At 35.0% G+C, this 288,358-nt stretch overlaps 4 protein-coding genes and 1 pseudogene across 5 annotated transcripts; 3 read left to right on the forward strand and 2 right to left on the reverse strand.

Moving 5' to 3' along the window:
* Positions 1–2,545: 2,545 nt before the first annotated feature.
* Positions 2,546–46,728, forward strand: LOC111511495 (uncharacterized). Its single transcript, XM_023167513.2, has 6 exons — positions 2,546–2,701; positions 20,767–20,888; positions 29,395–29,671; positions 39,766–40,140; positions 41,257–41,403; positions 46,417–46,728. Exons 2-6 carry the CDS (start codon positions 20,841–20,843, stop codon positions 46,596–46,598), a joined length of 1,029 nt encoding a protein of 342 aa, XP_023023281.2. The 5' UTR covers positions 2,546–2,701; positions 20,767–20,840; the 3' UTR covers positions 46,599–46,728.
* On the forward strand, positions 6,539–14,201 carry LOC141484698 (uncharacterized). Its single transcript, XM_074179937.1, has 2 exons — positions 6,539–7,032; positions 12,321–14,201. The coding sequence occupies exons 1-2, from the start codon at positions 7,007–7,009 to the stop codon at positions 13,987–13,989; spliced, it is 1,695 nt and encodes a 564-aa protein (XP_074036038.1). The 5' UTR covers positions 6,539–7,006; the 3' UTR covers positions 13,990–14,201.
* Positions 46,729–52,525: 5,797 nt separating the features above from the next.
* On the reverse strand, positions 52,526–236,916 carry Myo10A (unconventional myosin 10A). 2 transcript variants are annotated; one of them, XM_074179939.1, is made up of 21 exons: positions 236,776–236,916; positions 184,441–184,611; positions 156,072–156,392; positions 147,356–147,758; positions 144,396–144,564; positions 136,224–136,436; positions 133,567–133,745; positions 131,145–131,374; positions 128,454–128,670; positions 121,782–122,010; positions 115,926–116,011; positions 114,886–115,822; positions 113,764–113,989; positions 110,629–113,304; positions 109,132–109,744; positions 107,296–107,756; positions 104,461–104,694; positions 74,650–74,882; positions 56,286–56,532; positions 54,800–55,380; positions 52,526–53,716 (listed from the first exon to the last, which is right to left on the reverse strand). In XM_074179939.1, the coding sequence occupies exons 2-21, from the start codon at positions 184,564–184,566 to the stop codon at positions 53,029–53,031; spliced, it is 9,069 nt and encodes a 3,022-aa protein (XP_074036040.1). In that variant the 5' UTR covers positions 184,567–184,611; positions 236,776–236,916; the 3' UTR covers positions 52,526–53,028. The 2 variants fall into 2 exon arrangements, with proteins under 2 accessions (XP_074036040.1, XP_074036041.1); XM_074179940.1 differs by lacking the exon at positions 236,776–236,916 and adding an exon at positions 205,088–205,222.
* Positions 190,977–194,418, reverse strand: LOC141484699 (uncharacterized). The gene has a single exon (XM_074179938.1). The coding sequence runs from the start codon at positions 193,573–193,575 to the stop codon at positions 191,722–191,724; it is 1,854 nt and encodes a 617-aa protein (XP_074036039.1). The 5' UTR covers positions 193,576–194,418; the 3' UTR covers positions 190,977–191,721.
* Positions 194,300–195,098, forward strand: LOC111516291 (large ribosomal subunit protein uL1-like; annotated as a pseudogene).
* Positions 236,917–288,358: the final 51,442 nt, after the last annotated feature.

The following is a 288,358-nucleotide window of genomic DNA, read 5'->3' on the forward strand; positions in this document are numbered from 1 at the left end:
GGACTGTAGACTTGGCGGTTCGTATTGGATAAATTTTACCAACTGAGTTTAATGATTGGCTGAAAAGTCATACAATTAAATTTGAAGTCTTGTTACGGTGACGAATGCGGGAATGCGAATATGGTTATCGCCGTCGTGTCATCAATGTTCAGTTCAGGAACTGATCGCGATTTGAGTGTTGAAATTCGATATTGATGCAGTTATAATTACCTGAAATTTTTTGTTATTTGTTTAAAATATGACTTCCCTGGACAAGTACTAATAGTAATAACGAGTGTGATAACAACGCAGACTTTTTCCAGTGTAGTGATTTCAATAGCGATGGTAATGCAAAAAAACAAAAGATTTGCATGCATTTGAATATTGAAATACAGAGAGTATGTTTTTGGGAAAGAAAGTTTTTGGCTTTCTACTACTCCATCTTGATACAAAAAAAGGATGAGGGAATCTTCCAAAGAAAGGAAGGAATATTGAAAATAAGTAACTCTATACATGGATGTGTAGATCATGCAAAGAAGTAACTTTCAGACACAAACTGAAAGAAAGTCCTCCTGAAACAGCTACTTTCATATAAACATTGAATTACACGAAAGAAAAAATTTCTTTCAAAACAAATACTTCTATATGAACACTGAATTATACAGAAGATACGTTCCTTTACTCAATTTGTATTTCAAACATTCGTTGTAGAATTAAAATCAGATATCATTCACATGAGTTCTACTTTAAATGAATGCTAACAAATTGCACTTACATGGAACACTGTCATCCTCACTGGTATACATCGATGTTTCGCCTTAAGACAATTGCCCCAAGGCTCTTCAGTACCAAATTGGATAACATTATAGAAAATACACACAATTCATTCATGAATTACGATTTATTTTTAATGTCACGGAATAAGCTTGATCTGCCTATGTCATCGATGACATCGTAATGATATGGTCGGTCGGTAGCCTTAGCTCGCACAAATTTCGACTTCTGAGGGTTGTCGTTCGTAGGAATGCGACAGCTGGTTAACGGAAAAACAGACAGACAGATTCACCTATTTGATTTAATCCCAGCCAAGAAGAATCTTATTTGAATTGTATCGAATTTGTATCGAAATGGAGTAGTGAAAAGCCAAAAACTTTCTTTCCCAAAAATTATTCACTCCTAAAAATATAACCCCTTCAATTCAAACAGAGAGTATGTTTCAATGTATATAAAAATCTACATCTCAAGTTTGGTTTCGAGGGAAACAATCTATTACAAGCAATATCAGATTTGACAAACGCAAGACGAGATGTGATACATAATTACCAAAACCTTTAGAAGTTCATCTAATGAAATCATTGAAAAACACAATATACCACTGTTACAAAGGCAATGAGATTCGTACAACTGAAATCATAAGAAAGAAATTGAATACTTCCGGCCATAATGTAAGCTTTTGCGACAAAACTCTTCAGCATTGGATAAAGAAACTAGAATTTAGAATTAATATGATAAACAAACTAATAATATAATAATCATACAAAAAACCAACGAATTGAAGTTTTACAGACAAAATATTTGGAAAAGTGTATTCTCTTTATTATTATTTATTATTGCTGAAAAGTATGGACACACCATACTGAGACTTCCCCCCTATTTTTGTGTTTTCAATCCCATCGAGTTGATTTGAAGAAAATTGAAACAAAGCATCAGGCGTGAAAATAATTTTCCAAAATTTTATAAGAAGGCGAGGTGAAGTGTAGAGAGAGATATCTACTTTTGGTAATGTCATTTTTAGAAACGGTGGGCTCTAAGTATATGTCTGAATTGAACCGATACCAATTCCGTGTGTGAAGGATGAGATTTTTGAAGGGTCTATTCTGGGTAACATTTTTGAAAATCATCCATAAGAATGAATTCCATCTTTTGGGGTACTCATAGATATTGAAATTGTTGATGTTGACTAATCGTAAAGTCACTGAAATTCAGACCTGATGTATACAATCTGAACATTCGTCGACAAACAACTTTTATGTATGTATCCTCATGTATCATGTATTATATCCTCAGTTATAACATTTGTGATTTGTAGAAATAACAAATGATAAAATTGTTATTATTATTTTTCAACTCAAGATTGTGATGGTCAGGCCTTACGAAGCCCCGATACATTCGGGAGGGCCGCCAGCATTATCAACCAACGACCACTCCTCATGCCGTGGGGTAAATGATCATTGGGTCCGAGAATCATGTGACCTGAGTAATCGCAGTGAGCCGAAAATAACAACCTCCTGCATCATCATTATTAGTGTTGTTATTATTTTCATTATGAACTCTAAACTCCAACTAAGTGGAATACCTGGTGTTTAGAAATCACACACAATTAGCATTTTCCCAAACGAATTTCAACACGTTTCTAATAGAATTAGAGCTTGCGACAAGACAATGACACACCATCTCAAAGGTTGGTCTTTGAAATCATTACAGTCTACTTTTAATGAACAACAATTCAAACAATAATAAATAGCTTGTTCGAAATTCATTTGTTTTGCTCATTACACCATCAAACCATGAAAACGAGGTGGGAAGGATTCCTTGCCGCCGAGGAATCCAACGTGGTGGCAGTTTAGCAGTTATCTTGAAGATAGTTATACAGTGCGTTGTGCCAGTGAAGTATTGCGGTCACGTTGATATTAACTCCGTTTTGCTTATCAGTCAGCAGCAGGTAATTGCAGTTTTATATGGGAATTGTTGCAGACGCAGATAGTTTCATTTATTTTATTTTTGGTCACAATATTTGTTTATATAATATGATGAATGAAATTGTCATCCAAATATTTAGTTAGGAATGTTTTGATCGCGATGAAAAAAAAAATGAAAGTTAGTTACTTTGAAGCAATATATGAAATAATGAGATAAACTTAATTCACAAATCTCAGACTGAAATTTATTTATGCAGAGTGTTGATAAGTTTCGAAAAATATTGGTAATTGACATTCATTTTTTCGGAGAGGATATACTGTGGCCTCATTAAGTGTACGACAAATGGATTTTTCATTCGCATTACAATACAAGTTTGAATACCGTTAAAAATTAAAGCATGTTCAGAAATCATATTAGACATGAGAAAATGCAGACAATATACATCAAACATATCGAATTCGTCCAAAAATGATTTCAAAAAAACAGAAAAGAGACTGGCAACCCTGAAACAGAACTGAAAGTCATCCTCAAAATGAACTTCAATATGGACTTTTATTATGTTTATTTTCAACTTACCAAATTTTTTCTAACACAGTTTGAAGATTGGTCAAACCATCAACGCCAACTTGAAAACCTGGCTAGCTAACTTAGATGTCACACCAATAGATGGTTACACTTATGTTTCGCTTGGGTTTACGCAATGCTTTTTATTAAATCCTCTTCTTGGTTTGCCATAATTTCTATCAGTTCAAAGGGTAAGGAAGCCAGGCTCCAACCTGATTAAATTCAAGATGACTTCCGCCATAATTTGTCTTCAATCGAGGACCGCCTGCCTGGTACTGATGGTGTCCAACAACTGTCTACCGTGTGACTAAAATAGGGTTGTAGATCAGGCTCTGTTTTCGAAAAACCCTTCGATTTGGAGGTAGTACCAGTATTAACAACCAATATCTATTCATCACAACCGTTGCGTAAATGATTACTGCCTCCGAGAGTCATATACCTCGTGTTTCGATCACCAAGTGATCATCTTCAAGAATAAGATTAAACTGGAAACTTTGCGAAGCTAACCCTATATATGCTATCTAGGTATACCATACAGGTATACCACACATACAGGAGTGACTGTATGAGATGTGCTTTTTGTCGATGGATTTTGTCTGTTACTCGATAATTTATAAATTGGTTCAATTTTTGAGGTTGCAGTTAATAACTGGGCTGTTACAAAGAAAACTCTTTGTTATATATCAAGTTTTTTGTATATTTCACACCTTTGTCACGACAACTATACTCAAAACATTATAAACATAACAATGTCAAGTGGTGAAACTCTGAAAACTGCTAGATCTTTCACTTGTTATCATATTTCAGTAGGTAGATATGTGTATATTTTGCCAGTTATTTCAATGTCAGTTTTATTATTGATTGAAGGTTCTTTGTGATTGATATGCATCATTACTAAACATATTCTTTCAGTTGTATGAATTTCTTTATCTGAAATATGTGAGTTTTCAAAATTCATTCTATGATCCTCCGAATTAACATGTTTTGTTAACGCACAGGAATTAACATTTCGTCTGCAGTCGCATCTGGGATAAATTTTAGATAAGAATTTTACTGAAATTAGATGAACTCTTGTTTTGTTGAATCTAATGTTTGTGTGTGTGTGTGTGTCATCCCGGGTGTACATCCGATCGTCTTTGACATAATCATGGCGTTGTGGCAAGATCCCACTTGCCTTATTCATGTGCTCTGTTTGGTAGCTGAACTAGAAAACTTATGTCGACGACAAATGCGTTTGAGAGGCTTCTAATCAAAAAGGCAAAGGTCAGGTTCTTGAAGAACATTGAACCAGCTGCAGCTTTCAGTTTCAGAAAGTAAATCGCCGGCTCAAAAATCACTTCGGAAATGGCTCCAATTTCTGCACTTCCATGAAAGCGGACCATCTAGGCGAAGAAATTTGAGCTGCTGATGGCTCAATAGGCCATCCAGTACCATTTTGTTATATAGGCACTGTGAACTGAAAAATCCACAGCCTTCTTGTCGGGGGATATTTACGCCGAATTCATACAACTCCTTTCGAGTCCAGTTCATCAGTCTAAAGAAGTAGAGTAGGATTGGACCTGCAAACATATTTGTAGTAGCAACTTTATTCTTTACCGATAGTTGCGATTACTGGATATATCGAAGATTGTGCTGATGCTGCGGAGACAGTTGCTGTTATTACCTTTTGAGAGTGGCGTTGTTCATCCTTGAGGTTAGTTTTCGAAATGGACCGTTGTACGTCATGGATGCCATACCTACAGCATACATGTACTCTTTCATCACTCTTGAAGACTGATGGAGATCCTATTCTCCTAAGGATCAAAGACAGACCCCAAGTATCATACCTTTTCGGAATCAACTCGTTACGGATTATCTTAAACTGACACCAAATACAGGGTGTCGATGACGTCATCACATTAATATGGATCACCCTGTATAATGAAGTTTTATTGTTGAATGTAGAATATTAAAATCAAAAAACAACATGTTTCAGGTTTTTGTAAAACGACCTCTGGTTTTGGAAATATCGAATTTATTCCATACTTTGCGGACACACTGTATGTCAAAACAAAAAATATATTATAAGTTTATGATGAATACATGTCAGATGTATGATATCAGAACCTAACAAAACTTACAGCAAACTGAAAAATGAGCTGCTGATGGCTTAATAGGCCATCCAGTACCATTTTGTTATATAGGCACTGTGAACTCAAAAATCCACAGCCTTCCTGTCGGGGGATATTTACGCCGAATTCATACAACTCCTTTCGAGTCCAGTTCATCAGTCCAAAGAAGTAGAGTAGGATTGGACCTGCAAACATATTTGTAGTAGCAACTTTGTTCTTCACCGATAGTTCCGATTACTGGATATATCGAAGATTGTGCTGATGCTGCGGAGACAGTGGCGTTGTTCATCCTTGAGGTTAGTTTTCGAAATGGATCGTTGTACGTCATGGATGCCATACCTACAGCATACGTGTACTCTTTCATCACTCTTGAAGACTGATGGAGATCCTATTCTCCTAAGGATCAAAGACAGACCCCAAGTATCACACCTTTTCGGAATCAACTCGTTACGGATTATCTTAAACTGACACCAAATACAGGGTGTTGCATTTAAAAAAAATACCGATGACGTCATCACATTAATATGGATCACCCTGTATAATGAAGTTTTATTGTTGAATGTAGAATATTAAAATCCAAAATCAACATGTTTCAGGTTTTTGTAAAACGACCTTTGGTTTTGGAAATATCGAATTTATTCCATACTTTGCGGACACACTGTATGTCGAAACAAAAAATATATTATAAGTTTATGATGAATACATGTCAGATGTATGATATCAGAACCTAACAAAACTTACAGCAAACTGAAAAATGGTCTCTGAAAGTATATTTATTTTCAGTTCTTTTAGGTTAATAGTTCACTAAATTTCAACACGTGTTTCGCTATACAGTAGCTTCCTAAAGCGTCTTCATACTATTTTCCATCACATTTTTTCAGTTTCTCCATCACAGTTACGAGTACATCCTGGCTTAATGAATTGTGTAACAGTGTTGGTAGTTTGAATCTTGCGGTTTTTCTTGGATTCGTTTGAAAATTCCCATAATCTTTTAATAGTTGAAGCGAAACAAATTGTGTTTTAAATATACTCACATGCTATAAAACAGATCTCGCCTTGAAAATAAAATCACATTGCGGAAAATATACCTAATCTCAGTCTCATTTCGTGCTTTGTGTCATACGTCGTTGTTTTTTTGTAAAGTACTGTCGATTTGAACGCATGCAAAGAAAGCATGAATTATATCGCCCGTTCCCATGTGAACCGCTGACCATGCTGAAGCAGAATCTCGCGATTCTGGGAAACTGATGTGCAAGCATTCTTATCTTCATGGGAAGAATACTTTTGTAATTCAGTTATAATTATGCTCTCATACTGTTAACATCAATTTTTGTTAATAAAATTAATTTTTAAAAAAGGACTTTGACATCCGAAAGTTATATTTGGCGCAGTCGGTAGGATACTCGAAATTGAACGTATCGAACGTGCAGTTTTCGTTTCAACGATTTATCGGGTATCGAACTTGTTGTTTTGTCTTGTGGAGGTGTTTGTGAAGGAGTGGCTCTTCAAACCTCAAGAAACCCAATCCATCGTGGACCTTTAGCTACCCTCAAAAGGCAGATCATCGGGGAGTGGAACAGAATCGTCCAGTCTCGCAAGGAAGTCTTTCTGGAAATCAAAAATCGAGGAACCAGTCGTCTACCTTATAAAGGATGCTCAAAGTTCTTACAATTTTAATGTAAGTCGTAATTTTTAAATGTCTATTGATAACTTATCTCAAATTCTTGGAAAGTTAAATTTGAATAACGAAAACCCTTCAGCTGACTCTTCAGTTTCTTTGCCTAATTCTTCTAGTAGTTCAAATATAATAATGGCTAATCAATTCAACTCAGAATACCTTAGGTGTGTGCCCGAATTCGACGGCAACCCTAATGATTTAAATAGATATCTAGCAGTTTGTGATTCAATAATTAATACTTTTTACAATGTGGCTGAGCCGACAAGCTTTCAAAATGTTTATTTGCTGAACTGTCTCATTTCAAAATTATCAGGCAATGCTAAAGTAGTAGCCAATATACAGAATGTTTCAAATTGGAGAGAACTCAAAGATACATTAACCAGAAACTTTGCCGATCAAAGGGATGAAACTTGCCTAAACAGAGACATGGTTATGCTTAGGCAATCCCCTAATGAAAAGCCTCAACAGTTCTATGATAGGTGTTTAAATATATTGAACCTATTGTGCAATTATATCCACGTTCACGAAATCACACAAGAATCTAAAAGGTGTAAAAGAGATTTATATAGCAATTTGGCATTGAAAACCTTTCTTTCTGGGCTCAAGGAACCCTTGGGTACTACAATACGTTGTATGCAACCCAAATCTCTCAGTGAAGCATTGCAGTTTGTTTTACAGGAAGACAATGTACATTACTTCCAAAATTTCTCAAATAAGAATACATTTAGACCAAACTTTCAACCTTCTAGAACACCAATTCAGATCAGACAGCCAAATTCTTCTCCTGTCAATAATTATAGTACACCAAATAACTTTTTCAGACAGCAAAATCAATTTCCTTCACAACCAATACCAATTCAGCCACGAGCACCAAGCCAACCCCAAAAATTCTTTACCAACGCGCAAGTTTTTAGACAACCATTTCAAAACAGAAATGTTTTCAGGCCCAATCAGAATCAGAACTTCACAAAACCTACACCCATGAGTGTATCCACCAGAAATACATATCAAACAAATAAACCAGTACCAATGAGTGTTTCGACAAGAAACGCTCCTAATTATCGATCAGGTCCCTCAAACTCATTTCAAAACCAACCCCAAAGAAATTTTATATCAGAAGAATTATTTAATACGGTAGTTAGTGACACTCAAAATGAACCAAATTATAGCGAACACGAATATTACGCTGAAGAAGATTATAACGAACATTATGACGAATTTCTATACTGCGAAAATGAAAATCAGGAAAGTAACTTTGTCAATTCCGAGGTAAATTTTCAGGAAATGCCAACCACGAACAATCAAACCTAGTTCCGCAAATCATTTCTTTCAATAATTCTAGTTCTAGCGAATTATCATATATAACATTTCCGGAATATGACGCAAAATTTCTCATTGATTCAGGCTCCACGAAATCTTTTATAGATCCAGAAATTGCTCAAAAACTGTTTCCAAATCTGATTAAATACGACCCGTTTATTGTTTCCACAGTTTTCCAAAAATCAGCTCATAAATATAGCGCATCTATGCCTGCTTCAAAATTATTCAATTTGCCACAACAAAAACATTTAAAATTTTTCCTTTTCAAATTTCATGACATTTTCAAAGGATTAATTGGTCTTGACAATTTAAAACTTTTACAAGCTAACCTAGATTTTGGTAATGGCTATCTTATCACTCCTTATGCGAAAATAAAACTGAAGTTTCAAAAAACAAAAAGCGATCTCAATTTAATTACGATTGCTCCAAGATCTGAGCAAGTGATACAGGTCAAAACATCAATTCAGAATGGTGAAATAATAATACCTCACCAACGCTTCCATAATTGTGAATTGCCAGAGTGTCTTACTGTTGCAAATAAAGGTAGAGCTCTCACTACAATTTTGAACAACACCACCAAACCAGTAACCCTGAATTTTTCAGAACCAATCGCTGTTGAAAAATTTGATAAGAACGAAATTCAAAAAATCGATTTTCATAATTTTGATGATTCCCCTAAGCAAAATTTAGATTTTTCAAAAATTCGATGTGACCATTTGAATGACGAGGAAAGATCTAAGATACTTTCGCTGTGCAAAGAATTCTCTGACATATTTTATTATGAAAATACCCCGCTGACTTTTACGAGCCGTGTAAAGCACCAAATTAGAACATCTGATGAAATACCGGTGTATACAAAATCATACCGGTACCCATTCATACACAAGCAAGAAGTCGAAAATCAGATCAAAAAAATGCTCGACCAGAAAATTATTCGGCCAAGCAATTCTCCTTGGTCATCGCCAATTTGGGTGGTACCCAAAAAGGTCGATGCTTCTGGGAAGCAAAAATGGAGGGTTGTTGTTGACTATCGCAAGCTCAATGAGAAAACGATAGATGACAAATACCCTTTACCTAACATCACAGATCTTCTGGACAAACTGGGAAAATGCCAGTATTTCACAACACTCGACCTGGCCAGTGGCTTCCATCAAATTGAAATGGAAGAGGACGATATTGAAAAAACAGCTTTCAATACGGAACATGGCCATTATGAGTACCTGAGAATGCCATTTGGTTTGAAAAACGCGCCAGCTACCTTTCAGCGCGTAATGGATAATATCCTTCGTGGTATCCAGAACGAAAAGTGCTTGGTATACCTCGACGATATTATTATCTTCTCGACTTCCCTCCAAGAACACCTTGAGAGCCTTAAATCTGTCTTCAACAAGCTGAGAAGCTCAAATTTCAAAATTCAGCTGGATAAATCGGAATTCCTACGAAAGGAAGTAGCCTATCTGGGACACGTCGTGACTCCCGAAGGTGTCAAGCCGAATCCAGATAAAATCACAGCCATCAAAAATTTCCCCGTCCCAAAAACCACCAAACAGATCAAAGGATTCTTGGGTTTGTTAGGTTACTATCGACGCTTTATCAATAATTTCGCTAGACTAACGAAACCATTAACCAAATGCCTGAAGAAAGGCGCAAAAATTGAACATAATGCAGAGTTTTTGGAATGTTTCAATACCTGCAAAAACCTGTTAATCAATGATCCGATTTTGCAGTACCCCGACTTTTCTAAACCTTTTAATCTCACCACGGACGCAAGTAAATTCGCCCTAGGAGCTGTCCTTTCTCAAGGCCCTATAGGCCAAGACCTTCCAGTTGCATACGCATCTCGGACCCTGAATGACTCTGAGCAAAATTACTCAGTCATTGAGAAAGAGCTTCTCGCGATCGTATGGGCTACCAAATACTTCCGCCCATATCTCTTTGGACGAAAGTTCAATATAGTCACTGACCACAAACCCCTTCAGTGGTTATTCTCTCTGAAGGACCCCAACTCAAAATTGCTGAGATGGCGGATCAAACTAGAGGAATACGATTATACCATAATCTACAAAAAAGGCAAGTTGAACACCAACGCCGATGCTTTATCCCGTGTCGAAATCCACACTAAGGACACCAAAACCTTTTGGGAGGAATTGGATGACATACTAGACGAATCACAACGTCTAACAAATCAAGGTGTCACTTTCAGTGGTCAAGGAAACCCAGTAAGTCGTTGCCTTGAAACCCCGGATTATCAACCCTCTTCCGATATTTTGATGATTGGAGAACCCAATCTGGACACTGAATATTCCCCCATCATGATTCCTCCTAACGAAATGCATGTAAATAATACGGACAACGAGTTACCTCCGAAAAGTCACACAGAAAACGACAATCTTTCTTTACAAGTTCAACCTGATACCGAACGTACAGGAGATGAACCCCTACCAGAACCCAGAATACACGAAGACAATGAATTACCTTCCACAGGTAATGGAAGAAATGACATTTCTTCACCATTGCAACCTAATATCGAACAAATAGAAGATGAACCCCTACCAGAACGCGAAAACCTTGAAGATGACACCATTCACTCAAATGCTGAACAGAACCCTGTTGTAACAATTCCAATAGCGCAGTGTGCCGTGAACCTAGGGCTCAATCAGTTGATTGTAAGCTCAGTTCTCCATTCTCCGGCCAAACCTAAAACCACCATTCTGTTCGAGAAAAAGATGAGAATTCATGTACAAATATCGCAAAATAATACAGAAAACGATATTTTGAATTTTATCAAAGAATATGTCGCCCCAGGAGTGCAGTACCATGTCTATTTTGAAAACCCCGAACTTTATGAACCATTTTCGGCAACAATTCAAAAATATTTCAAGTGGCCCTCTATAAAATTCAAAAGGTGTACCAAAAAGCTTCTGGACGTTACAAAAAAAGAAGACGTTCAAGAAATTATCAAAAACCACCATGAAGGTAAGTCAAACCACCGCGGTGTTGACGAAACTTTCGCAAGAATTAAGGAAAAACATTACTGGCCGAACATAACATATATTAATCAATGCCTTATTTGCCAACAAAGCAAATATGAGCGAAACCCCATCAAAATGAAGCTCAACATCACCCCTTCAGCAACCAAACCTTTCGAAATCGTACATATGGATACATTCACTATCGAAAGTAGAAAATTTCTCACAATCATAGACAGTTTTTCAAAGTACGCACAGGCATACCTAGTCAACTCCTTGACAGGTACGGAAATAGCCGACAACCTCATTCAATTTTTTTCTCATCATGGTATCCCCAAACGAATTATCGTTGACAACGGTACCGAATTCAATAACTTTCTCATTTCGGAACTCCTGGCTTTACACAAAATCGAAATTCATTTCACATCACCACACCATCCTCAATCCAATGGAATGATAGAACGGTTCCATTCTACCATTCTAGAACACATTCGTCTACTCAACACTAGAGGATTTTTGAAAACCCCTCCAAAAATGAAAATGTTGTATGCAATTTTGGCATACAACCACTCTATACATTCGGTCACAAAACTCAAGCCAATTGACATCATAAGTGGTCACATTTCAACCAATGATCCTTTCAATATTGATATTGATCGGAAATTACTAAATGATTACACCAATGATCACAAGGAACGATCGAAACTCCTCTATTCCAAAATAAACTCGGATCTAATAAAGCAAAAGGAAAAGATAGTAGAACGAGAAAATAAAAAACGCGATGATCCCATTGTATTCAAAACCAAACAAAAAGTTTACGTGAAAAAACATATTAGGCAGAAGGATGCAAATAAATTTCAAAAACCAACTCAAATCAAAACGGTCGATCATACAATGAAAACAGTTTCTACAGAAAACCAACAAAAAATTCACATGGACAATTTAAAACGTCCCCTCAAAAAATACCCATCTCCCATTGAAAATTGATTAATTTTTCAGATTATCTGGAACTCTCGGACTCCAGGAAAATATATCTAAACAAAACCTAAAGAACAATCCAGGACTTATTCCTCTCAAACTTGGAACAGCCAAAGTCGAAACGCACGCATATTCACTTATTCATTATTATGATTTAAATCCAATAATCGTGGAGGTAAATAAACTGAAATTCCATTCAAAAAATGTAAGGACACTTGTAGGCAGTCACAAAGACTACTCATGGGACACATCTAACTATTTAAAAATATTAGAATTTTCGGAAAAGGAGGTGACTGATAGACTCAACAATATTTTACCACATCCACTTAGAACAAAGCGCGGTCTTATAAACGGAATTGGATCCATTTTCAAGTCGATCACAGGAAATTTAGATTCCAACGATGGTGAAAAATATGACCGCCTGATCAAAGAATTACAAGATAATCAAAATAATCTAGTAACGAATATCAAGAAGCAAAACTCACTCTCAATCTCATTAATTGATCAGTTCAATAGTACAGTTCAGCAAGTGAAACATAACGAAAGGCTTTTGGAATCAAAAATTAATCAAATAGCGAAAATTGTTGAAAATCAAACGTATAAAGAAAACTCTATGTTTATTAAAGACATCTTGAATCAGATAATCAATACATTTGAAATCATAAATTCAATTTTGCAAGATGTTGAAAACTCAATACAATTTTCTAGACTGAACATTCTTCATCCTAGTATTATAAAAACAAAAGATTTGTTCAAAGAACTGCAAAAATTGAATAAAATTGTTGAGAAAGACCAACTACCAATTGAAATAAGTTTCGAGAATACTTTGCTTTATGAAAAAATTATTAGCCTCAAAAGCTATATATCAAATTTCAGAATAACCTATATCTTGCATATTCCAATTACCCATCCATCAAATTTCGATTACTATCACCTATTTTCTATTCCGATATTAACTAAGGGTCAGTTTAAGGCTGTTATACCTCAAAACAAATATTTGACAAAAAACGAAAAATTCTATGCATTCTTGAGCGATCTTTGTTTGGAGATCTCCCATCGAACCTATATCTGCCCATCCACCAACATCAGAGAGCTGACAGAAGACAATCCATGCGAAATCCAGCTACTCAATGTCCAGAACACCTCCACTTGTAAGCAGACTGTCATACATTTATCGAGACCAGCCATTAGACAACTAGACAACTCAAACAAATGGGTTGTCCTCCTACCGGCTCAACAAACTACCAAACTCAAGTGCCAGAACCAGAACGAAATCGAGAACCTACTACCTGGAAGTTATCTATTCGACATTCCAATTGGATGCCAGTTATCCTGTGGCAACCAAATCATAACCAACGATCACCAAGTTACCAATAGTCAACCAATCATCTTACCAGACTTGGAAGAAGGGAAGCCAGAGCCACCCAAATCAATAGGGATCCAACTTGATGACCTGAACCTGGATGAACTTCATTCAATAAAAACCGCAATAATGGAAAACGAACCGATTATATCTTTCAAAGACGTAGCACATATCCCAAGTTTTTGGACGATGTTTATCTACTTGGTCCTAGTATCAATCTGTTTGTACCTACTGCACAAGAAGATTGGCTTCAGAGGGTGCAAAACCAATGGACCATCCAAACCAAGTCAAGATATCGAGATGTCTAGGGTTCAACTTCCTCGCTGACCCTCCTACGTTGAATCTTCGGGGGGAGGAATTATATCGCCCGTTCCCATGTGAACCGCTGACCATGCTGAAGCAGAATCTCGCGATTCTGGGAAACTGATGTGCAAGCATTCTTATCTTCATGGGAAGAATACTTTTGTAATTCAGTTATAATTTTGCTCTCATACTGTTAACATCAATTTTTGTTAATAAAATTAATTTTTAAAAAAGGACTTTGACATCCGAAAGTTATATTTCATGCATTAAAATTACACAAAGCTCTCTCAGTGCAAATATGCTAGTCCGGATGATTCTGTTGCTTAATAAAAAGAAACCCGATTCACATATTCAAATGTTGATCAATAAATATTGCGTGTCCAGTAAAGTCCAAATGGGATTTTTTAATAGCTTCAATTACACAAAGCTCTCTCAGTACAAATATACTAGTCCAGAAGATTCTTTTCCTTCATAAAAAAGAAACCAGATTCATAAATTTGAATGTTAATAAATGAATACTGCTTGTCTAGTGAAGTCCGAATTATATGGGATTTTTTAATAGCTTCAATTACACAAAGCTCTCTCAGTGTAAATATACTAGTCCAGATGATTATGTTGCTTAATAAAAAGAAACCTGATTCACATATTCAAATGTTGATTAATGAATACCGCGTGTCCAGTAAAGTCCATATTATATGCGATTTTTTATAGTTTCAATTACACAAAGCTCTACAAGTACAAATATGCTAGTCTAGATGATTCTGTTGCTTCATAAAAAAGAAACCAGATTCATAAATTCGAATGTTGATTAATGAATACTGCTTGTCTAGTGAAGTCCAAATTTAATAACTTCAATTACACAAAGCTCTCTCAGTATAGATATACTAGTCCAGATGATGATTCTGTTGCTTAATAAAAAGAAACCTGATTCATAAATTCACATGTTGATTAATGAATACCGCGTGTCCAGTAAAGTCCAAATTATACAAATATGCTAATCCTGATGATTATGTTGCTTCATATAGAGAAACCTAATCAATGAATTCGAATGTTAATTAATGAATACTACTCGTTTAGTGAAGTCCGAATTATATGGGATTTTTTAATAGCTTCAATTACACAAAGCTCTCTCAGTGTAAATATACTAGTCCAGATGATTATGTTGCTTAATAAAAAGAAACCTGATTCACATATTCAAATGTTGATTAATGAATACCGCGTGTCCAGTAAAGTCCAAATTATATGCGATTTTTTATAGCTTCAATTACACAAAGCTCTCCCAGTACAATTATGATAGTCTAGATGATTCTGTTGCTTCATAAAAAAAACAGATTCATAAATTCAAATGTTAATTAATGAATACTGCTTGTCTAGTGAAGTCCGAATTTAATAGCTTCAATTACACAAAGCTCTCTCAGTGTAGATATACTAGTCCAGATGATGATTCTGTTGCTTAATAAAAAGAAACCTCATTCATAAATTCACATGTTGATTAATGAATACCGCGTGTCCAGTAAAGTCCAAATTATATGCGATTTTTTAATAGCTTCAATTAAACAAAGCTCTCCCTGTACAAATATGCTAATCCAGATGATTATGTTGCTTCATATAGAGAAACCTAATCAATGAATTCGAATGTTAATTAATGAATACTACTCGTTTAGTGAAGTCCGAATTATATGGGATTTTTTAATAGCTTCAATTACACAAAGCTCTCTCAGTGTAAATATACTAGTCCAGATGATTATGTTGCTTAATAAAAAGAAACCTGATTCACATATTCAAATGTTGATTAATGAATACCGCGTGTCCAGTAAAGTCCAAATTATATGCGATTTTTTATAGCTTCAATTACACAAAGCTCTCCCAGTACAATTATGATAGTCTAGATGATTCTGTTGCTTCATAAAAAAAACAGATTCATAAATTCAAATGTTAATTAATGAATACTGCTTGTCTAGTGAAGTCCGAATTTAATAGCTTCAATTACACAAAGCTCTCTCAGTGTAGATATACTAGTCCAGATGATGATTCTGTTGCTTAATAAAAAGAAACCTCATTCATAAATTCACATGTTGATTAATGAATACCGCGTGTCCAGTAAAGTCCAAATTATATGCGATTTTTTAATAGCTTCAATTAAACAAAGCTCTCCCTGTACAAATATGCTAATCCAGATGATTATGTTGCTTCATATAGAGAAACCTAATCAATGAATTCGAATGTTAATTAATGAATACTACTCGTTTAGTGAAGTCCGAATTATATGGGATTTTTTAATAGCTTCAATTACACAAAGCTCTCTCAGTGTAAATATACTTGTCCAGATGATTCTGTTGCTTAATTAAAAGAAACCTGATTCATGAATTCAAATGTTGATTAATGAATACCGCGTGTCCAGTAAGGTCCAAATTATATGGAATTTTTTAATAGCTTCAATTAAACAAAGCTCTCCCAGTACAAATATGCTAGTCCGGATGATTCTGTTGCTTCATATAAAGAAATCTGATTAATAAATTCGAATATTAATTAATGAATACTGCTTGTCCAGTGAAGTCCGAATTATATGGGATTTTTTAATAGCTTCAATTAAACACAGCTCTCTCAGTGCAAATATGTTAGTTCAGATGATTCTGTTGATTCATAACAAGAAACCTTATTAACAAATTCGAATGGTAATCAATGAATCCTGCGTGTCCAGAAAAGTCCGAATCATATGGGATTTTTTAATAGCTTCATTAGAAATTTGACTTCATCATCAGTTTTTGATTGAATTGAGATGAGAAATGAAGAGAAAATAGTTATTATTTGTCAAATATAAATTTTCTCTCAAAAAAAACTACAAAAGTGAGATAAAGTTATTTTTAGCACATATAAAAAGTTTAAGTAGCTTGAAATAAATTTTATTTTTGCCTATTTTCACTAATGTTGTCAATACAAACTAAACCACAAATTTATGTTTTTCTGCAAAATCTGAATAATTCAAATAATAGTCACAAGTGATACATAGTTTATATATTTTTGAGAAGGTTGTTTATGTCTGAAAGTACAACAGTATGATTAAACAAAAATTATAAAGTGAATCACAAAGTCTGCAATCCATATTTTCAAGACACCTTCATTGAAATTGTTATGAAGTTGTTTTATTGAGAAAGTAAAAATAACTATCTAGTATTCAAAAGTAGTTTTCTAAAAATTAGTTACTTAATGATGCACTAAAAATCAAGTTGGTCATAAAATCTTTCAGTTTGTCATTCACTACGAAGAAGCTACTGTGATGGCGAAAATAATGTAGATGAAGATCAAATCGTTAGGTGTAGTTTGTGAAAAATATTCTATAATTGATGGACAACTATTATGTCTCATAGAAGTTTGACGATATAATACTATTCGTTAGTATGAATCGTTTTTTTGGGATTATACAAGTTGACAGAGGTTGCTAAATACATTTCCTTTAGAATATATAATTTTTGGTCACTGGTAAGAAACCCAACCCTTACGGATTGCTTCAATGACCTCTAGTAACTCAGAGTTCAGAGATTACAATTATTTAGTGTTCAATAAACTACACAGCAATAAATAAATTAGGATCACTTTGGTAAAACGCAAAAAGATATTGAATTCATTTTGAATTGGTACATAAATATTTACCATGCAATTTATTTCAATACGTATAATTTTTCTTCATTCTCAAATGAATAATCAGCCGCCAATTGGAATTGAGCTTGCGATTCCAGTGCAGTTGAAAAAATATATCAAAGTTCATTTTCAGGGCTTGTACAACTTACTGTATAAGTGAAAAAGAAACCAGTTATCAATGCACACGAATGGTAAACTCGATGATAAATGTAACGACATAATTGAATGTATTATTTTCTTTATTATTATTGGATAAGACCTGAATAATAATGAGTTTATATTCCCTGTTTCCTCTTTCGATAAATGAATAATGACTGATTCAATGGTTGGAACCAAGAAAAACTCCAGTTGAGGGTTTTAATAATAATAGTTATAATAACATGTCTTTATTCATTAACTTTCCAAAAACATTCATTCGAAGAATAATAGACAATTCATATTAATGATGAACTGGCGAGGTTCAGCCAAACCCAACCTCGTATGGAGAGTTCATTTTTCTTATCTTAAATGTATAGCACAGACGAAGAGAATATTAAAAAAAAAACAAAAGTGGAGTAATACTGATAATAAAAGTAACTAAGTATTCAGATCAAATAGTTTGCCTGCGGCGTTATGTGGGGGTATTCAGATCAAATAGTTTGCCTGCGCCATTATGTGGGGGTAGCCTAAATAGAAATATATACGTCGCGCCATGATATCCTTGCCTTGCGAGAAACAATCTTTTCAACCTGGGAATGAGTGAAGTACGCTTATTGCCAGAAAAACAACTATGCGATAGCGATATCAGATTATAAGATGAGGGAGATATCCCGACAAAAGAATTTTGTTTGTGAAAGTGAGTAAGTGGAATTCTCTTAAATGCTTCAATGAAAGCTAGCCAGAGTCTTGAGAGGAGGTACCAATACTTTTACTTACGAATGCCATATCCATAGGAGAACCTGATAACAGTTTTGTATAAGTTGGAGTCGCATAACATATCTACTTGTTTTAAAGCAGGACCATATATATGATCGTGTCTACTAGGGTAAAGTTGTCTTAAAAAAATTAATGAAGACCTACATAAATGACTTACATGACAGAGAACCTCAGGCTTGTATCTAGCCATAAGCCTAAAGTTTTATATTCATTCACGAAATGTATTTTATTGTTATAGATATGGATCGCAGATCGCAGATTCACACACCTCATTTCGTTCAGTTTTAGGACCAAATAACATGACCTGAGATCTTTTTGGTTCAATGCTTAGGTTATTTACACAAGATACGTCATACAGTGATTGGAGATTTTTATTAATATTATCTGTGAAATTGAACGAACAGTACAATTGTGTATCATCGGTGAAGTGATGTATTTTCCTGCAAAAGACAAATTCATGGAAGTCGCTAATATAAATTTAAAAAAGGAGGGGTCTAAGGACAGAGTCTTGAGGTACACCAGAGTTTTAAAAAATTGCAATTGAGAGATTACCATCAAGGTGAACAGTTTGGATCCTTTCAGAAAGAAAGCTTCTCATTTATAATACCGAACTATGGTTAAAACCACCCCATTCAAGTTTCTTACACAATATGGATGGAAAATATTTTCCGTTACTAATAGACACAGAGAGCCTGTGATAGTTGATACATACAGTGAGTCCACTGTAAAGCATAAAATCAAGCATATATTCGTAATTATTGGAATAATCAAATAGAATGTTTTCGCCACCTATGTCTGTCTGCACATTTTACTCTATACAGGAAAAATACAACAGTTATGAATGCATTCGAGTGTTGAACTTGATGATGAATACAATTATAAAATTCAATGTATTACTTTCATTATCATTATTGGATAATACCTGAATAGAAAAGAGTTTATATTTTATGTTTTCCCTATCCATAACAAATAGTGACTGCTTCAAATGTGATTTATAACATTCCTTGTAACAATTGTAAATTTGATTATATTGGAACAATATCTAGAATTCTTAAAGATAGAGTAACTTCACATAAAAGTGATATGAAGTTCAATAAAAAAGCATGTGCACTAGCCCAACATTCTATAGAAATAGAACATGAACCAAATTACTCTCATATCAAAGTTTTACATACAGAAAAAAATATTTCCAAACGCCTTTTCCTTGAAATTGTAATAAGTCTTCTGATTGTATGAATAAGAGAATTGACATTGATATTCTCAGCAATACATACAGTAACTTATTGGAACTACATCAAAAAACATAATGATAATAATGAAAATTGTATCAATCAACTTTTCCTTTAGAGTCAAAGATTATCAAATCATCATGCCCATTGAAAAATGACATTAATATGAAGGTATGACATTTGTCAAATCAAAAAAATTCATTAATGTTCAACTTTCTTTCGTCGATTTATATGTTCAATTCATTGTTTTTACTCATTTTTACTTGTAAGTATGATTTGTAATGTAATTCATTGTCAAAAAAACCACAACTCAATACATTATAGGCCCTGAAGAAGCTTCTCACTAAAAGCGAAAGCTTGGCAAAGTAGAGCAGAGTTTTTATTTTTGATTTTTTGACTGAGAGACCCCGTTAGTCCATTTTACTGTAAACTTCAATTGCGTTAGTTTTGTTATACGTAGTGAATGACTTCGAAGGTCGAGGTTGTATTTTTTCTTTGTTGACTATAGATGGATAGGTTCTAACCTACTTCTAAATTAAAATCGATAGTTGTGAGTATCCTTTTTTATGGGTGAGTTCTATCAGAAGCCATTATTATAAGTTACAAGTTGATGCAAAACTATGACAAAAAAAATGTAGGCGTATATGTTTGGCTACCCAGGCAGAGCTGTATTGGACTGCTAGTAATCAATATCATTAAACATTCTAGAAAAACGTCAATTTTGAATTCTCAAATAACAATTATAATTTTGTACTACTCCTTCAATCCCCTCGGAGTGACAACATCCCTTTGAAGATTTCAAATATGAAACATGGATGCGCGTGATAGCTCATTTGGAAGAATTTTCAGTTCTTCATTGAAGTTGATGAAGTTATATTGATGCGTTCTGTAATCACCCAGTGTATACTCGTACAACTGTTTCTTCAGACAGTTTCAAGATTAGTAAGATATGGCATTACAGTGTATTTTCATTAACCTTTCATTGCCCATTTCACTAATATAAGATATTTTGTTTCAGGTTCAATACTTCTTACTTACTTACTTACTTGAGAGATACCAAGAGGGAAGATATGGTTTGGGGCAATAAATGAAATGGGAGCCCAGTTCAATAGATGGACAGTGCTAAAAATATTCGAAGTTGTGAGTCAAAAATATTCTATTTATTTAGAGCTATGTTAACCAATCTTGCTTTGGAGAGTATCAATACTTAATCAATACTTAAAGTATCAATACAATTCATTCAGACAATATATGAATAAAACAAAACAAGAACTTACGAAGCAGTGAATTGCTTGTGTGTGAGGAAGGAAAATATATATATATATGTAATTTAAAGTTGTTTGTATGGGAACGATTTCAAGTTATATAGGTATATAGATTAATGGACATGGTACAGTAGATTCAAATTAAGAATAACTTATTCACATTATGATAGTCGGATGATAGCACATATACTCGATATAAATGACTCACAAGATCGTGAAATGGGAAAGAATATACGTGGCGTAATGGAAAACAGTAATAGAGATATTGTATTCATATTGTTACATATAGGGATAAAAAATTGTATAAGGAAGCGATTACATTAATTAAAACATACTTTGTTAGTGACACAATATGGTAGACTACATATTTAGAAATAATTATCATGATAAAATTTATATTGCATGTACATGGTATAGAACACATAGAGAACTCAGAAGTCGTAATATCAAGATGAACATACATGACGCAACCATTTTGGAATTCATGATACTGACTCATTATACAGGGTGTTACTGAATAAGTGTAAACATTCAAGGAGGTGATTCCTCATCGAAAAAAAAGATGGGATCTTTCATATAAAGAAATTTCATTGGAGCATCCCTTGTTAAGATACAGCCCCTTAAAGGGGGTACATAAAATTTGTATAACAATTTTTTCACAAGCACTAAAGAAGTTACAATATTGAAATTAAACTGACGTTTTTACTACCAAAAAGACACTTAGCCAGAAATTTATTTGGTTTACCCCATGGTTGTAAGGGGTGGAAAACGCAACCCCTAAAACTTATTTCCAATGTAGCTTTTTGTCTTATTGTTTGTTTACCATTTGAAAATTTATTTCCGATAGCCTGTTTCATTCTGAACAAAAAATGTCTCTTGGGTTTTTTGCCCAAAATAAACAAGTTCGCAGCAAAAAATTATTTTAGGAACAACTATAGAGATACATCGTCATAAATGCGAAAATACGATACTAATCTATCTAGTAGGTGGCTATTAGCGATAGTGACAATTGAATTGGTATGACGCTGTCAGTTTGTGAATTTTCGAAATTGAATTAATACTAATTGTGTGTTGTTCTGTTCTTAATTTGTTACTTTAATAATTCACTTGTTATTAAAATGGCATACACAAATGGGGAAATGGCTGATATGCATTATGATTACGGTCTGTCGCAGGGGAATGGGTTAGAAGCTTCTGGAAGATATGCTGAAATGTATCCTCAATGGCAGCATCCTTCACATAGAATATGTGCTTGACTTCATCAACGATTACGAGAATATGGTTCATTTGACAAAAGAACGCCAAATTGTGGACGCCATCGAGAAGTACGAATACCACAGCTCGAGGAAGCATTACTTGATTTGATTGAAGAACAACCTACTACCAGTACTAGATTGCTTTTCAGCTAAATGTTAATCATATTACAGTATTTAGAATTTTAAAGGAACAACTCTTATACCCTTACCATCTGCAACGATTACAGGTACTGTTACCGCGAGACTTTCCGAACCCTTTTGAATTTTGCAATTGGATGCTGGAAATGATTAGAAGAAATTGTGACTTTCTGAAGACGATAGAATTCACAGGCGAATGTAGTTTTTCTCGGGACGAAATTATTAATTTTCATAATTAACACATATGGGCTTATGAAAAGCCTCACGCTATTGTCGAAACTAACCACCAAGAACAGTTTTCTCTTAACGTGTGGCTCGGAGTTATTGGGGATGATTTAATTGGGCCTCATTTTCTACCTCCTCGATTGAATGGTGAGGCATACGTTCAATTTTTAAGAAAAGTGCATCCAGTACTGCTGAAGAAAGTTCCTTTGGGCGTCAGAAGGAATATTTTTTTATGCTTGATGAGGCTCCCGCCCATTTTGGTCAAGTAGCACGTCAGCATTTAACTGAAACATATGCAAAACAGTGGATAGGTCGAGGAGGACCACAGAACTGGACCGCTCGATCCCCGGATTTCAATCCTTACGATTCCTCTATTTGGGGTCATTTACAGCATTTGGTTTATCGTACTCCTGTTCGCGATGTAGAGGCCTTAAGAAACCGCATCATCGATGCGTGCAGGGTACTCAGAGAGACTCCAGGAATATTTGAGCGAATACGTGGCTAAATGCGCCGACGTCTAGACACAGGCGACATATTGAACATTTACTATGATTTCTACATGTTGTGTGTTTTGTTATTAAGAAACTAGTTTTGTTTATTACCCTTCAATCGTTCAACTACTAACTATAAAATAATAATGAATCAAGTTCGCATTTATGACGATGTATCTCTGTAGTTGTTCGTAAAATAATTTTTTGCTGCGAACTGGTTCATTTTGGTCAAAAAACCCAAGAGACATTTTTTGTTTAGAATGAAACAGGCTATCGAAAATGGATTTTTAATGGTAAACAAATAATGAGACAAAAAGTTACATTGGAAATAAATTTTAGAGGTTGCGTTTTCCACCCCTTACAACCAAGGGGTAAACTAAATAAATTACTAGCTAAGTCTCTTTTTGGTTAATTTCAATATTGTAACTTTTTCAGTGCTTGTGAAAAAATGTTATAAAACATTTTATGTACCCCTTTAAGGGGCTATATCTTAACAAGGAATGCTCCAATGGAGTTTCTTTATATGAAAGATCCTTTCTTTTTTTCGATGGGGAATCACCTCCTTATTCAGTTACACCCTGTATCAGTTGAAGAGAGATTTATTTGGAAGATGTACTACATTGAAGCTTGAAAAATATCGTGTTGATGCTCTATTTTTCCAGCTATTCACGGTTAGATATATTTTTTGAGTTTTTTTTTACATTTTTGGATTTGTCACGCATTTCAGGTTTATCGGTAATGAGCTGAACAGTTTTGGGCCTAAGTATCGATAATTTTTTTGACGTACTGTTTTTTTCATGACTGGTATCACCATAGTTTTTTTGTAACGGGTGTTATATTTATGGTCTAAAATGATCAATTAATTTCTATGCATATATTGGGCTGTGGTTATACTAATAAAAAAAAGCTGCCTTGGATCGAATATTTCGGATTCTTCGTATAGGAGGTGGCTTGGGTAGGTATAGTATCTATGCAGAATACATCTAAGAAAGCGTTTTTGCATTACCTCAAGGGAATGCAGATGGGTTTTGGAGGCTCCGCCCCAGCTAATGATGCCATAATTCAGATGTGATTCTACCAAACTTTTGTATATCATTATTTTTTGTTCGAAATTGAGAATACTAGTTATACTTTTGAATTCATAACCATTTTAATGAGCTACGCTTTTCTATCTTTCTTTTTTTCTTCATTAGTGAATCACCCCGTAATTCTAATTGCATATGAACTGAAGGAAGTAATTTATCATTATTTCATAAAACTAATTGAATAGTTCTGTCAAGAAATACCGCGGAAGAGAAATTAGGTAGGATCAATAAAAAAATGTATCTCAACAGTCGGATAAAATAATTCTACCCCACGAACCATTTTCTCAACTTATTTTTCCAGAGAGAAAAAGTGCATATTCCCATGTTAAACGATTCGTAATACTAGTTTGAATAAAAGTATAAGTGAGCTGAAAACTTTCTCAAGAAACTGATTTGGACACGCTTTATGATGTATATCTAATCGTGATTTTAAATTATTGATTAAACCATGAACACTGGACACTGTTCTCTGAAGGAATTCTTTTATTCGTATTATATCAAGGATTAACTGGACAGAAAGGAAATTATTTTTATTCAGAAATATCCGATTCTGCACTCACCTACTTCACACGACAATAACACAAGAATTGTTTGATGATAGAGTTAAGTCCAAATAATGTGATTAAAGAGTTTAATTGAAAAGAATGCAATAAATGACATGACAATCTTTCAAATATGATTATTTATACCTAGAGGTTTGTAATTTGTTGGTTATTTTCATTCGTTCTCGTTAAAGTAGAGCTTTGAATGAAGAAAACAATATTTTATTAATCATCAACTGCGTATAATATTTCCATAACTTCCAATGGAAATTAATTCAACAAATATAGGTGTGTCTGATGTACTGGAAAATTCATAATGGAAAAAAAATTCACAAAATCATACCAAATTCACAGTCTTCATTTGAAACCTTCCCACACCTAGTATTTTCAGTTCAGAAGATTATGAAAATCGGAAAGACACGTCAATTTCTTTTTCGAAAAATAATTTTAGGGAAGTTATATTGAAGAAGAAAGTAATACAAATTATGAAATTTGATTTTTCAGCTGCAGGAACACCCGGAAAAACCTGCAGCACCACATCATCTGAATATCTTGATCTGCCAATGTCCTCTCTTTCATTAAACAAAATGTAGGGTGTCTCCAGAGGCCCCAATAAATTCAAAACATCGCCAGAACACTTCGTGACATGACTATCGTCAAACTTAAACAAGTCCATTTCGTCTTTGACCAATGCGTTGTAATGTCTTTTAGAAAAAAAAAAGAAAAGCTCTATTATGTGAAACACATCCGGATAAAATCTGAGGGATTATGTAGTCTATCTTCGTTTACGTGTTATTGTAGCTCCTCTCCAACTACCAAAAGGTAGAAAAGGCAATTGGCGAGGTTGAGAAGGAGACAATAGGAACACAAAGGCTCATAAAATTAGGATCCTGATGCCACAACTGGCTCCCTTGGATGCGGAAGTTTGTGATATTCTTTGAGACGAGGCGGATATCTACCGTCATGTACAATGGCGAATATACAAGTTGGACACAATCTGTGACGGACTATATGGCAGCTAATAAAACGTTCACGTCTACGGTGCGGCGAATAGCAGCGATACTAAGATTTGTCCACCACACTTAGATTCGGGGAGTATTGGTAACCACCAAGTGGTACTGTTTCGATTGAATACAAATACTAGTGAAGGTTGAAAAGTCACTAGTGAGACGAGCAAGAAGTCTCGCGACATTCCTCATTGCTTATTTCGTCCTGAAATAAGCCCTAACGCAGGTGGAAAAAGAAACTACCAGTACCGGTCGACCTAGCTTGTTATGTGGGGGTTGAGCAAACCAGCCATCGGATGCCTGCTTCCACGTAGCCCTGTTGCGGCGCCGTCTCGTCTTAGCATCGCCTTGTTACGGTAATGCGGGGCTCTGCTGTGATTGACCTTCTTCCCCTAGCTTCTCGTAGGACTTTTATGGACAGAGTAAACTTAAAAATGTTTTCTTACGCTGTGTCTACAGAGGAGATGGATGACCTTCCTGTAAATTAAGATCAGGAGCGAGAGCTTCTCAACACTCCAACTCCTGATCCAATAACTGAACCTAAAAAAAAGGTTTGGTGGTGCAGCCAGGAAACGACTGAGTCGTCTCCTCAAGAGAGGGGTATCATTCCCTAAATAAGAGACATGTCGAATCCGAAGAATTACAGACTGATAACATGCTTGAATTCGTGTTACGAGATTGAGTTGTTCACGGCATCTGATATTTCAACGGATATATGAGCAGAGAGTGCCAAAGAGAGTTGAACTTCCTGTCGATGGTAGTCGGTTTGGTTGGCTGAGTGATTTGCTCCACTCATTCAATTGACCGCTGTGTGATCCGGTGGTTTGAACCCAGAGGACAGACGATCGATGTTCACCTCCTATAATCCAACCCGTTGGAAGATAAAACATCGGTAATCCTTGGTTCGCTTTGACAGACGATCGATGTTCACTATCTATAGTCCAACCCGTTGGAGGATAAAACCTCGGTAATCCTCGGTTCGCTTACGACACTCGACCAAGAAGTGAGGCTCTCTAAACAAAATATTGCTGCTCGTTTCATCGTAACATCTGTCAGTTGAAACGTGATCATGATGCATGATCAGCGGCTAGGAGAGGGTAGGAATTGGAGCTTTTCTTTGAACTTGGTTTAGCTTTAAAACATTGAACGGAGTGACCCCAACTTTATCGTTGGGTTGCAACTCATTCAGCAAAATCCCTACATGAAACCACAGAGACCACTTTACTCTCGCCTCTACACAAGGATAAACCGATACTTGAGGTTTTCTCCAAAATAATGTAGGCTTTAGCTTATTAAAGTGAATGATCCACAGCCTACCAGCTCGAATTTTGTTTTCTTCAATTGATTGGAACTATTCACTCTCCACTCCTAGCCTGATACAACGAATCAAGCTTGATGTAATCCTCTCCGATCATCAAAGTTGGACGATATCAATTGCGCAGCTTTTAGCTGCGATTGAGACGATCTTCTTTCGAGAAGATGAGAAAAACCAAATTAAATAACGAGGCCTTATTTCAAAATTGCGCAGACTCTATCCAGACCACTTTGTTTTAATGGTTCTTCTGTACAATGTAGTCTTTGATGAAACGCTAACCTCCATAGATAAACATAATAGAACAATGCAGAAGCCTGACCATCTTGCGTCTACTCGGAGCACGGTATTTAAATCTGTATCTGTAGAGTAGGGAGGGTGAGTGTAGGCCCACATCACTTAGGCCACATGTGACCCATTGTACATGTGGCCCTCCTGTCCTTTCCAGGAAGGTGGGCAGGTCACTGAGAGACATCTCCTTTATATCGGCAGGTGTAGGCCAAGACTCACCGAACACACACTCTTTTATTGACGATAACTCCTGGCACTCGCACAGGACATGCCTGACAGTCTCATCTTCCTCATCCTGCATGGAGGAGTGTCCACTAGCCCCAAATTGTGGAGGTGTTTCCTTAGTTGATAGTAGCCAGTCAGAAATCCTACTGTTAAGCGTAAATTTTTCCTGGTCATCGCCAGATATTTCTTCGGCACCTGCTTCCCAGGGTCGCCCAAGGTGATCCTGGCAAGCTTACATCCTTTGATTTCATCCCATCTCTTTAAGGATTGAGCATGGGTGTAACATTTGACTAGTTCCGCAATTGTCAAAGTCATCAGGCCGTAGGTGCCACTGGGTCCTAAAATTCTTAGTCCAGCCGCTTCCTTGGCTAAAGAGTCGGCGATGCGATTACCTTTACTCCTGTCGTGCCCTTTAACCCACCTCAGGATAATGTTATTATCTACCGAGGCTTTGGCTGAATCTTGGTGACACTCTAGTACTAGCCCTGAGGTTATACGTTGTCTGTTCAAGGCTAATAGGGCTTGTCTGCTGTCAGTGCAGATTTCTTTCTTGGTTATTTCCTTTGTGGCGATTGAGATACCAGCCAGTTCTGTTTGGACCACGCTAGTATTTCTTCCCATTCCCCACTTAATTTTTAGGCTTAGTGATCTGGAGTACACTCCACACCCTGAGCCTTCTTTGGTTTTTGAGCCATCTGTATAAATCCGTATTGCATTTGTATCATCTGCCTAATTTGTATTTTATAGGGTTAATTAAACACAAACCTGGGTTCAATTGCATCGCTTGTTGCCTGCAGCAGAGGTTGCGCAGTGAGCGCTTCCTGCCATAGGTCCAGCCTCAACTGACCCATTCCTACTTGAAGGTTTACACCAGCCGTGTGCAATCGTACCATGGCCATTAACGCAACCCCTTAACGTACGAATCCAGAGGGGTCAGACCCGTGATTAATTCCATTGCCGCGGTTGGTGTTGTTCTCATGGCTCATGTGATGTTCAAACAAGCCAGTCGCTGTATTTGATATAATTTTTGGATGGCCGATGGACGATATCAATAGTGCAGCTTTCAGCTGCGAGTGAGACGATCGAGGCCTTATTTCAAAATTGCGCAGACTATATCCAGACCACTCTGTTTTGATGGTTCTTCTGTACAATGTAGTCCTTGATGAAACGCTACCCTCCATAGATAAACATAATAGAACAATGCAGAAGCCTGACCATCTTCGTCTACTCAGAGCACGGTATTCTTCGGACCATTGATCACTCACATCACGGCTATTAGTCATTAATATCGAAGCTTTCGTGGAAACATCCTGACCGGCGTGAACCTTTTGGTGAAAATGAATAAATAATTTTTATTTCCTGATTGGATCGCAAAACCTCAGTAAACTGTCTATTCACAATGATCAGAAAATATAGCGGGTATAATTGAATATTCTCCTCATATGATGAAATCCCATCCTTTTAAAAATCTTTTATAACTACAACATTTTAATGACACAAGAAAGTTGTCGTGCAGAACAATTTTTCATAAGGATTTATCAGCAAATCATTGTAAGTGGTATCTATAATCTTGTTCTCTTGTTTTTTTTTGGCTTTTTCAATTTATTTTTATTCTGCTTTCGCGCGGTTGAACTGGGACCAGCAAATAATAAAAACTTTAAAAAAATCACGTATTACAATTTATTTTGGATTTATAGCATTATTAACAATTACAAAAGACTCATTTCTTCAGTATTTGTTTCATCCATTTCTCCAAATAGAAACATTTTTCATCTACAAACCATTATCACAAATCTTTCTGTTCACAAGATTTTGGTGGGGGTATGTTTGATATTCAAAAGAGTGACCGACGACGAAGCATCCAGAGTGTTCCTTTACTTACAAAAAATATCCAGAGAATGGAGCCTACTCAACAACATTACTTGGAGTCGAGTTGGAGCATCAGTAGCTGACACAACCTATGGAGGTTACTTCATCATCACTACTGCCTTGTTGATAGGACATATTGCAGGAGAAATACCCACCTCAAAAAGAATAACGGAATATATACTCCTTGGACTGGGAGCAGTACTTTTCGTTGTCATGGGTGAGTGTCAGTTTTATTCGTCTTATATTATTTTGAAATACACTTCCCAACCAAGAAGTTCAGTTCTTTGAGATGTTTTTGATTATGTTGAAGTGTTTGAAGTTGTATAAACCATTTGTTGCGTCAAAATGATGAGTAAATGAGAATATATAATTACTGTTTCATACTTCCCTCATGAGCATTTTCTTAGCGAAAGAGATTTGAAACAGTCAGGAGAAAACCCTCTTTCTTATACCGCATATAAATGATATAAAAACAAAGGGGAATGGAGAATAAATGAAAACAAAGGATAATGACAATTTTTATCAACCTAGTTACTTCTACTGAGATCATATTACCTACATTGCAAATATGGTCTGCTGTTTTGTATAGAATAGGAGGCAGATGTGCAGATCTATCAGATTTTTTCGACTATATTTTACTATAATACTGCAATGTCTATATTGAATTCGAGTTTAGTGTTTCTAAAGGATTTACAAGTAGCTTCCAAAATATCTTCTCCAAATTTGTTGAACTACTATGCACACATTGGTAACAATGTTCCTTTTCCATCTTCAATATTTACTGAAGTGTTCTTTTTGAGCTTCGTGTTACGTAATTCATTTTATTATTAATGAGCTTCTTCTTCTTCAATCATTCTTTATATTATTATATTCATTTTGTTTCTCAATATGTCTCTTTAAAGCTAGAGTAAATTCTCTTGACCTGATCTGATAATAATCTGATAATCTTCCTCCTTCACCATTGAAACTTTTTAACGAAGTATGTTCTGTTATTCGATTTCTTCACTCCACGCTACAAATTGATTTATTCAAAAGTAATTTATAATCAATTGTTCATCATGTTCAGCATTTTGTGACTTCATTTTTTGAATGACGTTAAAATTTCAGTTTCGTTTCTTCTTCCCTGAATTGATTTTTATTTCTTGATAATCATTTTGTATCCATTCTATAGATTACCTGAAATTACAACTTTATTTCTAAATCGTTTTGTGAAGTGTCAAGTGGAAATATCACAATGAAGTATAATTTCAAAACCGAAATTAATTTTCATCAAGTACTGATCAATTCCCTCTCATAATGTATTTTTTATCTTTCACTCCTGCGTAAACACATTGTATATCGAAATGAAAGGTAGAACTGTAACCTCTGGAGTAAATTTAATCCAAAACTGACACTGTTGCCAAACACCAGAAATGAAACCCTCTCCTCGACGCGAGTTTCGTATCCTCGAATTATTATGAGATTTGAAAGTTTTATATCTTTCATGAATATAATTTGGCTCTTTGTAAATGAAATGCCAGGTTCTAGCAATCGGTAACCAACCTGACTTCTCGAACTTGGAGGATATATGGTCGAATTTTCTCACACCATAAGAAAGACGAATGCAATTGTTTTGTATTTATTGTGAGCGATTTACATCAGTTTGTATCAAAGCAGGTCCGTAGATTATATCGCAATATGCTAATCTAGACAATATGAAGGTTTCGCAAAGTTTCAACTTCAATTTGGAAGTGTTAATATCTCTACTTTGATAGAGTTGACGTGAGATACTGTACAAGCTACGACAAACTGAATTTATATGTTTGTGAAATCTCAGATCAGCATCTTGCTTTCTGTAATTATTTGTAGTAAGTCTTGCCCAAGTTCGATTTCAATTCTTCCTTTTGTGTTTCGGGCCAAAAAGTATCAGCTGAGATTTTTTAGAATTCAATTTTAGGTTATGGGCTATAGATAGATACAGTAACTTTTGTAGATCGCTGTTAATTTTTTTCATTGCCACCTGCCAGTTACTTGGAGAAAATCGATAATATAACTGAATGTCATCTGCATAATGAAGAACTGTGCAATGATCAGTTATTTTATGGAAGTTAGATATATAGAAAGAAAACAGAATGGAGCCAAGGTTGACTGTGGAGCCCTGAGGTACTCCATAGTCAACAGGTAAAGCAATAAAACACTTTCCATCCAGACATACTGACTGAGTCCGATTTCTGAGGTAACTTTTCAATAGATCTACAGTCCTTTCACTAAATCCGAGAAATGACATTTTCCTACACAGAATATTGTGGTCTAATGAATCGAATGCTTTACTGTAGTCCAAGAGTACCATGGCAGTTACTTCATTATTATCAGTTGCTTTGAATGAATCTTGGGTGATGTTGACAAGAGCGGTGGTGGTGCTATAGAATGTTCGAAATTCAGATTGAACATTTGATATTTAATTATCATTGTATACAAAAGAATCAATTTGATCTTTCAGAATCCGCTCGAACACCTTAGATAGGATAGGCAGTTTGCTAATTGGCCTCAAATGAGGTAATTCAGTTGGATTTTCACATTTTGGCAAAGGGAGTAAATTGCATGTTTCCATGCAGAAGGAAAATGATTTGTTTCTTTAGAGGAATTGAGTATGTGTGTTATGTGGTTGATAAGATAATTTTCAATATACTTCAACATGATGAGAGAAATGCTGTCAGATCCAGCACAGTTACTTTTCATACCACTGATGTATTGTTGAGTCTGGAGTGTTGTCATTTTGCGAAAATTCAAGGTAGGTCCATTTTATAGGTCTGAGTATATCTTTCAATGAGTGTTTCATGATGATCAGATTTTGCAGGATGAATAATATTTGTGAAGTGGGAGTTTATTTGATTCAGATCTGATAAATCCACGGGAAGGTTAGGGCTGTGTTTATTTCTCAAAATTTCAAGTTTTTTCAGAGTACCCCAGATCAAACTGGAATTTCTGTTTTTCGAAACAAATTCTAAATAGGCTTTTTTCTTCACGTCGGATTGCTCCGGTGGTATAATTACGGAGTTCCTTATAGTTCGTCCAGTCTCTATGAGATTTGGTTACTTTGAACTTTCCAAGAGCTTTACCTCTTAGTGGACTATTTCCTAACTCTCAAGTTATTCTCTATTTATATATAACAGACTTTCAGATACATATCAATGATTCCGGGTAGATATTATCCAGAAATTTTCTCGTGAAAGTCCCCGCTGAATTCACAGAACAATCCGTATAAAGATAAACAGTGAGCTGTTTGAAATAGGACCTTCGTCACTGTTCATAGTTCTCCGAAAACATCCAAAAATCTATTGTCATGTACCGATAACAAAAGTTTCAGGTAGCTTTCATTCACTCCATGACCGTTCTCAAAGTTATGTCGAGCGACACTAAATTTTTCTGGTTTTTGAAATCGAATATATGCGTCATGTTATTTAAAACGAGTTTTATTAGCTCGCTCAATCTGACCGATATATTTTTTTAATCATAGTCCTCACAGCTCTTTTTATTTGTCCCCGTCTGTGCAAGTGGGCAAGAAGCTTCGACGGCTACTATCACTTTCAACTTTTTGAAAATGTGATCTAATCGTGATTCTTACGAAGGGACAATGAACTCTGAATCAGTGTCTTCTCAAAAAGTCGAAGATTTATGAGAATTTTTCCTGAATTTACTTTTCCTAATCAACTTATCTACTTTCAGCTATGTCCTTGATAAAATTTTCCTCAATATCTTTACTTAAGGGGAAATTTCATGTCTAATCGCTAAGATACGAAAATGGTAGCTTACTTATATAATTTCATATGTGAACTTGATTTTTTTTGAAGGTGGTTGACAATGTTTCATGGTACATTTCTTCAGTTCGGACTTCTATTGTCTAATATGATACAAAATGGTTTGAAATCCATGTAAGAACGATTAGCTCAAAAAATTACAATTATATCAAGCGAAAAAACTGAAATTACAATGAAATAAAATACAATGAACAATTGAAAATTGAACAATTAACAAGAAATGAAAATTGAAATATAGATTTCAAGCCAAGTTGCTTCACAACGTTTTGATTGTTAGTATCCACAAACGTCTTCGGGTGATGACTGTAGTGGGCTTGACCGCAGTATTTTCATATCCTCGGAATAAGTCGCTTGTTTCTGGGTCCAAACCGGGTTTTCAACGTTTGTTTGAAGATGGTTGACAATATCGTGTGTTACATTTCATTAGTTTGGACTTCCATTGTCCAATATGATATAAAATGATTCCAAATCCCTGAAATAATTAATTAAATTAAAAAGAATTGCGACGTTTTGATTGTTAGTATCCACAATCGTCTTCGGGTTTATTGTTCAGTTTTCAATTGTTGCTTGTATTTTATTTCATGGTAATTTCAGTTTTCTTGCTCGAGATAATTTTTATTTTTTCAGCTAATCTTTTTAATTTTATCGATTCTTTCAGGAATTTCAAATCATTTTATATTATATTAACTAATGTAATGTAACTTCTTTTTTGCCATATTAGCCAAAAAATGACCAGTGCGTTTTTCTTTTGCATGCATTCGTGCTGTCTGTAGAAACAGTTGAACTGGAAGTAATTCTGTTCTGTTGAACTGGAAGTATATCTGTTTCAGATTTTTGTCCGCCATAAATTCTCCTACTTATGAAATTGCTAAATGGCTAACCCAACTGCTCAAACTCTCCCACCTCACGTCTGAGATGAAGTCATAGGTGGAATTAAGGATGAAAAGTGATTCAAAGTTCATTGCTCTTCCGTAAAAACCATGAAAAGTTGAACGTGAAAGAAACCTTTGAAATTTCTTGGTCACTTCAACAAATGTTAACTAACTCTTAAGACACATCGGTCAGACTGAGCAAGCTATTAATACTCCTTTCAAAGAACATATGGCATATATACGATTTCGGAGATCAGAAAAATCTCGTTTCACTCAATAAGTTAAATTGTTGAGATCGGTACCTGATACTAGATTTTTTGATGTTTTCGAAAGTCTGGGAATAACAAAGTATGGCATTAGAACTATGGATGGTGACAAAGGTTATATTCCAAACAGACCGTTATACATATTTCTGTGAATCGCTTTGTTGAAATTAGAGGGAACTTCAACGAAAAAATTTTCCGTAAATTTCTAACCAAAATCATTGATATGTCTGTGGAAGCGAAAGTAAAGGGGATCCTTTAGAAATATAGATCAGTTTGAGTGTAAGGTCTACTCATACTTCATCTCCTGAAGACGCGAACTTGGTTGATGAAACGCGTGTCGAGAGGAGTGTGGCAGTTCTGGTATTTGGAACTTCTGTCCAAGGGCACCGAAAACTATGATCCAGGGCTCGTTCGATTCGAAGTGATCTCTAGTTACTCTTTCAAAAAAATTAAAAGGGGCTCGAAAAATTGCAGAAGTTATAAACAATTTATAAAAAAAGAGAGTTTGGTTTTTTGCAAATATTTGGGAAAATATTGAAGATATCCGAAATTTGGAAAAAGATTCTTAAAGAGGAGGAAATCTCATAAAAAAAGTCCCACCTCCCGGGCCTCTATCACCAATATTCATAATTTAAATTTAGAGGTGAAAATAGCGCTAGAAACGGGCAATCCACGTCCCGCACGCGCTCACCGATGCGGACCTTTGAACAATCAACATCAAATTTGAACATCAAATATCATTATTAGGAAATAAAAACTCACATACCTTCTAGACACTTGAATGAACGAAAATCCATGACTCATGTGGTTATATTATTATATATACTTCAGTTAGTTAACAAATTTTGCAAGTTTCAAATTTACATAAAAACCCTGATAATTTTTAAACTAAAAACCTCAAATTTTGTTCACTTCTTAAAGCTTTCAAAAAATGACTCCCGTTGGGAAAATTGAAAAATTTTGATTTTCCACTCTTATCAATAATCAAAGACGTAAAAAAGGGAAAAATTCAATTAAAACAATGAAAAAAAAATATTTTTTTCAATATTGAAATTTGTATTTGAAATGAAGGATTTACATTTTTAGGAGTGATTAATTTTTGGGATACATACATATATCGATGTATACCAGTGAGGATGACAATGTTCCATGTAAGTGCAATTTGTTACCGTTCATTTAAAGCAGAACTCATGTGAATGATATCTGATTTTTATTCCACAACGAATGTTTGAAATACAAAATGAGTAGAGAAAAGTATCTTCTGTATAATTCAGTGTTCATATAGAAGTATTTGTTTCGAAAGAATTTTTTTCTTTCATGTAATTCAATGTTTATATGTTGATTGTTCATAATATTCAGCTCTATTTGTTCAAAAAATAGTTATGAAATATTTGGAATTGTTTTGGAAGGATTTCCATCAGTGATGATTATTATGATTTTTAAAAACAAAATCATTAAAAAAATGTTTTTATTGCTGATTATTGTTGATTAACAATTTTTTTTGCTACCAAACATGAATATTGAGGAATAATTTTTTTTCTATTTTTTATTATTCATTCAATAAACAATTCGTTTCAAACAAAATAATGTCTACGATATATATTTTTCAAATAATACAAAAAAACCATGTGTCACTTTTTGTGTAAAAAAAGAAATATATCAAAAAAAAATTAAAAAATAGAGAAACATTTTTTTACACAAAAAGTGGCACATGGTTGTTCTCTTTTTTGAGAGTATTTAAAAATGAACATATCGTAGAAATTAAATTAATTATTAAATATATAAAGAAAATAAAAATTAAAAAAGTTTTCTTCAGAATATCAAAGAGAAATAGAAGTAATAAAGAAAAGAGAAATGAAACTTCCTATATTTTTTACCACTTTTATTTGTAACTAACGTTACTGCAGTTTCGTCCTATACGGACATTTTCAAACGTATACGATAAACGTTAGTACCAAATAAAAACAAATAAAAAACATAGAAAGTTTTATTTCTCTTTTCTTCATTATGATTTCCTACCACGTAGTAACGGATACATCCATCAATTTATAGAAATAGAAGTTATAATTTAAAAAAAATCGTTTTCTTATATTCATATTTAGTAGCAAACAAATGCGTTCTCAAGCAATAAAAAAACTTTTTAAAAACTATATTATTCTTTAAAATCATAATATTCAACACTGATAAAAATCAACCCAAAAAAATTTCAAATATCTTGTAAACAATACATTTGTTTATAACAATTTTTCGAACAAAGAGAGCTAAAAATATTGAAGAATAATTTTCATGTAACTTCAAATAATAAGAATACGAATGATTTTGAATATTGAAAAAAAAATTTTTCATTGCTTTAATTGAATTTTTCACTTTTTAACGTTTTTGATTTTTAATAACAATGTGTAAAATCAAAATTTCTCAATTTTCCCAACGGGGATATTTTTTGAAGTGTCTAGAAGGTATGTAAAAATGTTTCTCGCACGCTGCGAAACGCGCATCGCTAGCTTTTAGTGCTATTTTCGCCTCCAAATTATAATTATAAATATTGGGGATAGAGTTCCGGGAGGTGAAATTTTCCTCCTCTTTAAGGATCTTTCTTCAAATTTCGGATATCTTCAATATTTTCCAAGATATTTGCAAAAAACCAAACCCCCTTTTTAAGCTAGAGGTCATTCCGAATCGAATGAGCCATGGATCATAATTTCCGGTGCCCTTGGACAAAAGTTTCAAAAAAAGGATCTTCTGACCCAGACTAACAGTAATTGTTTTGGATACATTCTATATTCTCTCGTCAAGGTTCTATGAAATTATCATGAAAAACGTAATTTGTACTTTTCCCAACACTAAACAAATATTAGATCGATTATGATATGAAGTCATTTCCGAAGTTACTGTTGACCATAGAAATCCGTTTCGTGTAATGCAACTACCAAGTACTTTAGTCGTACCTTGAATACTCCATTTACGCATTAATTGTCGATCCAACTCGATGCTAATTAAGTAGAAAAAAAAAACAGTGTTCCATAATAAATATATTAGTTAATTCATTTCCATGTATACAATCATGAAGGTTGATCATCCAAGATGATATATCCTAGCAAGCATGTTATAATATAATATAAAACAATTATCGTTGTATAATTCAATGTGTATGAACTCCATTTACAGTTCGTTCTATATGCAGTGACGGATCTCACACTAACACGAAGGCTGCCAAGCAGTGTGAAGGTTTCTTCAGGCTGAGAACAATTCTTTTAATTGTGAAGATGATGAAACTATCAAAATCCTATTTTTGATATTCAGTGAACTCAATCAGTTTTTCGAATAATTTATGTCAAAACCTTAGTTATTTCAGTTGGAACACATTTTTTTTGTTATGTAGCTCACAAGAACTGCTGAATAAATCGAAAAACGATCTCTGGGAGTTTACTTCTTAGTGAAATCGTTATAAAAAACTAATTGATACAGTTTATTGTATGATTTTCACTATAAAGGGTTATACTAAAACCGCGACACGTGTTTCGCTGTACAATAGCTTCCTCAAGCATAAACTGAGAGTTCCTTCTAAATTACAACCATTTTATACTGAATAATGAATATACTGAATAAATAATAATAATAATGAATCTACCTGAAAAGGTCAGGTATGAATTCATTAACTATATCAATAAATTTTTCGTAAGTATATGTAAATATACCCAACTATTTTTACCTGCAAATGAACAGATTCAACGATCAAACTGAATTGAATAATTCGCCATTATTGAATCAGGTAGATTCATTATTTAGGGATTTAGGCAGACGAGTAGGTAATAGGTTAGAGTATAAAATGGTTGTAATTCCTAAATAACTCCCAGTTTATGCTCGAGGAAGCTATTGTATAGCGAAACACGTGTCGCGGGTTTTGTAAAATCATACAATAAACTGTAATAATTAGTTTTTCATTACGAATTTTCATCAAGTATCGGCCAGTTCCATTTAATTATGCAATCGTTATACAAATGGAAAAAATTTGAAAACAGTTTAGTCCATCATCGATTAGGCCAGCAGTCCAATCTTAGAATGAATAGGCATCAGTCGTCGTATACTTTCAGTGGAATATGTCAATAGGGATGTCGTTTTAATCTTTACGTGAAATAATTTGCAGCGGGGGTCAAGTCCCTAATCTTTTGTCAATGATCCAGAATATTTAGGATGTGTCACAGGCTCATAGCTCTTTTTTGAATTAAATCAGCTTTCTCTGAAATGTACTGTTTCTGAGAAGCGGCATTTGATATTTTAACAATTTGTTGAGACATCGCAATAATGTTGACACATAACAAACCAATCTATGGAACCAACATAATCCTGGATCGTGACATTATTATGTCTAATGTTCCGAATTTTTCCTTTTTTTCGGTGGAGCCGTCTGACTTTTCACCCTGTCCTATCTTTTCATATTACCCAGTCCAACATTCTTGTTCCATCTACTAGTTGTTTATTTTTTCTCATATGCTCGTGGAGTGGTATTTTAACAAGAAATTTTTAGTCCAACTGAAGAATAAGAGTTTTTTCTGTTAATGAAATTTCATATCAATTGTTTTTTCAATATTATGTCATATAGCGTTGCTATTTATGATATTACTTTCATTTCCATTACAAATGTTTGCAGTACAACCATAATGAGAAAATGCAGTGTTCATAATCGAGTAGTAATTTCGGATGGATTTTTTTCTTTCAGTTTGTAGGTATCTGGAATATTTTTTTATGCATGATCTACTCATCTGTATGGGAGTTATATTGGTTTATTCAATGTTTTCCTTCTTATCTTCTTTTATTCGATGAGAAAGTGGAAAAATTGAAACTCTTTCAAAATTTTACATTTTCAATACACTGACTCGCCCATTTTATTGAGCAGGTACAGAGTGTTGATTCCAATTCAGTTTTGGAATTAGAAACCTTTCCCATCAGATTTATTTCTTCATCGAGTGAGTTTCCTCTGCGAAGGTCATCCAAAAGAAATACTTTTTCCAAACACCAGAATTGTAACATCCTTTTCGACGCGAATTTCACCAACCAAGTTGGTGTCTGCAGCAGCTGACGCAGTCTATTTCTTCTTTTGTACTCAAAAATATAATTAATATCAATTTATTTCAGTATTAGAAATAATTGTCTTGTTATGGGTGTTTATATTGGAAGCGTACCTTTAAATATCTCCTTTTGAGCGAAAATGTTCCTTTAGCTTTATGATGAAGAAAACAATAATGACTGAATTCATTCCATATTTATCTAGATATTATATTCACAATTACACATTCGATGTTTGTGATCAAAATCTCACAATTTCTGGTGTATTTTTTTCAAACCACTCTAATGCTTCGTTTTTTTTGTTTGTTTCAGGCAGTCTTTCATATGCTGCCTTGGATTCTGTTCCACCAAACCTAATCGATAATGCTGCCATAGTAGGAACGGTTTCTCTGGTCACCGCAGGGTTGTTTTTGTTAGATATGGCCGGACCAAAAGCTAAGAAGTCCTCCAAGGTACAACCTTCAGCTAAGAAAATCATCAAACCTACTGAACCCAAGAGCATCAGTCAACAGGTATATGACATTGAGAAGGAAATTGAAAATTCTGAGAGGAAACATTTGGATACATTCGAGCCGAAGCCGAAAAAAAATGGTAACGGTGGGCAGAATGGAATCAGAAATGGAAAAGCGGCTAGGAATGGAATCAATGGTAACGGAATGGAAATGGAGCAGCGGAAATCGAGTAAAGGTAAATACAACTATAACAGTTGTATAAAGTCTTTCACGGCTTGAATGGAATTTCATGGCTGGAATGCAATTTGACAGCTACGCTGCTGGAGGATGTTGATCGGAATCGTATATGAGTTTTGACCTTCTTGAAAACTGGATACCATCTTCTGTTCACCCGTATACTTTCTTTGTTTCTGTTGAGCTTGTTGGGATGTTTATAGATCTTAAAAGCCTCTCTATGAAGTTGTTCTCATTTGAATTAGGCAGTAGCTACGCTTGTGCTTAGTACCCTGTAATTAATATTGCGTTTAGTAGTTCCAATGTAAACTGGTCCACAGGAATTGGGACTTCATGGACTCCAGACGCTCCTTGCCGATCTGATAGTGTTGCATAGTTGTTTAGTTGGCTTGTAAATGTTATGACTCTTAAAAAGTTTTCTAATACGGTCCGTGAGTTTGTGTATGTAATGCAAATAGACTTTGTGGTCGAAGATGGAGTATTTTTTCTAGGATGTAGAATACGTTTGATTTTCTGCGCTGTTAACCTATTGGTCTGCAGAAATTGGTCTAGATGACGAAATTCTTTTTAAAGAAATTGTAGTTCACTATTCTTGTTTTTGCCGAATGAGCATTTAAACTTGAATTTTCATCAAAACAAATTTCATTCATTCAGTAATTTATATGATAAAAAATACTACAAATACATTTATTCAATGAATTCAGCTCTTAATATCCTCGATAATAAAAATGAATTGACTCATTTATTGGTGTATATATCTAAGGTTTGGCATTTTTTGAAGCAATGACAAATTAGAAAAAGTTCAAAAATGGTATAGATATAAGAAAACATGGCAACGGGCTAGTCATGTATTAGTATCAAACATTTTGTCTCAAAAAATGATATTCCTGGAAATATCAAAAAACAGGTTGGTGAAGGTAGTTATTGTATTTATAAAATATGAAAACCTACCGTAGAAATTTCAATTCACATATTTGTTTTAAGTGCATAAGGAAAGCCAGTAACATGGAGTTTAGTTTGAATAGGTTTCAGAAATGCGTCATTCATTTGTGCCACTTCCATTTCCATCAACCTACAAGTCTGCCAGAAACAACTGATATTTCTCTTAATTTTTCAGGTTACTTACAAATGAAGGATGACTTTCCCAAGAGATTTGGCATATATGGAAGAGATGTAACAGACGGCAATGAAACTGATGAAACAGAACTTCAACTGCCACCTGAAATGGAACCCCATTCTCCGGTTTGGAGTCAAATTAGAAAGGGTAGACAAACGGGTTTTTCGGGATATAGGTTATCGAACCTATGAAGTAATCGAAAGTATCTGAAATAACAAAAAACCCATGTCGGTTCACTATATTATTTGAACTGAAAAATCCATACAAAAGAACAATTTCAGATGAATTCGAATATTACTAAGACTGAGAACTGAAGCTTCTGTATATCAAGTTTGTTTATATGTATAATAGATTTCATCAGCATTATATATCCCAGCTTATATCCCAGATCTCATAAATAATAATCAGACCATTTACATTTTCTCTTTCTCACTCAGTTTTGCGTTGTTCACCGTAGATATATTCCACAGAAATTTTCATAAACTCTCATTTTTGTTCAAGAAAAGCCTTAAAAGGTATAGGGTCATAGGGTCATTCGGTAGCCAGGCGGCGATGTGGGTACTTTGTTCACTCACTCAAATTGACTGCCGTGTTGGTCGGTGGTTCAAGCCCCAGTCTGAACAATCGATTTTCGATTGCTATCGTCCAACCCGTATTAGGAATCACAAGTTAAAAAATAAGACCTTATTAATCCTTAGCTCGCACAAGTTTCGACTTCTGAGGGTTGTCGTTCACATGTCGTTGGTGTCCAGATCATCCAATTCGGGTCAAACGAAGTTGGTAATAAACGACCTACACTGCTCGCTTTGACTGATATGGCATGACCAAAGTCGTATCTGTGACTGTAGATTAGGATGGGTCCATCCTGTCCTTTCCACGAAGGTGGACATGTCACTTGGATACATCTCCTTCATATCGGCAGGTGTAGGCCAAGACTCGCCGAACACACACTCTCTTATTGACGATTTCCGTTCCCCACTTAATCCTTAGGTTTAGTGATCTGGAGTACACTCCGCATCCTGAGCCTACTTTGGTTTTCGAGCCGTTTGTGTATATGCGTATTGCATTTGTTGCATTTGACTCTGTGTTCTGTTTTATTTGTATTTTGTATCCAGAACTATGTATCCAGAACTATGTTCCAGAGAAGGGGTGATAAGACCCCTCTCTGTGGATATCCCCTCATGACCAGTCCTTTCACTGTGATGTCTTCTACATTAATACTTATTGCTCTACTAGAGAGCATCTTAAGTATCCATTCTCCTACTACCAGGGGTACATTCCTGGAGTGTATTTGCTGAGTAATTGTTGGAAAGGTTGTTTTATCAAACGCTCTCTCGATATCTATGAATATACCCAACGTCGTTCTCAAAGAAATATGGACCGATGACGCCGCCAGCCTGAAATCGGGTGCATTGGACGCTCTTGGATCTCATGTGGATTGGTATCGTCCCAAATTCCACAATTTTGTTTGTTCACGTACCAATTCATACAGAAATGGGCTTCAACGCTGAAGATGATTTTTCGATGAAAATTGGGGTCAGTTGTCAACTGCTCCAGAGTCCATTCAGCGAATACACGTTGTTGTTCCTGGCCTGTCATGACGCAAAATTCGCCAATTTGTGGTCTTCGAAAGACCGAGTACGACGCGAAATTGACTGCCTTGGATTCTCCTGCACACTCTCACAGACTGCGGCAATGTTTTCGTCATATCTTGCGTTCCATCGACGTACGGGTGTTTTTCGATAGTATATTGAGCCAGTGGACTTGAATTTATTCACCACATTGGGATTAGTCCTCTCGGTAAGACAACTATGGAGACCGTAAAATTGGCGAAGCGCGTGGTACATTTCCCAGACAGAACGCCCATATTGATAAAACAATTGTATTATTCAAATAAATGACAACTGATTTGACAGTTGTTACTTCAACAAGATGGCCGTTATCAATTGCCAAAGTATGGATGTCTCTGTTAGGACATCCTACACTTGAAACTAATTAGTACAGTTTATTGTATGATTTTTACTACAAAGGGTTTTACAAAAAACGAGACGCGTGTTTTGCTATACAATAGCTTTCTCAAGCGTGAAAACCCTTTATAGTGAAAATCATACAATAAACTGTATTCATTAGTTTTAATAAGATTTTCATCAAGTATCGGCCAGTTCTATTCAATTATCCTATACTTGTCACACGTGATCATAACCATTATATTTCTGTAAAAAACTGTCTCTCAGTAGATATTGCTTTTTGGGAGTTCAATTGATTCTCAGAAGATATGGAGATCTTTTCATTCTCATTCTTCGAAGGAATTCACATTTCTATCTAATTCTTCAAATCTGTTTCTGTGAGTGATTTCGTACCTTATTAGTCTTTAGCCACTTTTCTTTCGTTATATCTGGTACCGACTTGTTTACCTCTGCCTTCTTTTCATAATTGTTTGCTATTTCAGTCATACCTATCGGTTAACTAAGAAATTTTGACAGGAATGGCTCGTCTATGATTAGGAAGCAACCAATGAGGTTATTATAATCCAGGGTAATAGGTATCCAGGGGATGAAAAGACTGCAAGAATCATTTTACTATAGGAGAAAAAAATCAAACACCTAGTATCTACCGTCTGTTTGCTATCTAACAAGATTGATCGTGAGGGTGTTGCCAAGTTGGGTTCATCATGCGGGTTTCGATCTGTTACTATTTCAACTAGCCTTCCTTGTGATTATTAAATTCTGGAGTAATTTTACATTCACTGTACATAAATATGCATCTCTCTTCAGCTGAACATGTTCATAGCGATATTATCGTACCTTCTGTTCTTTTCAAATGCAGTAGTGGATATCGATGACGTCATATTATCATACTGCAATCATTAATTTGATTACCATCGAATAATAATCCGGTTAATCTAGACATTGGAAGGTACATAAATTTACAACAAGTTGCAAACGCGTGTAATTGTTCAAAACATAGTTGAAAATAAGATTTTAAAATTCCGAATGATTGCGATGCCTGGAAAAAATTGGTTTTTCGCGATTTTCAGGAATACGGCAAGTTTTGTAATAAAATAATTTATGATAAAAATTGTAGAACATAAAATTCTATACAAAAAATGTATTCAATTTTTTTTTCTTAGAGCCACCGTTTCTGAGATACGACGAGTCAAAAAGTTGTAAAAGTTGTAATCGTCATTATATTCACACGTTTCCACGCCACCTATGAGGTAGTGTACTTAGCGCGTATTTTTTAACGTGGTTTATCCAGTAGGCCTAGTCCACATGTCTGTTGTGATTCAGTCAAATTGAAAACTTGCATAATAAAATATATTAAGAAGGGTTGGAAATTATAAAAGCGATTCATCTGAGTCATAACCTTCAAATACTTCTTCTTGTCGTTCTTCTTCTTGGTCTTCTTCTTCTTTTTGATCTTCTTGATTTTCTTCTTCTTCTTCTTGATGTTCATCATGGGTGTGGGTAAACTGCGTCAAGAGTGATGTATCGCATGTTTCCTCGTTGGTATCAAATGAATCTTCCACTATTGGTGAGTCTTCATTAGAACATGACTGGCCTTGACAGTATGTACATGCCAGAGAACACAACAGTCCAACATTTTCACAACCACATTTAGTGCTGCACCCCTTTTTACAGTTGCAAAAAATTGTGTTCAGCAGTTTTTCCGGCGCAGGTGGGAGTAAAGTTTGAATAGGTTCTAATGCATTGTCGACCAACTTTCAACCCCAGTCTTTTGGGTCTAGCTGATAACCAAGCCACACTTGAACTTGGTAATATACCCGGAAAAGATGTTGATGACCAGCAACTGAAGTTGGAGGAAGACAAGCTAATTGCACCTCCAATTGCAAAAAGTATTGATACATTTTTTGTAGAGAATGTTATGATCTACAATTTTTATCTAAGGTTAAGTTTTAAAATGGCGAAAAACCAATTTTTTTCGAGATTTTTGACCTTGGACCTCGAATAAATTTTTTTCCAGGCATCGCAATCATTCGGAATTTCAAAATCTCATTTTTAACTATGTTTTGAACAATTACACGCATTTGCAGCTTGTTGTAAATTTTTTTACCTTCACTCTTATTTTTTAGTCTAATTTGACCGGACTATAAGGACCAACGAATGAAGAAAAGAGAATAGAAACTTTCTATGTTTCTTACCACTTTTATTTATAACTAACGTTACTGCAGTTTCGTCCTATAAGGACATTTTCAAACTTATACATTAGTTCAATGTATATGTTTGTATGTATATACATTAGTTTAATGTATAAGTTTGAAAATGTCCTTATAGGACGAAAATGCAGTAACAATAAATACAGTAACGTAAAAACCATAGAAAGTTTCAATTCTCTTTTCTTCATTATGATTTCCTACCACGTAGTAACGGCTACATCCATCAATTTAAGGATCATCAAATTTAAATTGTGCCAAATTTTATGTAGTTTTAGAAAATCTATAAAATGTAGGCTGGTGCAATGTTCAGATATTACAAAACTATTCAATAGCTCGCTATTCAGTTCTCAGTTGATTTCGTGTTGCTTGAAATTCCTGCATGAATACTTTTCGAAAATTCCGCAGAATTTGTGAACAGTTGATATAACAGTAACGTTAAGACATAAACTAACAAATGAATAAATGTATTTTTGAACTACTTCGCCTTTCAATTAGTAGAGTGATCACCTCATTTCAATGATTGCATGTTTCATTCGACGAATCTAAATTCGTGGCTTAGCTATGGCTAAAGCCTTTTACTGAGTCCAGAGTTGACTTCTGCGAAGGCATTGAAACCCACAGAATATTTTTATTTCATAATTTACAGTTCAAACTGTGTATAACCATATCTAGTTCATTATATATCTATGATTGACAGTTCAAACAGTTAATTAGCCATATTGAATACTTCAAACTGTCGAATATCTATATTTGATAGTTTAAATTATCGATTAGCTATATGCAGCAGTTTAAACTATCGATTATATTTGTAGATATTCGACCAATTAGCCATATTCGACTATTTAATCATATTCGACTATTTGAAAAAATTATCTGTAGCTCTACAGCGCCTTCGTGGATATGAAATATTTTCATGAGTAATACATTCATTTTCCACGAAAACTAACTGAAATGAAATTCGTAAGCATATTGTCCATTTTCAGGGCAATATGGTAAATACGACATAGTTTCATCGACGATTGTTCTTCCAAGACAAAAAGAATTGGAGTATGAAGGAGATCGTCCCCCTAGCCGTCCTGGTGATCCAGGGTTTGTTCAGTATGTAGCACAGCATTGGGGGGAAGGAGGTGGAAAAACTCCTCGTCACAGTCCCACAGAAGTCTAAAATACCTTTTTCGTTCAGGGTCAAGAAACCCAGTTATAACTATGTATGTTTTACTATTAAGTTTTTGTTTACGTGTTTGAGTTTTTGTTTTGATAATTTTGAGTTTGGAATAAAATTATTGAATATTTAATGGGTACTTACCTATATCCTTTTCTTTTGCAAAAAAAAGTGAACGATTTGTAGATCGGAATTGTATGGTCTTCGTAGAACACTATCTTCTCGAGGAATTATATAATTGAAATAGGACAGGTCCACAAAATGTGATTATTCCAAGTTTTCAAATAAATTGAACACCATTTTTTATGAATTGGACAAAATGGTATTTTCGGGATAACTGAATCCGAATTCGGGATTAGTTTGATCTCATCAGATCAGAAATGTGAAGGTCACTGAAGATAGTTTGAATTTTTGGAAAAAAAATATTCATCGTTCCTATATATGTCTCGAATAATTTGAATTAGGGTATATTTTAAGGTCATTCGTGTAGGTCATATTATTCGTAGAAAATAAGTGAATGTGCCTAACAAAAAACTCTTCGAAATTCAATTTATGGTGCAGGTATCTCGAAAATTCATTAGGTGCGTATTTTTTATATCGATTAAAATCGGTTAGATTCATGAATTTTGAACAAATCTAGAAAAAGTATATTCAGTGTGGTTCGTTTTCGCATTGGAAAGATGTAGGAGTGTGTTCAGGAACTTATTTCATCAAAAATATTTCATCTAAATATATATCCTAAAATGCATTGTTTATTTTTGTGAATTACAGGGTGTGAAACTTAAAAAAAGCCCAATTTCAAATCGATATTGTAAATATCCGTTATCATAACAATCAATGTAACTTGAACAATGGCAAACATTACCTACGAAAATAATTGTTGCTTTTTCAACGCAGAGCACGCTAGTTGTTATCAATTTTTCATATATTTTTTTGAAAAAACAAAGCTAGGCTTCAAAAAACAACAAAACGAAAACCAATCGAGGATCAAGAATGTTCCGGAAAAAAAGGTTTTTTGGCTTCCTACTTCTCCATCTTCGTACAAAAATTCATTTATTCCATGTTAATATACAATTTGTTGTATGACATACATAATTAATAAATTTCAATTATCTTGAATGAGTAACTTTCACCTAGACATTGAAATGCCTGTATTGTGATCTGTTACTCACCAAGATAAGAGCTCCGTAAGTACATTTTATAAAATAATAAAAAAATATGATAATATTATAATAATCCATGGTAATACAATCAGTGAGAAAGAGAAAAAAATAAAATAAACATTTTTTTTTCAAAAACTGTGAGGAAACAAAAACAAAAAAAAATACAATATACAAATGGTATAGGAACTGCTATTCAATGTGTAAAATTCCTTTTTTATTTTTTTTTTTTTTTTTTTAGTATATGTCAAATTTTTGAGGGTTTTCGATTATGAATTGTTTGAGCTTTTGTAATTTCGGACCATAATAAAACACGAATCTTTGTGTATGGCTCTTCTTGTAGAGAGGTATTTTGATATTTAAATTCTCGGTTGCTCTAGTTCTTACCGTAATATGAGTTGAGTAATTACTAAATTTCGGGAACATCCATATTAGACACAGGTAACTGTATAATGATCTTACGTTTAGTAATTTAGTCTCTTGATATAAATAATCCGTTGAAAATCGTCTATTTTTTTTCAAAATTATTTTCAAAATTGAGTTCTGTATTATTTGTAAGCTGTTAATGTGGTTGTCGAAAGTACCTTCCCATGATGTCATGCAATATCTTATAATGGATTCTGCCAAAGATTGATATATTAATAATAAGTGTTTTTTAGAAAGAATATCTTTGAGACTATAAAATTTACGCATGAGTAGTCTCATCCTTTGTATTACATATGAAATTTGTTTGTCCCATCTCATATGTTGATCAATAACAAGACCCAAATATTTAATGGATACAGTTTTTTCTATTATCGGGCATTTACAATTGTAATTTTTTGTGCATGTCATTTTGTGTAATTTCAGTTCATTAATATGCGGCTGATCATCTGAATTTAGTGAAAAAGCCATAAATTTTGTTTTATCCACATTTAGACTCAATAGATTATCATCCAGCCAAAGAAGAATTTTTCTCACATTGATTTCAGCAGTTTCATAGACTGTATCCCAACTTTCACCAGTGAAGATCAAGGCCGTATCATCAGCATAACACACTATATGACCGTGAAATTCATTAATTTGTGTAATTGCGTTTATGTAAACAAGAAAAAAAATCGGGCCAAGTACTGTACCCTGGGGTATACCAACATTGATTTGTAATGTTGTACTGAGCTTGTTACCAATTTTAACAGTTTGAGTCCGTTCTTTTAAATAATTCTGCATTAGTTGCAGAGCATGACCTCTAATACCATAATTACACAATTTTTGGAGTAGGATGGGAATCTTCCATAGAAAGGAAGGAAGCAATCAATTACAAAAATTGACTTCGTACAAAGATGTATATATCATGCAAAGAAGTAACTTGCAGACACAAACTGAAAGAAAAAACCCTCTCGAAACAGCCATTTTTATATAAACATTGAATTACACGAAAGAAAAATACTTTTGAATGAAATACTTTTATATGAACGCTGAATTATGTGAAAAATATTTGTATTCCAAAAATTTGTAATGAAATCGAATCAGATATCATTCACAGGATTCCTACACAATATAATTAATGGAAGAAGAGAAATTTCACTTACGTGTAACACTGTCATCCTCACTGGTAGTCACCCGGATGTTTCGCCGTATGACCTTTGCCTTATTGGCTTTTCAGTATCAAATACGGATAAAATGAGAAAAAACACTCAATTCGGTCATAAAATTAGGACTTTCTGTCTTGGAACGGGTTGAATCCACCCATGTCATCGATGACAATACGTAAATAACATTCATCCACTTATTTCGTTTTTAGATGTTTTATCCAACACCAACATTTTTTTTCGTTAACCGGACTTGTAATGAGCTTCTTATCACTGAAGATAACATTGTAATATTTCGCCAAAAACAGATAAGGAATAACAGATGCAAAACAGAAACATTTTTGTTACTGATGATTAAACTCAACAATGGTGTACCTGCTGGATACCTATTGTTGAAACTACAATTTGTATAAATTACATCGTAAATTAGTGTAGAGTACCAGTCTAACTGAGGAAACTATATAGTGATACCAGAAATGCAATACTCTTCTACATGCGCGTTTCACCAACCAAGTTGGCGTCTTCAGCAGATGAAGTTTCCTTCAGAATTTTTTGAAGTACATACTGAATAGGAGAAAGTGATTTTAGTCAAATTTATTGTTAATTTAGATATAGTTCTTTCGAAAGTACGTATTTTTTGCGTAATTCAATGTTTATGTGGAAGTAGTAGTTTCGAAAGAGTTTTTTCTTCCAGTTTGTATCTGAAAGTAACTTATATGCATGATCTACACATTTTTGAAAAGAGTTTATTTTGAAATGATTCACTTTTATATTCCTTTCGGAAGTTTTCCACATTTTTTGTACGAAGATGGAGAGGTAGGAAGCCAAAGCTTTATAACCAAAAACTGATCTCTTCTAAAAAATATACTCCTTTCAATTCAATATCATTGTAAACCTTCACGATTGTTTGAAATTTGAAACTAGTTCTTCACAAAAAAATTGATATCGTTCTATGATAATAATAAATATATATATATATATATATATATATATATATATATATATATATATATATATATATATATATATCCGTGTCCGCGGCAAACCGCGGACACGTGTTTCTGGCTATTGGCCTCATCAGCGCGGCGCAGCCAAGTGTAAAGATGGGCAACACTTGTTTGCCGAAAGCAGAAACACGTGTCCGCGGTTTGCCCCACTTTTGGAGTGTTGTGTCCACTAATTGTTTCATTTTTGATTTTTATATCATACCCACTCGATAAAATCTCTATTTATATATATATATATATATATATATATATATATATATATATTTCAATATTAAATTCTACAAAAAGGATTTGAAGCTTTATATCTTCTATTAATTATCTGCGAGCGCTTTCGACAGTTGGTAGTACTGTTATCTTATGGCACTCCTCAAGTTTGAGGAGTGGACCATCTGCCCGCGAATAGATCAAGCAATAATGTTGATATATCAAAGAAGTTACGTACAAAGCCATCTGCCCGCGAATAGATCAAGCAGTAATGTTGATATTTCTGATCCCGAGCTTGAGAGTTACAAACAAACATACATACAGGTGAAGCTAATAAAAGCGTGTTAAAAAATAATCCTGATTCTCCAACAAAATATAGCTCATCTCCATTATAAGCAAAATGTGCGCGATTATTTTCCAGGACGCTGGATAAGACTGAGTGGCACCTCGTTCGCTCGATTCAAGTCCTTTAGATTTGTGTGTGGTTATATATAAAACGATGTTTATATTGTAAGTTCTAAGAATAATCATTAATGTATGTCGCGAAGTGACACTGTGAGTGCTCTAGAATGTACAACAGGTTCAAGATGTTCCTGTATGTACATTGGCGACTAGATTGATCCTTGAAAATTGAGCACAGTGAAAGGAATAACAAACTCTTTTTAATAAGTTATCACTTGACCTTTGTACTCATATAAAAAATTTAGGAGATGGCACAACCACTGAAAGTTGAAGATTTGATATGTATTTTTGGTTTAAAAGTAAGTTAGTATTTTTGGATTTCAACAAGTTATCTGTTACTTTGTAATGCCCTGTGGTACGTTTTTGATGGGTCATCCGGTATGTGACAGTGTGACAGTATAGCAAACGTCAACTATTATTGAGGCCTGAGGGATGTTTCTATCAATTTGCACTTTTAGTCTAATTTGAAAAACATGAAAAATAAAGATAAAGCTACTGAGAATATGTTCGAACATATTTTCTATTCGACTCTCTATCGCAACCTGTAAGGGTAAGGGTGTCGGTAGACCGCTCACTTTGGACCTTACCTAACATATCCGAACCTAATCTATTTTCAGCGTTGAATTAAAATTATAATCATTGAAGTTACATTTGTCGACTGGCATCATTGCCGATGGCAATGCTGGAGGCAAATTATGTCTGTGGATATAAATTCGATGATACATTGTTTCTTCTGATAGTTTGAGTTAGTGGTAGCCATAGGAATATAGAAATGATTTTCCATTCATTAATGTTTGTTGCACGATAGAGTGCGGTTCGTTAGTGTGTTAGTCAGTTTCTGTTGGAAATATTAAAATATGTGTTGAAATGAAAGTTCAGTGTATCATTCCTAATTGAAGTTAACACATTGCCGTAAGCAGTGACTGTTTTATGGAAAAGTTTTTCCTCTTCAAGAACTTTTTCGTCTCAATCTTCGAATAATTATAGTTTTAATGTCATCAATAAAAAATCGAATTTCTCCTCGATTGTTTTGTTTATATATTTTATCCTATGTGAAATCCTTCGAATTTTTCTAGAGCTCATTCCCAATTGAATGAGTTATTTCTCATATTTATCTTCATCTTTGTTTTTAACTTGTTGATTGGACTATTTTTCCAACTAGAAGTATACAATTCTGAAAAGTGAACATCGAAATTGAAATAATACTGTTTTCCCGCGTTTCATTTCCAATTTTTCATTCATTTTTCACCATATTGTTCAATTGTAGACAAACATATTAGTTATCAAGATATAATTTGACAACAGTTTGAAAAAAATTTCCATCAGTTCAACGTAAGCATTCGTTGCCAAAAGAATGACTTATTTCATAAGTATTTATTACATTGATTTTCGATGACCTTGAACGCCTATTATTCCAGAATAACTAGTAAAATAGTTCCAACAATTGATACTGAAAAATAACATATTGACTAACTTATGGATATTCGTCTTCATTATGTTACAGGGCATACCTAAATAAAACACATATGTAATAATAAAAAATATATTACTGAATACAAACACCACTTTGAATAGGTACAAATGAACAAATAGTCTGATAGAACTCAATAATCACAATAGACTCAGTTCAAATAACCGTCTCAATCTGAGTCTATTGAAATAAATCAGAAAGAAATTTCCTGAAGTATGTTGGGTTATGATAACAATGATAATTTACTAAAACAAAAAGTGAACGGATATATCGATATATACTAATAGAATAATTACAAGATATGCAGACTACACGGATTTCCAAATTACATTATATTATTTTTCATTGAGTCAATTTGTGGTTTTTGATCCTTGTCAAATTATAATCGTACCTCATAAATGCATACAATTTTCTTATATTACATTACAGATATTTTCTATTCGTTAAATATTATAATTATTTACAAAAAAATGTAATTATTTCACTCGAAGACATACTTGGGGACAGGGTTCGAATTCAATATTTCTTTCAAATAGCAACATTTCTACTATGAGCGACATATCAGCGTAGATGTCTGGTACTGTGTTCTTGTTCTAAATTGATATACTGTCTAACTAACCGAGAAATTTCATGGGCTTGTTCAGTCTGTAACCGAGTCACTCGTTGTTGTAACAAATTCCCACATTTCATATCCAAAAACAAAGCTCCATCTTCTGATCTGACTTTTCTGGTACTGATAACCTCAGCAAATGGCCAATGGTGGATAGTCTCGTGTGTAGCCATATCCAGGAAATGCACTCCATTTCTGTTCAAGGCCAAGATGTGCTCTTGCCAGTTTTCATTTTCTCCAATAACTCTCTTAACAGCAAAAAATGAGCTTCCGAACAACGACCAATTACTCAGAACTTGAAGGACTCTCAGTTTAGCCCTGGAAACTGGTAAGGCTGCTGCTTGACCCCAAGATGTTTGTACTAGGGCGAGCCACTGAGGTGGTCGCGGTTCCCTCAGCCCTAAAATTGGTTTTGGTAGCAAGTATTTTACTTCTTTCAGAGTTGGGGAATGCGCGAAATCTGCTGCTCGGTGGAGTAACGCTGCTATTAGAGACATGTCTCTTATGATGCTTGGTGGTAAATTTGGGTTACCTAGTCGAAGAAGAAGCCCTTCGAGGTAATCTGGAGCCACTTGGTTGAATAAAACTTCGGTGTACAGAGGACTAGCATCGTGCTTGAGAGGATGGTACCAGACGGATCTGAAAAAATATATTTATGTGATCAATTAATAGATTTCTGGTTATGGAAAAATATAAATGGAATTAAAAATGCGAGTGTTCAGAAGGTATAATGAATTGTCTTTAAAGCAGAGCAAAAACAATTTGAAGTATAGCTGATAAAATCTGTTCTGGAAGATAAAGCTTACCCAGATCCGTGTATACATTCAACAATAAACGCAATAAAAAATGAACAATCAATTAGAACCCAATTCAACAACAACCAACTCAACAAGCCCTAACATATTCCGCAACTAACGTTATACATTATATTTCAGGGCTATTGGGAAAAATAAGACCAAAACCAAGAGATAATCACTTTCTATACCTCATCTTGAAGTCTGAACTACCCCAAGTACCTATATTCGGGCCTTTATGGTTCACATTATGTACCTCAAATCTACTGACTTGTCTCTAGAATCGTTCGGCTCAGCGGCAAATGATACACAATTGTGTTGAAGTATTTCACCAGCACTGATGCATGGTCTCTTATTAATAGTGACTTGGACACATTTGTTAGTTACTAACCATTGTCTCGTGATTCATCCCAGTGAGTCCAATGTTGTTACGTTAACGTCTAGAAATGACAGTAGAACTGAATTGTAGAAATGTGGAATTGATTTCTGGGAATTCCTGGAGACAATTTGAGGTCAAGTGGAAGAACAGGACAATCAGAGATTCATCTCGGAAGGAACTAAACTTCGACTTCTACTTTCATTTAGTTGAATAATATTTTATTTATTGCTTGTAATAATGATTGTTGAAAATAATAAACTCGATTATTATTAATAATATATGTTAAAATTCTTACAAAACAAACAAAATCTTAATTCTTGAGATTAATCAGTTTAATCTTCCTCTCGAAGATGATCACTTGGTGATCAAAAAACGTGTCAAGTTTTTGAAATAACGGTTTGGTGTTGGGAAAAAACTCCAGTAGTATTCATTACTACACCAATAGTTCCAAACAGTGTATCACAAGGTGACTATTCCCACAGTTAATACGTGTGGGTGATACTTTCAAGGTAAAAAATACGCAGATAGATTCAAAAAACAAAATCGTACCTGCAGAAAATCAGATAGAATGGTTGAGCAGCCTTATGCAATTCCGTGGTTACATCCAAGATATACTCATCAGCAGCGAGTGGCATAGTGAAAGCATCTCCTTCTACGATACAGTACAAACTGAACTCTTGTTGCTCCGCTTCGCCAGTTATGCCAATCAGACCGCAAAGCTCACTGATAACGTCAGCTACTACCGTGCTGCACCTGGTGTTAACTACCCTCTCTGCACCTCCTGGAAGTCGGTATATCTGTCTTCTGGCACTCCTTCCGGCACTGACCGCTGTCACTTCTTCCACCGACGGTACGTTTTTCCTTCCTCCACATCTTTGGGTTTTCCTGAGGTTCGAAAGACATACCGCTGCTGTGCCATGACAGATCCTCCTTTTATCATTGGCAGCGCCTGTGAGATGTTCCATGAGGAAGGGTAACAGATTGTCGGAACAGGCGAAATAGGCGGCCACAATGGAGAGAAGGCGCCATGCTCTTTGGCAGGACTCTGGATGTTCGGATTTGTTGTTCGTTGTTTGCTTCATCAGCTGGCAGTAGACTTCGTCGCGAAGTTGGGCGAATTTGTGACAGTGCTGAAAATAAGGAGATATTTCATACATATCAGAGAACAAAATTAATGAAGAGACGAAAACAGAAGTATAGGAAGAAAAAAACAACTTTATTGAATCGTTTGGTTCTTCTTTTTATCGCAGCATGAGCCAAAAATGAGAAGGAAGGTTATGTCCAGAATAGAACAAGCAATATGTATTACGTCAGATTTGGATGAGTATATTCGTAAAAGTTGACGAAAGGTGTTCATTTGAATGTATTTTTGGTAATACATTGTTATTGTCGAAATTATTTTTCGCACCGTTCATTCAAAACAAAGCGCCCTATCGAAAATCATCAAAAGACAAAATATCCTTAGAATAGTCAAAGAAATATTCCCTTAAATTTTTGGTTATATTTAAACACCCTGTAGGTATAACATGATATGAAATAAGAGTGATTTTAATCAGAATCATGTAGTAGTGATATACCTGTACTTTATTTCATCTAATCTATACCAAAATTCACATCTATCTCGAATTTTCACTAACATTTTCTGTTTTTGTTTCAGAAAGTGAGTACTCGTATATTTTCCTCGATTGTGCTTTATTATAAATTAATCATATCTTGTATATCCATACGAATTGTTCAATGAAGTTTATCATTATTATTATCATTCATGAACCTAAAGAAAACCCTTTACCTAATAACCGTAGAAATTTCAGTCTGATACGATTTGATACTGAAAGAATCCGTATTTCGAATAAAGACAATAGTGCTCTTTTCGTTGTTGGAGCTATCGAGTTTAGTTTCTTACAGAAAATATTTTAGCGGAATGGAATGAAATTGAACAAGGAGGTTCCGTGCATGTGCTTTCCATTAAAATATTAATTGAGTACTGTAGAAATATAGCGACAGGAGAGAAAGCGAGAAGTACCTTATTTCTTACCATTAACACTGTATAAACGCATTTAACTTCTGACATATCCGGGGTCAACGGTAGATCTCCACAATATCTCAATATACATTCGAAACATTCCATTGCCAGAGGAGACAGTTCTGGATCATCCAGCCTCAAGAGTGATCCGTCAAGGGGAGTACCCTGCCATTTGATTAGATCTGTCTGCTGTTTCCACGTCCATTCCTTTCGCTTCTCCTTTGATTTCATTGTGGAGTCCATTTTCAGAACTTCCAAACTGAAAGAAAATCATATTTAAATTGAATGTTGATAACACAAAGTTTGTAAAATTCTCGAATACAGAGGTACACTTTTAAAAAAATGGCTAGTCTTCCGTTCAGTCAATCGTCTATGAAATATGAATCAGGAATTCTATAACTTTCATACAATATGAAGTGGAAAATAAAGGAACGTTAGTGATTGTAAGCAATGATATATATATTTTATTATGTGCAATTGATCATATGTTGAATGGTTCTAAAAATTTTTTATTCATTAAAGAACAAAGTAATACAAATCATGAAACAACAAAGATTAATTGGCGCTCCGGGACGACTTCATTGATTTCAGTGACGCATTTGCTTTTTCAGCTGCAGAAAAACCCGGAAAACCTGCAGCACCACATCATCTGAAGACATTGATCTGTCAATATCCCTTCTTATATAAAACAAAATATAGGGTGTCTCCAGAGGCTCCTATAAATTCAAAACATCGCCAGAACACTTCGTGATAAAACTATCGTCAAACTTAAACCAGTCCGTTTCGTCTTTGAACAGTGCGTAATAATGACCTGATTCAACGCCAGAACCACAGTAAACAATTACTGCATGAAGACTATAATAATGGTTTGCTAGATTGAAGTGTTCATCTATTTCCAACCTTCGTAAGAGGTTGGTGCATCCGTCAGAGGTTGAGTCATGTTTGAAGATCATCAGTGTCATTATTAGATTGACTGGAGCTTCAGCTAGACTTGCTTTCTTATAATAATCAGTTAGTTTGGTGCATGTTTGGCAATACAGTTGATCATCACCCGTTAAAAGTTACATTTTCAGATGATTTGACAATAAGCTTTGCACAGACTAGTTATCAGTCATATTAGGAAAAGCTAGATGTAGTTCCAGAAAATCATATATGTTTTTGCTACCTCTTGAACATTTACTACAAAGTAAACAAATGAGGAATTTTCCAGCAAAAGATCTACAAACACAAGACGAGACAGACTGTACGGAATCATTCAATCCAGAGCGGTTAGGAGTATTGATTGTGCTATTTGTTTGCTCATGAAGAGTATTCAAAAAGGACCCCAAGAAATCGGTTGGTGGGAAAAATGATACATTCTTTCGAAAATGCAATTCTTAGCCTTAGGCATAAGGTTTGACTTCTGAGGGTGGTCGCTCATGACGACGTTCATGAAATATCTAGCGTTTGATAGTTCCTATAAAAAAATTAGACATAATTTATATACATGTTGTTTTTATATGAACCATCCAATTCTAAATGAATTATTTGACTTCTTTGCCAAAGACTTCAAAATCTTGCAAACTATTTGAATTAAGAAAATTCTGAACTTAAATTACAAAAATACGACTGTTGAATATTTCTGCAGCTTTCTAGCTGCAGTTAACCAATCTTGACCTTCACCAAATGGTTACAATTGTTAATCAAATATAGACAATTCAATCAGAAACATAAATAGTCAGTTGTCTATAAATCAAATTATCTAAAAAAATCGTTGAGGCCAGTCTCAACTCCCTACAGTGTAGGTTAATGGACTGACACCTATCATAAAACAACTACTCTCCTGGCTAATACCACGATAGGCGTTGGATTATATCCGACAGGTGCCAGTGCAGGATTCTTCAGTGAAGTTATTCCAGCATATACTGTTGATATATTTTCAATTATTGGAACACACTTGCAGACCGGTTTCGGGCTGTTTGGCCGTCAGGGCAAGCTATTATCTATCATCAACAGAAAGTCAATACTTCTTATTAGTCAGTGGGCTATGCTTGAAGACTGGCAGTAAACAAATCTAAAGAAATGAACTTTAAACGTTCAAGACAATCTCGAATATACCTACACAGTAGGTTGAATGGACTGACGCCTATCAGAAAACAAATACTCTGCTGGCTAATACCACGAAGGGCGTTGGATTATATCCGACAGGCGTCAGTGCAGGAATCTTCACAGAAAATTTCCTGCATATACAGTTGGCAATACAACTGAAAGAGTCGATCTTCAATTTTGAAACGGGCACACTTGCAGACCGGTTTCGGGCTCATTAGCTACTCATCAGTGCAAAATAGTGGCCATCATCGACCTAAAATCAATGATATTTCATAAATGAAAATCGGAATTCTCTTAGAGTATTTCATTCCTCTTCGTAAGTTGGAGTGAACAACAAAATATCACTCCATCTAGTGGACGAGGTACTAACCAACTGCATATCTGAAATGTGCCCGATTCCTCTGAATAAGGAAGAAAAACTTTCTTATTAGTCAGTGGGCTATGCTTGAAGACTGGCAGTAAACAAATCTAAAGAAATGAACTTTAAACGTTCTAGCCAGTCTCGAATATACCTACACAGTAGGTTGAATGGACTGACGCTTATCAGAAAACAACTACTCTCCTGGCTAATCATGGAAGGAAGTGATATGGTCTACGGGCTTAAACTTGTTGCACGATATGTTGGAGAACATACCCTTTACACTATGCAAGGAAGGGTTACAAACTCAATTATTGTGCCCGATTCCTTTGAATAAGGAAGAAAAACTTTCTTATTAGTCAGTGGGCTATGCTTGAAGACTGGCACTAAACAAATCTAAAGAAATGAACTTTAAACGTTCAAGCCAATCTCGAATATACCTACACAGTAGGTTGGATGGACAGACGCCTATCAGAAAACTACTCTCCTGGCGAATTATGGAAGGAAGTGATATGGTCTACTTTGGCTTGATCTAATATGTCTAAAATGGCGGGCTTAAACTTGTTGCACGGTATGTTGGAGAACATACCCTTTACACTATGCAAGGAAGGGTTACAAACTCAATTATTTAAGAATCCTTGGAAATTCACAAGCATAAACAATGCGGGTGCATCCTGTTAAATGATCAAATCGATTCAGTTTACTCACCGTTTTTAAATTGGCACATCCGCATTGTAAATTGTAAATTCAAGTACTCAATCAAGCCAAGTACCTTTATTAATACCTACAGGGGTGGTATATAAGGGCTAATGTAATGAACTATTGTTAGTTTATTCTATATGTTTGAAAATGTCCGTATAGGACGAAACTGCATTAACGTTAGTTACAAATAAAAGCGGTAAAAACATAAAAAGTTCAATTTCTCTTGACTTCATATCGATAAGTGTAAATAAATGTAATTTTAGGCTAATATGCAAAATTCCAAAACTCCTTAGATGATTTTTTATATACTGAAGAAGCGCAATATTGAACTGAAAAACAGGCTGTTATTTGAAGGGTAGTCTTTGCTGACCAGTCAAGAACAAAACTAAGAAGTTGTTTGGGTAGGAAACAATACGGAAGTGTACTCTTTTAACAAAAGGTATTTCAATATTTCGTTTTGTTATCATCAATATATTATCAATAGAAATGGAAAACTGGATTATTCAAAAAAAATTCCATCCATCCTTGGTAACAGGATCACCTCACTCTAGATAATGTTTTTTCATTCGGTAGTTGTCTCTAATCACATTTTCTTTTTACTGAATTTAAAATTCTATGACTGATGACTATCTGTCAAACTTCGATTTTCATAAAAAAATAATATATTGCCTTCCACGTGCTTTGTTTCACCTGTTGATTATTCGAAAGTTTTTAATATGTAATTAAAAAATAATACAAAATAAAAAATCTTAAATATCATAGTTTGCAATTTCAAAAAATTAATTTTGTTTTGTATAGTAATTTTATCTTCTTCAACATGTGCTACCTAGTCAACATCATTTTGAACACGGCTGACCTCACCAACGATAAGTTGATAATATGTTGTTTCATCAGCTTTTTCCTGATGATGATAATGAAACTTATCGAAATATTGGAATACCTTGTATTATAAGAGTACTCTTCCGTATTGCTGTTTACCAAAAAACTTCAAAGTTGAACCACAACACAATTATTCTGAAAAATTGTTTTTTATAAATTCCACAAGAACCTCTTACACCAACTTACAACCCATTGTTAAAGAACGTCCCATCTAACGATAGATTTTTTTAGATTACTTATTATGATATTAGTCACGTTATCTTCATGTGAATGGGAATGTTTCGACATTGTATATTGTTATTGTAGCGAAAGTTTCACTCACTTTTTCTTTATTGCGTTTGTGCATTTCCTGAAGGTGGATTATCTATGTTGCATCAATTTCATTGGGAAAGTGAAACTAAATCAACATTTGAATTGTTTATCAAAGTTAGCGGTGATTTCACGAAAACTGTATTCAATATTCCATTCTCTTATACGTTTTCGATATTGAGTTTTATCAGTCCAGAATGAGATTAAATTTTAATCCTGATTAGACGTGATACAAATTTGATTTTCACTGAGATCATTCGAAAACATTAGCCTGAATATTTTATCTTCATTTGTTCACTGCCAATAATTCCACAAACAATAAAATCTCATAAGTATGCTTAATTTTTATTATAAAATTTGATCAAATGAGCAAAGTTGCCAGATATGTATCTCAATATTTGACATATCTATATGCACTTTCTACAACTCACTTATATTGAATTCAACATCAAAATATCAGCGTATTATTGTATTTATAGGTTACTGATATTATACAGCAGTATGAGTGAATCACTACCGACTACTAAAAAGTTGTTCACTTTGACGAAATCCAACACATATTTAGTTTTTGTAATGTTCTCAGCAACTCCACTTAGCGCATTGGGAGCTAAGTAATATGCATCGATACAGAAAATTGTTAGGAATCACACGTTAAAAGGTAAGACCTCGTTAATCCTTAGTTCGCACAAGTTGTCGTTAGTAGGGGTGCGACAGCTGGTTAACGGAAAAACAGATTTTAAAACAGATTTTTCAAAACGATTACCTTCAGTGTTGTTGAGGAAGTGTACCTTTTTTACTTGGAAAAGGCGTGAGAATTAGGATTTTCATGAAAAGTTCCAAACGTTCACTCTCAAAAAAGTTGGGGCAATTTGAAATAAATAATGACAGCGTACACAGCGCCCTCTAGATGTTACATGGAAATCAATACCAAATTTCATGCGAATAATTAATTTTTTGCAAAAGTTATTTAAAAAAAAAACAACAAAAAACACCCTGTATCTTCGAAACGATTGATTTCCGGACACAAGTTTATATAGACTTTTTTTGAATCAGGAACACTTGAATAATTTAAAGTACTCATGTTACATCTATCACACAAACAGTATCTGTGATTGATGATATGTTTATTTTGTGGTAATTCATGATCACTTTAATGAAATGAATAGAAACACTAGTTATTTTTATACGTATAAAACCTTGATAATGGGGTTACACCCAAAACCGGTCGTATAAATAAAATTAACCAGTGATTCATAATGAAAAAAGCAATTCCAATGTACTTCGTCATTCCATTCATAAAGATGCTAAGCGCACACCAACGTTCACGTTTGAAAACGATTTTTCTTCCATCTAATAACATGTGTACAAAGTTGAGTCAATTTCATTTCTCGAGTCGACAGATTTTGACGGAATAAAGGCGAATCGGTTCAAACACCAGGGTTTCAATGCGTCTTTGTATAACTATAACCGGAACATTCTGTTTTGCGAAAATGCAAAATAGTTTACCACACTTTACAGTTATGGTTCACTTAAAGAGCATTAAACTACATTCGATAAAGTAATTGAACTGCTGGCATATAGTCAACAAAATAGTACTTGCATTCTTTAAGAAATGGTAAAAACCGGTACCATTGCAAATAACGACAAACAATGTCACTTCTCATTTTATTGATTACATGATCGTAAGCAACATCACCGATGAAGAGCAAGTCCATAATTATTTGTGTCTGAAAACTGTATCGAAGAGAAGTACATACGTATAAGTAAATACATATTTCTCCCAACTACCTACACTGTTGTAGGTTCTGGTTAATACCTGCCGGAAATAACGACTTCCCTGGCTAATACCACCAGAACCTACAGTGTGGGTAGTTGGGAGAGATGAATATTTCGAAACTTTATTTCGAAATATTCATCAAGATACAGATGCAAATTTATTTACTAGACAATCTGGTTTGCCAAAGTGTTTGCGATGGCTTTCCAGACAAAGAATTTACATTTTTCAGTGGTGTCAATTTCTTGACCTGTAAGTGGTCACGGGTCAGTATGTTTGCGTCTGAATTCGACCCGTTAGACAATATCAACGAATTATTCGGAAACTGAGTGCAACAAAAAGTATGTTGCTTGAATAATAATGAATACACAGAGAGCCAGTCTGTGACATACTGAACCCATTGTTTAGAACTGGAAAAATGAAACATTCAAATTGAGATTTTAAATCATCAAGCATGACATGTACGATATATTTTTGAGCTGAATAATTGACTTGGATTGAATTTATCACTTCTATAAAATAGTTATTCAATGACAAAAAAAATTAAACATATCACTCTTAATATTTTATGACAATGCATTTTTTTTGTTTTGAAAATTGAGAACAGAAAGCACTTCTTCAATGCCTGTAGTGGATACTGACGTCTGTTATCGAGCTGTAATATGGTCGTTATATTCCACATCTTTGAAATTTGTAAATATCTTCAGCTTTTCGTCTAAAACTAACTAACCAACCCATCTCTCATGAAAAAAATTCGTAGCTTTTGTACTGACATTTTGAGAAGCTCTCATTACGTTGAGTTGTTTGTGCCGTCAAATAGTCATGACTATTACGATGAAGGACTATTTATATTTCGAGAACTGCCAACACTAATGTCAATAGATAAAATGTGACAAAGTTTGACATTTTTCAGCATAAACATACTCAACGTTTTGATGTACAACTGGTATTTATTTTGTTTACAGTGAGTTAAGAAAATTTATTTGACAACAAAATGGAAATTTCAACAGAAAGTTTTCTTTGGATTATTTTTCACAAGTTTCGACACGGATTATCTCAACAAGAATGTGTCGATGAACTCATGTCTTTTTATGGCGATAAAGCACCATCAAAAACCAAAATATATCGCTGGTATAGTGAATTCAATAGTGGTCGTAGTTCGGTCGCCATGCAAAATCGTCATCAGTTCCACTTCAATACATTTGAATTTGCATGAATACTCAATTGTGGAAAAAATTGTTCTCGTTGGATACCCTATAATTTATCAATCGCTCAAAAAAATTCTCGCGTCAAGTGGTGAAATGAAGTGATAGAAAAGTTCGACCGTGGTGCTTCAAAAGATGTGTATAAAATCGTAACAGGTGACGAATCATGGATATATGCGTATCTATAAGCCGGAAACAAAACAGTAATCGACCGTATGGTCATTCCAAGACGAGCTAAATCCAACAGAAGTTGTTCGTGGAGGAAGCACAGCGAAGCAAATAGTCGCCTGTTTCTTCGATCGAATGGGTTATGTGGCCACTGTTCCGCTTGAGCAACGTAGAACGGTCAATTCTGAGTGGTACACGACTATTTGTTTGCCGGAAGTCTTCGGAGAAATTCGTAAAACTAACCGCCGAAAACGAATTATTCTCCATCATGACACTGACATGATATCGAATTGATGACTCATCCTCCTCACAATCCTGATTTAGCACCCAATAACTTATTGTTTCCGAATATCAAAAGTGAACTGCGTGGTCAACGATTTGCGAGCGCCAAGAAGCAGTTGAAGCGTTCAAAAACCAAGTTTTGGAGCCATGTTTTGGAGGTGTCTCAAGAGAAATGGAAAAACTGCGTTGACAAATGGTTTGAACGAATGCAAAAGTGTATTGATCATCAAGGGAAATATTTGAAAAAACAATAAAGCCATTTTCATTAACAAATGTTTGTTATTATTCGCTGTAAATATTACTACAGTTTTTTCCCAACACCAAACCATTATTTTAACACCTCGACACGTGTTTCAACCACCAAGTGATCATCTCCAAGGAGAAGATTAAACTAAATATACTCACAATGTTATCCTTATACCTATAAATAAGGATAAGTATATTTAGTTTGATCTTCCTCTTGGTTATCGAAACACGTGTCGAGGTCTTAAAATAACGGTTTGGTATTGGGAAAAAACTCCAGTAGTATTCATTACTACACCGAAGGTTTCAAACAGTGCATCACAATTACATTATATTGAATATAAAATTATATTGAATATGGCCGCCGGAGTAGATCCTGCTGAACAGTGTACTGTGTACCCACTTTCAGTGTTGCTTGGTTTGAAATGTTTTCAAAAGTGTTTTATTGTTTTATTTTTTCAACATCGTTCTGTGTTTGACTTATCAAATCCAATTTAAATAGGTGTATGACCAATAAATGTCTATGTATCTATCTATCATTATTTGCTATTTCGGAAATATAAATAGTACCCCTCGTATGCTTGCTACCCAAGAACTCAATTTCAACAAAGTAGACTTTAAATCAAACGAAACATTACATTCAACGAATGATATTAGTAATGCCATTGGCAATATAAGTTGATAAGTGATACCAAAAAATCTAAATACATAACACAGTAGTTTGCGAGTGGAATTACATACGTATTAGGTCATATCAGCTTGTTAATATTCATCTGCAACTAACAAAATCTTCAAGTCACTTTTCATCACTACATAAATTTGTCTGAATTTATATTATTGACTCTCTTAATAGAAATGGACGGTTTAATGTTAATTTATGTTTATTTTTATGACTTCCCATCACGAAGTTGAAACTTAGTCTCGTGTTATTAAATCGTGTTAAAATTTATAGAATTTCACTTCTATTATTCAAAGTAATAATTCAAAATATGGATCGATACTATAGTCGAAATGTTTAGTGTTCCAAGGATATTCTCAATAGTTAGTTCAATGAACAGTTTATAAGTGAATATGATAAAACAATGAAAATATAAGTAACCAATAGCCCCTTCTCCTGTAGTTGACACTTTTACATGAACAGCATATATAAGCATTGAATTGGAGAAACATTACCGAACTTCAATAATTCTTTGATGGACCTTAACTATCCGCCTAGTTAGGATAATTCATGAAATTCACTATAATGTGTAAATAATAATCTTCACCTGAACCACAAATGAATATATTTTTGTGTCGGATACAGTACAGCTGTTTACCAGATTTCTAATGACCAGTTTGCTGTCAATAATACAACTCCAACATATGGCCACTTTATTAACCCTACTTCAGAATTCCGTTCTGGCCTAGAATAAATAATCGATGCTCCATCCTAATGAAATATGTATGTATGTATACAACACTCAAATTATTAGGATGAGTGGTTTCAAATTTGCGATCACCAGATGATCATGTTAAACTATCTACTACTATTCGTCAAAAATATTATCTCGTACGTGAAACAATTATATTAGGTACGTTTAAAAGTTTAAAAAAGGAAGATTTTAAATTTAGCCAGTCTCTGAGCTGCATCAAAGAAATTATTTCAACCCAATAAAACTTTTTTACTTGGCCAATTTTGCACTGTGATATCTAATACAGGTTACATTCTTCTATTCTATTTCTACATCTACATCTACTTGACTATTGATTACCACAATTAGAAACTAAACTATCGAGCATGGATTAGAAAAAATTTAATGTCTATAACTGAGACCAAAGAAGTTGAAAATTCAATTGAAAAAAAAGTTCAATGTGAAAATGTGAATTAGATTGATAGTGTGTTCAACAATGGAATGAATAACTGAAAACTACATCCAATATTTCAACAATTCAATATATTTTTTGTTGCACATTCGGATATAAAGAACGAGTAATAATATCTACAATTATTGAGAGGAAAATGTTGTGATTTAACTAGCCTAGTCTTAGTAACCTAGTCTGCGTAATTACTCTATTGTCTATTTCAAAGGGTAAGTCGATATTGAGTTCTGTGTCGATCCCATAGATGACGTCTTCGTGAGAGGAGATGTCATCGCCATGCAAATGGATAGTACCCACAACGAGACGAATGATCACGCCTCGGTAGCCACCAGAAGCACTGTTCATAACCTAAACAAAACCCAGAAGGCCATCTCTCCTACCGAGAAGTAGCTGAACAAACCCTCAGCTCTTGAGAAAGTGTAAGATCCACCTATCACTGTCCGTCAGAAGGACTAATGGGTGCCACTCAAGAAGCTCGCTGCGAAGGAGAAAATAAACTTCTCCAAAGCAGTCAAATCTCCATGATGTAATCAAGGTTGGCCAAGCTTCTGAAGATCGGCAAATTAGAGCCGTCTTCAGGGGCGTTCTTGAGCACCTGGACATCTCCGATGTTCGTGAGGAGCTCGAAAGTAGGGGCTTTGACCTTACCCCAGTTACCTGAATGAAACGAGGTACCAAACCGTTGCCTCTGCCTTTGTTCTTGTCGGCGAGGATCAGAAACACAGACCTACTGAATGTGAGAATTCAGGTCAAACCCCAGCATCTAGAAACTTCGTTGGGTCAGTACCACCGACATCAACGCATCGGTAACTGACAGCGAAATTTCATGGCAGTGTCAAATGGGTATGAGACAGGCCAAAGAGTTCATTAAAGAGCCATCGCCAAAATTCACGGAGTAGTTACTAAGTCTGAATAGGGGATCAACTAGAGTTCTGGTCGGGCTATTGACGGGACACTGTAGACTCAACAAACACATGAACAACATCGGACTGGCAGACACAGCCCTATGCAGGCTTTGCCAAGAGGATAAGGAAACCTCCGTACATATACTATGCCATTGCGAAGGTCTGTCAAGGATAAGGTTTGCAACATTAGCAGAGAAAAAACCACAACCCTCTCAATATATGGGGAACTTGAGGTCTGGCCTATGTAGTCTAGTTACAAGGATGAGCCTAGACAAGGAACTCTAGCATACATGAGGGGACACACACAATAGACCTGCAAAGGTCGCAGTGTAGTGGCTGTTCAGCACAGAAGCCCCATATTGATCTATTCTAATCTAATCTGTGTCAAATACGCCGGCAGGCATCTTACCTGTAAGATACCTAGGACTGACCACCCGAAGTAAAACAGCTGCAAGGGGGGACACACGGCAAACTACCGCATCTGCCTGGAGTAACCCAAAGTACAACGAAAAGCCAGGGGGTCCACCGCCGTCTCGAGAAAGCCAGGCCCCTCAGAGAAATCCGCGGGATCTGGATATACCCAGGCCGAGGTTAGCTTTTCGAACCTACATCGAAAGGTGCAAGCAGTTCATCAAACCCGACACCCTCTCGATCCGAGCACTCATCTCAGACACAGGAGGTTTTGGACATCTGTTTCGCACTGGACCAGATGAAAAAGTTATTTGCTAAATTCCCCGTACTTATTCAAATGTTTCCGGTGAACACTAACGTGCTAACTGGATCTTGTTAATGTCTAGACAACCTACATTGCCTAAATCTCTGAAGATCGTTTTTTGTAACGCTAATGTAGTCCGTTATCCGGACTACATTAGCGTTACGGTCTGTGATAACCCCGTCCGGGGTTATCACAGACCGATCTCGGTTCACATGCGGTCGTGATGATCCAGAAATAGCCCGATCAATGTGCTCTCCTCAGCGGCTGAGCTGGCTGAAACAGTCGCCCTGCAGAGGCTCAATGAAGGAGTCGAGGACCAAAATATTCTACCTGACGATCGATTTGGTTTATGGAGGGACCACTCCACCGAGTTACAGGCTTTGATGTTGGTTGAAAACACAATCAAGGAGCTCAACAACAATAAGAGTGTTCACCTGGTTCTCTTCGATTATTCGAAAGCCTTCTACCGTGTTTGGCAGAAAAGCCTTTTTCACAAACTGCTTGAGGCCTGATATGGTAGATCTGGTTCTTTTTGAAGGGTACGACCTTTCAGACCAGAGTAGAGGACTTCATGTCTGATAGAAGAGATATTCTCGCTGGAGTGTCATAGAGGGCCGTACCTTCTTATACGTTGTACTCCTTGTACACCAGCGACCTTCCAAGTTCCGAGGGTATGAAGGTACATATCTTTCCGCTTCTTTCATGAGTCGTGAGCTCGGGTCCTCTATATGCAATGCGCATTGAACGACCTCGAGCGATGGTACTTCGATTGGAAGATCACAGTGGTCCCGAATAAAATTCATGCAATAACCATGGGAGGATTTCTGGAAGGGAAATCGATTGGAAACCGCTGGTAAAGAACCTCAGTCTTTCGATAGAGCGCAGGCTCACCTGGATCCCGCACATCGAACACGTGAGGAGCGGATTTCTAATCTGTACTCTTTGATCATCTTGAGTCCAAACTCGACCTCAAAAGCAAGGTTTTGATCTATAACACGATCTACATGGATGCTTCAGGCATCTGGGGACAAACCGCTACTACGAGTATCTCTAAGTTGGAGAGATTACAAAACAAGATACTACGGATAATAGTGAATGCTCCGTGGTTCGTACGACATGAAGCCATCCGCAGTGATTTTCAGCTGCTTTCCATCCAACAGTCCATTCAGTCGAGGAATCGGCGAGTTCTCGATAATGCGGACACTCACGATATCCCGTTAGTTTTAAAAAAAACTGTTTTTACGATAACCAGCTGTCGCACCCCTACGAACGACAACCCTCAGAAGTCGAAACTTGTGCGAGATAAGGATTAACGAGGTGTTATCTTTTAACGTGTGATTCCTAACAAGGGTTGGACGATAGCAAGTGAAAATCGATCGTTCAGACTAGGTCTTGAACCACCGACCAACACGGCAGTCAATTCGTGTGAGTGAACAAGGCACCCACGTCGAACCGCCTCTATACCGACCGACCAGGGAAGCTATAGATTATGCTTTAGACAACCCTTTTCGATACAGAAGGCCACCACACTCCGCCGAGTGTCATAATTTCTGTATCGAAAAGGATCATATCCTTCGTTAACGGGTAAATAACTTTAACACCCCAACCAGATTGAGGTACATCGTAATGGGCGGTTTGGATAACTGAAAACCTTCTTACCATCAATATGCTTCAGTGAGTGATCTTGTTTGTCTCCTTGACGAACAACACGTTTAAGGGGTAAGGGAGCTGGGCTCCATTCTGAATGAAATCATGATAGCCAATCACGTAGCTTTCTCGGTAGCTTCTTTCTACTGAGGAAGCAACGGTGTTAGCGAAACGCTTCTAGAAATAAAAATGCTTGTGAATATTGTGTAATTATTATCATGGATAGGGTTAATAATTTCCATCAAGTAACGGGTTTGCCCATTCTTAATGCATTTGTGGTTCAGTTTCAGAGATTATGAGAGTGTTTCATTCACATGCTGCACAGTGTAGAAAAACAAATGAAAGGCATCTGCATCGTCTCGCTGATATTTTAAATTGTTTCGAAAGCCACATGTTACGAACTTGTGTAGGTTATTTCAATGATACTGTTTTTTACAGTTCGAGTGCGTAGAAAAAGGTGTTTTTCAAACGCTTATTGGATCCAAAATGTGAATGCCGACAAAGAGCAATTTCATGAATATATCATGAAATAACTTAAAAAAGTATATCTTTTGATGTTTGATAAGGTAGGAACAAAGAGAAAAAATTAAGTAAAGTCCATCATTGTAATAAAATTTACTGTCAACAGATCATGAAGTCCTTTCATTTATTTATTACAGACAGCTAAGACAACTGGCAATAAATTTTTTATGCATACACAATGGTGATATTTTTCTTCTTCCTTTATAAAACTTTAGAATATCGAAACAACAATTCATTCATGGTATGTCTCTATACAGTTAAAAAACAGTACATTTGCCAGGTTATAAATGAGGAATGCATTCCCAATAAAAACGGTTATAATCAGACAACATAACACTAGTTATTTATTCAATGAAGCCAAACGTAGCGAATTATATTGAGATGTTTCATTATCTTAATTCTCTACTTTAGAATCGATTACCTTCATCACTATATCCTCAAATAGAACACACGAATTTAATTATGTCTTTCACTAAGACGGAGCATAGTTAAACTAAACATAGGTTTTATAAAAATAAATCATAAAAATATGAAGAGAAAGAACGCAACTTTATTATGCTTTCTAATTTTTCACAATATGAATACACATCCTGTGCTTATTGTTTCAGTTGGTTAAACAAAGTGCTCACCGTCCGATTAACCCTATGAAATTGTTAATTAATGTTTTTATGTATTGAGTAGGTGAAAAAGTATGATTCGTGGAAGGGAAAACATGTGAAATTTTGTTAACCGATTATTGTACTTGCGTGTATATCCCATGATTTTAATGATGGGAAATTATAGACACGTATCTGGTTATTCCAAATTAATGAATGTTCTTTACACATTCAATTAATAAATACTGCAAATTGCATTCAAAAGGAAGCTTTCTCACCAAGAATTTGCTCTGATGTGAATTGAAAACATAGTCATTGTTTGTTCATAGGCTCTTCAGTCATTTGGAAAAATTGAAAAAAAAATATTTCACTCGAATTGTCTGCTTCAACAGATATTCAAATTATAATGATAGATGTCAACAAAGTGTGGGTGATTTCAACGATTTTTCAAATACTTGCAAAACACTATTTTCAAACAAAAGTGATAACTCCAAACCAAAAAAATATATAGAACACTTTTTGTTAATCGTATCCATATACCAGATGTCACAACAATTCGTATTAGCAAGTATACGACAACGTTTTCAAAACAGTACCAGATGTACAGGGTGATTAATTTTTCTGTGATTTCAAAAATATATTTTTGTGGGGTGGTCCCTTCAATGTCTACAGCACACACTTTTTCCAAGCCATAATATGCCGTGCCGGTGTTATTTTTGTCAATTGATCCAGACTTTGAAAGAAATTGATATAATTGTTCCTGCGGATGTCCAATTCAAAAAGTTTGTCTTTGTTCATTCTGTTTGTTTGATTTTAGAGTATGTTTGGGTCAATTTTCCTGTTTGACCCTGTATAAAAAACAATTGAGAGGGTAGTACTCAAATGAAGGAAAAGTTGTTGACAGTACAAAAATTATCTTCTCGTTTTTATATCAAACAAAGCCAACGTCTAGACCAAATTAAAAAGTAAAACCAAGTTAGATACATAAGTGGTCCTTCGAGTTTCAATAATAGCAACCCTGTGGAAGATATCTACTTCACTTACAGTATCTTTGAGAAAAATTGAAAGAATAAAAGCAAAAGTACCAGCAATTTTTCACATATAGTCTGCGAGCATACTCAGAAGACCTGACAGATTTTCAAAGGGGCCTTTCAAGTATGACGTAAGCATATTTATTACAATTATTCACTTATTTACCCCCCCCCCAACTATACTTGTCAGCAAAAGTGAACAAACCTCTACTCCCCCTCTCTCATGCTTACATAAACATTGTTACATGCATTTTTCATTTTTCAAACATAGACAATGTGGCGTTGCCATATGTGTAAAAAAGTAAATAACTACTGCCGTCGTAATCACCATCTAGACCCTCCGCCCCCTGTGTCATCAAAAATAATCAAAACAAAGACCGCCCACCCCCTCTAATATTTCTTCTCCCGGAGGAGAAGGAAATATTGAGAGCAATTAGTTGTTGGTTCAGAGATGCATCAAAAAGACCTTCCTGTTCTGGTGCAGGTGTTTTCAGTCGCAGACCTAGGACGACTATCCTCGATAGGAAGACTTAACAGATTGTCTTTGGTCTGGATTCCTGGTCATACTGGCCTGAAAGACAATGAGGCTGCTGACTCCCCTGCAAAGGAGGGTGCTGTAAGAAGCATCATCGGACCAGAACCTGTCATTGGCATCGCTTTTGGCTTTGCCAAATAAAGTTTGAACACCTAGATGCCAAAAAGATTTATGAAACTCTGGCAGAATCTTCCGGGATTGGCTCACTCCAAGGCGTTAATTCACCCTTCGAAGCTTGATACCAAACAGTTGTTGGACTACAGTAGGGATGAACTACGATGTCTAACAGGCCTTCTTACAGGTAACTGCCATTTGAATCATCATATGCAGAGACTCGGACTGTCGTAAGACAGTGTGTGTCGCCTCTGTTTGGAAAATGAAGAAACAGCATAGCACATACTTTGTGCCTGCCCCGCTGGGGACTGAAAGAGGTTTTTATAGTTCGGCAGAGCCGTACTCTTACCATCTGACCTGAAAGACCACTCACCATACAAACTAATCGGCTTCGTTAAGAAGCTGGGTTTATTTGGTCGAGTGTGAATAGGCGGGTTGCGGTAGAGGGTCGAATAGACCCACTCGCGTTGGACCTAGGTTGGGGGGTAGGGGTCTTCTCCCTACCCCCCAAAAACACAAACCAAGCTCAAGACAGCAGGCGCGCAAAGGAGGGTTACAAATAGAGCAGCAGGCGCGCGTGTTAATAAATGAGAATCCTTTTTTCAAATGAAGAAATACATATAAAGTGAGTTCGAATTATATCAAGGAGGTTGCGTACAGCGCCATCTGCCCGCGAATAGATCAAGCAATAATGTTGATATATCAAGGAGGTTACGTATAGCGCCATCTACCCGCGAATAGATCAAGCAATAATGTCGATAATTCTGTCAAATACAGATCTCGATATGAATTGAAAAGGAAAGTTACAAACAAATAAACATACATACATGCAGGTAAAGATAATATAAAGCGTGTAAAAAAGAATGCATTTTATTGTGTGAGTCAATGATAAAATTAGAAATTTTCTTTTTTTTCATGTTGGTACACTCGTCTCGAATATATGTCCACAGTTTCAGCTGTTTAGCATATTTAGTTTGTTGTGAGAGGCATAAAAGTTAGAAGTGTTTTGCGTGTTTGGCTATTTTCTCTTGTCAAAAAAACATGCATCAAAGAATTTGCATCATATTTTGTGAAAGAAATTGAATTAAGTGCTCAAAAATACTTGAAATGTTGACAGTGGCATACGGTGATTGCACCCTGAGTCAGAAACATTTTTGAAAGTGGTACAAACTTTCCACAGTAGGACAAAAATATGCGAATGACGATGAAAATATTGGGAAAGTGAAGACAATTTTTATAGAGAATCATCGAATCACTATTAGAGAAGTTGCAGAGAATGTCGGCATATCGGTTGGCACATGTCATTCAATTTTTTTGAATTTATTTTAATGAAGCGTGTGCCAGTAAAGTTCGGTCCAAAATTGCCGAACTCTGACCAAAATAACAGTTGCATGAGCATCGCTCAGGAATTGTTGAATGACGTCAACTGGTGCTGAATCATGGATATATGACTATAACATCTAAACCAAAGTCCAATCGTCCCAATAGAAGAACCCAGGAGAGACAAGTTCAAAAAAAAGCAAGCCAGGTTCGATTAAATGTCAAGATTTTGCTTACTGTTTTTTTCGATTGCCGTAGCGTAGTGCATCAGAAGTTCCTGCCATATGGTCGTACGGTCAATAAGGAATATTATCTTGAAGTTATGCGTCACTTACGAGAAGCAATACGAAGAACGTGTTTGGTATTTTGGAAAACAATTCGTGGCTTTTGCACCACGATAACGCACCTGCTCACTCATTATGGTTTGTTCGTAATTTTTTGACCAAATACATGTCTCAGCCACTGTATTCACCAGATTTGGCCCCCTTCAACTTTTTTTCTTCCCAAGATTGATGAGCCCCATAAAAGGATGGCATTTTGCAACTATTTAGGAGATTAAAACCGAATCGCTGAGATAGTTCAAGATCATAGCAAAAAGTACATATAAGAACTGCTTTAAGATTGGAAAAACACTCGCACAAGTATGTCATATCTGAGGGGACCAATTTGAAGGGGAGATAATAGATATTGATGAATAATTAATTATTTTTCTGAGGAAAATAAAAATTAACCTAACTTTTTCAACAGGCGTAAGTGTATGTTTCTGTATATTTTTTATATTCAGCCAAGTACTTGGATCTCACTAGTCTCACTAGTGACGTTTTTGATTTTTTTTTCTAAATGAACCCAGAAATTACTTTCCTATATATTGATATCCTGTAGAAATATCCCTTGAATGAAGTTCAATCTGCCTTTACTTTGTGTAACCGTCAGTTAATAATAAAAATAATATTAACTGTCTCTTCTATTTCACAATAGATCCTTCTTCAGTTAATCTCCCACACGGTGAGTGGTTCTATTCGACCCTCCACTGCACCCTCCACCCGCGAGGATTTATTGTGGCTCACACCTATTCAATGTATACATTCCCAACGAAGCAGATTACTTTTTTACTACTACTCACTCTGTACTCTGCCTGAAGTTATGCAACGCGAACTGCATCAAGGAATATTTTCCCGTTGGGGGCGTAGGACTGCTGGGCGATTGTGAACCCTCCCCCCTTGGAGGCGGCCTCTGGGGGATATCGTGAATAATGTTGCTTTGTCTAGGATTGTTCGTTATCATGTCCAGTCTTTCCATTGGCGGCGATCTTGTCCTCTGCGGTGAGGTTGCTTCCCTTGATGCTTTCATTTGGATCTGTAACAATATAAAAATATCCATTATGTTCAATGAAAAATTCGTCTGGTGAAACTTTTTTTGTATCAACCGACATCAGTAGAACAACCGAAATATTGAAATTTCAGTTGTAATTTTTTTTTATTTCAACAAGTACCCATTAAAGCTCTAAAAACTGCTAGGAATCGTAAATAAAGCTTCAGTGTCTTCATAATACAAAAAATGAAAATGCCGAATTTTTATACCCTCCATAAAACATTAAACTTACGCTATCTAGTGGACTGTTAGCGAAACACGTGTTGCGTTTTTGTAGAAGTGTTTATTGAAAATATCACAATAAAATGTTTCTTGAATCAATATAGGAGGTTATGTCAATATTTCATGTTCCATAAAGGGTGACTTACATAAATCCCTTCCATTCGTAGCTGAGTGCTTTTTTATGTAGGACGAAGATGAATTGAAAAGTTCGTCAGTGTATGAACCTCATAACATTGTTAAGAAAGAAATGGGTATAAAATTGGATGAATCTTCAATATCACAACCTTCATTTAGAGCACCGTATAGGGGGTCGCGATGCTTCTATAGGTGGGTCGCGCAAGGATAAAAAACTACCTCAGTAAAAAGTTTATTTATTGAGAAAATGTTAACAAAAAGCATATACTGATAAAAATGTGTACATATTAATACAAAAAAATTAACAAAAAATTAAAGCCTTCGTCTACTCGTCACTCCTAATAATGCGAAAGTTGCGCTTGTTTTCAATAAATCAATTCTTCCCATCGTGGTTCCGTGTTTGCTACACTGAGAATTAAGTCATTTTCTAAATTTAAGTGATTTCTTTGCTTGCTTTTTATTTGGGCCATTGATTAAATGTCAACTCGCACAAATACGAGGTGGCAAATGGAATCAAACACCTCAAGGCCTCAGTTGTTATTTCCGGGCATACTGTTTTTCTTTTTAACCAAAAGCTGACTTGAATTTCAAGTGTAACATCCCATCGGCAGATAACTCCAGCAGATTTTCTTTCAGCTTAGTTGTTGAATTCGCTTCATTTATAGCTGCAGTTAAAAATGAATTCATAGCTCCAACTTTGCTCAGTGTTTTCCGATATCTCCAGCCCAGAAAAGTAATGACATAATTCTTCTTTCGAATTATGTAACACCGTTTTCATACCAGGTATATACTTCTTGATGTTTATATCACACCCTACATCTTTAATATAAGACTGTGTCGACGAAAATGAATCGAAGTTGTTTTGATTTGTAGAGAATGACCACAAGTCGATTTTCTTTGTGAAGCCATGTATTTTGTCTTTTGCAGTGATGACATTTTCATTTCGCCCTTGAAGAATTTTATTCAAGATATTTGAATGGTCAAATACATCAGAAAGAACAGCTAATTTCAAGAAAAAATCCGGGTCACAAATAAATTCGGAGTATTCCGACTTGGTCTGCTGTAAATATATTGAAAGTTCAGCTCGGAGTTCCATTACTCTGGTCAATACTTTGCCTCTCGAATTGGCAATTTCTCATAATAATATTTAGAACTTGACTGTATTCCTGTGGCAAGATTTTGGCCGCAAGAGCTTGGCGATGAAGAAAGCAATGCATCCAAGAAGCGTTTGGCATTTGTTCTTTCAACCTAGCAATAATCCACTTTTTGCACCAGTCATAGCTTTTGCTCCATCACTACAAATAGCAATGCATTGTTATTCCCAATCGATATTCATATTTTGCGTAGCTTTAAAGAATATGTTATGCAAGCACTGACCTGTAGTGTTTGAAGGAAGTGCTCTGCAAAATAGTATTTCTTCCATTAATTTCTCATTGGATTCAAAACGCACAAAAGCGACAAATTGCGCACAACCCGCAATATCCGTAGATTCATCAAATTGCAAGGACACAAAAGTACTGTCTTTTATTTTTTTATGACTTGGTCTCGAACGTCAGTCGCCATATCGCTTATCCTGCGTTGAATGGTATTGTCAGAGAGAGGTATACTTTTGAGATTTCTACTTCTTGTTTGCCAAACATAATTTCTGCTATATCTAAAGCCATCAGTAAAATCAAACTTTCGGCAATTGTGTGTTTTCCTGTTTTAGCCACACGAAAAGCTACTCGATAACTAGCAAGCAACGCTTTTTGATTTAGGTTGGACATTTGTACTAAAGCAGTTTTTTGATGTTGAAGAGCGCTTTTCATTTTCTCTCAAAAAATTCCACGGGTTTATTTTTTGCATTTTGATGTTTTGTGTTGAGGTGGCTTGCTAACTTTGATGGCTTCATACTTTCTCTCGATAAAGTTTCAAAGCAAATAACGCACTGCGGTTTATTCTCAATCACAGTAAACCCGAATTTCAAATAATTGTCATAAAGACCCCCCCAGGGGGTCGCGACCCACACGTTGAAAAACGGTGCTGTAATATATCGCGAAATGCTTGATGTTGTAGGGGAAGTGTTAGGAATCACACGTTAAAAAATAAGACCTCGTTAGTCCTTAGTTCGCACAAGTTTCTCAACTTCTGAGAGTTATCTTTCGTATGGGGGCGACAGCTGGTTAACGGAAAAACTGATTTAAACAGATTAAACAGAAGTAGTGATGGAAAATGTGGTTATTCAATTGAAAAACACAGAATGCTTTTCAATCCAGGTAGATGGTTCCGTGGATTGATTAAAGGTGGATAACAAGTTCATAACAACCCGATTTATTTCCAAAGATAATGAGATGAAATCTGTGTTCCTTGGTAAAAGTAAATCGCGTTTGCGAGGTGCAGAAGGTCTTATGAAATCTATTAATATTGTTTTGGGTAATTTAGAATTGCTTAACATAACATGCTAGAGATAAATTGACAAGACTGACTACAGATGGAAAAAGTGCTAACACAGGCAAACACAGCGGCTTGTGGGCTCGAATGAAAGAGTACTTGGGAAGAGATGTACTTTGCATTTGGTGTGTGGCTCATCGATTCGACCTGTACATGAGAAAAGGGTCGGGGGGTCGCATAATATTTTTTCTTACTAAGGGGGTCGTGTCATGAAAAAGGTTGAAAAACACTGATTTAGAGTAATGACTACTACCGTTTTCAAATATGATGGAAATACTTGTAGTTGAGGACCAGTTTATTTATTCAACTAACGCGAGTAAAGCAGAGACAGGTAGACTCAGTGGGATAATCATCCACTTCATAAGATTTTCTGGTATTGATATTTATCATAATCACTTTCAGTTATTCCATGTTCGTCTCTTTCAAATTAAAAGTGAGTGTACTGTTTGTACTTGTCAGGAAAGTTGAGATATTTTGTAATGGTACAGCGTTTAGCGTCAATTTGTCAGCAACTGAATACAAAAAATTATTGACTAACGATTCATGGAAACTTTTCGTTTATTGTACCTTCAATGTCCTTGTCCTTGTAGATTATCAAAAACAAAAACCCAGGCATCGGTTTTCTCCAAAAATATAAATGTCTCCGATCCGGATTTAATAATGTCAGGACAGACAATTCCGCTTTATGCTTCGACACGTTTGTTGGGGGTTAAAATCGACACCAATATATCTTGGCACATTCATGTCGCTGGAATTGCAGAGGCTGCTTCTCAAAAGCTTGTAACACTGTTCCGAATCAGAAAACTCTCAGCAACTTTTGATGCTTTATAAAGCTCAGATTAGACCTTTTTTGGAGTATTGTTCTCATGTATGGAGATCCGCCCCTAAGCATAACCTGAAGCTGCTGAATTTCATCTAGAACAGAGCCATCCGTCTGATTGAAGACGCGAACATCACTTGCAACCTTGATATTCCGGAACATCGAAGAAAGGTTGGAGATTTGTCTCTCTTCTATGGATACTTTCACGGGAAGTGTTCAAGTGACTTGGCACATTTGATTCCACCGAGACCGGTACATATCAGAAATACGCGACGAGCTGTGGATGCTCATCGTTTTGAGGTTCAACTCAGTACACCTCGAACTTCACTGTTGAAGAACTCTTTCATTTGGAGAACTGCATTTATGTGGAATAAGCTTCCTGAAAATGTTTTTCCAAATGGATTCAATCTGCAGCGATTGAAGTCCAATGTGAATCGCTACTTTCGCACAGGAACCGATCGTAGAGCGCCTTTAGGATTTATCTGTATTGCTTGTGTTTTGCCTTTAAAAAAAGTGTCTCACCATTTATAACCAGCTTCACTAATTCGGTTACGGCAAAAAACAAGTCCTTTGGTTTTTCAAAACAAGAGGCCTGCCGCATAGCTTCTTATAATATCTGCTGCAGTTACAGACGATACGTCAGGCCCAAAAACATACAGACCATGGCTGGTAAAGCAGGAAATAGTAAAAAATCTGACAGACATCACCGGTATAATCAAAGCCTGAATACCATGGTTATTTTTTGGATCTGGGTACTTTATGTTTGGCGTTTTTCGATCGGATTTTGTGGATTTTTGACACTAACTCGCGCAATACAACTTTAGTGGGTTAGCAACACTGCTCACAACCACAGGTGTACAAAATAATTTATGAAAAACATTAGTCCTGATTCGTTATTACTTACGATTTCAGTACCGAACAAATCAAAAAGATATAGATGCTCTGATCCTCCTTCTTCAACAACTACGCACCTTGACAAAATGTTATCCATACCTATATTAGCCAAGTTGTTAAGCATGACTCCTAACACTTGAGTTATATTTCTGACATATTGGAAAATAAATATGGAGGCTAGTTTCATTACAGCTGACTCTCACAACTTGACTTGAATACATTTTGTTTCAGTACAATGCTGAAAGGAAAAACGTGAAATTCAGATGATGAACTGTACCTATACAGCACTGTTTTCAGAGAGAAACAATATCAAACAACATGTGCTTTTTCACAAAAACAAAGGCTTTGTGGACTATATGGACTTTTTATTTCAAAAATACTTAGGGAATATGAAATATCGGACAATTATTAAACAACACTCTGTATGGGTACGTTTCAAATTTTGTAGTGACGTTTGATATAGAGTTGTTTTTTTTATTGAGTTATGTTTCTAATATATTAGGAAATGAACATGGAGGTTAGTTTCATTACAACTGACTCTTACAACTTGCCATGAATATATTTTGAAATACAGTACAATATTAAAATGAAAAAAGTGAAATTCAGATGGTAATCTATTTCATTCATTATAGATATAATTCAGACCAGATATTTTTCAGAATTAAACAGTGTTTTCAGAGCAAAAAAAGATCAAATAAAATGTAATTTCATATAAAGTTTTCATTTTAAAAATACTTAAAGAATTATTATGTGAAATATCGGACAATTGTTAAAACACCCCGTATAAGTACGTTTCAGATTTTGTTTTTATAACTATTCAGTTGCAAAATATTGAAAACAACACATTATCTTACGGCATAAATCACTAATTTAATTAACAACACAACTCAATAAGTTTCTCAATAACCCCCTACCTGATAATTCCAACGGTCTTCGTCCAACACACCATAATTAATTTGCCAACTTTCCATAACCACACTTTCAATTCATCCTAGACTGTACAGTTAACTGATACTGCCAGTTTGTTTTCCAAACTATAATTTATACATTAATTGATTCAATTCAGTTCGACGCAATCAATGTATCTTCAATTTGTAAGGAGCTAGAATATGGATCTTCTGATCGTTTTCAGGAACCAATTGATTAGTTCGATGTTGAATGAACCGCATTGCATATAGTCTCGCGAAACATATGGCATCTTTAAGAGAGAAAACAACTATGCGATGACAAGAAAATAACAGCATAATTTCGATTCACTTAGGTAGATATATGAAGTCACTGATCAGTGGTGGTTCAATTTGAAACAGTGTTCAGAGTTTTATACAGTGTGATAATTTAAAATCTCACAATGCAGTAAGTATTAAAGAATGACAGAAAAACCCTTCTCCATTAACCCTTTAGGCCGCACTAAAAGTAATCAAGAAAAAATCAATAGCAAATCCCCACAACCTGTGAAAATCCTATGAAAAATGCAATTAAAAGGTAAAAATGATGATTGTTCAAAGTATTGAAAATGAATAAAATAAAAACTCATCTGCCGATTTCGCGAAAAAAAACTGTGGACATTTTTTTTGAGTCCTTTTGCAGTCCAAAATGTAAGGTTTATTTAAGACATACAAACGTCATTACTGTTAATCATTTGTACATTTCATCCCAAACACATTTGCTACAGACTTAGAACAGATAATATTTGAGAATATCCACACAAAAAACTCACCTATAAATCTATAACCCAACCCCTACGAAGTCGAAGAGAAAAATTTCCCATCAAAACCCTAACTAACCTACAAAGTTGGAGAGAACTGTTAATGAAGATATAAAAAAGACACGGAAGTTCTTATCACTTCATCCTTGCAATCAGGTAAAGTAACTTAAATAATTCATTGAGGAAGGTCAAAGAACGAAATTGGTTTACCTGATTTTTTTTGAAGATATCACATTGAGATTTTATAAATTGAGAGTACATTCAATTGTAATGCAAAAAATCCACATGATTGAATGAAAATTATGTTTCTTTCACAAAATCTCTACCACATATAATTGAACCTTGAGGTCATTAATTCGAACTGTGTGCAATGGTTTTTGATTCCGATTATTCTGATTAAGGTCATTATTACATTTTTGCGTTGAACTATTAGGACTGCCTGCAGTGCATCGAAATGGCAGTTGTAGAACTGAGGTTCAACGGACTCTGTATATTATTATTTATATAATATATAATTACTTATAAGATCATCAACAAATTCTATCTTGTAAAGCTAGTGATGTAAAATTTTTCATTAGGGTTTTGGATTACTCACGTTGTTTTCTATTTTGATATTATTTTGTATACATTGAGTACAGTTAGAGTATTTATCTTGTTTTTCACAATATCATGTTCTATTGATTCATTGTCACGTTATTTCATAATAATAGGGGAGCCCAAGCGGGGATTTCGGGATTTACTAAAGCGCGGCAGAATAGTATACAGGGGGATACCTTGTACCCGGTTAAGTACCTCCACCAAATATGAGCCCCATATATAAGGCTGCCTGTGAGGGATAAAGGCTCAGATTAGTAAAAAAAATTTGATCATCAGAAATTTTTGAGCGCGTCAGATTAAGGTAGGGTGAGTTAATTACCTGCTAAAAAGTGTATATTCCAGTAATCTGACAATTTGAGAGTGACGTAAAGAAAGGGGAGGGCAGCAAAGTTGTAAAAAATTAACATCATTTCGACATTCTCGAGCGTAGCTAATTTTTGTTTATCTTGAAGGAAATAATTCAAGGATAACGAAAAATATATAATCTGACGATTTCCGCAAGCCGAAATAACAAAAATTCATCGATAACGTTTATTGCGTGCAACTGTGTGATACCTATATTTCCCTCTCCGAGTTTCTATTCCTTTATTATCTATTCACTTTTTCTCTATCCATTACTCTCTCACTAAGTCTCCACTCTGAATTCTGTTGCCATGACGCCATCACAGCTGATCACAGAGACTCGTTTATGATGAAGATGAAGATGATGAATAATTATTCAATTAATTGATGGATGTAGCCCTAATTACGTGGTAGGAAAACATAATGAAGAAAAGAGAAATTGAACTTTCAATGTTTTTTTCCACTTTTATTTGTAACTAACGTTACTGTAGTTTCGTCCTATAAGGATATTTTCAAATTTATACAATATATAAGTTTGAAAATGTCCTTATACAACAACTTATACAATGTATAAGTTTGAAAATGTTCTTATAGGACGAAACTGCAGTAACGTTAGTTACAAATAAAAGTGTTAAAAAACATAGAAAGTTTCATTCATCTTGTATTCATTAATTAATCAATTGATTACAAAAAATTGATTTTTTTTTAAAAAACATACACTTATTTATTTGCATGCTATTTCCTGAGCTTTTCAATTAGTTTCAATGAATTAAAAAAAAATTAAAAAATATTGTTTTTGTCAGATTAAGCGAATCCCTCTAGATAATCGTCAGATTATGAGAGAGCACGTCTAAAACATAAAGGTGAACCATATATATCTTAATCTAATGCTCTTGAGTATTTCAAAATCGAATTTTTTTGCACATTATAATAATGGCCGCGAGTTTGCGTCAGATCGAAATCGTCAGATAATTGAATGAGAACTTTTTTTCTTGCACTTTGTTTGCACACTCCCTCAGAAAATCTGACGCGATTTAATTTTTTTTCTTTTCACTTTTAACCCTTACGTACAACCACCTACATCATGCAAACGATCAGATTGACATACCAACATTATTAAAAATACGTAGGGCATTGATATTATCAATATCAGACGCGCTCGAGTATGTCCATGCAACAGTTTTTTTTACATATTTAAAAATCTATAGCCGCTTCCCTCACCGATGAAAAGGTATATACTATATAACATTTTTTTCTTCTAATCATCTGAGCTTTGCAACCTAATATGTCTCAATGATGCTCGAGTAAATCCCTATTTTGCATTGTGTGCACCATTGCTATAAAGACACCATTTTGGTTATTGGCTATTCAATAGCACAGAAACAGTTAATTTCCTGAATTAACAGAGAGATTTTGAGATTGAGTTCAGAAAAAGTGAAAATTCCAAATTGGCTTCACTGGAAACATCTTTATTTTTCAATGTCATAGCGAAGTCGGATATCTTCATTAACATAAGTATATGCAATCCAACAGAGTCAAATATAGTCATCGTCGCGACCTGGGGGATCAGCTTTTTTATACAAGCTATCCGACATGTACAAAATCCATATATACGCTATTGAGAAGACACCAAAATTTCGGTGTTTGGTGTTTTTATTGATATTTAATACTATCTGATATTCCGAACCTACAACATGTATCCAAAAATATCGTGAACCGCATCAAAATAAATGAAATTTGTCGTTTTCCGAATCTTAATATCCCAACAAAAAGTGCCAAATTTTTTTTTGTGTTAAATTGAATTTTTTTTAGTGTTCCTTCAACTTCAATAATGTTTTTGGCAGAAATCCTTTTGAAAATGAGAAAAAAAATCCTTTTCCGAAAAGTTCGTAGGCTAACATAGAAAAATATTTTTTTTCGAAGGAGATACAATGATTATAACGGTCGTACAGCTAGCATTCTTGAGGTCTGAGAACCAGAAAAAGACGCTGGGGGGAAGTTCTGGAAAATACGGTGGATGCGGAAGCAATTCAAAGCCCAATTCATGCAATTTCGCCATTGTTTCCATTGATTTGTGAATCGGTGTATTGTCTTGAAACAGCATTTTCATTCCTTGCCTTTTAAAGGTTACAGTTAACTGAAAATTATATGGATGAAAGCAGTGACCTCTATGTGACAGTCTACGAAATTTTCAGCCCATGTAGTGTGTTCGACAGAATCTTTGAAAATTTGAATCTAGGTACTAATGAAAGAACTGAGACTTTCAGAAACTCCCTAACTTCGGTTTTTGTATAGGTTACGTTATAGTTCATCTCCTAAAGACAAACTTGGTCGGTGAAACGCAAATGGTAGATAGTGTTGCAATTCTGGTGTATGGGAGCTCTTTTCATTAATTTGTGATCAAAGATAATTACCTCTCAACTCAATGTAGGTATATGTATAATCATATAATGGAAAACTATCATGGTGTATTGTTATCATGTCAAATTAAATTAAGAATTCCTATTTCTATAATGAATTTTTCATAACTGAAGTTGGATAGTATTAGTTCACGGTTATAAGTATCCAATATTCAATCTATTTCGTTGATTACACGAATATCAGTAATTTTGAAAAAAGTGTGTGAATGTTATTTAGGTAGAAACTATATCTATATAGACAGCAAATCTATCATGAAAAAATTAATTATGGACTTATTCGTTCATGGAATGTTTCAAATTCGATCCTCACCATTGGGATCTCGGAAACTATGAGAGATACGAAGATAGTTAAATTGGGGCAACCTGACTGACAATATACCGTTGAGAAAGTTCTGAAATTACAAAATAACCCAAAATAACTGATAACCCAGTTATCACCCGAAGACGATTGTGGATACTAACAATCGAAACGTCGTGACATAACTTGGTTTGAAATCTTTCAATTTTTATTTTTATGTTTAATTTTTTGTCAATAATAATTTTTATTAAATTGTGAAGTTTTATTATTATATCAATTTTTATTTTTTGGTTGTTGTTTGATTTTATGTCATTTCTTTGTAATTTCAGTTTTTTTGTTCAAATAAAATTGTTATTTTCGGTTAATCTTTTTAATATTTTTCAGAAATTTTAAATCAATTTATATTATATTAGACAATGGAAGTCCGAACTGATTAAATACACCACGAAACATTGTCAACCACCTTCAAACATCATATTCTTTAGTTAAAATCAGACAGAATCCATCTTTCTTAGCTTTTTTCAAGGTAGATTGGCTCATATGGAGCTTATTTTTTTTTGAGTTTTCAGTGAACAGTTAGAAACAATTCTTGGGAACAAGCAGAAAGATCACCTGCTCTTGAATGGAATTGTTATCGTGAAGTGAATTTGAGGATTTTCTATTTTTTTTTGTATATCAATTATTTAATAAAGGGAATCAAGTTGATCAAGTTGCATAATCAGCAAAAAAAAATTTTTGAATAAAATGAAAAGAACTATCCCATCTCTTTTATTTTTTAGCTTCATTAGACCTATATTGGGTGTGTTACATAATCTGAACGTGACTGAATGTATCTAAATTATCCTTGTCATTTGATTTGAATGCTACTTGTTTTGATTTGACACATCCTGTGCTATTCAACGTAATGTAAAAAACAAGAAACGTAGATGGAACCTTGGATATCGTTAATTATGTAAAAAGCGAGTCGCAAATTACATCAGTTATGTAATTCTTGACATGATCATCCATTATCCATCTAAATAAGTAGATGAGATTTCCACACAATGTTGCTACAGTAGGAATAAATATCAGATTAATCCGTCCTGTCATTAGAAGTTTTTAGAATAACAGGAAAACTGAGGAATATTCATGAAATTGGCAGATATCCATTTTAAAGAAATATTTGAGAATACAAAATAAAATTTTTTGGTTCTCGACTTCTATCGAAACATTTCTGAAGGAATGGACACTGTATTTTTATGCAACAAGATAACAGAATAATTCTATTATTACTCTCAGCTTTTCCAAACAAAGGATTTATTGACAAGTATCTGATAAAATCTGCCTCGATGTTCAACAGTTGGACAAGAAATAGAAGTAAAAGTGCTTGCAACCTGATAGTCTCTGACTAAATAATATTCCATATCAATGCGTTCAGTTCAATTGGTATATTCACCATTTCGGAACATTTCATATTTTGCCACCATTTCGTTTATATATATATATATATATATATATATATATATATATATATATATATATATATATATATATATATATATATATATATATATATATATATATATATATATATATATATATATATTTATATGGGCTTTTGGCCCATCATTATGGTGCAGCCAAGTGCAAGAATGGGCAACACTTGGTTGTCAAAAGAACTACAAACGCACGGAGCCATCGGCCAAGTATTGCCCATCCTTGCACTTGGCTGCACCATACTGTTGATGGGACAAAAGCGCCCGAAACGCGTGTCTGTGGTTTTCCACTTTCTTGATTGCTATGTCTGATATTTTCTCTAGGGATATTCAAGTTCAAAGTAGCCGTTCACAAGCTTGAGGATTATTACGAAAATATTGCAATATTCGTACAAAATTTCTGTTCTCACGATGTGGATTGTTTCTGTTTCCGAGCATATGCCTGGATACACAACTTGTTTCTTGAAAACAGAATTTATACGATTCACCGTACTGCTGCTCACTGGATCAGGATGTCTGTTATGAAATTCTCTGGCAGCTTATCTTGCCTAATCGGGCATCAATACAGTTTTTGACAGCAGCAATAATAATCAACAATAGTCTTTCGTTTCCAGTGCCAAGTGAAAAGAGCGCGATTTTGCATATCCGCACGGTGTTTCTTGGCCAACTCACCAAGATTTAAAAACCATTTGGGAGGTGTGCATTTAACATTCTTTCAAGATACAATGTAAATGTTGATTTGACTACAGAATTATTATTATTGAATATTTTTTGATGAAATTTGGTATACCACCAATTGAGAGGGTGTCCAGTCCAATTGTTATTTTAAATTTTTCCTAATCTAATTGCTAATACGATTTCTTGTTTTTAACCTATGAAAATATTCGCAGTAGGCCTTGGTTTTTGTTGAAAAAAAAATACAGTTTTTCTCAACCCTACAATTCAAAATCAAATTCTTCAAAATTAGAGAAAAGAGGCAAATTTTAGAAAGGTGTCCCGCTTTCGAAATATTTTTACTGCGTTGATGAGGTTGGCCATGTAAAAATGATCAAACTCAACAGGTAGATGAACATGTGCCAGGTACCTTAGAACAGTAAAAACCAAGAAACATGACCACTGACAAGTCATGTCATTGACATATATTTCATTTTCACAGTTCAATGAATAAAATGAATAGAAGTTACTTTCAGATACAAAGGAAAGGGTTTTTTTCTTTCAGTTAGTATCTGAAAGTGACTTCTACACATCTTTGTAAATAGTTTTCTGAAGTGTATTGTTCTTTTTTTCTTCCTTTTTTTCGTGTAAAGATGGAGAAATAAAAAGTCAAACCCTTTCTTTCTTAAAAATTAACCTTTTAACAATTTGAACAAAATTTCAATGGCCAAGATTGAATCAAATAAGGAAAGAAAAGCCATTACGTACTCTTATTATGACATGAGTAGATTATTCTCATCTTTGACATAAAGTCGTAATTCCATGAATAAATTGAGTGCTTCATCTTGTAATGTTATCCAGATTGCTCTGAAGAGGCAATAAGACAAGTTTCTTATTCCGAAACATCAGTATCCGCCACTGAGAACGACAGTGTTCAATGTATGTGAAGTTTTATATCTCCTTCATATACTATATTGTGTAGCGTTCCTATAAATGATATCTGTCTCAATTCCCTAACGAATGGTTTCATTTTTTCTTCTAGCGATGTTTAAAAAAGTATTTTATAATTATTTATTCCTCTATCTGAACTTCATATTTGACTTTGCGATTTCTGAAAGCTTTATTTTGTCTTTGCAATGATTCCTAACAAGATATTCTTATATTCACAAAATTCCGAACTATTAAGTCCAATGAGATCTAAATAATGTTTACAACAGTTTCAGAATACAGGTTGCTTAGTATCTCTCTGACGCCATAGGTGGAGGATAATAACCTGTATAAATAATAATCAATTAGACAAAAGTTTCACACCAATGACGCCACTCAAAAAGTGAATGAAAATGATTTCATGATATCGTGAATGAAATAACTTGTACTTTGATTATTCGAACGATATTGCCCCTTCATCAGATATTCTTTAAATACTTTGATTTCCAAAGTCAAATGCTTCACTAACTTCGCTTATTCCTCCAGATTTCAATATACTTTCAGAAAATGAAGTAGTTACAATAATTTTAATTTGCATCATTTCTCACTCTCTATCGAAGTATCAAGATTTAATTGTGAGAAATCGAGTGAGATGAATATGCTAATATATCATTAACGTAAGTATTTATCTTTCCTATGAAAAATTATATCAATAAATTAATTGATAACCATACTTTCCCTTATCAAATATAAACTGACTTGAGAGTTCTACTTTTCATAAAAAAACATTTATATTTTACTTTTTCATTCACTCAATTTATCATTATTCTGTTCAATTCGAATTGATTGCGCAATGTTTGGGAGAAATAAAAAAAAAATTACTAAAAAAGAAAAACCATAAATTAAATGACTTTATTCTTTTTAGAGAGAATCAAAAACACTCTCAAGTAATTTGTCGCTCAACTTCTCTTCTCATTCATGAATTCAAAGGGAAAATCTACCCCTCATAGAGGGTTGAACCACTGAAATTTGAAATATTCCCTGAAACTGTTACTCTCGAAAATTAAATTGGCATGTTTCCGATTTATAATCATATCATTTTGAAGAAAGATATCAAGTCTAGGTAGATACCTTGTATTTCTAAATTATTATTAATATTGAAAATGAAAGCAAGTAACCTTTCTGCTACTTGTGGTGATGAGAATGAAGAATATTTCAAAATCAGTTCCTCATAATTTTGTCGATTGCCTTATATTTTTTGATTCAATTACTTCTCAGAAAAATATTTGTGGCTTTTTAGTGACAAGAAAAAACATTCTGATAGAGAAAAAAATCATTTCATCTTTGTATCGACATTGCAAACTCATAGGGGAAATGAAATATTTTTTTCACGAATAAACATAAATTAAAACAAAGAAAATTTCAAAGGACATTTTTTTCTTTATTCTTCATCATGTGCAACACCCACTTCTCGTCATCAGCCTCACAACACAAATATATTCCCAACTAGCAAATTTGCAAACTAGCAAACTAGCCTAAATTTGAATCGGGCTAAAAAAAATTATCATTTATATGATGGAATCAGCCAATACTTGAAGAAATTCCATAATGTATTCAAGAAACATTTTATTGTGATATTTTTACTACACAGCTTTGAATAAACGCAACATATGTTTCGTTATGCAATAGCTTCTTCAGGCGTGTCTATACTGTATAGACTGCGTCTTGAATATTAAAATTTGTTTCGAGGTTCAACTCAGTACACCTCGAACTTCACTGTTTGAGAAAACTTTCATTTGGAGAACTGCGTTTATGTTGAATGAACTTCGTGATAACTTTTTTCCGAATGGATTTAATCTTCAGCGATTCAAATCCAATGACCTGTCACAATCCCATGTAGTATTTAAAAAGTATTTGACAGATTTTCAATTTTGAATGATAAACAGCATGGCTTCCAGAAGAATAGGTCGACGATAAGAGCCAGTCTAGATTTTTATGAAAAAATTGTAAACCTGATTGAGGCAGGCGAGAGCCCTGTTAGGGTCTTTTGCGACCTCAGTAGGGCGTTCGATTGTGTCAATCATAATAAATTATTAATGAAATTAGAGATTTATGGAGTCAGGGCTGTTGCACTTCAATGGATTTCAAGTTTTTTATAGAATAGAACTCAGTATGTGAGCATAAAACATAAATGTAATGATGGGATAATAACAAAAAATTCAGATAAAATCAAACTCGATATGGGAGTGCCGCAGGGATCAATTTCAGGTCCAATCCTCTCATTCTCTACGTTAATGATATAGAGAATGTTTTGGGGAATGAAATGTACACAGCAAAAACTCACTTTTACATCTGATGATGAACCGAAGGGCAGTACTGCAGAAACCGTGAAATTTTTAAGTGTATATGTTGATGAATTTCTTAGCTAGAAATCTCATTGTGAACAGTTAGTGTCAAAGTTAGTTAGCATTACATTTCTTTTTAGGAATCTAAAAGAGGTACTGGAACAAAATCAGTTGATAACTGATCACGCTCAAGTAAATTCACGACTGAGGTATGGGTTGTGTCTGTGGAGTAATACTAACCATGCACGGGATGTTTTCATTAGCCAAAAGAAAATTTTGAGACTAATGGCAGGAGTTTCCTATGATCATTCATGTAGAAATATTTTCCCTTCTTATAAAATTTTACCTCTAGCAAGCTTATATATTCTTGAAGTATGCGTCTATATATTTATGAATATTGACAAATTTTATAAAAATTCCAACATTCATACATTATTGAACACAAGGCCAAAAAATGATATTCACGTTCCATATGCGAGACTCAATATTACTTCAAATTCTCCTAATTGTATTGGACCTAGGATATATAACCATCTTCCTGAAATTATAAAAGCAACAAAGAAATTATTTTGCTTCAAAAAAGCTTTAAATGACTTCCTATTGGAGAAATGTTTTTACTCACTAGAAGAGTATTTCAAGGAAAATTTTTGATTAACTTGTGCTTGTTATTGTATTGTGACACCCAGTTTTGTGGTATTTTGTTTCGTTTTGTAACCACTTTATTTTATTGTATTTTATTAATGACTATTTCTATACATTCAAGATGTCAAAAGGAAAACAAATATTATAAAAAAAGTGAATTACTACTTTCGTACAGGCACCGCTTCAAGAGCTCCTTGAAGATTTTTTTTCCTGTAGTGTTTGTGTTAAACAACCTTATCGAGTTCTTTTTGTGACTCATGCGAAATTGAATGGAATAATGGGAGTTCAGGATATCAATTTCCATTTCATTCCAAGTTTCAAAATTATCTGAATGGTATTCACGTGGTACCAGTGATTTATGTTTCGAAAATAAGTTGTATTTTGGAAAAAAGCGTTTATAATTAAATTTTTTCAGATTAGAAAAATTTTCCAGAGTTCATTGAACCGACCGATTTGTAAAAATGTGTTATTATACATGTGGTTGTCTAACAATGGTTTCCAATAATGTTTTTTTTGGATTATCCATTTGAAATCTGTGTGGTCCTTTATGAAAAAAATATGAAGTGTATTTTCACGTCAGCTTACATTTTATTCAACTTGTACATTACCTCTTTTGCATCCTTATTGATAAAAGTTTTTTCATCTGCTATATTATTATCGGGATTGCAACTGCTGCTGCTACTTTTATTACTATCGCTACTAGCAGAACTCGAAGAAGAGCAAGCGGAACTTCCATCGACACTACGAGCCTCTTTGGTTTTGTTCACAACACTATAATTATTATTAAAGTCTTTAACATCTGCATTCTCCTTCAAATTTTCGAACCTGGCCAGAATCTCTTTCACGGACACCTTCGGTTCGTTCTCCTCAGGTATGGTCGCCATACGTCCCAGACCGCACTCCAATCGCTTTTCGCAATCCTTCTTTTCGGTCGAAATACATTCGGAATGTTCAGAGTGACTACTTTCGGATCGGGTCCAGGATCTGATGCTGCCGCACGCGTTTTGGGAATAAACTTCACATTTAACAGCGAAAGTATTTTTAGTTTCTGTACCCGAATCGGAATCGTGCGATTCATCACTCAAACTTTCCGACTGATTCGAGGAATTGGCCAAACTGTCCAAGGAATTAGTCCTGCCATTCTCGGAAAGGTTTTTGTCGAACACACTTTGAGTCCACTTTATTTTATGCATTTTAGAAACGCGCAGGAACGCAGGATAAGAGATAGTCCATCTTTGGAAATCTAGCAAGCTATCGCGTCGTGGACGATCGAGTGAGCTGTAGTCATGCAACAAGCGAGCATCCGAATCAGACAACTAGATGAGCTCTAATAGTTGCAGTGACCCACTACTGACCAAGTGTGTGTATGTGGGACAGCCTGTGAAAATCATGGGTGTCGGGGAAGGTAAGCAGAGGGGAATCGATCGTGTCTAATCAGATGGCTGAAATTTTCGTATATGTGTTTATACAGGGCTAATCACAAAGGGAATTTCGCGAACGATAAGAGATAGAGAATAAATTGGAGAGCCCACTTGAAAAAATCATTTTGAATTCCACTATAGAAAGTTTACAAAACTGGACACGTGTTCCGCCATATAATATATTCCTCAAGCAGGATCTGATCAACTGCTTTTAGACTGAAACATTTTACATTCTATAAACACTATGATCTACGGTTCGATCAGATGATTAATTCTAGTCTAGATACACCTACCTAAAAAAACGTATAAAATTCTTTCCTAGGTAGTAAAAGCAGGTGAATAAATGTAGCAAAGCCCATTCACTAGTAAAATTAATGAATATTTCCTATAAATTATTGTAGAACGAGTAAGTATGATTATCTGGTACGAAACGGCAAGGCATTCAAATCAATTTGATCGTTCATTGAAAATTGGATATTTTTGTACTAATTGATTTCCATGCTTCCCAGAAGTTCAAGTTTCAAACCTTTTTCCTGGAAACGGAGAGTTTGGAACTCATGACCTCTGTAGAAGGTGAGTGTGTTCTTTTATACGTATTGTAAATTTTCTTCTAGTTTGAAACACAAACACAGTGTGAAACATCGGACATGAACCACATGATAATATATGAACTCCTGATCTGACATCAAACTTTTGTCTGTTATTTACATGTATAGCGTTTTAAGCGATAATAACTTGAGCCAGCATATTGAAAATAACGAAGACAAGAGTTTGGTGTCAGATATATCAGGAGTTTTCAAGTCGTCATGAGGTTTATGTCCGACGTCTACATGGGTAAAAGTGGAAAGACATTCAAAGCACGCATGAAACAACATACAGACAGTTTCCAGAATGGAAAAATGAATTCAACGTATGCTACTCAATTCAATCATGAATTGAAAACTACTTTTCAGAAGGAAGGTTCAAAATTCGACCTCCTGAAAAGTATAAAAATCAATAGGTATAAAAATTCCTAATATCTAATGAACGATCAAATTGCGTTGAATAGCTCCCCGGTACTTGATATTTTCTTACCAGATGATCGTGTTTTGTCGCCCTAGAATAATTAACATGTAATGTTTATCAGTTTATGAACCTGTTTTCACATAATTTTACCAGTGATTAAGTATTTCTACCTCTATTCACCTGCTTTTAACTGGTTTTACTAGTTAGGAAAGAATTGTAAATACTCTTTTCAGGTAGTTGTGTTTTTAGAATATGATATATTTCAATCTGAAAGTAGGTAGTGACCAGAATCCTGCGTTAAAAAAATATTGTATAACGAAACCCATGTTGCGGTTTTGTAAACCTTTCATAGTAATTATCAAAATAAATTTTCTTAGTGAGTTTTGATATGGATTTTGATCAAGTGTCGGCCAGTTTCATTCAATAGGTTGAATTAAGATCATTTTTGAAGTAGATATTTTTGAATCATACCAAAAAATCGATTTCGGAGATATGGGAAAAAATATATTTTTTTTCTTTTCTATTTCTGCTTTTTTCTTTTTCATTCACAATGAAGTCTGAAATCGCAGGAATGGAGTTTAGAAATGACTAAAAGAGGTTATTTCGATGCTCTACGAATGACAACCCTCGGAAAATTTCAAGAAATATACCAGTTAGGAACCTTTTAAACTGCGATTTCTAGCATGTGATAGACAATACTTGCGTTTTATATACTTAAACCAACTGAATGATTAATAAAACATGAATTACTTGCAAGGTATTGATATCGTTACCCTGTGAAATTTTCAATGGTGTTTTTTACGTCGCACAACTTCCAAAAGTTTAGAAAACACTTGAGCTTCAATGGAATTCATAGGTTATGAGACATTACAGATAATCTTGAAGAGATTTTTCATTGCTTCAGATAAAACACTGAAGATGAATGAAAACTACAAATCGATGTTGAGCTCTTTTTCAGAATGGATTTCTCTCAGAATTGAGATTGGTCGCTCCCCCTTCCTACTTGAACTCCGAGTGGAGGCGATTTCAAAGACATCATCATGCAGAGGTCATTTAAAAACCAGTGATTCTGAGTCATCGAAATCCATTAGTCCACAAGTTATAAGCATGGTAATAGAAGTCATTGAAAGAGTCAGAGACAACTTTCAAATCGCGTTTTCTTAAATCACTGGTTTGACACAATTTAAAATGGAGGATGGTCCGTTTGCACCATCTGCAAACTGAAATCGAAGTGCTAGAACCGAACCTAGTCTGTATTCACTCTATCATTGGTATAAAATTCGAAAATAGACAATTACGCAACGATCCATCTCAAAAGCGGTCGATGCGTGAATTGCGAAGATGATGTGCAGCGCGTGGAAGGAAGCATCAATATAACATCTGGAAGTCGAAAAGACGTAAACTTACTTTGAGGTCGAATAACGCTACTCTCAAGAGGTAAACTAGAGAACTCTCTTCGTTGGAAGTATCAGTACAAACTTCAACAGATTTGGTAGTCGGACCTGTCGAAGAAGAGAAAACGTGCTGCCCTAAACATGCTAGCCTCTTCGATCCTATCCTTTTTTTTTGGAGTAGTCAAGTGATGGAGAGAAACCGTACCAATACGATGTGAAGACTGGTTTAATGATGCACCTTCATAAGAGTTTGCATCCTGAATTGTTCGTTTCACAGTTAAACATTCCACGGCAACTGGAGGCCATAAACTTTCGAATTTGGAGTATTTCCATATTGAAATAGTTCTGGCATAAGCCTGTAAAGTCGTTAAGAGTTCAAATCCTCTCCTGTGTTCAGTCTGTTACCATGAAAAAGTAGGGATCGAAGCATCTCTCTTTAAGGCAGTTGCTCGAGCGATTGATGTACTTGGTTTGGTACTGCAAGATGTGACTATTGAGGACCTCAGCTCATCAAAGCAACTGACCTTCGCTTTCCTCAGGTCAAGCGAGCTCAAGTCGAAAATTGTGAGGTTCGTCATGGCCTGCAAGAACGGTGTCTTCAACACCTTGATATCAGTTGTTCAAAGCATCTCGCTTTGACATCAATGCTGGTGTTCCGTAGGAATGTATATTGTTTTCAACCCTGGTTCTATCATACATCAACAATATCTATAAAAAGACAAAAACCCAGTATTTAGCTTTGTTGGTTTTTGGCGAAAATAATTTGTTTTGAATAGAACTGGCCAATACTTGATGAAAATCCATATTAAAAAACTAATCAATACAATAAACTGTATTGATTAGTTTAATAATGTTTTATATCTCAATGAGTAGTTGGACAAAAAATTAAGCTTGTCAAAGTGGTGAAAACAAGTATAATTCAATACTACGAAAGCCTAAGAAGTTTTCTCTAAGGAGGTGAGTGTGGCGGGACCAGACATTATACTGTCAGGGCAAATAATTCCGATAGCTGCTTCGATTGATTTGTTGGGTGTCAAACTGCATACCAATATGTCTTGACATAACCTTCTTGGTGGTATAGCAAAGTCAGCTTCTTAAAAACTGGGAACTTCATTTCGAATCAGAAAGTTGCACATATTTAAGCAACTTTCAATGCTTTATGAAACTCAAATTAGACTTCCTTTGAAATATTGCTCACATATATGGAACTTTGCCCCTAAGCAAACTCCGAAATGGCTAGATTATTTTCAGAAGAGAGCCATCCGCCTGATTCGTGACCCAAATGTCAAAAGAAACCCCTATAGCCTGGAACATCGAAGGAAGGTTGGTGACCTGTCTCTATAGATACTCTCATGGAAAGTAGGTATCCAATTGACTTATCCCGCTTGGTTCTATTCAGAACAGAATATGTTAGAAGTACGCGACAGAATATAGCTGCTCATCGCTTTGAGGTTCAATTATACACACCTCGAACCACATTTTTCAAGTACTCTTTCATTTGGAGAACGGCGTCCTTATGGAATGAACTTCCTAAAGCAGTTTCTGTAAATGAATACAAAAAGACCAATTCAAATTCATTGGAAGCGCTTTGAAGATTTTCCTGTAGGGCTTGTGTCACTTTTGGAATTATGCTGTCGCGAAATATAGAACGTCTCATGCTATTATGCTTGGTCTTCGACTTGATTTGCCATCGAAATCCATCAACACAAAACCAATTTTGATAGAGCACTCATCAGAGTGATTATGAGCTAATCTGGGAATATAATTATAAGCTCAGGAAAGGAAAAAAAAAAACTAGTCTTTGTACCCCTGAAGATACCAATCACTGTTATTAACGAAACGTTGAAAAAATAACGAAAATCAACGATGGTCAAATACTCCGAAAAACAAAAAAAATCATTTCAATGTTTCATAGAATTTCGAAAAGTTGTTTTTCCCAAATTCATGTCTTTCATCAATTTAGAGCGCAATCCACATGCATGTGTACAACCGTGCGAACTAGTCATTAACAGGCAAATAATTAAGGACGTTCCGCAAAGAGGTGGAATTGCCAGTTGACATATCAATACTGGGTTTCTGTAAAAGTGAAAACGGATTACTATAGCGAATTGTATGGAAAAACATCTTAAGAGAAATCACACGGCATTAGGTATCCTTTTAATTACATGTGCTTTCGTAGCTAATTATATTCATCGATTTTTTCATTTTATTCTAATGGAATAGGTGTTGCATTGAAAAGAATCACACAAAATGGAAGTTGTCCAAGATTTTAGTTGAAAATGTATGTTGTAGATATTCAAAAATCAATCCAAAATAGTTAGATACGATTAATATAGTTCATAAATGTTTAGGCTTTCCACTACTCCATCTTTATACAAAAAAAAAGAAAACAGTCAATTTAAAAAAAAATACTCTTTGCAAAGATTCGTAAATCATGCAAGGAAATCACTTTTAGACACAAACTGGAAGAGAAAAAAACTTTCTCGAAACAGCTATACTTCTATATGAACACTGAATTATAAAAAAAACATATTTCTCAATTCAGTTTGTATTCCAAACATTCTTTATAGAATTGAAACATATTTCATTCACAGGATTACTACACAATATAGTGAATGGAAGAGATAAAATTTTAGTAACATGGAACAATGTCATCCTCACTGGTGGACATCATTAAACTTCTTCTCTATCAAGAGTAGGGTATACAAAACCTCGACCTTCGTAGTGATTATTTTCAATACCTCCTGCATTGAAATTATTTGATTACGTTTTTTTGAATTACCAAGAAATAAACCGTATCATTCATTAGATTTCCACTGTAGTGCAGGGAATTTCTGTAATCTAATAGTTTTGGGATACTTTTCACAGTTTCATCATTTCTGTGAGAGACAAAATTACTAACATTTTAGAAATATTGTATTACCTCAACTATTAGGATCCATGGGGTTTACAGTAAAGGATTTCATTTTCAAAAATCTTGAAAGAGGAACTGATACCTAATTTCCACATTAGGAAGCACATTTGACAGAGGGAAATAATGAAATTATATTTAGCCATTCAGTGAACTTTTCGAATTCTCAAATCTATTGATTTCCAAGTATTCCAAGAGATTGAGTATCAAACTTTTTTTTTCTAAATGTGATACATTATAGTTGTGGTTGAACCCATGCATCCTGATAAAGGATTGTTTTCAAATGTGGAATTGATCTTCAGATTCGAAGAACTACTTCTATGTTCTTCTATTCTATGTAAACTAATTCTTCACGTTTGGCCAATATGAAGAACACTGAAATTTTGTCTTCATTGTTTTGAGTGATTTTGTTCTAGTTATTATTTTTTGTTCTGTTAGCCACGTCCAAGTCAATCTTTTTCAAAACACGAGCGATGTTATTAGTAGGTTCACCAAAGTATGTCAATATCTTTTGACGATTATTATCGTTTCTTGAAGTCGGATAGACCTGGAGAATGGCTTGCTCTTCTAGTTTGGAATGGAGTCAATAAGAAAATAAATTGCTGTAAATAACTGTCATTACTGTTTCATCAGTTGAACAAATTAAACATTCAAAGCAAGCTTCTGCTGAGACATTTTCAAGAACTGCTTAATATATATGTGATATATTGATGGCTATCCAGTGATGTGCTCTGTTTGATTTTTGAAGAATCATTTAGAATGATGTGAAATAAATATTTAATTTATATATTTAATCAAGAGTAATATGCAGGTGATGCATGGAATGATCCAAATATCCTGAATTTTTCATTTCATTGCATGAAAAAGTTTTACAGAGTAAGAGAATTTCGAGTTTCTTTGTGCAAACTTTCATTTCAATCCATTCAAATTGAAATATACTGATTGATCCAATTCAAAATGTAATTGAAACATTATTTATTCCGTTTGGAAAAATTCTACAATCATGACTTAAATTATCCATCTTGAATCATATAAGATATCAGTTCACCAGTTTAAGAACCATTCAAAGAAATATCTTTGGATCTAGAACACTTGGTACACCACTGTGCAATGAATATAATAACAAAGACCTTACTTTTATACAGAGAAAAATCTTTATAATTTTAATAACCGCTACACATATTCCAATTATGGAACCAATTAAATCAAGATAGCGTTACTAATGTAAAAAAATGAGTGTTTCCTTTCATACTCCACTTATTTTCTAAGTGATCGCCTGTTTTTGCACTCTCCCAATTTAAATGTATATGAGAAAAACTCAAGAATTCATTCGTCAAGAATGTTTATTAAATGTTGGCATGTCAGGATAACAATTATTCATCACACAATATATATCAGAATACCGTTTCTAGTAAGTATAATAACTATATATATAATTATTTCACATTGCATTATCCATAAAATTATAACCTAAATATTTCGACCCTAGAGGATTATTTCGAATTTTCATAACTATTTCACGAATTTTATGTCAAAATTAGCTTTCATATAAATATATTTTTCAGTGATTATATAAACTTCCGAGTTAATTATGTTTATATCACTTTTTGCGATGAGTTGACCCGCCATCGCAAAGTCTTCTCCGGTTCAGACCAAACTTTTCGATAAACATACCATTTCATATGTAGTGCGAGGAGTTAATAATGTAATTTTTACAAAGGAAACATACTACTCAAACTGATTCGCAAACAATGGCAGTGATACCCTTCTTAGGTCAAAAGTTTTGGACACTATATTTATTCAGATTATTTTGTTGATAAACTGTCAAATCTAGTTTGATACTGATTGGAACCTTTGATGTAGTAATCAATATTAATGGAGTTATATCCCAACAACAAACCGTTATTTTTAACACCTCGAGACGTGTTTCAATTGCTAATTGATCATCTTCAAGAGGAAGATCAAACTACAAATCATAATTTTCCTAATCCAGTAATATTCATTTGTCAAACCTAGGTCTACCAGATACATTAAATCGTATATAAACGATCGCCATTTAATTGTCAAATATAATTAGGCTCTATTCCAGGACCTCTGTAATTCCCAACTCTATAAATGACGTTCCATATTATGTGTTTACTTGTCATGTTTACCTGCGACACAGCATAATCCAGAAACCTGCTCGGATTCAAATCTCAATTGAAGTGTTTATACAAAATATTTTTCAATTGATACATTTTTTCTGTCGGTCGATAGCCGGTCGGTTCAACGTGAGTGCTTTGTTCACTCACTCAAATCGACCGCCGTGTTGGTCGGTGGTTAATGCCCCAGGCTGAACGATAGATTTTCACTTGCTATCGTCCAACCCGTGTTAGGATTCGCACGTTAAAAAGTAGGACCTAGTTAGTCCTTAGCTCGCACAAGTTTCGATTTCTGAGGGTTGTCGTTAGTAGGGGTGCGACAACTGGTTTTTAGGTTGAGTTAGCTTGTTAAATTTAAAATGTATTTTACTGTGACTTTCTCTTTAATATACGTTTGTGTTTCTCAAAAAGACTTTAACCTTTGGTTTCCAATAAATCTTCTTCATTAAAAAAAGACCTCTTGGCTGTGCCGGACCTCTTGACTGTGTTGGATAAGAAAATCGCATATTGCAAAATTCAAAAAACCCATCATGGTAAAATATTCCTATTCAGGTTCCCCATTATACAACACAATTACTCCATTGACAATGTTATTTTAGTCACAAATAGTTTTTTTATGATACGTTAGCTCAACGTCCTGATAGTTGTATCGCGAATGCTTCATTCGTCTGACTTATTTAGGTAGATTTATTCATTCATAAATTTATTCACAATAAGTATATTGAGTTTTATTGTAATACGAGGCTTCGATTAGCGTCTCGAACTTATTTTCACAGTTTCAGCTGTTTTAGCATGTTGTTTTTCAACGTGCTGGATATTATAGATAAAAATCCTCAGCTGATGCAATACGTGGAAGTCTTCTACAATCCCGATGCCTCTCGTCAAGATATCGAAGTAGCTGGAGAGCGAATTATGCTGGCCTTGTACGGTCAATTCGATACTAATTCAACATCAGGCCAGTGTCGTGTTTCTCGATTTTTAAATATGATTGCGAAATCAAAGACTGCGATCAACTTAGCAACTTTACCTCCAACAACAATAGCAACACATTTACACTCATTTAGGACGTATTACCAAGTTCAGTTTTGGATTGGTAATTATAATTTGAATCCGGAAGATTGGGGTTGGATCAAATCTGAAACAATGTTCCTGCCGATAAAAACAACGGAAAAACTGGCGCCTGACGACTTACTTGAGCTGGTTAATTGTGCCTGCATAAAAGAGTGTAATAATCGATGTGGATGTGAAAAAACTGAGCTTCCTTGCTCATCTTTATGCAAAAATTGTAAAGGTGAAACATGTTCTAACAGTACAAGGCCATCACTTGATGATGACAATGATGATACTGATATCATGATCGGTCGATTAAATGCTATCGATAGTAATCCCGATGGAAATGAAGACGACCTTAATGATTATTAAGATTTTACAGTAGGAGTTCAAGAATACTGTGAACCGATACTTGAAGAAGTCGAAGAGGTGGAGGTTAGAAGAACATCACGACAAGAAAATACAGAAGAAACCACAGATGATGAGCGACCGCCACTAAAACGATCTAAAAGATTACAAAAAAAAATAATAAAAATTATAAAAAAACGTTTAACTGTACTAAACATGATTTGATAAATTTTAAAAATTACTTTCAGTATGTTTTTGATTTAGTAAATTCCCTGAAAACTTGAAATTTTATTTTTTCAATAAATAACGATCAATAATCAAATAAATAATAGGATTACAACTTTAGTGAAAGGTTTAAATTGTTAATAAATTCATAATGAACAAAAAAGACTTGAAGCATATTTGTCATAACTGCAATAGTTTAAAATTTATTATAATTATAAAAGCGAAGGAGCGAATGAAAAAGACAAGTATCAAGGTATCACAATGTTAAAAGTTTTATAAAAAATAGAATAAAAAAAAAACACATAGTTACTTTTATTATAGAACAAAGTATTGAAAAAAAAATATATAAAAAAAATTTGTTTGTAAGATTTTTTTTTAAATAAACAATTAAAAAAAGAATGAAAAAAAAGTGTTTTCAAAACCTTAAAGAACAATAGAATTTATGATTTAAAAAAAACGGTTCCTTAATTTTAATATTTAGTTGCAAAAAACGATTGCTAATTAACAAATGCATTTTTTAACAACAAAGACATTTTTTAAGAAACCGTTTTTTTCTTAAAATCATGATTTTTTTCAATTAACATATTGCAAAAAAAAATTTCGAATTGCTTATGTATGTATTTGTTTATAATAAATTTATCAACAATAGCTGTAAAAAATATATTATTAATTAGTTTTCAGCCATGAGACATTGAAACAATAAAAAATTAAAAAAAAAATGTTGTAATGTATTTTTTATAAAATTATAATTTTCAATTGTTAATAAAAAAATAGAAAATAACGATTTTTTTATTTTGGAAACGGTAATCTATTTTTTTGCCTATTAAGGATAACTTCGCCAAAGGAAAAAATGCCAGGGTTTTAGTTTAATAATTATAGGGATATTTATATTAACTTTCGATTCAGAAAAAGTTATTGATTAACAAATTTATAATTACCGTTAAAATTGGGATAAAAATGTTTTGACTGCGGATTATGTTTTATTGATGTATCCCAACATCACATGAATTTTTTCATTCCTTAATATCTATATTTAATATGTTTAAATAATGTTTTTTGTTTTCATGTCAGAATGAAGAAAGGCGCGCGGAAGCCAGACTACCCGCTTTTGGCTCTATTTTCAGGGCTCTGTAAAAATTATAAATAATAGAGATACAGTTTCGGGAGTCGGGACTTTTTTTACGCAAATTCATTGATCTTTTCAAATCTTTTTTCAAATTTCCAAAATTTTGAAAATTTTCCGAGATATCAAGAAAAAACTAAAGCCCCATTTTTTTTCACTTAATTGTTTATAACTTTTGTAATTTTTATCGGCGCGTTGTCGGATCTTTCCTTAAAATTTCTAGGCAAAAATACGAATCGAATGACACCTTGGTCGTAATTTTTGGGCAGAGCTGAAAAATGTCACCAAAAAGAGCTGAATCGAGTACATGTGAACCAGACTATTGAGCGATATTCCGTTATCAAAATCAGTGGATCAAAAAATTTGCATCAAAGTTTTTATAAAAAATGGAATGAAGTGCTCAATAACATTCGGAATGTTAACAGTGGCATACGGTGATTGTACTGTGACTCAGAAAAATGTTTACAAGTCGTACAAGCTTTTGACAAAAGGTCGAGAAGATGTAAATGACGTCGCTCGCCCTGAGCGTCCCAGCACACCAACAACCGATGAAAATGTGAAAGAAAAGAAAGACACTTATGGAGAATCGTCGCATCACTATCAAAGAAGTTGCTGAGGATTTCGGCAAATCGTTAAGCTCATACCATGCAATTTTTTCGTTCCAAAATTACTGACGTTTTACCAAAAAACCGTCGCATGAGCATCGCTCAGGAATTGTTGAATGACATCAATGGCGATCCTAAATTGCCTAAGAGGGTCCTCAATCGTCGAAAAACGCTATCTTTTTATAGGTCTTCAATCTTCAATCTTGGAAAAAGAGAAACATCACAGGGCTGTTTCGAGCTGTTTGGCCACTCGTCAGTGCAAGGTAGTGTCTATCATCAACATCAAGTCGATGATTTCCGATAAATGAAAATCGAATTCCTTCGGATGATTTGATTTATAGCCAGTCTTCAAGTATGCCCACTGACTATATGTAATCTTTCCAGAAGTAGTCCCAAAAAGTAAAGAGAAAGTAGAAATACGAAGACCTAACGATGCCTATGACATATGAGATGAGATGACCTATGAGAGACCTATGAGAAAAAGTCTACCGGAATCAAATCGCACGCTCTCGGTGGCCATTTCACATCACCTCCACGTGAGATAACCACGCCCTCAAATATTTTGTGCATAATATCCAATGTGGCATGAGCTGTGTGGCACGTAGCGCCTTCCTGTTGAAAACACATATCGTTGGTGTCCAGATCATTCAATTCATCCCAAAAAAAGTTGGTTACCATAGAACTATAGTGCTCGCCGCTGACAGTGATAGCCTGACCAATATCTTTCTCAAAGAAATATAAACCGATAACAGCACCTGCCCAAAATCCACACCAATCAGTGATTTTTTCGGGATGCATTGGACGCTCTTAGATCTCGTGCGGATTGGTATCGTCCCAAATATGATAATTTTCTTTGTTCACGTATCCATTCATCCAGAAATGGCCTCATCGCTGAATATGACTTTTCGATGAAAATTGGGGTTGGTTGCCAACTGCTCCAGATCACATTAAGCGAACATACGTCGTTGTCTATGATCTTTTACCTCCAGTTTTTTACGGGTGCAATCTCAAGTCACGACGCAAAATCCGTCAAACTGTGGTTTGCGAAAAGACGAGTTCTTGTGAGCGACGCGAAATCGACTGCCTAGGATTATCCTGCACACTCTCACAGACAGCGATGATGTTTGGGTGTTGGTCGATCGTTCACTGAGCCAGGGAATCAAATTTATCCACCACATTACTAATATTCCTCTTGGTAGGACGCTTATAGCGACCGTAAAATAGGCGAAGCGCGCGGTACGTTGCCCGAACAGAACACCTATTTTGATAAAATAATTTTATCATTTGCACATGTTGTTGAATGCTATATTCGTCCATGGTGATTTGGCAAAACAGACTGAATAAATGGCAACTAATTTGAGAGATGTGAGAGTTCGTGAGTCCCTGATGACAGACCCTATAGATTATTCAACGATAAAGAAAATCGCAACTTACCTTTCTGTGTTCATTGCAGAATCTCGTAACCATTTCTGACAACTGCTGTGCTCGCGCCGTATGTAAATTCAGCCTTCCTTGGGGCCCGTCCAAGATGACACTCGATGGTCGAGGAGCACTGCATGATGATATTTCTGGGAGAGCAAATGACTTAAGAACTTGCAACTGGTTTTGTTCCCTTCTGGCCAAGTGGATACCCCAATGGGATACTGCTACGAATTGGATTTCAGACAACTAAAAAAAAAACACATAATAATGGCTGCACTGTGTCAATCACACTTTATTATACAGTAAGCTAACAGTAATTGGTTTTCGAAGACATTCCTTAAAACGGATTCAATCATATTTATCTGAACGTCAACAATACGTTAGTGTTCCGACTATTACGGAAAAAATATTACGAAAAAAATCTTACGAAAAAATCTCAGTAAATCCGATCATATTTCTTTCACTATGGGTGTCCCACAAGGATCTGTTTTGAAGCCCGTTTTATTTTCACTATATATGAATAACATAACATCTAGATTGCATCAGTACACTTCACAATTTATGCAGATGACACTTCAATTATGATATCTAACAAAGCAAATGCAGCTTCAGAAACACAATCTAAAAATATATTATCGAATCTTTATGAATGGTTCTGCAGGAATTTTCTTCATCTTATGCAGAAAAAACACATGCAGTACACTTTTATAAAAAACAAAAACAGGTAGCTAATATAGACATCAACATTGTCAATCATCATGTGTGAAATTTTTTCGTCTTTATGTCGATGAGTGTCTTGACTGGAGAAGACAACACTGTGAGGCAGTTGTTTCAAATATAAATTCTGTGATTTATATGCTTCGTAATCTCAAATGGGTTATTAATCATGACCAGTTCACTATGCTGTATTTTGTTAAGGCAGAATCCTGCTTGAGATATGGCATTGTCTTCTAGGCAATGTCATCAAAAGTTAATGATGTTTTCAACTTCAAGAAAAAATTGATTTGTTGTGTATCGAGTACAACCAGTTGCGAGAATCATTTTGATTCTCACAACATGGCAGAGTTAAGAAAAATCTTAACTCTGCCATGTCCGTTCATTTTTGAAATCAGTTTATTTGTATAAGTACTGCAATTTAAAACATTTTGAAACAAATGCTCAAATGCATTCACTCAATACAAAACAATATAATGATTTACATACACCTTTTTTTAAAAAAAATTGCCCTTTCCAATTCTCCAGGATTTTCAATAAATTACCATTGATATGAAATCTATTCCTGAACTGAAATTCTGCAGATGAATATTTTTTGCACTGATTTCAGACTTTACAGATATATGTATTATTTTTACTTTTAAGACATTGACTAATCCTATACAAATTATTTTGTCATAAAGGAAATAAAGAAAAAATTGAGATCGATAATATGATGATTTGAATCAGATTATTTTTTATTTTTAAATAAGTTTTTATAAATCAACGAGATACACCTCAGTACAAAAAAAAAGTGCAACAACTCATAAGTTGTGATGAAAACTGATAACTACACATCAACTTCTCAATTCACTGAATGGAAAAAGTCAAATAACCAAAATCTGTAACCAAATATACAAAGAAGATGAATGCGGCAGTTATTTAATATTTTCGAAGTTCCTTTGAAAGGGGTAAGAGGTTCAGAATCTATCGTAGTCTAAAAGTCATTAGTGGATATTTGCAATGTTCCAGAAATTTTGGGAAATCAATTCATAAAACCACTTTCTGTAGTGGAAGCAGATTCGACTAACTTGAATCAATACATATAGTAAAGTGTAACTGATCGCTGGCTATTTGTCAGTTTACTTGTGCGTTTGTTCACGCTAATCTCAAAAACAGCTCAACCAATTTTGGTGCAATTTTCACTCATGTGTTATGACAAGCTTCTCCATCATTCATTGGTAAATGAAAAAGTTATGTCAGTTCAAGGAATCACGTCAAATATTTGAAAATATACCTATTTACCTAGATACCTAAATGCTGTTCAAATTAGGCTAAAATTTCAATTGATTATATTCAGTTTGTGAAATGACATTCTCATGAATCAAAAATTAATGGAAACTCTTAAAAAATTTCGGATACCCCAAAAACGAATTTCACGCCAAAAAACCGCTCGCAACCGCTATACAAAATATATTCAAATGATTGGTTAATTTTCTTTATGAAATGTTTATTTTTCAATTTCAACTGTAGGAGTTTCTGATTAACTTTGAATTTTGTTGAAGGTCACACGAAATCAGATGGTACTGAAAATTTTTATAGGAATGTACCATTGAGAATGTACTATGAAAAATCTAAATTAGAGAATGCTGATGACCATATTATAAATGACGTACATGTGAGTATATCTGTATGCATCAGAAACTGAGCAACAATTCATTGTTAGGGTAGTTCACTTCCAAGAAAATTATCGTTTGTTATTTTCGGCTCACTGAGTATATCTCCACAATTCATTGTGGAAGAAAACATTGAATAATCGACGATTGTTTTAATGATTTATCTTAATTTACTGCCTAACGCTATTTGTTCCATTATATCAAGCAAATATGCTTGACAGGAATTTTCATCACTTCAACCACTTGAAGCCTTTCAAACCATGTTTTACAGATTTCAGTTACAAAGAAGAAGAGCTATTCCGGAAGTGTAATTACTCTATTTTGAAAAAATTAGAAGGTAACCCTCATTCTATAATATAATAAGGTCTCCACACTTGTTGAATGTATTGCTGACTCAAATGAATTTAGTGAACGAATTTCTTAAAATTATATTTGGAGCAGTTGTTCATATGAAGGTGGAAAACCTTTAATTACTCACTTGGGCTGCGCCAGAGACTGCAAAAAGCCTCGTAAAGTAAAGAGGCCAGGTCCTGGCCAGCTCTATCACGTTCCTCTTGATATTAGCCCTATGAGAATTATTGTAATTGTCGGCGGTTACTCCGTATCCCGATAACATGTTGACACCTGCCCTCTTCTCGTTTTGACTCAACCTTATACAGGGCGTCAAACCATAAACGTCACCTACGATTTGGCAGAAAATCAAGTGCATTGCATTCAGCGGTCCCAACGATTCAGAGGGTGAAAATACTTCTTTTCGCACTCTTAGGAGCCAGGACACTCTGTTGTATGTGACGCACGCGGAAGTTCCTAGAGGAAGCAGCCTAGATATTGTCTTGGGGGATTCTGCTTTTTGTGGCGGTTGCGGTGATGATTGAGGAGGGACTGGAGACTTCGGAGGTGGTGTTTGGATTGGTCTCATGAACTCTGGCCATTCTTGAACTGAAACAAAAACGTCAAAAATTCTTTGTAAAAATCATATTGGTTCATTAACGAATAACAGAATGAACTCAAATAAACAATAGGTTTCACGAAAAATAAGTTTGTTCCTTCATAACATGTTTGAGAAGGTTGAATTCGAGTTGAGTTCGAGGTTGATTGAAAAAAAATCATACGCAAAGAGGTCCTAACTGTTTCATCTTTCAATATATAAGGTTCTGAAGTGTCAAGAATCAAATATTTTTCATAACTTTGATATGACACTAGATGTTTTTGTGAAACGTAGAAGCCACTTTTATGTACCGCTTTACAACATTTTTTCTTGCCAGTGGCGTCCGTGCAAGATTTGCACTGAATCATTTCAAAGAGGAAAGTGATACGTTACTGATTTTTATTAAAATAAAAATAATTTTTAAATCGACATTCCATTCTAAATCAATCCGGTCCTTTGATTTTTTTGTAAGAGGTGAAATTTTCACATCACCATCTATCACAAAACAAAGTGCCTCTCCCGTGACTGTTTGTCTGTGTACTGAACGCGATGAACTCAAACATTACTATGATATATGTTGAGTAAAACTCGGAAATTTCGGAAATAAAACTGTTAAAACAGATATACAAATAGATAGGGAAACAAAGAATATAATTGATTAAATAGGGAATACAAATATATGTTTTCATTCTTCTGAATGACTGATATGGATCTCAGAATTCCCTCTAACGCTAGCACCACCGTGCTTCCCTTCTGAACCTGCTTATTTACATATCCTCAACAACAAAATTAGCAAAAAATAATCCCAGGAAAGCACGAAACACTTCAGTATTGACAGCTTACTGGCCTTATCTGTGAAAAATCTAAACTGAGGTAAGTAGGTTAGGTCAAAAATGAGTCTATTCGACCATCCACTGCAATCCGCATGGGTCTATTGTGGCTCACACCTATTCACACTCGAAGAAATAAACCCAGCTTCCTAACGAAGCCGATTTGTTTATTTGGTGAGTTATTTTTCAAGTCAGATGGTAAGAGTGCGGCTCTGCCAAACTCTGAAAACCTGATTCGGTCCATAGCAATAGGCATAGCAGCTGTTCCATCGTTTTCCAAACAGAAGCGACACACGCTGTCTTCCGACTGTCCGAGTCTCTGCATATAATAAATCAGACGACAGTGGCATGTGAGAAGGCCTGTTAGATATCGTTGTTCATCCCTACTGTAGTCCAATAACTGTTTGGTTTAAAGCTTCGAAGGGTGAATGAACGCCTTGGAGGGAGCCAATTCTGGAAGATTTTGGCAGAAGTCCATGGGGGAAGTAATACTTATCCGCTAGATTCCGTCAGAGTTGTAATTCAAACGATAGAATAGAATTTATATTCGTCTTACCTTCTGTTCTTTCAGTTTTGTCAGTCATTTGCGTGGATGCCACGGAATGTTTCTTCTCCCTTTCCTTAGCGCTCTTATTGAACATATGCGTTTTGAAAGTGGGCCTTTCGGTAACGTCGTGGCGCATTACCTCTTTCCGAACATTCTTGCTCTTCTCGAATCTCCTTTCCTCCCTATCCCACATCTCCGCCATATGTCTTGGATCGACAGAGGTATTTGTTGTTGTCTCACCCAAGTCCCAACTGTCCCTTCTATCATCACGCTTATCCATTTCTTTTCCCCATCCCACCCCATCGTCTGTCGTATCTTGAGTCATGCTACTTTGGACGTCCCAATTAGCACTGAAGGAGTTTCGTTTGGAGCTTTGGGTAACTCGGTTCTGATGGACACCGAATGTGTCTCTGTCTTGTCTTTGAGCCATGAAAGATGATTCTCTGATCGGTTCTACTGGGGGCGGGGGTTGGTTCGGGCGCACGACAGGGGGTGGCGGTGCAGGGCCTGGAGGAGCAGGTGGCAGGGAACTTGGTCCGATTGGAGGAGGGGGAGGACCAGGTTTCCAATTGGAGCTTGCCCAACTCTGGGTCGTTGGAGATTTATTGCCGTTGCGAGAAATCTGGAAAAATGCGAAATGATAATGAAATGTATTTAAATGATTCAGAAATATCATTTGATAACAGTTCATAGACAAAAATTATTTATTATGATTTTTCCAGTTCCAACAGGCAACCATACAGTTTTTTAAACACTATATAAACACTTAATAAAATTTTACTTTAATATGTCATATTTGATCTCGATCAAGTATCGGCCAATTCCGTCACATATAGAAAAGAAGTATTCAACTGAGAAAGTGAAAATGCATATATATTCACATCATGATAGTGAAAGCTACTAGCAGGCTGATTCAAATTATTTCGTTTCTTCAATAAAAAAAAGTTATGGATTGCGCATTTGATTTGGGTCAGCCTCATTCCATGGGGTGCCTTATTCGATATAATTGGCAACAAGTGGTTTGTGAATGCTGGGCGATGGATACATATGGATACTCCCAAATATGAGTACACTCGAAAAGAATGTAAAACATTTAATTCAGCACCATATATCGAAAAATGTATGTATACAATGCTGACGTAGGTACTAGATCTGCAACTCATAATTTGTTGTCTTTCAACTCAATCAATTGTTAGAATAGCACAAAAAGTAATTCTGGTTACATTAGATTTATTCTTTCCAATATTTTTGACACTTATTCAAACATTTTTTTCCAGAAACAGTGCTCAAAATGTATTTTGCTGAATATTTGAAGTATTGTAGATAGTATGATCATTGTTACAATAGTAGCCTTTTCGAAAATGTGCAGCAAGATCAGTGATCTACAACGGAATTTTAAATTATGTCTATTATTTACCACTAAGGATTATGTAAAAATATTAAATTTAATTCTATATTTCATTCCGAATGAAATTGAACTGTGGATGAGAATATTTCAAAACTCACACGTGGATAATTATCTGGACTCGATTTTCCACTGTTGTTCCGAGAGTCATCACCCCATATTCCAGCAAGTTGCTGTTCCAACATCATTTTTCTGGTATCTTCCAGTTTATTGACCACCCGCGCTGGTTTATCCACATTACTACTTGTAGATCTCACAGAGTGATTGGCCGTCACCAGTTCCAGTCTCTGCCTCATTTCTGAGCTGAGTTTCAACTTTCCCACACTTCCAGGGGACGGTCTGGAAGCTCCAATTTCAAAGGCGCGTTTAGAGTTTTTACTAAGCCTTTCATTTTCTCGCACCATCGGTTCGAATTCTATCTCCTCCCATTCTGCAGCCGGTTGTTCAGATTTATTGAAGTTTCCACTACTGTGACCACTATGGCCATTAGTATTTGTCAACGATTGATCCTTAGCAGGGGTGACTTTTCGTTGGTGCTGTCTCATTTTGAAATGCATGAAGTCTTCTCCAGTTTCTTGATTTGTTCCGTCGTTTGGAGGTGGCCAGCGCCATTTTCCAATTCTCACGGTCTTAGCGCGACCATAAGGATCCATGAACGGACGTACTTCGCTAGGGTCAGTACCATCTAGTGGTGGGGGCATTGGTGGAGGTGGAGGCGGAGGAGGTACGCCATTCCTACTTATAACACTCATATTTGATTCAGAGCTAGCTTTGCGTGACTTGAATTCCTGCGAGCTTGGAGAACTACTCTTTCTATAACTGTTCGAAGATTTGAAACTAGATTTTCTATTTGGGTGCGGCTGGCTAGATTGATGTATTTGAGCTTTCACCGTTGTCTGCACCGTTTCCGTTATTTTCGTTTCACTGGAAACTCCAGGATTCTGCTGAGTCAACAACTGCTGTAGGGCTTGATTTTGTGCCAATAGTTGTTGCTGAATTTGAATATTTTGTGCCATAGCAGACTGCAAAAAGGCCCGCTGCAAATTTTGTTGATAGGCAGCAATGTCTGTACCATTTTGAGGCATTCCTACTCCTGGCATGTTGAACACTGGCATGAAACCGTCCTGTGTAGGACTCAACATCGGCATCATAAGCTGCGCTGGGTTCACAATAGGAGCTGTAATTGGAGGGTAGGTGTAACTAGAGGTACCAGCAGAATTTTGAGTTGTGCCTCCGCCTTTGATACTGTCAACCAAATTGTGCTTCTCAGTCAGGTTTTTCAAACTGTCGTTGATGAAGATTGGTCTGAATAGGTCGCTAATATAGTCATCTACATTACCATTCGTTTTAGTTCCGGATGGAATTTGAAGTTTCTGTGATGTGAGATTTTCTACTTCTTTATCTAGCATCGCACTACTTTGACTATCGTTTCTAGATCTGTGACCACCACCTTTAATTTTATCTACAATATCATTTACACTCGACATTTCTATCTTGGTGTGTTGCAAGCCTTCTAATATATCATCGATGAATTCATCTAGGTCGTCGATACTATCTTCATCCGAATCATGAACATCTTTAGGTCCACCACCTTTTATACTTGCTGCTAATGACCTAGCATCACTCAACTCATCCAGGTTACCATCTAAAACGGGACTGAAAAGTTCATCTAAAAATTGGTCTACATCAGAAGCCTGACTTGGTACCCTCACTCTCCTGACGTGACTTGCCAAACTTGGAGCTTCACTAGTGTCGGACATAGCTGAACTTCTGACTCCTCCGAATTCGGATTTTTCAATATGAGCCCTGCTGGAGTGGGAGCCAGGAGGTGCTTTTTTGCCAGCGTACGATGACTTGATATATCTTGGACCACCCCTGTGTGACGTACCCACACTGGAAACATCAGGATATTCAAATTCAATTTCAGGTTTGGGCATATAAGTTTGGTTGCTCATTACTGGTTTGATTGGAGCTAATTGTTCAACTGAGTGATACCTTTCGTTGAGTCTAGAGGACTGACTGAGTCCCAAATCAGCTAAAGGTGTAGGCTCAGGTTCGTTCAGTAAGTTATCCAAACTTCTTGAACGTGCTTTCTCTATTTCAAAATACCTCTCGTTCAGTGCTGAATTCCGTGACAAAGCTTCGTGTGAAGTTTTTCTAGGACCTGGGGAACTAGTTGCTATAGGCGATTCCCTTTGTGGTGACCTAGTGTATTCATGTGTATCTCTCGAAGACTTTCTCGAACTGTGTCTGGAAGTTTGAATGTGAACTGGCGACTGTCTTATCATGTCTCTTTCTCTGAGAAGTTCTCTATCTCTAGCCGATTCCCTCTCTCTAGCCAATTCCCTTTCTCTGGCCAATTCTCTGTCTCCAGCCAATTCTCTGTCTCTGGCTATTTCTCTGTCTCTAGCCATTTCTCTATCTCTGGCGATTTCCCTTTCTCTAGCTGTTTCCCTATCCCTTGCCATTTCTCTTTCCAGAATCATCTCCCTGGAAACTTTGCGACTGACGTTAATAGGCGGTTCAGGTGGTGGAACTTGTGGTCTGCTAGGTGAGGGCATAACATGATGATCCACTTCAATTTGAGAAAGTCGTTTGGTACCAGCTTTGATCCTGGTGGATTTGGATCCCGGGAAGGATGGACATAATTCTAGTTCAGAAACCAAATCCATTATGTAATCTGCACCATTGCCTTCTCCTATCACTCCTGAGTCATCAAGGACAACCGTCCATCCATCAGAGGTTACGCCAAGGGAAGAAATTGCTAATGATGCAGCCTGAAATGAGAGTAAGAATTATTACAAATATATTGTGAAATTAGAATGGTGTGATTGAGTTTTAATATTTCTGAAGTCTTGAGAATTATAATAATTGATAATAAATAATAACAATAAATTCCAACTAAATGAAATTTGTTAATTTTTTCAGATCGAACATATATTGCGTATACGACGACATCAAGCAATTGGATCACTAGAAACTGAAATTTCATTAAATGATAAAAAAAGTCTGCAAATTGAGCTAGAAAATACAAGTATTTCAAACTATTCAAGAACTTTTTTGGCAGAACAAGACTCAAAAACAGAAAGAAGATGAAAAGTAGATCCTCTTGAGAAAATGTTATTATTATTATCATTTGCGTATGGATAAATTATTGTATTCTAAATTCTGTGAAAGGATTTATTTAAGTTTTTTCATCATTGAATTAGTATTATAACGCTGTTTCAAATACTTACTTCTTCACAAGTCGTCCAAGAATCGACATTTACTGTTGACAAAGTTTGATCTGACATGGTCAAAGTTAAAGCAGTATTAGTACGCTGTCGAATACTTCTCCACTCTAATAAACTCGGAGGAAATATTCTTGAATGAGGAGCTTTTTGAATACTTCTTGTCAGTTTTCGCTGGAGAGTTTCTTTCAGATTTGATGGAGCATAGTCTGTTATGAACTTTAGTAGGTACCTGAATGATAAACAAAATATATTCAGAAATATAATAATAACAATAAGTACATCGCGTATTTTTTGTTGAATAAACTTGGCTATTTTGAAATTATAAAATTTTGTGTGATAGAGACTATATTAATTGAATATTTTGTATAGTTTTATATCTGAACAACACAGTTATTACTCAATATCCAAATATTCACTAAATTAATCATTCGAGATTTCAACACATTTTCAATAATTTTTCCAAACAAATTCAAAAGAGCGATTGGATGATAATTTGAAAAATTTTTTCGTTCAACTCCTTCATAAATTGATTCAAGTATAGATTTTTTTCAGTACATTTTTCAATGCATTTATTGATAATTATTGATAAAGGAAGACTAATCAGACCAACGATTTCTTTGAGGTTTTCAGGGGTAGTTCGATCTCCACCAGGAGCTGTATATTCATTTTTGAAGATATTTATTTTATGTCTTCTTCTGAAGTAGGCTTCAAGAAGACAGATTCACAAGAAGATGGAAATTTGTTCAGTCTGACTTTGATTTACTAAAACTAGACAATATCTGAGAAAAAGTAATCAAATCCATTTGTCAATCAAATCCTTTTCATGTTAGTTGTTGTATGTTAGTGTAAAACCGTTTGGAGATTTTATCTCTTTGGTACATTAATTACATTGTTTATTACCATTTATATTATTATCAATTGCATTCCAAATTTTTTTTATGATTAGGTTTAAATTGTTCATTCGATTTTTCTCTTTTCATATTTTCACAACAAATTTCAATTTCATCTTTAGTATTTCTATTATATTATAATCTACATAATCAATCACCCGGTATGACTGAATAATATGTTCAATTTTATTATGGACTCCATATTCAGAGCTAAACGTCAATGCTTCAAACTTACTTGTGAAGTGAAGGACTTGGCTGGAAACAACTCAAACAATGCGCCATGAGTTGCCAGATTCGTTCAGAATTCTCGTTTTTCCAAGTTTGATTGCACAACTGAACCAGCAATTCGTCTCTCAGTCCCTTCGATGCCAAACCTTTATATATAATATAATCAGCAAGAGTCCTTTCTCTTTTACCCGTGAGCTGGGTATCGTTTGACCAACGCAAAATAAGTTTGAAAAGGGCAACGGCATCTTGAAAATCTTCATCCCTGGCTGCTGCCTTAGAAAGGAAAGGAGTTGTTATCGGCTCTTTCTTCATCTGCAAGTCTGCTCCTTTGAAGTACACTGAACAAAATTTAGCGAATTCGTACTGGTGCAAGTCGTTTGGAAGACTAAGAGGTGGAGGTGACCCAATAACTCCCCCCAAAACTTTCATGAGGTTCTTCTCACTATGTGAGGGTGTGTATCCATCTAGTTTTGAGAAAATAAAGGCGAGTTCCGCGGGAATGTCCAAGTGGTTGACAGTGGCCTTTGTTGCAACCTTCGCTACCGATTTTTGAGCTTGTGCTTGAAGCTGAGCTTCTCTGGCCGCTCTTTGTTTCGCACGTTCCTTCGCTACCTTCTCTGCTTCGACTCGTCGTCTAAACTCGGCCTTTCTTTGTATGAATCGCTTTCGCTCCAATCTACCTCTGTACACTGCTTGAGCTTTCACTATTCCTCTTCGAACTTTATCGTATTGTTCCCGTTGTCTGTAGCCTTTCCAGTGTTTCTGAATGGTCACAGCGCTCCTCTTCAGTCGTCTGTATTCTCTTCGCGCCAAAAATCCACGGACGTTCTTTTGTATGACCACTGCGGCTCCTTTGAGAGATTCTCCTCGTTTCACTTCTAACTGACGTTCTAAACTCTCGCGAAGGAATACCCTGGTTGCTCCTAGTTGAAAGTCTGGCCCCTCTGAAATTTCATTATTTAATATGTATGAGGATTGTGATAGTGAAAGTACACAATAAATAAAGCAATTGCGAATTTCAGATGTGCTTGTTAAAAGTTACATTACCTGTTCCTGTATCTGGCATTTGCTCCAAAATGGCTCTGCATAGGTCTCTGTAAGGAGCACCTCTTGGAATTCTAGTTAACAGATAACTGAAAAAGAAATTGGTAAGTTAAATAAGATTTGAATATGATAAGGCTAATTCGTGTCTGTTACATAATTAGACGGAGGAATTGGTGTGTTAAACGAAAGTGGAAGTATTGTTTCATATTTAATTAATGATAAAATTTATAAGTCGTAAATATTAATGTATGGAGATGTGTTATATGGTTTCTGTAGATCGGTAGGCGGAATGTTTTTTATCGAGTAAGTAATCTTCCTTTCAGTAGTGGAAGTAGTAGTATTTAATATAATTTATTAATAAAATGCATCCAGTGTTACCCGAAGGTTTTTATTACATGTTTATTTTCTTTCAGATATGCTAACCATATCTGAAACATTCAAGAAACACTTTATTGTGTGATTTTTACTGAATCGTCTTACAAAAACGCAACACGTGTTTCGCTATACAAAAGCTTCTTCAGGCGTGTCTTTACTGTTTAGTGAAAACCTCGCAATAAAGTTTTTCTTCAATACGTTATCGATTTTCATCAAGTACCTGCCGATTTCGTCACATATCAGTTGGACGCATTAACGTAGGTATTTATTACATTGGAACGGAAAAGTTCACATATTTTTCGAATTAACTTATCTGATATCAGATATTGTTGAAATTAAATTTCACGTTATTTTCGTTTCAAATTATAATTTGCTTGATCAGAAATCATTTGAAATTGTTTTCCATTCAACCCCTAGTTTATAAAAACGCAAAGTAACGAGGTAAGGTAAGGTAAGAAAGTTGAAGCATTGAGAAAACACACTTGCCTACTAGATAAAAAGTAAGGTAAGGTAACGTTGGTAAGGCAAGGTAACGCAAGGTAACAAGTTGGCTATTTTCAACTTTCTACGTTGCGTTCTTACCTCCGACCAATCAGAAAGCGCCATACCATGAACTTTGAAGGATATATCCGAATGGTGTAAAGGTAATGTCACCAGATAAACTTAAACGTCGCATTGTGAAATTTGATTTCTTTTGATGGATGTTTCCTTTACTATATAAAGTATTACACTTTTCAGTTTCAATTGAGCTCCATATATTCAAATGATATTTTTATTACTTTGTCGATAGACTAATTAACTTTGATCTTTAAATAACATTTTTTATTCTACCAATTGTTTTTTTTTACATTCCCATGAACAAAAAATATTGTATCTACTTTCTAGGTTGGTGGCAAGTAAATAAATATTACATGAGGAAGTCAAATTCTTATTGTCACAAAATAATCAAAACAAAACTGCAGTACCTATCACAAAAAAATAGTAATTTTTGTGACAGCTTCCACAATATCTTCTTCCCATTTTCTTTTTTTTCAATTTGAATAAGTGTTTTTGAAAGATTTGCGTAGTTTTACACCTTCGGAATTTTCTATCACTTCAACTTCTAACCGAGAGCCTTCATTTTCATGGGCTCCACTAGCATGGTAATCAACAATATTGAGGAGGTGATCCCAAGTTGTTTCGTCGTTTTTAATTACACTTCTGCTACTCGATGCACAGCTCATTTGCGAAATACTGCCTGTATTGGGTATATTACTTTCGGTCCTACAAAAAAATAAACTTCAAAATTACAATTCTGATCAGTATTCAATATACATATACTTACATTCTTTTGGGTTGTATGTGGTCATCCAAAAATAACATTGCCCTGAATAAAGGCCATTCTCTCCTAACAGTTGCTTCGGTAACAGACTTTCCGCACTGAGCCACTTCTTTTTTTTTGGTATATCTGTCTCTCAAAACTTTATATCGCCTTTGACATTGCTACTCTGGTTGCTCTACTATTTTGGCAATCACCTGCCATGACTTCTCCTTCATTGATTTGTTTTAAACATTTTTATTTTTTTTATCATAAATTATTGGGTATTGTTCTATTAATGATATAAAATATGCGTCTTCTATAATATTATAGAAACGATAGTTATAATAGGGGAGCCCAAGCGGGGATTTCGGGATTTACTGAAGCGCGGCAGATTAATATACAGGGGGATACCTTGTACCCGGATAAGTACCTCCACCAAATATGAGCCCCATATATGAGGCCGCCCGTGAAGGATAAAGGATCAGATTAGTAAAAAAAAGATATCATCAGAAATTCTCGAGAAATTAGGTAGGGTGAGTTAATTACATGCTAAAAAGTGTATATTCCAGTAATCTGACAATTTGAGTGTGACGTAAAGAAAGGGGAGGGCAGCAAAGTTGTAAAAAAACGTCATTTCGACATTCTCGAGCGCAGCTAATTTTTTTTTATTTTGAAGAAAATAATTCAAGGATATCGAAAAATATATAATCTGACGAATTCCGCAAGCCAAAATAGCAAAAATTCGTCGAGAAAGTTTAATACGTGCAGCTGCGTGATGCCTATATTTCTCTCTCCGCGTTTCTATTCCTTTTTCACTTTTTCTCTATCTATTACTCTCTCACTCCGTCTCCACTCTGAATTCTGTTGCCATGACGCCATCACAGCTGATCACAGAGACTCGTTCGTGATGAAGATGATGATTAATGAATCAATTAATTGAGGGATGTAGCCGTTACTACGTGGTAGGAAATCATAATGAAAAAAAGAGAAATGAAACTTTCCATGTTTTTTACCACTTTCATTTGTAACTAACACTTTCTATGTTTTTTACCACTTTTATTTGTAACTAACGTTACTGCAGTTTTGTCCTATAAGGACATTTTCAAACTTATATATTGTATAAGTAACTGCAGTAACGTTTGTTACAAATAAAAGTGGTAAAAAACATAGAAAGTTTCCTTTCTCTTTTTTTCATTAATTAATCAATTGATTATAAAAAATTAAATTTTTTTGATCATTTTTTCAATTATTATTTTATAAATACAAGTATTCTACTTAAAAAACATACACTTATTTATTCGCATGCTATTTCCTGAGCTGTCCAATTAATTAAGTTCAATGATCAAAAAAAAATTAAAAAAATATTTTTTTGTCAGATTAGGCGAATACCTCTAGATAATCGTCAGATTTTGAGACAGCACATCTAAACCATAAAGATGAACCATATATATCTTGATCTGACGCGCTTGAGTATTTCAAAATGACGATTTTTTTGCACATTATAATAATGGCCGCGAGTTTGCGTCAGATCGAAATCGTCAGATTATTGAATGAGAGCTTCAGAGTCCTTAGAAAATCTGACGCGCTCGATTATTTTTTTTTTCATTTTTAACCCTTACGTACAACCACCCACATCATGCCAACGATCAGATTAACATACCAACATTATTAAAAATACGTAGGACATTGATGGTATCAATATCTGACGCGCTCGAGTATGTCCATGCAACAGTTTTTTTACATATTTAATAATCTGTAGCAGGTGTCCCCGACCGATGAAAAAGTATATATTATATAACATTTTTTCTTCTTATCATCTAAGCTTTGCAACCTAATAGGTCTCTATGACGCTCGGGTAAATCCCCATTTTGCATCGTGGGCTCCACTGCTATTATTATTTATTCCATATGAATGATTGCTGCTGTCAAGATTATGGAAATGGATGTCAATAAGTCAATATTTGTTTATGCATTTCTGCCAACCTAAAAATAACCAGAACCTATAATCACTATGGCCATTCTTCATACTTTACTTTTTCGTGATCGTCAAAAAATGGATACCTACCTTACCTTACCTCTCTGCATTACCTTACCTCACCTTACCTTGCATTATTATAAACTAGGGGTTAGGGTGTCAATAATTGCTGTCAATTTTGACTTTTCTTCGTATAGAAGACATAAAGCTTGCTGATGCGACAACGATGTTGACAACTTTCAATTAGTATATCTGCGAGAATATTAAAAAAGAGTTTTCACTCGAATGACTAGCGTTTCTAAAAAATAAGTTTATTTTAACTATTTTTATGATTTATAGCTTTCAAATTAGCTTTCTATATAAAGCTTTTTGGCTTCCTACTTCTTGTTTGAAACTTGTACGTATTTTTTTATGAAGAAATGTACCAAAAGCAAAAAGCCACTAAAAGAGACCATGTTCACTGAAAGGTGTGATTCACTATAACTTTCTGCAACAAGACCAAACTATCACAGTAGAAAATCGACGAAATGTATCGAAAATTGTGTCAGCAGCCAGCACTGATTAACAGAAAACGTCCGATTCTGCTCCTCGACATCGCACGTTTCACAAATCACCATCCTAAAATTAACCGAAGTTCTGCTTCTCTCACCATACTTCCCAGACCTCTCATCAACCGACTTAAACTCATACTTTACAGTCCTTTTGAAAAAACATAAATAAGTTTCTTTCAATATTTTAAAATACTCTCTTCAAAAATCTACAGCAAATACTCTTTGGCTAGTCTTTACGAATAACCAATTTTCCAATATACAATTAAAAATTTTCCTTCAATTGCACAAAGTTTCATCATTTTATCATTCATACCTGTCAAACTATCAACTCGACTTTGTTATCATGTTATCATTTTTAAAAGAATAAACTGGCTCTGTTTAGAAATTGAACTAGTTTTTTAGATATAACTTTTTTTCCAAAAAATAATAATTGTTTTTATTAGTTCCAAAAAACAAAAATGTTTATGACCGGAAGGATAACAAATAATGATTAAATGAATATTTTAATTCAAACTTGAGTTGAGTTGAGTTTTATTCAATTTATTTTTTCTAGGAGATTATTGAATATTTCAACGTCAAAATGGAGATTCATCCTCCAATAAGTAATTTTTTAGTTTGTCTTGTATCGTGGCAGATATTTTTTTTTTCGTGAAATGAAGTTCAACGTTTGCGGTTTCTGAATACTGAATGGATGAAACGGCAATGAATATTCACAACATCACGTGTTTGATATATACAGTGTCTCCGCAAAGTATGGAATAAATTCGATATTTCCAAAACCAAAGGTCGTTTTACAAAAACCTGAAACACGTCTATTTTTAATTTCAATATTCTATATTTCACAATAAAATTTCATTATACAGGGTGTTCCATATTAATGTGATGACGTCATCGGTCATTTTTTAAATGCAACACCCTGCATTTGGTGTCAGATTTAGGTAATCCATAACGAGCTGATTCCGAAAAGGTATGATACTTGGGGTCTAACGAACAGAATTTGAAAGATGTGCGCTTAGGAAATAAATTTTATTGATATCTAATAAAATTAGAAATTAATTAATTATTTTATATTTTTTTCTAATGATTAATTTTACAATGGAAAAGTAATCAAGTGATAAACACATGTCTTTATTTTAAATGTTCGAACTGTAGTCCTTGCTGTATTTGACAGTAACCGTGCTAACAAGTATTTCTTATGTGAGCATGATGCGTGAGCATCATTCACAATACCCGCAAAAGGTAAATGTACGGGCTGGCATTGTAAGAAACAGGATCATCGGACCCTACTTTTTCGACGGTACTTTAGACGGGCCAACATACCTTCAGTTTTTAAGGGGATATCTTGTACCTACTTTAATTAATTTATTTATTCCATACTTTGCGGACACATTGTATAAATTCGGTAATTAATCAACAAACTATTTCATTTTGCGGTCTCTTATGGCATCGATGAATTAGCTGTTCCCCAAATTGAAATTGAATATTGTAGATTCGAATATATCAAACACAGAAATGAAACTCCTAACCATGAATAGTATTCGTGGAAGTTATCCAGATTTTCATTAAAGTACAATTAAATGTTTGACAACAGTCAATTCACTTCACTTGTGGTTCTGTTCCCGGTTATCGACACACATGAAGGCTTTAATTCAAACTTACCGATATCTATCGACAAACTGATGGAACTTCATCCTGATGGGATATCCCGACTGTCTGATCCTTATCGTATCCAGCATCCCCGTGTACCTGAGCTGTTCCAGGACAACTGGCATGTCGAACCTCATTGGAGATTTGTCGTCGTTCGGCTTGATGCATCGTATGAACCAGGGGTTGCACCTCGACATCGACTCCAGCAGTTGATGAAGGCTATCACCGAATCTCGCAGCAACTGGTGAAAAATAAAGAATGGAAAACTATGTTAGTCGCTTCATGGTCGAACGGAACGATCGCCTTTTAGTTATCAGTTGGTCATTAAAGACAAATTTTACGATGACTTTAGAGATATAACATTTAAATGGCTGGTATTTCTTTACGACAAAAAGGTGATATTTATCGATTTATAGAATGGAAATGAAGTGAAATTTAAGTGTTTCACGTATACAATTATGTTAGATTATAATTTTAACGGACAGCTTTGATACAATATGAAATTCATAGCACCCGCACAACTTCATGATAAATATAAATGTAGGTATTGTTCAAAGTATTCATATTCGATTTAAACTGTTTGTATCAGCCTCAGTTTTTTATGCACTAACGTGTGACCACATATAATAATAATAATATCTTTGTTCATTGAAGCTCGGATGATTCTGCAACCGTGTTAGGAATCACACGTAAGGTAAGACCTCGTTAGTTCTTAGCTCGCACAAGTTTCCCAACTTCTGAGAGTTGTCGTTCGTATGGGGGCGACAGCTGATTAACGGAAAAACAGATTTCAAACAGATTTTTTGAACAGATTCATCAACATAATGAAAATAAAATACAAAAATTCGGAACAGTAATTAAGTGTCGGCGGAAAGATGAAGTATCAGCCTAGGCTGCTTTTCAACCTGACCTTGCAAGAAGTATAATGAGTACATTAGAGAAAACTAAACAACTAATGTTTGACAATTTGCGTTAATACAATCAAAAATACTTAAAAAAACCTCAATCTACATATTTCAGAACAATTTATACTAGTGTAAATATGAAGTATAAAACGTGTTAGGAATCACACGTTAAAAGGTAAAGCCTCGTTAGTCCTTAGCTCGCACAAGTTTCTCAACTTCTGAGAGTTATCGTTCGTATGGGGGCGACAACTGATTAACGAAAAACCAGATTTTTTAAACAGATTAAAATCAAATTGGTACTTAAATTTCTCAAAGATATTTTTCACCTTATTTTTTACCATAGCGTAAATAATTATCATATACAGGTCTGTCTTAAAAGCAAATCTATAGTGTCTGAAGTAAGATTTTCAATTTTTTCTTGCTCAAGTGCACTCAGTGCACTTGAGTGTTAGGGAATAACTAGCAAATTATTTTTTCTTGTGTTCATCCTATTGAGGTTTTTAAACACGATAAGTTTATCAAAGATATACGTAGGTTTGCCAGATCTCAGAACTTTGTGCGTCAAGTAAATAAATGGAGTTTTCAGAAGTTATCTGATTTGAGCCATTCTGTTTTTTAAATTTCATACTAATATGATCAAATTTCCGTGTATCATGAGAAAAACGTAAGCAGGAATTTTTAATGTTTTGTAATCTAGCTGCATCAGCCTGTGGAAGTGCTGGATGATATATAATATCACAATAGGATAATTTACGAAATCACCAGCGATTTGCACAACTCAAATTTCATTTTAAAAAAATCTGTTCAAAATCTGTTTTTCCGTTAATCAGCTGTCGCCCCCCTACGAACGACAACTCTTAAAAGTTGAGAAACTTGTGCGAGCTAAGAACTAACGAGGCCTTACCTTTTAACGTGTGATTCCTAACACGTTTGCAGAATCATCCCAGCTTCAACCAAATAAATTCACTCGAGAAAAATATCTGGTCGAGGCAGGAATCAAACCCACGGTCTTCCGATCGTGAGTCGGGCGCACTACCACCGCGGTTCCGAAAAACATCGCTACTGACTTCGATGGGTCATGTGAAATAAATAAACCATCAATCAGGCTGAATTTGATCGATGGCATGGGTTATGTTGGCTCTGGATTGTAGCTCATTCGCATACACCTGCTACTTAAGAAAACTCCACAAAAAAAGTCTAACGGGGTCAAATCGCAAAAACTCGGTGGCCAGTTCACATCACTCCATTGTGAGATGGACATGTCCTCAAATCGCTCGTGTGACACATAACGTTGTCCTGTTGAAACCACATGTCAAAAGAAGTTGGTAATTATCAACCTATAGTGATGGCCTGGCCAACGTCGTTCTCGAAGAAATATGGACCGATGCCGCCGCCAGATCTTGCAGATCATGCATTTCGTCGACGTACGAGTGTTGTTCGATCGTTTACTGAACCATTAGACGCAAATTTATCTACCACATCGCGGAGAGTTCTCTCGGTAGGACGATTATAACGACAGTGAAATAGGCGAAGCGCGCGGTAAGTTGCCCGAACAGAACACTCATTTTGATGAAACATGCACGTGTTGTTAAATGATATATCCATCTATGGTGATTTGCCAAAACAAATTGAATGAAGGAAAAACTAATTTGACAGATGTAGCTTCAATAAGATGGCCGTTATCAATTGTCAAAGTTTGAAAGCCCCTTTATTGGAAAACCCTATACTTCTTTTGTTTTTTCACTATTTTCAAAATTATACATACTTCTACTACTAAGTTATATTGAAAGCAAAATCAAGGTTATCATTTGATGAATGAGAATCCTGGTCCAAAAGCATTGCGATTAGTGGTGTGACCAGAATTTTTTTCACATTTCATTGTAATAATAAAATGTACCAATACTGGTCAAGTACTCATTATAGGTCTGGCAATTCAAATTCCTAAAAAAAAGGCAACCAAGTGTGATGCGATTGCATTGTAGTAAATCTATGTTTTCAGTGGTGTGAATTGAAGGGTAAGGATGCGTTACCCTTACTTCCATTCCATAGGATAGGTCTCAATAAAAACATACTATTACGTTTGTGTGGAAACTGTAGAGTTTTTTGCTGTTTTTCGATAAAAAATATGTGGAAAAAAATGTTTTAAAAACAGTCAATTTTTTTACTGTACCGAAGATAGACACTACGGCCCAGATTGGGTGAATTGTATGGAGAAAAGTTAACACATTCATTAGTCATTTGTAGTGTACGACCAAAAGTTCAGTTTCGATTTCGGTCGAGTTTCGGCAAAAAAACGGGTTTCGATTTAGTTTCGGTTTAGGCGGCAAACCTGCCGAAACTACGACCGAAACCGAAACTGCATTCGAGAGTTCCCGAATGAGATCGGTGATGTTCGGCTCGTTAAATTTCATACAACTGATATTAGGTAACAACTCAAATAAGTAATTTTATGTTTATTATTTTTGAAAACCTATCAATAATATTAAAAAGAAGGATCTACACCTACTCTACAGCTTAAAATAAACACCTCATTTATTTTAAGCTGTATTTTAAGTATTTTTGAAGTGCAATTAATATTTTTTCTTAAATAAGGATTTTTTATGTTGATTATCAATAAGTAAAAATGTCGAAAACTGCATAACGTTGTGATTTGAAGATAAAAAAATAAAGACTAACTAACCTTTTCTTTATTTTTCCCTCAAAACCTAATCCTTGTAAGGAAGTTTCGGTTTCGGTCGAAACTGAGACCGTTGCCGAAATTCGTTTTCGGTTGTAAAAACCAGTTTCGGTCGGACACTAGTCATTTGTCATTTTTCCCATTAAAATTTTCATGAGCCCACATTGGAAGTTTCAAGATGAGTGGAACCAATTTTGGACCAGCATGTCCATAATTTGTGCTCTCATTGCCCATAATTAGTGTCACTTATTTTTGTTCTTTCACAGAATGGATAAATCCAAACATGTTCAATACATTAAAGAATTGAAAAAGGGTGTACCTCACAGAGCAACAGACAAACAGAATGAGATTATTTGAGAAACTTTCAGACACAAAGGAATAACGGAAAGACTAGAACCATGTACTGAGTTTTCTGTGGAGTAGCAGCAGATTTGGTCAATAAAGAATTTCCAATGTGGAAAAAATCGTGTTCAATTTTGAGGAATTCGCCCGAAAATGTAATGTCAGTTTTCAGGGTAGTATACCCTGTAAAAAGTGGTGCATAGGCTTCCCAAAGAGCCATCCAGATATAAATAAATGAACCATGTATCCTACAACCGAATGATTTTAGAACACATGAGGAGATGAAAATTAGCAAATGCTATTAAAAACCCAAATAGAATTTTCAACGCTAATACCTTTTTTCGAATCTGAAAACTGGCAAAGTACTGGCAGAAAAGGGTAGCAAAACAGTTTACATGGCTGCGAGAGGATATGAAAAGCACAATTTGACTTTTTTTTCTCAACTAGTGCTAAATGTGAACTTGCATCTCCAATGATCGTTTACAGAATTATACTGGTACGATTATCTAAAAGTGGTGAAAATGTGACATGGTGAATTTTACTCGTTGTCAATATGATACTGATATGATTTGAAATATCTAAAATAACAAATGAAATTCAAATGAATTTCTAAGAATTTCAATTATATTTAGCAATGAAACGTGAAATGAAATTACATTAAAATAAAAATAAGCAAAAAAAAATTTTAATTGAACAGCTCTCAGCAGTTGAAAAACTTGTGCAAGCAAAGGACTAACGAGGTCTTACCTTTTAACGTGTGATTCCTAACACGGTTATACACGATATATACATTATATCATTAAAGTGTTTGAGATGGCTTCATGTTTCATATTTAAATTCTGTAAAGTCATGAATGAACAGTGCTGGTACAGTCATAGTTTTTTTTTTATTTCTAATTCATACGTGATACGTAAGATCCTTACAACTCTTTATTACTTCCACAAAGAATAATGCCGAAGCGTGTACGAGCATAAAAATTAGAAAAATAGATGCTGGCTATATCAAATATGGATTTTTTTCATTGAACCATAGCAAGCATGGCTCAACATTTTGTAAAGTAAATGAAAATTATCAGGAGAATTTGCAGCAACGGTAAAAATTTGCTAAAGAGTTTCACTTTCTCAAAGAACCTGACAAATTTATTATAGACTACCAACTCATATAATCTGGATAATGAGCTAAGTAGATAAAAGGGGCGATACTACTAGAGAAATAGATACTCCGTCATAGCTATAGTAAGTTTTAGTACCTATTTCATCAACTATTCCGATTATGTCGTTAGGTATAATTTTTTTTCACAAGTAGGTATACTCATCAAATATTATATTCATCAAATTACTGACTCTGGTAGTATTCCACATAATATTATTTCTGTGGTACTGATGAATCTTGAATTAGGTATTCAGTTCCAAGAATGTCAGAGGAAAATGTTTGTTGAAGTAAGTCAAAAAAGTGTTGATGAATTTACTTCAGTTGGGAAAGATAGTATCAGCCCTGAATATACTCTCAAAGTATTCGTGCTATACATCCTCAAATATAAATCATCAATGCCAAATTGTGGGAATAACCCATTTTTTCTTCAATTTGATATATTCTAAAAGTTTCGTAATATTTAAGTTATCAATATTCGAGTCAAAAGTTATGAGAAAAAAAAAAACATAATGGAAAGAATATCATCAAGTACTGCTTCTCAAATCTCGAAAGTTGAAAGAGGATGGAAACTAATGTTCATCAAGAAGTACAATCAAACACACACTGTAGGTACAGCCGAGATTATTATTGCAACTGAGCGCCCTCACCAACGCGAAAGCTCTCAGTAACGCGTATCTAGTGGGCAGAAGCAGATCGAAATTCAGAAAGCTCTTCGTACATTTGCAGTTCATTGAAATCCTTGAAAAAATATATGCAAATGGCCATCAGTGGGGCGATTATTATATACTGCAATAATAGTCATATAATTGACATTTCGTTTTTTTTTTCAATTTGATACTGTTCCTGAATCCTTCATTCAAGGTGAATTGAATAACCCAGATCATTCAGAACAATGGGCTTTTTACTGAAATCTCTGGCATGTAGTAATTCCTAAACAAGCCTCGCTTTGGAACAATAAAATGAAAATACTTTTTTCACTGAATTGGTGACTTCAGAAGGCGAAGTAGATTGGCTTCTAACTCTTAGCCTCGCCTATTTCCATCTAACAGGGTACCTTCATTTTCTTCATGACTTCTTGGTTATAAATTGGTGAAAGATTTTCTCGTAAAAGTTCTTGTCAATTTTCTAAAGTGAGCTGTTTGGGCTGGGATCTTTGTCACTGATAATAGTTTTCAGGCTTTACTATTTTCAGACTCCCGAAATCATCCAAAAGTTGGCCCATTTCCAAGGCATGTTGAGCGACACTTGACTTTTCTGGTCTCCATAATCGGATATGTGCTGCGTGTTTTTCGAAACAAGTTTTAATGGCGTGTATAGTCTAACCACCAATATATTTTTTGTCATAGACCCCATAGTCTATTTCATATATCATCAAATTTCCATCTTGTCGTTAGGGTTACCTAACATTTGTTAAAATGAACTGATCAGTTATGACTGGTAACTGTCTACAGTTACCATTCTTTGCTATTTTCATATTCCGAAGACCATAAAAGTCTAGTGTCGCCCGAATGAATTATTTTTTTTTAAATTGTTGAGACCATACATGATACTGGACTTTTGGATGATTCCAACTCTAGATTCAGAGAAATATAGTATATATGGACTTACCAGTAGGAGTTCTCGGTTTCATTGTAACGAAGCGACCGTTCGCTCCTCTTGGAAGGGTCCTAGTTTGAGCATAGTTCAGGAGTGGCTTGGCGATGGAACTCACTAAAGCGTCTTTACTTGACGCTAGTAATTCAACCACTTCCGGCCTCAATGCGTCACGGTTTTTGTCAAGGAATCCATCCACAGAATACCACACCTGTCCGGCAAAATGCCTTATCTGGAAAGTAGAAACAAAGATATGTAACTGTGAACTTGAATAGCATCAAATTTTTATCATGAATCAATAAATAACTGAATACAAGTCAAATTTTGACCTGTATCTAATCGAGTCATATCTGTTTTTCCTTTTTTCAATTTATGTCGATATTATTTGTTGTCCAAATACAATTGGGAAAATTTAAAATCGATAGCATTTACCGATATCAAAATTGCTTATATTTCCAATTGAATCAGAATTTTTGAAAAAGCATTTCAAAACCAACTTAGAAGCTACGAAGTCTTTCAAATATTTGATGACTGAAGAACCTCAAGTTTCCAAATGAAAATATTCTCTAAGAAGGTAACAAAACATCTAACTGTTCATTGGAAAAGTAATATAGGTAAACCATTTGATAAATCTTAGAAAATAAAACTTCAACATCAGTTCCAATTCAATAACTAGGAGAGAGACCGTCATCTGATGTATAATATGAACGGATGATTGGAAAAAATTATTGACAGAAAAGTTTTTCAGTTGATTCTTGCATTTTACACCGACAGTGGATCAGCAGACAATATATTTAAAATATTGTAGTATTTATGAAGTGGGAAAACCTTTAGATTAGTCATTGTTCAAAAATCTCCTGTCCAACTTGGACAGCAGAATAACGGAAAAATTGTTTGGTTTGAGTCAAAAATGTTCAGGTTGCAGTACAGATGTTCAGTAACAAAGCAAAATAAGTTGAAAATCAATTGGATAAAATCGATGAATAAAAACTAGATGAAAATAAAACCTTGGCAAAAGTAGATACATATACTTGAAACAAATATACGAGACCAAGTGACAGAGAAATAAATCATCAATAATAAAAGAGTCAGATACAAATGTAGAAAACCAAAACACCTACCTGCAAATGAATTTTCGAAATTCTACAAAATTCTACAAAGAAAGGTGCACAAAATGCAAAAAAAATATAACAGTACTGACACGTGATTAGAAAATCTACTGCATCATATCCTATTAGTTCCTCGATCACCACATGTCACAACTCAATGAAAAATGGATGTAAACATTGTAGATGTTTACATGAGAATAAGAATTTTTGCTGCATTTTGGATCTCACAATTTGAAACCTGGAATAGTGATAGCGGAAGATATATTGATCCCCAAAAATTATGTTTAGTATAGATGAAATTTCTACAGGTTGATGACAAAAATGATAGGATGTCATAACGAATTTACCTATAACTGATGAGGAAGTGGAATTCACATTAGATCTGCTATTTGGATTGTCGATTCTTTAGATGAACTACAAAAACCACGAAGTCATATGGAAGAAAACGGAAGTTGGCTAGAAAAAAATGAGGAGTTTACCAGAAGTCTACAATGACCTGCGGTCGATAGAAAAAGATGTTGGACTAAAAAATTACTAATATTACTTGAGTTTTATCCCAACACTAATCCGTTATCTTAACACCTCGACACGTGTTTCTATAACCAAGTGATCATCTTCAAGAGGAAGTTTAATCTTCCTCTTGAAGATGATCACTTGGTGATCAAAACATGTGTCGAGGTGTTAAAACAACGGTTTGATGTTGAAATAAAACTCCAGTAATATTTATTACTTTATCAAAGGCTTCAAACAGTGCATCATAAGTAAAAAAATTACGAATGAATAATTCAAACGAAAGGATTGTGTATGGATGAACCACTAACAATTCTAACAATTTATTACAGTTAGCTGTGCTGGTGGAGAGAATAACTTTTTATCTGAATATGCAATGATCCTTCCAATAAAACAAAGTTATCTGAGACAGACTAATTTGAAGAAAGTGCAACTGTTACGAATGAGGCACTCACAAAAGGATCGTTATTTTTACCTATTGTAATTTTGAATCATACTAGGAAGAATAATGGTGAAATGGTGTTTCCATTTCAGTTGGAAAGGCTCGCTTTCGTCTGGAGCAGACTGAAGAAAGTGGTTAACGGAGTTCCTAATAGCGGCGTGTAACTGAATTGTTGAAATTCAGGGAATTCTGTTCGATTTCGAAGATATTTCAGTAAAACCTAAATTCGCTAATTTCGATAAATGTTCCTGGCGTTAATCTAAATAATATCAGAATACAGAAGGTATAATGTTACTATATCTTCTGGACCATAATGGACACAAAATACTGGTTTATACAGAAGGCCTAGTCATACTAATCCAGGGCATTTATAACAATATAGTAGAGGGACACGTGCAGAAGTCCCTGGATATTAAAACTAGATGGACCGAAGAGGAAGGGACATTTTTTTGAATAATACCTGACCAATGAAATCAAATATTCAACAACCATATTCTAAATTGAATCGTTGAATAATATGCTTCGCTCTTTGTCCAGCTATTTCATGTTGTGTTCGAGCAGTGTCATTTTCAACAGCTTCAGCTCAATAACTCAAAATGACTGTGAACAAGGAATTGTTTAAGAACAGAAATCAGTAAGAATTACCCCAAACTCCCTTCCTCCCACTCTGGGTCGACAATAGTGTTCATTCAGAGCATGATTATAATGGCATTTTTCTAAAAACGAAGAATCAGAGGCTTTCGGGAAATTGCTTTCATCATCCAATAAGTGGAGAATTCCTACAGGTTTTTTGCCCAAGAGATGAATAACAGGTGTATTGTCAGCCCAACTCAGATTCGTCCATTCGAGTCGTTCTTTGGCGTACTCCTGTTGTTCTGAAAAAAAGAGAATAATATTGTGAATTCAGTTGTATATTTTTGTTTGGTTAATATTTTCCGTGTCAAGATCCATCACTTGAATATAAATGGTCGATACTTGATATAATTCATATTGAAACTTACAGATGAAAGTGAAATATTACAAAAATCGTAATACGTGTTTGGAAATTATTATCCATCAAAACATACAGGAGCGCAGAATGGCCACATATTTTTATTATTTGTTTCATGGGAATTCCGACATTGAAACACTAAATTTCAACGTCCAATTTCAAACTTCGACTTCAATCTTGGAATTATGACTTCAATCTCAACATTGATACTCCAATTTCAAAATTTTGACTTTGAACCCGAAACTTGGAGATTGAAATCAAAATTTCGAGTTAATAAATTAAATAAAGGTGAGACCCCTTTGGGGGTTGTGGCTGGTTATCGGAAAAACAGATTTCAATAGACAAATTCTCCATATGAATCTAGGTTTATTTTGTAGTTTCCACATGTAAGATTTCATTATTAACACATACAGTTTGATAACTTAGAATTGGGACCTCTTCAGTAAAATAAGTGTAGAAAAAGTGTATTTTCAAATCACACAGAATTATCCTGCATATACAGAACAGGAAATATTTGAATTGAAGGGGTTATATTTTTAGGAGTGATCAATTTTTGGGAAAGAAAGTTTTTGGCTTTCTACTACTTCATCTTGATACAAAAAAAAAGGATGAGGGAATCTTCCAAACAAAGGAAGGAAGTAATCAATTTGAAAATAAGTAACTCTATACATGGATGTGTAGATCATGCAAAGAAGTAACTTTCAGAGACAAACTGAAAGAAAGTCGTCCTGAAACAGTTACTTCCATATAAACATTGAATTACACGAAAGAGAAAAAATCTTTCGAAACAAATACTTCTATATGAACACTGAATTATACAGAAGATACATTTCTCTACTCAGTTTGTATTTCAAACATTCGTTGTGGAATAAAAATCAGATATCATTCACATGAGTTCTACTTTAAATGTTTTGAAATATGGTTTCAACAAAATAATGATCCTCCACATTATTCATAAACTGTGTGTAATTATTAAAAGAACAGGTATCGAGGTCGATGGATGGAACAAAGAGGTGATATTGAGCGACCTCCTGGATCACCCGGCTTGAAATCTTTGGATTTTGTTATGTAAACACATGAGAAACGACTTGAATCGCCCATGCAAAGATAAATCATTGAAGTATATCACGAAATGATATATCGCATGTGCTCCAAAAAATATGATAACAATTCGAAAATAACTTGTGAGAAGTTGGTGTACCACATTTTCAGCATTTACTTTTTTGAGTCGTTGTTTTAGAGTGAATTTCACATTTTTTAGAAAATGCATTGTGTAGGTATTTTAAAGCTCCTTACCTTATAAATGATTGAATCAATTTTTAAAAACTGAGCAGCAATTAATGGAGAACTCTAAACTCTCTTTACTGAGATATCACTCGACCGATTTATTTTGAAATCGGTAATCATCATCTGCATGAAGGGTTGAAGGTTTTACAATGATTTTGAAAAGCAACTTATTGGGTCCCACTCACAAACTAAACTCTGTTCATCCAACAAACAAAGTAACCCGAACAATGATTGATGCGTGATCAAAGCATGCTCACCACGCACATTTGCATCTATTGAGTAAAATAAACAAGCCTCCTTACGCTGACCAATCAGATTCAACTGCAAACGGCTGGCAGAATTCATTCAGGTATATCGCTACAGGGGTCGGAATGGTGAGTTACGTTTTAACGCCTGTGGTGTGTACACCACATATGGTATTCAAAAGTTATAAAGATTTGAAATGTCAATTACTGATACGGTTGAAGAAATTGCTGATTTGTGTCCCTACATTCGTATAACCAGCCACATCCCATTAAAAAACTATTAAATTTCAGTTGTTCCTCACTGCGACTCTGTACAAGAAGCTTCGTCTGGGGATCACGTGCACTACGCGTGCGCACTCTTTTGCTATGATGGACAAAGTATAGACCTACTTTGTACTGCAATAAAACATTTTCCTAATGACTGTTACGGTTTGCGGTAAGTTTAGGTAGTTCCATTCTATATGAACATGTGATATTTTTGGAAATAAAGTTTGTGAAACTATATGAACCTATTATAAAACTAACTTATTTTTATTTCACTCACCAAGTTTGAAAACGTGTTTATTGAAATATAGTTGCAGTGATTCTGAAGCGAAATTGATGCAAAGTTGTTCGAATGAGTTTTCGTTGAGGTTTTCGAATCCGAAAATATCCAAGAGAGATATCCTTGCTGCGTCGTGTAATCCTCCTTTATGAACAATCGAGTTTACTCTTGATACTAACCTGGAAGTAAAATTTAAAATTTCATAATATTACAATTGTCAAGTTTTCATGCAGTTCAAATTCAAACAGTTTTCAACAACAACTATACATTTTTGGAGATTTGGATCTAGAGATCATTTTATATGCAATTGTCACAAAAGTATTGTGAAATATCCGCAAAAGAAACAACATCAGAAAAGGTATGTTGTAGTTCGAATTACTATCATATCAGAAAGACATGTAGGCTGAAAACAGACATGATGCTATACAAAATGATGACTTTTGCGTCTTTAGTTTGTTGGCTGGACCTGATACAAGCGACCATAATTGACCCTGGATACTATCAGCAGTAATGTAAATATGCTCAAATCGACCCCCTTTACATCTTATAATTAGGCGAAAGGAAATTTATACTGCGAAATCTGCTAAGCTACATGGGATTGGGTAAAATTGAAATTTTGGACTATTGTACATGAACGATCATCGCGGACCACATGACTCCAAAGTACTCAATTGTCAAAAACTTCACGTTTAGAGTCACATACCGTGGCAGAAATACCTGGTATACAGGTGGGTTAAAACCCATTTGTATTCCAGGAAAAAATTTATGCAAACTTGCAACGTCAAGGAATATCAATTTCAAGCCTCAACTAAATGAGCGAACCAGAATTCTTACAGATAAACAGGTTGGAGCATGATTACTTTCTGATCACTGACAGTGACAGTGACAACCTTTCGTGAAATATGCATTGAACCGCAGAAAGCCATTTGTGGAAAATCAATGGGAATATGAGAAACATCCGACAGATTGTTGTGAGTATTATGAAAAGATGGGTGAGGAGAAAGTGAAGGTTAAATTGTTTTTGGAGACTACAAAAAATGAACAAGTCAGACGACTCCAAATAGATATAACAACTGAGGAATATATTGGTCAAACTGGCAAAATATTCAGGAATCGTATCCAGGAACATCATATGAGCTACGTTAATAAGAAAACAAGTTCAAAATATTCAAATCAACCTTTAGAACAAAATCATATTAAGCTGTACCTTAGGTATATAAAAGTTGTAGATGTTACAGGTAATTTGATCATTAGGAATACCGCGACAAACAAGAGCCAAATAAAATTTAAACCGAGAAGTTAGATAGGGAAATAAAAGCACCTAAAGGCTGGTTTCCAACCAAAAGAGGTTAGATATTAATCTTGCTGAAGTGCCAGCAGCTGGATTGAGGACCGTTTCCTTAAGAAACGGGGGTGGAAGGAAAGGGTCGCCAGGTCCAAACCTGAGGAAGCATTTCCGTAAGGAGGGAGCTTGCGACCTGGGCACACAACCCGGGAGGGGCATGGGGGGGGGGTAATTTGATCGAGTGAGTACCTAAGGAGATAGTCTCAACTATGATTACGTAGGGTATATAAATATCCGAGTAAGAATGAACTTATAGTACTCAATACACCACAGAAAATTTGTAAAAAAACAACAAAATCGGGAAATAGGTGGAAATAGATTTTTTCTTTCCGATTTACAAGTTTGCGAGCACTCATACCTTGAAGTGCCAACCCTTTTCGTTTGTGATTTATACAAACATGGAAATTTATTAAAATTATTAAAATTGAAAGTTATTCAGAAGCGTAATAGATGGAGAGTTCTGAAGTTATATAATTTCGATAGAATCACTTCACACAAAACATATATAAAAACTAGGTCAACTGATAATGATTATAATAATTTACAGCAAACCAATCCATCAAGACACAACAATCAGCACTGATGAGGAACTGAATTTTATAAAGCGAAATGCAGTCAACAACAACTCCAACCAGAATATGATTCATGAATCGTTAACAAAAAACTATTTCAACAGGCCGATAAATACTCACAACACACTGTTATACCAAAAAAATATCAGAAAAAATGAAAAGACTACTAACTGAACCAAACATACAAAATAGGTAACATATTGCGTTGACGTATTATAAATAATGATAGATCAGGTGTCTACAAGTGGGTTATGCCAAAAATGTATATAGATGGAACATCTAGAAATTTCAAAATGAGAATTTCAGAACACAAAAGAAGTTTCAAAGTAAGAAAACCAATTTTCAAGAGAGCAGCAATGCTTTAGACATGAACTACGAAAATAATGGACAGCAATGAAATCAGTTGGAATCCCTGGAAATCAATAAGCGAAAGCCATCAAATTTGTTTAAAAAAAATTACTAGAAATAATCGTTATTGGCCAATTATTGGATTGTAACTACTTTCCCTTGAAATCTACCATTATTTCTAGAATTATTAATTAGTAAATGAATTTTGTAGTTTCTATAAAACGCATTATGAAATATTTTAATATACCGGTTAAACAGAAAAAGCTACTTTATAGTGAAACACGTCTTGAATAAAAGTTATGCTGTGAAAATTGTTCTATGATTATCATGGATAGAAACATTATAGTTTTTTCGTTTTTCCAACTCAAAATTTTAATGCAAAAAATACTCACCAACTGAACAAGGCCGAGTACAACGCTTTGGCGAAAGCATCTCTGGCATCTAACGCTTGATCGATGCTCAAAGGAGAAAAAACTCTTTCCGCTCTTGCCTCCGTGATTCTCGATGTCAGGGCTCTTTGCAGGCCAGATGCAGAAATTTGCAAGAGATGAGCAGCCCACTTGATTTCGACATCGGATCCAACTTCCACTCCTTCTTGACCATGCCTATTGAAAAATATTCAGTGATTACAGTGACGGTAAAGCAATTAATCACGCTCATTACTATAATGGAATTTTCCTAATCAGATTCCGAGGAAAGTAGAGGGGGTCGCATATCAATGTCTCAAACGATTGGGAATTGATGGAGTAGATGTTTTTAATATTACAAATGGAAATATGTGCATGATTATTCTTTATTTCAAAAGCAATACGCCTGTTTGTTTGAAGGTGACAATGTTTCATGATGAATTTCATTAGTTCGAACTTCCATTGTCTGCTATAAAAAATTATTTGAAACGCCTGAAGGAAGTAATAAAAAAGAAGAATTAAAAAATAGCCGAAAATAACAATTATATCAAGCAAAAAAACCTGAAATGAAATAACAGTGAAATAAAATACAAGTCAAAATAGAACAACTGAAGAAAAGTTATAAATAATAAAAAGTTGAGGGATTCCAAGCCAAGTTACTTCACGGCGCACTGTGTTGCGGCTAGTGGAAAAGTAACTTTTTTCCGATTATTTTTTTCAGTGTTTTTAATGTTGTTGGCCCGTTGATTTCTAATTGATTTTAGAAGTCAAATATACAAAATTTTCACAAAAAGAGGGGATTTCAGGGCTGTATTCAAAATGATCTCATTTGATTTTGGTGACAGATATTTTGATTCGGAAAAAAAATCTGCCTTCGGACAAGTATCTTCTGTAAAAAAAGGAATGTTGTTTGAGACATTTTCATATGCACCTTTTTTAGAGCGAAAACCCGACTAAAGGTCCATTTTTCCTTAAAATTTGGGTTAGGTAAGCAATATCTAAAAAGTCCCAGAGAGTCCCAGTTCCAAACCACTACAGAAATGTTACATAATTTGTTTTCAACGAACTGTGAAAAAATCAGCTGCCCATACCTGCCCTCCTGGGAGTTATAGCGATTTTAGTATATCACTCTCAGTATTTATTCCATAGAAATAGAACGGAAATTCTCGGAATCACTTATTGAATAATTTAATCATATTGGTTTTCGGGTGAATTTCCGTCATCCCACGTCAAATTTTTATTATTTTCAGACCGGTTTCGGCTAATCGCCATCTTCAGTGTTTTCTTTTTTGTCACTAATTATTCCGCGTGTGTGTCCGTCTTTATATAGTGTTTTCTTTTAGCTTGTGGTGATACCTTTCTCTCTCTCTGTTGTTTTACTATTTTATTCTGTCTCTTTCGCTCTCTCTCTCCCCTTTGTTTTTATGGTGGAATGCGGCCTTTACGTCGCTATCTTTCTCCACTATGCATATAAAAGTGCAATGAAGTTCACTGTGGTTTCCATTATAATTTTGACAGTCAAGAATTATGGAATACATTAAAATTTCCTATCAGGAACTGCATGAGTTGATGCAACAGAGTAAAACTAGAAACCAAACATAAAAGATGAATTGAAAAAGTTCGTCAATAAGTACAATGCACGTCTTCGAGAGTTTAACAGGATGCATGAATGGCTTGGAGCTACGGACTGGATTCAAGAGGGCTATATTGAAGTTGGAAATCATCCAACTACTTCAAAACGAAAACCCAAACCTAAGGAATTTACATTATGCTGTGAGAAAACAAAGAAGAAAAGAAGTATGGAACTAATGGAAACAGAAGAGGTTTCTGCAGATTTAATTAAATACACAGCTGAAGAATTGAGAAAAGAGGAAGAAGGGGATATAAAGGCAGCTTTGACTTTATTCATGGACATGAAACTCAGCGTTTATCAGTGGCAAAAGTTAAAAGAATATCAAGAAAAATACGATTACTTTCCTAGTTACAGAAAACTTTTAGACGAGAAAAAGAAATGTTATCCAGAGGATGTCGAGGTAACTGAAAAGTCTGCTTCAGTCAAACTACAATCTCTTTTGGATCACACCGCGAATAGAATACTGGAATCCCAATCAATTGACCACCTTCAAGCATATGCAGAGAAAGAAATGTTATTGATTAGCAAATGGGGTATGGATGGATCTTCAGGACATAGCCAGTATAAACAAAACTTTACTAACAATACAGCAACTGATAGTAGCTTGTTCAGTATATCTATGGTTCCTTTAGTTCTTTCATGCAATAAAGAACAAGTATGGGAGAATCCAACACCATCATCAACCAGATATTGCAGACCAATCAAGTTTGAATATGCTAAGGAGACTGGAGAGTATACAAAGCAACAGGACGATCTCATGAAAGAACAAATAAATAGTATACACGAAACGATTATCAACATAAGCGGATTACAATTTAAAGTAGAACGTAAACTGGAGGAAACAATAGTTGATGGAAAAGTCTGTAATGCTTTGTCTGATAACAAGTCTGCAGCAACGTGTTACATTTGCCACGCAAAGCCCAGTGAAATGAATCAGTTGGATAGAATTGTTAAAAGGACACCCAATCAGGAAGCTTATAGATTTGGATTATCAACATTACATTGTAGAATAAAATTTATGGAAACCCTACTGAACATTGCTTATCAAATCACTGTGCGCAAAGCAGGGGAAACAAAGAGAACTAAGCTCAGTGAAGATGAGAAGATTATTAGAGATCAAAGAAAAAAGGAAGTTCAACAAAATCTGAAAGATCAGCTCCAAATAACTGTTGATGTTGTGAAACAAGGAAGTGGAACAACTAATGATGGTAACACAGCAAGGAAATTCTTTAGTGATCCTGAGAAAACCGCTCTGGCCACAGAAGTAGATACCGAACGTATAAGAAGGTTTTCTAGTATTCTTCAAGCTATAACTTCTGGATATAAGATAGACTGCGATAAGTTCTCGAAGTACGGAAAAGAAACTGCTGGTCTCTATGTAAAGAAATATTCGTGGCATTATATGCCACCAACTGTCCACAAGGTTTTTATTCATGGAGCTGAAATAATTCGTTCATTTTTGGTCCCCATTGGCCAACTATCAGAAGAAGCATTGGAAGCAGGAAACAAGGACTTCAGAAACACAAGGCTTTACCATGCGAGGAAAACATCAAGAAAAGACAATTGTGAAGACATATTACATTATCTGCTCGCCAATTCTGATCCCGCAATCACAAGTAGGAGAATATGAAGGAGAAGAAACACCTGGAATTATCAGAGGAAGCAATGAACTTATTGGTAGATGACTGATGATTTGTAATTTTTCTGTAGAATGCAATAAAATAGGCCTGTGTTATAAAATAGTATCTTCAAAGTTTTTTTTTATTCTACATCTATTCTAGCACTCCACAAAAATGAGCATAACTCTCTTAAAACTAAAGCTATTGACTTCAAACCGGTATCAAATTAAACCTTTTATTGCCACCTTTCAAATAAGAAATGAAATAGATTTTGGTTTTATATAAAATTTCAACAAATTATTCAACAAATATCGAAAAATCATGAAAATTTGACGTTTATAATTCTTCTTCGGACCACCCTATAATCTATTTTAAAAACTAATCATAGGGTATTTATCAGAAATAAAAGAAGAATTAAAATAATTTTTTTTTTTAATTTTTCGAACAATTTTTTTTAATTTTTGATTTTTGTTGAAAATTTGACCCAATTTTTTTCGGTGTAAATTTTTTTCCACTCATTCTGTTTGGGATTTCATTCTGACCAATCTATAGAAGTTTCTCATCGATACAATTAAAATTGCAGTTTAGGCAATATGATTTCCAAAAAATTCCGGTTTCGCAACACTGTGCGGCGTTTCGATTGTTAATATTCACAATCGTCTTCAGGTGATGACTGGACTAATTCCTCCGAGATATCGGTCATTCGAATATATTCTCTCATCTCCGCTTTCCTTTTTCCGCTTCACCGGTTCAGTGGGAGATGACCGTTTGGCGGGAGATGACCATTTTTCGCTTGATTATGGGTTTTCATATGTTTGGTATCTTTACGCTAGCTTTGCTGAATACATTTTAGGACATGTGTATGATCTCAGCTTGAGACCACTCGATGTTATGTTGATGGGTCCAAACATGCTTTGCTATTCCTGATTTGCTGATTTCCCCTCGCTGTGTGTTTCTTGTGCTCGGCAATGCGAACATTCAATGGTCTCTTAGTTTCACCGATATAAAATTTTCCGCACTCACAGGGTATTCGGTAAATGCAATTCTTAGAATCGCAGTCCACGTTTGGTGGCCTGGTTTTCTTGAGGCTTATACGGATAGTGTTTCCGGATTTGAAGCAGGTTCTGATGTTGTACTTGGCCCCAATTCTTCTTATCCTTTCCGATAATCCTCAGATGTAGGAAAGTTCAAGCACTGGTTGTGACGGCTCCTCTTCCTTGCGAGGCTCCTACTGTCTTTCAACCAAAGTCTGTTCCACCATCGCTTTGGAGTAGCCATTCCGTTGAAGATAACTTTTGATGATGTCTCGTTCCTTCTCAAGACCTTCCTTCGTATTACAGAGCCCGAAAGCACAGTCTAATAGAGTCTTGATGATTCCTTTTTTTAGTTGATTGATGGCGGTTGGATTTGTTGTTCAGATTCTGTCCCGTATGAGTAGGTTTTCGGTATACAGATTTTTCCCACTTAGTGTCGTCCTCTCCACCAAGAATGGCAATTCCTTGTGGACTTCCTTCTCCATTGCGAAAGTGATGGAAGGTCTTACGTTGTTGATGTGTTTCAGGAAGGCGTCTAGTTCAGTATTCCCATGGTTCCATTGTTCAATTTTTACTTGTGTTTTATTTCACTGTTATTTCATTTCAGGTTTTTTGCTTTGATATTAACGTTATCTCCAATTACCATCTGTAGTTTTATATACAGGGTCTCAACACCTGAAGAGGTATTCAATTGCTTAGGTTTCAAAGTTATTTTCAGAAAAATTTGTTTGACAGGTCAGTCATGTTTTTTTATAAAGACATCCAGAACATGTACTTATCCAAATCACCAGAAATGCAATACTCTTTTCGACGCGTGATTCACCAACCTATTATGTATACTTAGAGATAGGAATTAGTTTCCAAATCCTGAAGACGGCTCTTCAGGATCCCTAATTCGTAAACTCTACTCTCACTTTCACATTCTGAAAGTGTACCCTGTTAGAGAGTTTCAGAGTTACGAATTGGTTTTCTTCATCTCCTGAAGACATCAACTTGGTTGGTGGAACACACGTCGAGAAGAGTATTGCATTTCTGGTTCAACGCCATAGGTTCCAGCACTACCTTCATTATCGAAAGATTTTCAAAAACATCCCATTAAAAACCCAATATCAATATCGGAAGCAACAACAGTCTCAGTTAGATGTCAACAGATATCCCATATTGAGTGATAAAAGCTACTCGATTTTTTTTTCAATTTTTCAATTTCGGAGAATTGTTATAAACAAATGCGTCGTCAATCATTATTTTTATTTGAAGATCTTTTAAAATGTAGAACATTTGGAATTGTTTTTGAGATCAAAAAATGAACCTCTTGTTTATTCCTTTCACTGAATTAATAAAAGGCAGTCCTGGAACCTCTAGCGTAGAATAAACCCAAAAAATGAACTTTCCCAAACACTAGAACTGCAAACACTATTTTTGACGGGAATTTCAAAAAACAAGTAGGCGTAGACTACTCCATCTCCTGATGATGCCAGCGTGGTTGGTGAGAAGCGCGTCGAGAAGCATGTTGCAGTTCTGGTATGTAGGAGCAATGTTTGCTTTAAATTCAACTGAATCATCTGTAACTTTTACCGCCTTTACTGTGGGTGAATGACACCTGAGTCATTACTTCCAATTGATCCGAACTCAAATTCGTGCTCAAATAGCGCTTGATTACCAGAATATTTCAGTTTTCGTGTTTTAAAATTCTCCAGTTGTTGTATTTTAAAACTGATGATCATCAGCTATACACATTTTTTTTTAATCCTTTCAAGTATTTCCAGAATGATCGACGACACTCGCTAATTTTACTTTTCAGGTAACTGTGGATGAAGTCTAGTAATTGTGCCACTTTCATTGTCATGACCGGTGATAATCCCCCCCTTTAAGATGTGCAGTAGATGTGTAGAAATCTGTTATGAGTCTGTTAGATTATTCGAGCCGTAAACATCCAAATTCAGGACCGTATTCAGTTAGTGAAGGAGTTTAAAAGTTTATTGCACAAACATATTTTGAATACTTTACGCAGATACGATTTCTCCCACCGGCCATGACTCAGTCCGGTAGCTGTAAGTAGTTAGGTTAGGTTAGGTCCAAAGTGAGTGGGTCTATTCTACCCTCCACCGCAACCCGCAAGGGTTTATTGTGGCTCACACATATTCACACTCGACCAAATAAACCCATCAGCTTCTTAAAGAAGTCAATTAGTTTGTATGGTGAGTGGTCTTTTAGATCAGATGGTAAGGGTACGGCTAGGCCAAACTCTAAAAACCTGATTCAGTCCCCAGCGGCGCAGGCACAAAGTATGTGATCTGCTGTTTCATCATTTTCCAAACAGAGACACACACTGTCTTTCGACAGTCCGAGTCTCTGCATATGATGATTCAAATGACAGTGACCTGTAAGAAGACAAGACAGGTTAGACATCGTTGTTCATCCCTACTGTAATCCAACAACTGTTTGGCATCAAGCTTCGAAGGGTGAATAAACGCCTTGGAGTGAGCCAATCCTAGAAGATTCTGCCAGAAGTCCATGAATCTTCTTGCCATCCAGGTGTTCAATCTTTGTTTGGCAAAGACTAAAGCGATGCCAATGACAGATTCTGGTCCGATGAAGTTGCTTGCAGCACCTTCCTTTGCAAACGACTCAGCATCCTCATTGCCTTTCAAGCCAGTATGGCCAGGAATTCAGACCAGAGACAATCTGTTAAGTCTTCCTATCGAGGAGAGTCGTTATTGGTAATTCTCTACCAATACAGACGTTGTTCGGAGTTTCCAACGCCGCTTGACTATTCGAGAATATTTTTATTGACTTGTGTTAAATTGTTAATTATTGTTAATTAATATTCTCGGACAGCCAAGCGGCGTTGGAAGCTCTTGGCTCCTACCGAGCACTGTCTAAATTGGTAGCAAATTGCCAAAAACGACTCTCCGGGAGATGTAACTTTTGGTCGAAATACTGACGAACGATATTGCGGAGGAGCACTGTCCTGCTGAAAAAGCAGATAACCTTGATCATACTATTAATTTGGGGGCCAACGTTTTCCATGATACTAGATTGGGATGAAAGGTAGCATCGAATGGCTTCCAAAACCCAAGCGTTGTTTAATAATCGTGATCGCTAGTGTCCAAATTTTATTAATTTTTACCGGAGCAATTCAAAGGTTCGTCGTTTTTAAGATCAGTTTCAACATCAAAACAAATGTATTCAGAACCGAGACTGTAATATTTCACGTAACATGGTATATGTTGATACAATTCCTTTTGAAAGTAGACAAGTTGTCATCCCGATATGGAGACTGACGTAAATAGGCAATGCGTTATTGTCGGATTCTGCGGGTAAAACTGATTTTAAACTTGTTATACTCGTTTGTTTCGATCCATTCATTCTTTTCCATAATTGATTAGTCGAGACAAATTTTTTGTTGATATTATGTTGAAAGATTTCTTCTTTGATAAATTATGGATCATCCGTGTCGAGTGAAAGTAATTCCTAAAATAACGTGGTGATTTTAAAAATAAGATACCGCAATTTGGTAAAAATTTCATGCACCTGAATCGCTTTAGTATTTTATCAAACGATCGGTTGCTTTTTTTAGAACATTTTTTTCATCTCCAATAATTCTAACAATATCGTTCACAGTAAGTTGATATTCTGTAATCAGTTATTTTCGATACTGACCTGTTAGTGTAGTCTGGTTCTTTTTCAGAAAGATAGACAAAATAAAGAAGACTGTATGATTTTATGAAGTATAAATATTGACAACTTTTTTAATTCTCTCATTTGAAAATTATAAAACGGTTAAAACAGAACTATTTACTTCTTGTCAGTTTCTTCATCGGAAATCGTTAAGAGACTATCATTATGAATGTTCTTGATGATAAATTACCTCAGTTGTCTTCTGTGGAAATAAACGTTGCCCAGATGTAACACTGCTGCAAGTATTTTGACAATCCCTTCTTGTTCAGAATCGCCAACTCCTAGGACCTCCATTGCTCTCGATAATGCTCCCCAGTCAGCACCCGATCCAGAATGTCCAGGCGCACAATCTCCTCCTCCTGGAAAATTTTCAGTTCTTAATATCATGTAAAATAAGAAAATATAGTGTTTTTAGAATAGATTTTTTTGGAAAAAAACACTTTAGCCTTTATTGGTAAGAAGAAAGTTACAAAAATAGTATAGAAGTAGCAACAGTTTCAGAGTTTTCAAAAATGGAAATAGTTCACAAATACATAGGAACGCATACACTCAATTTCAAGTTGGTGGTCTGTTATTCACTAAGATAATATTGGCAATAGATCCGATTTGCCGTGTTACATCCACTATTTGGTTATTTATCAATAAACAAAATCAGATTAGGTTGAAAGTGGAGTTTGTTGTGCCTGTCTTTGCGTTACTTTTCCTTGTTTTATTGTACTTTTGGAATCCGCCATTTAGAATAGCGCTGTTTAGGAGTAACAGGGTCTTGTCTGCAAAATGCCGACGCAGCCAACGATTGGAAACATTTTTATCAGCAATTTCGAAGGAGAATGCGACAATAAGGCTATTAACGACAAAAAAGCTTCAGAACAGTTTTTTGAATCAAATTCTACGGAAGATTGTCCCATTGTCGAGGAACCCACCACAAGTCTTTGGATAACAAGTTCAATGGGATTGAAATGTGGACTCGCAGCATGGGGTCGTGTATCATGATGGATAAATGTTACATCGTCTTTAACAAAAATCATGAACAGTGAAACACCGTCGTGTATAACCTCTGTAAGGTATCTATGTGCAGTCAATGTCCCGTTTTCAACCAACTTCGAGTGATCGTTAAACGAGATGCCTCCCCATAACATAACTGGTCCCCCACCAAATGAAAGTCGCTCGCCTGATTGTCTCCATACTGGTGTAGGTATATCTCAGCCCGTTACGCAGAATCGCAATTCATAGAAATACACGCTTCCAATCTGTTGTCCAAACGAAGTGATCTCGTGCAAAATTCAGTCTTGGAAAGCGGCGATATGTTCATGGGAATGTAGTGAGATGTTCACGGGAAAACAGCGATCCAGTAGCTGTAGTTCGAAAAAATAACCCAATAATTTACGTTTACATATTCCACTTCTCTCTGATGACTTCGTAGGGGAACAGCCGAAACTGTTTGGTTACTCAATGAACTAGAAACGAAAGAGCTCTATAGCTGTTGCGGACCCTCGTCGCCTTGAACCAGGTCTTCGAACGAGCAGACCAAAACTCAAAATTATTCGTTATTTCTTCCTTTCCTCTTGCTGAAAAAGGGAAAGAAAAAAGGGCTAAGAAAAGAAAGGAAGTTATTGGTTGAGGGTGGAGGGAGATGACAAGGAAAGAGGTCGAGATGCACAGCACGAAGATGAGTGGAGTGGAAGGTGGCCCCGCTGAAGTCAGGGGGTAGCTCCCACGAGCTCACGAGCATTATCGTGACCTTGATTTGAGGCAATTCAGACGTACAATTCACTTGCTCGGTGTTGGGGTTTTGAGGAACCACTTGGAAAATAATCCTATAAAAAACAAGAGAGAGTACTTCTGGTATCATGGTTTGTTTACCCATTAGTTATTTTATCTGATCTTACCACGAACTAACGATTTAAATCGCGACGTTCGTGAAAAACATCCATAACTTGATAGATCAACCCTCCGTGTTGCGAGACTGATTATCGTGACTTCTGACCGCCGTTATATCCATCGTCAGCGGACTTTTCACGACGTTTTGACTGTTAATATCCACAATCGTCTTCAGGTGATGACTGGACTATTCTTCCTTCGAGTGAGGGGTCCTTTTTTGTCAAACGCTTATCAATAACAATTTTGTTTTAAAAACATCGGAATAGTTCCGATAAAAATATAAATTCCTAACATAAGGTCAAGTTACGAGGTGATCCTAATATTATGCTCGGAAATGTAAAATTTCTTGGATTATTTTTTTCTATAGTGCATCTATATATGCATATGAAAATTACAATTTAACTTTTCCAAAAATTAAAATGTTTACCTACATATAAATTTAGAAGAGCTTTGTATTTTAACAATTTCAATCAATGTTGTGGAAAAACTGCCAGAAAGACGGAATCATATAGTATATCTCGTATATCTATATTTCATTCAATGTTCTAATGCCTCCGTGAGTCTACATTATTTTCATTCTCCATGTCATTATCAACTATTTCGCACGCTAGATAATCTATTTCATTTTTCAATATAATGTTTCCTTTATGCAGATTTTAATTACCATCGTTGATCCACGAAGTAGGTTACCACCTCTTACGAAATTCTCTGTACCTACTTAATTTCATTTTAGTTTTAAGTTATTTCCTCTTGTAGGAGGTTTTACCCTTCATGGGCTCATGATATTTTGTTATTCAACTGATTGGAAAGCTCTACAACTTGTTCATGTGATATAAATAAATATTATTATTGAATATTTCTCATCAAGCTTTCAACGAATTCCCTGAAGTATTTGATAACAAAATCCATATTGAGTAGATGAAAATTTTCTTTCAACTTTGCTTTAGATACATTATTGAATTCTATGAATGAATGAATGAAACAGTAGTCATGCTGAAAGATGTTGGCATTTTAGAGAATGTCACATTGATTAATGAATTATCTAGTATTGTTTTACATTTTTGTATTTTCCATATTATATTGAAGTAATATTGAACTACGTTAGATACTTCTACACATCCAGAATCAAAACACATAATTCTGACCCATATTTCCAGCAGTGAAATATTTATTGTAAAAGACTTTGTATATACCACCCGATGAGTGACAATTGATTTGGTTTATTTCCGTTATAATATATTATATTAGTTGACCAATGACTTTACTCACCTTGATTCAAATAAAAGTATTTGTCAGCTTCAATGAGCCCATACTTCTGCTTTTCAACGTTAGTCAAGCCTCCGAGAAGTTCATAGAACACATGGTAATTCCTTTCGCCAGGTGCTTGCGTTACTATTCTAGATTTTTCTAGTAGGTACTGAGTCATTTTGGCACCAATTATTGAACCGTGTTTGAAGTATACTTCTAAATATTTACCGAAACGGGAACTGTTATCGTTTCTCGCTGTTCGGGCGTTTCCGAAAGCTTCCAGTAAAGGAGCAGCTTCTAGAATTTGTTCCGTGACTAGGGCCTGACCCCTTGGGGCTGACGGTGCTACGGCAGCTAGATATTGCATCACTAATTTCGTTGATTCAGTCTTACCGGAACCGCTCTCTCCACTAATAACCACAACCTAAAATTATTATAAAAAAATTTGTGATTTCTGTCCATATACAAAATTTACCTATTCCAGTTTAACTCATAATCTATGAAACTAATAATTTTTCCCGTATAATTTTTTCAACAACACCTATAGTGATGAAAATTTGCACGTAAGTTCTATTCACACGCTACTATGAAGTTGATCCTATACCTTCTTTTTCTTCTCAACTTATCCGCAAGTTAAAGTGTTAACCTATAAACCCAAGTTTTCAGACGTTTTTCGCGAAGTATTATCAAAAATATTGTTTCGAGTGAAAATCCAATAGAAATGAAAAACGAAAAAAGGGCTAGTTTATGGTGTCTGTAGAGCTGATATAAACGGAATAATAGTTTGTTGAAGTTACCCACCAAAATTGAAAGTTTCAACGTAAAGCAATCAAAAAATAATAAATTTTTCTGGAAAACTCATACAACCCTCTATGAAGTACTTGAAACACCTTCATTTATAGTTTCTGAAGAAATCACCATCAAAATTAAGCGAGTTATGGTGAATATCATTTCGAAAACATTTTTTTCGACGACAAATGAAATGTGAAAATCACTCCTCAATTACAGGCCCAATTGAAAATAATCATTACAACTTCACAATTCACTCCATTCATGCACTTGTGTGCTCTGGAAGTTTGACCGATTCAGCGTAATTTTTGAAAGAATTTGTCCTTGAAGTGAAAAGAGCATTTTGTAATGTTCAAAGATTGCACGCCTGCACGCCTGAAGAAGCTATTATATAACGAAACACCTGTTGCCTGTTTGTGAGATCTCATAATAAAGTATTTTTGAAAGAACGGCCCTGTACACCTCAAACTTCATTGTTTGAAAACGCATTCAATTAGTAAACTTCGTTTATGTATAATGAACTTCCCGAGAACCTTTTTCCAAATGGACGTGAATCGCTACTTTCGCACATGCTTGTGTTTTGTCTTTTATGAAAAAATAATACAATGACTTTTCTTCTGAATAACTCAAGAATTCAATTAATCAATATTTCTATAATGTTGCAAACATTTTAAAGCATCAAATAATCAATTGGAGCATTGATGCTCCAATTGATAGTTTTCGAGTTCCTTTAAATAAAAGACATTTTTTGCAAATTTACAAAAATGATATTTTCGCTTCAAGCTCGATTATTTCCAAAACTAAGCAATTTGAACCGCTCAAACTAATGGAGCATATAACATGTACATGAATAAAGTAAGGTGTGTAAAGTGGTTACGATTATTTTCAATTGTATTCATGACAGAATGTATTTTCCACACGCTTTTCAGTACAACAGTCCTTCCATAGTTGAAGAGTTCAATTTGTAATTATTATTAGGTAGAGTATTATTGATGTTCACCAAGTAATGTGCCACTGTATTCAAAATTCTCAATCATTATGGTAAATAGGGGTGACTGTCACATTATTTTGTCGCCGTAAGAAATATAGACAAACATAATTTTCATCATGAGTTGCTCAATTTTGGTGCTGAAGATATTATTGAAAAATGAAAATGAAAGTTTTTTCAAGAATTTCAAAAGAGTTATCATCAGTTTTCCCAAAAAAATTCATTTTTTGTTGTTATTTTACGTTAGAACTCTAACATTTTGACGTTCAACAAATAAGACGCCATCGTCAATAAGTTTCGTTTGTATTTTTTCCCTATAGGCTATATTTTTCACAAGAAATAATGTTTTCGATAAAATACTCTTTTTTGAGTTATTTTTGAAAAATTGGTTGAAATATTCATACTTCCACTCGCGAATAAGTCGAAGAAGAGTATTCATCTGCAGAAAAAACCTTATAGAACGAAAATTGCTTAGAACTAGTCAGTTTATGTCTGGATTTATTTCCAATGAATGAATTTCCACCCACTATAAGAGGTGGTATACACCCCAAAAGGCAAAAACAACCCCGGTACAGAAGCAACTTTGAAGTAGAGGGTAGGTAGAACCTTAATCCAAATCTGTTTAAAATCTGTTCAAATTGACGCTGTTTATATATATTACTGATTATCGCCAAATTGATTTAAACATTGTAGATTGTTTTATTCCAGTTTTAATAGCTAGATAGTAAATATAGCTTCATTTCACGACAATCTTGTGATTTCAAAAAGACACAAAGCTCAAAATACTTCCAATGCAAATATCACATACATGGTATTATGTAATAAGAGTCCAAAATTTTAAAGGACGATTCCTCAGTTATTTATAAGGTGAAAAGTTTGGGTCCGCAATGCCTTCATTTTTGAAATACATTGTGTTGAAATACATTTTAATATGATACATTCCAATTGGGTTTTAGTTTGGAACTCAATTGTAGGGAGCACCACCTACAGGTCTTGGTCTCTTTAGGGAAGTCACAACTTTGTTGTACATGTTTGTATAACATTTTCTTGAAGAAACATCGATTCTTCTATTATTTTTACGTGAAAACTTATGTCTGTCTAAAGTCGCTGTTTCGAAATATTTTAATTTAAATTAATCGATGCATCCAAATGATTCTCAATTGTTTTTCGAAGTCTTTGAAAACGGAAGTAGACTATTAAGTTTATTCCAATGTTTGTTTTTGTGCTGCCATGTCAAAAATAACATCTTGACGCATAGTTTAATAGATTTATTTGTTATTAGTGTGATTATTTGTTTGAAAATGGTAAACTTAACCAATGCAGAGAATGCTGACATACATTTCACATACAGACTTGCTAACGGAAATGCAAATGAGGCTAGATGTTTGTACCAGGAGCATTATCCGAACTGCACAACTCCTACTTCAAAAATCTTTTCAAGAATTCACACTCGGTCAGGAGAAACAGGAAGTCTTGAGAATGCTACTCATCTGTCGGAAAGGCATCAGACGATAAGAACCACCGAGGAAGCAAGACTCAATCTGGTGGGAGAAGACCCGGAAACAAGCTCTGGACATCTAAAATCTTCAATTCAAGAGACACCTATCCAAAATAAAGAAAAATTGAGAAATCGAAAAATAGCTCTTGCGGATCGATTTAAGATACTCACAAAGTGGCGAATCAATGAAAAGAAGATTGGATGCGTGCATACAGGCAGGATGTGGATATTTCGAATATTTATTGTGATTTTGAATTAGATCCATATCTAGTGTTCCGTTATTTAGTGTTGATTGACAATTAGCGTTTGAACTGTTTCTAGGTTGAATGGAAAAAATAATATCATTTTTCAATTTTTGACAAACCCAGGAATCGAATAATTTAATTCAAAATATCTCAAAACGGCTGCTTGTAGCGACTTCTGACAAGCATACCTTTTTTACGTAAAAATAATAGGGTAATCAATTTTTGTTCAAGAAAATGTGATACATACATGTAGGTACAAAAAAGTTGTTACTTCCCAAAAGAGACCAAGACCTGCAGGTGGCGCCCTATGTAATTAAGTGCCAAACTAAAACCAAATTTGAATTTGTCATATTGAAAAGTTCCCAAATACCAATTTTTGTCCAAATATCAACATAATTTTGAGATTTTTCCACGAAAACCAAAATTAAAATGAATTTTCAACACCCTGTATCTCAAAAATGAAAGCCTATATATCATAACCTATATATCATAACTCTACATACGTAAATTAAATGAAAAATTCTGAAATTGTGCGGACAGGTGAATATGAAGGTATTGTTCAGAAGCTTCATTTGTGAACGTAAAGCAGGTTTTGAAGTACTATACGTTTTGGCAAATTATATGAGCAGTGTTTTGGTTGGTTTCCGGGTATTGCAGTGGTCTTTTTTGATTACAATCCCCAAACGTTTCATCATTCTTAATGGGGCACTTCGAAGTTTCGGGACAAGACTCATCACCTCATCAGCAACGTTATGGATAAAACTACAAGACGAAGCACTCTTTTCCACGACATGAGCATGAAATTACGAAGCATGTTGATTTGTGCTAATGTGGATGTAATCTACTTATGTTTACTTTGAAAATATAATTTACTTTGAAAATATAATTCAAAAGGATACAGTGCAGAACTAAATATCACCAATAATTTTTGGTTCTTGGGTACTGGGAAGCTGGCGCCGAAGAAACATCTGACGATGACCAGGAAAAACCTACGCTTAACAGTAGGATTTCTGACTCGCCACTGTCAACTAAGGAAAAACCTGCATAATATAGGACCAGTAGACACACCTCTATGTAGGATGTACGAACAGGAATATGAAACTATCAGGCATGTCCTATGCGAGTGTCCAGAGTTATCGTTGATAAGAGAGTGTGTGTTCGGCGAGTCTTGGCCTACACCTGCCGATATAAAGGGGATGTATCCTAGTGACCTGTCCACCTTCCTGGAAAGGACAGGATGGATGATGACCTAGGAGGATAACTCTTCGGGAGGATGTACAATGGTTAAATGTGGCCTAAGTGCTATAGGCCTATACTCACCCTCTCTACTCTACAGATACAGATAGTGTTTTACTTTCGCGGGACCAAAAATTCTTTTTCATGTTATCGAATCATTTATGGGCTTCAAATATTCAGACTTTTTGCAGTGATTATTCAGCTGGAATATTTTGAGTACATGGCTCACGAATTTGAGAAGAAGTTCTCTCATTTTGAGAAAATGTCTTCCAGAAACTACGAATGTCAGGAAGATCTAGTTGAGTGGGTGATGAAATTTGATGAAACGAACCCCGTTAAAAAGAGGGTTGCAATGTTAGCCACTCATGTGGACTTACTAGAAAAACTTTGAATCAATCCTTAATTTTAGTTGGTGAAGGCTGCAAGAAAAATATGATTTTTTTCCTAAACTAGAACGGAATGTTTAGAAGCTCCACCTGTTTTTACCCATATAATCAAATTTTGAATTAATCATTATTGCAAGTGTTTATACCAACTGCTTTGCATAAGGTGAATATCATATTCCAGAAAAAAACATTGTCATTATACGCTTTGTGATTCCCATTGATATTTTTTCGAATGATATGAGATATTAGAGAAATTTCAATTAAATTGAAATGAATATAGCCAAGCGTAACTAAATACATGAATAACCTAATTAACATAATGAAGTGGGTATTATCATGGTACCTACTTAATAATCCATTTTCCTTTTTATCTCAATGGCAAAGTGAAATTATAGATGAAATGTATAAATTAAATTTCAAATTTTCAAATTTCAAATTACCTGAGAGGTAAAAATAATTATCTAAAAATGCAACTTGAACAAAGAGCGCCACTAAGAAAGTATTATTTTCGGTGCGGGGTTAAGGTCTACAAGGAAGTTCTACAAGGGAAATATTGAAACTTCGATATCTAACTCGAATATAAATGGAATACAAGATTCAAGTAACTGTAGAAAATGCGGGAGCAAAGATTTTTTCACATGAAAAGAAACCGAAAAAAACAATTGAAAACGCAACAGGTTACCTAAAGATGAAGAAGGAGTAAAAAGAGGAGGAATGCGAATTATAACGAAAGAAGGAAGGGATCTGAATCTATAATGTAGAAGCAAAGATATGCTTCGCATCATTATCCATAGTATGCAATATCGAATTCAAGTCTATGTTCGAGCAACCTCCATACAGTTGAAAATTGGGGACTTCCAAATGGAAAGAAAAGCCAGAGCAAGTTCTGAAATTCATCTGCAATACCATCTGAATGAAATAAAGGCCAACCAAGATCTTGTCTCCTCAAGTGGAGAAGAAGGCAATTGACAGAAGGAAGGTAACTGCTAATACCTACCAAGTTCATAATTGAGAAACTTGCAGTTTTTCCCAGAAGTGAGAAGTCCCCACGTCTCTGACTTCTCGATATTGAAGGCCCTAGAAAAATTAGTCCAGGATCAACGAGATGAGGTGTTCAAGAAGATAGGATGAAATATTTTGAAGAAGGGCACATAGTACAACGCATATAACCTTGTTTGTTCACAGTCATGCATGAAGTATTGACGGTATGAACGGTAAGTTTCAGTGGAGGAACTTTGAACATTCTTACAGTCCCTTCACATACCCATCCCCATCATCATGTTCTATAGAGCATATCTTTCGAGTTTGAAGGCGCTGCATAACTTAGTATTTGTTTGGCAGCCATCAATAGTGAACGTTCTCTGTAAATTTGTGAAAATGGAGAAAACTGGTGGATCAATACTTTTATTTGACAGGTCTCAGTTGAATTGGATTCTACTCTGGGCGAGTCTGCTTCTTCGTTTACAATAAGTACATACAGTATTGAGTAGCAGAGTTTAAACGAGGCCGTACGAGCTTCCAAGACGAGCATTGCAGTGGTCGACCAAATGAGGTGATGACTCCAGAAACATGCGGTATATCGTATATTATCTGAAAATTTGGACATGAGAAAGCTGTATGCAAAATGTGTGTCGCGTCTGCTCACACTCGAGTAAAAACAGTGTCGTGAAGATGTTTCAATAGAGTGTTACACATCAACAAAGCAGAATTCTTGCGTCCTTCCATAACCATGGATACAACTTGGGTCCATCACTTCACACCCCAGACAAAGAAAACACGAAACAGTGAGATGGGATGATTATCATGAAGAAGACAAAACTATCAACGACGAGTATCATGCGAAATTATTGCAACGTTTGAGTGAAGAAATCGAGCAAAAACGGCCGCATTTGGGACCCTTTTCACTAGATTCCAATCCCTCGGATTATTTTCTGTTCCTACAGAACAATTTCCAAAGAAATTCCAACGATGAGGAAGTGATGTTGGCTTAATAGCTATTTTCAGGAACAAGACAGTTCTTATTATGAATTAATCGATAAATAAAAATCACAATGTGTGACACAAATCTACAAATTTTGTCTCATTTTTAAATTCTTGGAGCAATTTGACAAAATAATATCGATACGAGATCGGCGCAGAAGAATTTCAAAAAATTTTGGGCACTACCGTTACTCATTATTTTCCCTTACAAACTATCTGTATCATGACAAGAAACTAAAGGCCATCATATTTCTGTCTTTATTCAAGACTGGGTCTAACTCAATATTCATGTTTTTTTCATTCGGTTGAATGATATTTTTGATGTCACCGCTTCTAATGCTGTTTCTTTATCTCCATCTTACGTAAATCAATCGTTAAAATAATAGCTATACTATAATTCCAAAATAGCACGCAGTGCTATGATGTTTTTAACTTAATCGGTCTTTTCCAGTTGAGTATTATGAAAAATTATGATAATATATATAATACCTGCGCTGAAAAGTCTAAGGCCTAACACAGATACTACTAACCTTCAAAAGAAAGCAGTTGAAATTTAATGATATTCTACTCATCATAAGTTTACGAGCCATTGTGCTAAGATTGACACTACTTTTGTTATTTTCAAAACAATGGATCAAAAACAATTTAATATATATATATATATATATATATATATATATATATATATATATATATATATATATAAAAAGCGATGGGTAGTCTTGACTGACTAGTTAAGGAGAAATACGGAATTATCATAATATCAATATTGATAATGTCAATTATCAATTTGCAGATATTTCCTGTTTCCTTTCTTTCTAGTTGCTACCACGCCACTAGTAAGTGCCATGCATGGCCGTTAAAATAAAATTTAAAATTTCAAATCCTCTAAATGTTATTTCTGAATAAAGTTTATATATATATTTTCTTTAAACCATAAAAATTTTAATGTGTGACACTTTTCTACATAATGAAAAGGACTTTTTTGTGTTTCTCAGTGAAAATTACTACTTATCTATTCATTTTTTGATTTTCATGGAATTATTTTCCAGCAGCTTGACTGCATTAACCTTTCTAGATTTCATATCATTTCTAGAAACATGTGGATTCGTTTTCCGATGGCATTTCAGGTTAGCTTTCCAAATTTCTGCTACCGCAGTTGTTGGTTGATTGGTCAAACCACCAACACTGACATAAAAACTTGGCAAGTTGACTTGGGTGTCACACCAATAGGTGGTTCCACTTATGTTTCGCTTGCGTTTACGCAGCTATTTTTATCAAGTACTTTCTTGGTTTTTCTCATTTTGTCTTCAATCGAGGACCGCCTGCCCGGTACTGACGATGCCCAATAGGCTGAAACAGCTGTCTACCGGTGGCTCTTAAATTGAAATCAATATGGGAATGATCAAAGAGTACTTATCTATTCATTATATATATATATATATATATATATATATATATATATATATATATATATATATATATATGGATGAAGAAAAACGTTTCAATGCCAAGAAAGTATACCTAAGGGCAACAAGAGTTTATTTGATACTGCTCCAATAAAAGCGTTCAGCTGAAACACCGCATGTGTTCTGTCATCAATTCTCCTGCTTACCTGTGGCGATGGCAGAGCAGCATACGCAGCCGCCCCCAATGCGAACAAATGTGGCGGCAGCTCTCCGATCATTCTTCCTTTGTACCTTTGTGCAGTCTCCAAATCGTAACTTCCATCGAATGTCCTGTAAGGATTTACGGCAACCAGTATACTGCCAGTATAGGTGTAAATAAGATCGCGGTCATATCGCAGCTTGAGATTCCAAAGAAGGGCGGCTTCATGGAGGTCAGAAAGTTGAATCATGTCTTCGACGCCGATGTTGCCTAGGTCTTCTCGTCTGCGCACTTGGCCCTCGCCATCGGCCAAGGCAAAAGTTTGGGCCTGAAACAAGGAAGTATACTTTTAGAAAATGCTTCCATTTGATATTGTTTTTTTCACAGATTGATGGAAAAAATTCATACACCAGAATAAATGCACGAGTAAGTCTTGAATTGGATCAAAAATGTAGTTGTAGCAACAAAAGTTCCTATGTTTAAAGAGTTAAAAAATAAGTGGTATAGTCGAAGTAAAGAATTTGTGCATATTTAAAGTGACGGCACTATCAAAGGCCAAAAAAACCAATAAATAGAAAGCCGAACTACTCATGTTACGGTGACGAATAGAACTCGGAAAATGCGAAGACGGTTATCGCCTTCATGTCATCAATCTTCTGTTCAGGAACTGATCGCGATTTGAGTGTTGAAATTCGATATTAGTGCAATTATAATTAGTTAAAATGTTTGTTATCTGTTCAAAATGTGGCGTCCTTGGACAAGTACTAATAGTAATAACGAGTGTAATAACAACGCAGACTTTTTCCAGTGTAGTGATTCGAATAGCGATGGTAAACATTGCGAAAAAGAAATACCAGTAAATAAGATTCGGATGCATTTGAATATTGAAATACAGAGAGTATGTTTCAATGTATATAAGAATCTACATCTCAAGTTTGATTTCGAGGAAAACAAATTATTACAAGCAACATCAGATTTGACCGAAATTCCTTGCTCAACTGTACATAAAATAGTCAAAAACAAACTTTATGAACGCAAGACGCGATGGGATACAGGATTGCCAAAACCTTTAGAAGTTCATCGAATAAAATCATTGAAAAAACAATATATGACTTTTACAAAAGCAATGAGATTCCTACAACTGGAATCATAAGGAAGAAATTGAATACTTCCGGCTATAACGTGAGCTGCTATGACAAAACTCTTCAGAATTGGATTAAGAAAATAGGCTTTAGATTCAAAATAATAAACAAACGTATGGACTTCGTTTCATCTTGTGTTCAATCAGTAGATCTCAAGAGCTATTAAATCTCTAAAATTAACTGTTACCCAACAATACTATATTCAAAAAAATATTCGAATACAGCATACCCACTGAGAAATACTTTTGGTAATTTCCTTATAAATTCATAAGCATTGCGGATGTAACCTATTATACTCTGTCCATCTAAGCGATGGAGTACTTCAAAACATTATCATGCATAGTGCAAATGATCTCCCAGACAAGGCTGCTTGTATAGAGTCGCACTAAGGAACGTCCGATTTTTTTTTCAATAATGTGCGGCTGGGTATAGGAATTTTTTCAGGTGGAGTGCAGGGACAAAATTTTTCAGCCGTATCAGTACTTTCAACTTCAAAATATCGTATATGTACAACCCACATGCGTTGAAAATTAACTGATCCCTCAGACACTATAACAATGAATTCCGCCAGCCGATTGCAGTTGAATTTGATTGGCCAGCGTAAGGAGGCTTGTTTATTGTATCGAATAGATGCAAATTTACGTGGTGATAGGTAGATAGATGGATAGATAGATATTCATTTATTTCTACAGAGTATATGTAAATTTTGTATAAAAGTTAAAAGAAATCCTGTCAAAAGAAATTGCTAAAAGAAATTGGAAGCTCCCTACACTCCGACCAGAAAAATTTTCTAAACCCAACCGCATATTAGTAAAAAAAATAGGTCGTTCCTCAGTGCGACTCTGTATAAGCAGCCTTGTCTGGGAGATCACGTGCACTATGCATGATAATGTTTTGCAGCATTCCACTGCTTGGTTTTACAAAGTTTAGTTGCCAATACAAGTGGTATAAAAACATAGGAAGTTTAATTTCTCATTTTTCATTATAATCAATTTTATTTTATGATTGAACTTGGAGACATGTGTGATGCAAGTTGTGACGTGAATTCAGAAGAATTGTTGCATTCATTATATCTTCCCAGGATGACTCTGTGTGTTCCTAGAAATAGTTTATTGTTCATCGCCGTTTTACGAAATGATTACAAAACAGTGCGATCAACCGGAGGAATGAAGCTTTCTATTTTTTATTGAGATAGTTATGGACTGATAGTTGATACTTCTTGAAGAGTGAATGGTTTTGTTTTTCCGAGATTCGTTCGTAATATTTGAATTTTCAACGGTTATTCAATCACATTACAAAAATTATGAATTCATTTTTAACAGCATCATTATAAAAACATTATATATTTCGTTTTTCTTCTCTTTCACAGTGATAAAAAGTTTCGAGTTTCTGGCGATTAAAAAAATATAACAAGTTGAAACTCATGAAAGTTTTTCAGCTTCATCCAATTCTTGCATTATTATACATAACCTCCTATTTATACCATCTTTTGCACACTCGATATTATGCAACTTTATAAAAGTTGTCTGTTAAGTTTATTTTATCAAACTTCTGATTTCCTCGTTTGCGATTTGAGAATGTCCAAAAGTGTGGTTATCGAATGTATCATTTTTGGAGTAACTAATGGAATTAATTTGATTGCTAATAATAATCAGATTTTGGTTCAATGTTTTTACTTCCTATTGGAGTTTTGAAATTATGTATTTCGTTTTTTGTTGATTGTACGTTTTTATTTGTGGACAAATTGCACTCTTTTCTAATGCTAGATTGATAGAAATGCTATGTGTTTTTTTGAAAATTTTAACCTTGTTCAAACTTTAACCTTGCATTGGTTTTGCTGAAACCAAGAATATCATTTATCGATAATATAGCAGGGTGTAACGTTTCAGTGTGAAAATTTAAATGTTCTATACAGTGTATGCGATTCCAATCAATACTTACACCATTTAAATCAAATTCGTTCTAGTTGAAGTGTTTATAATTTCTATAATAAATTGATTTTGTATTCGACTGAACAATTTGTTTCACTTTATATCATCTAACAGTATGTGGAGTGGTTTTGTTATACATGTAACATTGATAGGCTGTTAAACTCAATATTATCTTCTATTGAATAATTTCAATTGAGTCAACTGAGTCTAGAAATATGGCTTTTATTCGTGGGAATGGAGTTGGATTACTATACTTTTTCTATGACACATCAGGAGTATTTGAAAATAAAATTCATTCGTGAAGGATATCCCAAATGAGAGTCATATCGTTAAATTACATAATGAAAAGTAATCTATTTCGGAAAAAGGAACTTATTTTGAGTGGTTTTATAATGGACTTGTTTCATGCTATGGAAAATGATACTGGTTTGCTTATAGACTGATCGAGTTAGGGATATATCATACTTATCAAGCCTAATCGGTCCTTGGGACCAATAAAATTGATCGTGTCTAGAACTGAGTTGCCAAGTGTATTGGTTTTCAATATCCAATCACAGATCTGATGATCCAATTTGACAGACGCCATTTTTGTTGTTATTGTTGTCAATTCGGTGTGAAAACAACTGTTACAATTATCTTATTAAAGAACGTTTTTTTCGTGAAAGGTAGGTCTCGGCGGGTGCCTATTTTGCGGCATATTCCGTGGCATTAGTTTACATACCGAAAAATATTTTTTCAGGTTATTTTTGAATTGAATTTTACCATTACTAGCTTGGCCGAGCTAAAATAAAAATAAAATCAAAACTTTCAATCCTTCAGTAAAAGACAAAGTCTGAAATGAATGTCATATAAATAAAAGGGCCCTACTAAATATACCACCTACCGTTTCAATTTCTCATTCTTCATTTCGGTACCAAAGTACTGCAAATTTAAAAAAAAAAAACTAATCAATAGAGTTTATTCTATGATTTTCACTATAAGGGTTTTACAAAAACCGCGACACGTGTTTCGCAATACAATTTGTTTTGTACAACCCTTATAGTGAAAATCATAGAATAAACTATTGACTAGTTTTTTAAATATGGATTTTCATCAAGTATCGGCCAGTTCTTTTCAATTACTGCAAATTTTTCAAATAAAATTCATTGATCACTTCAAAATCGACTCTTGATGAGTTATCGGAGTCAGCTTTAACAAAACAAGGCTCAACTTTCATTTTGAAATCATGTGTAGCAACCATTGACATTAGAAAGAGCACATTTTCGCATACACTACAGAGGGCGCTGGCCGACTGGATGACAATATGGCTAATATACCAGTAACGTTGAATTTCTTATTTTTGGTGGGTGGTATGAATGCATAATTAATTTATTTTATTAGGGTTCATGAACATTCGAAAACCATTTGGAAATACAGATCGTTAAATTCTATTCAGAATCATATTTAAATATAACTTGTACTATATCAGTTATCAAGGCAAATATTTTTGTCAATTTTTATGCTTACTTCGTGGATTCGAGTGATCTTATTATTGTATATTTATTTGTTTGCTGGCTTCATTACTAACAAAAATGAATGAATAATTACAGGAAATTTTAATTAATAGATCATTTTTTGCAACATTAAGTTTCAACTTTTTCTTTGCTGACAGCTCGAGTAGGAACCATTCGTTTTTTCATTGAGTTTAGTTTGCATGTGTTTCAAAAGTGTTTTAGATATATATTTGAATATTGATATGGTGCATTCTTGTGTTGATTTTAATTGTGCGGAAAGGCACATAAAAAAAAGCGCACTGGTTTATAGATGAGTTTTTTCATATAATGTGTTTAGGTTCCCAAAGGATAAAATGATGAGAACAAAAATGGGTGAAAGTAATGAAAAGAAAGAACTACAATCCTTCTACTCTTCCAAGACTTTGTAGAAATCATTTAAAAAGTGACTATAAATGAAAGGGGGACGAAAATATTGAATTTGATGACACAGTTTTTTATTTCAACTTTGAAGTATTCTCCACAGAAAATATTATCTGGATTTAATACTGTTACTTTAAGTATGATACATTTTACTTCATTGAATTTTATCATATGAATAATGATGATACCTCAGAAGCTTTTGTTGGATCAGTTCAAGTACAATCAATTCTGTCTATACTTGACATCATTCAACCTTCCTCTCAAGTTTTGGAAGATTCAACAGATTACCCAAGCGATTTAGTAGCAATATTAGAAAGAGGTATGTAGGTAGGAATCTTTTTTTTTATAATTAATTGCAGTTGTGTAGATTGAGGATTGTAGAATAAATTGAATATTTGAAATGATTCTTTAATCCAGTTTGCTATATTTTTTGATTTTCATAACTGTATATTATTAAATAATGATCTTTCGACTTTGTGTTCTGAATTTAGGCATAGAACTTATTTCCAAACATGATTTTTCGTGTACATTATATTCCACGTGGAAAATTTTTCATTAATTGAAACGTTAACGGGTTCATATGCACATCCATAATTGAATTGATAATTATAGGCTTCGTAAATTTTACGATTTGGCAATGTTGATTATTTCTACTGTTTCTATTGGTCAATCGAACAAGAAGCTGGAATAGGGCCGTGAGGTCACCGCCTTATCACATTCCATTTTTAATAATTAATTACGGTACTAAGAGAGCTGAAACAAAGTGCACTGTTTTTCAATTTGAAATATCTATCAAGTAAACTATACACCAAAAATCATGAAACAAGCCCATTGGGTGGGTGGGGAAAATGACTTCCGAAATCTTTGCTTAGACTTCGAGTTTTCTCTGAATTTAAATCCAGCCGTGAACAACTATATTCTTCCAATATGTACTGTGTTACAAAATTGTTCAAATTGTTCATGGTTTGCAATTTGACAACGGCCAACTCAATGATATACTGCATTAACTGAACTTTGAATCATTGCAGAAGTAATGGCATTGTTTGGCTTGTCCTGTCGACAAGGTTTTTTAGGTAACCCACAGAAAGACACTAATATGAGTCAAATCTGGAGATCTTGGTGTCCACTCAATTTATCCACGTCTTTCCATGTTTATCTTCCATTGAAGGTGTCCGAATAACTTTTTATTTGCAGATCATAATGATGTAAAAATTATCAACGATTTCAATGTTGGGCATTGTTTGGATCTGGAAATTTATGAATTGAGTTCGCGGAAGATGTAAATATCATTCAGCTGTTCAACTTATATGAAAACGGTCCTATCGATCTGCTGTTCACTATGCCAGCCCCAAGATAATTTTTCTGTGCATTATGGGTGGTATTTTTCATTCAGTAATGGTTTTAATGATAATTGAAAATTTATTTGTGGTGTCCTGATTCAAGTAAGCTATAAGATGCAGAAGAATGTCCGCTATCTAATGATGCAAAAATAATTATAGTTCACTTTTTGGGAGAACTCCGATGATATCGTCAATTTTACAAGTCACATTTTTTTGATATAAGGCATCAGAAATGTAGAAAATGAATCGCTTGACATGTTTTGGCGTTTTTTGTGAGAGTTGAAATGATACGTTTCATGAATTTCAAAAATAGTTATCAAACTATTTATTTGATGAAAAAAAAAACAATGATGAATAGGTATCGCTGAACCCACTGAGTTTAACAAAAACCTCCGAGATTTCCTAAACTAGAATAATTAAGGCAAAACTATAATATTTTTGTTTTTGTTCTTATATTATAATGATGACGGTCAAGAGTTCAGATCAACAGGCGGCCTTCTATCCCATCGTATGTCACCCATATTTGGAATAACGCAATCGAGAAACATGGAGAATCAAGAGCAGTTGAGCTTGATATTTCTGAAGCCTCTGACCGTGTGAGGGGTTGCTAGCCAAACTTCGATGCTACGGCTTGTCGGATAATTTCTATGAATGGCTCTTCGGCTTCCTGAAAGAACGTTCCCTGCAAATGGCTGTCGATAGATATATCTAGAACACTTTCACCATCAACGCTGGTGTTTCCCAAGGATCAATATTGTCTCCAACCCTCTTCTTATTGTATATCAATGACTTATTTGAAAAAACCAAGAATCCATCATATTGCTTTGCTGACGACAGCATATTTGTTTCTCCATTCCATTTGGATTCCAGGATATCGAATACGGAGGCACATCTCACCGGCAGCAGGAGGTTGCATATTTTGGTGAGGATCTAGAAGTGATTTCCAATTGGGGTGAAAGTAACCAAGTTCAATTCAGTCTCACAAAAACTCAGTCATCGGTTTTCTCCAAGAAGATAAATGTCTCCGTACCGGATTTAATAATCTCAGGTCAGACAATTCAGATTTCTGCTTAGATAAGTTTGTTGGTAGTTGAAATGGACACCATCAGGCACAATCAGGTCACTGGGATTGCAAAAGCTGCTTCTCAAAAGCTATGAACACTGTTCCGAACCAGAAAACACCTCAGCAATTTATGATGCTGCATAAAGCTCAGATGAGTTGAGAACAATACTCCAAAGACCTTCTTTGGAGTATTGTTCTCATGTATGGAGCTCTGCCCCCAAACATACCCTGAAGTTGCTGGATTCCATCCAGAAAAAAGCCATTCGCTTTATTCGAGACGCGAGCATCACGTGCAACCTTGATAGCCTGAAACATCGAAGAAAGGTTGGAGATTTGCTGCTCATTGGTTTGAGGTTCAAATCAGTACACCTCGAACTTCACTGTTTAGGAACTCTTTCATCTGGAAAACTGCGTTTATGTGGAATAAACTTCCTGAGAACGTTTCTCCGAATGGATTCAATCTCCAGCTATTCAAATCCTTAAGGGTTAAGGATTTTTCTGTAGTGGTTGTATTTTGTTCTTGAAAAAAAGATAATCCAATTGAGAGAAACGAAGCCAAGCCCACTAATAATAATATAAAACTAGACTAAAACACCAGCATCGCCTTTGATAATGTCTACCGCATTGATAGATGAAACTTGAAGGCATAAAAACCTGCAGACTTTGGCTAAAAATTCCGGAAAATAGATTTCACACAGTTTTTCATTGAGTCGTTAGAAAGAATTGTCCAAATACCGGAGAAAACAGCTTTTATATTTTCCTCAAAAACTGATATGATCTCTACATCAATGGACTCAATATGTTGAAAATATTCTTGGCTGATATCTGTTTTTGGGAGAAACTAACCCGGTAAATAGATACCCAATGTTGTCAAAAACCTATTATGATCGTTTTATGTGAAATTTCGAATTTTCTATTCATATTCCGTGCACCTGGTCGAATGAGAACGTGATAATGGCCATCGGAATCAATTAAATAAATAGTCTGTGACGATACTGGGGTAAAAGCAAAGCTACCAAGTAGAAGTCAAATAAATCAGTGTGTATTTACATAGAATTTTCACCGCTTCCTATATCACTTACAATGCAAGGAAAAATATTTTTAGTAATTACACAATTGTTTTTCTCACGTATCGCTTTCACTGAGATATTTGTAGAAAGCAGATACATAAGCAGAAGCTCTTATTGACGTCTCGTAATAAATACGTTTTCTTTTAGTGAAAATATTAGTTTTAATTTGTCACGAAACGTTGATTTCATTTGCATTTTATTCAAAATTAATCGTAGTCAGTGGAAACTGCTAGTCCTCAGCTGCTACATTTTTTACTGTACCATGAAAGTCAACTTCCAGTTATATTTTATGTCAGAGTTTACTTTGTATAAAATTCGTCGTATTTTCATTCGAGTATAATCATCCAACAGGGTTTCTTCCAGACTTGGCAGGCAAAATCACTTGTGGTAGGAGAGCCACAAATAATTTTGAAAAGAGATCACTAAACTCAGCGTCTGAAGTTTTAATTTTCAACAGAATTTCGACTTCGATCTCGAAATTTTAGTGAATTTCAACTTCCCACTCGGAAATATATAAAATATATTCCTCCTTCACATAATTTTGATGGGATTATGCATTGCTCTCATTTCCGTACGGAACTGAAATCTTTTCGAAATAAGCCGAGATATGTATATATTCATCAGTCTCCTCTCAAGGTTAATTCGCCGGACTCGATACAATACAAGCGTAACCTCTCTATGGCCTGGATCGATTACCGTAAGGCATTTGATACGATATCGCATGAGCTCATCTTGCATTTGCTCAGATGCCTTGGGGTACCCGACAAAATAGTGAGATGCATTAAATAACTGACACCACTCTGGTGAACTCGCTTCACCATAATATCTGGTCAAGCCAGAGTCCAAACCTTGTGGGTCACTTTCAGAAGGGGTGTATTTCAGGGCGATTCCCTCCGTACCATTATCCGTTGCGCTCAGAAATACTCGAGGGTATAACTGCGGCACCTTAGGAAACCGGAGGCACAATGTCAACCATTTGTTTTATATAGATGATCTTAAACTTCATGCCTCTGGAGAGAAGGATCTCCATCAGTCTTCGAGGATGGTGGAAGAGTACACGCATTCTATCGGTATGAAATTCGGGATAGACAAATGTGCAATGGAGGAGAGGATGAGCAGTTCGTAGATGGAAGCATCCTACACCATTTGAATGCCGAAGAGACGTATACTTACCTCGGGGTGGAACAACGTCACTCACAAGCAAGTATCAGCACAAACTTTGACAGATCTAGTCATTGGAACTGTCGGGGAAGAACAAAGTTGCTGCAACAAATATGCTTGCCGTTCCAATCTTACTCTACTCGTTTGGAGTAGTGAAGTGGACTCGGGAGGAGATGTATCAACTCGACGTAAAGACCCGAAAAATGATGCATCAGGGCCGTCCGTTCGACGGTTATACTTCCCCCGACAACAGGGAGGCCGTGGACTTTTGAGTTTGGAGTGTCTACATGACAGAATGGTACTGGATATAGCTTGTAAAGTCGTCAGAAGTTCAGATCCCCTTCTCTGCATAGTCCGTGATCATGATAGAGCAAGAATTGGAAAATTTCTCTTTAGGGCAGCTGCCCGAGCAGCTGATGAACTCGGTTTAGTTTTCGACACTGAACGAATTGACAATAACTCTGTCACCGAGTTGGAACCCGTTTAGCAAAAAGCTTCTTCAATAACATTAGAGACCTTGGCTCATCAAAGCACCTGACTTTTGCTTTCCTCAGGTCGAGTGGGCTGAAGTTGGAAACTGAGGGGTTCATCATGGCCTGCCAGGATGGTGTCTTCAACACCTTAGTCCACCGCAGTCGCGTGATGGCTATAGAAATTCCTGACGCAAACTGCAGAGCCTGCCGCGAGGCGCCCGAGACCCTATAATGCACTTTCTGTCAGTATGTCCAGCATATGCGGTCTCGGCCTATATCCATCGACATAACGCGGCCCTTAGCCATAACCATCTACGGCACTCTTACGGTATTGACGAGGCACCGGTGTTGCCCTACGCTCCGGGGGGATATTGAATCCGTTGTGGGGAACGCCAAATTTGAGAAGTGCCAAATTTATTGGAACTATTCGTTTCCCACCCTCAGGCCCATACAAGCTAATAAGCCTGATGTAGTCCTTCTCGATCTCCAGAGCAAGGCAATATTTGTCATGGAGTTTTCAGCTGCTGGCGAGACGAATATCGTCCGAAAAGAGGAGGAAAAACGGATAAAATATCGAGATTTTCTCTTTGAACTCCGTAGACTCTATCCATACCACTCTATCAAGATGGTTGGTCTGATTATTGAAGTCTGGTGGAAGAATGCCCTCTCTACACCCGAATCTTAAAATCATACTGGCTTACCGCACTAAGGCAGAAATCTTAGCGGGACAGATGCAGAAGGCTGTCAATCTTGGCTCACTGCGCTTGCTCAGGGCACATGATTCTCGGACCCAATGATCACTTACCCTACGGTGTGGGGAGTGGTCACGCGCCCTCCCGAATGTATCGAGGCTTCGGGGATAGGGCCTGACCAGCGCTTACTACGGTAAAATAATAAGAATAATAATTTTATTGTACATAAATTACTCACAAATCAAAGTTAAACAAAATATCCTCAAATTCACTGATATCAGGGGTAGTTGCATGTAACAAATTCATATTAATATCACCCATTAACACAATAAAGTCCACTTCTAAATAAATTCTCCCCAGCATTTCACCCAATTCTCCCATACGATTGACATTGTCCAAATAAAAGTATGAAGAAGTAAAAATGAAAGTTCAATTTGAAAATATATTTTGTATGAACAATTATTCAAATAAATTTCCCAAAACCCCTTTCCTAACAATAAAAAATTGTGTATCATGAATACATAACTGATTGTCTCCTCTCACCAAAATTCATTTAGTCTCTAATTGTTTACATGACCTCTGCATTGACATTTATAAAAGTCATGGTTCCGGCTTACCGATGCACATCACGTATACCCGAGGAAATAATGAAGATGATGTCATACATTTGCAAATTGTTAATTTTATCAATTTATTTTTATATTTGTGAAATGTGAAGGTACGATCATAACTGTAGGGGTATTCGTACATCCATTTCATATTAGGTGCAAATTCATGATTTCTTCCAAAATTTCCTCCTCAGGAGGAAATTTTGGAATTTTGAATAATAATGAAGATCACAATTGTTTTTTTCCCAGATGTAAGTTAATGAGAAATTAGGATGTAAAATTATTCAGTGTGATTTGATATGTAATGATTTTTTTGCTGGTATCTTTTTGGCAACACTGTTTTTGACAGATCACGCGTGAATCGTGTCTTGTGTCATTGTCAAACTTGTTCAGTTTGGTCTATAATATATCCATGAATTGACTTACGAATGAACAACGCTTGCAAATTATTGAATTTTATTATCAAAATTCATGCTCGGTGAAGAAAGTGCATCGTGCACTTCTTTCAATTCATGGGCAATTTCGTCGGCCTACTGAGGGAGCTATTCGGAAGCTTATGACTAAATTTCGAACCCAGCTTACATTATTGGACATTAAACCACCAACACGCATACGTAGAGGGAGGACTGAAGAAAATATTGCGGCTGTATCCGCCAGTATTCGTGATGACCGTGAAATATCGATTCGCCGTTTTTCGCAGCAATTGAGCCTCTGTTACTCCACGAAGTGGGAAAATTTGCGAAAGAATTTGGGTGCAAAACCTTATAAGATACAGCTGGTGTAAGAATTGAAGCCACACGACCTCCCACAACGACTAACATTTGGTGAATGCGCGCTGGCATAGTTGGAGTAAAGACCAGCCATAAGCATTGAAAGAGCTACCGATGCATACCGAAAAAGTCACTGTTTGGTGTGGATTATGGATCGATGGCATCATCGGGCCCTACTTCTTCAAAGACGAAAATGGCCGGAACGTTACTGTGAAAGGCGAGCGCTACCGTGTGATGATTGACGACTTTTTGTTGCCCAAAATGAAAGAATTGGACATGCCTGACTTGTGATTTCAACAAGACGGTGCCACATGACACACGGCACGCGAAACAATTGCCTTCAGTTAACAGTTTATCTCACGTTTGGGGCCTGTCAATTGGCCGCCTATATCGTGTGATTCAACGCCTTTGGATTATTTCTTGTGTCTACAGAGGTAAACCAGCAACGACTGATGCTCTGAAAGCCAATATTTATACGTGAAATACCGGTCGATATGTTAGAGACAGTGTGCCAAAATTGGACCCTGCGCATGGGCCATGTAAAGCGGAGCCGCGGACAACATTTGCATGAAATCATCTTCAAACATTGAATTATATTGATCGTTCTATCGATTATAATGAAGATTTCATCAATTTTTCAAATTTTTTGTGTTGTTTTGAAAATCAAATCCGATATCTCTTAAAAAATCACCTATTACAAAGAATCTGGTGTGAAATATTCAAAAATATCTAAGTTTCCAAATAAAAATAAATGAATTGGATGAAATAAATCATTAACTGTTGAAAACAAAAACAAACAAAACTGAAGCATAACAGATCGTCATCAAAACATTCTGTATATTGCAATAAGTACATCAAAAATAGGACGTGTTCATTTCAAGTGTGCTTTATTTACTACATTATAATAAATTATTCTAACTCGCTTTTATTTTCTCATGCACATCTGGTGAAACGATGCAGCAGATGTCGTGGATGAAATAATTTTCTAAGGGACATGAAAAAAGAATTTGGAACTACATTTTTCACGGCTCTATATTACGAAAAAATATGTGCTGCAAACGCCTATTAGAAGAAAAATAATTGAAATTAACAATATTTCTCAACTAGAAATAAATTAATAATAATCGGTAATAATTATCACTATATGAAATGTTGTTACCATAATGGGAAAATTATCTCAACTAAAAGTGGATCCCACCTGAAACGGATGAAATGCATTGAACTTTTAGAAATGGAAAATTATTTTTCATAATTTGCAGCGATACTATATCTTTCTGATTTAAAGGTAATTCACAACTCCACGGAAAGCAGCTATTTTCTATATGGATCTTTTTGATAAATTTTTTGTATTATTATTTTGAGGTACAAAAATCATCTATTTCTTTCGAAATTTGAAAGAAACTCATCGTTTTGTTTGAACTGAAAGAGTTTATTTTGAGAAAAGATGTTGGGAACACAAACTGAATAGAAAAAAATGTTTTTTGTATAATTCAATGTTCATATAAAAGCAGTTGTTCCGGAAGTACATTGCTATAGTACTTTTTCGTATAATTCAAAGTTTCCCGCAGCTGAAAAAGTATAAAGCCAAAACATTTATCTTTTTTATACTAAAATTGTTGGGAATATGAATAAAATTTAAATTGAGTTTCCTAAACACTGTTACGCCACTGTGTAATTGTCTATGTTTGGTGGTCAAGGGATACCTAGGGTCGGGAACCAATAACGTGGGTCTGTTTCCTTTACCTCTCGCTGAAAGAGTACCTTCGTTCATTCAGTATGGTATTAGCATAATGGAAGAAAGGTCTATTATAGTATAAGAATTTTCAATTGAAGGTAACTCATATACAAATTGAACTGAGAGCTAACGACAACAATGTTAAATGTTAGAACTAAATTCTTACTGGGGTCATTTTTATTGTCTATGCATCGCCATTGTAAATAATTGAAAAGTAAGATGATTCCATAAAATTTGTCCCCCGTAACAAGATAGCTTCGATATATCGATAGAATGTACGAGAGAATAGGTGAACCAGTTCGTTAAATACTTTGAAACATCAGTAAACTGATCAACACTTCGCAGGTCTATTTTATTTGCATCCTTAAAATGCCATAAATAGTCATCCGGTTTCTTCATTATCAAGCGTCCTTATCTGCATAAGCGTAGTGTGTTCTGTTTCTTGTGAAGGTGTCTTTGTTTTGTATTTATTAAATATATTTTATTATATTTATTAAATAGACTGTTAGATTTATTAACTTTGAAATATAAGAGAGAGTTGGCCGATACTTGTTTTTCAAAATACATTATCATAGATTTTCATCACATTCACACTTTATTGTGAGATAATTAGTTGACCTAGTCATTTAACTCAGGTATAAATGTTCGTTAAACTCAGGTATAACTGTCATTAATTAGTTTCTAGAATATTATTAGTTTCTAGGTAGATAGTAATATTTCAAAAAGTATATATAAATCACAATGTATGTAGAATTCAGTTTGTTAGTGAACACACTTGAAAATGCTACTGCGCAGCGAAACACGTGTTGCGGATTTGTTAATCTGTTCTAGTGGAAATCTCACAATAAAGTCTTTTTCAAAATACATCAACTTCAAAATAGTTTTTGAGGTAAGTAAACAACTGACAAATAGCTGAATAATATCATTGAATTTCATTATTTTCATAGTATTAAGATGGATGCCGTAGCAGGTCCAAGTACAAAGAAAGCGGAAGTTTATGTCGTTAGAAGAAAAACAAATTGTCTGTAGAGTGTACGAAAATTTTGAAAATACACTCCGTACAGTGGAAGCTGTAGCCCAGTATTCATTTTTAACGGGAATATCGGTGTCGACAATTGAACGTATTGTCCGTGAAAAAAAGGTGACTGGGATTATGCAAGTACCAAAAGCACATTGTCTTGGTAGAAACAAAATTGAATTGGACGAGTACCAGAATAAAGCGCCAACCCTCGAATCCATTAGGACAAAGGCAATGGATAATGATCAGATTCCAAAAATGAGCGCAAAGAGAAGTTGAGAAAAATAATAAAAGAAGATTTAAAATTTATATATGCCAAACGATCCCGTAAATCTGTCTTAATAGAAAGAGAAGATATAGTCTCATGGCGACGGAGATATCTTCGCTCTATTAGAGAAATGCGTTCTGCTCACAAAAATATTTATTAGCTGGACGAAACGTGGGTGAAAGCTGGTCACACAGTATCTGAGATCTGGTAAGATACTACTGTAACTAGTTATCGTCAAGCATTTGTGGACGGTTTATCAACAGGGTTACGCGGACCAACGGGTAAAGGGCAACGACTAATTGTCGCCCATATAGGTAGCGAGAGTAGCTTTTTAGACGATAGTTAGTACACTATTTTTTTTATCAAAAAAAAACCAGGGGATTATCACGAAGACATGGGCGCCCAACGCTTTGATGGATGGTTTGAATCCCTTCTTTCACGAGTCGAGTCAAATTCGGTAATAGTAATGGATAACGCTTCTTATCACAGCCGAATAGTAGAACAGCTGCCAACTATGACCACCAGAAAAGCAGACATGCAGAGTTGATTAGGACAAAAAGGAATTACATTTTCCGAGGACATGGTTAAAGCCGAGCTTATGAGTGTCATTAAACAGCATCGTGGCAGATATCGCCAGTATGTGGTGGATACAATAGCTCGTGCTGAAGGCATCAACATTTTGAGACTTCCTCCATACCATTGTGAGTTAAACCCGATAGAATCAATCTGGGCTCAATTTAAGGGTAACGTAGCTCGTGAAAACGTGACATATACAATTTCTGATGTCCAAAGTTTATTATAACTCGCAATGGAACGGATACGGACAGAAGATTGGGCTAATGCTGTAGCCCATGTGATCAAGGAAGAAGAGAAAACGTGGAGATTGGACGGGATGGTAGACACTGTTTTCGACCAAATAATAATAGATTTAAGTGTGACTTGGGATTCCTCTTCGGACGAGTCAATGGATTCTGAAACTTCATAAGCATAACATAGGTAATTATTTATTTGCTTTGTAGTTCTCTTTCTATATAAAAGGAACATAATGATTATTTTGTAATTTTTTTTGTTTTTTTGAAGTACTGTATTATTCATGGGCAACGACTAATTGTCGCCCATATAGGTAGCGAGAGTAGCTTTTTAGATGATAGTGCACTAATTTTTTATCAAAAAAAAAAAACAGGGGATTATCACGAAGACATGGACGCCCAACGCTTTGATGGATGGTTTGAATCCCTTCTTTCACGAATCGAGCCAAATTCGGTAATAGTAATGGATAACGCTTCTTATCACAGCCGATTAGTAGAACAGCTGCCTACTATGACCACCAGAAAAGCAGACATGCAGAGTTGGTTAGGACAGAAAGGCTGAAACTTCATAAGCATAACATAGGTTAGGTTAGGTTAGGTGATAGTGTTTCTCACATCAAATTAAACAGATCAAGCCGATTCTCGTATTCGACATTCTGTGAAATCTGTAAACTAGGTGTGACAGAATGAAGAGTGTTACCTATTTACCTACGTCACATTATTTAATAGTATACAGTCCACTAGAAAGGGGCCAGCAAGCCCAAAAACCAAAATTGGGACCTACCAATAATAATAATTTATTCAGCATCATTTTTTTATCAAAACATCTTCCAGATTAGATACCTTGAAGAAGTTAAAAGAATGTTAATTAGTCAATCGCATTTTTTGACGAATTTTTCCATCGTAACTTAACTTTTCTCTCACACCATCGAAAAGTGAATACTTTGACGAAAGAATAGCATTGTTCATTCAGAAAAATACCGTTTTCAGAACATCGGTATTTTTGGTAAGAAAAATGAGGTATTTTATAATATTACCAACAAAATAAAATATTTAAATGAAAATATAACTTAGAATATTAGGATATAGGAAGTTTTCACGAGATATTGTGAAAAAAGAATTATTTTTGGTGGAAGAAAAAAACCAAAACGAACAATCTGGTTTTTCCAATTTTCCTCGAAAAATTTTAGGTTATATGAAAAAATGGATCATACAAATGGTGTAGGTGTTTATTTCTCTTTCAAATCTCTTTTTCTCTCCCAGTTTTTTCTTTTGAATCTCTTTTTGTATCAAAAATTTTCCAGTAGAAGCTCTAGTTGAAGTAGAAATTATGAAAAACCATTTTTCACTCATAAAATTTACCTCATTTCATCCCCACACCTTGGATCGATTTCAATTCATTTCTTTTGTTATGGGCACATTTACATTTATTGTTTTACACTGTTATTATTGTTTTCTCTTTTTTGCATTTCTAACAGGTTTCCTTACTGTTTTATCTAGTGTTACTGAAAACAGATTTCATTAACTGAAAAAAAACCTTTTTCACTCATTGCTAACGAAAAAAATCCTCTCATTATATTTTTACTTTCTCACACATTTTAGGATTCAGTTGGAAATTATAAAGTTTACAGCGAAGTTCACCAACTTTGCGAAGCTTTCCTCAATCTGAAGAACAGATCTATGTACGGATGATTGGTTCCATTATATAGGTATCGATCTGCATAACGGATCCAATCATCATCCAAAACAGAAACAAACCGTCATCAACACCCTAGTGAAAAGAGCTTCGAGAATATGTGAAGAAAGGTAAGTCGACGGCGAAATAAAACACCTAACCACTGTGTTTCAAGAGAACGGCTAAGAAAGAAAAGACATAATCCGCGCTATGCGTCCAAAGGAGAAGAAAAACACCAGTGAAGATCAACCCCAAGTCACTGTCTATCTGCCATACATAGAAGGTGTCACCAAACGAATCCGGAAAATTCTAAAGAAGGAGAAAAATAACACCGTCTTCAAGACAACGAAGAAAATATCGGAGTATCTGAGATTAGCAAAAGACAACAGAGATCCAACCAAATCAGCGGGAGTTTACAGGAATCCATGTTACTGTGTTAAAGTCTATATCGGTCAGACGAAAAGAAGCATTGGAACCCGCCTAGTCGAGCACAAGAGAAGTTGCCGATTGGGACAGACGAAGAAATCGCTGAACATGCACTGTAAGATGGGGAACACAAGATCCTGTCCGAAAATACCGAGAGAGACTCGAAAAATTATTCAACAAAAATGTGTTTAGAAGCCATAGAAATACACAAACACCGAGAAAACTTCAACAGAAAGGAAGAGGAAACATATCTACCAAAGATCTGGCACTCAGCATTGAAAAGCGCCAAAACGAAGTCAAGTCAATCAAATCGCGAGGGAAGTACGCGCGAACCCGCCATTACAGAAAGTTCGTTAAAAATCAGCACTATAAATAACATGACAGAAATGAGAGCTTCTGTTTCAGTGGACACATCAAGAAGAGTACTCCGACCACGCCACTGAAGATGATTACCGCAGTTATAGTCGAAACGTTTGGAGATTATAACCAAAGGAGACCACGGCAAAATCCGGAAACCAACCAAATCATTAACGCCAGCCGTGAAAACCTACATTTCTGTATAAGAATATGTAATTACACTGCAAAAACTTTCGATATTGTTGTAACTTGTAACAACATGGGTTACTAACCTCAAAAATACTCTAAGTTCGTACTTTTCATAGTAAGCTCTCCGAATGTTTCGGAAAAATCTAATATTAAAATTTATTATAATATATTATAATGCACCAGTTCATGATAGAAATCATTGATTGGCAAATAGTATTGATTATTTAGGAAGAGAAGGTTTGTATTTTTGCTTGATGTAACATGTAAATAACATGTAACATAAAAAATAGGCAGATGCTCCATTTGATAATAACATATTCTCTAACAAAGTATAGTGCATATAAGTTCATATTTGATTATGTAAATATTGATTGAATGAATGTATTTTAAGTTATATAAAAACTGTAACTACTCACGACTCGAAAGCTTACTGCTCAATCAATTCATGAATTTCATAACGGTTCACTTGAAATATGAATATGATTTTCTTTTCTTGATGAACAACTCATTTAGACTAAGTTCCAAAATTGGATGGAAAGATAAGTATAGTAGAAGTAAACGATATTGTTTACACTTAAAGTTGGCGGCACTCTCAAATGCCCAAAAAACCAATACATAGAAATGAACCGGTGCGAACTAGTCTACGTGGGCTGTAGAATTGGAGATTCGTATTGGATAATTTCTACCAACCGAGTTTTATGATTGGCTGAAGAGTCATAAAATTAAATTTGAAGTCATGTTACGGTGACGTATAGAAATCGGAGAATAAGGAGATGGTTATCGCCTTCGTGTCATCAATGTTCAGTTCGGGAACTGATTGCGATTTGAATGTTGAAATTTGATATTGGTGCAGTTAGAATTACTTAAAATTTTTGTTATCTGTTGGACATGTGGCGTCCTTGAACAAGTATTAATAGTAATAACGAGTGTGATAACAACGCAGACTTTTTCCAGAGTAGTGATTCCAATAGCGATGGTAAACAATGCGAAAAAGAGATACCAGTGAATAAGATTCGGATGCATTTGAATATTGAAACCCAGAGAATTTCAATTTATATAAGAATCTACATCTCAAGTTTGGTTTCGAGGGAAACAAACTATTACAAGTAACATCATATTTACCGAAAATCCTTTCTCAACTATACGTAAAGTAGTCAAAATCAAACCTTATGAAAGCAAAACGCGATGTGATACAAGATTACCAAAACCTTCAGATGTTCATCTAATAAAATCATTGAAAAAATCAATATACGACTGTTACAAAAGCAATGAGATTTCTACAACTGAAATCGTAAGGAAGAAATTGAATTATTCCGGCCATAACGTGAGCTGCTATGACAAAACTCTTCAGAATTGGATAAAGAAACTAGAAAATACTAAACAAACGTCAAACAGTTATGGAATGCAGAAGAGTAGTGGAATTGCGTAACAAAAACTTAGAAAAAATTAAATATAGACAAGAACAACGGCAAATTTTCTATTTGGATGAATATTGGTATGACACTCACGACACAGTTACGTGGACTGATGATTCAAGAATTTGAACGCCAAACATGCCTGCAAAGAAAGGATCGCGACTTATCATTGTGCATTGCGGAGGAAGAGAAGGATGAGTTCCGAATTCTTTGAACTCTTGTAAAAAAAACTTGAGGACTGCAATGTTAACTATCATAAGAACATGAAAGCTAATATTTTCGAGAAATAGTTTGAAAACACATTGATCTCAAATTTGGATGCAAATAGTGTAACAGTTCTTGACAACGCTTCCTATCATTCGCGACAGCCCATCAAAGTACTTACTATATCGTTTGCTTGAACTATACTATGAACTCTTTCATATCGATAAATGAGTATAGTTCAATGTATATGTAAAAATTGTGATCAAACTGACCTACAACATTGACCGCATCACTTTCCACTGTTTCAATATAGTTGTTATCAATTTTCATCTGTGTCAAAAATACGTTCATTTTCTGCAATACATTTAATTGCTAGCTTAGCCTAATGGTAAAGAATACCGAAAGTTCAAAAATTATGTTAAAGGGGTCACGCATGACAAATATATTTTTTTAAAGTGATTTCATATATTTTATCAAAAATATATTGCAATAGTGAATAAGATAGAAATGCAAATCATGAAATTATGAAACAACAAAAATTAATTGGCGCTCCGTAGCGACTTCATTGATTCCAGTGGCGCATTTGCCTTTTACTTATAATTAATTATGAATAGAGTGACCTGTTACTTAATGCACAGTAAAAAGTATTTCTTTAAAAGAAGATCATAGGTTGCTTTGAAATTTTTATCTCTATTGGAAAAACTATTACTTTATGCCAACATCACCATGTTTCACCAGAAAATCACACTTTTTCAACAAAGAAATCAAATTTCTTGGCCTTTCAACGACACCATTTGTTTGATTATATCATTGCGAAGATGAACTATTTTGAATCAAGAAAATATAATATCATCTCAAAATCCACCACCTATTTGAAGGGAAAAATAAACTGTTTCAACAGTTCAAGAGTTTTGTGAATCTACTTACAAAACTATATTATGATCGACTGATAATAATAGGAATTTTGTATAGAATGAACAGGGTTTCTTTTAAATAAGTATTTCATTAATTTTAGTTTGAAAAAACCTGTGGTGCTCTGGTCTTTATATGACCCTCTAAAGTGAAAGGGGAGCGGGGAATTCCGTTGAAAACATCACGTACGCGCCAGTATGTGTTGGAAAGTGATGTTGGTGTGTTACGATTTTGAGGAGGAAGTGTTTTATGTGTCTGTAGGCAGTGCAATTTCTTTCCAATTATTTTGTATCTACCATAATGGAACAGATTTGACAAGACTGGGGTCTTCCACAGTTGAAAGATATTTTCATGGGTAAGTATTATAATTGGATAAAACTAATTAAATTAAACGAATTAATTTAAACTGAAAAATCCTCCACGTTGATTCAAATTTGCCAATCTCTTGTTTTGAAAATACATTTTATCTTGTTTCAAATAAGAGCATTTTCTCTAAATAAAATTTGATTTTTTCTTAGACCGAATTCATTTTTTATTGAAAGATAGAGGTACGTATAGTTTCGACAATAAATTATAATACAAAAAATACCAAAACAGGCACCAGTAGGTATAAAAAGCTTCTATATGTGACAGCCATTTTTGATTTCAACATGTAAATATTTGTTGAATTCCGAAACGTCTTTGCTTTCTGTAATCACTTCAGAAATGGTTTTATGCTGAATGCTGTTATTTAAATAGGGAAGCATATTTCTTTAAGTAAATTTGTATGATCATGAGTTACATATTTTTAGTGAAACATTTTATATTTTTCATTGATCCTCTAATAATACTCACACGACACTTTGAATTCCTATAACGGTTCCGAAATTATTATTTTGAAAAGCAATTTTTCTGTATAGACTTCTGTCCACTTCAAAGGAATTTGAGTTACGTCTTTTGAAATGATTATTAATTTCTGATCAAATAATGTTCGAGCACTTTTTAACTTGCTAGGAATCGTATAATAAGACCTCAGACAAGTTTAAAATTTTGAGGGTTGTCATTCGCATGCGAAAAACAATTGGGTTGGTTAACGGAATAGACCCACTTAAACAGTGTTTTATTGAAAATAATTTTTTTTTATTAAGTGGCTGCTGGTTTCATATTTTTACCTTTCTGTATATTTGAAATAGTGGCTAAGGATGATGTGCTGATTTCTTCTTTCGTTTCAGAATCCAAGTGATGTTCCGGAAATTGTGGATAAACAAAAGCAGAATGCAGAACTTGATCGACGATAGTGATTTTTCTAATGTTATTTACCAGAATGGCATCTAGTTTAAAAACTTCATTTGTGTAAAATTATTAATAAATTAATTCATTTTCTCATCTGAGTTGTAATGTTGTTTATAGGCTTCGATTTAATTTTATTTGTTAATTTGCAATTTGTCAAGAATATGTTCCTTTTTTTATGTATGTTTTTTTATTGAATATTTATTTATGTTATTTGTATAACTGTATGATCTCTCAGAAGTGTGCGGTTGGAATATGATATTTAAGCAAAGATTAGCATAGAAAATTTAGTTCTCTATTACGTTTTGTTTTTTATCACATGCTTTTTCAGGATAATATTTATGATTTGGAATTGCTTCAAATAAACCAATCATAATATGTAATGTATTATTCAGTTTCTTTCCTTACCACTTATAGCTGTTCTTGGATTCAAGTAACTAAATACATCCAAATGGGAGGGACAGTTTATAAACAGAAGCATAAGTTCATCTTTGATGAAGTAAATGAGTTTATTTGATTTATACAAATAGAAGCGTTTCAATGAAAAATGCTTCTCTTTAAAGAAAAACAATTAATTTCTCATACGGAGACATTTAAATAATGCTCCAAGTAAACATATCATTCTTTCTCACAGTTTTGCTTCGAGATTAATTTTGCTCAGACTAAAGAATGCATACTTAATTCGAATAGTATATCACGATATATTTGAGCAATTCGATTGTACATAAAACTGACTGAACAATTAGAAGAAATATGTTCCAATATTATTAAAATTATCCCTTATCATTACCAAAAACACTAGATAACATTCTTCTATACAATTTCTTGTAAAAAAAAAATCAGCATTATCAATTCAAGTACTAAGCTTCAAGGAAAGAAAGCATCAATTTCAGAAACAATAACTTCTTCAATATGATCTGTTGGTCTATTAAAATTCCTATGATGGAATGTTTTACAAATCCAATTTCATGTTCACATGTTCTTTAATGCGATATACAGCTATTAAATTATGAATCGATTGAAAAACTGGTCGTCAACAAAATGGAATATGCCGGTGAGAACGTGAAAACTTGAAAACGTTTATATTATAACGTTATGAAATATGTAATACATTTACCAATCTCCGATATTAGCTAACAGTTATTCGGCGAAAGGTTACACATGTGTGATTGCATCCTTTCACTCTCAATATGTGTATGTGTCAGATTCCTCAAGAACTAAAAACTGGTACGGAAATAATGTTACGGAAAAAATTGTTTTCAATTTGATGAATTAACTAATTTCACACGAATATGAAGTTGTAGATTGGCTTGAAAGTCAATTTGGGAAATAAGGCCTATGAAAAAGTTGAAAGTGCTCAGAAATGATTATTATCTTATTATTATCTGGGGAAGTATTTGAGCAATTCTGGACATTATGAATGTTTGAGAATGAGGCAAAAATCATCAAGTTTACCCAAACATATCACAATTTTTGAGAATAAAGTTTTTGGTTTTCTACTAGGTACTCCATCTGGTTCCAAAAAGAAATGTGGGAATCTTCCAAAGAAAGGAAGGAAGCGATCAATAAAAAAAGTAACTCTATGGAAAGATGTGTAGATCATGCAAAGAAGTAACTTTTAGACAAAAACTGTAAGAAAAAGTCCTCCTGAAATAACTACTCTCAGTTAAACATTGAATAACATGAATGAAAATTTATTTCTATACAAATACGAGGGTTGCCTCTTATATTTTGGGATTAGAGAACAAAAACAAATATTAATCATCGAAAATCACTTTATTGTTTTTCAAAATACTCCCCATGAAGATCTATACACTTTTGCATGCGTTTGAACCAATTGTCAAAGCACTTTTGCCACTCTGATTGAGGTATCTCCAAAACATGCATTCTGAATGCAGCAACCGCTTCTTCAGGTGTCGAAAAACGTTGACCTCTCAGTTTGTTTTTTACGTGCGGGAATAAAAAGAAGTCATTCGGTGCCAAGTCAGGACTATACGCCGGATGACTCATCAAATCAATGTTTTGGATGCTCAAAAATGCAGTTGATTGAGACGATGTGTGAGAGCTCGCATTGTCATGGTGGAGAGTGATCCGTCTTCGGCGCGGCGGTTGGTTTTCCTGATTTCTTGGAAGACAACTGGCAAACAAATGGTTGTGTACCACTCGGAATTGACTGTTCTGCGTTGTTCTAGTGGTACGGTTGCGACATGTCCAGTTTTTCCGATTAAACAGGCGACCATTTGCTTGGAAGTGCTTCGTGCGCGAACAACTTTTGTTGGATTTATCTCATATTGAAACACCCATACAGTCGACTGCTGTTTACTTTCGGGCTCATACGCGTAAATCCACGATTCATCACCTGTCACGATGTCTTAGACGTGTTTCGAAGCACTGCGATATTATTTTTGGAACGATTGACAAATTGTGTGGGATTCAACATGAACAAATTTTTTTGACAGTCAAATGTTTTTGCAATATTGAATGTATGCTAGTCCCATTAATGCCCAAGGTTTTCTCAATCTCACGATAGGTCACATGACGATCTTGCAATATCAATTCGCGCACAGCATCAATGGTTTTCGGAACAACAACTGATTTTGGACGACCTTCACGAAATTCGTCTTGGAGTGAACTACGACTACGATTGAATTCACCATACCATCGATAAACACTGGTCCTTGATGGAGCCTAAAAATTGAATTAAGTTCATCCATGCACTGTTGCTGAGTTAATCCACCTCGAAAGTTGTAAAAAATAATCGCACGAAAATGTTCACAATTTAATTCCATTTTTGTGACAAATAGCGTGTGTATGTCAATACGTTTTGGCTACGTATAGCTCAAAAACGTTCAACTTTACGATAGAACTGTCAGTTGTCAGATTGCAACACTAGGGTTGCAAAACCCTGAAACATAAAAGGTAACCTATCGTACTCTTATATAAACACTGAATTATACAAAATTACTTTTCTCTACTCGGTTTGTATTCCAAATATCCGTTATGGAATTGAATCAGATATCATTCACATGATTTCTACACAATGTATTCACCTGTGAATGTGATTCAATTCCATAACGAATGTTTGGAAAACAAACTGAGTAGAGAAAATTGTTTTTTGTATAAATCAGTGTTCATATTTTTTTAAGGACAAAACACAAGCGCTACAGGCAAATCCTCAAGGCGCTCTCACAGCGGTGCCTGTACGAAAGTAGCGATTCACATTGGATTTGAATCGCTGGAGATTAAATCCATTTGGAAAAACGTTCTCAGGAAGTTTATTCCACATAAACGCAATTCTCCAGATGAAAGAGTTCTCAAACAGTGAAGGTGTTCTGAGTTGAACCTCGAAACGATGAGCAGCCTCAGTCCGTCGCGTATTTCTGATATATACCGTGGTAGAATCAAATATGACAAATCACTTGAACACCTCCAGTGAAAGTATCTATAGAAAAGAGACAAATGTCCAACGTTTCTTCGATGTTCTAGGCTATCAAGGTTGCACGTGATGTTCGCGTCTCCAATCAGGTGTATGGCTCTTTTCTGGATGGAATCCAGCAACTTCTGAGTATTTTTCGGGGCAGAGCCCCATACATGAAAACGATACTCCAAGCATAAAGCATCAAAAGTTGCTGAGGTTTGTACAGTTTTCTGGTTCGGAACAGTGTTCCAAGCTTTTGAGAAGTAGCCTCTGCAATTCCAGCGACATGATTGTGGCAAAACGTATTGGTGTCCATTTTAACCCCCAACAAACTTATCAAAGCAGAAAACGGGATTGTCTGGTACCTGCTATCTTTTATTCAGGATTAAATTGCCATTTTCTATATCTCTGAAAACACCATACAACTCAGTTCGTTTTATCCAACAGAGGATGCACCAAAATAACAACATAGAAGTGTTTACTTGCAAGTTGAATAAATGAAAAACAATGCTCTAGTACCTCCCGAAGAATGGGGTTGGCAAAATCAAAATGAAGCACGTTGTAATTGATTTTTGAAAGTTTTTCTTTGAAGGCATGTCTTCCTCAAATAAATAATGCATGAGTAAATAGCTATGAACTATTATTTAGTTCGATTATTATTATATCCATCAAAAACAATACTAACGTTAGTGCCATAGTAATTATGTGAATATATGTGTGTAGTGTAGTGATATACAAGTAAATTATTGTACGATTAATTTCTTCAAAAGCCTCGCTGATTTGAATTTTCTTTATGAATATCATGCTATAAAAGGTTCCTAATTTCAAGTATTCCAAAAAGCGACCATTCGCGGGTGTCCCCCTTCGAATATAGCTTATAAGTAGTTTCATATATACGGGGTAGGCCAATGACAATGAAACAAGGATGATTTATCATATTTGATATTTGCAAAACATCACCAGCCGATTTTTATTCTGAGAGGAAAACACTATGAAACTGGTGCACTCGGTTTGTGAAATCCTAATGAGATTGTTGAAAATATGGTGAGTTCAAGCCCATCAAGAAGATTTATTTTATCTCGTTTTAGAGAGTTCGACACTTTCATAATATAACTTATCAAGGCACAAATGGATTGCAGTTCAAACATCTCGACTGAAATATTTCATTGTCTGTATTTCCACAGTTCATTTGGTTTTTTGACCTCAAAAAATATGATCAGATTGACTGTTTTGAAAATTCAATACTGTGAAATTTCCAAATTCAATTTTTATTTCAGCAATGACAATTTGGTAAAAACGTGAAATTTAAGTGGAGTTTGATAACAATTAACTGTAATAACTGATATGTATGGGTTCCATATAACATTTGGTTCTAACAATCATGTTTTTATCGTAAACTTTCATGACCAATTTCATCAAACTCAAAAAGAGTTACCTCAAACATATTGGTGATATTTATGTTCTTGAACAATTTTTTTCTGGTAATGCTATATAGTTTCAAATTATTGAAAGATCAAAATCCCCTCAAAAGTGGTCTACCGACTTTTTTCGATGTCCCGAACCTTGAATCAATATACATGAACGGTTTTTTTGCATTCGATATGGTTCTAATTGAAATAGTAATATAATAATAAATCCAGAAATAAATTAGAAGCAGGTTATTCACAAGAAAAAACTGAAATTCCAAAACAGTGCATAAAGTTTTTGTACTCAAGATAAATTCAAATAAATTGAAAGGACTATATTTATAAGAAAGGTCAATTTATTTGGCTTTTTACCTCATCATTTGATGCAAAATAATGTGAACATTTTTCAAAGGAAAACAGGAAGCAATAAATTCCAAAAAAATAACTACACATGTGTAGATCACGCAAAGAAGTAAATTTTAGACAGGAAGAGGAAGACCTCTCGAAACACGATGAAGAAGTAGAAAGTCAAAACCATTCTTTCCCAAAAATCAAAATTTACTAAAAATATACCCCTTTCATTTGAAACAAGATTCCTTTGGCTGGGACCTAATCAAATAAGCCTATGAATGTCATTACGTACTGTCATCGATGACATGAGTAGATTGAACTCATTACCTCACATAATTTTATGAATGAATAATGGTTTTTCTCTTATAATGTTTCCTAGATTTGGTACTGAATGAGAGTGTTTCATGTAAGTGAAATTTTACCTCTTTCATTTATTATATGTGAAAGCTGATTCAATTCCATAACAAATGTTTGGAATACAAACTGAATAGAGGAATGTGTTTTTTGTATAATTCTGTGTTCATATAAAAGTAATTGTTTGGAAAATTAGTAAGTGTCTTAAAGTTACTTCTTTGCACGATTTACGTATTAAGTTACTTTTTTGAAATTGGTCGCTTTCTTTCTTTCTTTAGAAGATTTCCAATTTTTTTATATCAAGTTGGAAGTAGAATACCAAAACCTTTTCTCCCCATAAGTTTAAATGTTTCGTAGTTTCCGAAAATTTTTCATGAAATTGTGTTCTCATATATTTAGTAACATACCTTTCCATTGATAACCGCTTGTACTGTTAAGACATTGGCACTTCTGTGGCACTCGAGTACTTCTCCTGGAAGCCAGTGTCCGATTCCTGGATCGAACCATATCAGATCCCCTGTGTTCCAATCCATTTTGCATAAAACTCACACTTACACTAACACTGGCACATTTTGCATCTGAAACGAAAGAAAATATATGAGAATTAAGTAAAATAAACAACTAGTGACTTTCTCGGCGCACAAGCCAAATAATATTAATAATAATAAATGAGCTTTATTCATTGATATACATTGTTTATGAAGAAGAGATAGATACAAAAATCAATGAAAGGAGGAAGTTCAGCCGAGGCAGTTTTACAACTTAACCTAGGGGATGATAGCATTGTATTATATAGAAATATAAAAATAATTATCAAATATACATTAATAAGCGGGTAGTTCATGAATCTTTGCAAAACAAAAAATAACAAAGGCTATAAATTTCAGAGCAAATATTAAAATCTATTTAACCTAAATTAGGTAAAATATGTATAGCAAAACATACACAAAAGTGACACAAAGGGAAAACTATATGAGCAACACAAAACATGAATTTATCTATCCAGAAGACTTCAGATATGTTTTCAACTTTTTCTTGAAATTATATATGGAGAAATGTATAAATTCACTGGGCAGAGCATTATATTGTTTGATCGAGTTGTAAATAAAACTACGAGAAAAGTAGGCTATAGAGGGTTTTGGAATAATGAAAGTGTGACAGCTTCGTGTCCTCGAATCATTCTGAGATTTAAAAGTTTTATATCTTTGATAAATATAATTTGGCTTTTTGTGAATGAGGAATTTATGTGTATTATTGACGAGTAGGTGGAGCTGCCAGGTTTTAGCAATCGGTAACCAACCTGACTCCTCGGACTTGGGGCAAATATGGTTGAATTTTCTCACACCATAAGAAATACGAATGCAATTGTTTTGTATTTTTTGTAAAAGACTTTTATAAAAATCTTGTTTGACAAATTAGAATTCACAGATGATTTTTCTCTCAAACACTTGAGAAAGCTACTGTGCTAGCGAAACATGTTGTGATCATATTTTTTCAAATGAAGTTTGTGGAAATCAAATCGTGAGGTGTAGTTTTTGAAATCGCTATGAATCTTCATCAAGTAACGGCCAAATCAATCAGAAAAGTCAGAAGTTTAGTCATCTCCCGATGATGCTAAAAGGTAGATATTTCTGAACATTTACAAAAAAACTCCTCTTATACAATTTTTCGGCGCCTCTCAATGGATAATCACATCAGATGAGTCTCACCAATGAGGCCAAATCATCCAGGAATCCTCCAAAGATATTTTAATAACAAAAAAAATATTCCCAAAGATTTCAATAACTTTTTTTTAAATATAGTGAAAAATATTAATTCACCTACCTCTCTACCTCATCTCCTCCCACTTCAAAATTTCAAATGATACCTTAATTTATTATGAAACATCATTGAAAAACTTTCAAAATAATTTTCGCTGATATCCAACGTTGAATGTGTTTCAACTTTATTAATAACATTTGCTGTTTATTCGTCTTATCATAGAATTTCCCTGTAAATCATTTTGTGTCAACGTCGTAATGAACAGCATTTAACCAACATTTTTCATATGTTATATGAAGTGATATACTATCTGGAGTAAAACATTTTTTATCATCGTGCATAAATATAAAAGCCGTTTCTTTTATCATGTGGTAACATTGCTATATTCTTAACCATAACAGATGCAAAGACAATTGTATGAGAAAAAAGGTAACTGTCATTGGGAACAATACAATGGTCGAAGAAAATTTACGAGAACTCTCGCCCTTCTCGAGTTATAAGGGGAAAACTAAAAATGCTGTTTTTATTTTTTTTTTTTTCGAATGGAATTGTTATTTTTGGAGAATATCAAAAAATGGAAAAGGAAAATGTTATTGTATTCGAAATGTATTATGACGATGTAATAATAAATATCCGATAAAAGGTTTCGTGTCAACATAGCACCCAACAACTGTTTTTGATAGATATTGATAAAGCGATAAATTAACAACCCAGGGATATATCACATTTGATATTTTCATAGCGTTTCATTTGAAATAACCACCATCATCAGTGACAACAATCAAACAGAAGAACAATTTATTTCATCATGAACTTTTGGGAAAAATGAAACCAATACGGAAAATCAAAGCTACATGGCAATCTACATTAATTGTTCGAATTGACGACCTCTTTGTTGAATGCACATACGTTGTCGATCCATACAATTTCTGTGGTAATTTTCTACCATAATAAGTGTAATACTAATACATGCATCTCTTATTTTTTGTTTGAGATGGTTGATATCTGTACTTGGTGTTGAAAAAACTTTATATTTTATGTATCCCCAGACAAAAAAATCTGAGGAAGTAATATCTGAAGATCAAGCTGGCCAGTTAATTGGTCCATTGTTTCTAATACATCTTTTTGGGAAAATTGCATCTAAATGTTTCCTTACTATTGCTGTAATATGAGAAGGAGTACCATCCTGTTGAAAATATTGTATTTCATGGCGGATATTCAGTGGCAATTCATCTAAGTAGCCATCGAATTCATTGAATAGGAAATGAAAACACATTTCACTATTCAAATGATCATCGTAAAAGAAAGGGCCAAAGATGTTTGTTCCCATAATTCCCAACCAAACATTTATTCCGAACCTTTCTTGGAAATTGGTTTCCCCATGTAAATATTGATTTGTATTATTCCACCTATTTCTGGTGAATTTTGATTCGTCTGTCCATATTATTTTTTCACAAATATTTCCAACTTCACTATTTCTACGTCTTTACTACTTCGCAAATCGTACACTCCTTCCATAATCCCTTTCGTTGAGGTAATGAACCTTGCATCCTGTAGCATTTATATTTGTTCTTTTTAAAAATATTTTGGTGGATTTTACAGAAATCCCTATTTCGTGGTCAATTTCTGGTAAAGAACAATTTTGATTTACATAATTTTTGTAACTGGCCAATTCTAAATAAAAAAAAGATGTTTTCACTGTGTAAATTTTAATGTGGTAATATTTGCTTACCCATAACATTTGTTCGATTCCTCACACTTCACAACTTCTTGATTTATTTCTGCCAAATGCACCATAGCCCCTCAAATTTCTTTCTAATCGTCTAAACATTTGGATGTTCGGAATACGATTCGAGTATAGCTCAACATACATATTCCTTGCCAATAGAGGATTTCTATTTGATTTGGTTAACTGAATAGCATATCACTCCTTTCATCATTTGAATACATCTTTGATATGTTCATAAACGTCTGACAGTTCTCAACAGATGTCAACAACGTATTTATTTTTTCTTCCATGGAAATCATGCAAAGCCAATGCGTTTAAGATGGTAAATGAATTGAGATGTATTTGATCATATCAAATTATACAAAAATTATAAAACAATCGAATTTTGACCAAAAACTGATATTTTCGTTACTTTCACGATTAGGAATTATAAAAATATTACGAATTATAATGGATTAGGAAGAAATAAGCCTTGAAAGAAGGCAATACAAAAATTCCCAAAACGAAAAACTACGAATTTTCATTGTGTACCTACCTGTCGAATTTAGTGAGTTGTCTGAATTATATTTTGGAGAAATAGAAACAATTTACCACAGAATTAAGGACAGGACCGTAATTTAAAATTGTTATCATTGATAATGGTAGTTATCTCAAATGATTTCTGGACAGTAAAAATGAGTGAAAAACAATATATTGAAGATATAAATTGACGTAAAAGTTAACATGTATACGATTTTTTTGTATACACTACTTACTCGCACTTGAATAGGTGTGAAACACTTCCCTAACTTTCTTCGAAAGCTTCTGATGATTTCTTTTCCATATTCTCCGTTTCACTATCACTGTCGTCATTAAAATCAATAATGAATTCATTTTCACCATTGATATGGAAGTGTCCAATCTCCATATAGTCTTTTTCAACTAAAATTACTTTTTTAATCCTTTTCTGCCAGTCTTCTTCGGTAATATTAGATACTTCTTCTTTAACTAGCTCTATCACCTTCTTATCAAATTTTGGAAAATTATTTTTACACCTAATGCTTTGTTTAAATTTTCTCCAAATCAACTCGATGGGATTGAAAACACAAAAATAGGGGGGAAGTCTCGATATGGTGTGACCATACTTTTCAGCATACACTTTTTCAAATATTTTTGTCTGTAAAACTTCAATTAATTGGTTTTTGGTATAGTTATCTTCAAAATACAAATTGTTATCCATTAAAAATTTTGTATTTCATATTTCCTCGAATTTTTATTCGGTACTTTGATGAGCTGTCACGAATGATAGGAAGCGTTGTCAAGAACTATTACACCATTCCTCAAAAATATTAGCTTTCATGTTCTTATGATAGTCAACATTGCAGTTCTCAAGTTTTTTTCCACATAATTTCAAATAATTCGGAACCCATCCGTTACTTTCTCCGCAATGCACAATGATTAGTCGCGACCCTTTGTTTGCAGGCATGTTAGGCGTACACATTCTCGAACCATCAGTCCACCCTTTCGTAACTGTGTCGTGAGTGTCATACCAAGTTTCGTCCAAATAGAAAATTTGCCGATGTTCTTGTCTATATTTAGTTATTTGTTCTAAGTATTTGTTACGTAATTCCAGTATTCTTCTGCTTTCCATAACTGCTTGACGTTTGTTTATAATTTTAAATCTAAATCCTAGTTTCTTTATCCAATTCTGAAGAGTTTTGTCACAGCAGCTCACGTTATGGCCGGAAGTATTCAATTTCTTCCTTATGATTTCAATTGTAGGAATCTCATACACAGAGAGTATGTTTCAATATTCAAATGCATCCGAATCTTATTCACTGGTATCTCTTTTTCGCATTGTTCACCAGCGCTATTGGAATCACTACACAGGAAAAAGTGTGTGTTGTTATCACACTCGTTATTATTATTAGTACTTGTCCAAAGACGCCACATTTCAAACAAATAACAAAAATTTCAAGTAATTATAACTTCACCAATATCGAATTTCAACACTCAAATCGCGATCAGTTCCTGAACTGAACATTGACGACACAACGCGGTACTCATCGCTACATTCTGGTGGTCACCGTAACATGACTTCAAATTTAATTTTATGACTCTTCAGCCAATCATAAAACTTGGTTAGTAAAAATTATCCCATACAAACCACCAATTCTTCAGTCCACGTGGACTAATTCGTTGCGGCATAAATCCTTTGTATTGTTTTTTTTGGCCGACACCTCTAAGATTACTATATCGGTTATTTCGACTATACACATCAATACATAACTATGTTAGAACAAAATGTTGAATAATTCAGACTCCCTGATTCAAATAATTTTGTCTCGTAATACGTGGACTGTTAAAAAAATGAGGTGAATGTTCAAATTTTGCGGGCTACGTACATCCGATTAGCGGTTTTTTGATTTTTTCATGTTGGTAAATTCGTCTCAAACATATGCTCACAGGCAGTTAGCTGTTTAGTTTGTTGGTGAGAGGCATAAAAGTTAGAAGTGGTTTGCGTGTTCGGCGATTTTCTGCTATCGACGAAAAATAGATCGAAGAATTTGCATCAAATTTGTGTAAAAAATGTAATGGAGTGCTCAAAAACATTCGAAATGTTTACAGTGGCATACGGTGATTGTACTCTGAGTCAGAGAAATGTTTACAATTTCCATTGGGACAATCGTCCCAATGGAAATGCCCAGGACAGCCAACAACAAAAAAGCACGCCAAATTCAATAAAGTTCACTTTTTCTTCGATCACCGTAGTGCATCAGAAGTTTTGCTACATGGTCAATAAGGAGTACTAGCTTGTGTGCCCCGCTTGCGAGAAGCAATACGAAGAAAAAGACGGTATTATGAAAAAACAATTCATGAATTTTACATAACGATAATGCACTTGCTCACTTGTCACTGTTTGTTCGTGAATTTTCAGCCACTAACAACACCGAAATCATGCCTCAGCCACCGTATTCACCAGGTTTGGTCCCTTGCGATTTCTTCCTATTCCCAATATTGAGGAGACCCATGAATGGATGGCGTTTTGCGACGATTGAGCAGATGAAACTGAATAGGTGAGAGAACTAAAGGACATACCAAAAAGTGCATATCAGAATTGCTTCGAGGATTGGAAAAACACTGGCACAAGTATATTTTATTTGAAGGGGACTACTCTGAAAGAAACAAAAGAGAAATTGATGAATAAATAAATATTTTTTGAACAGACACCTTACTTTTTGAACAGACAGCGTACATGCCTGATGAAGGAAAAGAAAAGGATGTAAAGTAACGTAACTGCATTAATTCATATATGCCTATATTTAGTGTTGTCATCCAAATTGTAGAAAATAAGATAGAGTGAAATGACAAACTATTTATTATAAATATATAGAACACACCAATCAATAGAAAGTGTCATAAAGACATGCATTTTATACTAACAAACTTAGACAACAATATGTAGCTCTAAAATCATGGGTTATTATAAAAATTCTCAAAAGTTGAAATAATCATGCAGACGGTCGATATTGATTTACTTCAAAATGCTTATAAACTGAATTCAACAAGGATAAACGTGTACAAACTGCAAAGCAGGTAAGTAAAAACATAATAGTCAGAATGTAAAATATCAGAAGAACTTTATATCAATATCAGCATTTATGCACTACATTCAGTTGACTAGTGACTGTATTGATTTTTATTATTATCATATATATTATGCAACAAATAAAAAAAATAAGGTTTTTGTAGAAACTTCGCTAATCCCTCGGTAGAAATGTTAACGGTGTTATCGAAACGTGTCTAGAAATGAAAATTGTTTGTGAAAAGTATTTGATTATTATCATGGATAGTTATAAAGATTGTTGCGGAAACAGTACGAATGTTCACATGATTTTTTAGAATTTTTCCCTTCATACCGTTTCGAAAATATTTGTGTCGAAGTTCGTTTGAAAATTGCAATGCCAACATTACATTATCTCTCTTCAATAATCAATACCTTTATTTTGTTTTTTTCATTCAGATAAAATCAGTGTGATGTGGATCATCTTAAAAAAGGAGCATTCGACGTAGTGAAACGTGACTAAAATGTAGTTCAAATCTATAGATTGAAAAATCAAAACTGTGATAGAAAATCCAAGATTTTGTCTTCTAAAGGATTTAATAAACGATGAAAACCTTGTCTGTAGTAGCTAATAAACACAGTTTTTCTTGAAGTTCAATTATGAAACATCAGCTCCATGATGAAAACGAAAGATGCCGCAGTCAGTGTTATACAGTGTAGAAATAAAACTGGCGATAAATGCTTCAGTTTTATTCTAGGGCTTTCTATTTCAAGTGTCCTATATTTACCACTTGCCAGTAGATCCCTTTTCCACTTTGCAAAGATCCCTCCAGATAATAATTTCAGTAAAGTATCATCAACCATATCAAGTATTGGTAAACCCTTTCTCAAAATCAGACCTACAGGATGAGTAACTTTATCCTTGAAACAATATATTCCCGGTAGGTTTTGGTGATTCTTGATGTAAATTCTGTGTATTTTCGAAATACAAATTGAGGAATCCTTTTTAACGGATATGTTGGCCAAACATAATGTGATATTTTCGCAAATTTTCCATCGTGCTTTGATTGTACTCAAAGGTACGCCATCTGTTTCTTTTTCGAAATATATTTCTTGTCCAGGAAAGAAATAAGTCTCCAAGTTGTCATTATAGATGTCTTTCAAAGATTCATATTTTTGTCTGAAAATAGGTCTCGTGAGATTTCTCATCAGCAAACTGGTGTATGTGAAATTGAAATAGAAACAGAAGATTAGGAAAAGAAAAATGAAATATCTAACTCTGTAAGTTTGAGGCAGTCTAGGAACAGTGGACCCGGCCAAAATTCGAAAAAGGTTCATGAAAACTTGCATTAAATTTTTGTACTTGGGTAATTCTTCGTCGGACATCATACTTAGATACCAAATAATAACGGTAACTGTTATGTAAAGAAATAAAATCCCCACCAAGATGTGAAAACTTATCAACTCTATCAAATTCTCCAAACCATTAATACGCGGAAGAGCTGGTACACACCAGTTCAAGTTATCATACATATACGAGTGGCTGTAGTCGAAAAACATAGATATGTGGCATATTTTCGGGTATCCTCCTATGGCAATATCAAAATCTTTTTTCATCAGAGATTCGAAGACATTCACACTAGTTTTATTGTTTGGATTAGTGACTTCGTTCGACCTATCTCTTGTGCTAGTTCGGTAGGAGAAATTCAGTTTCATACGGTCGGCAATAGTATTCAAAATTTGAACCTCAACTCCTGTATAACGGTTTTGTTTCACGAAAACGAAAGGGGGGTGGTTTTGATACCTCACCCTTAAAGTACAGTTTTGGAAACTCTTCAACGATTTCTTCTGGATCCAGGATATGTTCGATTGAACTTCTCCAAAAGAGCAAACATCAAACGGATGGATGAAGTTTTTAGAGTCATAACTGCAGCTTTCACCTCCATAGGGATCATAGACATAAATTAAAAAGTGTGTTCGGTTTCTTGGTTTCGGAATGATTATCATAGACTCCATTATATTCTCATGCCAAAGATATCTCGAAACGTTCTGCGCTATTTGGAAAGGTTGACTAAAGACCGTCATGGATACCAGGAGAAATTTCAAATGGGAGTTGAGGGGCGTAGTTTCTTTGAGTTTAGACACTTTCTTCTGAATTTCTCTCTCGTCTCTGAATTCAAAGATACAAAATCTCACCGGTTTCTGCTTCTGATACGATCGAAAACTCTCAGAGTCAAAATTTTTCACAAAAATGTCCTTGGTTCCGAGATGATACAACTCTTGCAGGATGAGAAAGTCCAATTTAATATCATCTCGCTCATTATTTCTAAACGGTGGTAGATGGTAGGTAATCGATTCCGACTTTGACTCAAAAAAGCCCTCGCTGGCTGTTGCAATACACTGTGACAGAGATATTCCTTCTTTGATATGCTCTTGATTCATAGGCTTCAGTTTTGAATGGCACAACACAAAAAAATATATTAGCACAATAGTAGTACGGAGATACATTTTAATGCGAAAAGGAGACGTTACATACAAAATGAAGTTGCATGTCTTTCACTAGTTATCTGATTACGAGTTAATTGTTCGAAATCATGATATTCAACTTTTCAATTGGCTATTGTGTCGATATTAAGTGATATTCATTTCGTATTTGCATGTTTGAAGTATAATTTATATATGGGTACAGTAATAATTGTGATAAGAGTGAATAAGTGTTCCAAACGCATGCAGAATTAGGACAGTGCGTGTCGATATAGCGATATGTCATTGTTAAGATTATATGGGAGGTAAGATCTCATAGATTGTTGACGGAATCGTACACACCTAAGGAGGCAATAAATGTACCACCCTAAAGGTTATAATAATGATGGTAATTATAATAATAATTATGATAATAATGATACGCAATGTCGTGATGGGTGTAGAGGTTCCCGATATCTTTAGGTTCTGCCACGAAGGGTCTAAGACCCTAATGCACTTGCTGTCAGCTTGTCGCCGACATAACGCGGCCCTAAGAGCGCTTCATTGCCACTTACGGCACTGTTACAGTATTGACGAGAGACCGGTGTTGCCCGGCGCTTCGGGGGATAATGAATACGTTGTGGGGAAAGAGGAGTGCAAAATTTATTGAAATCATTCGTAGCTGTCTGTTTCCTGACTTTTCTTTTCATTCAGTTTTTCGAGGAGAAAAACAGTGGTTAGGGTTAGTGGCCAATTCCTACGAGCAAACATGCCGTCCAAGGTGTCTCGTGATACACTTTACTAATACGTGATTAATGTATTGGAAATCTCCAAAACCATGAAGAGAAACTTTTTGGACTGTAGAAATCCAAATCGGTTTCAAAAACTACGATTTCCAGAAGGACAACCGTTCCAGTGGAACCGTCAAATTGAAGCACATACCTCGTCCAAAAATGCAAGTATGTGTCCTTGCATATCAGCAGCATAGTGATGAAGCTAAGGCAAACGAAGTGACCTTCATGGACGTGCAAGCCTTGAAGAAACTGCACAAAAACAAAAAAACTTATCAAGAAACTGACAAATAAGTATGATGCTTTCCTTGCTTCTGGTGCTCTCATCAAACAGATCCCTAGGCTATTGGGGCCCGGTCTAAACAAAGCCGGCAAGTTCCCTGGTCTTCTCTCGCATCAAGAGTCGATGACACAGAAGATTGACGAAGTCAAGGTCACCATCAAGTTCCAGATCAGAAAGGTATTTTGCTTTTCTGTTGCTGTTGGGGATGTTGACATGAATTTCGATGAACTGGTACAAAACATCCATCATTCGGTCAACTTTTTGGTGTCGCTATTGATGAAACATTGGCAGAACGTTAGGTCGTTGCACGTCAAGTCTTTGATGGGACCTCCCCAGAGGCTGCACTAGGCAGGATTGGGGTTTTTATGTTCAATCATACATATTTACTTATGTATAAGAATACATATTTTTTTGTTAAAAGCTAGAAAGCCTGATATAGTTCTTCTCGACAATAAGAGCAAGACCATATTTGTCATGTCGTGTTTTCGGCTTCCGGTCAGACGGATATCGTCCGAGAAGAGGAGGAATAACGAATGAAATAGTTATCAACTGAAATAGTTATCAACAGCCGTCGATCAACGGCTGAAGTCCAGCTGTCTACTCCCAAGCGTCGGAGCTTTGATGATGCCCTAACAGAGACTAGTGACATATGATAATTTAAAATCCGGGTTGAACCGCGTTTTGTGTTTTCAATAGTTCGACGTTTCGGCTTCGACTTTGAAACCATTTTCAAGAAGCTATCACCACACAGAGGTCTTCATCTCCCTTCTATTCAAGTAGTAACAATTTGCAAGAATATTGATTGACGTTTTGAGTTTGAACAGGTTGGAGCCTGGATTCCTGACCCTTAAGGCGTTCGTTTGTTAGAAGGACAAATGGGATATATTTGAATTTAGGATTGGCGGTATGAAAGTCCTCAGACATCAATACCGCCCTTCACGGTCATCCATTAACACAGGATATGAGGGTCTCATCCGACAGACTGTCGGGGCCTTTTATATCGAGAGGTGTCGTCTACAGCATAATCTATAGCTTCCCTAACTGACAGGATCTGCAAGAATTTTGTGACTTGACGCTTTATGTACCTGGACGAGTGGAGGAGCGGATCGGTAGTGGGAGCTATGGTGAGGTTGGAGTGGGAACTGGAATGTGACTTGCAAAAGCACACGTGCATGTGTTATGAAATGTATAGCGTGATAGTAATGATCTCCATGAAAGAGGTGATCTTTGTGAATCATCTCGTTTGTTGAAGCAGTTGGGACGTTGTTTCAATTTCAATTGCTTTGCGGATTAACCTGGCCTGGAGAGTTTTTTCATTGGCATTAGTTTTGGTGTTTTCGGGGCATATTGTGTGGCCTGTTTCACGATGATGAAGGATGATCTGAAGGGACAGCAAACTCATGTTATTAGGCTCTGTTGGGGACTATTTTGTTGGTATGACAAATGTACGTTCTGGAGCAGGTAGAACATGGAATTTCGTATATGCCTTGTGCCTCATTGGGTATTGTGTCCGTGGGTGTACGTAGAAAAGTGAAAATTCGTTTTTCGGTTGTGAATACGTTTGTCATAACGTGCCTCTTCGGAATTCGGTTCACTTTGTAGGCAATTCCATGAATATTAGAAAGGAAAGCTTTCGGGTGGTCTGTTCATTCAGCTATTTGGAATGTGGGGTACGAGTTTGCTTTAGTTGGATGGATCTCTAGATTTTGGATTCGGGATAGTCATTTCAGCAAAGGACGAATTTGGGTTCGTCTAGTTCCTTGGATCTATTGTAGTTATCAGAGGGTCTGGTAGACCTGTGTATGACATAATTTAGAACAGAATTCTATTAGTCAGGATGATGATAGGACTTAGCTTTGACGTAGCGGTTAGTATGTGTTGGTTTTCGGCAACACTGTCTGGAAGTAGACATTAGATTTTATGATTGAACGTTCAGGAATAGAAGTGAGTTGTTATTATTGAAATGTGAGAAGTTGATATGGTTTAAGAATGTAAGAGGACTTCCAAATCAATGGGGCCATAAAACAAAGACGTCATTACGTATCGAAGCAAACACGTAGTTTTGAGGTCAGACATATCAATAGCTCTGGTTTCAAAGTCTTCTATGTGAAGATTCGCAAGGACTGAAGAGAGTGGGAAACCCATGGGGCGTCATTCACTTGTTTGTGAAATTTGCCCCAAAAAATTAAATAGGTGCCTGACATGCAGTGGCTACAGAGGTAGAGAGTGTTTTGGGGAATATGGTGTTTTGTTTTGAGGACAGACAAAGTTTCGGATAGTTGGATATTCGTGGAAAGGGATACCACGTCAAAGATAACGAGGATGTTTATTGCTGAATATTGAAGGAATTCAAAACCATAACCAAAATTTCTGCTCTTCGAAGGTTACATATAACCACCTCACATCATCACCTACTCACATCAAGACATCAATATTTGATGTCGATAATTAAAAAAAATGCCCTCTTTCTCCCAATTTCTAACTTCTCCCTGAATAATAACTCAATTTTTATTAACATATCAAATTATCAAATTTAGCAATGAGCAGCACAACATTGAGATTTCGTAAACAACGTTCAATTTTATTGATGTGGAGGCAAATAATGAAAAAACTGCCTGAGCTACTTCAGAGATCAGTTTTTTTTTCCATTTTTTTCATTTCGGTGACAAATATATTCAATAATTTCTGTTTTAAAAGTGAGGTAACACCTTCTGTTACTTTCTTGTAACTGTCCTCTTTCAAGATATGATTATTTATTATATAAAGAGAGGAACGGTGTCTGTATAGTGAAACAATTCCCACAGAAAGTAATTTATCGTTTTCAATTCATTCAAATCTGCGTCGAGTGCAAAAAAACCAATTTAGTCTATAACGGAAAACAAAAACTTGCATATTGTAAAAAACTTCAATCCTAAAAATAATCTGGTGACCTGAAAAGTGAACGAATAAAAAGCAAGGAAAGCTACAAATCAAAAGGTGTTTTAGTATACTACAATACAAAAAGGTATTGACTTAGTTTGAAATGAAAGTTGTCCCGTTAGGGCACGTGCATGTCTTGATAGATCTTTAACTTCCCGTATTCATATGATCCAGTCACGTTAAATATATTGCATAACCACGTCGTTCTTTATAATCATAGTTTTTCATGAAACGTTAAGTTGATATATCGAGAAATCTTGCAATAGAAACAAATGCGGAATAATGATTTAAGTATGTTGCAAGGTGACTACCTCGATATTTTCAAAGTGGAATTCCATTTATTTACTGTACTTCATACGATACTTTAAGTCACTCTTTTATCTTTGAAATTACTTTGCGATTGCTTGAAGTAAAAAATTGGTCTTTCTTGTGAAAAGGACAGTCTAGAGTTTTCAGCTATTTTCACCCATGAGGACTTACTACCACCCTTCTCATAATAAAATTCATTATAACATAATCAACAATACATTCGATAATTTCTAGTTGGAGCAGTACTTGAATTTTGACTTCTGCTAACACATAAAGTTTATATCATTTTGGACCATACTTTATAATGTTTTGTTTCCATATCACTACTAAATTGTAATTACTGTTTTGACTTTACCTGTAAATTAGGTATTATTGGAAATATCCAGTCTCGAAGAACCAAATTAAAAACCAAAATTTTTGTCTGTCAAACTCTTATCTATTTTCTTCAACAACGTCACAGCTAACTCATACATATTATCAAATATTAACAAAACATCAAATATCATTATAAAGAATGTAACAATTTTGAATTGAATAAACTCCAATATTCTCCCCTTCAGTAATTGTCAGCAATTACTCATCCCTTCGTTCTGGTCGTGTACTGACAACACACATAATCTGGAGACTGGTCTTCGGAAAATTATTTTCTTGGCTGTCATAACGTCGGTAACATGTATTTTTCCATTCTTTGCTGGATAAAGATGTACTATTTTTCCTTTGAGCCAACAGTTCAGAGGTGCGTTAGGTTCATAGATGAGAACAACATCATGTATTTTGAGAGGATGGCAGGGATGGCCACTAACACCCTTGGCCTTTGGTGAGTTGCGACACCACTTACCCGAGCAACTGGTACAAAACCGGACCGGCAGCCCCGGCGCACCCGGGAAGGAGAACTCTATTCTCCCTCCGGTGCCGGCCGTGGGTCCACAGGGCTAACCACCCGGTGGACCCAATACTTGGTTCCCAATAATCAAGGAAGGGGCCCCCACAATCGACCCGCTCGGAGGGGTCAGAGGCAAGGTGGTGGGGCCCAAAACGATGATTTGCCTACTGATGACAACCCTGGCAATGAAAACGGACGTTTTGAGTGGACGCATGAACTAAGAGATAGCCTTATGCATTGCTACGAGAGTAGTGAGCCCGCGCGAAGAGGGTACATGGCGAGATTGCATGCTCTGTGGTGTGAAACACATCCGGAGCATGCCGCCTTTTCCGCCTAAAAACTTAAGGATTACGTATCCTATCTTCGGCGGCAGGGCTATAAAGCTCCTTCCCAGCCTGCTAACGAAGTGGTAGAAGTGGCAGTTCTACCACCCGTTGGCATGGCTGGAGAGGAGACTCGCACCATACCACCAATGGAGACGACAATCAGAACACGCAGGGCGCTCCACAGGATTGAGCCCCTGAAGCCACAAGAACTGGCTCGTTTGGATGCGGAGGTTCATAGTGTTCTAACAGAAGAGGCTGACATCTGGCAAATCAACACCGCCGTGTATAACGTCGTCCAATCGCTTTCCGAATCGGAAGGACGAAATCCCGGCCTTGCGTTTCGGAAGATTGAACGGCGAATAGCCGCCAATCTACGACGTATCCATCACACTTTGAGCCAAGGCGTGCTGCTGACCACCAAACAGCACTGCCTTGATAGGATACGAATGCTAGTGGCTGCTAAGAAGTCACTAGTGAGGCGAGCGAGAAGTATCGCGGAAAACTTTAGGTTTCGCGAGAAACCTTCTCGCTTATTCCAAGAGCATCCATGTGTTGTGGTTAATTCGCCGACCGCTGATCAGGTGGAATCCTTCTGGAAGGATATCTATGAACACCCGCAGCCACTCAACTTAGACACTCCAGCCCTAGCGCAGTTCGAAGCTTTCAACAGAGAGCTTCGACAGCCTGAGCCCAATGAACTGCGCATGACGGATGACGTTCGAAGGGCCCTCGTTGGTTCCAAGAACTTTGCTGCTCCAGGCCCAGATGGGCTGAACACTTATTGGTGGAAAAAACTACCAAGTACCCACCGCCATCTGGCCAGAGTTTTCAACTCATGGCTCGATGGAGAGCAGCCGATTCCGGATTGGTTTGTCGAGGGGCGGACCGTTCTTATCCCCAAAAGCGGAAATTTGTCGATTCCTAAGAATTACAGACCGATAACATGCTTGAATTCGTGTTATAGTTGTTTACAAGCATCTTATACACACGAATACTCACCGCAGTTGACCGAGTGTTCAAACGGATATATGAGCAGAGAGGGTCGAAGATAGGAGTCGCTGGATGTAAAGAGAACCTGCTCATCGATAGATGTGTAACGCAGGACTCGATACAATATAAGCGTAACCTCTCTATGGCCTGGATCGATTACCGTAAGGCATTTGATACAATTTCGCATGAGCTCATCTTGCATTTGCTCAGATGCCTTGCGGTACCCGACAACATAGTGAGATGCATTGAACAACTGACACCATTTTGGCGAACTCGCTTCACCATAACATCTGGTCAAGCAAGAGTTCAAACAGGGTGGGTCACTTTCAGAAGGGGTGTATTTCAGGGTGATTCCCTCAGCCCCCTTCTATTCTGCATCTCACTATTGCCATTATCCGTTGTGCTCAGAAAGACTCGAGGGTATAAATGTGGCACCCCCGGAAACCGGAGGCACAAGGTCACCCATCTGTTTTATATGGATGATCTTAAACTTTATGCCTCTGGAGAGAAGGATCTCCATCAGTCCTTGAGGGTGGTGGAAGAGTACACGCATGCTATCGGTATGAAATTCGGGCTAGACAAATGTGCAATGGTTCATCTCAAAAGAGGACGATGCGGGGACTACGGAGAGGATGTGCAGCTCGTAGATGGAAGCATCCTACACCATCTGGATGCCGGAGAGACGTATACTTACCTCGGGGTGGAACAACGCCACTCACAAGAGGTAACTGCAGTGAAAAACTCTCTCCGCGGCAAGTATCAGCACAAACTTCGACAGATCTGGTCATTGGAACTGTCGGGAAAGAACAAAGTAGCTGCAACAAATATGCTTGCCGTTCCAATCTTACTCCACTCGTTTGGAGTAGTGAAGTGGACTCGGGAGAAGCTGTATCAACTCGACGTAAGGACCCGAAAAATGATGCATCTCTATAGGAGTTTACATCCCAAATCGGCCTCTCGAATCTTAAAATCATACCGGCTTGCCGCACTAAGGCAGAAATCGTAGCCGCACAGATGCAGAAGGCTGTCATTCTTGGCTCACTGCGCTTGCTCAGGGCACATGATTCTCGGACCCAATGATAACTTACCCCACGGTGTGGGGAGTGGTCATTGGTTGATAATGCTGGTGCGCCCTCCCGAATGTATCGGGGCTTCGGGGGATAGGGCCTGACCAGCGCACACTACGGTGAAATAATAATAATATGTTTATTCATCAACAACATTGAACAAGGTAATGCCGCATATAACGGCACAATAATAACATGGTTTGGAGTCATTGCATCAGAATCATTTGCATCATTTGATACGTGCGTCAGAGACGGGAGTTCAAAATGTTCTCTATTTGTCCTCAAGATATATTTTTGGGTATATCTTTCCCTAAAAATTTCTTTCAAATGTTTCTTGACGGATTGTATCAAACGTTCCCATGCGCCACGCATACGCGGTGCTAACGGTGGGTTGAATGCCCATTTTGCATTTTTCAGTGTGCAATATTTTTGAATTTCCTCTTAGTCCATATTCTGAAGATTTTCTGCCAGTTCCGCTCCCGCTCCATTGAAGTTTGTTCCATTATCGCTAAAAATTTCTTCTGGGAAACTTCTTCTGCACCCATATTATCTGAATACATGAATGAATGAATCCAGTAGTGGTCATATCTTGGGCTATTTCTAAGTGAAGAGCTCTTGTAACCACATAAGTAAATATTACACCATATCGTTTCTCGCGTAATCTTTTGACAGTTATTTCAATTAGTCCAAAATAGTCCACTCCGGTTTTCATAAACGGCTTCACAGTGGGTTCGAGTCAACAAATTGGCAATTGTCCCATTAGAGGTACTTTTGGAGAATTTCTTCTGTTTCGGCAAATTTGGCAATTTTCCCTAGGTTAGATCTTTTCTGTTCTGACAAGAGGTCATATCTCGAAACCGGGTTCTGCAGGTGATCAACTTGAATAATTTCAGCATGGTCCTGCTGCTGGATTAACAAGAAACATCTGCGAGACTAGGAGGAATCTTGCATAAATGTCTGTCGGATATAATTCAGTATCCAGCGTGGTTTTAGCCGGGGAAGTAATTGTTTTTCGACAGACGTTTACCACACCCTACTGGGTAGGTAGTTGGGAGAGATTATTATTTCGAAATATTCATTTCCTTATTGTAGTAACTGACTTAGTAGTGAAATTTAGTCATAATGATCTCCTGAGGACGCTAACTTGGTATGCGAAACGTGAATCGAAAGACCGTAATTTTTGTTCTGATGTCGGGAAAGTGTTTTCAATAGAATCATTTTACGCCAGAGGTTCAACTACGAACTATCACAATTCAGTTTGTTTACAGTTACTGTCACTACAGTCAATACTGTGACTCAACAAAAAACGTAAGCTACTCGTGACAAATTTCGAACAAAACAGATGTGTCGAAAAAAATTATGATAATGCAAAATTCGTGCATGTATGAGATTGAAGTTTTCTTTTCAGGTAAACTTTGTATTTGCAGAGTATTATGACGATGATTCAAATGCAAATATGTCAAAAAGTCAAAAACAATCATTTTTTGTATGAGATGATCATAAAAACGTCTTATAAAACATGTTTATATGCCCATCATTTCAGTGACGTTTGCTTAGGAATGTCATTTATACATTCGTTCACGCATGAAAAATTTGGTGGATTATTGAATCTTATAATATCACCACAGATCTATTTCTGTGAGTTGATGAAAATTCATATTTTTGTGTATTTTTCAGAAGAAAAAAAAACGCAAATAAACAAATATTTGAAGATGTAGGTATTTCTAATCCAAAATATCGTTATTTTCTGTTCATATTGAAGACATCATTTAAAGAATGGAAATTTACTATAAAACGACGTTCGCCATCAACTCAGATGATATTACCAGATGTGTTACTGCTCCTCTATCGTGCAGAATAGAAGAGGTGCAACAGTTTTCCTTCATCAAAAATAATTTCATGGTCAGTGTTTTTAGAGATGTTTTCGTTTTTAGATTGCGTGCATTTTGCCAACCACTTAGGTGAAATGTTGTGCAGTGATCAAACAGACACCAGGTTCACAATTCATCTGCTGAATTTTTCTTGAGTTCTCCCCTCATATTCAACTTACTATTTTGCTGATATAATGTTTAAAAATTCGTTGAAGAAAGAATTATACTATGTAGTGGAGAATAAAGTTTTGACACTGAATTAAGTAAACCTTCGAATTGTGTAAATAAGCACTTCAAATTTCTCGAAGAATGAAGAGAGTATCAAAAACAGTAAAAACTAATTAGATTACATGACGAGAAGTGGCGATACTTCAAGAGAAAAAAGTAAGAAACCAGGAGCCGTGTAACTTCTTGATTTTTTTCAACTCCCCGAAAAACAGCGCGGCATCGAGGACTCAATACATTTTTCCTTTCATATTTTAGTGGCATTCAAACAATACTGCTTGCTCTATTAGTACAATTATTTACTCCATCAGATTCTTCTGAACTTACTTTTCATTGACCATAAATTGCTCACCTTCATATTCTATGCATTGCTTGCAACTGTAGTCTCCGTAATACAACCTTATTTTGTTCAGGTGTCAATTGACACTATCCATTTTGAAACACCAACACAGAGCCAATATATAGTTGATGATGCTTCTTTAGTACAATCATCTGCTTCTTTGTTGCCCATGATTCCTCAGTATCCTGGCACCCAGTCAATCAACTCCAAATCACGTTCGATATTCAGTTTTCGTTCTTTTCGAATACAAGTTTTTTCTTTCAACCATGTTCTTGAGGTAACTATTAATCTTCAACTATGAAACATGAAATTTATATCAAGAGCGTTTTCCCTGCCATATCGTCTGTGAACATCATCATATTCGTACCTCTTCAAATTCCGAATATTAATTTTTGCCCGAACCTTGAACTTAGTCATCTTATAAGATCCGATTCAAAAGTATCTCCAATACTACTGTTGGTGTAGTTCGCATTGCTTCCATTATCACCAAACAGGTTTGGAGCAAGCACCCCGCCTACTTGTTGATAATGATCGCCAATCAGACAATGTATAAATTATCATGGGTACATTCACCTTTTTCAAATACATCACGTCTGGTTTCAGCTCCCATATCTGTATGTAAGTGCATCTAGTCAGAACCAGGGTTACCTCCGTTTTCTTTTCCTGTCTCAATGTTGGTTCCAGATGAGTCTAGGAGATGGCATCTCTCTTAGATAATAAACCACGCCCTACAATCGTCTCCCTTCACTCCGGAGTTTGAGAGCTTTCATTTCCTCTATAAAGGTCCTCTTAGTAGATGCTACTATGGTCGATTTGGAGAGATATTTTGTTTTTTCTTAGACAGGGACAAGTCGTCTTTATAGCCCAGTAACATCTATATCCATGAGGTTCCAGAAAACTACATGACAGTGATGAAAGAACTCCAAAGAATTACCCCTTGCTGAACGTGCTCATTGATGTTTCTCCCATTATGGTCGTGTATGCAAAACTTTCAATAAGATCTTGTCGATCCCTCTTCTTCTTGACGCCAGGATAATTAATTTTTTTGATTGATTTTAAGACTTCACGGTTATTATACATTATTACTGGGCAAATGTCATTTGGTACCGATGAATTGAATAGTTGAAATAATTTTAAGACCGATTTAACCTTCTCCAAATCTTTCACTTCCTTTGTCAACTTTCATTTCTCCCTGGAATGCTTCTGGGTAGCCTCTTTTGAGGCTTGTCATAAATACGGGACCTGACGTAATGAAGTTATCACCTTTATAACACAATTCAACAACTTTGAAGTATAAAATACATATAATAAATATCAGTGATCTATAATTTATAATATTATCTTCAATAAAGTATTTAAAGTAATTCGGTTTGTCATATATGTTCCTATATTAGCTAATTATCATTCAAATTTCGGAATAAATTACCCTTATTTTCAACGAATTTTTCGAAGACTTCTACCGTTGTCATTCATTCACCGCTTTTCAGAAAATTACATCACAATATACCATCGAAAATACTATTGAGTAATGGTAAATTTCATTGATAACTTACTGGCATCCGATAAAAGTAAAAGTAACGAAAACAAAATGAACAAGAACATATGCCCTCGTAACAGATGCTTGCTTGACCCCACATTGCAAATGTTCCGCTTCAATTAAAAACCACCTCGGTTCATGGAAGTTACGTGAAAACTGGCAAATATTACTTCTGTTATTTTTCTCTTATCGCAATAGTGTTTTCTGTTTATCGTTTTTAATGGAACGTTTTTTCAGGTTGGTGCATAATGCATTGTAGGCATTGTGTGTGGTTTCTATTTGTAACAATACCGATAACACTAACAATCTGGAAAGAAATTTCAGTTCAGTGTAAAGAAAAGTTTTAGATTGTTATGTCACTTAGTCTGAATAACCCAAATCATTCATTTCCTACCATAATAGCAATAATACAAAGTTACTTTCAAAATCGAATTAACTTCCTAGCATAAAGATGTAAGGGTTAAGGATGTATCAATTGAATTTTTCACGAAAAATATTGAATCACCCTGTGAAGCGTTTGGTGATATGTTGAATCTTCTATCAAGTAAATTGAGAAGCAATTAATTATCAGGATTTGAAGAGGTGCCAATGATTTTGGTAAAAAAGTGCTCACCAGCAATTTATATCTCAATTTCGGTGTTTTCTTACATCTGTGTCGTTGCTTTTCGAGTTTGAAAGCCGTGGATTTCTGGAATTTCCTGACGTTTCGCTAGCGCGAGTGGCTGGCTTCTTCAGAGGTTTAACCATCACGGCTGCTGTCCGATGACTACCTTTTAGGCTTCGTAAATCGTATTTATGCCTTGTCAGGTAATCAGTTGTATTAGTACCTCTATATGTATCTGAATTTGTACCTATATTCGTACCTGCACTTGAACCTGGAACATTAAGAATCTTGCTGCCTGTTGTCCTGTTCGTTATTCTCGAATTCCTTAAAATGGGGTTCCATATTTGATTGAGATCCACCGCTTCTTCTTTTCTGTTAAAATTATACGTGTGTTTATGGATCTCTTTTGCCTCCCGTACGTCGGCTATGGTATCCCTGGTTGGGGGCAATTAGTTCTGTGTTCTCAAACAATATTATTATAAACATAGAATTCACCATGGAGATTGAGCAAGACCAACGGATAGCTTTCCTAGATGTACTGATAGAACGATGTGGTACCAGAGTAACACACAAAGTGTATCGAAAACCCACACACACAGATAGATACTTGCACGCACTATCGAACCACCATCCTAGCCAAAAGAGAGGAGTTATCTCCACTCTAACGGAACGAGCTCGGAGAATATGTGAACCAGAACATCTGGAGAGGGAACTGAAATACCTGGAAGTGACCTTGAGAGCCAATGGATACAGTGCCTCCGAGTCCAGAAGAGCCATGAGACCGAAGGGCACCACGGTTCAGAAAGCGAAAAAGAATCATATCTACCGTTTGTCCCTAGGGTCACGGATATAATTGGGAAACTATTGGGCAAACACGACATCGAAACAGTCTTCAAACCCACGAGAAAGATACAACAAAGCCTCGGCTAAAGACAAAAGAGACCCATTATCAGCAGCAGGGGTCTATCGCATTCCGTGAACTTGTGGAAAGGTATATATCGGAACCACCAAACGATCCATGGGAACAAGACTAAAAGAGCATGAAAGGAACTGCAGACTAGACAAGTCAGCTGTAGCAGAACACGCACTGAGTGAAGGAGACCACAGAATTTTGTTTGAGAACACATAACCAGTTGCCCCCAATCAGGGATACCATAGCCGACTGGTACGAGAGGCAATAGAGATCCACAACACGGATAATTCTAACAGAAAAGAAGAAGCGGTGAAACTCAATCAAATGTGTATCCCCATTTTAAGGAATTCGAGAATAACGAACAGGACAACAGGCAGCAAGATTGTTAATGTTCCAGGTTCAAGTGCAGGTACGAATTCAGGTACAAATTCAGGTAAAACCATCTTTTCTTACATCTATTGAAAAAAGTTTATGAGAAAAACAGCCGCCAACTCATTTGATAATTATCGCCCTGTGACGGTGCCTCGTAGGTATTGTAAGGTGCATGAAGGTATTGCTGCTTACATTGGCTCATGACTGTCATTAAAAAAAAATTAACAAATAGCCAGCATGTGTTTCTGAGTAATGAATCCATTACTACAGCACTAATGAATTGAACAAGTAATTAACTGTTATCCTGAGTCTACAGAGGAGATAGATGTCGAGCTTACGACTCCATCTGATGTCCCTGTAAATTTAGATCAGGAGCTCAAGAGCGAGTCTATAGAGGAGATGGATGTCGTGCTTACGACTCTAACTGACCTCCCTGTAAATTTAAATCACGAGTGAGAGCTTCTCAACTCTCCAACACCTGATTTAATAACTGAACCTAAAAAGTCATCTCCTCAAGAGCGGGGTACCTTATGAAACCGCCTTGCACCAAAATCTTGAGCGGCGTATGCAGAATCTGTCTCAGGTGGAGCAACAAACCCACAATCAGGTGTAGCTGATGTGCAAAAACACTCATATGGGAAGGTTGTCGCGGGTATCAAGGTGGAAATCTTGCACCTTGACTATCCGACTGCCTCATTAACGATGAAACGGCAGAGCATATACTTTGTGTCTGCCCCGCTGGGGACCGAATCAGGTTTTTACCATCTGACCTGAAAGACCACTTATCATACAAACTAATCAGCTTCGTTGAGAAGCTGGGTTTATTTGGTCAAGTGTGAATAGGTGTGAGCTACAATAAACCCTTGCGGGTTGCGGTAGAGGGTCTAATAGATACACTCACTTTGGACCTAACCTAACCTAACTGTACTGCTAGAAATGATATAGTATTGATTGTTTTTTCAGAATTTGCCTGTTTTGTCAGAATTATTCATTTACCTAATTGAGTTTTGACATGAAAAGTCAAGGGCAGAATGATGTGTTATATTTTTATATACAGTGAAGATGTAAACAGTCCTCCACTTCTTAACTTTTGAACGGAACAAGCTATGGTCGAATAAAATTAAGGTGAAATGGTACTACTTTTGGCAAAAATGGTTGTGGTTACGTGCCCTAATGTCAAAAGGGCTCCTGGTTTTGAAGGCCTCCCGAGTCTCAATCCAACATCGTTGTTTGTGAAAATCGGCCAAGCCGTTTCAAATTGACAAGCGTTTGAAATTTGCTTAAAATTTTACGTATAAATTAAAAACCTAAATAACTTTCAATTGCCACAAAATTTCAAGTAATAATTTCAAAGATTTTAACAAGTGCTTGAATTATTCACCGTTCACTTCTTGACAGAAAAAGTCGGTTTTGGATATCATTCCGAACATTATTGAATGTTTCCGGAGTAAAACTGTAACACACATCTTTTATTCTGTCCATGAGTTCCTGAAGTGGCTGCGTGACGAACAACTTAGATTTCATATACCCCCACAGAAAAAAGTCTATAGGTGTCATAACAAGTGACCTAGCTGGCCATGCAATGGGGCCATGTCGGCCTATCCACCGTCACGGAAAATTCCCGTTAAGCCATTCTCGGACAGTGCACCATCTTGTTGAAAGGTAACATCCATGGCAAATTAATTTGGGTTTATCCCAACTACTGCTTGAATACTGTGATGGATCTGACTTTGAAGCATATTCAAATACAGATGTCCAGTTATATTTTCTGCCTTAAATATTGGACCCATGATATGGTCACCCAAAATACTGGAGTTTGAGTATGACCCTCTCTGACCAATAACCCATATTCTGTATATTTACTGTTTCATTTAGAAAAAATGTACATTCATCACTGAAACAAATAGAGTTAATGTAACCACGATTTTGGGTTATGCGGTCAGACATGACCTCACAAAACTGCAGTCTTCTATCCGGATCGTCTTCTGTTGATTGATGCAGAATTTTTAATTTATATGGGTGAAATTTGTGTCTTATAAGATATTTTTTCACAGTGGTCGTAGATATGCCACAAACCATCGCTACTTAATTCTTTGTATTTTGCTGATTATTAACAAAAGCTGCCAGAACATCGATTTGCTGTTCGTCTGAAATAGATTTTCTTACAGATCCTTTTTCACTCGTTACGCAACCAGTCCTTTGAAATGTACTGACCCTTCCCTTCTCGTACCTACGAGATATTGGATTATAATTCCAATTGATATTTCTTTTGCTTCATGGTAATTACGTCTAGCTTCAGCGAAAATTAAAATTGCTTCGGTCTTTTCTTTTAAAAAACGGAAACGAGGCATTTGAAAATTATAAAGAAGTGTTGAAACCTATGAAAACTGACAGGGATCGATATGGTTAACGTCAATATTATACTGACATTGAAATGAAATGCTATTTGGAGTCTCCAGCAAAATCACTACACACAAACCACAATTCAAGATACCAATAATATGCACACCTGGCTTACCACAAAAAATTGGCTTTTCGACCAAGGTCGAGTCTCAGGCGAGGGCGCTGGCGCACCCTCCCGAATGTATCGGGGTTCGAGAATCATGTGCCCTGAGCAAGCGAAGTGAGCCAAGAATGACAGTCCTGCATCTATCCAACTAAGATTTCTGCCTTAGTGCGGCAAGCCGGTATGATTTCAAGATTCGAGAGTAGAGAGGGCATCATTCCATATTATATAATAATAATAATGATAATTATTATTATTATTATATTGTTGGCTGCACTATGGTCATAACACGTTCGTGGTAATGCAAGATGATGAAAAACTGTTTAAAATCTGTTTTTCCGTTAATCAGCTGTCGCCTCCATATGAACGACAACTCTCAGAAGTTGAGAAACTTGTGCGAGCTAAGGACTAACGAGGTCTTACCTTTCAACGTGTGATTCCTGACACGGTTGCAGAATCATCCCAGCTTCAAAGAGATGAATTCTCTAGAGAAAAATATCTGGTCGAGGCAGGAATCGAACCCACGGTCTTCCGATCGTGAGTCGGGCGCACTACCACCGCGGTCAATTCCACAGAAGAAGAGGCACTAAACAAATGTTTATTATATCTAAACTCTCTAGACCCAAAAATCCAATTCACAAATGAACGAGAAGTCCAATGGACTCTAGCATTCTTGGATGTTTTTGTGAACAGACATCAAGATGGTACATTGGGCCACAGAGTGTACAGGAAACCACAGAAGAGTACCTGAACAAAAACTCTAACCATCAGCCACAAAAAAAGAGAGGGATAATTAAAAGGTAGGTTGAGAGAGCACGACGTATTTGTGAACCTAAGAGTCTTTCTGAGTAGCTCAATCGCCTGAGAAATGTCTTCAAAGGGAATGGATACAGCGAAAAAAAATTTGAATAGATCTTACGACCCAGAGTAATCCTTTTGCCTGATCAAGGAAAAAGCTTTTGATAAAAATGTTACAGACATGATTGCGAGAATCTTGGGTAAATACGACGTGAAACCAATATCTAGGCCAACAAAAACTACCAGGCAAAGTCTTAGGTCAGCTTAGGACACTAGAAAACCTTTAGCAACGCTCGGGGTGTACCGGATCCCTTGTAGCACTCGGGCACTACGACCGTGACCACGTCTACGGCAGTAGTAGACAAAACATCCGGTAAAAACCTGCAAACCACGACCAATAAACCCGGAAAACAGCTCCGGCCGTGAAAGTTTATATTCTTTGAAATACGTGATTTCTATTCTTTCAAAATTCGTTAATTTTTTTAGCAAACTCGAGTGAATCTTGACCAACGCCGCCTCTCCTGAGTGTTTTATAGGTACTTTAAAAAAATGAGATGAACAGTTTTCATCATTCCATCGAATCTGAATCGAATTGTAGTTTCTAGTACATTGTTTGGGAGTTCTTTTGTAATGATTGGCGAAAGTAGATCATCGATCTAAAATCAGCAGTCGAGAAGACAATCAAAAGAAATAAATACAGGTTGTGAAACAAATACATCAAATATAATTGACTGCACCTTGTTTCTGAAAAACATTAAGGAACTATTCAATCGTAAATAGTGAAAAAATTCAGATTGGTCCTCATCGGTATTCGTGCCAGTGTTAGGCAGTGGAAGACGGAAATACAAATTTGTCTTTAATAACTGTTAAAAATAGTGTGTTGAATATCAAATGAAGTTGATGACTAGACGTTCTACAAAGTTTATCGACAATTTAAATAGACTGTAGTATTTAAAAGGAATAAGAATCGAAAGAATTTGAAGAATGCTCAGATTCCGCGAAACGTGGTATATAGTGTGGATGGGTAGAAATATGCAAGTTGTGTTCATTTGTTTTCAAGATTGAATTTATAGTCTATTTTACATGTACGATTCTGCAAAATTATGACTTCATACGAAATCACGTTCGAGGTTAGGACCAAAGTGAGTGGGTCTATTCGACCCTTCACCGCAATCCGCAAGGGTTTATCGTGGCTCACACCTATTCACACTCGACCATATGAACCCAGCTTCTTAACGAAGCCGATTAGTTTGTACGCTGATTGGTCTTTCAGGTCAGATGGTAAGAGTATGGCTGTGGAAAACTCTAAAAACCTGATTCGGTCCCCAGCGGGGCAGGCACAAAATATGTGCTCTGCTGTTTCATCATTTTCGAAACAGAAGCGACACACACTATCTTCCGACAGTCCGAGTCTCTGCATATGATTATTCAAATGACAGTGACCTGTAAAAAGGCCTGTTAGACACCGTAGTTCATCTCTACTTAACTGTAGTCCAACAACTGTTTGGTATCATGCTTCAAATGGTGAATAAACGCCTTGGAGCGAGCCAATCCTGGAAGATTCTGCCGAGGTTGCATTCGATTCGTAATTTCACCCAGATTGATTTACGATTTGAGCCAAGTTGCACGAAGGACAGTTTAAATTGTGGACATTTCAGTTAAATGCAAAAAGGATTTTTAAAATTCAAGCCTGGTATTTTCTCATTCTTGGAACAATGTTTTGAGTGCTTCAGAAAAGATCGTCACTGGAAAGATTCATAAGATTCAATTTTTCATTTTCGTATAAACATCTGAAGATGGTCGAAATTCAAAACAAAAATGATGCATTGAATTTTTTTTCAAAAGTCCAGATTGTTTCGCTTTGTTGAACGTTGTCACAAATTTTCATTGAATTTCAGTTATAATTGCAAATGAAGGTTTCTAGGGAAAAATGTGTGTATTGCATGAAGATATTAAACGAAATTAATTTTTCGTGGAGTTTCAATCGATCTTTTATGGATATTTTCACCTTCCACAATCTAAAAAACATGAACACTGTAATGGAGGACTTTATACTCGTAAACGTCAGTTCAACCACTCAAAAAAGATCTAAGAAATTATATGAATTCTAATCGTAACACAATCAACTATTTATATTTGCAGATAATATCAATATCAAGAAACAATTGCTTATAAGAAATATCTTAATGTTATGGCCCACAAAGTAGCTCCATTTCTATTAGTTCTCTCAAATGACTCGATATGAAAGCAGTAAAGTGCAGGTAGCCAAATTTAATTAGTGATGATTCACTCTTCCTTTCTGATGGACTTATTTCTATACTTTTGGATTTTTATCGCCTGCCTTCATAGTCTTGATAACCCGAAGAAGAGACCTAGTCATCCAGGAAAATCTACTAGCACATTCAATTTCTTTCAGCAGAAGTCTTTTTCAACGCCGGAAGCATAATTAGGAGGAAAATAACGATGAATCGTTTTTGTCAGTGGATTATTGTTAATTTTACTATCTACCAAGTACCTAATATTTTATTCCTCAATATTCACATTTGATGATTCGAAATGATAACTTTCGTTGAAGGGCTCGATTCGCGAGACGAACCATTTTTTTTTTCAAATTTCGAGTACCCCTAATAGTTTTTGAGATATTCAGCGAAAACCGAATAATTTTTTCTTGTTCAACTGAATTATTTATAATTTATGGAGTATTTGTTTGGGCAAACTTGGCTCAAATCTTAAATTTCTATTGGCGAAGTTATGAATCGAATGACATCTCAATCATAATTTTCTATGAATTTGAAATCAAATTTTGCTAAATGACAAACTCAGCCTCAGTATAAGCCTGGAATGGAAGACACGTCGTAATAGAGCAATTTATAAGGCTCACTGTGCAATTGCATCAATAAAATTGTAACCTAATTTCTGTTTTTCGATAAACTTCCTATTGAAATATTCCTTAGTGATAATTCAAAACTTTATTGATGGTGTGTAACAACCGTGTAACTGAGCTGTGTAACGGGTTCATTTTCGGTAAAGCTGTAAATAGTCTTGTATCAATTTGTTGAAGCAACCGAGACGTGAAATCGGTACTATCTCAATTATTTGAAATGAGTCGTGTTCGCAGTTTTTACATGTAACGAATGAAAGAAATAAAATCTCTCGAATGCAACACATTTAATTGTTTTTACATTTCGTGAAATCAGCAGATAGGAGTGCCCAATTTTTCGGCTCCATTCATTATTATTATTCACCTAATTTGAAATGTTCATGATATTACTACTATATTACTGAATATTGAGAACCAAATGAAAATGAATACAACAGCAATCGAAACAAAAAAATTAACAATACAAACATCCATCCATCCATCTTCATTGAACACTGCAATTGTGGATTAATAATAATGTTAGGAAGTCGAGCATCAAACTGAAGGATTTATTTCTATTAAAATGTAGTTTTTCCATCCTGAACGAAGCTTATGCATCTGCAAAGGAGCAACATTAATTGTTATTAACAGAAACTAAGCGCTCCTACTACCAAAGTGAAATATTTAATGCAAACAATCCTGAAAAAATGGCTTGGAATGTGGTATCTGATTTGACTAATCGTACGAGAAAACATTCTTTTAATAATATCTCCATCTCGCATGAAAATGAATCTGTTGAAGACCCAGAGAGAATCAGTAATTTATTTAATGAATTTTTCATAAATATGTCAATGAAACTTCTCAGTGAACATAGGCCTCAAAGGACAGCTCAACTTCTTGAACCTGAAATAATTGTGTTCAATGAGTCCCTGTTTCTGGCACCCTTTTCAGAACCCGAATTATTACAATTAATGTCGAATAAATTGAAAAATAAAGCCTCGGGGGGACCAGATGAGATTCCGTCATTTATTCTGAAGATGGTGTTACGTCACATTATTTCACCTCTATCTTATCTAGTTAATCTTTCTTTCACTTGTGGATGTTTTCCATCTTTGTTGAAAATCGGCAAAGTCATCCCAGTATACAAAAAGCAAAATCCCATTACTGTCACATCCTGCTTTTCTGAGGTTTTTGAATATTCTTACCTCCAAATACTTATGAATTTTGCGGTGTTGTCATTTTATGAAAAATTGATCAAAGCAATCAAATCAGGTTAGTGCCCTGTTGGGATCTTCTGTGTTCTCAGCAGCATGAGGTACTCTTGTCTAAATTGCACGAATATGGTATTCGTGGAATTTCACTCGACTGGATACGCAGTTTCTTGACCCACAGAAAACAGTTTGTTAGTATATCTTCCACTAAATCTTCATATCAAAATACTCTATGGGCGTTCCCCAAGACTCTGTTTTGGGGCCAATTTTATTTTTGTTCTACACGAATGACATGGATGATATCGAATCTTTTGCCAGCTTTATCAGATATGCAGAGGTCACCAATATATTTGTCTCTGACAAATGTGAAAATACCTTGAAACAAAAGTGTACAACTGTAGTTGGTAATATCATTTCATGGTGTGATCAGCAGTCTCTTTATATTAATAGTAATAAGACAAATATAATTCGATTCCACAACTACCAAAAACAATACGAAACTGTAACAATTAAAACTGATGAAATCTTGATTGAGCCTACTTCATCAGTTAAATTTCTTGAAATTACTATAGACTCTGGTGTTAACTGGAAAGAACATTGTACCAACTTGATCTCAAAATTGAACTCATTGAACAATTAATCGTATTATATCATGCACAAGTATCCTCCCGATTACGATATGGCATATGTTTCTGGGGTGTGTCCACTCGATCACCAGACGTATTTATTGCACAAAAACGCATTTTAAAAATTATTTGCGACACTTCTAGCAAAGCATCCTATAGACCGATTTTCAAGCAATCAAAAATTTCAACAATGACGAGTATTTTAATTTTAGAAATGTGTGTATACGTATACACAAATAAAAATAAGTTCACTAGAATCCAACAAGTCCATAGTTATAATACGAGGAATTGCGCTGATTTCCACATTCCCTACTGTAAAAATGTTTTATCTTCGAAATCTTATGAATATTTGAGTCTGAGGATTTTTAATATACACCTAAAGAAATAGTTAGTTCCGCCAATATTTCTATTTTCAAAACTCTCTTTAGAAAATATTTACTGGACAATGCTTTTTATGCATTGAATGAATTTTTTATTCTTTAGATCTTTAGATTATAAGTGACTATTCCTCTATGTTTTATCATCTTTGGGAAAATAAATGTATTATTATTATTGTATTATTATATAACATCTGCGAAAGAAGTGATACGTGACCTCTCATCGTATAATTTCAAGAGGCTTTTGATACATAAGAAAAAAAGGGTTCCAGAACGTTCCTTGTAGAATATCAAATTTAACTGTTTCTTCTTCGCCGGTGTGGTCATCTATATCAAAATATGCTTCTAATTGCTCAAATAAGATGATGTATGTGGTCATGTATAATTTCTCTGGACCCTAGATTTTGGGGATGGCTAACGGTGTCGAATTCTTTTTCCAGTTCAATGAAAATGTAAGGTCTACTGTTCTGTGGATGTTTTTTTTTCAAGGAAGCTATTACATCTGCTTATGACATTTTTACCGAAATATATATTGATTGATTACGGTTTCCCTTTTTATACACAGGTTTGAATATCGCATTATTAAAATGTTACAGAATCCACTATTATCTGGAAGGTCTTCACTTTTATACAATCACTGCCAGATGGGTGACTTACCTCTTTCGAAATTATTTATCAGAGATCTCATTTCCATTTCTGTCACAGGTGTGAGATGAAATAATGTATGTGGATTGAAAGAAGGATGGCTACGACCTGAGTCAGGTTTCTTCAAGATATAAGCCTTTTCATCATAATATTTGTTTGATGAATCAGACATTTTTTAATATTTTATGATTGTTCTATCGATATAGAGCTGTTGGTCTGCTTTTTTTGTTACCTAATTTTTTTATTTGTCTTAGAATTCCTAGTTTGATGCATTTGTCTATTGTTGTAATTTTGTTAGAATCCTTTGTTTTATGTAATTGTTTCTCAAAATATTTTTGTTTCACGAATTTTATCAGGTTGTTAGACGAAGCCATAATTTCAACCAAACATCGTATGTGTTTTACGCACATTTCAGTCTCCAGATACGAAAATTTTCAAATGAGCATTACAATAATAATTGGATTCCCGGCTCGCAGGATTCCAATTGGGACCAGACCCTCATATCTAAACAGTCTTCATTTTTCCAGTGAGGACGTCTTAATACACTGGTTTACAGCATCCCAATACATACTGAAGAGGAGTTCAATCCTTTGTTATATTCAGAAATGATTGATGTGATGATGTGTAATTTTTTCCACGGATTCAAAATTAAATGATTTTTATAATTGCTACTGGCTCCCTTTAACATACCCGAGACTTTTTGGAAATTAGTTTTTGATGTTTAATTACCATTCAAGAGGGAAATATTTCATGGTGAAGATATAAAAATTACTTGAAACATTCAATACATCTTTCGAACCTATAATCGTTTGATATTTGAGCTTATATCAGGGTAGCAATGTAAAATTCAATGATGGTGATAAGTTCTGCAGCTAAAAACTGCAAATTTTTTATCGAACCCGTTTAGAAAATAGAGTCATCCGGTATATGACAGCTGAAATAATAAAATCTCGTGATTTCCGAGACTCATTTGTAAGAGATATCAATTGAGCGAGCACTGTTTACTATAATGGTCAATGATCCCCGCAGGCCTGATCTGAAGCTTGCCCGTTGTAAGAACTAAACGACAAGAGTGCGCATTCCGAACGTATGCCAATGGCAATAAGGCTCAAAAATGCTGGGAGACGAATGATTTTCTTCGACCGAGGTATTACTTCGATCGCCTTACGGAGCCCCGAAGAAAACAAGATTCTCTAGTGTAGAGGTCAGCAGGAGAATACGAATGAAAGTTTTTTTATCAATTATTAGGTGCTGGGTTTGGCTGATGTTAGTATGTGGGCCAGGTGATTTCTACTTCAAAATAGATGGACATTGCTTTGTTTATATTTTCTGTCAACTAAAAACATTACAGTCTTACTGACTGATTTGCAGTTAAAATCCATTCAGGTTTAGTGAGAATGTTCAAGATGTAAAACTTTTCACTCCGTTTTCTAAAGTTTGATTGGTATTGATTGGTAAGTCAACGATTTAAATGTATCATTTTAATCTTGTATTTGTATTTTTTCGTTGTCTCGCATGTTTCGTGGATGTGCTATAAACACTAGATAGATATATGCACACGTATATATCTATTTAATTATTCATCGAATAAAATCATACAAGATTTTTCATTGATCTTTTTCGAAAGCAGTGAAAATGAAAATTTCTGGTTCATCCCAATAAATTACTAAATCCAATATATTTTTCTCAAGGAAATATATACCAATTATTTATTAGATAAGTTAGATAAGTATTATACTAGTTCTTATCCTAATGTTTTGGAAATAAGAATCTGCCTAAGTCAAAAAACCAATTAGCAGTTCTGATTCTTTTTTCTGTTTTCACTTCAAATTTTTTCTCGCAAAATGTCGAAGAAACTTAAAATTTCAAAGATATCAAAGTCGTCGATTGAATTTCCGAAAATTCGAAATAGTATGTGACACTTGATTCGAACAGTGTGTCAGACATGTGGAGTTTCCCAAGGATCAGTTCTGTGTCCTCCTTTATTCATAATCTATATAGATGATCCTTTTCCTACATTGTTTCACTTTCGCCGAAGATACAACTCTTATGACGTCCAGAAAAATGAAAGGTAATTTGGTGCGCGACATAAATCAAATTCAAATGAATGCTGACATATAGTTCAGAAGAAATAGTCTGATGTTTTACTTCAGTCACCTCTTGGGTTAAAGAACACAGTGTTAAACTCTTAAACCGCGTTTACACGCCAGTTGAGGAGTATATTGTTGGGACCAGTTGCGTGAATGTCTGAGGCCACTCCAATTGAATGAGAACTTGTTCACACGGCGAAACTATTGCCACGGCAGTTGGAGCCTTCTTCGTCTGTTGTGTCGTGTGATGAAATGAGACTCGACTGACAAAGGTAAACTGGCCCAAAACGATATATCTACTGCCCTACCACGTTCACAAGGCGCAAATTGTCAAAACATCTGCCGTGGGGGGTGTAACGGAACGGCGCCCAGTTAATTGTTCTCTGTCTACTCCTGGAGACAGTTGAATTTCAGGAACTGGCAGGGCAGTTGGCACGCCAAGTGGCTAAAAGTGTATACACGTAGCTAATAATTTTATATCAGTAAGCTGTCCTCTGTCAATTGCCTCCCCAACTGGCATCGTGTAAACGCGGCTTCAGGCATACATCTAGATGATACTTTGAACTGGTTAGAGCGCAATGAACAACTCAGCATTAAACCGTCGAGATATACCTTTCTTCTTCAGAAATTGAAAAACTTAATTTCTCAACAGGCGCTATTATCACCTTACTATGCTTTTTTCCATTCGCATATCTCATTTCGGCAATTCTCTAGGGGAATAGTACTAACGCCTGTAAACCTCATTTTCTATCGTTGAGAATTATGACTGTAAGTTCTATTTATCTGTATCAACTTTCGATAGATATTCATACAACTATATCAACACGAAACAAAAATTATGATTTCCACGATCATGAGACTAGAGGATGTAATTTGTTGAGGGCAAGTAGATTCAGACTGAAACAGTCAATTAGAAATTCTATCGATGTTAACTGCTACAATATTCTACCTCCCCATGTCGAAACGATAAATCAATATTTGCTCAGAAAGTATCTGGAAGATCTGTTGATTACAAATTGTGATTACTCTACTGACGAATATCTAGCTGCATTATCCAATGCAACACAAATTATCGGCTGAGCAGTACAATATTCATTGCATGTTAGTTACTCCTACATATTAATGTAGGTGTGCATACGTGTGTGTACATGTGAGTATGCGTGTAAATATGTATAAACAAAAACAAAAAACTTTGTTTTTTTTTTAAATTGCCTAGATATTTCTGCAATGTTTGCTTACCCCAACTTTCAATGTCTATTTTATAATCATAACTCTATATTTATATACATATCGTTTGTGAACTTACAATTTAGACTTATTTCATTTGTATTGTTATACATCTGAATAACCAATATATTATCTTACCTTACAAAGTGTACAAAGTGGTCTCCAATATCAGTTTGTTGCTACCCTGCCAATTTTCAAAGCACTTTTCGAAATGAGTAATCAAATACTATGTCGTTTTGCTAATACTTGGGAACTGACCTATCCATTTCTTCTGAGTCTCCCTAAAACACTGCAGGCTCATTAATTTATTGAGTTTTTCCAAACATTTTCCTCTAATCTTGTTCATAACGCACATTCCAATAATTTTGTTCCTTGTACTAGTTTGTACAGATCTCTTGTTGGAAGTTTGTCATGTTGTTCTGGACATAATTTGAGTTGTCTATAGATTGCTTACTTCCTGTGATCTATTGGCATGAATCATGATGAGGTGTTGCTCCTTTGCATTTTCTACAGCTTAGATCCTCAATTTGCAGCACTACCAAGTTCGAGTGTCCTCTCAATAAGCAGCATCATCAATGTATTGAGTTTCTTCGAGACTTTTCCCTTCCTAACGCACATTCCAACAATGTTATTCCCTGTACTAGTTTTCACAGATCTCCCTTGCTTGCCCCCTGTGATCTATAGCCATAAAACATGATGAGCTGTTGTTCCTTTGCATTGTCCGAAGCTGAGGTTCTCGATATACAGCACTACTAGATTCGAGTGCCCTCTCAATGAGCACTATCAGCAATGTCCAGTGAGAAGCCCATTTATTATTCTCAACAAATCCCTGCTTTGTGACAGCAGTTCTTCAATTATCTTCTTGAACGGTCCCCTCATGAAGGTTTTTTTCTGTGTGCTTTCAAGTATATTTTCCCAGTACTCTTTATGTTTCTCAATGAACCACCCCAATTGGTTCATGGATCACATATGTGGTTGAAGATTCCTGCTGACACACCCATTAGTTTTTTCATTGCCTGTGACTCCTAACTTTACGGTCACCCTGTTCAATAGTTTTCTCAGTTCTTCATAGCGTACACAAAACAAATTCGATATCTCTTTCACGCACATCCATAGGTGCAACCTGGTTGTTTAAAAATATTGATTTACTTATTTCATTAAGACCTCAAATTACTATTCCTTGTGCATTTCAAGCTTCATCCTGGAAGACTGACGTGTGTTTATCAAGTACGTAATAAAATTGTTCACGGCTTTAATCGCGAAGTTAGCGTCAAACATATTTTTGGTTGTCAACTGGTCTATGAACAATTTGAACATGTTTGCCCTAAGTTCTAAGAATCTCGGGTACTTTTCATTTTCGATAATACCACTCTCCAGTAACAGATCGCCAAGTCACATTTGAATAATAGTATTTTTTTTTCTCGATTGAATGATAGTAGATCAGTGTCAAACCATAACTTGACTTTTCTAGGTCACCAGATATTTCATCATTCAAATCATAGTCAGTTTTGCTTTGCCACAATATTGAGTATCTTCATTTTTCAATTTTCAAGAACTATAGAAGAAGAAATATAGATGGCTGAAATATATCGTTTGAAAATATTATCATCAGCATTGTTGCCACATCTACATGTAACATACATCAACTTGGAAATTTCAAATAGAATACCCTATCATCGAAATACAAATGACTTGTGTGAATCAAGTTCTTTACCTATCTCTCACCGTTTTTAAAATATTAATTATTTTGTAATTTTTTTTGGCGAAAACATGGTTTTTCCAATATTTAATATCGCATGAATTACCTGATACACCAAACTTAAATTATAGCAACATGAAGATAAGGTATGGTGGTTGTTATTTCAGAACGAAACTCAAATCTTATTTTATATAGAGTGTCTGAAAAATGCGTCTCAATTTGTATCTTTGAAAAACGACCAAAACTATTTTTTTTTCAAATGGAACACCCTGTATATTATTTAATTTTCGAATTCATCCTACCAATGTGAACAACTTTGATCAACTATATCCTATACCTATATCTGTGACCGTTTATGAGATATGGATTTTTCTATATTTTTTTGCTTCTATAAAAATATAACACTTCAAATACTAAATACGGCGAAAAATGTATTTATTGAACTCATTGAATAATGAATAATAACTTTATATTAGTTCAGAATGGTTCAATGGAATACATGAATGAAATTCCATAGTGGGTGTATGACAAACATTACAATGTTGACAGAAGAACGAACACTTTTCAAAATTAAATCGATAACAAAATCAATTCTACATTAAAAAACAAGAGATAATATTGTGAAACTAGCTTTGCAATTATTTGACATTTGATGCTGACATGACAAAAATTCAGTAGCTCAGGTGCTTCAAATGCTGACCATTCACTTGTAAACATTGATGGATTGATGTTATTATGTGATCAGTCGTGGCTCCACGGATTTCTGACGGGTCGATTTCTTCGAAGGCACATCTAACCCGATCTTTCAGTTCCTGTTTCGTATTGATAGGTGTTCTATATACTCTTTTTTAGATTTTTCCCCAGACGTAAAAATCTAGAGGAGTCATATAAGTTGATCCATCCAACTGATACCAACAATTCCGATACAAGTTCAGGGGCAAATTGTCTAGAAAATCACCCATAGTCGATGTCAGAATATCTAAATATTTTTGGGAATTCAACTGAATTAAACCTGAATTTTTGTAGGAATCCCTTTGTCTAATCAAATGGAGATTTTCTGAAGCCCAGAAGTGATTATTTCGACGATTTAATATTCCCTCACATGAAATAAATGAATATTAAATGAATTTAGAATTTTCAGATTTCGAATAATTATAATTATCCATCTTCACTGTTCAATATGACAGTCAAACTATATAAACAAGTTATTGCCAAATCCATTCTTTTGTTGTTTAAATATGATTTAGATCATAATACACCATTCCCCTTGCCGAAATTCAGTTGCGAAATTCAAAATTGTTGTTTAAAACTCTTTTGGTATTTGAGTAGATGATTGAAAATAGAGAAAGATTTCCCCATACGTATTGAATTTTTCAGCCTGATTCAATACTCAAAAGTATTTCTTGGAAAAACAATCTCAGTTTGTCAATTTTCAATCTAAAAGAGTAAATTTCCAAAGGCTCGAGACCTACGCCATTTTTGCAAAGCTAAAATTTTGAGAATGTGTGTATTATACACTCGATTATTAATTTTATTGGAACTTTCATGCTTGCATAGGAGCAAATTTTTTTAGAAATACTTCATATTTCATAAACGATCAGAGATAGGTATAGGACATAGTTGATCAAAGTTGTTCACATTGGTTGGCTGAATTCGAAAATTGAATAATATACAGGGTGTTCCATTTGAAAAAAATTAGTTATGATCGTTTTTCAAAGATACAAATTGAGACGTATTTTTGAGACACTCTGTATAAAATAAAATTTGAGTTTCGTTCTGAAACAAAGACCACCATATATAATCTCAATGTTACCAGAATTTGAGTTCGATGTATCAGGTAATTCATGCGATATTGAATATTCAAAAATACCATGTTTTCGCCAAAAAAAAAAAACAGAATAATTAATATTTTAAAAACGATGAGAGATAGGTATAGAACATGGTTCACGAAAGTAATTTGGATTTCGAATGCAGAATTCAAAAATGATATAATATAAAGGGTGTACCATTTGAAATTTCTAAGTTGATGTCTGTAGGTGTGGCAACAATGCGGCGATGAAAATATTTTCAAACAATAGATCACAGCCATCTACATCGATTACAAAAATTTGAAACTCTCATCTTTTTTTATTCTCAAGATACGTCTAATAGACCATCGAATATGGAATACCCTGTATATTTCAATCAAATTTATGTTCATCTTTGTTATAGTCGGAATGAGTCAAATAGGTTTGAAGTTACTGGGATCACCTCCCTCTTCACTGTTGTACAGAGGAATTCCCTGCAAGTGGCCGTCGATGGATATCTCTTAAATACCTTCACCATAAACGCTGGTGTTCCTCAGGGATCCATATTGTCGCCAACGACTTACTGGAAACAAATGAAGAATCCAATATATTGCTTTTCTGACGACAGCACACTAGATCTAGAAGTGATTTTGAATTGGGGTGAAAGTAACCATGATCAATTCAATGCCATTAAAACCCAGGCATCGGTTTTCTCCAAGAAGATAAATGTCTACAAACCGGATATAATAATGCCAGGGCAGACAATTCCACTTTCAGCTTCGATAAGTTTGTTAGGGGCGAAAATGAACACCAATATGTCTTGGCACAATAGCTGAAATTGCAAAGGCTGCTTCTCGAAAGCTTGAAAAACTGTTCCGAACAAGAAAACTGTACACACCTCAGCAACTTTTGGCTATTGGCTTGATTGGAGACGCGAACATCACTTGCAACCTTGATAGTCTGGAACATCGAAGAAAGGTTGGCGATTTGTGACTCTTCTTTAGATACTTTCACGGAAAGTGCAAGTAACTTTGCATATTTAATTCCACCAAATCCACCATATCAGAAATAGGCGACGGACTGTGGCTGCTCATCGTTTTGAGGTTCAACTCAGTACACCTCGAACTTCGCTGTTCACAAGAACTTTCTCATTTGAAGAGCTGCGTGTATGTAGAATAAACTTCCAGAGAAGCTTTTTCCAAATGGATTCAATCTCCAGCAATTGAAATCAAATGTGAATTGCTATATTATATTGCTATATATATTTCGTCATAGTTCACGCACTTTTTATTTTTAGTATCCTTAATCACTTCAAATACTTCATCATTGTTCATAGTTCTGAATTCGATCACAAGAGATTAATTATGAAACTTTCCAGTTAGATCAGTGGATAATAGAGTTTAACAATGTTCTTGCTCAACTCACGTACGATTGAGCAGTAGAAATCATTCAGAATATTGAAAACAGCCTTTGCCTCACCAGAACCTCTCGATGCGCATTTTGCTAGCCAGGAGATAACTAAAACAGTTTTGTCATCCACTGATTTTGTTACAGTACCCCAAACAATGAAATTCCGAAAAAATTACTTGAAAGTAAATTATGTTTAGATATTGCAACAACAAGAAGATGAATATCAGTAATGACCTGAGTTACCACCCCGTCAGTTACTTCTAGTTTCCAAAATCGAAGGAAATTTACCTGGCAACCTAAACGACCGTTAAATCACAAAAACACTGATTTTCGGTTTGGAATTTTTATAATAATCGACTCCTTAGTCATTTTGATTTACAAATTATTCTCCTGAATATACGAGTATATGAATAACATTGTATCAAGCCCACGAACTATACGCCTCCAATTATTTGGCGTAGGTTTATTTTGTAAATAGTTATTATCATAGAATCTTGGAGTATAAAAACCTTGACCAACAATGGTATGGCGGATGGCATGTTAATTACCAACCCAAACAAATATTGTGTGTGGATTTACTATAGTTCAAAGAAAAAATAATATATGTTTTAAGTAACACTTCATTGTGAGACTTTCATTGAACATTTCACAAAATTGCGACACGTATTTCACTTAACAATAGCTTCGTCAGGGGTGTTCATACTAATTATACCTGTGGAAGCTATAGTTGCGATTTTTTAAACTGTTGTGTGAAAATCACGCAATGAAGTGTTCACTTGAAAACATAACGGATTTTCATCTTTATTTTATAAAATTGTTTTATGACAAGAAGCCATTAGGTACCTAATTATACAGAGAAGAGAAATCTGACGTCTAATATTTTTCAAATGATACATCAATTGGTATAGATTTCAAGAGAATATTTGAGTGTGAAGGGTCCTGATCAGAACTTCGTATAATTTAGAAAATATAAAATAGTTATGATGAAGAAATGAGAAATGAAACTTTCTATGTTTTTACCACTTTTATTTGTAACTAACTTTACTGTAGTTCCGTCCTATAGGGACATTTTCAAACTTATACAATAAACAGTAGTTTATTGTATACACAATAGTTTATTGTTTGAAAATGTCTGTATAGGACGGAACTGCAGTAACGTTAGTTACAAATAAAAGTGGTGAAAAACTTTCATTTCATTTCCCTTTCCTTCATTATGATTTCCTACCACGTAGTAACGGCTACATCCATCAATTTATTAAATATATAGGAAGTTATAAAATATATCATTTCTACATAAAATATCGTGTACAGTATCCAGAAGTAATGAAAGAGTATTGGAAGAATATTTCAAAATGTTCAATAATGAAGTAGTTTCAAGAAAATTTATGCGGGAAAATTTATAAATAGACCCTAAAATTGGTGTAGTGAATGCATACTTGGTGTACTGGAGAAAGGCGTCAATAAAAAAAATGAAACGTCGGCAATGCAACAGAATTGAATTTGCCAAATCATAGTTCCAGGTCGAAAGTTGTCTCAAAACATGTATTCTTTTGGAAAGATCCGTTCACTATAGATTAAATGTGACATTTGATGTTCAAGTTTTTTAATACTGATACGTTTACATGATCATACAGTGCATTTCTTCAATATCCCCCCCCTTTTATTTTTTGAACGGATCAACTCAAAAAATTGAAATTTGGGATAATGAAATTAAATTATGAATACTTTATTTTCAAGTGAAATTGACAGATGAAACTTTCAAGATGGCGACTGGACACCATCCGGAAAAGAAATTAAATGGAAAGGGGTTCTTGTGATTCATAATTTTGAAGCTCCTGACGAATACTTCCCAACCCTAGAATATGAAGTCAATATCTTCACTTACTACAAAATGGCGAAACATTTAATAATTTCCTGAAAACAAACACATTAATATCGATATTTCTAGAAATATCCCTTTTTATCTGCCATATGACAAATCCAACAACCCGATAAGGTTTGTTAAGTTATTTTTTGTTTATAATCATTGTTCAATTAGTATATTCTCATTTAGTTTTCGGTTTTACTAGTAGAAAGGTACATACCAACAATCTCAATTCTCGTCCATTGGAAACAAAAATTAAAGCGATTTTTATTTACGGTGCAACGTGTAACTTTCTCGAGACCGAAAGGATTTTCAATGAACGTTTTCCGAATCGTCCTATCTGTAGAAAATATTTGAGGGAACTTGTATCCAAATTCATAACTACCGGTAGTGTACATAACAAAAAGCCCCCAGGTCAGCCGTCCATTCCGGAAAAACAGCAAGTGCAAATAATTGGTGAAATGATAGTAAATCCTGAACGGTCTATACTTATTCCGTGGCGAATGTTTGTGATGTGTCTCCTTCTACTGTGTGGAGACTTTTGAGAAGGAATAGGTATCATCCATACAAAATCAAAATGGTACACCAATTAAATGAAGATGACCCTCATCGAAGAACAGAATTCTGCGAAATCATGACGGAAACCATTGCAAGGCATCCTACCTATCTCCACAATATTTGTTTTAGTGACGAATATACATTTTCTTCAAACGGAAATTTCCACAGATAAATTTGCCGTTATTGGAGTGACACCGACCTTCCCGTTTTCCAGGAAATACATACCCAATATCCAGAAAAAATTAACGTTTGGGCAGGAATATTGTGAAACCATATAGCAGGACCTCTATTTATTTATCAAAATTCAATAGGGGAACTGTTTTTGAATATGCTGGAAACTACTGTTGACCCTCTCATCACTGAAATCGTCGAAGCGAATCGTAATGAATTCGATATGGATATTGTATTCCAACAAGAAGAAGCACCACCACATTACTCCAGCCATATAAGAAACTATTTGGATACTACTTTTCCCGGTCGTTAGATTGGCCGTCGAGGTCCTACAGAATGGCTAGCCCGCTCGCCAGATTTGACACTTTTGGACATTTTTTTATGTTCATATGTCAAGAAGTTCAAGGCAGCCATTTCGAGCATCTTCTGAACTAACCTCAAGCTTATTACCTCATATTATGTAGTTAAATGTCAATGTATTCAAGCAATTATTGAAAGTTCCGCCATTTTTTTTAGTTGACTCGAACAAAAAATTAAAGGGAGGGGACATTAAAGAAAAGCATTGTATAATTTCCGTTGTCATAACAATCGAGTGTCATCCACTTTCACAGATCAAGCGTGACTGAACATCTTTCTTCATAAAATACGTGTTTGACTAAAATCGTTGAAATCATACACACATTTGAGTATATGTACCGTTAGAAAGTTTTTGAATTTTTGTTTGTGATGGCAGGAATACTTTCTTTCTAACACCACATTCTCCAGGAATTATTGTCTCACTTTTTCATAAATGAAACAGAAACAGTCTGTATCAATTGTAACTCAGATTATAGTGTTTTGAAGAAATGTATTTGCACATGCCTGGCACTTTCCTTGCATATGTTCTAGCGAAAAGCATAATATTTGGTAAACTTTTGACTTTTCTTGTCCAATTTCATCCACAACTCACCTTCTTCTACCTTCTGGTCAAGCAGACGTCTCGTTTATTTAAAGAAAATCACTTTCTGAGCCTATAATAAAATTTCTGTCGTTGAACTATCGCGCCTACTTTAGCAGGGGTTGACACATCTCAAATGATTTGGTTCTCTAACCCTAATTCTCTTTCTTGAAGGTTCAGCTTCTTTGAACCGGTTTTACAGTATTTACGCTGGCATTGGTCGTTGTAACATCGGTTGTTATAAAAACCTCCTTTGAGATGACAAGGAAACGTAATCACTAAAACTGTTTTGCAATATAATTATGAGAGATAGTTTTTGAATGATTAATCACTACCTCGAAATGGTTCAGAAATACAGTGTGTAACTGAATATGTGTAAAACATTCAAGGAGGTGATTCCTCATCGAAAAAAAGATAGGATCTTTCATATAAAGAAACTTCATTGGAGCATCCCTTGTTAAGATACAGCCCCTTAAAGAGGGTACATAAAATTTTTTCACAAGCACTGAAAAAGTTACAATATTGAAATTAACCTGACGTTTTGTACTACCAAAAAGACAGTCAGTAATTTATTTGGTTTACTCCATGGTTGTAAGGGGTGTAAAACGCAACCCCTAAAAGTTATTTCCAATGTAACTTTTTGTCTTATCATTTGTTTACCATTTTAAAATTTATTTCCGATAGCCTGTTTCCTTCTAAACAAAAAATATCTCTTGGGTTTTTTGCCCAAAATAAACCAGTTCGCAGCAAAAAATTATTTTACGAACAACTACAGAGATACATTGTCATAAATGCGAACTAGATTTATTGTTATTTTGTAGTTAGTACCTGCATTAAACGATTAAAGGGTAAGAAAAAACTAATTCATTAATAACAAAACACACAACATGTAGAAATCATAGTAAATGTTCAATGTCTACTTTCAGACATTATGCATGCGTCTAGACGTCGGCGCATTGAGCTACGTATTCGCCTAAATATTCCTGGAGTCTCTGATTACCCTGCACGCATCGATGATGCGGTTTCTTAAGTCCTCTACATCGCGAACAGGATTACGATAAACCAAATGCTGTAAATGGCCCCAAATAGAGAAATCGGGAGGATTGAGATCAGGGGATCTAGCGGGCCTGTTCTGTGGTCCTCCTTGACCTATCCACTGATTTGCATATGTTATGTTTCAGTTAAATGCTGACGTGGTACTTGACTAAAATAGTCGGGAGCCCCATCATGCATAAAAACATATCCCTTCTGACGCCCAAAGGAACTTCCTCTAGCAGTACTGGATGCACTTCTCTTAAAAATTGAACGTATGCCTCACCATTTAATCGAGGAGGTAAAAAATGAGGCCCAATTAAATCATCCCCAATAACTCCGAGCCACACGTTAAGAGAAAACTGTTCTTGATGGTTAGTTTCGACAATAGCGTGAGAGTTTTCATCAGCCCATATGTGATAGTTATGAAAATTAATAATCTTTTCCCGAAAAAAACTACATTCGTCTGTGAATTCTATCGTCTTCAGAAAGTCACAAGTTCTTCTAATCATTTCCAGCATCCAATTGCAAAATTCAAGACGGTTCGGAAAGTCTCGCGGTAACAGTGCCTGTACTCGTTGCAGATGGTAAGGGTATAAGAGTTTAAAATTCGAAATACCGTTATATGATCAACATTTAGCTGGAAAGCAATCTTTCTGAACCATATTCTCGTAATCGTTGATGAAGTCGAGCAAATATTCTATGTGAAGGATGCTGCCGTTGAGGATACATTTCAGCATATCTTCTAGAAGCTTCTAACCCATTCCGTTGTGACAAACCATAAACGTAGTGCATAGCAGACATTTCCTCATTTGTGTATGCCATTTTAATAACAAGTGAATAATAATAATAATAATAATAAATGAATTTATTGACAGCTGAAATAACATGATACAATATGGAGAAAAACAAAATACAAATTTGTCAATAGGACACAAGATTGAACAGAGTTCATTCTTCCTCTTGCACCTTACAAAAAAAAAAAGAAAAAGATGAAAAACAAAAAAAAACAAAGGACCTAAAATAAAATTGGAATTGTGATATCGGGTACAACATTCAATTCATGAGGCGGATATCGATACAAACATAAGGATACTACAAATATTTTAACTATGGCCTACAAGAGCCAATGTGTCATAGAATATATTCGGGTATTATTGATTTTTCAGAAGGTGTTTTTTCAGGCAGTACCTGAAACTGGAAACAAATTTCGACCGAAAGGAAGGTGGTAGGTTCTTATAGAATTCAGCTATCGTATATGTAAATGACCTTTTGAATAGTTCTATGGAGTGTCTAACAACATGGATCATTTTGTGCCTGATGTTCACGTTATGAACATCAGTTCGATAAGTTCGATATTAAAGTAACAAATTAAGAACAGAACAACAACACACAATTAGTATTAATTCAATTTCGAAAATTCACAAACTGACAGCGTCATACCAATTTAATTGTCACTATTGCTGACAGCGACCTACTAGATAGATTAGTTTCGTATTTTCGCATTTATGACGATGTATCGCTGTAGTTGTTCGTAAAATAATTTTTTGCTGCGAACTGGTTTATTTTGGGCAAAAAACCCAAGAGAAATTTTTTGTTTAGAATGAAACAGGCTATTGGCTATATGAAAGATCCTATCTTTTTTTCGATGAGGAATCACCTCCTTAAATGTTTTACACTCATTTAGTTAAACCGTGTATACACTCAGGTGTATAAAAACGGCCATCTTGAAATGTTAACAAATTTTGATTTTGAATAGCTCCTTCATTTTTAGCCTGTTTGTGATATTTTTTTTAATGGGACGAAATTCATTATTGTTCAATTCACATCAAACATAGTTATGTTTCTATCATCCAGGTTTAAGACACCTTGTGGTGAAATACAGCTTTTGATTGACACTCAAAATCATCCTGAATGAAAGTTTGGTCTATTCCCTATACAATTTTTTCATTTTGATGTGACAATTCGTTTGAAATTTATTAATTTTTCAATTGGGTATTCTGTGCGTATTCTTTTTCTTTACAATAATTATGGAAAAATCAACAATTAAACAATAATATAAGTAGAATACGGTGGGATTTTTTTTTATACCAGGCATTCTAAGAATTAGCATCTGAAGCTTCTGAAGCATGTTATTCCACGTCCGAATGATCTCAACACGAAGATCATTTTTGTCCGTAGGTGGTCTTTCGCGACTTCTCACATATCAACCTAGATATGCTCAACAGGATTTGAATCCGGGAAGCGTGCTTGATCGTTGCATATGAAGAATACTTAGAGAAAATGCTTTATTCAATAATTTCATAAATCTGAAAGAAATAGTGATATCAAAAACAATGAACGAACTATCTAAGGGAGAAAATGATCCATACAGGAGGGTTTTGAGTGTCTTCCAAAAGCTGTATTTCCCAACAAGGTGTCTTGAACCTAGATGATAGAAACTTTGATTTCCCTCATATAATTTGCATACATCTGGCTGTATTAGGAAATGTGTTTGATGTGAATTAATTTGAGATGAATGCTCTTTCATGTATTCTAAAAATTAACGAAATCGAAAATTTGTTTACTTCAGGAAGTGGCTATTATTTATGCACCTGAGTGTATTTGCATCTACGTGTTTGAGGAAATTTCCGTATCTATTTTGTTGTTTTGAAATGTGTCACCTACATAAAAGTATTACGACCGCGTGTTTACTTCTACACGGTGGTATTACTGAGCTCACTTTACAACCTCACGTTTTGTAGCAATAATATTTGTGAGACTGGGATGTCACATTTGTGTTAGGCAGACCGAGTTCAATTAGAGGTCGTTAGCCCATACCTGTACTTAGGCGTTATCTACTCTGAATCATGTCTCCTATAGCGTTATCCTTCTAGACGTGAGTACCACTTCAATTCTGCAGACAAGAAACACAGAATTTCACTTGCATACAAACCGTGCACATTAAATTGCAGTTTCGACAAATTAAAATCGACGTTTAAACGACGATTTCTCAACTTTTTCGGTCAACAACACGACGTGCAATCATTCGACCTCGGTCCAATATACACGTGACTTCAATACTGAAACGACTACCTACATATTTCAACTTAAAACGAACCGAAACAGCTTTATTTGAACAAATTAGTAGGTCATATTGGGCCCATGAATAGAAGAGAGAAATCATACATAATTTATTGTGAGAGAATTTCGACCTTTGTTGGAAATGCTAATTGAAACGACGTTGTGGTAGAAGAATGAGCGCATTTCCCTGAATACAAAGTGTGAAAAGTTACAGGTTGTTATTCGATGAGTCAACGCTAACTTGGTAGCTAGATTCAAAAATATGGTCAATCACCTTCAAAGAAACCTCCTATATAGACTTAAAATTTTTCAATATGTCGTCGTATTCCGATATGCCTTTATAAAATACTGGTTTCAATCAAAAATTTGTTTCAAGTATTTTGTACAGAGACTATTACAAACTCGAGTGTTGTGGATATCCATATGTGCATCGAACTGATATCGAAATATTTGGCTTAATGGAATAATTATGGCAACATTAGAAAGATGCCTCGAAATTATTTGCTGAAAGGTGATTATTGCTCAATAATAACAGAATTGTCTGAGAACTGAAACATTATTAAAGCTTTTTCTGATTCAGCTCTGAAAATGAAACCTCTTCAAAATATTTCAGTTGAAAGCATCGAGTGACTGGTAAAAACGCAATTTTCCATATATCCCATTCTTATATGGAATATTACGAGAATTCACTTGTGACAGTTCATGAAATGTCCTGAAGTATTTAAGAGATGACCTGATGATATTTTCGCGATTACAGTCGTAGTTGAGATGATCAATTTTTAGATATAAACAAGAATCCACTCACAAAGTTATGATGAACTATATTTCCTGATTGTATGTATGATACGGAAATCATCATATCATATTGATACTAATGTTTATCCAAAAGACCAAACCCAAAAGGTAGTTTTATTTGAATTCAAACTATCATAATACCTATTCAGAAGAGCTTTTACGATACGGCTATCCTGGACAGTAATTCTAGGAAAACACCAACAAAGAAACCCAGTGATAGGGTGTCTGATATTATTTCAAACAATTGACATCGCTGATCAAAATAAAAATTGATTTTGCTATGTTACCCGGCTGACAGGATTGCAAATGGGCATAGGTGGCTCGAAGAGGTTATAACATGGCATACTCAGAACACGAGGCTTATTTCCGTAGTTGTTAATGTCGAAACCCCAAAAATATTAATGTTCCCAAATACGTAGTAGATGAAAGTAAATATTCCCACAGTTTGTGGAAAGAACTACACGAAATGCAGATTCGTTCTAGACATTCGTGTAGACAGAAATGTGTCAGTGTAAAAACTAGATATACAATTTCAATTATCAAATAGATGCTGTCGACCGAAGTAAAACAATGTCTATTCACCATTTTTGACAATGTGACAATGATGCCTATTTCTCAAAATATCGTACCTACAGGGGATTCTCAAGAAGTTCGAAAAACATAACGTTGATGAGTTGAAACCAAATATTTCATCTTCTCTATGTAGAATTCACCATAACATTTTGATACAACATATGCATGAATACAGGCGATATTGCCAAAATGATATTTTCGTCGAAAAGGGTAAGAATATCATTGAATTGAATTAACGAAGGAGGTTCTTCTCAACTATTAGGTTATATTTTGTTAAAACTGCGACTAACCAAATATCAAGAAATTATGTTTTAAAGAAGTAATCCAAGCGTAACAGCCGTGATAACTCAGAATATTCGTCCTCTCACTTGAGTTTCCAATCAAAACAAAAAATTGATGTTTTTGGTTACAATTATTCAACTTTTTCATATTTTGTGGAAATGAAACTTCGAGAACTTCGGAAATTTTGCATGATTTACGGTAAAATGTATTATTCTCTTTCTGAGTTTCAATCTCGCTCTGATCAGGAAGAACTGATAGTATGGGAAAATGAACATTTGCCACAAATTCTTTCATCGTAATTGTTATTTCACATGTTTGAAATGCCTTATTTCATCAGTGAATTAATCATTTTTAAGCAAATCACTTATGTTTTATTCAAAAATGTGTAGAATACTATACTTTCTCTATGACTTATAAAAAAGTACACACATCGCCAAAATTCTTGGACCCTCCTTATGTTCATCTAAATGAGACACTATAACACTATAAGTCAAGAAATTCATTACAAAATAGGTACATTTGATTTGGTTATGTAACCAACGCAAATTAGCTGAATTTAATTTTAACTGAACAAGAAAAAAAATACAAACTAAAAATAGTACATTATAAAATGATTACCAGAATCTGAAATGTAGAAGAAAACCGTTTTAGAGCGAAATCAAAAATGCATTAATATTCGGTGTATCCTACCTTGTTCTGTAGTAAGGTGTTGACTCGCCTGTGCTTGGAAACAATAAGGGCGTTAATGGTATCCATTGGGATGTTGTTCCTTTCTTCTTGGGCCGCGAGTGTGAGTTCCAGGAGGGTGCTAGGAGGATTAATTCTGTTCGAGATTGCTCGTTTAACAAAATCCCACATATGCCCATTGGGATTCATCCTTGGTGAATTTGCTGGCCAAGGTAATCTTTGAATTTTCTCAATCTCCAGTGCATTTTGTAATCTTCTCGTGCGATAAGGCCTAGCATTGTCATCCATTGAAATGATATTGGCTTCAATTTCATTTCAAAGAGGATAAATAATGGGTTCAATAATGTTTCGAACATATCTATTTCCTGTCATAGTATCTGGAATGGGAATAAGCTGCGTACGACGACCATGCATTATATGCCTCACCAAAACATTACTGATCCTCCTTGGTATGAAACGACTTCTCCAGCAAAAGATATAGTCTTTCTTGTCGCCCTGAACTCTGTATCACCGACTATCACTAACTAAACCAAATCTGGTTTCGTCCGAAAAAAATATATTTTGCCACTGATCTAAAAGCCAGTCTCTGTGTTCCTGTACCCACTGTAGACGAGCGGCTATGTGTCTGGGGAATAGCCTGGGTACCTACTCCTAATGGTCTTCTGGATTGCAAAATTGGCTCTAGCAAGTCTCCGCCGTATTGTGGTACTGGAAAGAACCAAACGTTCTTCTTAAATGAGTTCGGACTGTTGAGACTGTTATGGTTCGATTCCGACATACATATCCTGCTAGATACCGAGCTTATCTTGCATTAGTTACCCTAGGACGCCCAGTTCCACGTCTCCAGTCAACACTATTAGTTTCCTGGTACAAATGCACTATTCGGATAACTGAATCGCGGGGATTCCTTAGTCTATTCGCGACTTGATGATTCGGCAGCCCCTCATCATGAAAAACCACTATTCTTGCTCTATAGAACACTGAAATTCTATTGCCAGGCATAATTGCAAAGAAGAATTCAACAATCATTTAAACAAGCTAAATCAATATGAACCATTTTTCAAACATTGGTATTTAAAATCAGAGGAAATTGTTTTTGTAAACATTTTTGCATGCCTAGCACAGGTGAAATAAATAAAGATGAAATGTACAAAAATCCAACCATGATAAATATTTTGTTTTACAATTTACGAGGGGGTACAAGAATTTTGGCAATGTGTGTATTTTTGAAAATAAACAACTTAAAAAAAGCATTCACATTTCTATGCTTTTTTAGTAAATAGTCATAAAAAAATATAATTTTCAGAACAGAGCTATTTTGAATGGAATTTTTCACTGTACCTAAGAGTCGCGCATGAAATAGTTAGTGATCAGTGAGAATAAAGGTCTACAGAACAATACCCTGCTTTTTAGGAGGATAAAATGAAAGAATCTTGTGATCAGATGCGCTGATGTTTATCTAACATTTAGGCAGGAAATGAAATTGTATTGTTTGCAAGAAAGAGGAAGTAAACACTCAGAAGAATTGGTCTTCGAAATATTACTAGCCTGAATTCTTGAAAAAAAAAATTATGTCACCAAACACAGAAAGTACTGCAGATGGCTTCAGTAATGTACCTAATACCTAATTGAAGGTGGATGCGCCAGTCGTGAATTATGAATTGAAAGTTTCATGTTGTATGAATAGGTATTGAAAATACCAAGTATTTTCGAACAGATTGTTTTCTGAAACATCAGTTATTTCTATAGAAAAGCTAAGTATGTAAATACTTTTTCCATTCCTTCAGTTTATTTAGTAGGATAAATCTCTATAAATTAAACAAGTTTTTGACCAATTGAGCTCTTATATTAGAGGTTTTTATTACCCAGTATCTTCTTTGCGGAATACTTTTCATTTTGCCTGTTACCATTTTGCTTTGTTGATCCAGATTTGCTTATTATTCAGATTCACGAAGATCAAAACCTTAAAAACATCCAATAACTGTTCTTTCATCAAAGAATACTGCTAGGGATATTGCAGTGTTTTGAATATATTATCCCTGAGTTACAATTGTGAATAAATTTTAGATTGCATTTTCAAATTCCATACGAGTTACTAGTATTTATAAGGACATATCCACACAAATGTTCAACATTCTTCCCATGCGTGTTTATGAAAGTATTTGTAAAAATTATTTATTCAAGGTTATGCCTAAACTTTCAAGTCTTTTCTCGATGGTCATTTCATTTCTGCTCAAAGTATTTGAGATCGTATTCTAAAACTGCTTTGTTCTCAGAATTCAAATCATTAACATCAACTCGCAAATTGACTGCCAAATTCTCTGTGGCATGATTCATATGACCTCTTGATATATGTGGAAGAGTATGAAAAAGAAACTACCAAACCATGTATTCTCAGTCCAACTAGATATCATTGTGATATTTTTTTTTTAATTAAGAAAATCTTACAGAATTTCAAATACTTATCTATATCGAGGTTTCCGTAAGACCTCCCATTGAAATCACGTCATTTTCACAAGAATGTCGACTGACAGAAAGCCATTCAGTATGAACTACAAACTGTAAGGGCGCTATAGGAAAATTACAATATATGAAGAAAAACATGTGTGGAACTCACTTTGTATTACAATGTCTATCCAAAAATTGTCACTAGCATGGAACTATCACTTCATTTTGTTTAAAAACTTCACTTCGAACCATAAACACTTAACTCAGGTAAGTCTGCGCTGTACACTGCTGGTGGGTTGACTTGAAAGGTGAGGTAAGGTGCGTCCCGTTAGGTTGGTATGCAGAGGGTATGGCTCAATTGCACACACTGTTTCACCTTCAATCTTATGACTTGACACGAGTTGAAATCCGAAGTGGAGTAAAATGATTTCTAGCTTACGAGGGGTACTTTTAAATCCATTATATATACCGAATTCATTTATTAGGAAGTGCTACGAATTGGACGTTGAAAGTTGAGACTTCTTGGCGATATCTAGTTAACGGAAAAACAGATTTTAACAGATATCAGCAAACCAACTGTTATCATTCAGAATTCTTGCGAACCAATTTTTTAGCTGATTATAACTGCGTGATGGAAATCTCACTGACGCCTTGCAAAAAAATTTTCGTTGAAATTCATAACGAATTAAACAAAAAAAACTGTTTTCTAGGAAAGTGTTTTTCCCCAAGCTTCGTCAGAAAATGCCACAATCAATTCATTCGATGTATCACTGTGAGAGATTGTATAACAGAGATATGAGAAATATTAATATTTCCTTAGTGGAACTAACGCCATAAATGAATTTCACGAGCTATAAACAACTACTTTCGAATTTGTATTTATGTTCAAGGAAACCTAGAGTTCCTTCCATTCAAACTGATACGATAATTTCTGCACTTTCCTATTGGAATATGTGAGAGTTGAAAAAGAAATTGACTGGGCCAACTGTGAATTAAACCAAATACATTGGGATCAATAAACAATTCGAAAAATGGGTTCAATTATGGTTTTCATTGGAAGTATTTTCGGAAATAGAACCAAGTTGAATTGTGACTTAACTGAATCATAAAATAACTGAAGTCGTACTATATTCCATATCATTGAATTTAGATACTGTAATATAGATTGAATCAGCATTAAAATAAGGCTTTCATTATTTCATTATTTGCTTTAATTTCAGTAAGAACCTAGACCTCTACATTAATCAGTTATGTTTTTTCGATGTTGAAATGAGTTGCATCTTCTCAAAGGAAAATCCACCATTACTAAAGGTGGTCCAATTGAAAAAGTGCACATCGAATAAAGATCATTACAGATCATCAATTTCCAACTGGCAGAGAAAAGTATCTTCTGTGAACTCGAAATCAGAATTGAAAAGTATTCACTATGTGCAGTTAGGTCGTTTCCATATTGCCATATTGACACTATAATAGTACCTGGTTATGACTGACACGTTATTACCACTGGTCTCTAATCTTACTATCATTGATTATTATTAGAAAGAAGTTGAAATATCATTTCAAAAAAGTAAGTAAACAGAATCAACAATCCAAGAGAGTACAGCAACAGGTAGATACTTATAGGTTAATCCTTAGAAGGGTCTTATACATTTCAGGATGGCTATTTACATTTTTAAACATCATTATTATTTTCCTAGAGCTCCGCTTCGATTTAACTATAAGGAGTAGAAAATTTTGAGTTGTCAATAAATATATTCTTAATAACTTTTTTCTATATTACAGGTTCCATATTTTTACAAGTTACGAGAGTTCAGAGTCGTTATATTTATTAACATTTTTTCATAACTGATGAGCGGTCGATAAACTTGGTTTGGTTTTTGAAAGTAAGCGAATTTATCAGAACTGTATTTTCTAGTTGAGCACATGGCTTCCTCTAACAATATGTAATCCCCTATTCTTCTTCATTTTTATAGTCTGTTCCAAAATGAGAGAAACTACAGCAGTATATCAATACAGTGTATAAAAGCCAAATGAAATAAATTCATTATTTCGGTTACTGTACATATTAAAAAAAAAAAACAAAACACGTCAAATGTAAATTATAATTTGACATTCTTCAACGTAAAAATGCCACCTCTACCTCTAACCCCCTTGGAATGACAGGTAAAAAACTCAATTTTTTAAATGAAGTATAGGTTTGTTAAATATCGGTTGAAAGATTTCTACATTCTCTATTCAAAAATATTATCGCTTTCAAGTTTATTGCAGCAATCAAGATAAAATAAATTAAAATCATGTGGTTACCAAAATTCGATAAAATACACTCTAAGACTAAAATGTAATGCAAAACGTAATGAAATGTAGAATACGTAAAAGAACTATGGATGTTAACAAAATAGATGTTCGAAATGTTCACCACGAACGTCTTGGCAACATCCTAATCTCAAATAAAACTGTCTTCTACCATTATTTAACATTTCAGGCGTAACCGACCTAATCGCAAGCGTTATTCGTTCTTTCAAGTCATTCATATTTGAAGGTTCAGTTTTGTACATATTTCTCTTCACATATCCCCATAAAAATGATGATGAAAGATGAGGTGATGGCGCTGGTCATTCAATCGATCCTCGCCTCGTCTCCATCGATTGGGAAATGTTGTATCGAGGTGTTGCCAGACATTGGTAATGTGGAGGTGCTTGCTCCATCCTGCTGAAACCATATCTATTCACTGGAGGTTGAGGATTTCCTGGATCAGGATATAAATTTGCTAAACTTGGAATAACATCATTTTGAAGTAGTTGCCAAATAGTTACCGCCATTCAAGTTGCCCTCAATGAAAAAGGGACCAATGATATGGTTTCCTATAATCCCTGCCCAACATTAACCTTTTGAGGGTATTGCGTATGTTCTTCTCTCACCCAGTGAGGATTTTCTGTAGACCAGTAGCGGCAATTTTGCAAATCAGCTTGACCATTACAAGTCAAAGAACACTTATCAGAAAACATAACGGCTTCTAATTGGATGATATTATTATTTAACATGTCCATCATATGATGCTCACAAAAATAAGATTTTCTATCAAAATCATCTTCCATGAGCTCCTCAGTAGATATCATTTTATAGGAATGCATCACATCTAATTTGAGTTCATCACTCATTGCATTGACAGCTGCCTTTTTTATTTGCCCCACATGGCAAAGCTCGCGAAACTGCTTCTCTATTTTGCTTATTGTTCCTTGAGACATGGGCGGAAACTTCCTGTTGTGTTCGGGTTTTACCTCCGTAACCAATCATTTGTAAAATTATTATTTTATGCATTTCCGTTACTATAACCATTTGACAGACTTCAAGTTAACGAACTTTAAACTTGAATTAAAATACTGACAACTAATGTTGTAACATACAAAACATGTTGACAAGGCGTTTTAAACTAACGTTTAAACGTTGCCACGGAAATTATTTACAGTTTTGTAAAGGATACTATCTAAAAAGAACATTGCCATGGTTTTTGCTTACTTTCTTTTTATCAATACCTCAACATGAAATAAGTTCTAAATATATTACAATGAGTTTTGAGTGTATCTTATCGAATTTCGGTAACCACATGATTTTAATTTATTTTATCTTAATTGATGCAATGAACTTGAAAGCGATACCATTTTTGAATAGAGAGAGAAGGGACCTTTCAACGATATATCACAAGTCTATACTTCCCATTCAAGGAATTGGGGATTGCACCTATATTTCGAAGGGGGTACGAAGGGGGTGTATACAGAATGTATCATTAGAAAATTTATAATGATACACCAAGCCGACGCCTATACAATCTTTAACGCAATATGATAAATAGCGTCAGCCGCCTCTTTTGAAGTTCTTTGTCGCCAGTCACTATTTTAATAGCTCCTTAGCGGCGTCCTCAAGGGGCATAGCGGATAGAAATATCTCAATGACTTTGTGGACGAATTGCAGTGCCAGTTGCTTGAGACGACAATGTTGCTTTCTTTGATGTACCGGCATGTTTGCAGTCTTGAAATTCTTTCACTCTGACGCAATACCGAATATACTATAGTCTAGTGGATTGAAACCAGGAACCGATGAGTTCATTGCAGTTTACCAAGATAGTATCCGGTGTCTTCAACACCCAATACATAACGAACGAATTTTTCAATGATAGATAGAGAAATGACATTTTTTGTATTTTAGTATGTGAAACATTTTCGAATTAAAAAGTGATAACACAAAAGTTTATCATATTCCTTCTATCTTATTAGTCAGTGGGCTATGCTTGAAGACTGGCAGTAAACAAATCTAAAGAAATGAACTTTAAACTTTCAAGACAGTCTCGAATATACCTAGACACTAGGTTGAATGAACTGACGCCTATCAGAAAACATTAGCCACTCATCGACCTAAAGTCAATGATATTTCATAATTCAAAATCGGAATTCTTTCAGAGTATTTCATTCCTCTTCCTAAGTTGGAGCGAACAACAAAATGTCACTCCATGTCAGAGGAGTAGTTGTTTTCTGATAGGCGTCAGTCCATTCAACCTACTATGTAGGTATATTCGAGACTGGTTTGAACGATTAAAGTTCATTTCTTTAGATTCATATACCTTCCAGTTAGCATTATGAAGCTGAGCATTCTGTTGACTATCAAAATGTTAAGTGATTTTTAAATTATAATATTTTTTGTAAGGATTCATCTCTTGTGGAATTTAAATTTGGACAAATTATTTCCTGTGAGAATGTACACGGTTTCCAAGATAAGGAAGGCTCGTGTAGAAACATTGGAAAGCGTAAGAGACACAAAATAGGTAAAATTTGGAAAAAAATACTCATTTGGGACCTTGTCGAATGATTTTTTAACATTTTGGAAATCCTGGTTTTGTGTAATAAGTACATTAGTGAAGTTGTCACCAAAAAGGTGAATGCAAAAAGCAAAAAATAAAATTGTACAACAACAGAAGTGTGTTTTGTTTTTTATACAGGGTGTCCCTGGACTTCCTCTTTTCCTCTCGGGAATGTATAGATGGGGTCAAAATATCACCAATACTTCATATAACTTTTTTTCCTAAAATCCTTCGTTACCAAGTAACGGGCCCTCGAAGTTACAAAATGAAAAATGTTTTTCTTTGATAACTTTTCAAGTGAATATTCAAAATCATCCAAATTTTGGTAATTGACTAAACGAATGAATTCCTTCGATGAGCTCTCATGCAGGAGTCAGTTGTTTTGCTACAAAGTCAGGAACGGACTACCCCCGATGGTCCACACCCCAAAACTTTGAAATGACAGATATTTTTCAATATTTTTCAACAAATTAAGGTTACTTGGACAATTTTATGAATAAAAGTACTCGTGTGGAAAGTCGATCGGAGCAACGAGTCTTGATAAAAATGTAGTTTCACTCGACGACATCAAACCCGCTCGTCCACCATTATTTGAAATGAATAATTATCAAAGCAAACGCCAAGCGGCAAACTCAATTGGTCAGTTCTTTGTGGCATAGAGAGAGAGAGAGAGAGAGAGAGACAAATCCCAGAAAGGATCAAAGGTTACTGATGAGTTACCACAGTGTGTGCATATAATCGTGTATTGTAATTGACCAACGAAATTATCTGCATCCTCAAATTTCTGAGCCATGAGCCTTGCGCTGTCGCTCAAATGAATCTTCTGACTACAAACTCTTTGATGACTTCTGCAAACGCTTTGATTAACGCACCCTATACTAGAAATACTAGTATTGATATTTTTCATATTTTTCACTCTATCGATATTAATATTTTGATACAGACCACTCAGACCACATATTTTCAGCTAATACAAGTAATGTTGTCGTTTTTCCATACTCAGACATTGCAATAGCTTTTTGAATCCAACAATTTATCAATATAGCTATAGTTGCCCAATTCCTAGTACTATAGTCTATTTCAAAAGAGTGTAGAGTAATAAATCATGAAGTGTCATAAAATTTGCCTGAATTTCGTTGTCGTCCATGGGCGTAGGCAAATCTTAGGATTATTAAACTTAATAATTAAAGTAAATTAAAAATTACAGACATAGATAATAATAAAAGGCCATTTTTGGGAAGTAATTTGGTCTAAAACTAAGTACCTACATGTATTTAGGTAAGTAAAATTTCTTAAAAAAAGATTAAGATTAATTTTAGTGGTTCTTGTGAACTTATTTAATATTCAATTTGGGTTCATATACTTGAGCATGATTTCTCAAAAAAGGGTTAACACTTAGTTCCGAGGTGCCATGTCATTATAATAATCCCTTTTTGACCCTGCCCACCAATCATGCAATACCTATTAAACCCAGGTAATTAAGAAAAAGGGTTTAAATATATTGTAATGGTGTCTTAAACATTCGAGTTATAATAGTAATTGTTACTACACCAATTAAACGTACAGTGATATTGTGATATAGAAATAGTGAAAAAGTTATAAAATGGGGACATTTACTCCAAAGAAAAGAAGTGTAAAAAATTCTCCGCTATCTGTTTGCGAAAAAGTTATAATTTTAAATGTATATGATTGCATAAAACACGATCACCCTAGTTTGTCTGTGCAAGAAAGTGTTGAGCGATGTGCCCGAATGACTGGAATTGGACAGTCCACGATTTTTAAATTATTGCGAGAAAGAAAGATATCAGGCCAGGTAAGTCCATGCAAGAGAAAATCAGGAAGACCAATAAAAATCTTAGATGAAGACACCAAATGTGACATTCGAAGAAAAGTTCATTCGTTTTATTTTAAAAAGGAAATACCCACTCTTGAAAAAATATTTATCGAGATAAGCCAAGATAACGATATTCCTTTGATATCCAGAAAACTTTTATGGAAAACTTTAAAAAGTATGAATTTTGCCTGGGAAAAGCACAATCGAAAGGCACTATTACTGGAAAGTGATGAAATTGTTTGCTGGAGACGAAAATATTTGACAACTATAAAGCAGTACCGCAGAGAGCAAAAGAAAATTTTTTATCTTGATGAGACGTGGATAAACGAAGGTTATATAGTCAAAAAAATGTGGCAAGATAAAAATATAACAAGTTCTCGCCAAGCTTTCATAGAAGGCCTTTCGACGGGTATTAAAGTGCCTTCGGGAAAAGGAAAGAGGCTTATAATTGCTCACATTGGAAGCGAAGACGGATTTTTAAAAGAAGGTTTGTTAAGCTTTAAGTCGTGCCGGACGGGAGATTATCATGAGGACATGAATTCGGATGTCTTCGAAGACTACTTCGGGGAAATGTTAAAATTTCTTTCAGCTGATTCGGTCGTGGTTATGGATAATGCAAGCTACCATTCAAGGCGCTTAGAGAAGGTACCAACTTCAGCTTGGAGAAAGCAAGAAATTATTAACTGGCTGTCAAAAAAAGGTATTCAGTTTGAGACGAATTCAGTAAAGAAGGAACTACTAGCCATAGTAAAACAACATAAATCTCGCTTCATGAAATATGCCGTAGAAGATGTAGCAGAAAAGTATAAAGTAACTGTGCTGCGCCTACCGCCATATCATTGCGAATTAAATCCTATAGAACTTATATGGGCACAAGTTAAAGGATATGTTGCAAGGCACAATACCACATTTAAAATGAAAGATGTCAAGGTATTGTTTGATCAAGCCATTATGGAAATCACATCAGAAAACTGGCAAAAAGCAATCCAGCATGTTTTAAAAGAGGAAGATAAAATGTGGGAACTGGACAACTTGGTCGATCAGGTGGTTGACCCTATAATTATAACACCAGGGGATGATGACAGTTCTTCGGATGAAGACTATACTGATGTAGAATAATTTAATTGAATTGTAAATATACTGTAGCGGGATAAGCAATCTGGACAGAGACCAGTGTATCAGTGACAGTGACACTTTTGCTTAGGTTAGGGTTTAGAATTAAGGGTAGTCTGAATAATTATTTTCTCGGAAGGTTCTCGAAAATTGTACCCAGTAATCTCTAGAACATTCAATTAGGGTATAAATAGAGTGTTGTTAAACGTTAAGGGAAGTTCACAGTTTTAGTATTGTTCAAGTGTCAAATTGTAATAACGTATCCAGTAAAGTTCTTGTCGTTTTTGTGAATAAATTGATTTAAAGTCCCCACAAGTGTTTCAATACGTAAAGTTCGTTCGTGTGTGTTTGTGAGTATTTCCCGATTTCGGTTCGTATATATTTTATTGTTACATTTTATATTTTTTTAATAACACTGTTCTGCTGTATTAAATTTTTATTTCCTTTAATATAATTTTTATGAATGCATATTCTTTTGGCAATTATCCCACTAGCGCGCCTCTGGCTCAGTATTTATCCGTCGATAACAATGGACAAATCCCTTAAAACAGGGTGATACCTACCTGCTCTTTATGAAACGACATAATTTTGCAATGCGGACTAGGGAAGTGACAGAATTTATTGACGGATCACCCTGTAGCGCTTTTGAATACTTAATGAGATTTTATTACTCTACACTCTTTTGAAATAGACTATAGTAATATCACAGATTCTTTTTGGTGGTAATATTTGTGTAGATTTGTTAATCAAGTCTAGAAATGAACGTGTTCAAATGGATTTGAATATAATCTAATATTCCAGAAGCGCATCGTTAAGCAGGGTGAAGATTTTTTCCATTCAATCAACATGAATGATATAAATATAATATGGAAAAGATAATGATCCATAGAAGTTATAATGATCTACTTGAGATCGGTCCATACTCAGCCTTTTTTACTTCGAATAGTTCATAGCTGTGTGAAGTTGGAATATAAAATATATCCGGTAAAATGCCATGGAAATAGTTCAATCATTCATCTAATTCATCTCCTCAATCAATTATTAAGAACTCACTCTCCTCACTCTCAAGTTTCCAAAAACGGCAAAAATGTTGAGTTTCGGTGATAAAATGAAATATGTACGGAAGTTTATTCACAGAATTTCTGTGATATTATTTACTTACAGAATTGTTGCTGCCAGACCTACAAATTACATGTAAATTGACGGTCTCATCGCCATCTGTTGGATATTAATGAAATTGGACTGAAAATGTGCACGGTCATGAAATTGATTAATTTCAATCTCGAAACACCCTCACAAAGATTATTAATTGAACTGAGCGTTGAGATATGAAATGAAATATTTTCGTACGGTGGCAGTATACTTCATTGATAGATTTTCCTGAAAAGCAGGTACAATTTAAAAAATGCCACACCATGTTTAATGAAATCAATAATAGATGGCGCAGATGCCGCTTCAGAATATTTTTGTATTTGTATAGACACCTTTTCAGTTCACTTTGTATTAGGCTATCTGAACCATTTTCGAACTGTCAAATGTAGTCGCACCGTTGAGATTCGTGAGGTTCTGCATGATTCTCCTCTTAATAGTTAGCTGGGTGGCAATTTTGAACCATCCTAAAATCGTTCAAACTGCGAGCCAGAATACGCCTTTTAAATATAATATAATGAATGCAAATAACTTTCAATAATTAAATGTTCCATTTTTCAATTCTGAGAAAGGAGAATTTGTAAAACATTTAATATAACCAATGCCCCCTCTATTGCCTAGTAAACATTTTACACCGCTCCGTGCATCTGTAGACTTCGTCGTACAACGTTTTTCTAATACAGTGCACTAGTTTGGAGAGGTCTTGGCATTTCGAAAATAGAGGGCAGTGGGAGACGCCAGATATACTTTCGTTTTTAAAATGTAGAGGGCAGTAAAAGTTAAAACTTTGTTTTATATCAATTTAATGAAATGAGTGAAAATTATTTTGTCTAATTATCACTAGTTTTATACATGATAATGCGATCAAACCCGAAACCGGTCGTATAAATCAAATCAACTAGTGGTAATTAGACAAAAGTGTTTTCATTCATTTCATTAAAGTGATCATGAATTACCGCAAAATAAACAAGTCATCAATCACATATATTTGGTGTATATACTTGTGATGCACTGTTTGAAAACTTTGGTGTAGTAATGAATATTACTGGAGTTTTTTCCCAACACCTCGACACGTGTTTCGATCACCAAGTGATCATCTTCAAGAGGACTATGCTAAGGACTAACGATGTGATACGTATTAACGTGTGTTTCCTAACAGGTGTTGAACGATAAGAAGTGAAAATCGATCATCCGGCCTTGCGGTTCGAACCACTGCCTCACACAGCGGTGGATTGAGTGCCTGGAACAAACCACCACCAAATATTTTACATGGAAAGGAGTCCAAGTGATCATACTAAGTATATTCTGTGCATCTTGAATTATTCGTACAAAGATGATTATTCATCAGTATTTATCAGACTATTGTTTTGGTATCACAAGTGAACTAAACAGTCTGCGGCCAAATGGTTTTTGCGAGCCTTGATAATAATTTTTGAAAAGTGTAAAAACAATTATAGCTACCTACAGAATGGAAAATTGGTAGAGCGACTATGAATACCCGAAACGCATTGGATGAATTGCAATTAAAAATCTACCAACCCCGCCACGCCCTGTGAAAAACATTGTAAAAAATATGTATAGCATTCAATGTTTGTCGTCAAGATCAGACATATTGAAATTAAGGGAAAAGTAGTGTTTGATATGTGAAAAAGGGGTTTTCCGATGTGGAACAAATTGACTTTCATAAACATTTTTCGCATGAAATTATAAAACAACAACAAAAATTAATTGACGCTCTCGGGCGACTTCATTGATTCCAGTGGCGCATTTGCTTTTTCAGCTGCAGGATAACCCGGAAAAATCTGCAGCACCACATCATCTGAAGATCTTGATCTGCCAATGTATTCTCTCTCATAAAACAAAATGTAGGGTGTCTCCAGAGGCTCCAATAATTTCAATACATCGCCAGAACACTTCGTGACACGTCAAATTCAAAACCAGAGTCAACGCCAGAACCACATGAAGATTTTAATAGTGGTCTGCTAGAATGAAGTGTTCATCTAATTCGAACCTTCGTAAGAGTTTGGTGCTTCCGTCTATTATTAGATTGACTGGTGCCTCAGCTATACTCGTTTTCTCATAACAGTCAGTTAGTTTGGCGCATGTTTGGCAATATAGTTGATCATCACCTGTTAAAAAGTTCCATTTTCAGATGATTTAACAATAAGCTTTGCACGGACTGGTTATTAGTCATATAAGGAAACGCTAGTTGAAGTTCCAGAAATTCACATACCTACGTTTTGCTACCTCTTGAACATTTACTACAAAGTAAACAAGTGAGTTCTTTTCCAGCAAAAGATTCACAAACACAAGACGAGATAGACTGTATGGAATCATTCAATCCAATGCGGTCAGGAGTATTGATTCTGCTATTGTATTGCTCACGAAGAGTATTCAACAAGAACCTCTTGTTGAATACTCTTGTTGTCCTAACGAGTATCTAGTGGACTTCAAAGACTCCAGGAAATTGGTTGGAGGGAAAGATGATACATTCTTACGAAACAGCAGCTGCATGAACAGTGGTTTGAGTTTAGTGAATAAGTGGGAAACATTCCCATTCATCATTATAACCTTTGTTTTGAAATTCTTTGTCATGAATAACCCTTGTAAAATGCAATTTATGTAGCTAGTGTTTCCTAAATTATCTAATGCAATTTTCTTCTCAAGACTATCAAGACAACTCTCTACTGTTGTTTCACAGAATCTCCATAAGAACCATTTCTCAAGCTCCAATCGATCCTTCCAAGTGATGAAGGGTTTCGTAGAGGGATCGATTCGGCTTTTGCTTCATGATGCTCTTCCACTGAAAGGAACCCAGAACCATGAGGACTGCAACTCATATTTGAGGGGCAAGAATGACCTAAGTCCATTGACCGCACTGAAAAAGAAGAAGGTGGATCAATCACTTGCGAATTAACCTTAATAGGAGACTGATGAATATCCACATATCTCGGCTTGTTTCGAAGAGATTTCAGTTCCGTACTGAAACAAGGGCAATGCATGATCTTATCAAAATGCGAGGGAGGAATAGTTCCAAGGACCAAAGCAGCATTACCACGTTGAATAGCAATACTAATTCTTTCTATCAAAAAAGAGATAGAACGGTGATCTTTCGTTGCTTGGCCTATTCTCCTTCCGAGTTCATGAACGACTAACAGAGACTCCGGGCCATAAACACCAAAAGTTTTAACCGCTACTGGATGGAACAGATAGTTGTTACCAAGATTTTGGTATTTTTTTCGTTTAAATTTTTCGCCAGACAATGCTGCGATTCCAGCAGACTTCGAACTTTCGGCTAGATGGGAAGCCGCGACCGTGTCAACGCAAGTGAAATCCCATTCCACATTTCTTCTCTGCAGGTTCTATGTGAAAATCAAATAGATTTTATTCATTATTTAGGAAACTGTTGGACAATTTCATGGGCGTAGAACCTAATTTGTTCATGTTCATGGGTTTTACGCAAAAAAATTAGACACATTTTTTAATAACTGATTAATATGGAAAATTGTACTACTGAAAATATGTACCAGTAGTTGACCAAAAAAAAAACAATAGAAGATGATTTTTTTTTCGAAAATGAATTGAATATTCTGCATTTTCACCGAAACAACTCTCAATATTCAAAATTTTCGAGATATATTTTTATAGTATTTAACATTTCCATATTTACGAAAATTGCTGAAAAGTTTTTCAAACAGGCAATTGAAGGAGATTTTGCGGGTTTTTTGACGGGCAAATCCTAGTTCCACTTTTTTGCGAGGGTAGTATGTTTCAAAAATTATTATTTATTGAGACAACTACAAAAGCTTGGTATACTTACAATCATGTTATTTGCACTGCATAGACATTGCCCAAAACAAATATTACTTTGTCTTGATTGTTATTCTTAAAAAGTGTTTTTCCATTAATCAGATGTTTCCCTAACGACAACACTCTTCAGATATCGTAACTTCTGTGAGCCAAGGATTATCGAGGTCTTACATTTCAACATGCAATTCCTTCCCACAGTGGAGACCAAATTAAATTTCACGTAGGTAGTGATCGATTGAGTTCTCTGACTATATGGTTTATTAAAACATTGGTATAAATTACTACCCATTTTGACAGTGAGACAGTGGTTTTGTTCTATCATTAGGAGAATTATGAGTAGGGAAAAACTTCAAACAAATATAGATACATAAAATGATTTTGGAATACCAAAAAAATGTGTCACAGAGACGTGTCCACAGTATTTTAAATAAAATAAGTGAGCACCTTTCTCACAAAACGAGAGGAAGGACAGCCATAGAATTATTTATATAAACTCATTTTTGTTCATATGCGATAGCTGGGCAGTTCACAACATTATGATACAGGGCCCATTAGCTCATGGAGAAAGTCGTAAACCACCATATCCTCAAATATTTGGAAGGCTTCAACATCTTGCGCGATCATCACTATGACTTTTGGAAACAAAGATCAACAGGCGACCTTCTATCGTATGTCAACCCTATTTGGAATAACGTAATCAAGAAACATGGAGAATCATAAGCTATTGCATTTGATATTTAGTTCTAAGGCCTTTGACCGTGTGTTGCATGAGGGTTTGCTGGCCAAACTACGATGCTATGGCTAGTCGTATCATTCTTATGTATGGCTCTTCAGCTTTCTAAAAGAACGTTTCCTGCAAGTGGCCATCGATGGATATCTTTCGAATACTTTCACCATCAACGCTGGTGTTCCCCAGGGATCCATATTGCCTCCAACCCTCTGTTTATTGTATATCAACGACTGATTGGAAAAAATAAAAAATCCAATATATTGCTTTGCTGACGACAGCACACTTGTCTCGCCATTCCATTTGGATTCCAGGACATTGGCTACGGAGGCACATCTTCACCCGCAGCAGGTGGTTGCATATGTTAATGAGGACCTAGAAGTGATTACTTTCAAATTGGGGTGAAAGTAACCATGTTCAATTCAATGCCTTAAAAACTCAGACATCGGTTTTATCCAAGAAGATAAATGTCTCCGAACTGGATATAATAATGTCAGGTCAGGAAATTCCGCTTTCTGTTTCGACAAGTTTGTTGGGGGATACAATGGACACCAATATGTCTTGGCACAATCATGTCGCAAGTATTGCAAAGGCTGCTTCTCAAAAGCTTGGAATACTGTTCCGAACCAGAAAACTGTACACACCTCAGCAACTTTTGATGCTTCATAAAGCTCCTTTTTTGGAGTATTGTTCTCATGTCTGGATCTCTGCCCCCAAACATACTCTGAAGTTGCTGGATTCCATCTAGAAAAGAACCATCCGCCTGATTGGAGATGCGAACGTCACGTGCAACCTTGATTGCCTGGAACATCGAAGAAAGGTTGGCGATTTGTCTCTCTTCTATAGATACTTTCACGGGAAGTGTTCAAGTGACTTGACACATTTGATTCCATCAAAAGCGATACATATAAGAAATACATGACGGACTGTGGCTGCTCATCGTTTTGAGGTTCAACTCAGTACACCTCGAACTTCACTGTTCAAGAACTCTTTCATCTGGAGAACTGCGTTCTTGTAGAATAAACTTCTTCAGAACGTTTTTCCAAATGGATGTAATCTCCAGCGATTCAAATCCGATGGAAATCTCTACTTTCGCACAGGCGCCGCTCTGAGAGGGCTTTAAGAATTTTCCTGTAGTGATTGTGTTTTCTCCTTAAAAAAATGTAGCAAAGTTCAAAATTTTGGAGTGTTTTCAAGCTTTCTCATAGAAGCGAACGATTGACTTGAAAATATTCTACAACGAAATTAGAAAAAAAAATTTTTCACTCATTGGATATTCCTAAGAAGGATAGATTTTTCTAATTCGTCTGATGCCAAAATTGATAGTTTCAACGCGAAGTAACCAAAAAATAATTAATTTTTCTGGGGAAACTCATGAAACCTTTTTGAAGTGTTTGAAAAAATCTCCATTTTTTTGTATTTTCATGAAACTCTGTAGCATCAAAACCAAGCGTGTTCTGACCAAAATTTCTATTGGCTCCTATTTTTTCGACGACAAAAAATAAGGAAATCACCCGCTAATTACCTACCACCTCAATGAAGAATAATCATTACCGCTTCACAACTCACTCCATTTATATACTAACCTGTAACATACTCTATGAGTTTGAAAGCTTTATAATGTGTTGAAAAAAAATGAGTTAGAAGCCGAAACAAGCATTTTTGTAATTGGGGTTCCCACCTCTTGAGGGTGAAGAGTACTTTCCTGGAAAATTGTTGTTAAAGATTTTATAGGCACAGTAGATAATAATACAAATGAAATCATACGTCAACGTGACCACCTTGTGTTACAATTATATTGTCTGCACCAGTGGCGGATTAACACATTTGCTGCCAGTAGGCTATTCAAATTTTGCCGCCCCTTCCGACCTCTGCATATCGATACCCTATACGGACAAAAGACGGTGGACGAAAATATTTTAGAATCAAAAGACTAAAAAATGATTCTTTGTTTTAAAAAAAAATCATATCTTGTGAAAAATTAGGAACTGATTACAGTCATTCTAAACCTGTCCAGTAAATTTCCAAAACTAATAACATTTATTTCAAACCATTTTAGTAAATTTTCTGAGCTTCTTAATAATGTAATCTATGAAATCAATAAATACTACCATACAGCAGCATACGCATCTCTAGTAAGCAAGATACTGATATTCAACATCATTGGATTCCAAAAATAACAATTGATATAGGTACCCATCACAATTATTAAACTATATAAGAATACTGGTACTAATTTTTGATAAGTGGTTGACAAAAAATGATGAATAGTTTGTAAATTCACTAAGCCGTTAATTTCCTATAAACTGGATCTTCATTTAGATTCACTGTTGTTTGCACTTGGCCATTACTTGTCTACTTGACGTGTAAAACTGAGACGCATCTTCAACTGTGGTACACATTCATGATCCCTCTACCGCGACTACCGCCTGTTTGTCAGAAACATACATATCCGTTTTTGCAAAAGCAGATTGTTCAACAGACCCCAGTTGTTGTTGGGCCGCAGAGTTGAAGTCCGTTTCATCTTTTTCAGATTGTAGTGTATCACTGCATGTGGTTGAAGTTCCTGGTCTTACAATACTGTTTCCCCTTACACTTTTAAGAAAACTGTCAATTTTCATCGTTTTACTGATAACCTGTTCTTGTTCTTTTTTTTTCATTTTGGCGTTTTTTCTATACACAGCTCCACTTTGACAAGGTCAGTTAAGTGGTGAAATCTAATAACATTTAGGTATTTATTTATTTTTTATTTCTCTAAGACAAAAAAATTTTTTCTGGGACAAATTTGCCGCCCCCGAAAATCCGCCACCCTAGGCCTACTCAGCCTGCTGGTAAATCCGCCACTAGACAAACAGCAAGGTTATTATTTATTAGATTGAACCCCTGAAGCCGTCAGCACGCCACTGTCTCTGTAACCATGTGAATTGTGAAGACGGTATAAAATGATAGCAATGAATGTTTGCTCTTCAATTATATTTTATTTGCACAAAATTCAGTGGGTATAAAAATATATTGATATTCTGTTGTTTTTTTAAATTCTAAGATTTTCTAAAATTCTCAGTCAACAATATCATTTAATGAAATCAAGTGAAAAGTATATTGAAAACATTGTAAAACACCTCATCGTGAACCTATTTTTTAAATGAGCGAATATTTCAAGTCACAAATTGAAACAATCGATGTTATCTAGATGTAAACCCATTAAAAATATTCCCAAAGAAACATTATCAGATAGTGGGAACAAAAACCCAAACACAGCCGTACCATAAAGAATATTAATTACATTTTCAGCTGGAACATAATACCTCCAATTAAATGAATATTCTTATAAAATTATATGACATAATAGCTCTATAGCATAGTTGATGGATATAAAGTAGGGGAACTTTATAGCTAGTTAAGCTAAACTGTGGGCCGTTCACGCCAAGTGGTGACAAAACGTTGCGTTGCTAAGATACAATAAGGTGTGGTTTGACATATGAACGCCTCTTTTGCCCCCACTTTCAGAATTATTTTGAGGAGAGGAATATAGGGATAATATCACTTAGTGTTAACAGTTAGGTAAACAGTGGCGTAAGAAATACTTTGTCAATGAATATACACCGGACTTTCAATGAACTGTTCGGAAAATTCCCGTTAACCCGTTGAACAGGAAAAAGAATGAAGAATTGGGATTATAGCTAATTGTTACTGGTGATTTTTTCAAAAGTTGGGGGAGTACAGAAGACTTTTAAAAGATCCCCTAAAGTATCTGGTATTTTCGCCTAAAGTATTTGAAATATCAGGACACACACAATCTTGTAGGTCAAAAGCAGTCCCAAGATTAGGTTTCGAATGGATCTGATTTTTGAGAGATTACACTTTCTTACACAAGTTTTTCTGTAGACAATCTCTTAGATATTCTTCATCTTCATTATTATCCTCTAAACAGGAAACTTGCAGAAGCTTTTTCCGAATTAATTGTGATAGAAAAGATGTATTTTCGACACTGACGATAAAATTCAGGGATTGAAAACTATTGTGTTTCCACTATTTGTTCAGCTGAAAGTAGTTTTTGTATTCTCCTATATTGAATTCTTAGATCAATACTCTTTCACTTACCGTTCATCCATTTTCTCAGTTCCCTTTATAAATATCTGGTAGAGGTAGAGGTAGAGATACCTAGTGAGTTTGTCCGGGGTGAACAATATCTAACATTTTATTTCAGTTGGAGAATTTATTATTTTAAGGCATAACTAGTTTTTCCTCCTACATTCCTATATTATACATATGATGATTTGGTTCTGAGATACAAAAATACATGCAATAATAATAATAATAATATTTATTGGCAAAGATACATTGTTCAATGATACAAATTGTACGAGTCAATTTCCAAATAAATATAGAATTCCCACAGAAGGATATACCTGTGCGTGGGGTCTGCAGAAATTTGAATACTAATGAATACAATTTAAAATTTGAATACTAATGAATACAATTTAAAATTTGAAATATAAAGTGGTATGAGTAAATAAATAAAAGGTAAGACGTTTTAAAATTATCAGACATATTATTTTAATTATATCATCAATCTTCTTGTATGAATATGTGAATCAGTTTCTATGCATGTCACTATGATAGTAAACATTTTTCATATCAACGTGTTGGTGTATCTGAAGCCTTGGCAAGCCTAAGACCCAAGTTTTGAGTTTATTCTTAAATGAATTATCACTCCTGATATTTTTTATATGATGTGGGACGAGATTATATAACCGAGGAGCTAGGTATGAGTAAGACCTTTGAAGGATGTTTTTCCTTGAATTCGGGACATATGCATTATTTTTTTGTCGAGTTTCATATTGGTGTTCTATTATCCCTAATTCATGTCTATTATTATGTTGTCTTATTATAGTTTTGAGAAAGTAGAGTTGTCTTATGTCTAGAATTGATGTTTCTTTATATAATGAGTCGGTCGGGTAAGTTCTTTTTTTGAGGTGGATAATTTTCAATACTGATTTTTGTGTTTGTTCTAGGTGTTTCAGAAAAGTTGTGATACATTCTTTAACACTTGGGTTCAATAGGTTGGTTTCATGAACAGTGAAATTCAATGTTTATCAAACACGAGAAGGTTACTGGAATATTTAAAAAAAGATGATTACATGAACGACATCGATACTAGTGAATTTCAATAGTTCGGACTAACATTGTCTAATATGAGATTATTAGAACGCACCAGCCGAGCACTGACAAGGCCTCAAATTAATTATACCAACGTTGGAAGAGGTTAACTCTGATGCAGGATTCCACAGAACGATTTGAAGAAATAAGAAGAGAGACCTTGGAAGAGGATCATGGACCAATTTTTGCCATGAATGAAAGCTTGAAGATTCGCCAAGACATGAAGAATACTCACAACAGGAAGTGCGGAAAGTTGATGAGGAAACAATGCCCAAATGCAGACCGAAAACAGGACAACTACGAAGCCGCCAATGTCATCAACATTATAGTTGCCGCCCGCTCACGGACATAGAGGAATCCTTGATGAGGAAAGGTCTGAACTTCGCCATTGCGCCAACATCTGTGCCTATTTTCGAAATAATTACTGAAGTGGAATCCACCAGTTCTCTTGTTGATCAGACCGATGCCGAAGAATTTAAATGGAAAATCAGAGAACAGCTGGATCGAGAACCAGTTTCAACATCTAACATTAGCAATGAAAAACAAAGAGCTCTGAATGATCTACATAAAGATAACACCATCAAAATCCCACCTGCAGATAAGGGAAATGCTATATACTGTTGTAATGGATACTGTTCTCTAGGAACAGAAGATCGAAGATGTTCTTCAGTAGGGACAATACACGAAGATTTTACGGGACCCTACTGCATCAATTAAAAAGAAGTTGTGCCAGACTTTGAAAAAACATCAAATCTACTTTTCGGTAAAGGTGAGATCATCGCTGATACCGCATCACAGTAAGCCCCCTCATTTGTATGCACTACCCAAAATGTACAACAAGAACGGTGTTCCGCTCAGATCGATCATAACCTCCGAAAATTTAGCTTCTCAATTTTTTTTCAAAAAGATCTTCAATGAAATGGTTACTTCAACAGACTTGGATCAAAAGCGAGGAGAAACCAGCAAATCTGGAATAGAAGAGCATGTTTGGACCCATCAATATAACATCAAGTGGTCTCAAGCTGAGATCATCCACAGGGAGGAACACTGGTTTAGGATAAAATTTAAAGAAACTGCATATGTGTTGTTCAACAATGTATTCAGTTAAGCTAGCGTAGGGATACGAAACATATAGAAAATCATAATAAAACGGAACTCCCGCCAAACGGCCATATCCCACTAAACCGGTAAAGCGGAGAGAGGAGATACGTGAAAGCACTCGAATGACCTATAAATAGTCATATTTTTCAGAAGGTTTAACATGATGACGTCAATAGAATTAATGAGAAATCTGAACCGATTTTAACCAAGATTGACGGAAAATTGAGAGACAGCAAAAAAGCACAAGAGTCATGGCTGAGATATTTGAGGCTGTATATAATTTCGTTGGTCAATTAAATTCCACTCGATTCTTTCTGTGATTTGTCACTCCCCATACCGCAAAGAACTGACCAATTGAGTTTGTCAGAATGCTTGGATTCTTTCACAAGAGAGAAAATTCGGACTGACATGAAAAACCGGCGAATTTGAGTTGCAATCGAAAAAGAAAATTGCACAAAGTCTTTATCGATCAACAAGTTTCCCGTATTTCAGTAATTTATTTTAAAATATTACCTCTAACGGAAAGAGGCAAGTTAAATGTTGCCATCGCCGCTTTTTACTCTCTTCGCATTAGCATTTAGTACGCCCATGTTCTGGCTCAACAATAATGCACATTTTGTGTCGAGTTAAAGTGCCAACTCAAACCGACAAAGCGGCCTCCAAACGAATGCAATGATTACAGAGCACTCCACGAAAACGACGCCTTATGGCCGAACCGTGTTTCCAAATTAATATTGTATTAAAGCGGATTTTTCGTTGGCTCGGTCTCTTAATATGCCGATTACGTGCAGATTTAATTAAATGGTTATGTAGTCGAAAAAGAATGTTACGAGATAATCGTTAAAAAACAATACGCTCGAGAATTTGTTTGTGCTTTTTAGGGCCATATTGTGTTTGAAGTGGTTGGATGATTGATAAAAGAAGGTTTTATGCTGTCGGTACATTAATTGACTATGGATGATATCACTTATTGAATATGGATTTTGTTTGTTATTATCTCAATCCACAGTAACACGAGATGTCAATTACGAGAGTGTATTGTCGGCGAATAGGAGATCCCAATCTCTGCAATCGTATTTTAGTACGTTGAAAAATAAACCTTATACCTATCTGATGAATTTTATCTTAATAATAATAAATCTTATATCAGAATAATAATTTTTATGGTTCAAGTAAACGATATAGTGCAACCTACCTCTCCTTTAATATAATTTCGTTATTGTGATTCTTATATAATCAGAAGTGATTATTATATATATATATATATATATATATATATATATATATATATATATATATATATATATATATATATGGCAATTAAACTTCGTGTCTGTACATGGGGATCTCGTAAACGATAAGAGATAGAGTGTCGGTTGAATTGTGGCAAAGTTGTGTATTTTAGAGACCTATTCAGTGATGTGAAGAAATCGAATATAACTAAATATGTGCTAAATATGGTCCAAAACATAGCCTTAATTGAAATTAAGTACATCAGTACTCTCAATTCATGAAAAGTTGATATTTTGATGATAGTTTGGACAAACTATCATCAAATCCCTGTGAAGTAACTGACGATGACGAAGTAGTATTCAGTCCAACTGTAGAAAGTCCTTCATGACTAACAATAATCCTCCTTAAAATAATGTGAGTAGGCGTATGTAGTTGTAACATCAACTATCAAACTAACACAAAATAATTTCCTTAACTATGGCTCCATGTTAAAAGAGCCTTCAACATTACCAAAACCTGTTAACCTGTTACTTCAAATGAGGACAATACTGTTAACGTATTGGCATATTTTTATGCATATCCAGAAGCTTCCATTCGCAGTGCAGGAAAAGATTTAGGTTTATCACATGCTTCAGTACAACGAATTTTGAAAAATCACGGAATGCATCCGTATAAATTTACCAAAGTTCAAGCTCTAAAAGCAGAAGACTTCGAACGTAGAATGCATTTTTGTGAATCCCTTTTGATTCATACACAGGAAGATCGGGAATTTTTGTCAAAAATAATTTGGAGCGACGAATCAAAATTTACGAGAGATGGTATTTTCAATAGAAGGAATAAACATTTTTGGGCTGATCATAATCCTCATGTTACAAAAGAAATGGGTTTTCAAGAAAAATTTGACCAGAATGTTTGCTGTATTCTGAAGAACAATAAAATTAGCTTTTTTATTTATGAAGACACACTGAATGCAGAGAGATATCTCCAATTATTAAGGACGACTGTAACCGATTTTCTTGAAAATTTGCCTTCAGAGGAATATAGGAATTCGTGGTTTCAACTGGACGGAGCGCCAGCTCATTCCACCCAGGAAGTTTCCAGGAAACTTGACGAACTTTTCGACGATCGTTGGTTTAGGCGTTTAGGGCCGTGGGATTGGCCACCGAGATCACCCGATCTCACGCCACTTGACTTTTTTTATGGGGTGTTTTGAAAAAAAGAGTATACAGTACTCCAGTGCCTACCAAAGAAGAATTGTGATGGCGAATAGTGCGGAGAATTGAAGATCTGGATCCCCAGGAAATTGAAAAAGCAACCACAAGTCGCGTACAAAAAAACATTTTGAAGTGTTTAGAATGTAATGGACAACATTTTCAGCATTTATTGTGAAAATGTGATATTTTGTTTACAATTTTGTTATTTTGAATCATCCTATTCTATTATTGTCTGTACTTTCACATGTTTTAGCCCACAAAATCTTACTTTTTACCTAGAAATGACTGATTTTTGGTATAGTTGTTCCCTGGAAACTTTGATCCATAGTTAAGAAATTATTTTGTAACCTTACAAACTTCCTCTCGTTCATTGGTGTTAACTCAGAATACATTTGGTTGAATTTTTTACTCGTCCTGACAATGATTTGATCACTTTGTTCATGTGTATAATAAATAATTTCATAAGAACTTCGTTTGAATAATCGATATTTGCATTCATTTTGGAAGATGATTCGAAACACTGTCGATAACTCTTCGTAAATTACTTATAAAAGTAATCTAACTGCTATAAGCTTGATAATTCCACTGCTACTTAAATCCAAATTCTAAAAAAAATAATTTTGAAGCATTTTTCACCATCTTTCAATTTACCGAGTAATATACAGGGGGTTTCATTTGAAAAAATGAACTTTTGACTACTTTTATGCACAATGGAAATAATAGTAATTTTAGCACACCCTGTATGATATGGAGTCGATTTCTTGGTGTTATTTGAATATTTTGAGTTTGTCCAAACTATCATCAAAATATCAACTTTTCATGAATTAAGAGTACTGATGTACTTAATTTCAATTAAGGCTATGTTTTGGACCATATTTAGCACAATTTATTTTTTATCTCGAAAACAGATAGAGATGGGTATAGGACATTATCGACAAAAAAGTATTGAAATAGCAGAGCAATTTCAAAAATGTATTAATATACAGGGTGTTCTATTTAAAAAAATAAAGTTGCTAGGACTTTTTGATGGAAGTGGCAACGCCGCAATGCTGAAAATATTTTAGATCGATAGAACAGGTAAGGAAATGTGAGAGGTGCAATTTTCAGAAAAATCATGCTTTGCGTTTTCCAGAAACGTCTAACCTATCATCGACCGTGAGTCACGCTGTATATAAATACAAATAGAGATTTCATCGAGTGTGCATGATATAAATAAAAAATTAAACAATTTGTGGACACAACACTCCAAAGAGGGGGGCAAACCAGAAACACGTGTCCGCGGTTTGCCCCCCTTTTTGGAGTATTGTGTCCATATATATATATATATATATATACATATACAATCGATTGCTTCAAAAACACTTCACTAAATTTCTTGGAGAGCTTCTGATAATTTCTCTTCCATATTCTCTGTTTCACTATCAATGTCGTCATTTAAATCAATAATGAATTTATTTTCACCATTAATATGAAAATGTTCAATCTCCATAAAGTCTTTTTCAACTTAAAAAACTTTTTTGATCTTTTTCTACTAGTCTTCTTCGGTAATATTAGATACCTCTACTTTGAATACCTCTTATCAAATTTTAGAAAACCATTTTTACGCCTGATGCTATGTTTCAATTTTCTGGAATTGGAAACACAAATATAGGAGGGAAGTCTCAATATGGTGTGTCCATACTTTTCAGCAATACTCTCTTTTTAAAATGTTTTTGTCTGTAAAACTTCAAGTAGTTTGTTTTTAGTATATTTATCTTCAAAATACAAGTTGTTATCCATTGAAAAACTGTGCATTTCATCTTTCCTCGAATTTTTATTCGGTACTTTGATGAGCTGTTGCTAATAATAGTAAGCGTTGTCAAGAACTATTACACTATTCGCATCCAAATTTGAGATCAATGTGTTTTCAAACCATTCCTTAAAAATATTAGCTTTCATGTTATTATGATAGTCACCATTGCAGTCCTCAAGTTTTTTTTTTCACATAATTTTAAACAATTCGGAGCCCATCCTTTACTTCCTCCGAAATGTACAATTATTAGTTGCGATCCTTTGTTTGCAGGCATGTTAGGCATATACATTCTCGAACCATCAGTCCAACCCTTTCATAACTGTGTCGTGAGTATCATACCAAGTTTCGACCGAATAGAAAATTTTCCGTTGTTATTGTCTATATTTTGGTATTTGTTCTAAGTATTTGTTACGCAATTTTGTCACAGCAGCTCACGTTATGGGCGGAAGTATTCAATTTTTTCCTTGTGATTTCAGTTGTAGGAATATCATTGATGTTGTAACAGGAAATTTTGATATGAGTAAAGACTTGCGACAAATATGTCCAAGTGGACTGTCCCATGGATAGAAAGAACGCAGTATTGCAGATGTGCGTAGTACCTTTGTGTATGAAAATGAAATGGTGACAGATACAGGTGGGGATTCAAAATCCCTGTTAGTATTTCAAATTTAACAGTAACGATTACTGTGTTCCAAGAGTCAGATTGCTAACTAGAGGAATACAGAAATTTTATGACAGTTCAAGAACTGTGAACTCAAAACACACTACACTGTTTAAGTCATTTTTGGCCCAGCATGCATGGGAACGCTGTGTTGAAACATTTACTTTACGCAACTCAGTTTGGCTTCAATATGTTTCCGAAAGTGAAGGAAGCATTTAAAGGTTAGATAAGGTGAAAGCTGTGAAGTAAAAAGCTGCAGAGACTATATGAACATGATTTAAAACACTGTTTTGAACAATGGAAAATTCGAATGGAAAAGAGAAGTGATAGTGGAGGAAAGTATATTGAAGGACATAATGTGGAAGTTTTGAAGAAAGAAAAATAATGAGAGTCATACCAAAATTCCTTCTACGTTTAGTCAAACCTCGTATTCATTAGGTATCTTTTTTTGCAGATGTAAAGAATCCTTGAAAGAAGACTCAATCACCGTAGAGGAACAGGCGAGCTGCATCATTCTTATCTTTTCTTCACCTGTGGAAATATCGTATATGTCTACTTTAAGAAAAGCACCATCCCATCTGCGTCATATCATAAGAACAAGTCACTTACTGCAACCAGTTTCCATGGAAATCCACGAGTATTTCATTCAAATTGTCATAATATTCTATTCCTTTTCATATCGAGCGAATCCAGGGTTGAACTAGTCCGGAAGGGTGAGAGTGGCTCTCTTCAAGGATGGTGGGGTAAGTGGAAAGTGGCTCTCCTCGAACTCCGCAGACTCTATCCAGATTACTGTCAAGATGGTTGTTCTGATTATTGGAGTTCTTGGTGGAATGCTGTCCTCTCTACTCTCGAATCTTAAAATCATACCGGCTTGCCGCACTAACGCAGAAATCTTAGCCGCACAGATGCAGAAGGCTGTCCTTCTTGGTTCACTGCGCTTGCTCAGGGCACATGATTTTTGGACCCAATTATCACTTACCCCACGGTGTGGGGAGTGGTCATTGGTTGATAATGCTGGCGCGCCCTCCCGAATGTATCGGGGCTTCGGGGGATAGGGTCTGACCAGCGCACACTACGGTGAAAAAAAATAATATCGTCTTTATTATCTTCTAATAGATTTAAAACAAATTATTCAGGAACAGTTCATTTATTATATGAAGATAAAAGGCGAAGTTTGATTTACATGATGACAAGTCATCATTCAATTGCTCTTCCACTTAATCTCCTGAAGATTCCCCCTAATTATCAACAGAAGAGCATTCTGAATGAAAGTAAACAATGGGAGGTTTGGAATGGGATATTTGTCACTATTCATGATTCTCATGTTGCTCTTTGCTATTTCCAGAACCGGTAACATTCGGGCAAAGTGGTGAATTTTACTAGTTCGGACTTCCATTGTCTAATATGATTCTACTTTGATTCGAAATCTATGAAAGAATAAATGAAATTAGAAAGCGTGAAATGAAAATATAATGAAAGAATAAAATAATCAAGATGGAAGATGGAAATGATCATAGAGTAAATAAAATTCAAATCAAGTTACTGCATGACGGCGACGTTTCGACACCTATCCCCTCTTCCCTCTCTCCGCTTCACCGGTTTAGCGGAAGTTGACTGTTTAGCGGGAGTTATCGTTTTTCCCGCTTGATTACAGGTTTTCATATGTTGCGTATCTCTACGCTAACTTCGCTTGATACGTTGGACAACGTTTATGCAGTTTCTTTGAACTTCCTCTTAAACCAGTGTCTCTCCCTGTGTTCCAGTCGGAACCACTTGATGTTATGTAGGGTATCCAATAAATGCAATTCTTCGAATCGTAGTCCGCGAATAATGGCCTGGTTTTGGTAGGACTGCTACGGGTGGTGTTTCCGGATCTAAAGCAGGATCTGATGTTGTACTTGGACTCTTTTCTTTTCATCATTTTCGACAATATTGTGACGTAGAAAAGGACAAGGACTGCGAGGCTCTAACGCCTATTCCACCATAACTTTGTACCCATTTCGTTGAAGATCTTTTTTGATGGCGTCTAGTAACTTCTCGAAACCTTTTTTTGTATCACAAAGCCCGAAAGCATGATTCATCAGAGTCTTGATGATTCCTCTTTTGGTTGATGGTGGTTAGATTCGTAATTGAGATACTGTCCCGTGTGAGTGGATTATCGGTATACAGATGTCCTCTTCACTAATACATCTGAGAATGACAATTTGTTGAGAACTTCCGTCTCAATTGTAAAGCTGATGGAAGGTTTTACGCTGTTGATCTGTTTTTTAGAAAGGTGTCCAATTCTGTTTTCCATGTTTCCATACTATGAAGGTATTGTATGAAGGTGTCGTCAACGTATATCAACCAGACCCTTCAATGGCCAATGTATTTCAATTTCATATTTTATTGCTTAAGTCAATTGATATTTCAGCTATTCATTTAAATTCCATTTGTTATTTCATAGATTCAGGTTGATATTAGACAATGGGAGTCCGAACTAGTAAAAAACTAACCACTTACAATTTCAATATCTGGCTAAGGTAATGACAAAATCTCAATAAGTACTTCAGAATATGCTTACTCCGTTGGATAAAAACTTGTGACTGAGAGTTTGAAATGAAAACAACACAATCTTGATTGAGAATTGAAAGAAAAACAACAAAATCTTCAGTTTTGACACTGTAAAATTCGAATGTGATGAACCGTTGTGATTGAACTGTCATTGCATGTGCATAAAGATCATGCATCGACATGGACACGTCTTGTAGCGTCGTCTGTTAGAATTATGGAAACACATATTTGCTATTCGCTTTGCCCAGGCTTTCCTAAGACACCTTTTTTTCAGTTCAAAAACATTGTATTTGACTCATACGAAAGTTAAAAATTTCGAATTTTTACTTTGTATATCGGCTTCGATCCCAGTCGAGTTGGTAAAGTCAGGGGCCCACGCAAGATAGACGGCCAGTCCGACCCTGAGTAGATTCTCTCTAGCTTGAATATGACAACGTAGGCACCGAAAAATGATTCTCGCAGCTCCGCATTTCAGTGAAACGTACTCGTGCTAATTCACTGGGATTTAATTTAAATTAGTTTTCGCGGTTACATCGAGGGCGCGCTCTGTTCAATATGTTAGAAGGTAGCAGAGGATTTGGGAGAGTTTCAACGCGCCCGGAAAGTGGAATATAATTCCGGGAGAGTACTTTATGATTGGGGTAAATATTTTGGCGGAGGAGCAGGTTGTTGTAATTAGTTCCTCGTTTCCTCATATTCATTCATAACAACATTTTGCCGAGATTATATCAGAAATAGACACTCAATAGGATCAAAATTGTAAGGAGACATTTTCAAAGCAGACCGTGAACATCGAGTTGATTGGAATCAGATAAGAATCTCTAGGAAATGTGAGCCCGAATTATCAGCGTATGTTATTATGTCTGGAGAGAAGTGAATTTCGAAGAGCTCCTTAGAAATGGATCGCATTTGGTTTCAATATCGCCCCGTATGTGGCTCCACATACAAATAAGTCGAACGAATACATTTTGCGTGCAAAAAAAAACACCAGAGAATTCAAGACGGGATCAGCGGAGATTTTGTGAGGAGGTGGAATAGATATCGGCTGTATGAACAAAATTTTATCGTATTATACGGATACGTCATTCAAAGTACCTTATGCAATATTGGTGTTATTTATGGTTATGTCTGGTGTATGGTATATGACCAATATTGTGAAACATTAAATTTTGATCGGTATCTGCTGTACGGTTGTTGGAAAAAGCGTCTTTGATGTGGTAGGAGACTCGACACTCAGAGGTAAACATTTTTTCATAACCGTGTTACCCTTACAATTCAGTTCATTCTGGATCACGACTTAATCTTTGATATCATTACTTTTTAGACGCTTTTTTGGAGCTATATCGCTGCTTGTATTCAAGCAAGAAAGGTGGAAAATTTTCTCTGGACCTTCATATGAGATACAAGGTGGCTTATTCATTGGAATGACAAACTGTTAGTTGAAAGGGAAAGTTCATCCATTGAATGTATTCAAAAGCAAGGATCACGGATGAGTACCTCGTAGGGGAGATTTCTTCTTCTTCGATTATTTTATTACATTATATTAGTCATAATTAATAATGATAGTAGTAATAGTGATAGTTATGATAGGGTTGTTGAAATATCAATTAGGCCAATATCTCTTTCCTAGTGAAGTGATAGGTATATATCTTTATACTTTTTGTTACTCTTGCAAGAGCCCCCAATTATATAAGGTAGAGACCAGTATCAATGTAGTAAGTTGTCTATATCGTTTTCATATAGTAATATATATTTGATAACTCGTAACAATTCATTTTTGTTGGGCAGGGGACTGCTGAATAGTTAATTTTAGTGTTTTTTTTAATAGCAAAGGCTAAAAAACTACTTGGCGCCCAAATTAATTCATCAAAATTATAATAAGTGTGTTAAAATCTTTAGTAACCCACGGCCCTACCAGAGCAGGCACATTAGCTGCCGTACTTAACCCCCCTCCTTCAAATACTATCCAAAACCTGGAAATTAACATACATACAGGTTGGACATGATAGGTTACAAAACTAGAAAACTAAATGGATACTGGGCAAATTGAAATATACTTATATCCGAGAACACCTTGTACTTTAGGATCTTCTAACTTTGACAATTGATAACGGCCATCTTGTTGAAGCTACATCTGTCAAATCTGTTGTCATTTATTCAGTCTGTTTTACCAAATCACCATAGACGGATATAGCATTCAACAACACGTGCAAGTAATGAAATTCTTTAATCAAAATGGGTGTTCTGTTCGGGTAACGTTTAGCGCGTAATGTGGTAGAAAAATTTGAGTTCATTGGTCCAGTAAACGATCGACCAACACGTGTACGTCGGCGAAAAGCAAGTTCTGCGGAGAACGTCACCACTGTCTGTGAAAGTGTGCAGGAGAATCCGAGACAGTCGATTTCGCGTCGCTTACAAGAACTGGGGGCCTCGAACTTGAATTTTGCATCGTGAATTAAGCCTGCACACGTACAAAATTCAACTGACTCCGTAAATGATGCTAGGCGACCATAGACAATGACGTATGTTCGCTGAATTGTCTCTGGAACAGTTAGTAACTGACATTGATTTTCATCGAAACATCATCACCAGCGATGAGGCCCATTTCTGAAAGAATGAGTATAGTCTATCCATTCCCAATTGGAACGGCAATAAAAATAAGAGGACTACGAGTAGTGTTCATAATCACTGCCCGGAAAATGGGAAATGTATATACTACCAGTGCTTTTATGTTCAAAGAGTCCCTGGTACAGTCATAAACATTTCTTGCCTGTGGCCCCTAGTCGCCCAGATAGTTAGTAATCGTGATATAAAATGTAGTTGAGGGATAAAGGCTAGCTGGACTGGCTGAATACTAATTTTTTGTCCGTTTCACAATATTTCTTCATCAGTGCCGTATGTTCGTGGGGTTAGGTGAGGTAGTGAGTGGTTTTGCAAACCGATTTTTGAAAACTTTCTCTAGAGATCAATTACCCCAGCACCAAACTGATATTTTTGCACTGGACGCGCGTTTAGCTAACAAGGTTAGCATCTTTAGGAGAAGCGAATTGACACTGAATCTAAAGACAAGGGTTAGCTGTTTATATATATACCTAAAGTTTTTTGGTCCGATGTGGACTTTGTTTATTAAATGATGATTATCCTAATTGATTTTTTGGTAATTAACTAGTGAAACCACTACCTGCAAATTCATTTGTCTACAATAGATTAAAAAGCGGATAAAATTGATAGTTTACCGAAAAATCAATTAGGATATTCATCATTTAACAAACAATGTCCACATCGGACCAAAAAACTTCAGGTATATAATCAGCTAGCTCTAACCCTTGTCTTTAGATTCAGTATCAATTTGCTTCTCCTGAAGATGCTCAGGATGATCAAAAATGACCTTCAACGAAATGGTTACTCTGAAGGGATGGTGGAACAAGCTTTAGCTAGAACTCAGCAAGAGCTCCACAAGGAAGAGAAGCCGCCACAACCAGTACTTGTCCTTCTCTACATTAGAGGATTGTCGAACATGATAAAAAGGATTGGGTCCAAGTATAACATCAGAACCTGCTTCAGATCTGGGAACACTATCCGTAGCAGCCTCGAAACGCGGACTACGATTCCAAGAATTGCATTTGCCGGATACTTCGCGAGTGCGGAGAGTCATACATCGGTGAAACTAAGAGGTCATTGAAAGTTTGCATTGCCGAGCATAAAAAACACACAGCAAAGAGAAACTAGCAAATCAGGAATGGAAGAGCACGGTTGGACTCATCAACATAACATCAAGTGTGCTCAAGCTGAAATCATCCACGATGTTGTCCAACAACGCATTTAACCAAGCTAGCGTAGAAATACGCAACATATGTAAACACGGAACACGACGAACTCCTGCCAAACGGTCAGCTTCCGATAAAACCAATGAAGCGGAGAGAGGAAATAGGGGATAGATGAAAGCAGTGGAATGACTTATAAATAGTCAGATCTCGGAGTTATCTCCCGAAGACAATTGTGGATACTAACAATCGAAACGTCGTGAAGTATCGTGGTTTGGAATTTTTCAATTTTCAATTTCTATTTCTTGTTAATAATATTTTTTATTTTCATCTCGGGTTAATAGTTTGATTTTTTTTAATATTTTTGGTTGTTGTTTGTATTTTATTTCATTGTAAAAATAGGGGAGCCCAAGCGGGGATTTCGGGATTTCCTAAAGCGCGGCAGATTAATATACAGGGGGATACCTTGTACCCGGTTAAGTACTTCCACCAAATATGAGCCCCATATATAAGGCCGCCTGTGAGGGATAAAGGATCAGATTAGTAGGGTGAGTTGATTACCTGTTAAAAAGTGTATATTCCAGTAATCTGACAATTTGAGAGTGACGTAAAGAAAGGGGAGGGCAGCAAAGTTGTAAAAAAATAGCGTCATTTCGACATTTTCGAGCGTAGCTATTTTTTTTTATTTTGAAGAAAATAATTCCAGGATAACGAAAAATATATAATCTGACGATTTCCGCAAGCCGAAATCACAAAAATTCGTTGATAAAGTTTAATGCGTGCAGCTGTGTGATACCTATATTTCCCTCTTCGAGTTTCTATTCTTCTATTTTCTATTCACTTTTTCTCTATACCTTACTCTCTCACTTCGTCCCCACTCTGAATTCTGTTGCCATGACGCCATCACAGCTGATCACAGAGACTCGTTCGTGATGAAGATGATGATTAACTTATCAATTGATTGATGGATTTAGCCGTTACTACGTGGTAGGAAATCATAATGAAGAAAAGAGAAATTGAACTTTCTATGTTTTTTACCACTTTTATTTGTAACTAATGTTACTGCAGTTTCGTCCTATAAGGACATTTGAAAACTTATACAATGTATAAGTTTGATAATGTCTTTATAGGACGAAACTGCAGTAAGGTTATTAACGAATAAAAGTGATAAAACACATAGAAAGTTTCATTTCTTTTTTCTTCATTAATTATTTTCTTATAAATACAAGTATTCTACTAAAAAAAATCCTGAGCTTTTCAATCAATTATGTTCAATGAGTTGAAAAAAAATAAAAAAAATATTGTTTTCGTCAGATTATGCTAATAATCTGACGAAAACAATATAGACAATCGTCAGATTATGGGACAGTACGTCTAAAATATAAAGATGAACCATATATATCTTAATCTGACGCGCTTGAGTATTTCAAAATGGCGAATTTTTTTTTGCACCTTATAATAATGGCTGCGAGTTTGCGTCAGATCGAAATCGTCAGATTATTGAATGAGAGCTTTTTTTCTTGCACTTAACACCCCTTAGAGAATCTGACGCGCTCGATTAAATCTTTTTTCTTTTCACTTTTAACCCTTACGTACAACCACCCACATCATGCAAACGATCAGATTAACATACCAACATTATGAAAATACGTAGGACATTGATGCTATCAATATCTGACGCGCTCGAGTATGTCCATGCAACAGTATTTTTTTACATATTTGAAAATCTATAGCCGCTTTTCCCACCGATGAAACGGTATATATTATATAACATTTTTTTCTTCTTATCATCTTAGCTTTGCAACCTAATATTTCTCAATGGCGCTCGTTTAAATCCCCATTTTGCATCGTTGGCTGCCCTGCTATAATTTCAGTTTTTTTTGCTTAGTATAATTGTTATTTTCCAGCTAATCTCTTTTTTAATTTTTTACAGATTTTTTTCGGTATTTCAAATCAATTTATATCATAGTAGACAACGGAAGACCGAACTTTTGTTTGAAGGTGGTTGACAATGTTTCGCGGTGTCGGGTGTATTTCATCAGTTCGGACTTCCATTGTCTAATATAATATAAATTGATTTGAAATCCCTGGAAGAATCTGTGAAAAATTAAAAAGATTAACCAAAAAAATTACAATTTTTATTACACAAAAAACTGAAATTACAAAGAAATAACATATAAGCAACAACCAAAAAGAATAAAAAATAAAACATTGAAATATTAATACACGCTGAAAATTAAAATATTAAAAATATTATTAACAAAAAATGAAAATTGAAAATTAAAAGATTCCAAACCAAGTTACGTCACGACGTTTCGATTGTTAGTATCCACAATCGTCTTTGGGTGATAACAGGACTTATTTCTCCAAAATCTGACTATTTATAGGTCATTCGAGTGTTTTCACCTATCCCCTCTTCCCTCTCACCGCTTCATTGGTTTCAGCGGGACATGACCGTTTGGCGGGAGTTGATCGTTTTCCGCTTGGTTTCCAAATGTTACGTATCTCTACGCTAGCTTGGCTAAATGCATTGTTGGACAACATATACGCGGCTTCTTTGAATTTCCTTCTAAACCAGTGTTCCTCATTGTGGATGATTTTAGCTTGAGCCCACTTGATGTTATTTTGATGAGTCCAAACATGCTCTGCTATTCCGGATTTGCTGGTTTCTCCTCGCTGTGTGTGTTTCTTGTGCTCGGCAATGCGAACTTTCAATGGCCTCTTAGTTTCACCGATGTATGATTCTCCGCACTCGCAGGGTATCCGATAAATGCAATTCTTGGAATCGCAGGCCGCGTTTGGTGGCCTGATTTTCGTGAGGCTGTTACGGATAGTGTTCCCAGATCTGAAGCAGGTCCTTCTTATCCATTCCGATAATCCTCTGATGTAGGAAGTACAAGAACTGGTTGTCTCGGCTTCTTTTCCTTGTGGAGCTCTCGCTGTCTTCTATCTAAAACCTGTTCTACCATCACTCTGGAGTAACCATTCCAATGAAGGTCATTTTTGGTGATGCCTAGTTCCTTTTCGAGACCTTCCTTTGTATTACAGAGCCCGAAAGCACGGTCTAGTAGAGTCTTGATGATTCTTCTCTTAGTCGATGAATGGTGGTTGGTCAAATGTGGAAGTTTTAAACAAGTGGTAGTCAAGGGAAACACATTTGTAGTGGACGAAGAAATGGAATTGAATGTGCTTATTTCTTTTCGTATATATACAGACATACTCAGTGCCTTTCACCTGGTGACCATGAAAGACGACTTGCATTCTGCCGATGGTTGGACCAATTTTTCACGATGGTACTTCAACAGGTGAGCGTTATTGGGGTTTTTCAGAATCATATTGGAAGATTTTTTTAATAATCTCAGCTTGGCTGATCGCTAAATTGTGTTTTTTCGATACTCAATACTCGAAACGTTATCAATTATTCAACTGATCTTTTTAATGATCGTCTAATCGCTATTCGACAGTCATTTCGTTGGCATCTTCGTTCTCCAGACATTACACCAATGGATTTCATTTATAGTGAATTTGGTGTATAAAAATCGCTATAATAGTATCGATGATCTTAAAAAAGGTGTTTGAGTGTGTTCAAAAATGTTTTGAGCAACGAGAAGATGTATTCAAACAGTTTAATTTCCTACAATTTAAACGAAGAATATTGCAACCGGTATGTATTATTTCGTTTCAATCTTAAATTTCCTGGCAAACTGAAAGAAAAGTGAAAAACGCGCATAAGTCTGTTATTTTTGATTTTAGGATGAAATATATAAAAACTCATCAAGTTCAGAAAAAAGTTTTCAATCGATTAGCTAGAAATATACAGGGTGTCTCATTTGAAAAATAACATTTTTTGGAATAAATCGGAAACGAGATGTTCAATTGTTTTTCTGTTAGTACCACGTTGATCAGCGAAAAATAAATACTACTAATAGTTCTATAATTCAATCGAATTCTTATCTTCAATAAAAACGAAGCTCGCAATAGTATCGCCTTGACTTCAATCACACTGTATAGTTTTGTATAGAACATAAGAGCTCGACTTTCTTTATTATAATGTAAACAAACTTATACTCATGGTAATCTAATTTGTAGTATCTCAGTTCTCTTAGTGGATAATGCAAATACGACTAATACTGTATACCGTGCTTTAATCCTGATAAAATGCAGATTAGTCAGTTTGCAATTTCATAGCTATTTCTGGTTATTGTTAGGACAATACTGCTGCCAAACTTTCGTCTATATTCACAACTCTTATAACTAGCGTTACAGTTATAAATTGAACGAAAGATAATTGTAATTCAAAGAGAAATATAGAATTGATGTAGGTGCTTCCTGCAAAAAAGATCTTGAAAGACGTTTTGAACTTCGCGAACAGAATATTCCAGGTGGTTTCTGAAATTTCCATTCCGGAAATAAACAAGTATAATTCTTTATTAAAAACATGTAAATTTTACCTGAAAATTAAGATCACTAACATTTAACACGACATGATGTTATAAAAAAGACCCTTCAAAGTAACACTCATCAGTTTTAAAATTCTACACAATCCATTCACATGTTCCTTGTTGAAAAAATTTTAAATGTTATCTGCTGAAGTGGACATTTTTCCTTTATCATGATTACAAGATGTCTTTGAGTAAATTAATTGAATTTTCCACATTTTTATGGAAATGGATCTCCATATCACTGTAAACACATCATCGTTTATCTTTCATACATACCGTTGGATTCCTGTTGCTCGAACAATACAAATCACACGTTGAAATACAGGGTGTTATTTAATAAGTGTCCGATATTTCACAGGACGATTCCTCAGTTACTTATAAGGTAAAAAATTGATATAAGCATGGGTCCGCAAGGCATTCATTTTTTATATACAGGGTCTTGAAAATTTTACTTTCATTTTGGTTTCTCGTGAATAATTTTTAAAATAATGTCGATATTGTAATAAAGAATGGTATTTGGGACTTTTTGGTATGAATTCAAACTAATAATCACACTAATAACTAATAAAACTATTGAACTATGCGCCAAGATATTATTTTTGACATGACAGCACAAAAACAAACATTGGAATAAACTTACTAGCCAACTTGATACTTTTATTTTCAAGGACTTCGCGAATCAATGAGAAGACGAATGGATGCATCGAATAATTTAAATTAAAATATCTCGAAAACGGCTGCTTGTAGAGACTTTCGACAAGCATACCGTTTTCACTTAAAAATAATAGAGAAATCTATTTTTTTCTAAAAAACGTGATACATACATGCACCACAAAATTGTGACTTCTCAGAAGAGACCAAAACCTGTAAGTGACGCTCTATACGATTAAGTGCCAAACTAAAACCAAATTTGAATCAATCATATTGAAAAGTCCCCAAATACCAATTTCTGTCCAAATATCAACATAGTTCAAAAATGCATTCACGAAGAAACAAAATTAAATTTAATTTTCAATACCATGTACCTCAAAAATTAAGGCCTTGCGGACTCATGTTCATATGAATTTTTTACCTTATACAGGGTGATTCAAAATTACTTTGACAAACTTCAGGAGGTGATTCCTCAAAATATTCTAATATGAATTGTCCAAATAAATAAATGTCCGGAAACGCTTCGTTTCCAAGATACAGGATGTTGAAGTTTAATTTTTATTTTGGTTTTTTTCAAATAACTTTTGAAATTCCGAACTTGATTAAACGAAACTTGGTGATAGGAGGTTTTTGAGGTGTCGAATTCGAACCTGATGTTCATATTGCTCTCACTCGTAGGGGGCGCCACCTACACGTCTTTTTATTTTTTAAAGATTCATAACTTTTTTGGGCGTACTTCTAGCACATTTTTCAGTAAAAAAATCGATTCCTCTATCATATCTACGTAAATAAGCTACCCTTGTTACTAGTCGCTGTAAGCAACCGTTCTAAATATTTGGACTTGAATACTCAAGTCGATTATTTGATATTTATTACGAATATTTTGCTTTTTTCACGAGAATGCTTTGGAAATGAATTTGACGTTTTACTCGTTTGAAGAGGTCATTACTGTTGAGTACGTTCCTTTATGACATTCTTAAGCGAAATAGTTATTTTTGTATCAAGGGTGCATAATCAGTATTTGTTTTAATGAAATTTGCAAGAAATGTCAACATTTTATTTCAGGAAATTTTGAATATGTAGAATAAACTAAAATAAACGAAACTAAATTGTATTCAAATAAATTGTTGGGTGTGTCCACCTTCAGCGAAGATACAGGCAGTCAGTCGTCTAATTATTGAATCTCGTACCCGCTCAAAAATTATTAGTGTGTTAGACCTTAGGTGGCGCCCCCTACGAGTAAGAGCAATAAGAATATCAGGTTCGAATTCGACACCTCAAAAACCTCCTATTACCAAGTTTCGTTCAATTAAATTAAGTTTTTCAAAAGTTATTGGAAAAAAACGAAAATAAAAATAAAACTTCAACATCCTGTATCTTGGAAACGAAGCGTTTCCGGACATTTATTTATTTGAACAATTCATATTAGAATATTGTGAGGAATCACCTCCTGAAGTTTGTCGAAGAACTTTTGAATCACCCTGTAAATGACTGAGGAATCGTCCTGTGAAATATTGGACATATATTACATAACACTCTGTATAAGGCCTCCTTGGAAACGAAAGGTGGTTAACGGAAAAAATTGTATTTCTCTTTAGTGATTTTTTATTGCTTTTTCACTTACTCGGAGGTAATTGAAACCAGTTTTATTTATGGCTTGCACAAATGGCCATTTTATTTTATCTTTTTGGAAATATTCAATCTCTCTCTTACCTACTAAAAAACGATTTTTAATTATTTCATTTTCCTGGCGTTTAGGTGACACAGTAGGGCATTTGTTGGTACTAAAGAAACTTGTATAATTCGAATTCTTTTGAATTTTCCATTTAGACCAATCAATATACGATAATATCAATTCGACTTTGACGTTCTTGAGTCTTGAGTCGAAAATCTCCTAAAACTGACTCATTAAAGCCATTTATGTGTCTTTGTTTTAACTGTCATTTCAGTGATTTTAGAAAACATGTATTATAGTCATGATAGAACATTTACTTACAGCTTTGGCAATTCAACAGAACAAAAGTTTCAATTATAGAGTTGCACAGAAATCACAAGATTCATCATTACATCGTTACAACTAAAGATAATTATTTACAAATAGAAAATGGAAATACAGTTACCCAACCTAGTGCATAGTATGTTTCTAGAAGAAAATCTTACTTTTGAAAGTGGTAAGTGAAATAGGACAACAGAGGAACAATTGGAATTGTATATTTGTTGCATACTTGATACTGGAGCATTTAGAAAATAATTATTACTTGCTGGACACAACTTAAATAAATCACCATTGCGCATGGAATAAACATTTGCCTTGAATGATATCTTTTCCAACCAATAGTCTGAATCGATTTTATTGTTCAACAATTTACTAAGAAAAATGACACAGGCAATTTTTCGTCTGGTTTCTAGTTCGTCAATTTTATATATTTTTTGGCTAGAAGTATATGAAGAAAAACTTTGATTGAATCTGAATTTGAAGTTTAAGAAGCGTATGAGCATCTTTCGAACCTGTTATATTCTATTTATATATTTTTGATAAAAAGGATTCCACACTATTGTTACATACTCAAGGTGGCTTCGAACAATGGAATCATATAAGAGTACCTATACAGGTTTCTGTTTTTTTTTTAAATCTTAACAGTTTCTGACTAAGAATAAGCCAATATTTCTCAGTGCTTTTTTAACTACATAGTCAATATGGTTTTCAAAGGACACTTTTTGATCAAGAATAATGCCTAGATCCCTTATTGGTTGAACTTTTTTCAGAGGTGAACCGTCTATCTCGTAAATGTAATCAAGATTCTGTTCTTTTCGAGAAAATGTTATAGATGAACATTTATTAGGATTGAGATGTAACTTATTGAAATGACAATGATCAGATAAAGGATCGATGTCTTGTTGGAGAAGTACTTGTTGTAATTTCTGCTCTATCGAAGAATAAGTTTTCAAATCATCGGCGCATAATAGATGTTGAAAGCATGAGCCAATGCCTTTAATCAGCGGTCCCAGGTGTGATCCCTGTGGGACACCGGAGAGTACTCGAGAAATATCAGATATATAATCATAAAGTTTCACAATCTGACACCTATTACATACATAGGATGAAATCGACCTCAGCAGACTGTCGTGCACACCGAAACTTGATGAGTGAGGTACTGTGGTGGACCTTGTCAAAAGCCTTAGAAAAATCTGTGTATACGGCATCCACCTGAACATTGTCCTCCATATAATCCAACGTTCCTTGTACTAACGGCAGAAGCCCAGTCACACAGGAGAGCTGACGATAAAACCCATTATGAACATCATCGAATTAAACATGATAGTGACATAAGGGCCATTTATCGTTTCTCAAGAACAGAATAACTTAAAAATTTTAATTGAAGGGGTTATATTTTTAGGAGTGATTAACTTTTGGGAAAGGTGAGGTAGTAGAAAGCCAAAAACTTTCTTTCCCAAAACTTAAAATAATTTCAACTGAATACCTATAATACAAACTATCTTCCATATCACGGTTTTATAGAATATCAAGAATTTACACATTTTCAGCAATGTGGAATATTTTCGTAACTCAGAAAGACCAAATAACCATAATCATTAGTGATAGCGATTTTACAAAGTTCTTGCACGTTCTAAATTGTTCTCTGAAAATTTCTATTTCGAGGTTCAGATTGGGATTTTGGTAAATTATGTTTCTAACAAATTTGTTCGATTTTCTTTTATTTTAGTATTCTTCAGAAACAGCTCACAAATCTCTCAAACTGTTCTAGTTATATACAAATATTACCCAGCAACTAACTAACAGTTTATATAGAGTAATAATGCGATTTTCTGTATTGAAACCAATTAGAGAGCATCGAATTATTAGCCAATCTGCGTTTGATTACAGCAGTGTAATTAATGCCATACGCTCAATTGGTAATGTTCCCTGGAATTATTAGATATTAATGAACTAAATATGAAAGAGATAATTTTTTTTGTTACATTGATCTGCCATAGCGTCTTTCTTTGAAAAGAAATTAACCAAACTGCCAGGGAAATAATTTATTTTCGGTAATCATGCAATTAATCTCTTGGAAAGAATGTAGAAAGTCTTCCACATGGAAAGTATTTGTATCATTGCGTATTGTTGTTGGAAATTTTGCTGACGACTATTAGTTTGTGCTGAAGTCAAATTTAATGAAAATTATTATTTGAAACTCTTTGTTGTGTATTTTCAATCAGTTTAATAGATTTTTTGAGAGAACAGTGGACTGTGTATTTGAATCATGAGATAGAAATAAATTAGTTCAGACCTACTGATCTCTATATTAAATTTTTATCCAGAAACATACCAATTTTATTTGTCTGCTGAGACCATTTGATTCTTCTTCAAAAAACGCGCAAAAAATTATTTTCTCAATAAACATGAAAGCAGTAGCATATTTTTGCCATATTTGTAGAAGAGGGTAAGTTCTTCAAACAATATAAATGGATAATTTTACTAAATACACAAACACTCTGAATCTTTTGGCTTTCAGCTAAATTTTAGAAAAGGTGATTTCATTGTTCTGCGAGATCAAGAGTTCACGATGAGTTTTGTAAACTGTCCAGTGAAAATTTCACACTAGAGTATTACTTGAATGTAGTAAACGTACAAATGTCAGAAATGAGTATATTGTACAAGTGAGAAAAACGACATATTTCTCATGAGCGCAGAAGTTACCATATTTTCCACAATAGATGGATTGGTAGAGGTGGGCCATATTCATGGCCATCGCGGTCTCCGGATTTAAATCCATTGGATTTCTTTCTGTGGGGGCATCTAAAAAGCCTTGTTTACGCTACACCTATTCACACAAGGAATGCATTGTTGAATAGAATAACATTACATTGTGAAACCATACTTAACGACCCTGGAATGCTATTTCAAGTACAGAGAGGGTGTCTTCGCAGACTAAGAAAATGTATAGAGAGAGAAGGTGGTCATATCGAGCAGTTTCTGTAGCGGATTTTTCATTTCTGTTTGCTCTTGAGGCTCTTGATAAATGTTGTTGAATTAACGATATCATTATTATTTCTGCTTTGATAATTATTCATTTCAAATAATGGTGGACGAGCGGGTTTGATGTCGTCGAGTAGAACTACATTTTTATCAAGACTCGTTGCTCCGATCGACTTTCCACACGAGTACTTTTATTCATAAAATTGTCCAAGTAACCTTATTTTGTTGAAAAATATTGAAAAATATCTGTCATTTCAAAGTTTTGGGGTGTGGACCATCGGGGATAGTCCGTTCCTGACTTTGTAGCAAAACAACTGACTCCTGCATGAAAGCTCATCGACGGAATTCATTTGTTTAGTCAATTACCAAAATTTGGATGATTTTGAATATTCACTTGAAAAGTTATCAAAGAAAAACATTTTTCATTTTGTAACTTCGAGGGCCCGTAACTTGGTTACGAAGACTTTTAGGAAAAAAAGTTATATGAAGTACTGGTGATATTTTGACCCCATCTATACATTCCCGAGAGGAAAAGAGGAAGTCCAGGGACACCCTGTATATATATATATATATATATATATATATATATATATATATATATATATATATATATATATATATATATATATAATACTTGAATGTCATTACCTCATTTTTATATTTTATTTAAAATAGTAACCAACAGTTATATTTCAACAATTTTGTAAAGTAATTCCTGGTGAGTCGTTTTGTTTCAACATGTTTTTGGTAATTGAAATATTAGCTGCGGTCGAAGTTGATGGGGAAACGTACTGAGCTTCCACAGCATTGTTGTGTTCAGGTTGTAATGGCGCTGGAGGCTGAATGGATTCTACTATACTTTTTGAAATTTTCATTTTGTTAGCTATGGAGTTGTCGAAATAAGATTCAGGAACATTGCTGGAGTTTCAAAGTTAAAAGATCTGCCCCTGCATTAAATAAAATAGTCACAGATGACCTTCGGAAACAGTGGCCAGTATATAATTCAGGATTTGGTAATTGCAAAACTTCCGCTGTTTCTTTTGCCATGGTGCCAAATTTATTTATCCCCACAGGCTGTTTCGTATATTTGCTAAATTTGTTATTAAAAAAATACGTGTTTAATTTGTGCATGATTGAAGCTTCACATATTTTTTGTAAATTTGGTAGAATTCCCCTGTAATTGTGAAATTTCCGGAACCTTGGTTTTAGCATCGGGTAATTTTATTAAAACCGAATTAAGATCTCTCATGTCATCATAACTGCATGCCCCTGTAAGGCCAATAACTAAAGCAGCCTGAAATCAAAACCAAACATTCATTTTTCGATAACAATTTGAAAATTTTCAATTCATACCTTCATCAGCAAACACTTTTCATGAGGTGCATCTTTCAAAAATTGTTGAATTTCTTCAGAAGTTAATGTTTTAGACTTTTTTGGAGCATATTTTTCAGATGTGTGTTTTAAAAATGCACGTAGTCTTACGTATTTTGATATATCAACACAGTTTTTAATAATTAAGATACTTCTCAGCATTGAGTACTGAGACCATAATGTTGATGATTTCAATCTTGTTGATAACGCTTCAAAATAAACTAAAAGGTAATTTCGGAACAAAAATTTACCTTGGCTTTCATTTTCCAGTCCATAAAGTTTCTGTAAGCGATTTCATATTTTTCTCTTGATGTGCTTGGTAGCAAATTATTGCAAACATCTATTGCTTTCTGAACAATTTCTGGAGGGGTATTTTCCAACTCTAAGTTTTCGTATTCCATTATATTCAATAGTTAATAAATCTGAACTGTTTATACTATAACAATCAATAATAAAACTATTTTCGTTGAGTAAGTGTCACCAATAATTATGAAGTGCTTCGGTTTTGTTGTTACGGAAACGCCGACAATAGGCTACTTGGATATTGCACGCGAATCGTCGGTGTAGCGTTGTCAACATAAAGAACGTGTCATATCAATCTAACATGAGCAATTCATGACTTGGATTATCGTGATAACAGTGAGAAATAATTTCTCACTGTAATGAGGGATATTTCTCACTGCGTGAGAAATTTTTCGTTTTCAACGTATGAAAGCCATGAGAGAAGTGGCACATTGTATAGTATCCGTAGAAAAACAATATATGAACACTGAGCCTATTCAATCTCATGTCTATCAAACACATAAACATTTGTCTTTATCGGCCGGCGCGATATCTTGTCATAATACCATATTTCAAACTCAGTATTTTTCTCCAAATTAAAAGATGAATTGCGGTGTAACGCCCTAAAAACTGCATTAGAGTTTGTGTCACGTTTTAGCAGTTATTCCTCGTTTAGAGCATCCGCTTGCTTTTGATAACGCTGATTTACTCCAAAGGCATATATAGATAATGTAATGGAAAAATATGGAAAAAACGTGATGTTTTTATAGGCCGGTTGCGCGGAACGACTTCATGAATTAATCATCAGCTTAGAAATGAATTTTAATTGAAGAAAGTTGGATAACTTGTGAAGTTTAGCGAGGTAATTGCATAAAGAACGAGGAAATACTCTGAAAGTTAAGATTCATAAGGCCCAGTTCAAGAGGAGAGCTGGTTGATCACGGAAGTTTCGAACAAAGGTTAATTTGTCCAACATTATTATAAATAGGGGTGAACAAACAAAGGCATCACAAAAGAAACATTTTCGAAAAAGATGTTTCTTGTGCGTGATATCGCCTAGTATAACATGAATTAATGAATGAATAATATACAATACATAGATAAATACACGATAATCGTAAAAACATGAATAAATACACAATACATAAATAAATATCATAAATATCATAAAAACATGAATAAATACACAATACATGAATAAATACACAATACATAAATAAATACACAATACATAAATAAATCCACAATATATAGATAAATAAACGAATAAAATGAATAAATAACTTGACAATATATATACATATATACACATACATATATACATATATATACATATATACACACACATGCACATATACCCATATACACATACATACGCACACACATACATCCACATACACATATATACATACACATATGACAATGAATAATATAATATAATATAATATAATATATAATTAACCGGGAGTCGATTATGTTGATTTTGATACAAAAAGTAGAAGGCATGATTTAGGTAAACTCAGACCGACTGTAAGCATTATTTATCTAACAATTCGGTTATCACATTTCTCGGGTTGCTATTTATGAAGCATTTCAGTTGTTTTTTGAACATATTAGTGCTCTTCAGAGATTTAATCTCTTCCGGAATGTGATTATAGCATTTTGGTGCAAGGTAAGAAAACGATCTTTGTGTTGTTGTTTTAGTCATAGAAGGAAGTTTGTAATAGTTTTTAATTCGTGTGTTATAGTTATGAGCAGGGAGTTGGTTGGAGTGTTTTAAAGTATGATATTTAATACTTGTGATGAAGAAGTATAACTGCCTCAGGTCTAAGATCTGTGATTCAGAATAAAGTTTGTCAGAAGGATATCTGAGGTTTTTAGAGTAAATCAGCCTTATGAATCTCCTCTGTATCACTTCTAATTGGTTTATGTGCGTCCTCAAAGCTCCACCCCATGCTAGAATCCCGTAGCGTAGATGGCTTTCTACTAATGCATGGTATAACATTCTCATTAGGCCCACAGGTATGTTTTCTTTGAGTTTTCTGAATTTGAATAGAATGGTTCTTAGTTTCTTTAATACGTATGCCGTGTGAAGATCCCATTTTAAGCGATAGTCAATGATGATTCCCAAGTATTTGATTTTTTTTACAGGTAGTATGACAAATTTTTCAGTGGCGCTTTCTATTTTCAATTCTTGGAAATCGGGAAGTCCAGGTGAGCTGCAGCTAAACGGTAAATAATAAGTCTTGTCTGTGTTGATTGTAAGTAGTTTGTGCTCGAACCATTTTTTTATAATTTCGAAATCGTGTTCAGTTTCAAGTTTCAGGTTCTCCCACTTATCAGATTTATAAAATATAGCTGTGTCGTCAGCAAATCCAATTATATCCCCGGAGCATCTTAATGAGAACAATCCATTGATATATATATATTAAATAGTATAGGCCCTAGGACTGTACTTTGCGGTACTCCATAGTCAATCGGCTTTGCGTCACTGAGTACACCATCAACATTTACTGACTGAGTTCTATTATTTAGATAGCTCTTGAAGAGCTGCAAGCAGATTCCTCTGACACCAATATCTTCCAGTGACTGCAGAAGGAGACGGTGACTTACAGTGTCGAAAGCTTTCGACAAGTCTACAAATATACATAGACAAGGGCGACTCTCATTGAGGGCTTCTGTTATTTTTGTTGTTAAAGCAATTATTGCGTCTTCAGTAGATGTCTTCTGTCTGAAGCCAAATTGATGTTCTGATAAAATTTTATATTTGTTGAGGAAAGAGACTAATCTGTTTTTAATTATTTTTTCAAATATTTTCGAAAGGTGGGTTATTAAAGATATGGGACGATAATTACTTATTTCTTGAGTATCTCCTTTTTTATGTACGGGAATTACTACTGAACTCTTAAATGCTGACGGAAATATACCTTGTTCAATGCATTTGTTCACAATATGCTTCAAAGGGTCAATAATATGATAACATATAATTTTAATTGTTTCAGCTCTGAGATTGTCGGTACCAACTGCCTTTTTATTTTTCAGTTCTCCTATTATGATCTGGAGTTCAGCTGAGTCTACCGGAGTGAAGACTAACGAGTTGGACATAGTTATTCGTCCAAAGACAAAATTTGGATCTTTTTTGATTTTGTTGGCCATTTTCCTTCCCATACCTGAAAATGTGGAATTGAATTCGTTGGCTATATCTCTTCTGTCTGTCAACACCCGCCCACTTTCGTCAAAAACGGAGTCAATATATTTGTGTGTTTTTTCAGTTTTACTAATTTCTTGTACTACTTCCCATAATTTTTTTGTATTATGATTGTTTTGTTCTATTCGATCTTTATAATATTTTGATTTAGTTTTTTTTATGATAGTGTTCAGTCTATTATTATTATAGATGTGCTAGAGAGTATTATTATTATAGATGTGCTAGAGAGTACAGCTGTGAGGATTTCGTTATAAGGAGAGTTTTCATTACGGTTCTGATCGTAGTTACGTCTTAAATTTGACATAGGTCTCAAGAAGTATACAAATTTGTTCTCTTACAGATAGGTATACCATATTTATTATGAAAGAAAACTCCGCTAATTGGTTAGGTGAAGTCATTGGTTATGAATCGATATCCAGGCAATTTTCAAAAACGATTGTGGAAGAATTGTGGAAAGAGAAGTGGAATTCTGTTCCATTATCTGAAAATATTTGTAAGCTCATGGATTTGGTTCTGTTACGTATGATTCTCATTATTCTTAAAACAATTATCCTGGAGAGCCGTTTCATTTGGACTAGATGTAGAGGAGAGAACTCTATTTCCTCGTTTTCCGGAAGTGATTGCTTAGTTGATTGCCAGATTCTGCTTGCAAGATTTTTCACTGTTACTTACATGAAGAGTATCTTGGAGTGTTCCACCTTACATTTCTTTTTTGAATGTTGACTTTCAGTAGAAAGCTCAGAGTTGAAGGGAGAGGTTCGAAATACCGCCAAATAATACACTGAACTGTCACAGAAAATTTTTTATACTGTCAAATAAATGAAAAAAAAGTTGTAATTAGTGTATAGTATCTACACGCTGTATTGAGACTGGGAGTTGTGTCTTTAAATAAAGAAATATCGAAGAACTCATTAATATTTCACCTGGGCTCTACCGTATGTGGATTCTATTCACCTTTCATTTGTTTACAACCATTTAATTAACCTTGTGACTACCACACAACTATTAGTTTAGGTAAATTACATTCTTTTCAACGGAATATTACGTTTCTTCCATGTTAGGAATCACATGTTAGAAGGTAAGACCTCGTTAATCATTAGCTCGCACAAGTTTCGACCTCTGAAGGTTGTCGTTTGTAGGGGTGCGACAGCTGGTCAACGGAAAAAACAGATTTTTAACAGATTTTTTTTCATTATTTTTCATTATTTTGTTGGATATTAGGAGTTGAAATTATTCAAACATTCACAGATATACATACGACTTAAGTTTTTTCCATTTTAATTCATTAAAATGATATCACAAAGTGTTTTGACTTCTTGTGAACTATAACAACAAAAGTCGAGAATGTCCTATTTGTAAAAATGTAGCTGGATGGCCTTCAAAATGAGGATAATACTCAACCCTCTTTTCGTTTGAAACTTTTGGGGTCGGGTCCGCCCCCGCTAGAAAGTTGATCTGATATGAAACTAACATATAAAATTTTCGCCTTCAAAATCCCTATTAAATAACACACAACTATCCATAATTAGTTTTCTAAACTGCAATTCACGAATCCGCTTTACAACCGATAAAAACGAACGGAAAGGGATGAATTTTCAAATTCAGCATAAATCCGATTCTCTGCAGCCATGCATCAACCAGCTTCGGGCTAGTTAGTTATGTTGGTCACACTGTGGAGACCACTGGGATTTCTGAACACTGACAGTATTTTATATCATACAGCAGACCGATAGTTTACAGAAAATTTATATATCTATTTTGATGATGTATTATTGTACGACTCGTGAGAATTATCCCCATTACTTTCTGGATTTATAGACGTTTTCTGCAACTGTGCAGCGATATAAAATATTTATTAAGCTTCTACTTGGAAATGGATTCGAAAGTAGACTGCTGAATAGAAACCAAGCGATAATTACTCTACAGAATTACTTTACTGACTTTTTTTACGTAGTGACAAAACATGTGTATTGTTTTTTATCGACCTTTTTTTGGGTAATGGTTACCTTCCACAATCTGAAAAAATATAAAAATTATAATGGAGAACTTTATACAAGTGTAGAAGGGCAAACTTTTTTAGTTTACCCCGATAAGTTACTGCGTAAAAATCAAAGTATTTTTCACAAAGAAAAATCTTCTATTTATCAGTAACTTGTCGTATTTTACAATTTTGCCTATCAAAAAAATATTAAGAAATTATACTTATCTTTTACGTTTCGGAGGCCAAAATCTGCCTCCGTCTTCAGAAATGGATAAAAATTCGAATAAATATGCAGTTATTCCTTTTTTAAGAGCTTATTTCTTTACTTCTTCGACAGATGTCAAAGAAGTTTTGAAATATGAAATTTGTTTGCCCTTCTACACTTGTATAAAGTTCTCCATTATAATTTTTATATTTTTTCAGATTGTGGAAGGTAACCATTACCCAAAAAAAGGTCGATAAAAAACTGATTTTTTCCTCCACAAAAAATGACTTTCGTTGAATATGTGTATTGTGTATTTGAAATTTCTTTCATATAATGCATTACAAAGAGTTGGTGCTCAGACTCTCTCAAGCAACATTTTCACTTTCAAATGATAGTTTCACTGTTTCCCCAATTTTCAAACAGTCAATAGTCATACACGAAAATGAGTTTTCACATCCAACATTTTCAGTAAAAATGTCGAATGTGAAATGAATTCCAACCAGTTCAAGAGATGATACTTGCATTTTATTGTTTTTTGAATTATTGAAATCCTGATAACTGCGTGAAAAGTCAAAATTTTTGTTTGACTTGGAGATTTATTGTTTTTCATAACCTTCAACCATCTGAAAAATCAACAAAACTTAATCAAAGAATAGAAGATTCATGCTCTTCAAGACATTTTGAGTTTATGCAGACTTTATTATGTATATTATGTTTATATCCGTTAGGTATGCAGCTTCATAAAAAAAGTCGTGTATTGAACTGAAATGGAATATCTATATTTCTTTCCACATTGATCGTATTTAATCACCGGATAGGTTGAATTTAGAACAGATTCAACAAAAATATCAATCATACTCCAAAAAGGACTTAAAATTAGATTGACTTGATTAGTCCGGTCAAATTGTACCAAAAAATAAGAGTAAAGCTACCTAAATTCTCACCAAGCCGTAAATCAGTGAGATTGTTTAGAATATGAATAAAAATGAAATTTGAGAGTTCCCCAATTTTTCCCTGTATGGAAAAAATTTTATTCAAGGTCAAAGGTCAAAAAAATGAGTTTTTCGCGATTTTCAACAAAACGGTAAGTTTTATCATAAAAATACTTCAGAAAAAATTGTAGATCATAAAATTATTTACAAAAATGTATCATGATTCTTTTTCCTATGAGCCACCATTTTTGAGAGATAAAGATTCAAAAAGTTGTAATCATAATATGAATGAGTACGCCACGTATATACATCTCTGTATTTGTAATATATGTTAAAATATTTTTATATCGGTCATTGTAACTAACACTTATAATATAAAATATACATAAGTTATAATTATAAGAATATCAGGTAAAACCATTCAATAAAAATGTCTTACAAATACTCACAACAAGTCTCGGTGCATTTCTGCATTTTAATGTTGAAAGAAAAATCTACTGTTGAAAATTTATTGATAAAACAAGCTAATAATGATGCTGATGTATTGATAATTGAAACAACAATAGAGCAATTTAATTTGACAAATACAACTAAAAAACATTTGTTTCTATATCTAGTAGTCCAAATATTGGCATCTAGACGGCTACAAAATTAGCAGACTAGCCTCGCAAGGGTAGGTACTAGCAAGAACTATTTTTTAGGCTGAATTGGATAGAAAATGTTTGTTTGACGGTGGCTGACAATGTTTCAAGTGAAGTATCTTGGTTTGAAATTTCCTAATTTTTATTCATTTTTTTGTTCAATTATTCAATTTTCAATTTTCTGCTTGTATTTTATTTCACTATAATTTCATTTCACTGTTTTCTTTTGTTTAATATGATTGTTATTTTCAGCTATTGTTTTTAATTTTCAATTGCAATGGTTCTTTCGAAGATTTCAAGTCATTTTATATTATATTAGACAATGGAAGTCCGAACTAATGAAATCTGACAAGAAAATATTTTATCAAAATTGAAGACAAAATGTTTCATCTGGATGGGGCAAGTCATAAAGTACTATCACAGATAATATTTTCAGAGTTTTGGATGGTTATTAAGAAGCCAAAAGTAGCACACGTTTGGTACTTCATGTTCCATTCGATCATGGCCTACCATTCAATCAATACACTTGTTGATCAATTATCGTAGTATAAAAGGCAGTGACATAAGTTGTCTACCAAGCTAATATTTCGTCTGTTTAATGATTATATGTTCAGTTCAGATCAGAAAAATAGAAGTACACCCACCAAGCTTTGATAGTTAAGCTCAGTAACAATAAGTTTTCAAATAATATAAAAAAAGTCAATTAGTTTAGTGATCCAATGATTTTTCTGAAGAAAGATTTTTTGGGTAAAATTATCAATTTTTTTCTTAAAAAAACAATTGTCTTCTTGCCGACTTTTCGAATTCAACTAAATTTTCTTCAGGGGTCAAAAAGTAATTTTTTCGTGTTGGTAATATTACTATTTTAAAAACCATCACACATATTGGATAGATATCAAAAAAATTCAAAAATATTGCAACAGACAAACTTCTGAAACAACACCAAGACAAAACGACATGTTTTTTATTTTTTTTCAAATATGTATCTAATATGTCCAATGGTTCTTAAAATAGTAATATTATCAATACGAAAAAACTACTTTTTGAGCCCTGAAGAAGAATTTAATTAAATTCGAGACGTCGACAACAAAACAATTAAAAAAAATTTGATCCTGTTATCCCACCAACCTCTCTTCAGAAATATAAAAAAATGTTGAATCGTAGACTCACAAGATTGTAACTTCGTAGAGTGACTGGAATAACATCTAAAAATGAAAGATATTTCACTGCACAGGAAGTATCCGCAATTACTGTTAACATTAAATTGAAAGTAATATAGTTAAGAATAAATTCATTTTTGGATAAGGAAGGTTTTGGCTTTCTACTTCTCCATCTCTATACAAAAAATGTGGATAACTCTCTAAGAGCGGTGCCTGTGCGAAAGTAGCGATTCACGTTGCATTGAATCGCTGGGGATTGAATTCATTTGGAAAAACATTCTCAGAAAGTTATTGTGAAGTTCGTGGTTTACTGAGTTGAACCGCAAAAGGATGAGCAGCCACAGTCCGTCGCGTATTTCTGATATGTACGGCTCTTGGTGGAATCAAATGTGCCAAGTCACTTGAACACCTCCCGTGAAAGTATCTATAAAAGAGTGACAAATCACTCAATGTTCCAGACTATCAAGGTTGCAAGTGATACTCGCGTCTCCAATCAGGCGGATGGCTCTTTTCTGGGTGGAATCCAGCAGCTTCAGACTATGCTTAGGGGCGGGCTCCATACATGGGAACAATACTTTGAAGAAGGTCTGATCTGAGCTTTATAAAACATCGAAAGTTGCTAAGGTGTGTACAGTTTTTTGGTTCTGAACAAACTTATCGAAGCAGAAAGCGGAATTGTCTGTCCTGACATTATAGTATCCACTTCGGAGACATTTATCTTTCGTGGAAAACCGATGCCTGGGTTTTTGTGGCATTGAATTGAACCTGGTTACTTTCACCACAATTCCAAATAACTTCTAGATCCTCATTAAGAGATGCAACTTCTTGCTGCTGGTGAAGATGTTCATCCGCAGTCGATGTCCTGGAAGTGCAAAGCAATATATTGGATTCTTGTTTCTCCAATAAGTTGATTGTAGAAGTATTCGATAGAT

Source organism: Leptinotarsa decemlineata, unplaced genomic scaffold, assembly GCF_025532065.1.
Source record: "Leptinotarsa decemlineata unplaced genomic scaffold, Ldec_3_MD MMD2_tig00026282_RagTag_RagTag, whole genome shotgun sequence".
NCBI lineage: Eukaryota > Metazoa > Arthropoda > Insecta > Coleoptera > Chrysomelidae > Leptinotarsa > Leptinotarsa decemlineata.

Bases quoted from the DNA above. Each gene is read 5' to 3' on its own strand.
- LOC141484698 (XM_074179937.1), top strand. From the start codon at position 7,007: ATGCTCAAAGTTCTTACAATTTTAAT. The intron at 7,033-12,320 runs GTAAGTCGTAAT...TTAATTTTTCAG, and splicing joins AAAGTTCTTACAATTTTAAT to ATTATCTGGAACTCTCGGAC.
- LOC111511495 (XM_023167513.2), top strand. From the start codon at position 20,841: ATGGGAGCCCAGTTCAATAGATGGACAGTGCTAAAAATATTCGAAGTT. The intron at 20,889-29,394 runs GTGAGTCAAAAA...TCTGTTCACAAG, and splicing joins TGCTAAAAATATTCGAAGTT to ATTTTGGTGGGGGTATGTTT. The intron at 40,141-41,256 runs GTAAATACAACT...TTAATTTTTCAG, and splicing joins GCAGCGGAAATCGAGTAAAG to GTTACTTACAAATGAAGGAT.
- Myo10A (XM_074179939.1), bottom strand. From the start codon at position 184,566: ATGGATTGGAACACAGGGGATCTGATATGGTTCGATCCAGGAATCGGA. The intron at 109,745-110,628 runs GTGAGTTTTGAA...GCATTTTTCCAG, and splicing joins GTCCAGATAATTATCCACGT to ATTTCTCGCAACGGCAATAA. The intron at 56,533-74,649 runs GTGAGTAGTAGT...ATTTTCTTTCAG, and splicing joins AACTTCAGGCAGAGTACAGA to TTTGGAAGTTCTGAAAATGG.
- LOC141484699 (XM_074179938.1), bottom strand. From the start codon at position 193,575: ATGTATCTCCGTACTACTATTGTGCTAATATATTTTTTTGTGTTGTGC.